The sequence below is a fragment of the Doryrhamphus excisus genome, chromosome 20 (assembly GCF_030265055.1).
Source record: "Doryrhamphus excisus isolate RoL2022-K1 chromosome 20, RoL_Dexc_1.0, whole genome shotgun sequence".
NCBI classification, from domain to species: Eukaryota; Metazoa; Chordata; class Actinopteri; order Syngnathiformes; family Syngnathidae; genus Doryrhamphus; species Doryrhamphus excisus.
The window spans coordinates 985198-1273555 of NC_080485.1; the positions used below are offsets into that span (position 1 = coordinate 985198).

A 288358-nucleotide genomic window follows, 5' to 3' on the forward strand; every position below is an offset into this window, starting at 1 on the left:
AGTACCAGTCGTCATAGAGATGTGTTTCCGGCAACACTAGCTGGGACCGGAAGTTAGCATTTTCAAAAAACGAGCCGGATAACCATCACGAAATTGAAGGCCAACTGACCTTCAGATATGGTCCACCAAAACCTGAATATGATTTATTGGATAAAGCGGTACCCTACTGGGGCCGTCCCTCCTTTAATCAAACAGGCCGCTAGCTAATTCATGGGAAGAAGTCATTTATTTATTATTGCTTAGCTTTAGTATAATTAAAATCATAGACTTACTATATTCTACAATAGGCGGTCTTGCTTAAAAATACACACATTTGGTTGTATAAAAATTGACATGGCTCCCTCGGAAATACATTTCAAATAGTATTCCATATAGCTGTCGGGTCTGGAAGCGATACTGCAATAAATTAGGGATTTGTGTCTATATGTAAATGTGATCCATATGTTGCCTATGTGTTGAAATCCTGTGAGCGTATCTTTAATGTGAACCACAAAGCAGGAAGTGTTCAGGTCTCAGAGATTTATTTTCCAAGACTGGCGAAGTTATCCAATTCCCAAACAGAACATTGGAATATGACGAGATAAGGATTTTTGCTAAATTGAATACATTTCAGTGGACCTGGCACGACGATGCTAACATGGACATTTAAAGTAGATCACATGGCGTGGTGTGTAGTGGCACTAGACATTTGAACATTATTATTATCATCATGAAACTATTTCTAGATGCGGCAGATATGCAATATCTGATCATACAGGTACAGCTGCTGTCATATTTTAAAAAATATAAAGCTTTTTCTCAAATGTAATTGAACTCTCTTTATATATGTATATATATATGTATTTAAAGTGTACTCAGTAATATTCATGTAAGGCTTGTAAAAAATAGAAAAGCTTGGTGTGCATTGCAGCAAACAGCATGTGGCGCTATGAAGTTACAAGGTGGTAAACTCTGCATGGCTGGCATGCAGCTGGTGCATATACATATATGTGTATATATATAAATGTATATATATATATATATATATATAGTGCATATGCAATGTAAAGCCAATTGCTATGGAAGCCACGTGTCATGTGATTGTTTCAGTCACTCCCACCGCACAGCTTCAGTAGGAGCTTCTTGTAGTCTCCTGAGGTGTCGCCCTGTGCGGAGATGGAAATAAACAATACGCATACGCAATGCCGGTTTCTTCGTGTGCAGTAATAAGATTGGTACTTACAGAGATGTGCGTGTACAGCGACTTGCCGTAGTTTCTCACATACTCCTGGCGGATGTCCAGCATGTCCACCTCCGAGCGGGACACCATGATTCGGATGAGAGTGGTGTCTTTGGTACCAGCTCCCTAAACACACACGCACACACATTATGAAGTATTCCACACACACGTCCATGCTAGCGTCTCACCTTCATGGCTTTGTAAAGTCTCTCAGCAAAATAGGCAGGCGTGTTCTTGATACACTTCACTGCAACACAGAACACATGTCACGTCCAAGTAGTCATAGTTTTAGTTATCTACATGGGAATAATGGAAGTCCCTTTTAAATCATATTGGGACAAGGGAAAGCTGGGAAAAAAAACTACACACATGCAACACGCACACAAGCAAATATATAGTTGATGATAGATGTGCAGTGGTGTGTAAGGTGTGGCCCGGGGGCCATTTGTGTCGCACTCTAAAAATACAACTCATGAAGAAAACTAAAATAAATAACCCACACAATAGCTGCTGCAAAAGGGAAAAATCTAAATTCATTTCCTTCAAGCCAAAAACTCTGCTTATGTATACATGGAGATTTTTATACCTCATGCATACATTAAAAACAGGAAAGAGGCACGCTAAACACGGCAGTAGACACATCATCACAATGACAACTCAATGGAATGAAATCAAACATCTAAAAGGAAGTTACGGTACCAGAACTCTGATGGTGGCAAAAAAGACAAAACACCAGAACGTTAATCATTGTGACAATATTTCCCAGGTGAATGTTGCGTCCAAACATGGATGTTAGGCGATCGTGGTGCTCTGGGTGCGGTGCCTTGCTCGTGTGTTTTTGAACTTACCCACGGCCAACATGCCGTTCTCCAGGTCTCCTGACATCTCCCTGCCGATGCTCTTCTCAATATCCCTGCCACACATCTTCTGGTACTCAAGAAAAACTGCAAACATGCACACATTCCACAAATCACTCACCCTGCACCGCAACACATCGAGTACAAAGATGAAACATTCATAAAAAATATATTTTTGTCTTCTCTGAGCATTCTCCAACGTTTAACTTCTGTCTGTCAAATGAACATTTTTAATCAGACACACCGCTTGGCAGACATAACGAGCGACTACGTATTCTTCCTAGTAACCACCAAACACTGCAACATGAGGAACATCTACCCGTCCTGAGATGAGGTTTGCTCCTGGCGCATAAGATGGCATTAAATTTGGACTCGTCCGTTCCCAGCTTGTTCTCCCCAGCAGCGTAGAGAGCCTGCGTGGAGAAAGGTAATTGATGATGAAGAACCACGTGGATTAGGAGTCAGGGTGAAGTCGATGTTACCTGAGCATCTTGTTTAGCCAGCGAAAGGTCGACATTTTGTCTTTCGTCACGGTTGCCCTACCGGGAGGAAGAAGGTGGCATGCCTCATGGTAAATCCAAAGAAACATGAGGACAGTACAGTCGGTAGTTATTAGAACCTGAGCTAGAGAGATGAGGAGTCTACGGAAGTGTCCTGACGTGTCGCTGCTGATGGCATCTTCCATAGACTTCTTGTATTCTGGAACGGGAGGATGGGTAAAAACATCCAAACACTCACACTGTGGGCTCTTGTTATCAAACGACAATCCCTTACAATTAGGCAGCCATGGCATGCTAGCATCTTACCTGTTTTGTAAATACGGCTTATTTCCTTGATTTCGGCGTTGGAGCGAGACGACAGGATCTCTATCAGACATGCTTCATCGGTTCCAGCACCCTGCAAGGAAAGGGGGACAATGATGAATGAATGATTCCAGTCTGTGGAGTGGAATTAGTTGGAGGATAATCCTGTCTTGATGCTACTGAAGCTAAATGGAGTGCACTACTGGCTGCAACCAGCAGAGGCGCCATTGCTTCATTGGTGTTGATGGCTTCAGATATTCCATTTATAAAGAAGAAACCCTACTTTGTGGAAATTCACCTATCCCAGTCGATTCTGGAAGCAATGAGCTGCCATAAACAAGGGATGACAGTAGGCGGGTTTACCTTGATGGCACAATGGATCTCAGAGGCGTCAAACTCAGCGGGGCTCTTCAACGTGGCCATGACCAGCTTCCTGAAGTCGCCAGACAGCTCTGAATGTAGATCCTTAATCAGATCCTGAAAATGGAAAGATGCTTGGAGTAAATGAAATCCGCCACAAATTAGTCCAGCTAAGAAAACCAGGCTATAACAAGCACTGGAGGCATTCTGCACCCCTCTTTCCATTTAGCCGGCACCACCTGTTGCGTGCCCGTCAATGCACACCAAGCTAGGAATGAATCTATATTGGACAACGCGGTCTCAAACAGCAAGACTATTTAAGAAGCGTAGATTCTCCCGTAATAGAAACAGGCATTGGCTGCCACACAAGCGACAGAAAGTTAAGAATAAGCACAGACGGAATGCTTACCTTCCCGTAGGAGGTTTTGTAGGCACGGAGCAAAGGTACGCGCTGCTTGTTGGAGCGACTCCCCAGCAGATCGATGATGGCCTGCTCATCAGTACCTTCACACAGGAGGAAACCGTCCATAATACTCCCCAAACCTCACCATTCACAACTATTAACACGTTTAGCCAAAGCAGCGTGAAAGACTGATTAGGCGTAGCTCACCAAAGCCCTTCATGGCCTTCCTCAGGACCTCCACATCTTTCAGAGGATCCGCTCCAGGAAAGTCCTTGATTGTCCCCCTGAATCCTTTCTGAGGTAACAAGTCCATCAAAGAGTTCTGCTTCAATTCTAAGGTTCAAATGCACATTCAAAAAATCCCAAGAGTTGTTCGTGTGGAGGTCCTTACACTGATGGGCGCGGCAATCGGCATGGATCCGCCTCCATAGGCTGGCATGGACGGATTTGGCGAGGGAACCTTGGGGTACCCTGGCATAGGTGCTGGTGCTCCCCCGTAGCCGGGCATTGTGGGGTTGGGAGATGGTGCACGGGGGTAACCGGGCATAGGCTGGCCTGGGTAGCCCATCCCTGGACCTTGGGGCGGGGGCATGGTTCCTCCTGGCTGTGGGTACAGGCCATATGACTGTTGGTTAGGGTATGGGGCACCGTACCCGCCTGGATGGTAGGCAGGTGGGTACCCCCCTGGGATGTAGGGGTACACGGACGGGTTTGGAGAAAAACACCCTAAGCCGTGGCACATCTGGTTGGCCTGTAATTTGGAAAGATTGGCATGCCATGATACAGGAAATGTTACCTCAATGCAAGCCACACCTACTGGGTCCTGTTCTTACGATGCCCAAGCATATTTGCTACAAAGTTCATTCACGGGAGCATCCAAACAAAGTGTGGCCGTGCTGCGCGGTGAAATGGGAATTGCGACGTCACACGACAACACGACAAAGAAGAAAAAAGGATCAGCAAAGAGAGCGCACTAAGACAGGGGTGTCCAAACGTTTTCTAGCGAGGGTCATGACGTGAAAAATGAAAGGATGTAACTTTGCCATTTTGGTATGGGTGGAAAAAAGACTATTATTAGTATCAACTTTTTTCCTACTTTGTCAACTTGTACATTTTCTTCTCGTAATTATGACTTCATTGCCAGAATAATTTGACTTTATTCTTGTAAAATGGAAAATTTTACTTTATTCATTGTTTTCTTTGTTTCAGTGCATTTTTCTTTAAAATGTCAACTTCATGCTACTATAATGACATTTTTCTTGGTAATACTACATTATTCTTGTGAAGTTACAATTATTTTTCTGATTACAACATTTTCCCCATAATATTTTGACTTGATTCATGTATAATGACTGTTGATTTTTCCATTTTTTTATTGATTATTTTTTGTATTTATTTCTAGAATGGGCTGCAGGTCTTTAGACTTTGGACACCCCTGCACTAAGAGTTGCACAGGAGGGCCAAGCTGTAGAGGCTTGGATGATAATGGCTTGTATGATGTTCTTAAACCATGCAAGAAGGCTGGAAGGGTAAGCTGACGACAACAGGAACACATTTAGGATGCAGACTTACCATGGAGAGCAAGGGCCAACTATTCCAGTAACGGCTGCAACAATCTCATCATACACAATTGCAGGTACCAGTGAAGCTTTTCTTTTTTTTTTATTAATAGATTCAACCTACCATGCCAGCGTTGTATCCCGGGTTGGTGAGGTTGTCCATACCTATGGAGGGATATCCGCCAGTAGGCCCACCTCCCCAGCCGCCTGCGACACAAAAGTACTCATTTGTTGCTCCCAATAATGCTGAGGATTGTACTTGCTGGGAAATGGAATTAGAGCGTATGAGTCAAGCTATGAATGGAGGAATGACTGGAACATTCCAACTGGTTAACAGTTGGAGAAGAGAGGTGAAAGAGGGATGAACCCAGAATGGGAGCACTGTGGAAGTTAAAGAGTGAAGGACTCCTGTAGGACGTGTCTCTCCTAGCAACGACACTGGAGGATTGTTTGTTTAGGGAGGGGTGGAGGGGATGCTCTCCAAGCTACATTTAGAGGAGCCACGTTTTCCTACAAAATGGCGTCACTAGTTAATAATGTGCCTTACCTGTTGGCGGTGCCGGTGGGTAGCCTCCAGCCTGGGGTGGGTAGCCTCCAGCCTGAGGTGGGTAGCCTCCAGCCTGAGGTGGGTAGCCCCCAGCCTGGGGTGGGTAGCCCCCTGCCTGGGGTGGGTAGCCCCCTGCCTGGGGTGGGTAGCCCCCTGCCTGGGGTGGATAACCCCCTGCCTGAGGGGGGTATCCTGCTCCTGCCTGAGGGGGGTAGGCACCAGGTTGAGGTGGGTAGCCCCCTGCTTGGGGTGGGTAAGAACCAGGTTGCGGGGGGTAACCGCCGGCCTGAGGAGGGTACCCGGGGTAGCTCATGTCTATGAAAAGAAAACAAAAGAGAAGGGTAGTCAAGAGGTGCCTGAAGGTCGCGTCCACTCCAGCTGAGCGGCTATTTCCAAGCCAGTTATTATCCTTTTTCATGCGTCCTCGCCATTTCAGTTTCACCATTTCAGCATAAAATGTTGGTACTAACGTGTGTTGCCAGCTATTTAGACAACATGTTTGTATGTAGTCGTTTTCAGTGGATAGTAAATCTATACTGCAATACAAGATAATAATAATACACTACTAAGTATATTCAAGTTTTACTTCTGTAGTATTGTTCCTTGAGACAATATGCTTTTATGACAAGGTCCAGGTCAACGCTTGTATATAAACTGTTACTACCTAAGGTGGTGTCACGAGACACAATATTACTTCCTGTAGCAAGCCTTGTTTGAGCAGCCATGACTACTGAGTCAACAAAAGGACAGACGTTATTTCAACACCACATCATAGCATCATAGCTATTCAAATGGCGGCCTTTATTGTGTTCGTTTCACTCAGTTGTCTTTAAAAATAGCACAGTCCTCTGTCATATGAAGGATCTTTGACTAGATTATTCGCCGTGCATCCTTAAAAACAGCGACGTATTGCATCAATAGATTTAAGTATTTTGCATTTAATTAGTGGATATTTCATTCACTAACACAAAAAGCACACACTCTATGCTGGTAAAATTACCGTAAAATGTAAAAAAAAAAATCAAAATGGAAAAAACTGAATAAATTATTATTATTGCAGTAAGTCAGGGTGCTCCTGCTTAATAGATGATCTTTGACTAGTATTTTGTAGTAAGTCAGGGTGCTCCTGCTTAATAGATGATCTTTGACTAGTATTTTGTAGTAAGTCAGGGTGCTCCTGCTTAATAGATGATCTTTGACTAGTATTTTGTAGTAAGTCAGGGTGCTCCTGCTTAACCCTTGATGTTATAAAACATGGTTAGAAAACCTTGATACTGATAAAGGCTCTTTGATTAATATTTTTGCTGTAGGTCTTTGAGGCTTTCATTTTTCTAATTATATTATTATTCTATATTAATATTACTGTTGTAGTAATATTACCATTTGAAGGTATGGCAAAGTCTTGCATTGGTATTACGTGCATAGTAAGAATAGTTTTAAGTGTTTTTTGGTGCAGTACATAGTAACATAGTAGTGATTAGCTAATAAGGCTAGGTATGTTAGCTAACTTAACGGCACGCCTCGGCACGCCTGCGCCGCGGACTAATACAAATCACTTGTAATTTTCTTAATGACAACCTAAACACATTCAAATGATGACAATTTGGCAGGAAGAGGGCATGAAAAGTTCCGAGGGGAACAGAATTGTTATACGTGCATGTTTTAGGCCGAGCTAAAGATAAAACATGCAGTGACGCTGGCCGAGTCAGCGAGGGAAAAGTGTAACATTACACCGCCGAACGACTCACAAAAATAGTCCCTCCGAATCCAAACTTATCTGTGAATGTTAGTGAAGCCACTGTCCCAAAAAATATATCCTGGAATCGAGTACTTACTTTTGGCCTGTTCGCTCTCTCTTCCTGGTGCAGTTGCTGGTATTTGTGCTTGTCAACGTTTCAGCCTGCTGCGGCTGGAGTGGGTGGGGGCACTTGAGACAGTTTCCACCTTGAAGAGGCCCGCCCATCCACGGATGTGTCACTGTCACGCCGCCCTGTTACGTAACATGACAACGTCACAAAAGCGAACATATTTTCCACTCACGGCGCGGATACGCAAAGTATAGTGGACATATGTAAAACATGAACTCATGTTCCACCACGACATGTGACCACGTGAGGTGTGTTTCCTGTAAGTTAAGTAGCACCGCCCGGATAAGATAACCCTATTGTTTAAAACGAATCAACAAATTCAACCACACTAGTTTGTTTCTTACTAAAACATGTGTTTGTATGTTTTAAAATGTCAGAAATGTCACATTTCGCTTGGAAATAAATGGAGACCTGTTTTTTTGTGTGTAATATTACAGTTTTCTCATAATGTGATGCATCATTGTGTTACATGGAAATACGCCACCAGGGGGAGCCCTTTTGATGGCTTGTAGGCTGGTTTAGTAGGTGGTATACACAAAAGTATATACAATGGAATGATTTATTATTTAGTTCCTCAAACTGACTAATATATAATTCATCTTTATTTGAATATAAAAGTTTCTCCGGTGATACTATTAATACAATTCCTTGCACCCCCCCTTCTGCTTGAAAAAAGTACAATTGTGTTTTGCCTACAGTTTAGTATAGTGGCACGAGTGCTGCCAGCATCGGCAAACAAAACAAAACACAAATAAATAGGTTACCAGGTAATGTTGAATGTTATGCTAATACATATAACACACATAGTCCAGATAGGTTTATTTAATTGTGTCCAAGTATTAGAGGTGTTCTACATTAGTCCATGTTTTAGAGATATTTTGGTCATTTAGCCCTAGAGCCAAATTTGACATCAGTTAGTCAAAATATACAAGTTTTATGTCATTTAGTCCAAGTATTTTCTAAAATTTAGTACAAATGTTAGCCAAATTTTATGACCATTTTAGCCAAATCTGACATTTTGTAGTCCAAGTATTAGCCAGATTTGATCTAGTTTAGTCCAAGTATTAGCCAAATTTGGTCTTGTTTAGTCAAAGTATTTGCTAAATTTGGTCTAGTTAAGTCCAAGTATTCGCTACATTTGATCTTGTTTAGTCCAAATATTAGCCAAATTTGATCTAGTTTAGTCCAAGTATTAGCCAAATGTGACGTTCTTTAGTCCAACTATTAGCCACATTTGACATCTTTAGTCCAAGTATTAGCGAAGTATTAGCCACATTTGACATATTTAGTCCAAGTATTAGCCAAGTATTAGCCACATTTGACATCTTTAGTCCAAGTATTAGCCACATTTGACATCTTTAGTCCAAGTATTAGCCAAGTATTAGCCACATTTGACATATTTAGTCCAAGTATTAGCCACATTTGACATCTTTAGTCCAAGTATTAGCCAAGTATTAGCCACATTTGACATCTTTAGTCCAAGTATTAGCCAAGTATTAGCCACATTTGACAACTTTAGTCCAAGTATTAGCCACATTTGACATATTTAGTCCAAGTATTAGCCACATTTGACATCTTTAGTCCAAGTATTAGCCACATTTGACATCTTTAGTCCAAGTATTAGCCACATTTGACATCTTTAGTCCAAGTATTAGTAAAACGTGACGTTCTTTAGTCCAACTATTAGCCAAGTACTAGCCAAATAACAAAGATGCCATATCGCCCCTAAATGTATTTGTCTATTATCACGTCGCTTTGACAATACAAGGTGGCTACAGAGACAGAGTCCAGAATTAAACAACAACACAGCACTTACTGCGATGAAAAAACAAACCAACGTCTTAAACGTCTCAGGGGGTGCTGTGTTAATTTCCAGGTGAAGGCGAACCAACCATTTGCCGCAAAAGCACACGTGATGAATATTAATGAGCCGAGGCTGCTGATTGGTCGACGTCCTCGGCGACTCCCCGCCGTCCTCATCGAATATTCAAAGCATCTCCCCGAGTCCTGCCGCAATAAAGGCAGATAGCGGACCATGGGGAGCAAGGGGGGAACTTTTCGATGCTGACATGTTAGGCTATGACTTTTGACTAACACTTCACTGGGGCCAGGCTCCGGGTGTGAAGGGGGCTCTTTTTCGGGAACGCGCACACGACAAAAAGGGAGACGTCGACTTCTCGAACAAGACGAGACTGAAAGTATCAGCGGCGGAAAAGTGGACTTGAGCCTTTTTTACGTTGAAGATGAGCTTATTGTCTGCCATCGACGCTAGCGCCTCCGTGTACCAGCCCGCGCAGCTCCTCAACTGGGTCTACCTCTCCTTGCAAGACCCCCACCACCAGACCAGCGCCTTTGACGCCTTCAGACCCGAACCCAACTCTTCCCACCCGGATCTCAACTACAGCAAGAGTCCCGCCTCGGCCGACGTGAGCTCGTCCCTCAACTCCAACTATCTCAACTTCTTTCAGCTGCAACGGAACGAGGTGACACTTTGTGTGTAAACACCATCTTTCTGAGTCGGAGTTGGACTTGTGTTGCCGCATGCCTGGGGGGGGGGATATGGGGGGGGGCATGGGCTATTCTGGTTAGGATACACCCGCTGTGGTCTCTTCCGTGGAGCATGACTTCAGCCTCCCTTATGGGGGTCTTATGGGGGTGTGCGAGGAGGTTTTAGCAATTAGGATTCCTGTAATTATTCGGTCATTGTGAAGTGTACATGCAGGGGCGAATAACCGGATAAGTGAATCGAACATTCTGACTGCTTTTATAGCAAATGTTCATTGGGATGCATGTGCTTGGTTACTGTAGCGTGGAAGTGTGAGTGACAAGACATTAGAAACGCAGACCGCAAGTACACTATAGACTTTTAAAAGGGCACATTAGGGAACGCGGGCCAGGCATTGACCCTCTTGTGCAAACACAAAACCCCAGCCTTGTTTGCATATTTACTATTTTTGAACCTCTGTGTAATTTTAGGGGACAAACACGCTGGGGGCAAACCTGATACTACAAACCATGCACACTGCTAAAGGCATCGCTGCCTGCCACCTCAACCTCTGGCATTATGAGCCCAAATCTATCCTGTGTGTGTGCATCAGTGTTGTCCAAAGTCTGGCCCCGGGGCCCATTTGCGACCATCGTTTTATTGTTAAATTTTGGATCGCCCCACGGAATATTCATTATGACCAGCGTGGAAACATTAACAAGGAGGATGGGGGTCACACAAGAAGAAAAGAAATATAAGTTTATGAGATGACAATGAGAGAAAAGTTGGAATGTGGAATATTATACCAGTACAAATAAAATTATGATTTAACATCCATTTTCTACCACTTATCCTCACGAGGGTGGCGGGGGTGCTGGAGCCTAGCCCAGATGTCTTTAGGCGAGAGGCGGGGTACACCCTGGACTGGTGGCCAGCCAATCACAGGGCACATATAGACAAACAACCATTCACACTCACATTCATACCTATGGACAATTTGGAGTGGCCAATGAAGCTAACATGTTTTTGGAATGGGGGGGGCAGAGTACCCGATGCATGGGGAGAACATGTTTTTGTATTGATCTAATTTAACGGTTTAGCATTTGTTTAACTATTATTCAACTATTTTTGAACATCTGATAACAAAGGTTAATAATATCAAAGTATTAGATACGTTTTATGCCCTTTAGACCACATATTAGACCAGTTTTACATAATTTTTGTCCAAGTCTTACACTTGCCATTTGCCTTTTAATCCAAGTATTAGAGCAGTTTCATGACATTTAGACCAAATATTAGACCAGCTTGTCATTTACTTGAAGTATTAGACAAGTTTTCCATCATTCAAACCTAGCATTAGACCAGTTTTGTTATTTTTTTCACATTATTTTGTCCAGGTATTATATACGTTCCATGTCATTTCGAACAAGTATTAGACCAGCTTGTCATTTGGTCCAAGCATATAGACATGTTGTGTGTCCTTTAGACCAAGTATTAGACCAGCTTGTCATTTAGCCCAAGTATTAGCCAAGTTTTATGTTATTTAGACTAAAGATTAGACCAGCTTGTCATTTGGTCCAAGTATATAGACAAGTTATGTGTCCTTTAGACCAAGTATTAGACCAGCTTGTCATTTAGCCCAAGTATTAGCCAAGTTTTATGTTATTTAGACTAAAGATTAGACCAGCTTGTCATTTGATCCAAGTATTAGACACGTTTTATGTCATTTAGATCAAGTATTAGACCAGTTTCACTTAGTTTTGTCCAAGCATTATATACATTTGATGTCATTTCAAACAAGCATTAGACCATCTTAAGGTTTAGTCCAAGTATTAGGCAATTAGAGCAGGTATTAGACCAGTTTGTCATTTAGTCCAAATATCAGACAAGGTTTGTGATTTAGACCACATATTAGACCAGTTTCACTTTATTTTGTCCAAGTCTTACATAGCTTTGATGTAAATGGCAACATTTAGTCCAAGTCTTCGACAACTTTTGTCATTTCAAGAAGTTTGAGACCAGTTTGATGTTCTTTGGTCTGAACCAGGATGCATGCATTACACAAGTTTGACTCCATGTTGTCCAAACATGAGCCAGCAGACGTGCCAGCATTCCTTCTTGTGGCCATGACTATAGACGTCACTTAAACAGCAACAGTCCTCTGAAGCATGGGCGTGTGCACACGATACGTTACATGCAATTGTGTCATGCAATCCAATCCGCATGAGAGTTAACGTGTTTGAGAGCGAGCGAGCATGCGGGCTGGAAACAGTTTAGGGGCACCGGGGGGATTTTGCAACTTTCTAAACGCCAAGTCAAATAAACCACTGCTGAGAGATTTTGTGAAGAGATGAGTAATGCCGTTGTTGTTGCAAGGCCGGGATCACTCAGGACCCGAAAGCGCATAAGTCGGAACCTGTGTTGTCGTTAAGCTCCATCTCATCACCAATTAGAAAGGAATCAATCGTTCAACTCGCCCGTGTTTTTCTTTCCAGGCTACATTAACCCTAACCTATGGCGGTTTCCTTTGTAACTTCCTGGAGTTTTATGCTAACTCAGGTCGCCCTGGAGGCTTAAAAACAACACCGTGATTGCCCCCCCGGTGTGTGACCCCCACCATCCTAAATTTGGGCCAAACAAATGCTCACTTCACGTTTGTTGCCGCTATTGGCTGACATACGCATGAATACTGACTCATGTAATAAAGAGATGAACAATATCACCCCACCTTTAGCAGATGTGAGTGAAGTCACAAAGAATCAAGCCCCTTGTTTATAAAAGTAGCTCTACAACAACCACACTAAGTCAGTACACAAACAAGTGTGTGTGTGTGTGTGTGTGTGTGTGTGTGTGTGTGGTAAGGCCTAACAGAGTACTACCCAAGGCCCAAAGGCACGGCAGATGGAAAACCTGAGAACGGACAGCAGCGCGATGCTTGATTTACGATGACAACATGTAATAAATGAACATGGTCTCAAAGCTGGAGCTGGTTAGAGAGTCCGCGGCAAACAGCCTGCAGGTATAAAGATTTGGCGCAGGGACGCCGCCGGGTTGCCAAGTTTTAGGTTTCTGTGCAATGCAACATTAAATACAAGATTATTTCCCAGACGCCGGGGATGGATCCCACCAAAAAATGCTTGAGCCTCCGTGATGAGGATGGATTTCTTATCTGTGGATCCCATCAACCTCACTCACTGGGGCTTTGGCTTTAAAGTACTCTTGCAAGTATTTGTCATTACTGCAGTTAAAGGATTAACTCATGTAACGACAGGTGGTTCGCCTTTTCTGAGAAATAGGATTCCGTAAGACCAAGTCCGACTGCAGTATCAGTTTTATGTCATTTTGTCAAGTGTCATTGAGTCTACAAGTCATAGGTCAGTTAGTCCAGGTCTTGCCATTGAGTCTAAGTATTGGACAGTTTTAGGTTATTTAGTGCAGGTGTACCAGGTTTAGATTCCATTGTACATCATTTTGTCCACATCTCAGTCCGAAGCACTTTGGGTCAATTTTCAAGGGAGACATATGGTCCAAGTCTCAAACAGTAGCCTTGCCATTTTGTCCAAGTATTGGACGAGTTTTACGTCATTTTGTCTCAACAAGGACGCTTTGCATTTAGTACATCATTCAGTCCAAGTCTCAAACAGGATGCTTGTCATTTAGTCCAAGTACGAGATGAGTTTTGTCATTTCATTCAAATATTAGATACGTTTAATGTCATTTTGTTCACATCACATTTAGTCCTAAGTCTTAAACTTGTCTCGCTATAATTCGGCTAAATGAACAACCGCCTGAAACCAAGACAACTCAATGGGGGCGAAGACTTCCTGATTCTTTTCTTCCTTTCTTAAATGACTTACGACTTACTGGATCCAAAGTACGTGAATCTTGACATAAGACGTGCTTGGGACTTGGACCAAATGGCTCAAGACTTGCTTCAGACTTGGACTTCGCCATTGAATTGACCGTAACTGGACTGTTTGGGATGTCTCAGAAGAAAGAAGAAAACAGGTGAAACAAATTCCGAGAATGAAGATTTGGATGAAACCATTCGGGACCTTACCTCACCTTACATTGGAATCGCCCGTCTTGAGTCTCGAACCTAATAGGACAATGAAAAGTAAGGCCAATGATTAGTCAGGTGTGTGACCTTAGTAAAGTATCAAGGTCGGGAACAAAGCACCTGCAGCATTCGGCAGTCATACGAGGTAAGAGGACACATTAGTGAAGTCTGGATCAAATTCTTTGTTCTTTGTGGGTCAGAAGTTAAGAAGCAACAAGAGGCAACCGGAGGACAAACGACAAAGAGTGAGGCTCACATGATCCAAAAGTCTTTGAGACGAGAGGAAGCGAAGGGAAGTGGAGCTCCGCGGGCGTCATATTAACATTCACATCGCATTTCCAGCGTTGCAGCTGGGTTTGCCGCTTTGCTGCATTGTGGCGACGCGACGCTCACCAGCGCTTGTTTACCGGCTGGCAGCGCACGGTGACGTTGCTGATGTTCCGCAGGCTGGCCAAAGGGAACATGCGTTCCATCTTGTTTACAATGAGTCATCCTCTGTAAAGTCCGTGTCCTTTCTTCGCAGACCAGCTTAGTACTTTTCCAGCTCATGAGCACAGCTGGGCCTCTCGCCAGATGTTCTGAATTTAATGAGAAGAAAAGATCTGGAGGCTTTGTGTGTTTTTTTTGCTTTTGTCCAGCTGAAATTGGAGAGAAGACATACAAAGGAAATTGCTGATTAAAGGCAGAATCTTAAAACGTGCAAAGGAGAAATGCATTTTTGTATGTGATGTGGTACGTACTGCAATCACGTATGCATCGACGAGGCACCGCGGATGTTAAGGCTTGTGTAACATCTCATGACGTCAGGCTTTTCTTTGGGGCGTTTCACACTCGGCTGTCCCAAACAACTTAGGGTGCTTTCAGGCTAGAACCCTCCAATCTGTTTTCACTGAAACTGTAGATCACTTTAACCCTGGCTAAGTCGGACCTACTCAATTGGTGTCTAGTGATCTAAACTGGAGGCAGTGACGAGCCTCAACTCGCTTCAGAAATGGCGAACCCTCACAAACTGGGATTTACGATATAAGTGACTTCACGTGACGTTCTACAGCCCATGTCATGTCTTTAAGGGACATCGTTATTCTGGCTGATCGGACAACAAACTGCAGATAAAATAAGAAGGTGAGCCGGACAATATTCTGCACACTCGATGGAACATTTTCAGGTCAAAACGGTGAAATATCGTTTCAACCGTTTATTCACACGGGGTGCCCTGAAATGGTATTTTTTGGAAAATGGCTTCCAGAGTCGTAGTAGTAGTAGTAGCCGTGTAGACAAGCTAACTACTACTGTCCAAAAATGATGACATCATGTGACCAGAAGTGACATGCAGACAAGTCAACGTATGGGAATACTTGGGAATCACCCAGTCCACATTCTCCAGATAAATTGTTGACTCCCAGAAGTAATTCCACTTTGTGGTCAGTCTAAATAAAGTTGATCCTCGTTTACAGCAGTGAATTGGTTCCACACCCAACTGTGCTAAATTAATTTCTTAATCCATGTAGGATTCCATGTAAATAAATGGGATCTTTTTGTTGATAAAGCGTAGAAAATGTGTTTACGACTTTCCAGATACGGTTTTTAACGCTATCTATAAGATCTATAAGATGCTAACCTCATCCATCTGTCTGGTTCCGCAGGCCTTAAACAACAACCTCTATAAGAATGTATCGCCCTATGGCTCCCTCAATAACATCGTGGACGGACTCAACTCCCTGACGGACCACTTCTCAGACCTTTCCCTGTCATCGGAACCAAGAAAGCCCAACAAGAGACCGCCGCCCAATTACCTGTGCCACCTGTGCTTCAACAAGGGTCATTACATCAAAGACTGCCCTCAGGTAGGACGCCCTGCGGTCACGTGACCAGCAGACAGACGACGTGTCTTCTTCCTGTTGTTTGCTTGAATTATCTTTTGAATTGGCTTCATATGAATGTTGATCTCTGGCTCGCTCTCTCCATCCCCGTCTCTGCTGTGACCTACTTGTAAAACAGGCCGGCCTCTGTCTCGGCAAGTCATGTGCGCAAAGCATTGGTGTAAGCATTGGTGGACTTGTGCGCTCGCCTGCCTCTTAACTGCCGTGGCGTTCATCTCGCCTCTCGGGATGAACCGCCGTTAGCATCGCAATAAACAAGTCAGGCTAGTTCAAGGGTCAAGTTGTGTATCCTTGTGTTGACTCATCATTTAACGCTTATGAAACTGAAACAGCTGGCGATTCTGCGTCAGACAAATTGACTTTTTTTAGCGCGTTTGACATTTCCTTCGTGATTCACTCGGTTTTTGTGCGGGCTGTTGGCCCGAGCTGTTGGCATGACGCCAAACAGGACTTAGGATCAACATTCATCTATGAAATATTGTAATATGATCGTTAATTATCCAAACATTTATCTAAATAATAAGAAGATCTCTGTGTGGAGTTTGCATGATGGTAACGGTAATGGTAATGGTAATGGTAATGGTTTAATTTCATTTGAACATGCATCAGATTCCAATTGAGTTCATCCCATAATCAGTTCCCAGTTCCACATGTCCAAAAGGAGTAGGAAGAAGCAAAGCTTATTAAATCCTACCCCTCCATCTGGTACTTTTACAATCACTAACTGTTACATTTGTTCACTTCCTGCTTTCCATAATACAGTTTAAGTTTTTTTTTTTTTTTTTTAAATAATGTACCTCGTACCCATGTTCTCCCCGTGCACGCGTGGGTTTTCTCCGGGTACTTCGGTTTCCTCCCACATCCCAAAAACATTTTTCCAAATTGTCCATAGGTATGAATGTGGGTGGGAATGCTTGTTTGTCTATATGTGCCCTGTGATTGGCGGGCAACCAGTCCAGGGTGGACGCTGCCTCTAGCTCCAAGACAGCTGGGATAGGCTCCAGCACCCCCATGACCCTGGTGAGGATAAGCGGTACAGAAAATGAATGAATGAAGAATAAGAAATCAAGAAAATTCAATTAGTCGTCCCTTTAAGTAACAAGCATAAGCATAGAAACCTGCAATGATACAACTAGAACTATACCGGAACTTCAACTAGAACTATACTGCTACTATTAGCAACTGTCATGACACAGTTTGCGTCGAGTGAGTGCAGCATTTCTGCTTTATTGGTTGCACAACAAATCAATTTAACTTTAATTTAATTTAAATTTAACCTTACCACCTTCTAAGTATGTTTTTTAACATTATTGGAGCCCTCTAGACATGAACTAACACCCCTACAGTCACCTTTACACTCCTATTATAATAAGAGAAAATATGTCAGACATAATATAGACATGTTAGCGTTGTTGTTCTTTTATTACTTCCTGTTCTATGCAGTGTGACTGTTTTCCTGTAAATTTACGACTTTATTCTGATAATTTTATGACTTTATTCTTGAGCTCTCAGATGATTTCATTTTTTTCAATGTGGCTATGTCGTACGATTCCCTGGACTAATAAGCAGAAAATGTATTTTTCGGTCGCACACCTGCTTGCATCATTATCTCCCTTTTGCTTCCTCATTCCCCCGCCTGGGTGAGGTGAAGGAAGGCGCTGTATTTCTTTTGCATGGAACAATAACGAGGAGCAGATGTGAGATTAAAATGCTTTGACTGGCTTTATGACATATGATGGCTGGTCTCAGGAGGTCCCTAAAAGACCTGTGCGCTGATGAAATATCTTGCTGGACCGAGCCAACCGGTCCGATGTTTGGGAATTAGATCATTTGTCGACCATTCTTAACGGCGGTCTGAGCGGGACAATGTCGTGCAACATTCACCTGTGTTTTGCTTACGGGCCTTGCTTAATCAAAAGACCGGGATAGCATTTATTGGGTTATTGGAGCAAGTGCTCACACTGTGATAAACATGTGTTGTCGTTTCCATGGCTCTATCGAGCCAGATGCCAAACCGCATTGACTCCTCTTCAAACCAGGCATTAAAATGATGCTCCAAGTAAGCCCCGAACAGAATCCTTGGACTCGATCTTGCAAAAGATGTCAACATTCCGGGGTCAAACAAAAAAAAAAAATCAAGACTCCTTCTGGTTTTTGTTTCAGCCCTTGTAAAACTGCCAGCAGTAATTCAAAATGCTGCAAAAGCCTCCAAAAGCCCTCGGCACCTCCACACTTCATCAGCGTAGCGCTTATTTAACGCTCTCTCTGGCCCCTTCCGTACTTTCCAAGGGTGCTATATCACTTATGCTATTACCCCATCACCTGGTGAAGGAGAGTTCACCTCGGTTCCCCCGATAACACACACGATGATGGCAGATCCCTCACGAAACGCTTGGACTTGGATTTGACCCATATGGAATGGGACCCCAACTTGTTGTCATTAGGATGTCATTCCGTACAAGTGCCTGACCCAGGAAGGAAATCTTCTGACTAAACACTTTAGTTATGAGTCTGTTCCAAAGACTGTATTGAGAACCGAATTGTCCGAAAAACCGAATCACTTCTATGGCCCTGTGATTTCCAATCTTGGAATTAGCCAATAAAGACGGAATCTAATCTGTTCAAATGGAATCTGGTGGAAGTGTTTTCCCAGCGGACCACTCAATTGTGGCGGAATCTCATCACAAGCAGTCCCCGAATTTAAGCTAGCATGGCTAGCTTAGTTTAGCAAAGTATGCTAGTGTGGCTGTGATGAGTATATTTTCACCGTGTTGTGTGGGATTCTCCATTCCCCGGAATGATATGCGGGCAAAGGGACTAGCTTGTTAGGCACAATGTTTGGCCGGGTGATTTCCCAAACGTGGAGAAAAACAAACACACATTTTGGGGCATCATTTTCTGTGAAAACCAAATCCTACAAAAACCGAGGTACCAATGTACCTTTGTTGTATTGTTTTATCCAGATAGGCCGCCGCCATGTTGGTTTTACTTCATTTACATCCATCCATCCATCCATCTAGCCATCTTCTTTGGCTTATCCGTGTTGGATAAGCCAAAGCCTAAGCATGGAAGCTCATACTTCCCTCTCTCCGGGTACTTCATAAAGCTCGGAAGGATCCCGAGGGAAGGATCCCAAGGTCTTCTTGTCCTGGGTCTTCCCTGAGACCTCTACTAACGCAAGCTTCTGTACCTCCTTTGAAGTTGCCTGGCAATATAGGGGAAGTTTTGAGCTAGTTTAGTGTATTCTTGGCCAATATTGCATCATAAGTACTGCATTGGGGGTTCCATATTTCCATTAAAGAGTTCAGACCTCTAACCTATTTCTGCATGAGTTGAATTCCCGGGCTATGCTAATGGCCGAGCCTTGAGGAGGAGTGGAGACAATCAGTTGAGTGAAAGCCCACCAGGCTGGCAGCCCGGCGCTCCCTCGCCGTGGCGACAGAGGTGTTATGTAAACCCTCTTTTATTCGGAAAATGAGGTCGCTCCCCCAGTTATGAGCAGAATGCCCCCCTCGCTGCCGCTGCCACGCCTTGGCTTGCGTCCAAGATGTCTTCCATTTGCGCTCATGATTTGCTTCAAGTGGCTGCGCTAAGCCCTGCTGACAGCCCCCGCGCTGATTTGGAAAATGAATAGATGCTTATATGTCATACGTGGGGGGGGGGGGGGGGGGGGGGGGGGGGGGGGGGGTATTTACCACCTTATTCAATGCTTTGCAATGACGCAAATTCAGATAAATGTTGTTGTGGGGGGGCTGCAGTTCATCTCCAGAGATGATGCTAACTCTTTTAGTCGCTAAATGTTAGCATGTTTTTTCCCAACACTCACCTACGGTCCAAAGTGTTCGCTTGTTGAATGAGGATTTTTCATCTTTTGGCTGCTTGTGTCTGGCTAGAAAGGCAAGAGTATTTCATCAAAAGGGGTATCAAACCAGCGCTAGCTTCTACGGGGCTACGATACTTTAGCAGAAAGCTAAAACAGCTCAAATACTTTATTAAAGAACTTCTTAAGGCTAAAATGCTAATATACTAAAGATAGCTTGTTCATGGCTAAACCATAGCTAACCTAGATTGGCTAAAATACGTCAATAGATATTTTCTTCAGGCTAAAATACTTCTAAAAGACTTCAATAAATAGCTATTTTAGACTAAACTATTTTGATAGATAATTTCTCCAGGCTAAAATACTTAGAAAGATTCTTCATGGCTAAAATAATTTAGCTTCTTTGGGTTAAAATACTACATAGCTTCTTCATGGCTAAATGACTTGATAGAAAGCTAAAATACGTTGTACCAAAATACTTTGACAGCATCCAGATATTATCTTCAGGCTAAATGACTTGGCTGGACAGATTGAAATACTAGCTAGCATCCAGATAGCATCTTCAGGCTAAGCTAGGTAGAGCTTGGCTTAAAAAGACGACTACAATGTAATCATGCTGCTGCAAGCTCCTTAAGGCATTTTTATTCCAAATGTGTCTTGGACGTCATGTACGTATCCTAGAATAAAACAAAACCAAAATGGTTCTATTAATTACAGCTTAATGTTGAATAGTCTCGTACGAAGTGGAGCTAGCAGCCAAGCTAGCAGTCTGAATGTCTCGTTTGGTGTCGCTAAGGAGTTCCACTTTTGTGCTTCAGATGTCATTAAGTTTTCTCTTCTGAATGAGATCAAATTAAAATACATTAACGATGAACGATTAAAGCATAAACGATGGGGGGCATGAAAAATAAAAAAAGACTAAAAAGCATCACAGTGAAAGTGTATTGATCCAAAAACAGCATTGGGGGATCAAACTCCTTCATCTGCGATGAGGTCAGGCTTGGGTGGAATGTGAGTATTTCTGAAGGAAGTTATTGACGACACTTCCTTCAGTCTGGATGTTGTGATTGAGTCCATGCGCCAAGGACCGGGACACCTCAAGTGGTGATAAAGTCCGCAGTCTTGTGGCAAATGGGGGCCATTATCTCCCTCCCTGGGGCCAGATGTCAAGTGATGCCCTTCACACCAGAGGAACATCACACTTCAGTCATTTGTTGCCCAAATGTGTGTTTTTTCCTTCAATGGTGGCAATCAGCATAATGGCATCCCATCATGGCAGACGTTTAAATCTTCCAGTGTTTGCATTTGATAGTCTCCTTTAACTAGCGTGTTGGTCCTGCTGGGATAATAGCGCAATACTGTTTTATTGTCTGTTGTTTGTTCCGACTAAGGCTGTAGGTGGTAAAAGGGTAAAATGGGGTCGTTTGTTAAATACATATTGCCAGTTTCTTATTTGTCTCTGATTGTGTCTTCTGGGTTGAAAACAAGCAGCCTTTTAGTGGAAACAGCCATTTTTTACTTGGACTTTGATCAGAATTATCCTGTGCGTCTTTGACTGCATGCTATTTATCCCCAGCAAGGCTGGCAGGGACAAGTTGACCTACTTTTGGGGCGAATCATCCTTAAATGTACTCGTTTGTAAGTGAAGATGTCAGGATTTCTGCTTGCAAAGACCACAAAAGTATAAGGATATCAAAAGAAGCCTATATTTATACGGCATTGTGTTCGATTTCCCTAGTTGCTATGGTGAAAACGACATTATGATCGGGAATGCTAGGTTTAATTTGGTCGGAATGCTCAATCAGTGTCCATCTCATGAGTAACTGACTTGGTTTGACAGGAATTCTTGTAAGATGTAAGCTAGCACGCACTTGGAAGTCCATTGTTGCAGGATCCATAGCATAATTTCATAGTCAACAATAGCAACATCAAACTACAGTAAACCTCGGATATATCGGATTCAATTGTTCCCACTGGTTTTGTCCGATATAAGCGAAATCCGTTATATGCGTATACCGGAAAATGTCCGTTTTACGCATATCTCGGATTTATATCCGGTATATGCGTAAATGGGATTTTATCCGTTATAAAAAGGCACTTCCTTGACTATGTTTCCAATGTACCTGGACGCGCAGGCAACACTGCAAACGCTGCAAATGACGTCGTATAGCGGCCTGTCACGATTCGGTGAATCGGAGCGCCACGATGCGGCCATCCGATATATGCCAGGGAAATTTCATGGAAATGCATTGGAACGGGACTGGAGATTTTGTCCGAAATAGGCGAAATCCGTTATAAAAAATCTGATATATGCAATGAATTTTTATTGGAAATGCATTACAGAAAAATTGGTTCTTTTTTATCTGTCCGTTGTGAGCGAATTTCCGATATATCCGAGTCCGATATATCCCAGGTTTACTGTAGCATCAAATCTAGTGGAATGCTGCCGCATGCTACTTTCTGCGTGTATTTTGATATGATCATGATAACTGATTTCCAATCTTATGGCCAACTGCAGATCAGCCATTTCTAATCAATCAACTACCATTGCTGTGTGATATTCAAGTAATGGATACGTGTCATCAACAAACAAAACTACTCATCTCCCATTATCGAAATAATATTTACATTATGCCTTCTGCTCTAGTTTTTATTAGTGTTGCATGTATTTTAACAATGTGCTGCAAATGACCCTTGGGCCGCACTTTGGACACCCAGGGTGTCAACTGTTATCCACCCCAATGTCTCTGATCGGCTGTTTAGCGCTGCGAGCGAATGATGCTAACCAATGAGCGAAGAGGAGTGTTTTTGTAGCTGGAACTAATGGTCCGCCAGTCGATGGAAGGTGTTGGTGATGGTGGGCTGAACAAGTCATACACTACAGGTCGACCAATCACAGCTTTCGCGTTAGCGGTTTGCGTTGCGGCAGCTGGAGGATGTTTTTGTTGGGGTACCTCACGCTTGAAGAGACACTGAAGTCAAAACTAAAAGCTGTTAAGTGCAACAAAACACAAATCCGCCATATTCAAGGGTCAGAATATTGGCATTGGATCCAACGACACGGCCCAGATCAGTAACTTTTGAAAAACATCGAAACTATCGCAGGAAAATACTTTGTTGACATACGAGTGTTGCAGTAATCATACTGTCTTACCAGTAAATATGGAGTACATAGCATGTACGCTATCAATTCTTCTGCTGTTCCGAGTCCTGTTTTAGTTGTTTCAACAGAAATGTGCACATCCATGTATATTCTGAAGACCGAGGTGTTTTGAGGGTCCCAAACGCCATTGTCACGTAAAGAAAACGTAGCAAAAAGGTCCCATGTGTCTTCACAGCACAACAAACCCAAGCCGTCGCCTGCTGTTGTTTTGGAAAGGTGATGGAAATAGCTTTCCAAAGTTATGCCAGCACCGCTCTGTCAAAAGTTGAGCAGATTATGTGGTGTTAACGCCCCAGACAATAGCTGCCCCCCCCGCCCCCCCGTGGAGGAACCTCCATCAGTTGATTGGCTTGTGTAATCGTTATTTCATCAACTTCTGCGACACCCTCCCGGAGTGGAATTATTTACATTGTAGTTCAGCAGCTGTTTTCTCTCGCCTTGTCTCGTACGGCCCCGCCCTCCTTGGCTTTGCCAGCGCGGTCGATAAACACTCTTTCAACACGCCTGTCATGAGCGAGAGCTTCGCATTTTACAGCCGTGATCTCTCCCGGCCTCTCGGACACTTCTGCATGGCTGCAGTTATTTGATTTGCCGTGGCGGGCAGCTGGGATGTTTCGCCCTGCCGTCACGGCACGGCGTACGATTGATTCGCACACAAACAGGGAGGGAACGCTCTGAAGGCCCGAGACCAGTCAGGAGACAAGGAGCCAAGGAAAGCAGTGTGAGGACGCTTCCCATGAAAGGAAATCAAAGCCTAAGAATGATAAGGAGGGAAAAAGTGTGGTTTCCTGCCAGCTGGTTTGTGTTCTGGACAGAAATCCCATTCTTCCGCACGGTTTTTGCTGAGACAACAATCGCACCACTTCCTGTTTTGATAACCGTGACACTCAACCCCACCTCTGTGAGACGTCCCCTCCCCGGGCTGGCAACCATAGGTATGCACACTAAGGCCCCGTCCACACGGGAATGGTCCTGGGATTTATTTATTTTTTTTTTTAGGTGGGTTCATTCATTCATTTTCTACCGCTTTTTCCTCACAAGGATCGCAGGGGTGCTGGAGCCTATCCCAGCTGTCTTCGGGCGAGAGGCGGGGTCCACCCTGGACTGGTGGCCAGCCAATCACAGGGCACATATAGACAAACAACCATTCACACTCACATTCATACCTATGGACAATTTGGAGTCACAAAGGTGATTAATCATGATTAGTTAATTTAAAAACTGTGATTAATCAGATGAAATTTTACATCTTTTGACAGCCCAATTAACCTAGCATGTTTTTGGAATGTGGGAGGAAACCGGAGTACCCGGAGAAAACCCACGCATGCACGGGGAGAACGTGCAAACTCCACACAGAGATGGCAGAGGGTGGAATTGAACCCTGGTCTCCTAGCTGTGTGGTCTGCGTGCTAACCACTCATCCACCGTGCCGCCTTTTTGGGTGGGTGAAAAAGAAAATTGCGTCCACACTGTACTGGATGACGCCGCCCCCCCGCTACGTGTGGCGGCGTGCGTCCTCCGCCTTCCACGGTTCCTCCTGACTTACGATGAAGTGAATTAGTCATTAAGAAAAATGTCGGCCTGTGGATCTCATCGGTGTCCGTGTTGCTCACGTGCGAAGCCCAGAGATTCTGTCCTGGCGTGATGCGAATCCCAATGACGGACATAGGGAGACACTGTGAAGCCGCCGTCGCTGGCACCCGATTCTGGATGTTGGTGTCAAGGAACGAGGGAGTGACACTGCGGGCTTTGTGCTGCGCCTGAATGGGCACCTTAGGGAGAGGCCGCGCTTCTCAATGGCCGCCATTGGGCTAAGCCGTAGCGCCGGGAATGGAGGCTGGTAATTAAGGCGAGGCATTGTGCGTCTGCAGGATCTGCTAGACGGGGGAGAGGTCAGGAAGGCAGGCCTCGCATTGTTGCCCCAGCGGGGGCCTCGCTGAAACTCGGGGGTGCGTACATGTTTCCTCTATGGGGGAAAAATAACGACCACAACAAAGCGCTAAGGCTGTCCTTAGAGAGTGTGTTCATCCGTACGGTATGCCAACATACAAACTGTACAACCTCTTGTGCGGTAACCTTGTTTTTCCTGGTCTTGAAGTGTCTTGAAGTACTTCTCTGGCAGCCTACCCGGGAACGCCAGCCTCCACGAGGAATCGGGGCTGTGCTAACCATAGCTTAGAGAACTGTTGTGGTCAGAATGTGAAGCCGCGAGGGTGTGAGCGCTCACCAGAGGTAAGCCCGAATCAGCCTTTACAACGTGCCTCCAGGACGTGACGTGCTCGGCTGTGTTTATTTGCACCGCCTCGCTTCACGGAGATTACAATAACAGCGGGAAGAAATGTGCTGAGAGGAGAAACGCGCCATTAATCAGATATGCACTTTAGATGATGTTATATGAAGATGCAGATCAGATTAGGGTTCGGGTGAGGAACGCTGAAAGCCAACAAGACAAGTTGATAGACTTCATGTTCTCTTTGCTGATGGCTCGGGATAATCCTTATCGCTCCACATTGTGTCAACATGGGATATGCTTTACATCGGCTGCACGAAGAATAAGGATGTGGAGATTAAGTGTTCCTCCCTTACATCAGAGTTTGTGGCCCGAGGTTGTTTTTTTTATTGGCTCACAGCACATTCTAAAAATATAACAACTAAAACGAAAAGCCCCATTTTGTGAGTATAAAGTCAAAATATTACAAGAAAAAAGTCACAATTTTCCACTTTTCTGGCCAATAAATGTAGTTAAAATGTTCTACTCTGGTGTTAAACCATGCCAAAGTTTCAGATCATGAAGTTTACGCATTTGGAAGTCAGCCCTGAAAGAAGTTTGGGATGGCTCAAAACGCTCGGTTTCAAAAGGTGTGGTAAAACCGTTCCTTTGTGACATCACAGAGGGGCATACTTCCTTATATGGGCGTGGCTGTAGGTAGATAAGTTCTCTGCCCTCCCCAAACTCTGCTCCTGTGTTTACTTGCTAGCAATGGCTTGTACGGGAGTTCCTGATTCCCTACCAGCGAAAGACATGCATCCAGTCTCTACTACCGGATCGGATTCAGGATCCAACACATACGGCTGGATGTTGAAAGCCCGCATCAGCATTTATTATCAACTCCTATAGCGGCATAAAGCAGAAGTGTTTCTATTTGACTAACCACAGTGTAGTGGGCGTGCCTGGGGGGGGGGGGTTGGGGGTGTGGGTGCAATACATTAAAACAGACCGTTTTTGCGGGCACCACGAAATCCATATAAATACAGCTGAATAGGTGCAGATTCTGGAAGAACTATAAAGCTTTTTGTGCTGCTCCATAGGAGTCCACCAGTCAAGACAAAGGGCCCAAAAATGAGCATAATATTATGAAAATAATAAATGTCATTTTACTTGAAATAGTAAAGACAAAATGTTATTTTTAAAAGTTGCAATGTTATGAGAAATAAAGCTAAATAAAATCCGTCTGCCATCATAACAGAGAGCTGTGGTTGACGTGATGGGCTTGCTAACCATGCTAAAGATGCTAAAGATAACACGTTTACAAAGATTATTTACAATGAAAGAAATGTATAAAATAAAAAAAAAACAATTACCGGAATAAATGAGTAAAAATGTGAAATAAGACAATGAGTGAAGTTTTTTCTTCAAATATGTATCACTTCCTGACATGGAAAATATCCGAGTGGCAAAGTTGCAATCTTGCGTTTTTCACGATGTGCTCCTCGCTGGAAACATTTCGGACATATCTGTCTTGCACGTGTTGTCATGCTGTGTGTTTTGGTCCCGATGGAAGCCCTCGTGCTAACGCTTCCATGTCAGCTTTCGAGCGCTCCGCTGAGGCCGAGTGCCGGGAAGTGTCTGGCAGTGTTTGAGGGCTTCGGGGGTGGTGGTGGGTGGTAGGCGGAGCTTGCAGCATGGGAATGTTTTTACAGGGCGACCCCTTGATCTTCCTTCCAGTCGCAGTCAGGGGCTTTGAATGCCCCCCTGTGAGTCTATCTCTGCCCTCACACTCGCTCTGACAGGTTAGTAAGTGAAGGAGACATGTCTCCTGGATGGGGGGATGGGGGGGGGGGGGTATTATCAGGAAGTGGCGTACTGCAGGGACATCAAACTGTCACGGATACTTTGCGTACGCACACAACAAAAACAAAATCAGTTGTTTTTGCTTCCATTTTAAAGAAGCTGAAGATGCTGATTGGACAGCATGATTGTTGCACTGGTGTCCTTAGGGTGGCTACAATAAAAGGCAGTTCGGAGACGTCACATGACTGCAAGTGAGCAGCCGAAGCAGTCGGGTATGAAAAACTGGTCATTGAAGGATAACCTTAGATGTATGAGTGACAGGCCAGATGAACCACAAGTACGCGGTGTACTTAAACGCCTCATCAGTGGACAGGAAGGTAGGCGACGCATACATTAGTATTAGTATTTTGTGGTTCTGTGAATAAATACAGCGCAAACAAATAATAAAGATGATAAAAGGAGTCTGTGGATGGAATCTGTCTGTAGTGTCCCAACTGGAAGTGAACCTCACTGAGACCGGGTCACCAGTGCGTGGATGCTTTGTTTGGCCTCTGGAATGGTTTATTATGCCGTAGGACAGTGGTCCCCAAACTAAGGCCCGGGGGCCGGACACGGCCCACTTCCACATTTGACCCGGCCCCTTGAACAATACAGCATGTACGTTTTTCTGTCATAGAACTGGAATGTAACCTATTGTGAGCAACGTTACTACAAACACACTTTGCCCCAGTCATAGAACATAAACAAACAAACGACCCTGACCCTGGCCCCCCTTCAGAGGAGGGAAAAGTCATGTGGCCCTCGCTGGAAAAAGTTTGGGGACCCCTGCCGTAGGATATCTGAGACAGTGTACATAAACAGAAAGCTATTATTTGCAATACTTTTTGTCGAAAACCGGGATTAGACGTTACGGTACGGACAAGGTGTGGACTCCATTTGAATTGGAGACAGACTCTCAGGCTCTGAAGTCACAATTTTGATGACTTTTGACTTGCCTTGACAATGTCACCAAAGACTTGGGCATCAATGACTCGGGACTTGACTTGAAATGACTTGAAAACACTTGAGATTTCCGGTGAGTGTGTGAGTCTCCCCATCCAAAGTATTGAAATAATGTGACAGTTCTGTCATTTCCCACAGAATCTGCCTCATTGAATGCATCTAGAAACGTCCAATCCGGTTGACAAACAACAAAAGTCTAGTCACACTGGTCTTATATATTTCCTAAATAATACTTCTAATATATTTCCAAAATAATACTTGTAAATGCATCCATGGCGTCAAACGTAGTAGATTGTTACAATGTTATTAAAATGCTTCGGACCTGGAAATTTCAAGCCGATGACTTCAGACTTAAGTCGACCTGTCTAGTCTTGACTTGAAACTTAACTCGGACTCGCATGTTGCTCACTTGCTCCCCCCTCTGCTATTTACACGATCAAAGATGTCAAATCCATGCGGCGTGACGTGACATAATGCAGAGTTCTGTGTCTGATATGACGTCACTACTGAGTGACAGGGAAGCTGCGTCATGCAGGAGGGACATTATCCTGCACTACGAGTGTGGGGGGGGGGGGGGGGGGGGTATGGGTGATGTGCACCGCTGTAAACCTGCGCTTGTCATTCACGGCGCTGGTAACCCAACGCCGGTGTGCAGCTGCATACAGCTCGTTGGACTTAGTGGGACCGTTGTTAGGTCCAAGGCCGGTGCAGGGCAGGGCAGGGGGTGGGGGGTAGAGAATTCACACCCACAACTCCACTTAGCCCACACTAGTCCCTAACGGCTGGAAAGCACACGGTATAAAAGTGACTTATGTGCGGAGGAAGAGGAAGAGGAAGGCGGTGAGGCAGGTGTGATGGTGGAACCATTGGCCTCCTCTTGATGTTTTCTCTAAATGAAGCATGAAGAGAAAGGAAGGATTCTGTCAAAAACATCAACTTAAAAAAGTGTTTTTGGCTGGAGGCAAAACACCCACATGTTGGATCCCCAGGGTGGCGGGGAGGGGGGATTCCATCAGAAATCCGAGAACATGAGAGCGAGAGCTGTGGCCAATTAGGGAAGCGGGCTTGTGGAAATCTAGGAATCTGGGAATAAGATGTTTGATATTTTTGCAAAGGGGAAGCTTGGCACGGTGTCATGCATCTGCAGCTGTCGTGGATGTGAGTGATGTTCTCTGTGGTCCATCTCCATTGGGCTGAAATATGACATGCATGGCCGTAAACACCACCCTGCGGCTAGCATGCGTATTTTGCTAACCTGCTCAACAGAATGCGGCCGCTTTCATCGGGAGACCCCCACCTCCGGTTTATCAAAACAACTCCAAATTGCACACAAGTCAGTTCAATTTGGGACAATTAAAAATGACTTAAACGAGATTTCAGCCAATCCAAGTCAACATTGAGGAATATTGTGTCATAAACTGGGTCGGGGCGCCTGCCAGGGCTACAGGAAGTGTTCAAATGTTCACAATTTGTGGCATGCACAATTGGAGGGATGCATGGATGGATGGATGCATGGATGATGGATGAATGGATGATGGATGGATGCATGGATGCATGGATGATGGATGAATGGATGATGGATGGATTGATGGATGCGTGGATGGATGGATGCATGGATGATGGATGGAAGCGTAGATGCATGGATGGATGGATGATGGATGGAAGCGTAGATGCATGGATGGATGGATGGATGCGTGGATGGAGGAATGCATGGATGATGGATGCATGGATGGATGATGGATGGATGCGTGTATGGATGGATGTGTGTATGGATGGATGCATGGATGATGGATGGATGCATGGATGATGCATGGATGCATGGATGATGGATGGATGGAAGCATAGATGCATGGATGCATGGATGATGGATGGATGGAAGCGTAGATGCATGGATGGATGGATGGATGGATGCGTGGATGGAGGAATGCATGGATGATGGATGCATGGATGGATGCATGGATGATGGATGGATGGATGATGGATGGATGGATGCGTGTATGGATGGATGTGTGTATGGATGGATGCATGGATGATGGATGGATGGATGCGTAGATGGATGGATGCATGGATGATGGAATGATGGATGCATGGATGATGGATGGATGGATGGATGCATGGATGATGGATGGATGGATGGATGCATGGATAATGGATGGATGGATGTGTGAATGATGGATGGATGGATGCGTGGATGATGGATGCATGGATGGATGGATGCGTGGATGATGGATGGATGCGTGGATGTGTGGATGGATGGATGGAGGAATCTTTTTTGTAGCCAAAACCCCCAAAACCAAGCACATCAAAGTAATAAAAAATGCATGTATACATGCTACAAATGACGAGCTAAATAAAAATAAAAATAAAAATAGAGCTTCTCGACGCTTGTTTCTTTGAATCGTGAGGGACGTACGAGTGGTTAATAGAGCTATTTTCAAAGATGGCTGACCTCAGTGAGACTGCTAATGTAAGCGACAAGTGTGGCTGCCATCACGATGTTAAATAAAACGACGCGTGTTCGTAATCCTCTGTCACTGCGTCCATATAAGCGTGGATGTGAACATGGTGCTGGCGTCTTCTGCCACATATAGAAGAGGATAAAAGCAGCTAAACACGGGCACATTTAGACCTGAACAACAACTGGTGAGGACTATTGCCAGGCAGCACGTCTTTAAAGTGTGAATAAAAGCAGGAATTTGTTAAGAATATAAGAGCTGTTTTAAGAATAGCAGGCTGACCATGCTGCCATGCGGCCTAGTGCAGGTTTAGACGGGTCCGGCTGTACATAGACTGCTCGCATACCACGCTCTTACTCATGTTACCCAAAATAAACTATATTCCTCACCACTATTTATTCATGTACTTCATATTAGACTGATATTTTACCGCTTTGTATGTTTAGAATGGGGCTGTGGAGGAGCTAACCAGCGGGAGCGCTAGCTAGCTCACCTAGCTTTTGGCTAAAACTGACATTTTCACTACTTTTATTAATGCTAACACTACTTCTGGTACTCCGGAGGCGAAAGGCTACGCTAATTAATTAACGGAAGTTCCCATTTGACTCATTTTTACAACAAATATAGCTTACTAGCTGGGTTGTTGTCACGTATCAAATAGAATCAAATAACCATTGAAATAAAATAATCATGAAAATATATAAACAGGACAGTATAAATTCAATGTCTAGGTTGATGATAGTGAAAAAAATACTAAGACTAAGGAAATATTCTTGAGCTAATCCACTGGCTACAAGCTAGCTGTTGGAGATCCCCCACTACGTGTTTATGTGAAACAACTTTGTGTTTTGAAGACGATATATCATTATTATAATGATAACAAGAGCAACCACATCCAGGGTCGTGTAGCACTGCAGCGGCTAGCACGCTAACTGAAAGCCACCTAGCGCAATTATTAGAGGCCTTATCGGTTCAAGCTAGCATTGCGGACTTGAACCCAGTGCTCTGTATCTGACAGTCTATCTCTCCACGAACAAAAGTCAAGAGAAACAGTGGTCAGTACACAGTACATAGTACACAGTACACAGTACACACGGTTGGGGAGGGTGCGGGGGCTCCTTTGTTTACACTGATTGTTTCCAGATGGCGGCTAGCGAGGACGAGGATTTAAAGCAGCTTTATTTGAGACAATAACTGTTGTTTTGTTCTTATAATTGTTTCCAAAGGACGTACAGTATGTCGGTTTGCATGCGGTTGCGAGTATGTCATCTCTGGACGTGGACTGTGACGTCTCGAGTCCTGATGCACACTCGGCTAACTGGATGCGTTGTTCAAGTTGCTTTTATTCACAGTTTGGACGAAAGATGATGATTGCGTGCTATAATTCAAGACATTTGTCTGCTTCCTTGGCCCCCCCCGGTCGAGCGGAGGGGATTGTTGGCAGAAACAAGGAGCCATTGTGCTGCGGCGATGGCGGACTGATGACTTTTCCCAACACCTGTTCCTGTCCTGTCACTTTCAGACACTTTTCTCGGCGGGCATTAGAAAGAGACAGCTGCACCGGCACAGGAGGAGTCCACTGAGAGCTTGGAAAAAGATGCACAGTGGTTGTATTTAGAGCTCGTAGTACATGACGGGAGTGATAAACAGTCCCCCCATAATGCACCTGGCTGAGGTTCTGGCCCAGGGCGAAGGGATGTTAGGTCCAGCAGCGGAAACAGCAAACTTAAAAAAAAAGCCTGTTCTGTGTGATGTGGGACGCAGCTGAGGTGGTCACAGGGTCATTTTTATGTGAGCGCCGACCATCTGCGTGGCCTCACTTAGCCCTCAGCCCTGACTGACAGGTTGATGGTCGAACGTATGGACAGAAACTGTTACATAGTTGTGAGTGAGTGAGTTGTGAGTCATGCCGCATTTCAAAATACTGGAAGGTCGGACAGTAAAAAATGCGAAATGAACAGTTTGTACCGCCCATACTGAATAACTCCTTCTGCACATCGGTCATGACTAAGATTGTGGCCAAACTGACTGCGTGCGACTTAGTCCTTTTACTTAGTCCTTAGTCCTTAGTCCTCAGGCGTCGATTCTTAACGCCGTCTTTTCTCTCTCTGTTCATGCTGAATGGGATGTTTTTGTTGTGACGCACCGACCTGTCTGGGTCGCCGCGATGATAGTATAACTCTTCTTTGCTGTGACGGGAACGCTGCCAAAGAATGTCATAAAGAGTCTTGAGTTTGTGTACTTTTGGGAAGAGGAGATCCAGCTAAGACCGGGCTTGACTCTGTTGACATTTCTAAAGGTTTACATTAGGAAATCCATTGAAATGTACGAGAATGTCAAATTTGTTTTCCCCTTTGAAGGGCTTTCAAGATGAAGAGTATTGGCACGTCTGACGTTGTGTCGAGGCAGCACATCGGTCTCCCAGCGCTATTCAAACAGGGTGAAAGGGAGCTCATTATGAAGACTGAATTAAATGTTCCAAAGACCACCAGGGGCCAGGAGCGAGTCTGAAGGGACAGGAGACCAGACTTGAGGCTGGGAGACAACTACTCTACCGCCTGAGCCATGCCGCCCCAATGAGCATGGAATTGTCCAGAACATCTTACACAGATGAAGAACTGGGACCCAGGGAGGTCTAGGCCAAACACCCGGGTGATGATATGATACTCCTATCTCCTAATCTCCTATCCAAAACCATAGTCCAGCTATGTGAGCATAGATGACCTGTCACCCAGGTCAAGGGGACTGGACTCTTGTCTGTTGAAGGCATTTCGTTGGATCTTCGGTTCTGTACTGGAGAATCTTTTGGACCAAGGATGAAACGTCTTCAACAAAAAGTGTCCAGCTGCCTCCAATCAGCTCATCACTCCAAAAATCCAAAGTCTCGTACTATTTCCATCACGTGTTCGCTCCACTCTCAGCCTCTTTTTCTCACTCTGAGCTGATCTGACATTTTCTTAAGAACGCAGTCAGCAGTTTCTTCCTGGATTTATTCTCCATGCACTTGCCAATTCCCCGAGCCTAAGTCAACTGTAGGTAAGATGTCGTCTTTAATATACCGAGAAAGTAAGACATTCCTTATTGGCGTTGACCTTAGCGAGAGTGGCTGTGTAGATCCGGGCTATGGGAATGTTTGCTTTTGGGTAAGACTTGGACGGGACATCTAATTTCAAATGGAGACAAACGCTGATCCTGTTGCTGGAGACAAAAGGATTAAGGGTTCAGGTTTGAAGGTAAGTGTGAGGGCGTGTCAAGTCTGGTGTCCATCCACTGGTCATTACTCTTGTCCTGGAATGTGGGATCAGCCATCCGAACCTTAAAATCCCTGAATGCCAGGTCCCGGGGTTGATTCTTCTTGGAGCGCTGATGTCTTGAGGAAAAGGACATGAGAAGCCCAGACTGGGCCAAGTGGGATACCTGTCATTTTAAACGCTCAGCAATCGCTTTACCTGCATCATCGCAAATGCTTCAGATTCCTAACGCCACTGTTTTTTTAACGAGGGGATCACTCATGGCATTCCTGCGCTTGATAATGAGGCTAATGCACTGGAGTTGCGGTCGCAGCTAGCGGTTAGCCCCTGCCCCTTGCTGAAATATAGGACTTAATTGAAAGCAGAGCACACTTTTTTTAACGACCATTTCTCCTGTTCTACCCCCACGGAGGCCATCTGCTTTGGATTTACATTTCCTCCTCCATCTCCTGGCTCCGATGACCGTGGGGTCCTGAATTTGGTATGTGCTATTTCAATTTGCATGTCCAATTCCAAGACCGGGACGCAAATGGGACATATTTACGTACGTGAGCTGTCTCTGTACTATTGAATGCAGTAAGAACCGTGGGCGTGGCTGAAGAGAACATGTGTGGATGGACTATGTGTGTGTGTGTGTGTGTGTTTTAAAGGGTAACAGGAGGAGACCCTGTGGCAGTATGTTTGCGTGTGCTTGTGTGTGGCCATGTTTTGCGTGGAGATTGCATCAGTGAATGTGTGTTTGTGGACCGTGCCTCATTTAACGGTCAACTAAACCTTGGTGTGGGATGCGGTTGACTTGTGGTCTCTCTTTGGACACCGTCCTCAAAACACACACACACAGAGCGACACTGACCAAACATTGATACGACAGCATCTCCACCAACTGATGCAGTTTTCAAGCTAAAACGCTCTGATGGTCCCACTTAGCTCTCAGATCGTCCTGACGGGCTTTAGTTGCACAGTGAGAGCAAACACAGCCTTCAGTGCAGGCTCATGTCCAGAGTTTCACACAGCGCCATGACGCAATTCCATTAAATTCACCATTGTGTGTGTGTGTGGTGACTGTTTTGTAAATGTTACTTCAGAGCCAGCTTATTTTCCTGGAAATAAAGCCTAACTAAAACATTTGGCCGTATTAGCATCTTGAAGGGGAGTGTGATTTGTCACCCAATGCTCCAAAGTACAATGTGTGTGAGAAAAGAAAGTTTCCTTTGAGGCAAGTTGGGACGTAAGAGTCCAGATGTTTTAAGGACATCATGGTTGGGCGGTCGGTGAAATCTGGAAGAGTGACCAAGCCTGGTAAAAACATCAGACCTCCACAAGGGGAGCATGCTGCAGTGATACCACAACGACACAGTACACGGGGAGAACATGCAAACTCCATACAGAGATGCCCAAGCGGAGATTCCAACCCATCTCCTGGCTATTTGTATCCATTTCCCAAACAATTAAAATGAATGACATGATTTTCAAAGAAGGATGTACATTTTTGCATAGAGGCCTACTATCAACAACTGTCAGTCCTCTGCATCAATCTCCTGGTATGGCTGCTAATCCAAGTTCATCATTTTATAAGGCTAATAGATTACTAGAAAAGCCATCTAAAAATCTAAGAAAACTTAACTACTTCTTTCGCAGAGCAGCACAAACTCGGTCTAACAAGGACAGAAAAACGCTGCACAACTGTGCAAGAAGACAAATATGTGAGAGTGTGTAGTTTAAGACAAAGACGCCTCACAGGTCGTCACCTGGCAGCTGAACTAAATAGTAGCCGTCAAACACCAGTGTCAGTATCAATAGTGAAGCGGCCACTTCAGGATGCTGGAAAAGCCATATCTCAGACTGGCCCAAAAACATCTCCAAGTGATCCCAAAGTTTTGAGCGGTAGTATATTTATTTGGATTTTTACTTCATTCAGCCATTTGTATGTGTGAAAGCGCTTAATTTAGGCCAAAAATCTGTAAAATGTACTTAAATATGCATTCTTTGAAAAACATAGGCTGCATCCAACCATAAAACCGCATGATGTATTCACTGTATGTCTTTTTGATGGAGATGATGAGTCCCTTTGAGTGATGACCTAACGTCAGCAAGAGCGCCAGAATATTAGAATATTTGAGGAACGATGGGCTGCAAAGGCCTGGCCCACGTTTCATGCTCGGTCACATTTTCCAGACTGTCAATGTTAAGATGCCAGGGTTTGACAGCGAGATGGCGGTGGCGGTGGGGGCGGGGGTGATGGGTGGCTGAGGTCATCCAGTTTGGGGGCCGGGGTGAAGCGCAGACGCTGGTACTTCAAGGGCCGCCTCGCCGGTGCTGATGCAGAGCGTTGACGTCTGTTAAGACAGCGCCAGATGCTGCTGATTACGGTTGCCATTACTCACGCACGTGAAGGAAGGCCCCCAACTGCCCCCAGTACCTCCTATTGCTGTCTGCAATATGTGCTCAATGTCAGGGACCCTGGAAGCCAACTGCACTGGTTTTGATGTCGTTATTGTTTACTGATGTGGCGAGGTCGCACATTTAAGCGCGTTTTGGTGTGAGTCCAGATTCAAATGTGGCTTTCATGAACTTAAGTAAGTCAGTAACCAAGCGGGCGTGCTCCTCCCAGCTAGATTCCCTTCTTCTCCCCTCTCCCCAATCACCTCCCTCCTAACAATCTTAGCAATGATTTCATCTCGCAGCTGCGACTTAAGGCTCTTCTGTGTCATCTCTGCACAAGCGTGTGTCGTCGATGGATACGATTTTTTAATCTCGGCACTGAGAGCATACAGTAGATGCGGCCGTCATCTGCAGCTGAATAAACCGGAATGGCATTAATCCGTCTTTGCTTCTCTGCAGGCACGTCCCAAGGGGGAAGGCCTGACCCCCTACCAGGGCAAGAAGCGATGCTTTGGCGAGTACAAGTGCCCCAAGTGTAAGAGGAAGTGGATGAGCGGCAACTCCTGGGCCAACATGGGACAAGAATGTATCAAGTGCCACATCAACGTCTACCCACACAAGCAGGTACAATCATTAGAAATGACAAATGCGTCATCTGCACCTCCCAACCTCCCAACATCTTGAGTTCAAGTTTGGCCCCATGGCGAGTTATTTAGCGGCGTTTTGGATGCTTTGTTTGGGCACGCCGTGTCAAACTAGAAATATTGTCCATAAATAAGAAACCCGGGGCTGTAATATCACAAAGGACGTCCACAACTGTGATAATTTTGATATGTGAGCCAAGATGGCGGCGGTCAGATGGGTAGGTGAACGTTATCGATGGGAAAAGTTCACGGGTTAAAAGTTTCTCTGCGTGGTCTTAGTGGGCGTGCCCTCCCCATCGCCATATGGTCGCATTTAAAATGTGATTAAGAAAAGTAATTCATTTTTTGGCATGAACTAATTGCATTTCCTGGATTCCATCAAATCCTCCAGTGAATACGCGGTTACGTAAGGCGCTGTTGTGTAATTGTGCTTTGGAGCTGCTGGACTCCCCCCACCCCCGTCTGAACGATGAAAGGGTGACATTTTATCCAAGAAGATATTGCCCCCCCCCCCAAAAAAAAAAACAACAAACAATTCCTTCTCGCCAGGCTCGGAGCGCAGACTTGCTCCTCCAGAGGAAGGTGTATTTATTCCCCCATCTTGGAATATTTAGTCTTTTCCACATTCCTCCAATTCCGTAAAATGAATTCAATGTGGATTACTGCTGGAGGCCGCGCTCGTCCTTGACTGTAAACACCACGCTCGGCCTCGCTTGGTTGGCGACCTCACTGGCGAGGCGATATTAGACGCTAAGACTGGAAAGACCGCGAGCAAAGACCGGACGGTAATAATTATGAGTCCACCATTTCAATGTTGCTGTTCAAATGAATGAATGATGGTGTTGGGTGGTAGACTATACTATGGTCTATCATTCATCAAAACAGTAGGACTGATATGATATATTGAAATAGGACTGATATGATATATTGAAATAGGACTGATATGATACTGACATGTAGTACTGTGCTCACGAGGTGGCGGTAATGTCACAAACATTGATGCTTACTGACATGACCTTAACACTGCGATGACGTCAGCCACAGCATGTCTCACATCAAAGTGGAAAAAGGTTCTCCTCCCATTCCGTGTGGAAGTGGTATGCTTTTGGTTTAGAAGGTATAAATTCAAGGTGAACTGGTTAGCTCGCAAGCTAGCAGCCGTCTCTAGACCCGTAGCGTCATGATCATCAGCTCTATTTGAGACACTTATACTATGTGGTCCATAGAACATTAAAAAACAAACACATCAGCAAGACACAGTAAAAAGATGGCTACTCAAAGGAGTTGTGCACTGTGATGTAAATGATGAATAACAAGAGTGTTAAGGTGATGCTAGAAAAAGGCAGCCAAATGCTAGCGGCGTGTCAACAAAGCAAAGCACAGCTCTGACCAGACAGCATTTGCATTTGAAAATAACGAAGGTTTCCAGAAGATGAGGGAAAAGTAGGGAAGTAATTACATTTCAGTAATTGAGTAATGCTGGTAATGGATGAATGCTGGAGCACACTGAGGACCGTGGATTTAGAGCAGCTTTAGGCAGCAGTCCAAACTACCTTCCTAAGGTTCATGACGCGTGAGTGTGGTGGACATGACTCACTTGTGCTCTTGTGTGGTTTTGCATCCTCAGCGCCCGTTGGAGAAACCGGACGGCTTGGACGTATCGGACCAGAGTAAAGAGCACCCCCAGCACCTGTGTGAGAAATGTAAAGTCCTGGGTTACTACTGCCGCCGTGTGCAATAGAGCCATCCGAGCCGCGTCACAGGGGAACCATCACAGAACCAAGCGGAGGAGGACGTTTGGGCAGGAGAGCCCGCACATGCATCTTCTCATTGGGCTCACGTTCCGGTCATACGTTACCTCACTTTGGGGTTTGTCACCTTCAGTGTTTACAAAGTTCCGCCTTCCTTTTCCCTGCCAAGTGAAGCGCGTGGTCACCGCGCGCGCCATCGCCGCATTTAGGGTCATCAGCACATCTTTATCCTTATTAACTGTGAATGAAGCGGGGAGATTGTGGATATTGTGCCGTACGTCCCCAAGCTTACCTTTGGCCTATTTATTATTCTTGTCTCGTGTGCAATGTGAGTATGACATAAAGTAATAGATATGTATATTTTTTGTATGCCGCCGTGTTGCTTTAGAAACTACTGTAGGTTCAGTGGCTAGTTCCCTCGTCAAGTATTTTCTAACAAATGTATCTCTGGTGCAAAGATGGCCATACTGTACGTGACGTGCGTGAGAGGTTCAGGAAGTCGTGTTTTGGTGTGCGATCATGCTCTAACGGTGAAAGATTATAATGAACGTTTTAGTTGCGGGTGCAGCGGCAGCGTGTTGGAACGTGCAGAAGGCAAAGAAAGTGCAGCAATTTGAAGATGGGTGACGTTAAAATATTAGGGGCATACTGTACTTCATAGGGAAAAAGGAGCCAAATGATGAGGGAACATTTGGGAAATATAAAAACCAAATGGTAGAAATTGGACAATAAAGTCATCATGACGCGGGAATAAAGTCAGAATATTTGGACAATTTTATCGTTCTTTACAAGATAAATCTTATCTTGGAAGAGGGAGGGTGTTGCAAGACAAGTTTAAAGTTATCTTTTGACAAAAATAGCAAAATTGGAGCATCAAGTCACATTTTTTTAAATAAAAAAAAACACAAGAACAAAGAACCTAAACAAAAGTCAGGAGAGTTAAACGCTAAAATATTTTTTCTCTTGCATAAATAGACTTTATTTTGGTGAACTTCTGCTTTTTGGTGACGTTTTTCCTGATGTTATTCCAGCTTGACTCTGCTAATATGTCAACGTTTTTGACCTTTATTTTCCTTTTAGTGTAATGTTTATCCGAATAATACAATGGATCCCGCATCGACCCCGATCGGCATTTAGGGCAGAATTTAGGTCCAAAAATTGTTTGAATTAATTATAACTATTATATAACTAACTATACATTTTCTACTTGATGTCGGGCTTAAACCTGGACTGTGGCACGAAGGAAAAACGGCAATTGAAAAGAGAAGGGTTGGGTTCTGGAGTAGAATCCAATGTAATAAATACTACAGCCACTTTTATTGCAAATGTTGACCAGAAACCAGAGCGGAACATCAACATCAATGTAAAATGTAAAATGAGAACTTTATTCTTGTCCATTTTTGCCTTTTTCCTTGTAATTGTATGACTTCAGTCACAAAGTAGTATCATTTTCTTTGAGGTGTGGCCTTAATACCGGGAGGACTTATGGAACATGATGTTGTTGTTTTGTTTCATATTGTCAACCTCATGTGCATCACGGTGTCAAGCAAATAGACTATATATATAGACACACATTATATATGCAATGTTTGCCTGCCTTGGGATTGTTGTCATAGCAACTATTTTCACACGCCAGTCAACTATTTTTCTATTGTGATCGATTCTACGTGCCTTTGGATGAGCTCACAGACGAAGGAAAAAATGTTCCAAAATGGTTGAGTTTGTGTGTGAGTCACTAGTAACATCATTTATCGCCTGACGTTAAGGTCCATCCTTAAAGTAGCAGTTTTTCGTGCTCCAGGGCTCCCCCTACAGCTACCAAGTGCAATTGAAGGACTGATCGTGATTGGGAACAACCCACATTGTTTCTTCTTCTGTTCATGTTGTGTGCCAGCGATGCCTTGCTGTTGTCCACCTAGCGTGTTTTGTCCTTTAACATCCTTTCAAAACACACAAAGCCGCCCGGCGACAGTGTCTGTGGCACGTTTGCAGCAAATGGGGGCCGTTCACATACTTTTTTTTGGGGGGGGGGGGTCTTGAATTACATATACTTGACTTTTGTATTAGCTGTGTATTTTGCAAAAAAGACAAAAAAGGTAGAAAGTTTTATAGCAAACTGCAAACTCTGCAAAAGTATATTTACAAATGAATGACTGTTTATGTATATATTTGATAGCCATCATTAAAAAAAATATATTAGCTGAGTTATGCAATATTATACAGCTTGTGTGTGAAGAAGGGCTTATTCCTGAGAAATAAACCTAGCTGGGAGTTTCTTATAACTTTGTTTTACAATAATCTGGAGGATTATCCTTGCAGGAGTATTTATAGATTTGTTTTTTTACAATTATTATTTTGTATAGAATATGCAAACACTACAAGGAAATACTGATGTAGAATATTATGAAGGAAAAAAGCTGGTACATAATTAATCTTTTGTCAGTTGTAAGCCATTGTATTGATTGTACTTTGTGATATATAACCTGCAGTGTTACTAACTCCGAGGCATGTAATCATGTTGAACTATGAAGATGATGTTGTGTAAACATGCAGAATGTCTCCTCGCCACTGTATGAGCAGTTCAAACTGTGACATGATGTATTATGGGATGTTATCTTTTAGCTATGACTGACAAAGAACTAGCTGACAGTTTGCATGAGCTTGGTTTCCGATGAAGTATTATTTTGTGCAATGTTACACAGTAGTATTATTTAAATACTGCCCCGTCCACACGGAAACAGCGTTCCAGAGGTAACCCTAGACCTGCATTTTTAAAAATCTACCAGCGGTGCTTTGTCATCGCCAACGTCGCCGCCATATTGGATGTGTCAATCACAATCACATTGTACATAAACAATTTCATTGTTTTTGGTGCCTACCTGTTTCCAAAGTATACTAGTTCGCGTGTGGACGTATAAACGAGAAGAATTCAGTCAAGTTTCTTTGTAGAAAGGCGCTTTACGAAAGAAAGTTTACTTGTATTCATTGCCTGCGAGGACTAGCTAAACACTTATTTTGTTAGCTCCATGACGTGCCGCGCCTTCGCCGTCACGTGACCAGAAATGACCGGTCTGTACCACTAAAGAGGTTTAATATTAATATTTCGACATTATTCTGATACACTTTGTCTTATACTACTTTGCTGAAGTAATTCTACTTCGTCGTCAATTCGGCACCAATGGACATGGATTTAATATCGCAAAAAAACAAACAAAAAAAAACACTCACAACCCGGAAGCGTTCCCGTGTGGACCAGGCCATTTTGTGATCATGAACATTTACAGCCAAGCCTCGTTGAATAATTACTGAATGTATGTGGTGTGTTAACAAATCAAATGTGTTACGCAACATTGTAAGACATTTTTATATGTACAGGAAAAAAAAACACATGGGGGAGAAGTGGGGGTTCTGCAAAAAGGAGGACACTAGTGGGTGTGTGCGTCTGTTTTCATGTCCATGAAATGGCATTCCAAAATGTGCCTTATTTTGTTAGTTAGGAAAACATGTTAGTGCCGTCGAGTTTGAATAAAAGTCGTACTGAAAGTTGCTTTATTTCCTTTCTTGGTGTTTCTTTTCCTGGTCGGTCTCGTCAAAAGCAACACATGGCGCTGCACAAGCTCGCCAGCAGGGGGCGCCGTTCTACTTTATCGCGCTCTACCTGTTAGCTTGGAGTTCCACAGGGGAGATGTTATCATCCCAAGTGTTCGGACGCGCCCTGATGTCAGCACGAGCTGCCTTGTGTGATTAAAGCAGACATTTATGGCCTACAAATCCCCCCCCCCCCCCCCCCCAAAGGTTGTAAAGATGTCATAGTACTGCATGCGGCCGCAGACGCGAGGCCAGTTTCCATGCATTCCACCCATCTTAAACCTCCAAGGGCGGGGGGGGGGGGGGCTCAAACTCTATCAAGTTTGTTACAACATCTCAAGTTGGAACAACGTCTAAAAGGGGGGGGTGGGGGGGTGGTGAGAATTCAAACAAACTCTGCTGGAAGGTCAGCACATGTTTCCTATTTGCTCTTGTTTACTTTCATGAAGTATCAGCTCGTCTCTGAGGCGGCACTCGTGCGCACTGGAAGACGTTTTCTGCATTCCTTGAAGCCAAGCCGTGGCTGTGTACGTCTGTTTGAGAGCCCTAAGTCACCTGATGTCACTTCCTGTACGGACAGACAGGAAGTGGTGGCGTCTAAAAAAAGCCTGCACCGGACCGTTTCCAGGAAGCGTTCCGAAGCAGCGGGGGTACACACAAGCCAATGTCCTCGCAGCCGGAGCGGGAACATGGGGAGTTTATTTGGCAGGAAGCGGCCAGGCATTGCACAAGATGTACACTTGAAAATAAAAGCGGGGCCTCGTCAACACACAAGACCGATGATGATGATGATACAAACAATTCAGAGAAGTTCCAGCATAACAATAAAGTACGTTTATTGGGATTAATATCTTCCAGACCTGATCCATGATCAGTGAATTTCTGCAAAATAGGATTCCCTAATTATGGATGGAATGTTTTCATCGTTTACCGGCTTATAAATACAACTTTTCACAGTATTAGAGCTCTCTACATGTGAAATAACACCCCTACTAAGAGAAAATAAGACATAATATAAGCTAACACGTTAGCGCTGGAAGCCCTGCTTGTTTGTTTCCACTTCCTGTTCTGCACGTACTTCCTGAAGTGGCTATTGTCTCATCAATGTAACATTACTGACACCTAGTGACCAGTTTGGTGCTAGACTATGGTCTTTATTACTGGGGAAAACATGTTGGAATACAAGTGATATGTAGTATTGGGGGCCAACCAATCACAGGGCACATATAGACACATATAGACACAAAAAAAATTCTTGATATTAGCTTGCTAGCTCACTAGCTAGCAGTCTCAAATATCTGCAGCATAAGAGTTGTGCAATGTGGTGTAAAGAAAGAATAACAGGAGTGTAAAGTTAACTATAGGGGTGTTATTTCATGCCTACAGGGCTCTAATCATATTAAAACCATGCTATGCTCTATGCTCCAACTATGAAAATATTCCTTTTATTAACATGGAATCTTATATCGCAGAAATATCGTGGTCTGGAACCAATCCGCTAGAATCGAGAGGTTACCGTACAAACTATTTCATTTGCCCGCAATCCGACACCACTATCCTCTTGATCACGCCGCCGTCATGCAAACCAAAGGACTCCATTCTGGTGACCACGTCCATGCCGGACGTCACCTGACCAAACGCCACATGCTTTCCATCCAGCCTGCCGAGGAGACGAGAAAAAAACTAAAGCAAAACGGCAGCAAAAACATTGGAAAAAACGTACGCTAACCGGACACTTCATTAGGTACAACGGTCAAATTTTGCCCTTCAAACGACCTCAACGATGAACCTTGTCATGTTAGTGTCATACTGCCAGGTTATCCTCAAATAACACCTCCTTTTGTTACCCACAGGGGGCAGCAATTCCCTTTATCAGGACTGAAAGCACCATGTGTGACTGTGGTTATCTTTAGCACCACCTGCAAAGCTAACATGGCATCTGTAAAGCTGCACTTCACAGCATTCTGGAGGTGATCAGACAAATCATTAAACCTGATCTAAAGTGGAAAGATAGCGTAATGCTTTGTTGACAAATTCAAGCAAATATTACTTTACTACACATTTGCTGAATGAACACGTACATAATGAAGTACCCACTGACTAAAACATGCTGGAAAAGTTAGTTACCATTCCGTCTTGGTGGTGCAGATAAAGAACTGAGAACCGTTGGTGTTGGGTCCCGAGTTGGCCATGGAGAGAATCCCTGCACGGCGGAAGTCAAATGAAAGAATCGTTTAGTAAGATGTAAACAACTTGGGTTATTGTGATGGTCTGAAATACAATGTTTGTAAAACCTGAGTTATTATATCGCATTATTTGTCAACTCACTATCATTTGAAACTTGCAAGCAAACACAGTGAAGAAGGTACTGCCATCTAGCGGACAAGCATATGTATACAAATGAAATATACTGTAGATTTCTTTACTCTAAAAGAAAATACTAATTTAAAAATTAGAAAAAAAATTAAAAAAAAAACAAAATGTACTTGTTTCATAAATTAAAAAACAAAACAAACAATATGAACAATCAAAAATTAATTTAAAAAATATTTTCTATATATTATGTGGGATAATTTATAATTTATCTCCAGCTTTCTGGATGTCATTTCGGCTTGTCAGGTCATCAAGAACGATATAAAATTATACAATATAATACTAGTAATACTAGAAATAGAAGGTTGAAGAGCTGCACCTGCCCCAGTGTGTTTTAACCGGAAGTTTTCATCTTTGAAGGTTTTCCCATAAATAGATTTCCCACCAGTGCCGTTATGGTTGGTGAAATCTCCTCCCTGTGACAAGACAAGGAGCATCCATATGTAATAATATTAATATCATCATCATCATCATCATCGTCGTCATGACAACAGAATGTGGTTGACCTGACACATGAACTCTGGTATGACCCTGTGGAACACCGAGTTCTTGTACCCGAAGCCGTGTTCTCCTGTGCACAATGCCCTGAAGTTCTCTATGGAAGCAAACATTCTGTTTATTATTTTTAACACAAAACGGCTCAAATGTTCTTTGTATGTTTTTTTTTTTTTACTTACCTGCAGTCTTTGGCACGACATCTGCATTCAGCTGCAAGATATAAGCAGTAATAGAATCAGTGTCCAACAGGCGCCCTGCAGGGGCTGCTAAAGGTCCTCGGGAGAGGCTAATGCTAATTAGCCAGCTAGCTAAGAACGAGCTACCTGGATGATTATTCTTCCCAGTGGCTCACCGTCCGCTTGAATGTCCAGAAACACGACGGGGTTCTCGGTGGGGGAAGAGGAAAACAGCCTGGCGGCAGCGATGCCGACTGCGCTGAATCTTACTTGCTTTTTGAAGGAAAGCATCGTACTTTCACCTGCTAGCCGTAGCACATTTTAGGGCCACAGACGCTAGCCTGCTAATGCTGACCGATGACGTCACACGGCGTGACAAAACTGTAGCTGTGCCACAGCGACACTGTGTGGCGAAATGTGGAAGTGCAAGCATGCTTGTATGAGTTATATGGGAAAGTGAAATCTTATTTTCTTTTATAAGACATTTATGTACTATATGTATATACTCATATGATAGATTTTAGATGGATTTTTGCTTTGAGATTGTTGTATACATTTCATTTTAAAATGGCGATTTAAATGTAATAAAAATATGAATTATAAATGTACTACTATATTTAATTATATACATACATAAAATAAAATTAAATAATTTTCTACTATTCACAAAATAAACATTTTATATGACAGTGATAAAAATATTTTAATAATTGTTATTGATCAGTCCTGATAAAACATATAGAGCCAATACATATTACTGTATATTTATCTACTTTTTAAAATGATGCATATTTGTAAGTTAGGCAGCAAAGTTTCCTAAATGTCCAATTTTAAAATACATCCACGTGCAACAGAAGATTGCAGGATGAATTATTCCTAATCTGAGACCAGCCAGCATCCCGGGCCGCGACATGAAATGACGAGTAAAGCCTCAGCATCTTGGCGTTACGATTATTTAGTCTTAAATTGGCGTATCAAGAGGCACGTCAAACATGGCGTTTCTCGGGGTACATATTTATTCCATAAATATTAGGATGTCACGTCATCCTACGACATACAGGTTTGTCAGACTAAAAAAAAAAAAAAAAAAAAAATCACAATATCGGTCTGAGCACTTCAGATTGGACTTTATACCGAATTGCATAAAAACGAGAAATTGTTTGACATCTTATGACTTCTTAGTCTTTTTGTTTTGATACAAACTCGGAATCTCCAAATTGGATTTTCACTGAATCATTTTGTAGCACCTTTTTTATATACTGTATATATATATATACTGTATATATATAGTACACAGGTACACAGGTGACAAGAGAAATACACGGCATATTACACAAAGGAGAAAATGTATTTTGCGTGTGGGGAACATAAAGTATATTTGCCAAGAACGGACAGGTGAGGTCAGCAAGGTCATCCAAGGTGAGGCCGGCGGAGACGTCTGACGGACAGGAGGACGCTGCAAGCTTTACAAATTCTAAATACACTATGCACACTCCCTGTGGAGAAAATGAATACATTTCTTGCTTTTCTTCTTATCGTGTCTCTATTTGTCATTTACATTATGTACACACACGCACACGCACACGCACACGCACACGCGTACATGTTTCTTTTCAACATGAATAGCTTTCAAAATGGTCAGACATTTTTCACGTGGGCTGCGAGAGGAGAGGAGAATTTGGAGAGACCCAAAGCGGCAGTGCGTCGTCTTTCGACAAAACAAACAAAAAACAGTATTTGGTTGAGTGTAAAGGGATAACAAGTCTTAAAAAAAAAAAGGGGGGGGGGGGGGTTAAACAAACATCACTTTTCGTGTACTGCATTAGACCTGTCACAAAAACAAAATAACTTCAAGTCATATCAAATGGGGTGAAAATACACAAGATGCAATTTAAAAAGTATCCAATTGGGGGGACGGGGGGGGGGGGGGGGGACGGGAGGGGGATTGGACCTCTAAGCTGCTTTTACACATTTTGGACACCACACCGGCTAACGAACGTTAAAATAAGAATAAACGGGGACACACACGATACGACGATACGAGGCCAGGGTGCATTTGGATGAACTGGGATGAGAGTACCGTGTCCAGCACTGCAGTGTAGGACCATGCAGGTGGCCCCCCCACCCTTAAGAAAAAGGATAAAAACAGGGGGGGTCCATGCTGCTATTAAATACTACAAAAAAATGTAGGAAATATCTGCTTTGGTGATGTTTACGTCCAAGTGTGTGTTGTTGGGGGGGGGGGGGGGTACAATAACGCACATAAAATGTACAAAAAAAGTATAATAAAATAATAAATATGAATGGGATAAAAGAGGCAAGACGACGGGACGCACAAATTGGCACTTTGAATAAAAGAACGGCGCTAAATCTGACAGAGTGAGACGTCACAATAAATAGAGCATCTGCGGAGTGCCGGTGTTGCAAAGGTTTCCTTCTCGCTTCCTGTTCCACGCACACATGCACTCGCCTCGTGCACCGCTGGAAGAACACATGAGACAAAAACACACATATAAAAGGACCCCCCCTCCCCCCTCCGCCCCCACAAGCATTTTTTTGCCCCCCCCCCCAAAAGCCAAATCATGCTCGTATAGAATATATATAAAAAGCTTTCCTCTGTTGATGATAATAGCTGCACTTGATAAGTCACACGGGGTATCATATACACGGATATCTACTCTATGTACACGTCTGCTTGTGCCCGCCAACATGGCCGCCGATGCTGTTGGTGGAATCTTGACACACGGAAAAAAAACAAAAAAAAAAACATGTGCAGGGATGCTCTCCCTGGAAGTCCCACCCCCTTGCGGCGCACCCTAATAAAGAGAGCCTGTGCACGTGCGGCGTGGGGGGTGGCGGGTCACTGAGGTGGCGTCTGCGGACGGGACGGGACGGGACGGCCCGACGCGTCGCTCAGTTGTTCTCAAAGAGGGACAGAAGGTCGTCGTTGCTGTTGGCCGGAAGATCGGGAGGATCCAAGTAGGAGAGGAGCTCGTCCGGGTTGGCGAGCTCTGGAAGAAGCTGCGGGGGAGGGGGAGGGGGGGGTTATTGTTATAGGATATCGTTTATGGCAGGTCATTAATAAATGGAACATTTTGGTAGTTTACTGTTTACCTATATGTGCTTTTAACACTTTTAGAGCCCTACAGACATGAACTAGCACCCCTATAATCACCTTTACACGTCTATGTGGCAAGAAAACTGTAGCTTACATAGTCAGAGGCTGCACGAGTGCTACCACGGCTGTGTGTCGATTCATTTTCAGGGTATAGAAATGTATACAAGATGTACACGGACTACTCTAAAGTACATGTGACTGGGAGTGCCGTACGCGTTGCCATGACGCTGCAACACAAACGAAGCCAAACAAGAGACACACAAGCGCAGCCGCATGGCGCCGAAAGCACGCAGACTTACATCCAGCGAAGGTTCGGGCATGTCCTGGCCATCTGACGAGGGGTTAAAGGTCAGATCGGCGTGCGGGTGAGCGTTCTGCCCGGGGGGCTGAGGGGGCTGGGGCTGCGAGGGGCGAGGTGGCTGCGATGGCTGGCTTCCGCCGGCGCCGCCACCGCCACCACCACCACCACCGCCGTGGTGCAAAGGCGGCCCCGTTGGGCCACCGCCGCCGCCGCCGCCGTGATGCAAGGAGGGCCCCGATTGGCCGCCGGGATGAGGAGAAGCATGCAAGCTGGGCTGCATGGAGTTATGATCAGGATGGGACATCTGCAGGTTGCAACAGATGGAGGGAGGAGAGGAGGAGGAGGAGAGGAGGAGAGGAGGAGACAGGTTTGAGAAAGGAGGAACGTGAAATGAGTCCCAGCGCGAATGGAAGCTGTGACGTAACATCATGCTGGCTATTGGCCCACAAACCAAACTCCGCCCACCAGTCGGCGAAGGTGCAAAGAGACTTACCGCCTCGCTCATGCCGTGACTGAGGGGCTTGTCCTGCGACAGGAGACCACCGGGGCCGGCGTCTGGCGGGTGCGAAAGCTGAGGCCCGTGCATGAACTCGCTCATGGGTGGACCCGCCCCTCCTCCAGCTCCGCCCCCAGAGGCGTTCCCGTGAGGGAAGTCAAAGTTCCCCTGGCTGTGGTACGTGTTGCCTGTCAGGACCAAAACAAATTCCCAGTGAAAAACCAGATTACGGTTTTTGGTTTTGTACATTTTCTTGTTAAATGATATGCTTAGAATGTGCTCATGGACGCAATAGCCCCCGGGCCGCACTTTGGACACCCTGGTCTATTTATGGAAGGATGCAAGGACGCAAGGATGGATGGAAGAATACATGGAAGGATGGATGGACGGATGCAAGGATGCATGGAAGAATGCAAGGATGGATGGAAGGATACAGTTGGAAGGATGCTAGAATAGATGCAAGGATGGATGGAAGGATGGACAGATGGATGGACAGATGCAAGGACGGATGCAAGGATGGATGGACAAATGCAAGGATGGATGGAAGGATGCAAGGATGGATGGAAGGATGCAAGGATGGATGGAAGGATGCAAGGACGGATGGACGGATGCAAGAATGGATGGACGGATGGATGGACAGATGCAAGGACAGATGCAAGGATGGATGGACAGATGCAAGGATGGATGGACAGATGCAAGGATGGATGGACAGATGCAAGGATGGATGGACAGATGCAAGGATGCAGGACGGATGCAAGGATGGATAGACAGATGCAAGGATGGATGGACGGATGCGAGGATGGATGGACAGATGCGAGGATGGATGGACAGATGCAAGGATGGATGGACGGATGCAAGGATGGATGGACGGATGCAAGGATGGATGGACAGATGCGAGGATGGATGGACAGATGCAAGGATGGATGGACGGATGCAAGGATGGATGGACAGATGCAAGGATGGATGGACGGATGCAAGGATGGATGGACGGATGCAAGGATGGATGGACAGATGCAAGGATGGATGGAAGGATGCAAGGAGAGATGCAAGGATGGATGCAAGGATGCAAGGAGAGATACAAGGATGGATGGAAGGATGCAAGGATGGATGGAAGGATGCAAGGATGGATGGACGGATGCAAGGACGGATGGAAGGATGCAAGGACAGATGCAAGGATGCAAGGAAGGATGTAAGGATGCATAGTGTTTTATTACCGCCAGTGCAAGGCGGACCAAGCGGTGTCGCTGTATTTCGTGTCCTTGAACGCACCATGAGCATCACCAACCTAGCTGGTCTTGCTTACCTGTTACTGGGTAATCGCCCCCGTTTCCGCTGCCGTGTTGGCCGGGGTGTGGGGGGTAAGGGCTGGGACCGGGTCCAGGTCCGTGGCCGGGTCCCGGCCCGGGTCCGGGCCCCAGCTGGGCGATCATCTCCATGACGTTGGGCATGGTCATCTGACTGGGGCTCATGGTCTTAAAGCGCTTGGCGAGCGGCCCGTCCGGGTCTTCTTTGATGTGCAGCTCGGACTTGACGGGCACGGGGCGCCAGCTGCACGTGGGGTCGATGGTGACCTCCTCAAACTCCGAGCTGTTGGAGATCCAGTCAGTTCGAGCCCGACCCTCAAGCCACAAGCCTCAATGCGCACGTGAACTTACTTTTGGATGGCGTTGAGGATCCCCCACATGTACTGGTCCACTTCCAGACCTTCTAATAATGCGGTTTTGCTGTGAAAGGAGGCGAGGACGCCGTCAGAGAGGCGCTTTTTATCGTGACTACAGCTGCGGAGGCAAAAGGCGTGAACCTACTTGCACACAGGACATCTCCAGGTGCCTCTCTCGCAGTTGAGCTGCAGGTAGGACTCCAGGTCGAAGCACTGCGGGGGACGACAACCAATCAGACGAGTTCCTTAAACATAACTTTCTCGGGCACAAACCTGCACGTGTTTGCAGTCGTGCCCCCGCGCCGGCAGCTGGATGCGTCTGAAGGTGATGGGACACTTGAGCGACACTTTGATGGCCGTCTGCTCCACGCCGTCCTCCCCGTTGAGCGTGGTGCTGCCCGCCGAGGCCGCCACGCTGCTGAAGTTCCTCTTAACTGCCGAGAGACGCCACAGTGATTGGCCGCACGGCTCCAAACGCAAGGAGAAGAGCAGCAGGTGGCTAGCTAATTGAGATATTAACAAACGGCGACGCACTTTTGGTGATGCAGTGTTCCGCGGGAAGGAGCCTCTTCTTTAGGAGCCCCTGGAGGACGGAGCGCACAGACGGCCTGTGGACCAGCTGCAGCACGAACAGATGCGACTGCGGAGCAAAAAACACAACAAGGAACATGCGGCCCCGTCCCGAAACGTGCGTCCATCTTGAACACGGCGCCGGCCCGAGGCGGTTCTACTCACGCAGCAGCAGGCGGTGACGGTGATCTGGATGGTGTTCCTGCCCGGCTGGCACACGTGCTTCAGGTGCAGGGGCTTGTGGGAGGTTTTGTTGTCCCCCCTCTCGATGGTGAGGGGCGTGGCGTTGACGCTGACCTGGACGGAGGCCGGCCAGTTGGTGTTCATCTGCCTGTCCTCGTGGTGGTAGCACTTGAACTGCAGCTCCAGGTCCGACCTGTGGGGGCGACGGAGGGCCACATGTGGTCTGATGCCCCCCTTTTTCCAAATGTTTTGCTCCAGGGAGCCGGCGGGGTGTCGTTACCTCCACATGAGGGTCTGGTGGACGGAGGGTCGGAGGTGGAAGACGTGGTTGCTGACGGCCAGGTTGTGCTCCAAGCGGAACGGCTCCAGCACCACGCCGTCCCTGACTGGGAACGTCAGCCTCAGCTCCTCGTTGGAGTTCGCTGGAGGAGGGGAGCAAAAAACGAGCGTGTCTTTTGTGTCTTTTGCCAGAAATATACATTAATAATAATAATGATAATAATTTCAGCATTTGCAGAGTTCATACATTTGATGATTTATCCTATTTTATTCTATTTTGCTATGCAGCAAAATCTTATTAGTTTGTTACCGCCTAAAGAAGATAAAAAAATATAAATAATATTATCTATATTATTATATAGAAAATGAATGAATATTAATAATAATAATATTATAATTATATTATAATATTAATATTATTTAAAAAAAATAAATATTAATATTATAATTTAATAATATTAAAAATATGATATAAATTATAAATATAACAAAATAAGGTGCTACATGTTGTAGCACCTAATTTTGTATTTTCTTAATCATCACATTATATTAAATTGATGTCGTAACATTTGGAAAAAAATCACATTTTGTGACATTATTCATGTAAAAAAATATATTATATTGCGTATTATTATAATATTGCGTATGCGTCCAATGAAAACGGGTGCGTTTCATACGGAGGACTGCGGAATGGGAATCGTACTTACACGGAGGGGGGGGAAGTGCTGTCATATTTGGTTTCATGTCCGGTGGGAACGGGGGCTTCACATCCTGGCTTGGCGACAGGTACGGAGGGATATTACTTCCGGGCGTCATTGGGGGCGTGGGGTTCCCAGGCACTGGGGAGTGGGGGTAGTTACCCGGCCTGGGGGGCTATGAAAGGCAGGCAATTAAAAAAATAAAAAACTGCTGTAATACCATTCATAAACACTAGGGGTGTCACAAGATATTGTGGGATTAAAACGTGAGAAGCTTTGTTGTGGAAACAAGGCCTGGACAGATAATTAATTCATGAATTAATTAATCACACAATCAATGAAACAATGTCTGTTTTCCTTAGGCAAGAAGAGGGTTTGTTCCATAGAACAACGGCATGAGCGGAGAGAGCTTTTGTCAGTCATACAGTATAAACAGCCCTAACAACACAAACAGGAAGTGAGCTCATACCCCATTCCCTTGGCCGTAGGAGTATCCTCCTCCAGAGAAGTTGGTGCTCTGCCCGTTGAAAGGCTCCTGCTGCAAAACAAATATTGACTTTGGCATCATCTGCTGGTCATCTGCTGGCGCTCGGCATGGAGGAAGTGGGAGCAGACCTTGTAGTACTGGCCCATGGGCATGCCAGGCGGGTACTGCCCTTGCCCCTGCTGCCCTGGCATCCTCTGTCCCGGGTAGCTGGGTGAAGCGAGCGGCCTGGAGGCGTTGGGGTTGGGGTACTGTCCCTGCTGGGGCGGGAACTGACTGTTGGGCCCGTACTGACCTCCATAGCCAGCCTACAGGGGGGACATCAAGTTGGGTTAAATGAGGCGACAAGAGGACCGGGGTCGACGTTCGCGCGTGAAAGGCTCCACCCACCTCCCCAGGATACGCCCTCTTCATGCCCTGCATGGGCATGCCTTGCCGGGGTCCTCCGGGATACCCCTGCTGGGGCATCCGCTGGCCGTGACCCCCGAATGGACCCATGCCGGGAGTTCGGGCCTGGTTCATGCCCATGGGGGGGCCACTCAAGTTGGGGTTGTTCATACCTGAACCCATGCTGGCTGGATTCATGCCGCCAGGCGGCCCTCGCGGCCCCGGCTGGTTCAGGAACTGACTGTTGTAGCCCTGAGCCGGGCCCATCTGGAAGGAGGAACACATCTGGGGGAGAGAAGACGCAGGAGGATGCTCAGGTCTCCAGCAGCTGGATGGAGGTACGGCGTCTTACTAATGTGAGTAGTCAGTGAACAGCTGGTACGATGGCACATGTGATGCAGACCATCCCGAGGCAACAACGAAATATGGCCTGGGAGATGCACGAGTGCTGCCGGCAGTGAGGAGCTGTGGTTTATTGACACTATTATTATGGTACGGGCCATTCTGGTTTGGATTGTTTTCCCAATGTAACCCCCCCCCAGCTGCATACTGGACGGTACCTGTCCATACTGGTTCATGTCCTTATTCTGCGTCTCCTGCAGCGCCGCCACCGTGGCCGTCGCCGTGGCGGTGGCCGTAGCGGCGGCGGCGGCAACGGCGGCTGCCGCGGCCGCAGCGGCGGGCTGCGTGAAGTCACCCGTCGGACGCGAATGGGCGGTCATGCCCATGCCCCCAGGCGGCGGGTTGGGTCCTCCGGAGTAACTGCGGACAATAGAAAGTGGCGTGAGTGGGGTCTGTGGACGTGGGTTAGAGCCCAGGCAGGAGTGTGCGTGTCACATGTACAGATATCCCCCAAGTTTAATGAGGGCCGCCCTGGGCCAAAGAGAGGGCCCCCACATGTTTAAGATATATTAACAGAATTAAAAAAACGCCCCCTGCATTTAGAGGCAGCAGCTGTACCATGACACCACCAGGGACTGACACGTTAGCAACATTTCCACGATTTTTCATCACGATTTCTCCCTCTCCTGCATTGGTATGCGGACCCTTTGCACACTTGTTGAGAATGCGCCCCCTGGGGCAAAACGCGCCCCCCCCATGCACAGCACATATTCCGCCTTTGGAACCGTTTCCAGTGCGCGGCAGCTGAGAAGCGCCGTCCTTTCCTTACCTGCCGCTGTACCCTCCGGGACCCCCAGGGTACCCGGGGCGGCTGTACATCCCCTGCTGAATGTACGGCTGGTTGGAGCCGCCTTTGCTGGGGAACTGCTGCTGCTGGGAGCTGAACTGCGGAGAGTTGAGGCCCGCCGCGCTGGCCGACATCCCCGACGCCATGGGGTTCCCCCCGGGGTTCATGGGGTTGTTGCTGTTGGCCATGGGGTTCCCCAGAACCTGCAGGAACCGTGCTCTTATTAGGTCTGAACAAGAGCACATGAAGGAGGAAGCGTGTGCTGGGACCTACCTGGCTCTGTGACGTGTTGGTGACGCCCCACACTGTTGTAACCACAGACAGGGACCCGGGGGGCTGGTTAGTGTTTTGTTGCCAGGGGACGGAGTCGTAGGGAAAGGAGCCATCGCTGGAGAATAGATGATGAACATCAGCCTCATGGTGCTTTGCAATTTCAACACACACTATAAGTGTCCGTTCAATCCCTCTGAAAAGACCTCAGTGCCAAGAATATGTGACAATTAAACCCCCCCAAAAACATCTCGGGAATGAAGGTGAAACGTTCCCATCCCAAAGCAGGGCAGCACTGGCTTCCCCCAACACATCCTGATGGAACTTGGAGGGCAGCAGGAAGCTGCTATTTCTGGACGGGAGCTTGTTTTCTCCCCGTGGAACCAACGACATGTTCAATATTTCCTCACAGATCCTCAAAGACGACTCTGGACTAACTCCAGGCCGTGGATGCTCTTTGATGGAGAGTGTCATGAGAACACCACCTTCTCCAAAAACATGACTTAACAGCGAGTTATTTGAGTTATTTCTTCAAATGAATCCTGTTCCTCGCCTTCTTTAGCAAATTGCTGGGCCCCATGGCGGGTTATTTGGCAGTTCTAGAAAATGCAGAGTGACTTTTCCACAAGAATGGCCCCATGCTGAACGGACCCTACTGACCTGTGCGTGAGGCCGGCCTTCATGCTGTTCATGCCGGGCTGCATGGCCACTTTGCCCTGCGATTCGTTCTGCCGGTTCTTCTGGTGACGCAGCAGGAGCAGCCGACCCAGCTCCTCGCACCACGACGACAGCAGGGCTGCGAGGACGACACACAGAACCCAACCGTGGATATCTTTTTGGATTTTTGTGCTGGTTTGATTCTTTTAGGAGGTCAAAAGCCATAAAAATATCACAAAACACTTTTAGCATGTATGCTAGCATCCCGAGGACAAATGTGAAAAACAGAACTTTAAAAAAGACATAAAAGCATAATATGAAAATTATTACAATACAACAAATGAAATTAAGTCATTACAAAAATAAATTATATGGAATTCTATTGTGATATAATATATTGAATTTAGATATCATCTGTACCATACTCATTATTTTTTAAATGTCACAAATAAAAACACTATTATAATAATAATAAACATAAATACAGCAACAACTAAATAATTACATCAAATATTTGCTAAAAAAGATCACAACTAATTCAAAAATAATGAAAATATGTAATTCATTTGTAATTGAATAATACATAGCATTTTAATATCTTATAATATATAAATCATTACATAAATAATAATAAATATATACAGATTATTAGATTATTATTATAATAATATATAATAAATAAATAGATATATATAATAATACATAAATAATACAAAATAAATAATACTGTATAAGGCAAAAACTACATTCAATAAAATATTTCACAAATTAAAAAATACTTAATATAATACAAAAACCCAAATAAAATATACAAAATACAATTACAAAAATGAATAATAGATACATCTTTTTTAAAATAATATGAGGGTATATGAATAATTTTGGAAATAAATGTGAGAAGCAATAAAACCCTGTAGTAGTCAAATAGAGAAATATTAGCTATCGCCTTCCTACTACTCAGGTGTCCTTGTGTGTCAATCATCCTGCCATTCAACTTCAGCGTCTACGACCCACGACCCGCCAAAAGAAGCTAATGCAACCCAAGCCAGTACCGCCGTAGCAGAGAAGGAAAAAGACGGAACGCAAGCGAAGGAGCGGGCGGAGAGCGCCAAGCCTCCTCGTTTAGGAGGAATTATTCCCACCCTGCCATTACTGGGGGCTTATCTCCCCACTAAATCACCACCTCCGCACTCGGGCGCTGACTCTTCAAGCTGCTAACCCGCCATTTCCAGCCAAAACGTCCGCTGATGGAGTCGAGGATGAGGAATAAAGGACTAAAGGACTAAAGGACTCATCGCATGAGCCCGGGGCCGGGCGCCACTCACAGTGGAGCGAGAGGGGGCCACCAGAGGGCCACATGAATATTTATGGCGGCCAACACGGTGCACGGCCTTGTCTTCACCTCCGTGTCCTTGCTGTTCAAGCTCCTTGCAGCTACTGCCATGGCTGCCATGTACACCCACTTCCTACGACACGGACACTCCGGCACGGAAAAGCACGCCAAAGAGGGCGCTAGGAGACCGCAGGGAGGCGGGACTTCCACTGAAACACGAGTAGAAGAAGCGGAAACGCCGACTGAGGTCATGAAGACAATAAATTATCTAAAAAGTTGTGTCCGCTGACCGATGAATGCAAGAAAAGGACTTCAACAGCAGAGACCATGCCAGCCTTCCTTGGGTAGGTTCCAGCTTTACTTAGCCACGGAGTACAATATTCTGTCTGCCTCCAGAGATGAGTCAGACCCGTGTAAAACGGCCGCTACCGTCTTCTGACAAATGTCTGGCACTGAACGAGTTGATGAATGTGGCGTTCCTGGAAGGCTCCAACCCACGATGTCATTGACGCCACGCAGGAAATGCCTTTGAGCAAACAAAACAGGAAGCACTTAGCGCTAAGTTAGCAAAGTGCAGCCCTGCATTGGGAGGCCTTAAGGCCCATCCTCTCCTCCGCACTGAAAGGCTGCAAACGACACGTTAGTACCCATGACGGCCTTGTCTCAAGGAGCTTTGCTAATGTTCTTTTATTTTAGTTTTACTTGACTTTGAAGGGAGGTTCTTTATCTTGTTCATATCTTGTTCATATTGAATTATTGTCATTTATATCAGTGATATCTATCTATATGAGGGAATATCATTTTTTAAATATTTCATTTCATGTTCTTTAATACCAAATTTCAACAACAGAATTTTCAGGAATATCTCAACATTTTTATGTTTAATTTTAAAATATTTATTTCAAGGAAAATTGTGCTTTATTGTAATTTTCAGTTTTGTTGACTCAATATTAAATTATATTATTTTGTGTAATTATGATCCATAACTAGAAGTGCTTTTTGGGGAAGTTTTTCTATTTCTTTATTCTTTTCTTGCTAGTTTTAAAGTTGAGGTAATTGGGGTAATTGGGGTAATTGGGGTACATTGGGGTACATTGGGGTACATTGGGGTACATTGTCCCAAGTATATTCATTTTTCTTTTTTGATGTTTCATGGATTGTATTTTTGTTTTGTCAACATAAAATGCAAGCTGATTTTTCAGGAATATTTTCAAAAATGTATTCTGATGTCATACTCAGCTGGGGTAGGCTCCAGCACGCCCCCAACGATGGGCGATTAGGATTTCGTTCTTTCATTATTTTGCTTTTTTCTAATTTGGGCGTTTGCTAACTCCATATTTACTTTCATTTTCTTGTATTTTTCCACTTTGGAGAAGTATTTGTCATTTTTGTTATTTATTGTGTTTCGTGCCATCCGCTGACGGAATGCACGAATGGCGGCGCTCTCATCGGCGGCGGTGCAGCGCCCGCACCTCGCCTCCATTGGTAGCAAACACGTCCAAGTGCATGCGGCCCTGCGGTGCTGGAGCTGATCAGACAGACAAAAGAGGCGGAGACTACACCACAACTTGCAGCCACAGACACAGCAGCCCTGGGAGACGATGTGTGGGATGATCAAAGGAAACATCTGCGGCGCACGGGCAGGTACGGCGACGCCGTGGGGGCGCCCGATATTACACTAACCAGAAGAATGGAGGGATAATAACAAATCTTGGGGATGGGGGGGTTGGGAAGTCATGCTTATTGCGGGAATGGAATGAAAGCCATTTAAGCAGTGATAACCCCCTCTCATCCTGCCCCCCCCCCTTGCAGAAGAGCACATCAAGTGTGCTTTAGTCTCAAGCGCTTGAAGGCGGAACAACTTGAACCGGCCTGGAATCAAACTAACACCTTTTCCTGAGCCGGTGCCTCATCCGTGACCTTTGGCGGGACACCAGACACAGAGAGGAGGCGGGGGGCGGCGGGGGGGGGGGATGGATGGATGCTAGACAGAGAACAGGTGGCGATGGAAGGGAGCGGGCGCACCCCCGCCCCCCCCCAGGGGGTGTTCATGTATGTGCATGTCACAAGCCAAGAGATGCTGCAGCCAGGAAGAGAGGGGGGGCTCTACCTGAGTCAGTCTGACATCTCCTGCAGGTGCTGGTTTCTGTGGGGTTCAAATTGCACATTTTTAAAAGGGGGGTTGGGGGGGGGCAGAGTCAGAAGAAATCAGCATGAACACCAAAACAGCAAAGCAGAACGATAAACGGAGGCGCCCGGGTGGATAAATGTTGGATCTCCGTGGTTGTCACACGTCCAACCAGCGACGACGGGAGAAAAGCGACACCCGACGTTCCCGATCTTACTGGGAATAATCCCCAGGTCACGCACAGCACGCCAATTATTAAGTCTGTCCGGCGGAAGGCTCCTCCCACATTTGGGGGCCAGCCTATCGCCCGCCTGCTCTGCATCTGAGATTCTGATTTGGGCTCATTTGGTCAAATTGTCCTGGAGGAGTTCCCCAAAGTATCAGCCAAAAATGGAAGGTCCAAACCGAGATGATCAACTACCTGAAGCTGCTGAAGTCCAGACAGGAAGCTCTTGGAAACAAACAGGAAGTAGCTCAATATTTTCTAGCGGCAGAACGAGCAGGAAGGAGGCATAAACTCTAAAAAAAGGAGGCACTGATGATTAGTTCCTTCCATCTATGTCACTTATCCTCACTAGGGTGGGGGTATGCTGGAGCCTATCCCAGCTGTCTTCCAGGGGGGTGGGGGGTGGGGGGGCGGAGTACCCGGAGAAAAGCCACGCATGCACGGGGAGAACTTGCAAACTCCACACACAGAGATACCCAAGCGGAGATTCCAACCCCGGTCTTCCCATCTCCAGACTGTGTGGCCTACATGCTAACCACTCGTCCACCGTGCGGCCCTAGTATGATGTAGGACACTTTGTAGGACGTTTGAAACATCTTTAGTTGGTCATTCATTCACCTCTGACTTAGACAGACCAACGTTTCCCTTGAATGTCATCCCGCTGAGTAACTGGTACCAGGTCAAGTGTGTGGGATACTTCAGTGAGTCAGACTTAAACCAGCAACCATGTGACCTTTGAAGGCCGGCATACGATCACACAATTATTCATTCACATATGAGTGCCCAATGCGTAATATACAGTATATATATATATACATATATATACATTACATGGGCTGCATACATGTCAGTGCAAAGAGGAACACGGAGACCAAAATAGAAAGCAGAAGGTGAGTACAGGAAGAGGAGTCCAGCGGAGTAAAGCAGTGAATGAAAAGCTCTTATCGGCCATGAGCAGCCCCCCAGCACCCCAAACATCACATGGCTAATTATCACCCGACATGCTGCTTATCCTCGTCGCTTCCTTCAAACACCAAACAACCAAATCCTTCACATTACGTAGCAACAGAGGGGCTGTCCTAGGAATAAACATGGGAGTGATACCTCACTGTACTATGAGTAAGCCCCGTCTCCATCATCACCTTTGAGGGAAAAAACTAACAAAACCAAGGCCACGCACTTCACCGACAAAATGCCACAAGTGAGTCAGCGAGCGGCTCGGGAGGTCGGCAAAGTTGAACAGGAAGCGTCCGAGCTCCGCCTCCAGTCTGCTGCGCGGGAGTTTTAGTGTTCCCGCCACGGGTCAGCAGACGATTGTGTTGTTTGCTAATGAAGGCGTCGGCTTTAAGGTTAAATGTTGATGGAGAGGCAATGCAGCGGCTTTTATGGCCGGCTCCGCCCCTTAAGGCCTTATTCTATTTCTTATTATTGTGTAACTACGACACGCCCCCCACCCCCCTCCATGGGGGCCACAGTACCTCCACAACACATGGCTACTTGGCAAAACAACATCCATCCATCTTCCATACTGCTTACCCTCAATCAGGGTGGTGGGGGTATGCTGGAGCCTACCCCAGCTGACTTCAGGGGAGAGGCGGGGTCCACCCTGGACTGGGGGCCAGCCAATCACAGGGCAGATTTAGACCACCAAGCATTCCCACCCCCATTCCTACCCATGGACTAACCCGCTTTTATTGGCCCACTTAGACAAGACAGCAGCAAAAATGGAAAACAGCAGTAATAAAGTGAAAATATGACAGGAAAATTTGATGGAAAAATGACAAGAATAACATCATAATATTAGGAGGAAAAAAACACGAGAAGCATAAAGTTGGAACGCGTTAGCATCGAGTCTCCATGTGTATTCCTTTCCAAAATATCAACTATAACGGCCAGCCTTTCCAGTTTTTCGACCCATGAAGTTTGGACCCCCCAATCCCCCACCCCCTGCGTAGGCAACATGTGACGTGGGCGGAGATCGGCTATGTAACATTTAGGGCCGGCGTATTGTTAGCAGCACAATGTTGCCAGAATAAGCATGCTAACAGAGAGCAGTGCAGGTAGGTTGGGGAGCGCTGCGTTGACCTCGGCCCCCCACGCCACGCCACACAAACACACTTACCCCGATCTGAGCGCAACCCTCGCACACGTCATCCCATTCACGTCACGCCGCAAACGCTGCTGGAGGAAAGTCTGCAAGCTTTGGCAGCTTCCTGCGCCTTATCTCCCTCCCTCCGTCCCTCCCTCCGCTGGCTTTTATGACTTCCTCTTGCACCCCCTCTACTTCTTCTCCATGCTCACTCCTCCTCTCCTGCTCTCTGATGGGTCTGCTCCCCTTGTCCGGCGTCTGCACAATGCACATCAATTATTCAGAGGCGGCCCTCATGCTTCCTTATCCAATCAGAGTCGGGAGGATGAGAGGAGGAAGGATGAGAAGCGACGATAAAGGAGGAAAAGCAGGGAGACAAAGTGGAGAGGACATAGCGAGGAGGAGAGACTGAGACTGCGGCGCTTCTCACCCTGGCGTCTTGACGTGCAGCCGCCTGAGAGGAAACCACCTGCATAAATACGTCAGCTGACGACTGCGTGGGCGGAGCTTCATGTGACACCTCCGACTGAGGAAGTTGACGCTTGTTTGCGTAACCTAACTCTTCTACTCCTGACCCACAACAGGGGGAACATTTGGCAACACATGCACCCCTGATCAACCCCCATATTTCTCCAATCGTAGCCAAACTTGGTACGGACCGGCGGGGGGTGGACGAGCGTGTGCATGTCACATTTGAGCCGGATTGGTTGAAAAACATGGCCGCCATCAAGCAAAACATCTTTTGGGACTAGTGGCCTTGAAGTCATAAAGTATTTGTCTCATGAATATTTCACTTGATAATATTTATGCTAGCACAATCCCCCAATGCAATTTGACCACCAGCCACAGGGGGCGCCATTTACTGGCATGTGAAAAACTTAGGACACCCATTTATTTAGTCTCATGATTGGAAATTTCAATTTAAAAAATACTTTAAAAAATGACCTAAAAGGGCCTAAATTATACTAAACAAATACTACAAAAATGTGTATTGTAATTAAAAAGTACACCATTTAGTCTAATGATAGGAAATTATTATTCTTTTCAGTCTTTAGGATCTAATAATAACAACAACAATGTCAATAATAAGTAAATAAAAATTATATTTGATGAGAATTCTATATTTTTTTTAAATAAAAAACTTGCTAAAATATTTTAAAATAAATAATTAAATACAACTATTATATATATTATTATTTTGAATTTTCAAAAATGACTAAAGGCCCTGATAATAACAATAATAATAAAAATAATCAAATACTGCTGAAAATAGATTTTATGGAAACTATTAATTTCTTTTAGCAATAAAAACTTGCTAGAAAGGTCTAATACTGTATGGGAATGATATTTTTTTTCCAAGTCATAAAATAGTAAATCATCATGTTGTTTTTATTATTTTTTGATTACGTTCCCTTTTTAAAAAGGCTTGTTGAACAAGTGATATTTTGTATTTTTTGGGAAGCCGCCACGCTTGCTGTCGGGGCCAAATGGAGAAGAAGTGAAGATCCATCCATCAATCACCCAAAGCCGGCGAGGGTGGATCGGATCTGATCTGGGTCACGACCCCGCCTGCTGACGAACGGAGGGAGGAGGGGAAGAAGACGAGGTGAAAAGGTGAATCCCGCTTGCCTCCAACGTCAACCCCACGCTAAAGTCAACCCCACGCAGCCATGGCTCCGCCAGATGAAAGACGAGCAAAGCCGAAGCTGTCACGCCGCTCACGCCTTGACCCCCCGACGCGGGGAGGCAGCGCCGCTTGTGACAGCAGATCGTGTGACAGGAAGTATCCCACGCACTTTAAAACAAGGAGTCATTGTTACACGCCGCCATCTAACTTGACGAGGGTGCGCCCAGGGCCCCCGAGGGGGTGACGGGCGTGGGGGGGGCAATGGCGGCTTAGTAGTGAGGTGTGGGTGCCAGATCAGTCAGGCGTCGAACAAAAGAGGGATTTGAATCATTTGCCGGTCCGGTTTGGACAGGACGTTGTCTGCGTGTGAGCGAGGAGTGGCGCCTCTTTGCTCCTTCAACATCTTTGGGCCCGTCGAGCGGACCCGAGGAGCCAGAAAGGTCTGGAAGCGCACACCATGAGTATTTATTTAGGCGTCTTGGCTGCTGTCTGAGTTGCAGAAGGATTTCATCATGGAAGGGAAATCAAGCAAGAGTCGCAGGAAGAGGCCAGTGTTGCTAAAAATAAATCCGTTAATAATTCATCACACTGCTCTTACTACTTGCTCGTTATGAAATATAAAAAGGCCGTCAGCGTGATCGGATGAAAGAACGGAGACTTTTTCTTCCACTTGGTCTTTGTGGCAAAATAAAGCGCACTACCTGGCTGCATCCAGCAGAGGCGCTGTTGAGTCGTCTCAGCTGGTTTACATCTCGACAAGGACAACTTTTCATTGCGCCTGTTCCACTTTTGCGCCACACAACACCAGCCTTCAAACAGGAGTTCAGAACATTCAAAGAGATATTCTGATGGAGATATTGTCCCATAGCTTACTCCAAATGTACTCCAAACTTGCTAAAACATCTAAAAACAACACCAAGATGCAAATACCTCCATCGCAGAGCTTAATAATAACAATAAGTAAATGCTACCAAAATATTACAGAATGTATTATTTCATTTAAAAATGGAGTTATGCATAAATACTAGTCTGTAATGGATATTCAAAAGCACAAACATAATGATGTAATATAATAGAGAATCCTATTTTCTATGAAGAGTTCTGGGGAAAGACTTAATGGTGGTTTTATTTGCTGGACTGCACCGGGGCTCTGGGCCGCATTTTGGGCAGCCCCTGGTAGGGAAGCCAACGCTGTGGCGGCCATTGTTGTTGTTCAACATTCACCAAACTAGAAACTAGGACTTCTTCTCCAACGTCCAAGCTGCCTGCCCATCCATCTCATCGCCGCCGAGAAAGACCAGCATGTGTTGATCATCATCATCATCATCATCATCATCAAGCACTTTGTTTGTTGCGTGCGTCTCCTCCGCAGCCCCGCCCTGGAAGTTTTCAGTCTGTTGACACAGCTGAGCGGGTGTTTACCTCCACGGCCCCCGCTCAGAGCACGCCGTGCACGCCACGCAGCATCTTGTTAGCTTCTTCTGGAGGGACGGCTGGGTCGATACCGACTGCCGATATCAGGGTTCCAGTATTGGTATGGATTTTTATATTACCGTATCAATATTTGCACACATTTGTGGCAATGAGAAGCGGTTAATCAATCCTAATTTCAGCGACTTAACGTTGGTAAGACGTATTTTTCAAATGGTTTGATGATATTGTGTCCATCCGTCCGAGTGCTAGCATTAGCGTAACCCATGAATTCCAAAGCCTTGTTTTGTATCGATACCAGAGGATACCAGCGCTGATACCAAGGCAAAGTGTGGCACCGCCCATCGCTAGCACCACCCAGCAGCAGCCCGTATCAGAGTCAAACATTCTAGTGCTGATATCACTCCACAAAGTCGACCCCAGTCACGTCTCAAATACAAATCAACCAGATTGCTTGATATCAACAATGATATTGGAGTCGATACGCCCAAACTTGCTGCTTTGTGGTCAAAAATGAGTTTTTCTTCAAAATTTGGCATTTTGTTCTGCAAAAAACACAGTCAGTAATAATTGTTGATGTGCACCGATATCAATATTGGCATATCAGTATCAATCATTCTGCCCAAAATGATATCAAGAATAACTTGTATTGCATGCGGCAGTAAATGATATCAGAAAACCAACATGGAGCACATGTCATGATCTTTTGTAAATAAGCGATGATACGCTAAAAAGTATCTCTCAGGGCGACGACGAGCTAGCAGGAGGGTTTGTGTTGTAAATAAATACATAAATAGACATGTCTGCGGCCGTACAGATTAATCGCACATTAATTAATCTGGTGAACGTAGGGCTGGTAATATTTGGATGCACTTAGCCAAGCTGGCCTGGGGTGTCATCGATGCCCTTTTAGCGTGAGACTCGGACAGGAAGTCACGGTGAGATTGATCTGAAACTTTTAAGAGTCTGGCTGCCCTTCCTCTCGGGTGTCACATTTGCACATCTTCAGTCGCCAGGCAGGCGGCGTGGACCAGCGCCGGGCGTGTGCACGCGTGGCAACAAAACGTCACGGTAAAGAGCGGTAAAAGTCTGTTCCTTCGTGATTTGGCATCCGTGTCGCCCGGCAGTCTGCACCCTGGGACGTCCTGGTCTTGGAGGGCCGTGCATTATAAAACACGCCGCTGTCTTCTATTAGATAGCAGAGCCATCATCCTGAGACCCGGGGATGATTCTCTGGCGGGACGCAGACAGACGACCGAGCCGGCGTGCGCAACAATCACATTATCCCAGCAGCGCAGGAACACAGACGAGGAAACAAGACGATCGATACGTGCGCTGATGTCTGCCTGCCCACTTTAGCTCCTCCTGCCCACCACAGCCGAGATGGGACTGGCTGGCAACATAGTCCAAAGTCCCAAAGTGGACGCTTCGTGCTTTACAGGGAAGCTAAAATGCTAATACTAATTGACAATGCTAGCGACCAAACATAAACATCCTATTTGTAATAAATGAATGGCACCCATAATCAATAAATGATCAATAAATTGTCATGAGCATGCGTGCACCATGGCACATTTGTTCCATAGAACAACGGCATGAACAGAGTGAAGCTCGCTGGAGGGCGAGCCATGTGCTAACCTTTATTATATCTATCAATTACTCTATGCTGGTCTAGGCTGGTTTTGTCCAACAGGACGTTTTAGTAGTGGAGAACTACTTTCCTGTGGAGAACATTATCTCTGCGGGGACGGACGGGGGGGGGTGGGGGACTTACCGGCAGATTTGGGGGTGAATTTGTCCCTGTTGGCGGCACACACGGCCAGCAACCGGTAGCCCAGGTCCAGGTCAAAACCCTGCTGGGCCGCCACGCGACTGACCACCTGGAACAACCAAGATGATATTCTTTGTTAGCTCGTTCAATCGGACAAGCCCTTCAGTGGCGGCCATGTTTGACCATTCTGATCATGGCTGTGTTGGAAACCGCATACTTACTACTACATACTATCCACACTGCATACCCAATCCATCAGACAGTATGCAAAGCGTTTACACTACAGCGTACTACATGATAACCCACAATGCATTGCGCTCCTACCCAAGCCCAAATTTCACTTTAGCTTTAAACTCTTTAAATATCACACAGATTTTTTTAAAAATCAGGCGAGAAAGTGGCCGTTTAGATCCCGAGTGTGCCATTTATTTGTCCAAATACTGATCGTTTGCATCCTGGGTAATTTGAGTCACTAACTTGAGTCATTTGAGACACTGCATATTCAAAGAGTTAGTATGAGTTAGCATGAGTAGTAGGTAAGTATGCGGTATCAAACTTGCGTCTTTCATCAAAGAAATGTTTGTTTCTAGCGTTCTTTAGCAATTAGCAGTAGAACATACAGTAGGTGCTGCACGTTTCAGGAAAATAGAAAGAAAGGGATAAAAGCAGCTTTTAGGGAAAAGATACATTTCATAAATAACTTGTTGCTTTGTGGAAGAGACAAACGGAATCATCAGTAAAGGCTCCGTCACGTCATCCTTCCCTGGTTCCGGATGGGAAGCTCCAGCAGGAAAACGCGGGATGACCTCGGCGTGCCGGAAGCGGCGAGCGCCTTCACGCATACGTTCCATTTAGCTCGAGCTAATCTCATTGGCTAAAGATCGCACGGCGGTATTAATCTTCCCGGCTCGGACGCTGGCGGTGACGTCACGAGGAAGAGCAAATCCTCGGGAGGACGCGAGCACGGCCGGCTGTAATTCTCCCGATAAGGAGCTGTTTGCGGTGGGAGTCTAATGAAGCAATTTAGCAGAGAGACGATGCGCCACGCTGAGTGGGATCCCGGTGCTCGGCGGCGCCGTACGCCTCTTTATCAGCCTGTAAGAGGCTTTTATTGTCATTTACACATTAATGAGCCTTTATCTGTTTGCTCACGCTACCGCCTGTGATAGGAACAATGCTCCTCCAGTCTGATCTCACAGATTCATGTGTGAAACGCTCAATTCGCTGCGAAGGAAGCTTTTTTTTTTTTTTTTTTTTATTGTTTTTACACACCTCAGGACCTCCGCCCACATTGATGAGTGATAGCAGGCGATTGGTACGCGCCGTTCCCCGGCCCCCTTCCAGCACACGTATGCATGCTATTAGTGTATTCATACTGCTGTACTGCAAATGTACTTCATCATTCTGTTTATTTCGATGGTGAAAGGTGGCAGCCGTCACTAATAACTGGCAGGAGGAGCTAGCACATTACATATACAGGAATACAATGTCACGTCTTCACCGTTTCGTGGTGGACTACTGATTATTATTACTTTAAAAAATACACATTTAAACCATTGGTGTGTATTTCGTGCCTAAATGAAGCATTTCCTAGCGTAACAATTGGTAAATAGTACATTACAAATAAAGACGTTTTGAGGATGTAGTGTTGTACACTGGCCACTAGGTGTCAGCAATGGTACGTTGATGAGACAATAGCCGCTGCAGGAAGTACTGTACACGACAGGAAAGTGTGTACTTGAAAGTAGTCATAGTTATTATTTCATCGCATGATAGAGATAGAACTCGTGTCATGAGATCTCGAGAGATTGAAACGTGACGAGATTTGTCATTAACGAGGGTTGTGCATTCCTTCCAGCACCTTGGCGCGTTCCTTCCAAAGAACAACGGCATGGACGGAGTGTCTCTTTGTTTTGGTGGGTGGAGGCGGGGTGGCTCGCATACACACAGTGTGCAGACGAGCGTAACATAGTAGAAATTATATTTGTAGATTTAAGCTATTGTCATATATTTGAAAATTTCTTAATTCTACTTATATTTCTATTGTACCTTTTATTGTAGTATTATTATTATTATTATTATTATTATATTACTAAATTATTAAAGGTAATGTTCAAAGCATCCCAAGTATTCATCTAAAGTTAAAAGGCCAGAGAGAGAAAGCATCGTTGGTGTTTGCGTACCGTCAGGCATCCCATGAGGCTTTGCTCAAAGGGTCTCTGGAAGGCTCGGGGATCCCCACACCAGTCCAGCAGCTCCGTGGCCGCCGAGTGGAAGTTGGCCGGGTTCTGTAAGTGCTGTAGAAACACACGCGAGCGTTAGGAACAACAGGAAATAACCACCTCTTTTTTCCTTTTCCTTCACACGAATGGGAAGTAGTCGTGTTTGAGGTCTCGTGTGCTTGGAGGACCTCGACGCCGTCCAAAGTCCGCCCACTCGGTGCTCATTGTGGGGAGAAGATCACACCCCCTCCACAATGACGCCGGCGTTTCTGGCTAATCTCGCTTGGCAACGGCCGCCCCTCATCCTCATGACCCGTACCGAATCTTTCCCTGCCCCCTCGCCTCCGCCGCCCCCAGGTCCCCTGCTTGGACTTGGCCACCAGCCTGGCAGACTCCGTCGCCGTTGGTGTGTCTAATCTCTTTCAGGCTCTCTTGCTTGTTCACCGAGGCTTTTCTTCTCGGGTGTCTGAAGGCTACTCTCGCTGGCGGGTTTCGGGCTCCCTTTCTTCACGGCTCAGGAGGTTAATAGCTGTGGAACAGACGGCGAGATTGAGCCTACTTGAAAGTGTTTTTTATTCTTCTCACGCCAGGAGCCCAACGAGCGCCTTGGTCTGCGAGTCCCTGCAGAGAAGCTCGGACTATTGTCTTGCAGGGGCGGCGAGAGGTGAGCCTGTTTCTAGAAAAGGATGGGTGGGCGGGACACGTCCAGCATGGAAAACCTCTGAGCCTCAAGGAGGAAGACCTCCTTTGACACAGACGGCCTGCTGACACTTGACCCGCCATGTATCCACTGGTGCCTTTCACACAGAAGCACAGACACACATGAACCAAAATCTCAGCGAGAGGGCGTAGGCGTGGATTGGCAGCCATGTTTCCATCAGACTACGCCAGGGCAGCTGTGGCTACAGACGTACCCTTCCACCATGAATATCATGAAATGTCATCCATGGCTGGTGTCGGTGGAAATGATGGGTCAGTGTGACCCACACCAGTTGGCCGACACCGACGAGCGGAAGCAGCAGAGCCGCCCGACGAGCATGAGCGATACAAGCTGGCACTGCTGCTGCTTGACGGGAGGCATGATGAGCCTGCGGCGGCTCGAGAGGGATCAGAGCCAGCTCGGCGGGGGCCGTCGGTCTGGATGCGAACTCGCAGCTCCTCTCGGCATCGTCACTCTGCCTGACAACATCCAGGCGGTGGGTGAGGGGGAGGACAGCGGAGGGAAAGCTGTGTTTTTCCAAAAAGAGGATTGGGGGAGGGAAGGGGCCGGTCTTGTTGCTGTTACAGGGGTTGGGTGAGGACAAGGACGGGGAGGGCGGGGACAGGATGGAGGAGGGGGGGGGGGGGGGGGTACAAATTCAGCACACAAAGCAATGATGGACGGATTCCTTCTGAAGCCTGCCGAGGATCAGACGGCTCACTGCCTACTTGACTGCTTCCACAAAGCACTCCACTCCGCCTCGCTCCGCTCCACTCCGCCACCGTCTGCCCCTCCGCTGTCTCATGTCAGCGTGAACGTACTGGCAATGGCCACCATGCGCCCCCCGGGCCAGCCCCACATCATGGCTGCCGTTCCAATGTGGACACAAGGTTGCTTTCATCAAACTAGATGAAGCCATCTCCCTACAACATTGAGTATGAATTCTGAAGCTGAACTGAAATGTCGAATCGAGAAACGGGCCGAAATCTATTCAGCCATTGGCGATGGAACCAGCAACCATCGGGTTGGGAGACGAATGTTCCATGTCATGTTCAGGCAGCAGGAAGAAGCAGTTTGTTGGGGGTTTTACGAGTACGGCTTCATGTGAAACAAGAAAATAAGGTTTCATAATTAGGTGAATTTGCACAAAATATCGGCTGGCGGATTGGAAACAAAATCGGCGGTACTACACATCACTTTCAGAAAAATGTCCAAATTTGAATTGTTGGGGTGTAAAAATGGAGAATGTTTGTTGAAACATCCAAATTTGAATCGAACCATCACGTGAGGACTGACGATGGAACCAGCAACCAGCACCAAATGCTTCCGCCACACCACCTCGTTAGTAGAATAAATGGAACGTAAACAGTGATGGAAAATGGAAAGCCTTTTCCGACCACTAGGGGCACCATTTTATTCATCCATTTCTTTTAGCGGACTAAAATCAGCATGATTTGAAATGTAGAAATCGTGGAACGGAAGCGGGAACCAGCAACCATCAGCCCCCCTTGAGAAGATGCCGCCCTGAGGAATAAGCACCACTAGGGGGCGCCAAATAAATTGCCCATTTATTTACAAAGCGTACCCAATATCCCTTCCATAAATGGCGGAAATCTGGCATTTATTTATTAGCGGGTTATTAGCTCGATTAGCTCGACCACTCGCTGGCTGGTGACAAAGCGGCAAACAGGCTGTCACATGACACATCAAGCCAGTCAGTGTGGAATGACTCCCACGCTGGAGTCGAGGTTTATGTGATAGAGGGCGCTCAGAGGGCAGTGGGAGAGGGCGGGGGGGTCGGGCTAAAGCTCAAAGCCTTATCATTCAGCGATTGGAGGAGTGTCACATGCGTGTCGGGGGATGAGAAAGGATCACGCCCACAGAGCGTAAACAAATAAGCCTACAACCTGTCAGCTAGTCAGCTCTAGTCGACTATTAATCACACGCAGAGGCGGTAGCCCTGGGTTATGTCTGTGTGTGTGTGTGTGTGTGTGTGTGTGTGTGTGTGTGTGCGGAGAGGGTGAACAAAACCACATGAACCACGTGTCAAGCCGAGGATATGAAGAAGACGGGGGCCCTTTAAAGTCTTTACTGATAGAGTGGAGTTTGTAGTGCAGAGACGAGGTTACCTGTTTGATGCACTGCAGCCTGTCATTGGTCTGCTGGATGTGCCGGTCCATGGATGGTAGCGTGTTCATGTTGGCGGCTCTACCGGGACGCCATGAAAGTTAGTCGATCTGCAAAAAAAAAAAAATCCACACACATATTAGTGTCGAGCTGTCGAGTCGACCACGACGTATCCCACAGGGCATTGCACGATTATGACTGTGATGAACATAAAGATGACACGGTCACCCAAATAAAAGCCAGAAATTATATGGAAGCAAGTCCCACGGGGGGGTACAAAACAAGGAAAAACACCCATCACACCAAAAGGTAAAGCACCACAAAGGGAGAATTACCAGGAAAACAAGCGGTGTGCTGTCAACCATGCACACTTTCCCGCCTATGCAATAGCAATCCAACAGAGTTGCATGACTTTACCGTGTCGACATCGGCCTGTACCAACTTGGGGGCAGAAAACATGACCGCAAAAATCAATACTTTGTAGCGAGAATTTAATTTGCAGGAAAGTTAAGTTGACATTGTGTGCTGGTGAAGTCATTTGCATTTCGCTTTGTGGGGGTAGACTGTTCCACAACTTATTCTATGCGCACTTTTATTCCTATGCGCACTAACATCCTCGTGTTTTGTGTACGTCTTGTAATCACCAGGGTCAGCGGGGCATGCTGGAGCCTATACACTATGTTTTCAGGCCAATCGCATATGGAGAAATAACCATCCCATTCACGGCTACGGACAAGTTAGTCTCCTATTAAGCTAGTTCGTCAACAAATATTATTGGGATGTGGGAGGAAACCAAAGTACCCAGAGAGAAACCACGCACGGGGAGAACATGCAAACTCCGCAGAGTGATGTTCCAACTGACCGTGAAGCCAAAATGCTAACCACCAGACCACCGTGCGGCGTGCACTAACCGTTGTGGAATGAGTGGTGTAGTTATTAGGCTAACTAACCCCACCTTAGGGAAGACAGCAGCATCTCTATTGTGTTATTAGTGGGGGTTGGGGGGGGGGGGGGTCATGGCCAAAAGAGTAAGATCATGAAATGCTTTGACGAGCGTTAAAAAACGTGCTAAAAATGGCCGAACATGGCGTTCAAATATGTTTATCTCTTTGTAGATTCCTCCGCATAAAAGAGGAACCGAGGCTGTTTGCTACTGATAAACGCTCCCCCTCAAGACCCCCTGTTGTGGGTCCAGGAAATATTGATGCATGCACTCCAAGCAGCGTTATTTCTGATGCGATTGTTAATTACTATTTCAAACATCCTGCTAGCGACATGATGCGGCACCTTACGACGCCCTGATATCGATATTAACCATCTGGATGTCGCTTCAGTAGCCACCGTTCGCCGCTAGAAATGCGACTACACAGGAAGCTACACAGCTAGTTGGGGAGAACAACATCGCCCCCTCGTGTTTTGGTAGATAACTGCAGGTCATGGGCTCAGAGCCAACCCCCACCCCTTTGGAAAACACTTCCAACCACACATCCGTGACACTTTTAAGACTCACTTAAAAATACACTTGTACTGCACCAATATTTAAAACGTACATATTTAGTAATACAGCACAACCTTGGTTAACATACGCCCCGGTTACCAAGCTTTTCGGTTAACATCCAAAATTCTTGATAAAGTTTTGCCTTGGCTGGCGTTCGCCCGCTTGCTTAGCGTCCAAAATTTGGGTTTGTGCTGCCATCTTGGAACCATGGACCAAAACAAAACCTCATAACACCTTCGTGCAATGCATTGTGGGCCATGGGCGCCAGTTTAGGACAACAACTTTTGTTTGCATCAGAGTTGTAGTGTGATTACCCGTGTACCAAACGTATGGCAAGATAAAGGCCATGGACCATACCGAGACAGGGGCGCAAGACCTCCAAAAAGCTTCAGGCCCCCCAAAAAGGTTCCTAAGCCCTCCTAAATAATTTGATATTTTTATAGATTTTTTTTATTATTTTATTTATTATCTAGTAGTAATAATCAGAAGAAGAATAATGATGATAATAATAATATTGGGCTAAAAAATCCAAAAGTGTCCACTAAGCCCCCCCCCAAAGAACCTAGTGACGCCCCTGGTCAACACAGAAGCTCAAGCAGAAGAGCAGAATGAGCCAGGCTGCGTTCAGCATTGTGCTGCCTTCACTGACCATCTGTAGAAAAAGCTTGTGGCCTAATTCCGTCTCTACTTGCAGTACCACCTCAAGACCAGCAGGTGTCTCCATCCTCTGCTGCCTCGGCTGCTCGGGCCTCATTCATCATTCATTCACGTAGAATAGTCAGAGTGAGAGCTCTTTCACTGCCAGCTCGCAGGGCACGCTCCGGGGCCACCACTGCCCCCCCAATCCGACCTTGCTGGTATTGATTAACTGCTGCTCCGCTGTCCCAGCACACGGAGACCAAAGAAGAGAAAGAGGAGGAGGTGCGGGGGGAGCAAGAAAGCAACTTTTTCACTGAAAGTAAATACAATCACTTGGAAGTCATTTGCCAGGAGGAAATGTAGCAACCCGCCGCCACAAGCCACACGCCTTCACATCCTTAAAGGTACAGGACGCTCGTCTCGCAGGGGAAAATGTCACAAATCAATAAAGACGAGTGACCGGGTGGCCTCGGCACCACACCCCATCATTCAGGGGGGGTTGCATAATGTTAGCGCAGCCCCTCCCCTACCCTACCCTCGTCTCCTCCGCACACCGTCGCCTCCTCCCGGCGTGTTTACCTTCCCGATAGCCAAGCACAATAAAGTGGCTAATCTGTCATGTCATCACGGCCAGGGACGGCCGCTGTTAACAGCAAAGCCGACACGCGTCTCGCCCTCATTTCTACACTTTTCCGCTGTTCTTGTCTCCCCCGACATCTTAATCAGCTGCACCGCAAAACAAAGGATTACACATCCAATTATGCAGCACCCAACTCTGCTGCCAACCTTTCAGCGGCAACAGGAGTGACAAATAATACGAGTGACATTTTGGGGAATGTTCCCGAGGAGAGCACACGGACGCAAAAAGGACCAGACGATGGCAAGAACAGCAAAAAGAAAGACTTGAAATAATCTGCGGTGGAAAAACATACTCAACGTGACCTCTACTCACACTTGAACGCAACCTGGAAGCTTTATGGTGGCAGGTAGTCCATCAGCTAGCACGTTGGACGTTCAACGTTCAACCGCCATCTTGGCTTCCACAGAATCAAACATCAGTAACTTTATTGCTTTGCTTAACAATACATTGAACATACAATTTACATAAAGTTGGAAATATTTAGTTCTTAGCAAGGGTTATACACTTACTTACTTAATACTGAACGTGAAGAGCTACTTTATTTTACTTCATTTTTTATTAGTCATATTTATATTAATATTTATATCATGTTATATTTTATAATCATAATATTGTTACATTTTAAAATAAATACAATTAATATATTTTACTTAATTTATTTTAACTAAACTAAATATATTATATTATGTATATTATATAAATAATATAGATATTATTTATATTGTCATATTTTATTCATATTATTAATTTGTTTATTTAATGTTTGTTATTTATTTTACTCAAATAAAAAATTCAACACATATTATTCTTAATAATAATTATTATTTTCCTGACATTATTATTATTATTACTATATTAGAATAACAACATTATTTTACTTATTTTATTTGACATATTTTCCCCAAAAATTGGCAGATTTTTGATCAAAAAAAATTTGATAAAAAAAATGCATTCACGAGAAGGGGGTCATAATTCCTACATAAATAGGTGATAATAAAGGTAATAATAATAATAAAGGTAAAACATATGTCCCAAAAAGGCCACAATGTTTACATGTTGACATCTTTATGGTTCACTGATTTTCAGTTTCTTGACAAGGATTGAGATTTTGCACTAATCTATTAATCTAATCTATTTGAATCATGACAACAGTTGACATTTTATGCGCATATCGATTAATAAACAAAAATGAGCGTCCGCTTTACTTGCAATTAAAATTGCTTTGGTTTTTGTACGTCTGGGCTTTTATTTGAGCGTTTAGAGCAAACGAATAAGGAGATGTGAAGATGAAGCTGTGCGGACACAGCGGGACACGGTATCTCTCCATCGTCCACTATGTCTTCACTAACATGGCCGCCCTCCCACGGACGCTTTGTGCTTTTCTCCCCACATTCTGTCGCCCTCAGACATCATTAGAGGCGCCCAGCATGGCCACTCTCTCCTCCACCAGCTTCCATTTCCTTGTCTATCATCTTCTTTTTCTTCTTCGCCCGGCCCCCATGACACTCCACAACCCCCCCCCCCCCACCCCCCCTTTCCTGGAGGCTCTTCTGCCGTAACAGGAGGTGGAATGGATTCATTTGCTCTAATGTGGTTTGGGCTGCAGCGCGACACTTTCCTCCCAGGCTGCCTGTGTGTGTGTGTGTGTGTGTGTGTGTATGTGTGTGTGTGTGTGTGTGTGTGTGTGTGCACTTCACTTCATGTGTTTTCAAACAGGCCAATCAACACCACTCAGCTGTGCCGGCCCGCGCTCGCCCCTCCCCACCGTCTCTGCACAGTGGCCATTATCTCCAGTGGAAAACTCCCATCCCAGGCACTTGTTGCTCTTATTGTCTCCAAAAATTCAAAAAGGAGGTCTCCAGCTTTGTCTCCGTGACCTCCGCCGAGTGCAAAACCGCTACACAAAAACGATGTGGCAAATCACAGGAAACCAGGAAGTAAGCTATCTATTCTATTCTCGTCTATCTATTCCAAACATCTTCTGTTGTTTTCTGTACACCATCATTGTTTTCACCAGTTTTGGGGACCTTTTTTGTTGATCAAGTCCCAATAAAAGGGCTAACTCCACCCTAAAAGGCAAACGGGAAAGTCCCGTTAATAAATTCCAATGTTGTTTTCTAGCAACCGGAAAAATTAGCATGCTAACATATGACACAATACAAACAACAGAAAGAACCTGCTGCCTCAAAATGCTAAAAACTAAAAAAGTGAAGACGTTTTCCTATTTTTGCTGTTTAGGGTACAACAAAACTTGAGCCCCTATTGTGTAAAAAAAAATTAGCATACCAACAAAAAAAAAATATCCCCCTAGAGTCGTGTATGATTTTTTTAAAAATCCGTTAGAGGAATTTATTTCCTCCAAAAGTCACAACAAAAAAGTTAGCTATCCCAGAAGGCAAATGGTAGAGAACCAGAAATTAGCATGCTAACTAAAACAAACATGGCACTCTAGGAATTGATTGTGTGGTTTTGCTAACTGAGTCACCCCCACTAGTGTACATGGAAAAAGTAGCATGCTAACTAAAACAAACATGGCATTCGAGGAATTGATTCTGTAGTTTTGCTAACCGAGTCACCCCAACTCCAACATGAAAAAGTAGCATGCTAACACATTTTTCCACTTTTGCTCGTGTGTCTAGTTTCTTGATTCTAGTCTTGCATCATTCTCTATGAACTAGAAAATAGCCTGGTAGCTAAAAAGAGTCACCCCCACTAGTGTACATGGAAAAAGTAGCATGCTAACTAAAACAAACATGGCATTCAAGGAATTGATTCTGTAGTTTTGCTAACAGAGTCACCCCAACTCCAACATGAAAAAGTAGCATGCTAACACATTTTTCCACCTTTGCTCGTGTGTCTAGTTTCCTGGTTCTAGTCTTGCATCATTCTCTATGAACTAGAAAATAGCCTGGTAGCTAAAAAAGAGTCACCCCCACTAGTGTACATGGAAAAATTAGCATGCTAACTAAAACAAATATGGCATTCAAGGAATTGATTCTGTAGTTTTGCTAACCGAGTCACCCCAACTCCAACATGAAAAAGTAGCATGCTAACACATTTTTCCACTTTTGCTCGTGTGTCTAGTTTCCTGGTTCTAGTCTTGCATCATTCTCTATGAACTAGAAAATAGCCTGGTAGCTAAAAAGAGTCACCCCCACTAGTGTACATGGAAAAAGTAGCATGCTAACTAAAACAAACATGGCATTCAAGGAATTGATTCTGTAGTTTTGCTAACCGAGTCACCCCAACTCCAACATGAAAAAGTAGCATGCTAACACATTTTTCCACTTTTGCTCGTGTGTCTAGTTTCCTGGTTCTAGTCTTGCATCATTCTCTATGAACTAGAAAATAGCCTGGTAGCTAAAAAGAGTCACCCCCACTAGTGTACATGGAAAAAGTAGCATGCTAACTAAAACAAACATGGCACTCAAGGAATTGATTCTGTAGTTTTGCTAACCGAGTCACCCCAACTCCAACATGAAAAAGTAGCATGCTAACACATTTTTCCACTTTTGCTCGTGTGTCTAGTTTCCTGGTTCTAGGCTTGCATCATTCTCTATGAACTAGAAAATAGCCTGGTAGCTAAAAAGAGTCACCCCCACTAGTGTACATGGAAAAAGTAGCATGCTAACTAAAACAAACATGGCATTCGAGGAATTGATTCTGTAGTTTTGCTAACCGAGTCACCCCAACTCCAACATGAAAAAGTAGCATGCTAACACATTTTTCCACCTTTGCTTGTGTGTCTAGTTTCCTGGTTCTAGTCTTGCATCATTCTCTATGAACTAGAAAATAGCCTGGTAGCTAAAAAGAGTCACCCCCACTAGTGTACATGGAAAAAGTAGCATGCTAACTAAAACAAATATGGCATTCGAGGAATTGATTCTGTAGTTTTGCTAACCGAGTCACCCCAACTCCAACATGAAAAAGTAGCATGCTAACACATTTTTCCACTTTTGCTCGTGTGTCTAGTTTCCTGGTTCTAGTCTTGCATCATTCTCTATGAACTAGAAAATAGCCTGGTAGCTAAAAAGAGTCACCCCCACTAGTGTACATGGAAAAAGTAGCATGCTAACTAAAACAAACATGGCATTCAAGGAATTGATTCTGTAGTTTTGCTAACCGAGTCACCCCAACTCCAACATGAAAAAGTAGCATGCTAACACATTTTTCCACCTTTGCTCGTGTGTCTAGTTTCCTGGTTCTAGTCTTGCATCATTCTCTATGAACTAGAAAATAGCCTGGTAGCTAAAAAGAGTCACCCACACTAGTGTACATGGAAAAAGTAGCATGCTAACTAAAACAAACATGGCATTCGAGGAATTGATTCTGTAGTTTTGCTAACCGAGTCACCCCAACTCCAACATGAAAAAGTAGCATGCTAACACATTTTTTCCACCTTTGCTCGTGTGTCTAGTTTCCTGGTTCTAGGCTTGCATCATTCTCTATGAACTAGAAAATAGCCTGGTAAATAAAAAGAGTCACCCCCACTAGTGTACATGGAAAAAGTAGCATGCTAACACATTTTTCCACCTTTGCTCGTGTGTCTAGTTTCCTGGTTCTAGTCTTGCATCATTCTCTATGAACTAGAAAGTAGCCTGGTAGCTAAAAAGAGACAAACCCAAAACCCCCAAATGCAAAAACAGTTCATGTCAGCCATGTTGTGTTCCTATGCGTACCAGGAAAACCAGGAAGTGTCCCGGCATCATCCAAACAAGCACAGATCCTTCCCGAGTGCTATTCTAATGGACTTTATTATTCTCTTAGCACCCCTGCTAATCCTCCCGCTCGCCAAAGCAGACATTAGTCACATGACTCGCTCCCTGCGGCCTTTGTAAAACACAAGCGTCACAGCCACCAGCCGAGACAGAAATGTGGAATGATGCTGTTTGTTTATGTAACGTTTTAATGTGACAAGCGGCGGAGCAGCGGGTGGCCGACACGCCGCACAAACAGCTGCCATGTGGGCGACATGCGAGATGCTTCGCTGGGGTCTAAAAATACCCAGCTTCCACGGCCGAACGTCACAGGTATGCACCGACACATACCCGTACCTGACCCGTGGCAGTCCACTGGCGGGGGCGCCCCCTGTTGGCCGATGATGTGCATGTGGCCTTGTTCTAATAATAAACCATAAATAAATATTAGAACTTTGGAGGGGAAACATAATGTTTGTCAAACATGAATTTGATTCAACTTTAAAATAAAACTTCACAAAAATTGTGGCTATTTGCATTTTGGAAAAATTTGCAGTCTGGATTTTTCAGTGAATTTTTTTTTAAAAAGCATCAAATAAAATAAATATAAAACAACATAAAAATATTTAATTTTTTTTAAAGGTTTCATAAGTTTCATAGGTTTATTATGAATTAACTATGGTAAAACAATGTAACAATACAATTAAAAAATACTACAATTTTTGTAGTACAATTTTTATACAATTTGATAAAATAAAAGTCGAATTATTTTAGTTCATTATCATCTAATTAATATCAATCAATACGGTAAGACCATTTCAAAATACCAGTAAAAAAATGCCAAATAAAAGTGTAAAAATTATTTAAATGTAATGCTTTTTTTAAAAAAATGTCTAATTGATATGAATACAATAAAAAATAAAATAGAAAATAAAATAGAAAATGATGACAAATAAATACAATTAGTTAAATAAAAAAACTTCTGTGATTGAACACAATTAAATGAATTAATTAAAACTGTGGCTATATTCCAAATCCCGATGGCACATTAACATCCAACATCCAACAACAGTGAAATTCCTGGCTCTGCACCTTTTTCCTGATCCTCACCAAATCGGAAGTTTTGTGTCAAATTAAACAAATATTTGTGACATATGGACCCCCAAGTATGCCATAAGTCAGCATATTGTTTGAATGTCCATCGTGGTAAACAGCATAGTCGTATGAAAAGAACCAAATAGCATGATGGCTGTTAGCGCATTAGCATGGAGAGCTCTGGGGGGGGGTCATCGCTGGGCAAAAAAACACATCACATGACAAATGAATGGACTCCTTATCCAGTTGCTGAGCTCTATAAATATACCAAGGTGGGGGCTGGGTGGGGGGGGGGGGTGTATGTCCTGTCTGACACATATGATTTTCCACGGGTTGCAACAGAGCCAGGACTTGGAACACTTGTGTGTGTGTGTGTGTGTAAGGTCAGTGTGCGTATCTGTTGTTACCGCACCGGGTCATCACGGAGAAGATGATTGACAGTGCAGTCTGACATGTTTGTGTAAAACCAACACAGCCCTCCCTCCCTCCCCCTCCCTCCCCCTCCCTCCCCCGCGTGACTGCCAAACGGGTAAACTGACAAATTCCATGTCCTTCGGTTGCAGCAGCAGCAGCAGCAAAGCGCTGACCCAAATGCAATTAAACAACATCCAGCGGGGTGGAGTGTGACGGGACGAGAGGTGGGGTGTGTGTGTGTGTGTGTGTGTGTGTGTGTGTGTGTGTGTGTGTGTGTGTGTGTGTGTGTGTGTGTGTGTGAAAGCAAACTGACACGGAGACTTTACAAATAGGGAGTGTGTTTAAGTCTGCTCAGTAAGCCATGAAATAGTATTGGTGCCATTTGGGGGGCAGATGAAGGGAGGGAGGGTGTGGGGGGGGGGCATAAATATATCTGTGACATGTATCCCCTCCTCCTGCCCCCCCCCTCCCCCCACCCTTCTTACCTTCTTACCTTTAGGAGGTGACTTTAACGAGGATTTAAAACCTTCTGTGATATCTCAAGCATGAAACAATGGATGGTCGATATGAGCGGAAAAATGTGATATCGGTTCATCATATCGGTATCGACTTTTTTCTGCTGAAGGAGTAATCCCTCGCCTCGCTCAAAAATATATTTATTAATAGATCAAGCTGTTTGTAGTTGAATATGAGCTCTATTTACATATTTAAGAACATTTGATATATTTTGCGGGCTGCACGGCGGTCGAGTGGTTAGCGCGCAGACCTCGCAGCTAGGAGACCCATGTTCAATTCCACAAACAACTATTATATCTAAGTCGTCTGTTATTTTGTTGCAGTTATCCAAAAAAAAGATAAATATGGCCATTTTGGGCCTGCACGGTGGTCAAGTGGTTAGCACTGATAATAAACGATTCAACTTTAAAATAAAACTTCACAAAAATTGTGACTATTTGCATTTTGGACAAATTTGTAGTCTGGATTTTTCAGTGAAAAAAATCTAAATAAAAAAAGCATAAAATAAAATAAATATAAAACATTATAAAAATATTAAAAACATTTTTTTTTAAAGATTTCAGTCCGGGAATCCCTACATTTTATTATTATAAATGAACTATGGTAAAACAATGTAACAATACAATTAAAAAAATAATTTTACTATTATCAATTTGATAAAAATACAATTTTAAAACATTTTCTTGAGTGTCTAATTATTTTAGTTCATTATTATCAAATTAATATCAATCAATACGGTAAGACCATTTCAAAATACTAGTAAAAAAATCAAATAAAAGTGTAAATTTTTTTTAAATGTAATGCTTTTAAAAAAAAAATGTCTAATTGATGTGAAAACAGCACGGCGGTCTAGTGGTTAGCGCGCAGACCTCACAGCTAGGAGACCCGTGTTTAATTCCACCCTCGGCCATCTCTGTGTGGAGTTTGCATGTTCTCCCCGTGCATGCGTGGGTTTTCTCCGGGTACTCCGGTTTCCTCCCACATTCCAAAAACATGCTAGGTTAATTAGCCACTCCAAATTGTCCATAGGTATGAATGTGAGTGTGAATGGTTGTTTGTCTATATGTGCCCTGTGATTGGCTGGCCACCAGTCCAGGTCTCGCCCGAATACAGCTGGGGTAGGCTCCAGCTCCAGCGGTAGAAAATGAATGAATGAAACTTTTTTCCGATTCCACCGCCAGTGGTTAGTTTAGTTCCAGTAGTTATTCAATGAAAAACTTTATTGACCTGTCACCATGTCCTCCACCCAAGCCGCTCTGACCTTCCATTTCACGGTTTCGCTTTAAAAGCTCAGCGTATCTTCAAAAAGTACACACCATATAGCGCAGCCTCCTCCAGGGCGCCCCCTAGAGGAGGCGCATATAAGGACACCAGGACAAAAGAGACGCCCGTGCCGCCAGCGGAGGCGGACAAATCCCAAACAAATATTTCCAATCCTCCGACACAGCGTGTTGAATAACCTTGCAGCTCGGGTACAAGGGAGCACGATGCTCTCATTCATCTTCTCCTCTCTTCCTCCCCGTGTGTTTGTTCTTAGCGCCGTGTCAGCGCCAGGCCACGCGGGTAACAAAGAATACAAAAACTGGCTGTGAAAATGAAAGAGTCTAATGGCGTACACACACACACACACACACACACACACACACACAAACACACCACACTCGCTTTCAACACAACAGCTACGCCCGATCCTAAACTCGCTTCACGGCGGCTTTTACTGCCGCAAAAGCACTCAGCGAGGGAGCGTGTTTGCTTGTGATCTCACTTTGTTGGAAAAATACAAACAACTCCTGGCCTGTGTTGATTTTTAACTTGTCAGAGATGATGGTTGGCAACGCGTGCAGGAACAGGAACAGGAACAGGAACAGGAACAGGAACACAACCCGCAACCTGAAGAGGCTTTATTTGTGTATGAAAAACATACACAGAGTTTATACCCCAATAAAAATGCTGCAGTTTTTAACTTTTTAAATAGCTAAAAGTGGCGGCACGGTGGTCTAGGGGTTAGCACGCAGACCTCACAGCTAGGAGACCAGGGTTCAATCCCACCCTCGGGCATCTCTGTGTGGAGTTTGCATGTTCTCAGTGGCCATTTCATTGTTAGCATGTTAGCATGATGATGTAAACATTCCCCAAATTCAGTCGTGGCCATGTGGTTAGCATGCAGACCTCACAGCTAGGAGACCCGGGTTCAATTCCACCCTCAGTGTGGAGTTTGCATGTTCTCCCCGTGCATGCGTGGGTTTTCTCCGGGTACTCCGGTTTCCTCCCACATTCCAAAAACATGCTAGGTTAATTAGCCACTCCAAATTGTCCATAGGTATGAATGTGAGTGTGAATGGTTGTTTGTCTATATGTGCCCTGTGATTGGCTGGCGACCAGTCCAGGGTATACCCCGCCTTACGCCCGAAGACAGCTGGGATAGGCTCCAGCACCCCCGCGACCCTCGTGAGGAAAAGTGGTAGAGAATGAATGAATGATTATTAGTACTACTACTAGTAGTAGTAGGCTAGTATTACCCTGCTTTTGCCCTATTATGTACAATTTGTCAGACATTTTTTTTGTAAAAAAAATATAAAATAAAAAAAATCTATGGAAAAAAAAATCTATAAAAAATATCAAATTATTTAGGGGGGGCTTAAGAATATTTTAAAATAGGCCTAATGACGCCACTGGCACTTAAAAGTAAAAAAAAACAAAACACATGCTAGGTTAATTAGCGACTCCAAATTGTCCATAGGTATGAATGTGAGTGTGAATGGTTGTTTGTCTATATGTGCCCTGTGATTGGCTGGCCACCAGTCCAGGGTGTACCCCGCCTTACGCCCGAAGACAGCTGGGATAGGCTCCAGCACCCCCGCGACCCTCGTGAGGAAAAGCGGTAGAAAATGAATGAATGAATGAATAGCTAAAAGTGGAACTAAACTACATATTTTATGCAGCTTATTGCAATAAGTGTCAGATTTTGTAAAAGAAATAAAAGAGCGAGCACATATTCCAGGGACATAATAGTGGGTGGCGAGCCAGCCAGGAGCCATGAGGGACATGCAGGGGGAGATAGGAGAGGGAATGGTTGCAGAGCAGGAGAAAAGGAGAAAGGGGGTGGCAGGAGGTCATCCCTGGGTAATTTGTTCTGGTCCTTTCCCAGAGCAGACACACAGAGAGCAGGTAAACCAATTACACTGTGACATGAATCACTGAGACACGCCGTGCGGCCGAGCATGAAGCTGGACCTGCCGAGCGACTGGCCGGGTTGATGGTGCAACGCTAAAGACTCTCCTTGGCTGTTGCTCATTGCTTTTTGGTTATTTTATGTATTTATTAGCCAAGAAGACCATATTTGCTAAATGAAACGTCACCCGTATATCTCACTAGGCAGCACCACTACGATCAGAGAGTAAAATACTACTACTACTACTATTACTACTACTCATAACAAATGATTAAATAGTCAATTTAATGTTGTGTTGTCAATTTTAGTCAATTTTAAGTAAATGAATAATAAATTCAGACATATCAAAATCAAAATGTCAATATCAAAATCCCAAAATGTAACAAAAACAAAAACATAATAAATAAATAACAAAATTAATGAAATAAAAAAAAGAAAATGAATGGTTGAAAATAATGGGATAAACATTCTTACAAATATTAAGTAAATATGAAATATGTTGTCAATGTTATAAAAAATAAATACTAAAAATTGTAAAAAAAAAAAAAAAATATTAAAATTATTATTATTTATTTATTATATATTATCTATCTATTAATCTATTTTACACAATTTTAACAGTTAAACTTTTGGCACAGTTTTCAAATAAATAAAAAGGTAAATAATCAAAAGAAGTGAAACGCGGAAAAGGACATTTGGGTTATGAAATGAATACCCATAAAAAAATTTAAAAAAACAATACAAAATATTAAAAAATATCACAAAATAAATATTGTGATATTAGTCATACCTACAGTTATAAAATATATAGACACACACACACTCTATAATATAATACTATACTAGTTCTAATTATTATATTCACAATAAAATATCTAAATATATTCATGAAATGGTCATATCAAAATAAATAAACAAACACAAAGCAGCACTTCAATACTTCACAATTTGATGTTATAGTTATGATAATATTATGTGTTGGATGCCAAACATAAACATATGACATTTACATGACACGTAGCTAATATCCTTAGCGCATTCAGGAATTCATTCCAACATAACGTCATTCTTGACGTCACCTTGAAATGAAAATGATTGACATCTAAAATGTGCTACCAATTCGTGTACGTATTTGTCTGCTTGGACGTGCTAATGAGCGCTAACTGCTAACTGCGCTGCCAATCCAAGACTTCTTCCTCCAGGGATATCCTGGGTGGGGTGTGGAAGGGGACAAAACGTGCAGGCTGGAATGAGCAGTGCTCCGCCTGGGATGGCTTCAGGCAGGTTCAATTCCGTCTTTGCAGAGCCACGACAATAAACGGGTGTTAAGTCTGAATGCCACATCCCGACGGGTGTCAGAGCTGGAAAAGGAGGAGGTTCCAGTGTTTACCCAAGCAAACCTCACCAATTACTTTCATTTCCCTTAATCGCCCCATGGCTGCCACGAAGACGTCATGTCGGGGGGGGGGGGGGGGCTCTGCCGAGCAAACACCACCGGCTACGTGTCAGACGAGCAGGAAACAATTTGTAAATAAACAATGGTCTACGATGGGGGGGGCTTTAATCCTCCAGTTGATGCTAAACTGACAGCAGCGTCGGTAAAACCGCACCAGTAAGGCAAAGGGAAGCCAAGGACCGGATGAGGGATCTGATTGGCCGTCTTACTGAGGCGCTGACTGCTCCAGGATTCAGGAGCTCGGGGTAAATATTTGATGAAGGGCGTCGCCAACGAATAAACGCAGGCGGGGTTTGTTGGTTGGTGATCACCAGGTGAAGTGGCGCCCGCTATGGCGCGTAACGCCACATCGGCGAAGGTAAAGAGGAAGACGCAGTTGGAAGACATTGGCCAAGATGTTTAAGGCGACATCTTGTTGACCCTTGACATTCGTCAGCTGCTCTCCAAAACCTCCCGTCTCACTCCATAGCCTCTCCAAACATGTTCTTGCCTATGCTTTCATAGCCGCATGTTTACAATACGCGAACGATGGGCAAGGGAAGTCCAACAAATTTTGGTAGGTTTTTTTTTGTTGACTTGTTTTAAATGTGTTCATCATTTTGTCAAATTCATCAGCAAATAATAAAAACATAACAACAGTTGGTGGGATTTCCCAAAAACTACCCTTCTGGAAGAGTGGCGGACGGTCCATAGGAAAATGTACAGGATTTTCTTCCCGCTTGTTTTCCTTAATTTCTCAATGAATAATGACGCGATGCAGCGGCCATTTCATTGTTAGCATGTTAGCATGATGATGTAAACATTCCCCAAATTCAGTCGTGGCCATGTGGTTAGCATGCAGACTTCACAGCTAGGAGACCCAGGTTCAATTCCACCCTCAGTGTGGAGTTTGCATGTTCTCCCCGTGCATGTGTGGGTTTTCTCCGGGTACTCCGGTTTCCTCCCACATTCCAAAAACATGCTAGGTTAATTAGCCACTCCAAATTGTCCATAGGTATGAATGTGAGTGTGAATGGTTGTTTGTCTATATGTGCCCTGTGATTGGCTGGCCACCAGTCCAGGGTGGACCCCGCCTCTTGCCCAAAGACAGCTGGGATAGGCTCCAGCACCCCCGCGACCCTCGTGAGGAAAAAGCGGTAGAAAATGAATGAATGAATGAATGAAAACCAAAACAATGAATGACAAAATTCAGAATAAGAGCTACTAAAGACAATTCCCGGGAATCATGGACTCGTAGAGCAAGGGTTAAAAAAAAAAAAAAAAAACAGAAATGCAAATGTTTTAACATGTTTTAACACTTTAACGTGTCAGTAAACACAACATTCATCTTCATCCCGAGAAGCTTTGCGGAAGGGTGGGGTCAATACAAGGAATATTTTGGTACAGATGAAGGAATTCCTTTTGAACATTTTTCCCACCAATGTGAGATAGGACAACATTTTCCTTCCGACAACCAAATTTTATGCAAAATCGATTAGGGGCAATTTCCACGGATTATTATGGAAGGGCAGGGCAAGTGCCGAGGAAAAATCCATAAAATCTCCGGGCAGATGCAGGAATTATTTTCACCCCTGCAACACTGACTTTTTTTTCCCCGGTGACTGAGCCATGAATCTGAAGGACGAGCTAGTTTGATCGCAGCAGAACCAAAACCGGAGACAAATTCCATCAATTGGGACAGAAGCAGGAATCTTAAATCACATGCCAGTTTTTTTTCCTTTCTGTGTTTTCAAGGTTTTCCAACCTTTTCCCAAGTGACTACGCATTCATCCCATTGAGCGCCTTTCAGTGCGTTAGCTAGCAAAGCTACGCTGGTCTCCGGGCTGCGGAAGGGCGGGGTGCAGGTTTGGGAAAGAATGGGTCAAACGGGATTCCCAATAATTGCTTTCATTCGTCAGTGAGTCACGCACGCGTCCCAACGAGGGCGATCCAAACGGACCGCTCGGCCTTGGCGGAGGTCCGCGCTCCTTCACACCCATTGCTCTCTTTTTCCACCCATTTCCTATTTTCCATCCATTGTCTTCCTCCTTCCATCTTCCCTTCATCCTCATTCGCCTCGCCGCTCTTTCCAGCCCCCCCCACCACTCCTTGTTCCCTCCCTCCTCTGGCCCTAAAAGCAGCCCCTCGGCCGCCCGCTTGTGCTCAGATGGCTGTTACCATGACAACGCCCGTTCTTTCAGCTCCGGCAAAAAAAATCTAATGAAGACAATGTGTTTTCCATTTAGATGAGTTTTGTGGCGCGGCGGGGAGATATGGAGTGTCCATCTTGCCTCCTCTTTCAGCGCAGAGGAAATGTAATTAAAAAGAAAAGGAGCTTTCTAACTCTCCTTCCTCGTTTCCTTCCCTCCGTCTGTCCTTCTGTCTCTTCTGGCCTCTCTGCACGCCAGCAGGTTGCTAACGTGAGCTCGCCGTTTTGACCGCGGCCAGGAAAAAGGAGCAGGAAACGCGTGGCTGCAAAAAAAACACAAACAAACACGGAGGAATGGCGGCCGTCGGCGTGCAAACGGCGGCAGGTAGAAAATGAGAAAACTTCTCTCCGCTGATCGATTACACGGTGAAGGCGAGAGAGCTCGGAAAATAATGAACAAGTTTTCTCCGGGAGGGGGTGAACGGAAAGGTGATTATTTGGCAGCGTCACGCTCCGGGTCGGGAGCAAACGCCACGGCTGGTTAACGTGCACAACGCCACGCCAGCGAGCGCCGATTTGTTACGCCGTTTAAACAGGGCGGCCATTCCGACGCGGGAAGTGTGACGTTTTCATGCTGTAAACAACATTTCTACTGACGGCAGAATTCCTCAAGTATTGGGCTGCTATTTTAGCTTTGGGGGGGGGTTCTAAACTTTATGAACTGATTTTCTGGAGACAACTACGCGGCGAGGAAAAAATCCACTTTACTGCAAAGTCAATGAAGCGCAGTAATAAGTGAATGAGGGGGGGGGGGCAGGGGGGCGCTATATTAAATGTACGTCTGCGTGTTTACAGTGGAAATAGTGAGTCACAGGACATTTTTCTTTGGGTCTCTTTTCCAGTGTTTATGGAGAGCGGTGAGGAACAACACTTCCTGAGAGGAAAGCCAGTTTTCCGAGAGCAGACCCTCGGTCTTCCAGGCTCTCGTAGACAAGAGGGAGGAGGGGGGATGTGGGGGGGTCTGTCTCCAATTTGGGGTTTCCACCCGGTGCCGCCCAAACGCCAGACTGCTAAGAGTGTGATGTGTGCAGCCACAAAACAAACGCGACATCCAGCATGTACACAAACAGGAAGGATGCATGCTGGGAACATTTAAAGGTACAGTCACACATTCTAGATGTTATAGGATATTTATTCATTTTTTACCGCTTTTTCCTACCGCACGAGGGTCGCGGGGGATGCTGGAGTCTATCCCAGCTGTCTTTGGGCAAGAGGCGGGGTCCACTCTGGACTGGTGGCCAGCCAATCACAGGGCACATATAGACAAACAACCATTCACACTCACATTCATACCTATGGACAATTTGGAGTGGCTAATTAACCTAGCATGTTTTTGGAATGTGGGAAGTTTGTTCGGAAATCATTTTTACATTTTCTTTTCGTAATCTTGTGACATTATTCTCGTGAAATTATTACAATTATTGTTAACATTTTCCAGGAATTCCAACTTTATTTTGTTTCCTTATTCCTAATTATCAGTCCCGGGTGTACCCCGCCCCTGAAGTTCTGGGATAGGCTCCAGCATACCCCCCAAAACCCCTATGAGGATACACAGCAGTGGTTTTCAAACCGACGTCAGCAGGCTAGGAAATGGTCAGATCCCCGTCTCCACCACGCCCAACATGTTTTCCTCGTTGGGCATCATCATCATCATCATCATCATCATCACCCAACCGAAATAATGAAATTACGAAATTACGAAATGAATTAAGTGTTATTCCTCTTCCGTGGCTGTGGCTCCCACCGCATTTTTCCCGACAACCGCCTGAATTGTGCACATGCACGCGTTTGAGCGTGTGCACGTGCAGTAGAAATCGCCTTCATGTGCAGCCTCGTGCACGCCACGTGGTTTTTTTTTTTTGCCTTCCTGTTTCCTGTGTAGCGTTCTACTACATGGGAACCACGGCTGCCGAGTTCTTATAAAAATGCACTTCTGCCACCTTGTGGCCATTTTAAAACTGCACCCAACATGACCTCTTCTATTGAGCAGTTGCGTCATCGCCTCTTTTTGCTTCTCGTGCAAAAAAAAAAAAACATCAATAAGACGCAAGAAATACGCCGTTGGTCGCCAAGGAGTTAAAGCCTTCCCATGTGTTTGACGTTCAAGACACGGCGCAGCGTTTTTCCTGAGCGCCATCTTTCTCTCTTCCGTGTTGACTTCCTGTCTGTAATAACCTCGTCCGCCGTCGCTTCCCCTGCACTCAAATCCCAGCAGATCAAAACGTCGCAGTCCATCAAATCCAGAGAAAAGCCTGTTTACTGGTGATCCGCTGCAAAGACAACAGGGAGGGGTGAGCGTGTCGGTGGGTGGCGGTCAGGGAGGGGCAACACTGCAGGAAGCGTTCATTATCCGCCATTGTAAAAAAAAAAAAAAAAGGAGCAACGTGGGATAATTGGTCTCCCAAGCTCGGCGCAGCGTATGCATTTTAAATGAGGACGGCACTGTTGCTCATTTCATATACGGACTACGATACGGACAGCTGCTTGCTCCTATCTGCTGGGGGGGGGGGGGGGGGGGGCTGTGGGACAAATAGACATGTTTAATTATTCCTGGCTTTTAACTACTGTTGTTTATATTATCAGTAGTGAGCCGCGTAATTACACTTTAAGTATCTTAACGCGCTAACTGCACCGTGCTAGCAGGTGAAGCCCGATGATTTCACTTTATTGTCGCCGCTGCTGCCGTTCCTCCGCTGATTAGACGCAAAACAGACATTTTATATGCTCAACGTTGGCATTACGATGTACCCGCTCAATAGGACGGAGGCGGACATCATACCATTCATTATAGCTAGCTCGCGTACCGTTGCATCAATTCATAGCTAGCTCAATTCATACCTAGCTCAATTAATGGCTAGCTCAATTCACGGCTAGCTCAATTCACGGCTAGCTCAATTCATTGCGAGCTGAATTCATAGCTAGCTCAATTCATGGTGAGCTCAATTCATGGCTAGCTAAATTCATGGCGAGCTCAATTCATGGCGAGCTCAATTCATGGCTAGCTCAATTCATGGCTAGCTCAATTCATGGCTAGCTCAATTCATGGCTAGCTCAAGTCATGGCTAACTCAATTAATGGCTAACTAAATTCATAGCGAGCTAAATTCATGGCTAGCTAAATTCATGGCGAGCTCAATTCATGGCGAGCTCAATTCATGGCTAGCTCAATTAATGGCTAGCTCAATTCATGGCTAGCTCAATTCATGGCTAGCTCAATTCATAGCGAGCTAAATTCATAGCTAGCTAAATTCATAGCTAGCTCAATTCATGGCTAGCTCAATTCATGGCTAGCTCAATTCATGGCTAGCTCAATTCATAGCGAGCTAAATTCATAGCTAGCTAAATTCATAGCTAGCTCAATTCATGGCTCGCTCAATTCATGGCGAGCTCAATTCATGGCTCGCTCAAGTCATGGCTAGCTCAATTCATAGCGAGCTAAATTCATGGCTAGCTCAATTCATAGCGAGCTCAATTCATGGCTAGCTCAATTCATGGCTAGCTCAATTCATGGCTAGCTCAAGTCATGGCTAGCTCAAATCATGGCTAGCTCAAATCATGGCTAGCTCAATTCATGGCTAGCTCAATTAATGGCTAACTCAATTCATAGCTAGCTCAATTCATGGCTAGCTCAATTCATGGCTAGCTCAAGTCATGGCTTGCTCAATTAATGGCTAGCTCAATTCATGGCTAGCTCAATTCGTAGCGAGCTAAATTTATAGCTAGCTGGATTCATTGCGAGCTAAATTCATGGCTAGCTCAATTCATGGCTAGCTCAATTCATGGCTAGCTCAATTCATGGCTAGCTCAATTCATGGCTAGCTCAAGTCATGGCTAGCTCAATTCATGGCTAGCTCAATTCATAGCTAGCTCAAGTCTCGCTAGCTAATTTGACAGATCATTAGCTAATAGCTCGATAGCCACACTCCTGGCTTGTTAGCTGGCTAAGTAAAAGGCTGAAGGTACATAATAGAGTTGGTCTTTACACTAAAAACTGCAGATTATGTCCTTAAAAAACGTTTTTCCAAGCCGTAATTCCGCCTCTCCAAGCAGACTTTCCCAGTTAGTGGTAGTTCTTGTGTAAGCCTGCCCCCCCCCCACCCCCCACGCACGCCCACCATCTCCAGCCAAGACTTGTGACCTCTTAAAGGGCCGCTAATGTTCTTAGTGGCCTCAAAAAGAGCAAGCCCGTGGTATTAGCGCCGCCCCGGCCCAGCATTAGAGCCCGGCGCTGACCAGGGAAGCTAAGAGGGCGGCGGCGGGCGGCAGAAGCGCCAGAGTTTAAGTGAATTAAGCCGAACTAATTTGCATTCAGCCCCGGCACGAGTTGGCCCCACCGCATGCTGGAGGGGCGCCGCGCCTGGGCTGCCACCTCGTAATAGCGTTAAACACCTTGGGAGGGGGCGGGGCTGCGAGTGGCGCCGCGGGTGGAAGGAGGAACGGGAGCGGATGGGCAGGTGAGGAAGCGTGTCTGATTAATGGCTAGCCTTCTTCCTTTCAGCATCACCTCCTTCTGGCACCTCCCTCCTCCGGCCTCCTGCTCCCCTTCCTTGAGGTCTCCAATCCGGGACCATCCATCACCCCCCCCCCCCCCCCCCCCAAACACAAGGCTACCAGAGGACCTCGCTAGCCCGACGTAGCCCCCCGTCTGCGGCTGTTGTTAGCATTGCCCGCTAATCCTTCAGCCTGTGGAACGTCCGATACTCAGCAGGTACTTCATGCATCATTTAGCGCTGGAATGCACATCATAGTACTCGTATTACAGTGGTGCTGATGCTGCCACAGGAATACTACTGTATACTGCATAGCTTACTTAACCGCAACACCAGCCCGGACTACTACTACTACTAGTAATAATACAAATACTAGCTAGTTTTTCCAGTAGTTAGTCAGTAGTTAATGGGAACTAATCATGTTTCAACTGCTATTTAGTCATTTTTCTATGCTCTAACTACAAATATAATACTATATATTACTACTGAATCCTACTTGGGCGGCACGGTGGTCTAGGGGTTAGCGCACAGACCTCACAGCTAGGAGACCAGGGTTCAATCCCACCCTCGGGCATCTCTGTGTGGAGTTTGCATGTTCTCCCCGTGCATGCGTGGGTTTTCTCCGGGTACTCCGGTTTCCTCCCACATTCCAAAAACATGCTAGGTTAATTGGCCACTCCAAATTGTCCATAGGTATGAATGTGAGTGTGAATGGTTGTTTGTCTATATGTGCCCTGTGATTGGCTGGCGACCAGTCCAGGGTGTACCCCGCCTCTCGCCCGAAGACAGCTGGGATAGGCTCCAGCACCCCCCGCGACCCTCGTGAGGAAAAGCGGTAGAAAATGAATGAATGAATCCTACTTGAAAGGATTCCGCTTACCGTGGTTCGAGTCTGGAACCAATGAGCAATAAACGAGGGATCACTAAAACAGCCAAATAACGACGGAACATAGCAACAAGAGTCCAAGCTGTCGTGACAATGTGGTCAAAAACAAGGTAATATACATACAAGCTAATATACAATAATTAGTAATATCTAACTAATATCTTAGGTGATCAAACCACAAAGACCACCGACTTTATATGGAATAGTTAGCTATATGAATATATTAGTATTCATGGCATAAAGCATGACACTGAGCGGCCATATTGGCTGTGGAGGAAGTGCATCATTCAGGACAAGAGCGAGCGAGAGGCTTGAATGAGGACAAAACAGGCTCCATCCTCCTGGGTTGGGGGGGGGGGGGGGGGGGGGGGGGTTGAAAATGGACTAACTGGACTTGCTGCTCACTTTGCCAACGCTACTCAACCCGACCCGTTTCTATTAGAACAAAGTTCCCAGACGCCGCGGTCTTACGGGTGCAACCCAAACGCGGCGCCTTCGTCTTTCTCGTTACGTGCAACCAAGCGGCAGAGCCAAGGACTGCAATACGTGTGCTTTGTATTCTTTGTATTCTTTAGCGTGCTGCCGGAGGACACAAAACAGCGCTCATTGATTTGGGGGCGAAAGTCTGGTCGATACACACACACACACACACACACACACACAACATGGAGGAAGGGGGCGGGGAATCACACACACACACACACACACACACACACACACACGCAGTCAGCTGCCACTGGAGACGAAGCAGGTGATCATAGCTGCATCATTTGTTCCCACACAAGCATGCACACGTATATGATGGGATGCGAGCTGAATTCCGTAAGGCAGCTCCTTGACTGGAGGGGAGGCGTGTCTTAGCGTTAAATCCTTTATCAAGTAGCCGGCAAATCAAACATTGATTTTCATGAGCTGTTGTGCCCGAGGGCAATGAGGATCATGTACCCCCCTCCCCCACCCACCCGCACCCCCACCCCCACCACCCACCCACACTGTGAGCAAACATGAAGTGGAGATGTTGTGCGTGATGGCAACTGGTGCAAACCAAACAGACCCAACAACTGTGCTAACCATCTTTGGCAGAGGTAGGGAACCTACGGCTCGGGAGCCAGGTAGGGCTCTTTTGATGACTGTATCTGGCTCTCAAGCGTTTCTTACCACAATAAAAATGTATGTTTGCTAACATTTTAAAGTAAACATCACAGAAATCACTGTTAAAAATATTAAAAATCAACAACTTTCTTATGCGGGGCGGCACGGCGGTCTGGTGGTTAGTGCGCAGACCTCACAGCTAGGAGACCAGGGTTCGGTCCCCGCCCTCGGCCATCTCTGTGTGGAGTTTGCATGTTCTCCCCGTGCATGCGTGGGTTTTCTCCGGGTACTCCGGTTTCCTCCCACATTCCAAAAACATGCTAGGTTAATTAGCCATTCCAAATTGTCCATAGGTATGAATGCGAGTGTGAATGGTTGTTTGTCTATATGTGCCTTGTGATTGGCTGGCGACCAGTCCAGGGTGTACCCCGCCTCTCGCCCGAAGACAGCTGGGATAGGCTCCAGCACCCCCCGCGACCCTCGTGAGGAAAAAGCGGTAGAAAATGAATGAATGAATGAATGAACTTTCTTATGCATTTTAATCCGTCCATTTATTTTCTACTGCAATACGGCCGACCATATCCATCTTTCCTGATGATATTTTCCAGGTCAAACACCAAAACTCGATTATTACTGGGTAATGTGGTAGTGTACCTCGGTCATTAAGATGTAAATGTAAACTTTCCTCCTTTAGTCAAATAGCTAAAGCTGCAGAACCAAGCCTTCTGGCAAAGATGGCCAAAAGAATGAAATATACTGAGTACGGTGCAAAACCATGCAGCAGCAGAAGTTGCATTAATGGCAGAAAGTATTTGATTTATTATTAGACACTGCGCTGCTCACGAAAGTGTGCTGGCCACACCCCCTTGGCGTGGGGTAGTGTGCCTGGTCTACGTAATTAGAGCCCATTATATCTAAAACTGTTGGTCTTACATAAAAATGCACACATTTTATTGCATTCAATGTTTAAAAAAATGTATATGGCTCTCACAGATACACATTTTAAAATATCTGGCCTTCATGGCTCTCGTAGCCAAAAAGGTTCCCGACCCCTGATCTTTGGTATCGAACACGGTTGCATCGTCGTTGCCGATTAATTCATGGCGACACCGCCAACTTTCTGCTGTAATCGAGTCGGGAAACAATCCGATGGCGAGCACGTGAGCGGCCCCCTGAAAATATCGCCACAGCTGTTAACGTCACCGCCTCAGTCGAACGGCAGCATCTGACACCAGATTAGGCACCCTTAAAAATAACCCAAAGGAAATTGGTCCATGACACAACTGGTCAAAGTGGTCTTAGGGGTTATTTGTACATCTCGTATGTCATAGATGAGCAATGGAAGGATCCACTTCATCAGCTATCCATTATTCACCCAAAAAGACCCCAAAAATAGGACATGTTTGTTTTGGTTTTGGGCTGCGTAGTGTGAAGGAAAGTCGGAGGAGGACGCTACCAAGACGCTGCATGCAGGGGGGTGGCCACAGACTACAGGCTGCGGTGGCATGAGCAATAGGTGTCGGCATATGACGCGTCTTTTCTTTATTTTTTTTTTTTATTGCAAACATTCTAATGGTTTTATTTCATTTGAATTATTTCATGCATCGGATTCAAATTGAGTGCATCCCATAATCAGTTCCCAGTTCCACAAGCAAGAACAATCTTGCATCCAACACATCCACTAAAATAATCGCATTAAAAAAAAATGCTCTTTAATACAGTTGAAAAGCAGGATTTCCAGAAATGCTGCAAATGTTAGACAGCATGAATTGAACAATTCCACAACTTTACAACAATGAGCGGTAATCCACTGCTAATATGGATGGTTTGAAGACCAGATTATTTCTATTTTCATCTATTCTAGTGGAATTCTTACAACTCATTGTAATGGTAATGGTAATGGTAATGGTAATGGTTTTATTTTATTTGAACATGCATCAGATTCCAATTGAATGCATCACATAATCAGTTCCCAGTTCCACATGTCCAAAAGGAGTAGGAAGAAGCAAAGCTTATTAAATCCTACCCCTCCATCTGGTACTTTTACAATCAGTAACTGTTATATTTGTTCACTTCCTGCTTTCCTAATATCATTTTAATTTTTTTTACATTTATTTTATTAATTTTATGATTTTTTTTGCGTGTATTGGAGGTGGAATGTCTACCAACAGGAGATAAAAAAGATTTAAAAAAAAGAAGACAGGAAAAAAATAATAAAAACAAAAATTGGTAATACAATAATAGTACAGTAACATAATTGTGCTATATTGGTGAGAAAAAAACATGTATAGATATAATAATAAAGGTAAATTAAGTTAAACAAAAAATACTAAATAAAGAATGCTAATTAACAAATGGATCATAAAATAAATACAAAAAACAATTGTGTCTGTTTGCTGATCGCTTAACTGAAAGGCAGAAATTGGCCGCAATTTGAGCACCCCCGCCACGCACCCCCTCACCCCACAGCCGAAACCCAGACAAGGCGCCGTACTTCGCCCCTCCACCCCAATCCTAGTTCTCGTTTTGTCCCATTTCCCATTTTTCTTCCTGCATTTGCGTCGTGTATTAAAATAAGCATAGCGCTTACCCTATGCTTTCATGGGTGTTTTATTTATTTTATTTTATTTATTATTATATATATATATGACATGTCTTTTCACCAAAATCGATCAATTTATTGACACATTCCTAAGTTTTTGTTCATATTTTTGGGTGTCTGGAACAGTCATGGCTCCCTACGGTAAAAATAGCCTCAGCTTGCGTACGTTTTGATCGATTAGTTCCATTAGTTCCAAAAGGTTTGAGATACCACCGTAAACTACCGACTACCAAAAAGGCAAAGCAGGACCTTCAAACTCCTTCTCTCATCAACTCCTGACAAAAGCCAGCAAGTCCTCATGTTGAACTGGAAGATGGAAAACACCAAACCCCGATGACATGGAAGCATTGTGACATTTCCAGGCGGGACTCACAGGAAATCATGTAAGAGATACATGAGCACATAATGGAAAGCACCGCTGGTGGGGGCGGGAGGGGGCGGGGACGGGGGTGTAAGGAAAAGGTTCCTGTGTAGGAATTCCAAACAAAACGGAAAAGACGTGCCTTATGTAACTGTCAGTGCTGGACTACGTCTAAGATTGTCACGGTGTTTCCGTGGAGTTCTTCCACATGACATCCCTCCCAGTGACCGCGGGTCGATTCCACTGGATGGTTGGCGTCATAAACATAAGATAAGATAAGATAAGATTTTTTAACGTTTTTCCCGCTGATTGAGGTGAGGGAATGTTGCATTGTTTTTCCTGTGCAGGTTAGTTAGTGCAGGAGCCCCCCCTCACCAGACAAGACCCTCACCCCACCCGCTTCGCCCTCCCTTTCCCTCCCCATGAATCAACAGTGCAAGACTTTGACCCCCGGAGGCCCCCGGAGCAGCCGGGTGACCCCGGCTGAAATGTGAGCCGTTAGCTTTCCACTCTGAGGGTGAAAGCGGACAACCTGACCCGACTGTGTGGTTTCTGCAGGGGGGGGGGGGGGGGGGGGGTATGCAGACGTAAACACACAAAACAAAACACAGACGCACCAAAACATAGACACCTGCATCCATCATGTGTCTCCGTGATGATGAGGCCGCCACCCCTTTCCACCAAAACAGGAAGCCCACCTAAAAAAGGGCTTGGCTGTTTAAAAAGGGGCGGCGGCCTTGCTGGGAATCTTCTTATTCACGTTCAGGTCCTCGCAGGAAGGAGCGCAACGCATCGAAAGCTAACCAGGCAATGCTCGGGACATTAAATAACAATGCGTTACGGGAAGTTTGGGGTCGAGTCCGACCTTCCGGAAGGAATAAATGAGGCTCACCGAGGCTCCACTGTACTTCCGTGAGCAGCCATGTCACATCCGATGTCACAATAAGGCCCCATTTCCTCTTCTATTGTTATCACACATTTCCTGTCTTTCATTCATTTCATTTCCTGATGGTTTCCGTGTTCACAGAATCATGGAATCATGGAATTAGCCGATAAAAACTAAACCTACTAAGTGGAATCTCATGGACCTAATGTGAATGAAATGAATATTTGTGTGGGGAAGTATTTCCCTGGCGGACTGCCCAAGCATGGCCCAAGAATGTCATCACAAACAATAACACCATGGAGGGCGCATGGAAGCTAGCTGGGTTAGCTTAGTTTAGCAGAGCATACTGGCGTGGTTGTGTGTGTGTGTGTGTGTGTGTGTCTCTACGCGTGTGTTGACACTGTGTCGTGTTTCACTACTTGTTCATGTAAACCAGCGTTTTACGATGCTAGCGTAGTTAAAGTTCGGGAAGCTTGTTTATTCTCCCCTCCCAGCTCAACAAACATTCCCCGCCTACAAAAAAAAAAAAGTTGAATTATGTAAACAACATAAGTGTCATGAAAAATATCAACTGGAATTGCATGAGTGACTACATCTTCCTTAACCGCATTACAGTTAGCAGTGGCTGACATTAGCAATGTTAGCCAAGCTACGTTTGCTTCCGAATTACTGGACTATTAATCGTCTATGCCAGGGGTGGACAAACTTTTTGATCACATTGATATAACAAAATTTGGGGGGGGGCAGACTATATATTTTACACGTAACAGTCCACCTGGTATTATTGTATCTGTAAAATTGTCATGCTATCTGCTATTATTATTTATTATTTTATATTTAAATACATTTTATTTTAATTATTATAGTATTTTATTATTTTTAAAATATTTAAATATAATATAATATTTAAATATATATTTTATAATATATTATATTAAATATAATATTTTTAAAATATTTAAATATAATATTTTTAAAATAATAAAATACTATAATAATTAAAATAAAATTAAAATAATAATTATTATATTATTATTATGTAAAATATGCAAATATAACAATATTATTATATATAATTAATATAATAATTAGCATGAATATAATAAATATAATAATCATAATAGTTATAATAATAATATAATAATTATTATTTTAATTTTTATGATTATTATGTGCTTGTGTCTCTTTTTTCAGGAGCATTTTGTAAACAACAGACCATGTCAAACAACAAAATTGATACAACCATCAAAAGGTTGGCTCAGGCCATGATGCCAGGTTGTATGTTGACTTTAAATTAAATAGTTTGGAAAGATTGGGCGGGCCGTATTCAAACACTTGGCGGGCCGGATGTGGCCCCCGGGCCGTAGTTTGCCCACCCTCTGGTCTATGCGGTTAAAATTAGTGTCCAAAATAAATTTGTAAAAAATCATAATCATATTTTATAGGGCCGTACTTCCTGCCATCACACAAAAACTGCATTTTCCGTCCAAAGGTCCCAACTTCTTCTGTAAATTGCACCACTTTGGGGACCCTGGGGGGGGGGGGGGGGGGGGGGGGGTTACACAACCAGTCCCTAAGCAAAGGGAAGATCAGGTTCCGATAAGACGTCTTATTGATGGGGTTGCTCCAATAAAGTGATCTGTGGTAGAATGTGAAAAGGTTGGGTGGGGTGGGGGGTGGGGGGGTCCAAACAAGCGTTATCTTTGCAGCAATAAGGATAAAGATTCTTTTAACAGGATTTGGCCTGACCCACCACATTATAGCTGGGAGCTGATGCAGCAGTCTGCAGCCAGAACTGGATCATTTTTCATCTCCAAATCTGCTTTGGCATGGTCAGGAGTGCCAGTGTGTGTGTGTGTGTGTGTGTGTGGGGTGTGTGTGTGTGTGTGTCTTTGTGGGGAGGGGTTGGGCCCGCCAGCCAGGGTAGCATTGTGGTCCAATCTCGGGTGTTTTTTTTAATGGTGCGACTCTGACAACACAAGGCTGGGTCTTCCCTCACTGCTCAGCTGAGCAATCAGGTCACCTCGTCTTGACAGACACACACACACACACACACACACACACACACACACACACACACAAAGCCGTAAACATGCACAGTACATGCAGCCCGCAGCTGTTGCCAGTGATGTCAGTCCAGATTTGGCCAAAGTGGCCTTTTGTTTCTGAGGAAGGAACCCAGAAGAGAGTCAACGCTCCATTTGGCAAGGAACAATCCCAGCATTTCATAATAGTAATAACTACAAAAGCTACACCAAGCGCCATATTTCCCCCCGTATTGTCATTTATATCATTAGTCCGACATTTATTTCATACACACGTGTAAATTAATTGACCGTAAAAACTATTGGATTCTTGATGATATCGATATTAGTTCACCGGCTCTTCACAAAACGTCAAAAGGTCCTCAGGTCCCAACTCCAAAGGTCCCCTCTTGATTCATATCCTGGGATCATACCATCCAGAATTATCCCATGACCCGGATCATTCATTCATTCATTTTCTACCGCTTTTCGCGGGGGTGCTGGAGCCTATCCCAGCTGTCTTCGGGCGTAAGGCGGGGTACACCCTAGACTGGTCGCCAGCCAATCACAGGGCACATATAGACAAACAACCATTCACACTCACATTCATACCTATGGACAATTTGGAGTGGCTAATTAACCTAGCATGTTTTTGGAATGTGGGAGGAAACCGGAGTACCCGGAGAAAACCCACGCATGCACGGGGAGAACATGCAAACTCCACACAGAGATGCCCGAGGGTGGGATTGAACCCTGGTCTCCTAGCTGTGAGGTCTGCGCGCTAACCACTAGACCACCGTGCCGCCCCTGACCCGGATCAGTCTTTGATATTTTATTTTTATTTATAAAAATTTTTATTTTATTTATTTTTATTTATTTTTATTTTTTGGAAACTTCTCCTGTATTTTTTTTTCTAAGTCTTCTGACCATTTTTGTGGAGTTATATACACAAATGCCAAAAATGGTCCTATCTCGTAATATTAAAGAATTATTAAAAAAAAAACTCCTGGATCCAGACGGTGATTTGGAGCATCCTCAAAATCGAATTACTTCTTTCTTATCCTATTTATGATCATTCCTGAAAATTTCATCCAAATCCATTCTGGACTTTTCAGGTTATTTTGAAGACAAACAAAATAAAATAATAAACATGGGCAAAAACATAACCTCCTTAGCGGTGTGAGGACGTTTGGGTTGCATACGTTGGAGATGATTTTTAATCGGCCATGACGACCTTGCAAATATGAATGATGAATTTATTGATAAACGTTACAGCTGCCACATAACAATAAACATAACATAACATAAATGACTGGAAATCACAATAAACCAAAGAAGAGTAAATAATCACATTCCTATTGTTGACCAAAAAAGAAAAAATATGGACTTGCATGAGGAATTATGACAATAATTTCCTAAAAAAGGGAACGTCTTGAACATCCTGGTACTTTCAAGTCAAAATGCAAACAATAAAAATCTACTTTCTGCAGCAATTAGCTCTCTAGCGCCTCTTAATGATCCGCCTTTTCTACAGTTGTAAAGTCTGTGGTGTCATGTTCCGTGCAGCCAAATCACGGAGGTGGGGGGTGGGGGGGGGGGCTTTTACGGAATGAGCTGCACCCCCTCGTTGATCGAGGAAAAAGCTCGGCCCACGTTCCCATACGCACGGGTGTGCGTGCACGCGTGTGTGCACTCAGAGATACACGCGTCACCTGCTGACATGCGATACAAAGCCGACACGACACACCGTGGGGGTGGGGGGTGGGGGTGGGGGGGGGCTTGGTGTACTACGCTGCTGGTAAATAATTCTCCACTCCCCTGACACGTCACGCTGCGACTGGCAACCCGAGGAAGGAAGGCTTTGCTCTGACAGGCGTCAGACTTCAGCAGGGGCGTGCTAACTTTTTCACTGAGGGCCGCACGCTGAAAAATGAAAGGATTCATGTCGTTATGCTAACACGTATTTTCACATATTTCAAGATAAAAACTATATCTCAGCTTTGGGATGTACGCGAGATGAAAAAGTCGACTGTTAATATCCATGCCACTCTGCCGTCTTTTTTAGTTTATGGATTATGGAAGTATTTCAACTTTTTCTTTAAAAAAAAATCTTTTTTTTTCTCAAAATATGACTTAAAGAAAACTTTTTTTTGATAATATTTGAACTTTCCTGCTACTAAAATTATATTATTTAATTAAATAATATAATTTAATTATATTTATATTTATATTATATTTAAAATATAATATTTATAATATAATATTTAATTAAATAATAATAAATAATAATAATAATTTTATGATGTTCTCAGGAAATGACAACTTTTTTTCTCTTCATATTTTGATTTTATTCTTACCGATTTTTTCTATTCTTATTGAATAAAATTTAAATACAAAAAATATATAAAATAAAAATAAAAATATAATAAAATATAATAAATATACCACATTTATTCTCAAATACAATACAGGTGATGATTTGAGGTATTTTTTAAAAATTCTAATAAGTAAATCATGATTTTCATTTTCATGACAATTTTCAAACCTATTTTAAATTTTTTATGTCAGAATTTCTTTCAATTCTTGTTTCTACGGTTATCGTAACACTCAAATTAAGTCACAGCCAAAATTTGAAAAAATCTAAAACCTAAAAATGAAAGCAGAACTCCCTAATTGAGCACCAGATCTGGAAAGGGGAGGTCCCTTTCGATGCCATTTCCTGTTCTATGGTTATCATTACACTTTCCTCTTTGCCACACTTACTACAATCAAGCGCATCAAAGATCATCTATTTGTTAGCATTGTAACTCTCCTAATGCGACGGCCGCTGCTAACTCGGTAATAAAATGACGGCGGCGAGCTTACGGGCCAGCGGAGCAAACATCTGATGTTGGAGGTCAGATTGTTGCTCCCCGCTACGATATTTTTAAAGAGCGACGCCATAGCCGTGTTTAGAGAAGCAATTTCTGGAGGCGGAACAAAAGGGCAGAGGTCACACAGAACACAAAAGCTCCGTCCAAAATATGAGAGCAGAAAGGGGGGGGGGGTGGGGGGGGGCTGCGAAGTCAAATAGAAAATCATTTGTAGGGATTTTATAGACGGCAGATTTAACGTCCATCTGATGGCAAAAAAAGAGAGATCAGAATTAATCCTCTTAGTCGTTTGTTTGCTAATCTGATTTGGTCTGATTTTTTGAGGCTGCTATGTGAGGTTGTGGTTGGTTACTGATGCTGCCTCTGGACCTCACCTCCAGCATCACAACATCATAGAACCCCCCCCCACCCCCCCACACATCGGCGCAGTCAATCCCAAATCATGTCTGCGAAATGATCCCCCCCGCCCCCACCGTGTCGGAGCGCCACGCTACAGCACGCTCCACATAAATGACCTACTTTGCACATTAACACACATTCACGTGCGGGCCCCGCGTCGGGGGCGGCTTCCTCGTCGGTGAACCCCGGCGTGTCACCGCTTAGAAACGTCTGCCTTCTTTGAACACCGCGGGCCAAAAAAACGCCGTGGGGGAAGCGACCCGATGCTAAAATGACAACACTTCTTGGCAAGGGAGACGATGTTTATCCAAGAGGAGACTGAGGGCAGCAAGAAGACAGCAGTAGAGTCAACAATATACTCATTAACACATTATAATGGGACCTTCTGTACACATCTGGACACCATGGCTCGGATATTTTGGGAGGTTCTAGAACGGAAACACGGGAAAATACTAATAATAAAATGATTGTCTACTGGGCGGCACGGCGGTCTGGTGGTTAGTGCGCAGACCTCACAGCTAGGAGACCAGGGTTCAATTCCCACCCTCGGCCATTTCTGTGTGGAGTTTGCATGTTCTCCCCGTGCATGCGTGGCTTTTCTCCGGGTACTCCGGTTTCCTCCCACATTCCAAAAACATGCTAGGTTAATTAGCCACTCCAAATTGTCCATAGGTATGAATGTGAGTGTGAATGGTTGTTTGTCTATATGTGCCCTGGGATTGGCTGGCGACCAGTCCTGGGTGTACCCCGCCTCTCGCCTGAAGACAGCTGCGACCCTCGTGAGGAAAAGCGGTAGAAAATGAATGAATGAATGATTGTCTACTGCAAATTTTCTTAGCTTTCATGTTTTTGAAACGCACAAGCAGGCAAAAAACGAGCCTTCTAATTAGCGGACGCCAGCACCGGCAGCATCCGGGGCGTCCTTCGGTGTCGTTTGTGCCACACAAGCGAAGACAGAACATCCCGGGAGTGGGATGTCGTGTGCAACAAGGAATAACGTGATGTGTGGCGTCATGCCACTTGCAGACACAAACACACGCACGGCATCAAACACAATGCAACACAACGGCGCAGCAGAAAGTCAACAAGGCTTTGGACACGCGTCATGTTGGCGAGGGAGGACGCTTGAGTGCACGGAAGCACGCGGCCTGACATGGATAAATGTGTACGTTCTTCCTCTCTCTCTCTCTTTCTCACACGCACACACACCAACACACGCACACTGCAACCAAACTTGCTCATGGCGCACGCTAAGGAAATGTAGTAAATGCATCATCTGATATGCATGACTTGAGGTTTCAGCACGGCGGTCTTTTCTCCTCTTGGAAATCGCAGGTTGCATCCATAATTTACGTCGGGCCTCCGTCTGTTCCTCCCCTTCTTTTACCCCCCCCCACCCCCCTCTTCGCACTCCTGGCAATCTGGCTTTTTGCAGCTTAGCTCATTAGCATATTGCACAATGTGCAGATGCCACCAAAAATGATTCACCTTGCAGCGTTTTTGATGCTGTTGTGCACAAACACAAACGACTCTGTCAACATTTTTCTGCGCAGCGGCCCGAACCAAAGCGCGGGGACAAAAAGTCTCAATTCGGGTCGGGTGGTGGTGGGGGGGTGTTGGTGTTCCGCTTCAAAACAGTCCGTCAGCAAACGTCGCGGCTCATGCTAACCAAGAACAATAACAAAAGGAGATGAAGGATCTCCTGTGTTCACCTCCATGCAATCCTACCAATGTTATCCCACAGGAGACTGAGGGCAGCCGAGCAGAGACTGTGGAGTACAACTACAGTGTCGTCCAGCTCTATGGCTGGGTCGCTCTTTGCGACATCGAGTTCGTTTTTAATACCGTTGACCCAAATATAGGACAGCCCTGAAAATAAAGCAATGCCTTACACTTTAACATTATTAGAGACCTCTAGACATGAAGTAACACCCCTATAATCACCTTTACACTCCTATTATCCAATATGGTAGCCAAAAAGACAAAATAAGAAATAGAAACCCTATTTACCACCTTCTAAATACGCTTTGAAACATTATTATTGACATCTAGATATTAAATAACACCCCTATAATCACCTTTATAATCACCTTTATAATCCTATTACCCAATATGGTAGACATAATAAGACAAATTAAGACATAGAACCTCTGTTTGCCACCTTCCAAATACACTTTTAACCATTATTAGAGACCTCTAGACATGGAATAACACCCCTATAGTCACCTTTACACTCCTATTACCCAGTACGGTAGACAAAAAGACAAAATAAGAAAAAGAAAGCCTGTTTACCACCTTCTAAATACACTTTAAAACATTATTATTGACATCTAGATATTAAATAACACCCATATAATCACCTTTATAATCCTATTACCCAATATGGTTGACATAAAAAGACAAATTAAGACATAGAAACTCTGTTTGCCACCTTCCAAATACGCTTATAAACATTATTAGAGACCTCTAGACATGGAATAACACCCCTATAGTCACCGTTACACTCCTATTACGCAATATGGTAGAGAAAAAGACAAAATAAGAAATAGAAACCCTGTTTACCAACTTCCATATACACTTTTAAACATTATTAGAGACCTCTAGACATAGAATAACACCCCTATAGTCACCTTCACACTCCAATTACCCAATATGGTAGACATGATAAGACAATATAAGACATAAATAAGACTTGTGTGTTGTAGTAAATGCGTTGCAGTGCCAGGGGACGGAAAGTAGCATCGGGGTTCAGGGGTCGAGTTTTAGCATGCTGACTGTTTTGGCCACAACAGTGTTTGGGATCATTGTGGCTAATGGGATGTGGTTCAAACCTGCAAAAAAGGCCTGTTGTTGCGGCAATCAGGTCTGGTGCTTGTGTGTCTCACTCAATATTCCAGTAACATTGCTGACAGCCAGCGTGGAATAAAAGCCGGATCCTTACCGTGGAGGAGGGCGTTCCTGTGTTTGGCTTTGACAAATTCAGTTCCTTAATCCTCATCGATCACGCCCCCCCCCCCCGCCACGTCTGAAATGAAACAAAAAGCGAGAAGAAACGTGAAGAAAGTGTGAGGAACAAACAACAACAAGAAAAGCGACACATGAAATCTGCTTTCCAGCGATAGCGGAACAAGCGTCTGGGTGGCGTGCTTTATCGAGATGTAATAAAGCACCCCTGTCGCGCGTCTGACAGATTGGAGGCGTCTAACAAGGACTGACAGCGCTGGAGACGACGTGCCCCCCCCCCACCGCCGCCCCCCCCTCTCTAATCCCTGACAAATATCACACATAAAACACTTGAAATGACAAAACGCACGTTGATTTCCTGGCGTTGCGGCGTTGCCAAAGCAGCTGTCGGTTGAGTCTGTTCCGGCTTTGCTGGGTTCCACTCCAGCCTCGCCGCGTCCGCACCGATGTCTGGCGGTTCAAATGGCGGCGGCACATTTGGGGGCCTTAAATATCTTTACAGGCGACATTTAATTACTGTTAACGCCAGCCGGCTAAATACGCCTCTATGAGGCCAATTAAATTAGTCATATGGCTTTTAATTAACCAAATACAATCTGATATTGGAATTTCACACTCGGATGTGGGAAACGGAGAGAGGGGGCGCTTGAGCGCAGAGAAAAGCTCGGGGCTCGTTAGGAAGTCTTTTGGAGGGCTTCTCGTGGAGGTTTGCACTTTGGACCCAAGCAGGTATGGCCGCCATGTTTACTGTTTACGTTACTGCAGTGGAGGAAACGTTTAAGCGGCGTACAACATGGCATTCTTCACTCATCGCCTGCTGACGCAAAGAAACAGGAAATGGAAATGCGCTACATGGCCGCAACCAGCAGAGGCGCTGTCAATCATTCATTTCATTCCTTTGTTGTCATTAGCTTAGCTTGGAGGCCTTTTTTTTAGCATAGAAAACCAGCTTACTACCTTCTAAATTCACATTTTAATATTATTAGAGACCTGTAGACATCCAATAGCACCCCTATAGTTATCTTTATACAAATATTAGCAAATATAGTCAAAATAATGAGAAAATAAGACATACCTGTATAACGGCACAAATCGGACTCCCACATGTTAGCATTGGGAGAGTTTTTTTTGTTTTTTTAGCATAGAAAACCAGCTTACTACCTTCTAAATTCTGCTTTTAATATTATTAGAGCCCTGTACACATGAGATAACACCCCTATAGTCATCCTTACACAATAGAAACATACCTGTATAACAGCATAAATAGGACTCCCACATGTTAGCATTGGGAGAGTTTTTTTTGTTGTTTTTTTTAGCATAGAAAACCAGCTTACTACGTGCTAAATTCAGCTTTTAATATTATTAGAGCCCTGTAGACATGAAATAACACCCCTATAGTCATCTTTACACAAATACTAGCCAATATAGTCAAAATAAGACATACCTGTATAACGGCATAAATAGGACACCCACATGTTAGCATTGGGAGAGTTTTTTTGAGCATAAAAAAACCTGCTTACTACCTTCTAAATTCAGCTTTTAACATTATTAGAGCCCTATACACATGAGATAACACCCCTATAGTCATCTTTACGCAAATATTAGCCAATATAGTCAAAATAAGACATACCTGTATAACAACATAAATAGGACTCCCACATGTTAGCATTGGTAGAGTTCTTTTTGTTTGTTTTTTTAGCATAGAAAACCAGCTTACTACCTTCTAAATTCAGCTTTTAACATTATTACAGCCGTATAGACATGAAATAACACCATAATAATCACATCGACACTACTATTACCCAATATTACCCAATATACAATATTACATATACAAAGTACAATATACTACACATAGTACACATAGAAACCAGCCTTCTAAATATGTTTTTTAACATTATTAGAGAGCTCTCTAATAATCTTCCCTGCTCATCTTGACGCTCCGTGAGTCTCTGTGAGCATCGGAGGCGGAAGCGCTAGTTACCCGATGACCGTGTTTGGCGAGTCTGACGGCGAGGAAACATGGCTGCCGAGCGCTTTGGCGCCCTAGCGGAGGAACATCAAACGTAAGGATTGATTATCTCCTGGTTTATTTACTGGCCATGCAGGAAAGACCAAACACGGAACTAATTTCCCTGTCGCGCTTTTGTCGACCTCCTCCCACCCCATCACGCGACACCACGGGATGCACGGGAAGCGAGGTGAGGCGGCCACACACACACGTATACACACACGTATACACACACGTATACACACATATACACACACGTATACACACTTTACATCTGGATTAATCTCCACTGGGCGTCATCACAGATGCTATTAAATGTAGCAGAAGGCGAGAATCGTGCAGGATAAAAAAAAAAAAAAAAAAAAGAGGTTGGCGTTTAAATAATTTATTCCGAGGCTCATCTTGCCGCTCACCACGGGGGGATTTCTGCTTTCAATTTGCACTGCTTCCCCCCCCCCCCACCCTCCCCTCGCCGTATTCAAATGGCGGGAGCAGATTTGTTGTGATTGGCACGCGGAAGGTCAACGTTAGCGAGCTAGCGTCAACGGCGTCCTCAGCGGGCTGGTATGCCGCTCTATTAGCACGCAAGGATGGCGTTGCCGTGCGTGTGCGGCAGGCTTTGTTTACTCGAGTGTGCGCCGGCTGACGCTGGAGAATAGGCCCACGCCGAGCGCCGAGACAGCGGCGTGTGTCGGAGCTTATTAGGCTTCCTTCCAAGGACGCGGCGGGCTGCAGACGCTACACCGGCTGGTGAAAGGACACGCAAGAAGAAGAAATAAGACGAGTCGGAAGAGCTGAGGAGGAATACAAAAAAGAAGAAGGGGGGGGGGGGGCGTTGTGGCGAGGAAGGACAAAGTCGGTGTGTGTCACCGTGGGACCGAGGAGATGGTGGTGATGGCCAAGTGTCGTATGTGATGGTGTGGGCCCCCACTCGTGGAAAACGACTGGCAGGTTCCATTCTGACGACATTCCCTGATCCCTTGTGTGGGAACGTTCTGAACTCCTGTTTCCTTGCTGTGCCACAACTGTGCCCTGCCAATCTGAGCCCTGCCGTCTTGAGACTGGTGGCCAATCTCCAGATTAGCTGGCCACCAGTCCAGGGTGGACCTCACCCCCAAAGTCTGCTGGGATAGGCTCCAGCATACCATCTCCCTAGTGAGGTAGCATCACAGACAATGCATGAATATAATATACATATCATACATAATATATTATATGTCTTATGCAACTGTAAAGGTGACTGTAGGGGTGTTATTTCATGTCTAGAGAGCTCTAATCATCCATTCATTCATTTATTCATTTTCTACCGCTTATCCTCATGATGGTAGCAGGGGGTGCTGGAGCCTATCCCAGCTGTCTTCGGGTGAGAGGCGGGACTAGTGGCCAGCCAATCACAGGGCAAACAACCATTCACACTCACATTCATACCTATGGACAATTTGGAGTCAAAGCTAATTAACCTAGCATGTTTTTGGAATGTGGGAGGAAACCGGAGTACCCGGAGAAAACCCACGCATGCACGGGGAGAACATGCAAACTCCACACAGAGATGGCCGAGGGTGGAATTGAACTCGGGTCTCCTAGCCTGCGCGCTAACCCTGTGTTTACTATTTATTTTTACAGTTTTTATTGAATATTATTGGATTTACTTTTGGTAAAAATATCCTACAAATAGAATAAGAAGATCGTATTCCATGTATCCCAATGAGTCGCCTGGCCACCAATCCCTGCCCGTATTGCTTTTCCAGGTGACAAAAGCCTTGGCGGAGGTTGCGGCCACTTTCCCAGCACTCGTAAATGTCCTCTGCCACGAGCGCGGCGCCGGCAGCCCTTCGCACCCCCGTGCACCGAAGGGAAACTCTGCACCAGCGTGACTCAGCATCCAAGAATGCACGACTGGTTACGCCCCCCCCCCCCCCCCTCCTGCAGTGGGCTGGTCTATATGCACTCCGTAATTATCAAGGTTATTTTCTCCAGTCGGCCAAAACCCCGTTTATGGGCACCAGCGTGTGTCACTGGGCCGCAGCTTTGGACCAACCTGGCCAAAAAGTGGGCCTTGGTGGCCGTGCGGTTGCCAGATTTTGCTCATGGAGCTGTGCTACCCGGGACCAGGAAACCTGCTTGGAAGACCGACACTTCCAATTGCGTATCCCAATCTCGTTTCTTATTTTGGTTTTTAGGGGTGTCAAGGCGCCGTTACGAACGATATTATATTAAAAAGCGAAGATGACGAAGCTACAGGGTGGGGGCTAACGTTTACACCCACACGGACACTAATTTAACAGCATAAATAGGACTTCCACATGTTAGCATAGGGAGAGTTCTTTTTGTTGTTTTTTTAGCAAAGAAAACCAGCTTACTACCTTCTAAATTCAGCTTAACATTATTAGAGTCCCGTACACATGAGATAACACCCCTATAGTCATCCTTCCACAAATATCAGCCAATATAGTCAAAATAAGACGTACCTGTATAACAGCATAAATAGGACGACCACATGTTAGCATAGGGAGAGTTCTTTTTGTTGTTTTTTTTAGCAAAGAAAAACAGCTTACTACCTTCTAAATTCAGCTTTTAACATTATTAGAGCCCTATAGAAATGAAATAACACCCCTATAGTCATCCTTACACAATAGAAACATACCTGTATAACAGCATAAATAGGACTCCCACATGTTAGCATAGGGAGAGTTCTTTTTGTTGTTTTTTTAGCAAAGAAAACCAGCTTACTGCCTTCTAAATTCAGCTTTTAACATTATTAGCCCTGTACACATGAGATAACACCCCTATAGTCATCCTTAAACAAATATCAGCCAATATAGTCAAAATAATAAGAATAAATACGACCTAATTGTATAACAGCATAAATAGGACTCCCACATGTTAGCATTGGGAGAGTTCTTTTTGTTGTTTTTTTTAGCATAGAAAACCAGCTTACTACCTTCTAAATTCAGCTTTTAATATCATTAGAGCCCTGTAGACATGAAATAACACCCCTATAGTCATCTTTACACAAATATTAGCCAATATAGTCAAAATAAGACATGTTTGTATAACAGCATAAATAGGACTACCACATGTTAGCATTGGGAGAGTTCTTTTTGTTGTTTTTTTTAGCATAGAAAACCAGCTTACTACCTTCTAACTTCAGCTTTTAATATCATTAGAGCCCTGTAGACATGAAATAACACCCCTATAGTCATCTTTACACAAATATTAGCCAATATAGTGAAAATAAGACATAACTGTATAACGGCATAAATAGGACTCCTACACGTTTGGGATACGCAGTTGGACATGTGACGTGCTTTAACTCCAATATCTCATTTTTGTATTAAAAAAATGAGATGAATGAAAATAGACTATGTGTGTATTTCCAAATGAGGGTGACTCATGTATTATGTAGTACAGCTTATGTTTTGATACACAAGTGGCAGGCAATGCCAAAGTATCAAAAGAATAGAGCACATGTTCCACTCCAACCTATGAAAACATTCCATTTATGATCCATAAGGGAATCATATTCATGCCAAGATGCGCTACCTTGTAGCAAGGCCACATGAAAATCCTTTGTACTTCACTACAAACGCACAAATCGATGGGGCGGCAAACGCTACCCCAAGACGAGCAGCACACGACGGGTAGAAGAGTTAATATTCAGGCAGTGAAAATGTGCCCTTAAGCAAACACGAACATGGCGGTGACGCCGTATTTATTCATCTCTGATGCGAGGATAAGGAGTTGAACTTTTACGGCTGTAGTTCAACAGCGCTGTAAAGCGTTTTAATCGTTTTCTACTGCTGTTGGTTCAGTCCTGTTCCTTTACTTTGCAGAGCACATTTCCTTGTGGCGGGGGCCACACAAGGAAAGGCCAGCGGTTAACAAGGCCTGTAAAAAAAAAAAGCGTCAGCGAGAGCTTGATAAACGTAGCGCTAGCGTAACAAGCTAGGTATTATAGCCGTTAATTAGAGGCAATGAATGGGATGCTTGTCTTGCCGCTGCAGTTGACTGGCGTGCAAACAAGAGCCTGCAGCGAACTCCACTTGCCAGCTCTTAAGTCAATTTGCATGTAACAAACTGTTAGTTGGCCGGGGTCAGCGGTGCGAGCGCACACCCCCGCCAAAAAAAAAAAAAAAAAAAATCATTCCCCGCTTCCTTCACAAAAGGCGGCTTCCTCTGGGTTTGGTGGCGCGGGCCGGGCTTTGTTAAGTGTGCAGGAAATGCCTCCAGAGGGAATGAAAATACCGGCAAGTCCCTGCAGCTCCTTCTGGAAGAAGAGAAGGGCTGCGGACCCTGCAGCTGCACCGTCAAAAACACGCAAATATACACACATACACACACACACACCGCACAAGCGGCCGTGTCGGTGCGGCGCTCGGGTTACGTACGGAGATAACCGTGTTAACCCAAAGAACATAAACACGGGGGTGCGGTTACAAGCCCGTCAGGGGAAACCGACACTGGCCCGTTTGCAATCTAAACTTGGACCAATGTTGCCATGGCTGCCACTAGATGATAGCAAAAATGACCTGGATGGGGGGGGGGGGGGGGGGGGGGTTACACGCTACAGGTCGCAGGAAGTGGATTGTGGATCAATTTCACCCATCAGGTGGCGGTTAAACGCCAAGTAAACATAAAGACTCAAAACCAAATGTTGACTGTTGTATTTATTGATTCATTCATCGTTAGAAGGTTGGCAATCATGAGTTTGATCACCCCCCCCCCCCCCACACACACACACACATTTTTTTTTACCATTCCTTCATTGAGAAGATAAGGTGCCGCCCAATTTACCTGACTGATGTTATCTTTGGAAAGGACTCATCCGTGACTTGCTATCCTTCGCCAAAACAACTCTTGTTGACTATATAAAGCTAATACGCATGAAAAACATCTTATTTTCAAGGCACACGTGTACAAACAGGGCCTTTACCCAGCATGCCTTGCGGGTGTAGCTATGTATTTTGTGTGTGATTGTAAATGAGGTTGCTTTGGTTGGAAGAACTGCCACGCTAATGCATCCTAAAAAAAAATATCCTTATGAGCAAGAAGTTTACCCAGCATGCCTTGCGGGTGTAGCTATGTATTTTGTGTGTGATTGTAAATGAGGTTGCTTTGGTTGGAAGAACTGCCACGCTAATGCATCCTAAAAAAAAATGTCCTTATGAGCAAGAAGTTTACCCAGCATGCCTTGCGGGTGTAGCTATGTATTTTGTGTGTGATTGTAAATGAGGTTGCTTTGGTTGGAAGAACTGCCACGCTAATGCATCCTTAAAAAAAATATCCTCATGAGCAAGAAGTTTACCCAGCATGCCTTGCGGGTGTAGCTATGTATTTTGTATTTTGTGATTGTAAATGAGGTTGCTTTGGTTGGAAGAACTGCCACGCTAATGCATCCTAAAAAAAAAATATCCTTATGAGCAAGAAGTTTACCCAGCATGCCTTGCGGGTGTAGCTATGTATTTTCTGTGTGATTGTAAATGAGGTTGCTTTGGTTGGAAGAACTGCCACGCTAATGCGTCCTAAAAAAATATATCCTTATGAGCAAGAAGTTTACCCAGCATGCCTTGCGGGTGTAGCTATGTATTTTGTGTGTGATTGTAAATGAGGTTGCTTTGGTTGGAAGAACTGCCACGCTAATGCATCCTAAAAAAAATATCCTTATGAGCAAGAAGTTTACCCAGCATGCCTTGCGGGTGTAGCTATGTATTTTGTGTGTGATTGTAAATGAGGTTGCTTTGGTTGGAAGAACTGCCACGCTAATGCATCCTAAAAAAAATATCCTTATGAGCAAGAAGTTTACCCAGCATGCCTTGCGGGTGTAGCTATGTATTTTGTGTGTGATTGTAAATGAGGTTGCTTTGGTTGGAAGAACCGCCACGCTAATGCATCCTAAAAAAAAATATCCTCATGAGCAAGAAGTTTACCCAGCATGCCTTGCGGGTGTAGCTATGTATTTTGTATTTTGTGATTGTAAATGAGGTTGCTTTGGTTGGAAGAACTGCCACGCTAATGCATCCTAAAAAAAAATATCCTTATGAGCAAGAAGTTTACCCAGCATGCCTTGCGGGTGTAGCTATGTATTTTGTGTGTGATTGTAAATGAGGTTGCTTTGGTTGGAAGAACTGCCACGCTAATGCATCCTAAAAAAAATATCCTTATGAGCAAGAAGCAAGAAGTTTACCCAGCATGCCTTGCGGGTTATGTGTGTGTCATGCTATGTTTGGATGCAGGGTAGGTGTTAAGCTAATTCATTGCAAATAAAGATTTCCTGAGGCAAATGAGTGCTAGTGAGTGAGTGCTATTACTGCTAGTTTTTGGGTGTGTTTTTTTTTTTTGGGGGGGGGGGGGGGGGTACACATTATTGGTCTATTTTCACCATTTCCTGCCAGTCCCGGGATGCGATACTGTGGGTAAAGTCTGGCAACCCTGGCAGAAACTAGAACTAGCACCTGCTAGTACATGCTAGTACATGCTAGTACCCGCTAGCGTCAGCAGTATGGAGGCAGCCGAAAAAAGCAGCGACATAGCGAATCGTATCGTGTTGACTAGCTGTGTAGCAGCAGCCATGGACAATAGCGACTGAGGAACATCGGCCATTTTTGTTGTATATGTTGCTCCCAAGCAGCTCATGATGACATCATAACGACTGACATGTTCCTCGGTTGTGTGCCGTTTTTTGGTTTTGGTAAATTTTTGGAAATTTTGCTGCAAAAAAAACAAAAATGCTAACCAATCACAGCACTGCGGTTCGCGTCGGCGTTGATGGAAATCTACATTTTTCTCGAGGTGCTCCACCGGCGTGACGCTGAAGCATAAGTCAGGCTTGATTTGCCCTCCCGGGGGTCCGAACCACCCCCCAAAACGATCAATCGCTGATTCTCAATGACAGGAAATGACTTCCAACGTCCTTAGCTGGTGGGATCGAACAAAGCGCTCTCCTCAGGCACGCTGCAACACTTCCTAAACATTCCATTACCTCACGCTGCGACCATCCCGACTCGGTCACGAGCACATGTTTGCGATCAGGAGACGGCGCTCCAGAAACAGATGACTGCAATCAAACAGTCGATGGGAGACACTACGGGCTAAAGGCTCTCCATCGGGGATCGCCGTGTTGTTCCGAGCGCCGCCGCCGATGACGAATCTGTGAAAACGCAGTCATAATAGCGCCCGGCTAATTCCAACTATGTCAGATTGATACTTCACAATCCGTGAAGTATCAAAGGGAAGCTAGCACACAGACGCCCACGCTGCCTTTGACTTGACCCAGGAAATGCAACGCGTTCTTTTTTTTGCCTCATATTTCCTGTAATTTGTCCCGCCCACACACAACTGACACTCATCCAACCTTTTCTTAGTCTTTTTTTTTTTTTTAGCACAGCTATTTCCTTCATTCCGACCGCCTCATACGCCGTTTAAGACAACGCATCGTGGAGACTTGAACATCGCGAGCGGTGACCAAGCAGCGTCGTGATGCAAACCAACAGCGGCGGAGAAGCTCGCAAGACAGCTGCTCGACTTTCTCTGGCTGTCACATTGGTGCACACATACATACACACACACACATGTGCACACACACACACACACACACACGCACACACACACACACACTTGGCCAGCCCATCTTTTTAGGCCGTGACAGCAGGCACCCAGCGATGACATGAGGAGCGTCTCTGGCAGGCGGCACTAAACAGAAATATCTGCTCTGACAGTCCAGCGCCAGCCGTCCACTTCAACCCGCGCGAACGCAGCTGTCACCGAACTTGCCGCTCCCCCCCCCTTGCCAACCTTCCCGGGGTGCTTCGCTCTTCCACCAGACACACCTTGCGGACGCGGACTGCTGGGAAAAAAAAAACTCCTTTGGAGAGCTGGCAGATGACAAGACCTTATTTTAAGATGTGTAGAGAAGCCTGCTATTTCACAGGGAAAACTATCCGACATACAGTACTTCCCGATTATCCTTCCTTAAAAATCTTGGAATGTACTACTCCTCGGATCCTCACAAATCCTCTTCCGAATGAACATAGAAACTATTAAGGCAGCATACGTTCTTCACGTCACTTCCTGTTTGTCTCAGGCTACGTTAGCATCGCGGGTCAATTACAATTTGCTGAACTGTGACCTGCAACTGATCTTTTCATGATCTGCATCGGAATGGGCAGCACAAAACCCAGGAATCAATGCTTATGTCAAGCTAATACGCAACAACAATAACAAACAATATCATCTTATATCCCACACACCCAGCATGCCTTGCGGGTGTTGCTGTGTATTTTGCGTGTGATTGTGAATGAGGTTGCTTTGGTTGGAAGAACTGCCACACTAATGTATGCTAAAAAAATAAAATAAATAAATAAAAAAATATCCCGATAAGCAAGAAGTTTACCCAGCATGCCTTGCGGGTTATGTGTGTGTCATGCTATGTTTGGATGCAGGGTAGGTGTTTCATGCATTCATTGCAAATAATGAGTGCTAGTGAGTGAGTGCTATTACTGCTAGTTTTTGGGGGTTTTTTTGGGGGGGGGGGCGGGGCACTCAGGGCTGTAGAGCCTTGATTTATCATAGTGTTAAAAATGGCAATTATTGGTCTATTTTCACCATTTCCTGCCAGTCCCGGGATGTAATACTGTGGGTAAAGTCTGGCAACCCTGGCAGAACCTAGAACTAGCGCCTGCTAGTACATGCTAGTACATGCTAGCACCCGCTAGCTTCAGCAGTATGGAGGCAGCCGGAAAAAAAGCAGCATCATAGCGTATCGTATACGATGGCGCCATTGTGCTGCCCGTGTTTTGGCTCCTGTCCACGGCGAGTCGTCGCGTGGACGTTGAAGTATGAATCAGGACGCTTTGGGACGGGGGCCAACTGTTGCAGCCGCGCAGCCGTCCGCCCGCCCGCCCCCACTTGACCAGCCTTACGCAGGCTTAGCTCCTTGCTGCTTTCATTTGTTGCCACTTTCTTTCTTCTCACGCGACTTCTACCGACGTTCTCCTTCGCTCTCTCTCTCTCTCTCTTTCTCTTGCTCTCTCTCTTTCGCTCTCTGTGTGTTTAGCGCTCGGCCGTCTGAAAGCCGCAGCCGTTCTCAATTAGGGGGGTCAAGGAGGATAACTGGGGTACTGGTATCTAAAGCTGGGAAGATCACAAACCGCTGGGCTGCAGAGGACTGCGTGTGTGTGTGTGTGTGTGTGTGTGTGTGTGTGTGTGTGTGTGTCGCACGGGTGGCAGCGCTGCATAAATCTGCTGTGCGTCAACAGGTTGTCAGTGAACTCTGACCTCCGTATTTAAAGAGACGGGGAGATTATGACCAAACTGCTCATGTTGTGACTGCTGCAATACGCCGCTGGAATGGAAAGGCTCATTGCTGCTCCAATTAAAAGCAAAAAGTGGAATATATATAGATACACACACACACACACACACACACACACACACACACGCATGCACACGCACACTCAGCCCCCATGAGGAGAGCTGCTCTAATTGCTTTGTTTCACTGGTCCCCTCTGAGTGGGAGAGGAACAGCAGGCAGCACTTTTACAAGACACTTTTTGCAGGTGTCACCTTTGAAAGTGAGAAGCTGGAGTGGAGACACACACACACACACACACACACGCATGCACACACATGCACACACACATGCACACACACACGTAGCAGGTTCACACACAGCGTCCTCTATGGCGTGTGAAGCGTGTGAGGAAAGGAACATGTTCCCATCTAATAGCAACAACAACATGAAACAATGGTTGATGAACTTTGGTTAGCTTGGCGAGACATTGATGTCGCTTCTTTTTAGAGGGTTTTTTTCTTGAGATTTATTTATTTTTGTTTATTTTTTGTTGTATTTGAGTTTATTTAATTTTATTTAAATGTATTATTTTTTTCATTCTCAATTGTATTTATTTTATCTCATTTATTTTATTTATTTATTTTATTTGAGTTTATTTATTAATTTTATTTAAATGTATTAATATTTTCTTTCTCAATTCTATTCATTTATTTTATCTAATTTATTTTATTTATTTATTTTATTGTATTTATTTGAGTTTATTTATTACATTTTATTTAAATTTATAAATTTTTCATTTTCAATTGTATTTATTTATTTTATCTCATTTATTTTATTTATTTATTTCATTTTATTTATTTCATTTTATTTAAATTTATTTATTTTATCTCATTTATTTCATTTTATTTTATTTTATTTTATTTTATTTTATTTATTTATTATTTTTGTAGTTTTTAATTTGTATATATTTTATTACATTTGTTTAATAATTACTAGATTTTCTTTCCAATATTGTTTCTCCATTTAAGAGTTTTTCCTGACCTCTGACACCAAAGTACTTGAATGGCTTCTTTGAAGTATGAGCGTGTTTCCACGTATATAAGTATATAAGTATATAACCTTTACCGTGACTTACACATAATTTTGATGATTACAAATATTTAGCATAAAAATTCAAATTTTTGCCAAAATTGCATGTGATGATGATGATGGAAATGACATCACTGATAGCCGATGGAGCGGCGTTAGCGGTCTCATTAGCACTTAGCCGCAGCAGTACGTCTTGCTGTGGTGGAGGGAACCCAAATATGACCATTTGATTTCTATGCTCCACTCTTGTACACTCTGTGTGTACGCTAGCATCCCCGCCTTCACCCACCGACACAAAGCGACTGTAAGACTGACAGAAGGGCGAAACAAACGCACCTCTTCCTGTTCTTCATTTATGATGAATTTATTTATGGTCCCATGAGATATTTGTATTTCTAATTGTGTCACGTTTTAAGCTGGTTAGATCTTCTGACACCCCCCCCCCCCACCCCCCCCCATTAGCAATTCATTCTCTTCTGAAAGTGCCAATCACAGCGGATCATTCTTCGCCCTCAAAAGGTACGTTTTTTTTGGTGCGATTGCGCTAAATGACGCTGAAGAGAAAGCTGGTGAAATCCAATAAAGGCTTCCACTCCTTCAGAAGAAACGGGCGCTGCTCGCCGCCGCCGCCGCCACTTGCCGCTCTCGTCGTTGAAAACAATTTGCAGCCCTCTAAAAGCTCTCTGAGCGCCGTCTCGGCGAGGAGCGCATCTGTTTGTTAAGAGCCCGACGTGGAGGAGTTTGGAGGGTCCTGAATAGCCGGGGGTCCCGATTCAGCCGGCAAGAAAGAGCAATCAAGCTCGGCTTCCGACGGGTACCCGTCTGACGGCGCGGCCTATTGTGATGCTGGCGCGGGCTGGCTTCGCCGCCACGTGCTCGGTAATCTATGCAAATAGGCCACAGATGGACAAGGAGGCCTCTAATAGGAGAACATATGGGATGCGCTTTCCGAAACAATAATTCCTACGTTTCTGTGCACGCTCGTGTCTGTCGGAGTTACGTGCGACCGTCTTCTGGAAAGGATTCAAACCACGGCGCCGTGTTCCTGCTGCTTCCCGCCTTGAATGGCACAACGGAAACGCAGCATTCATGACCGCCATTTCTCACCCTGACGCTTCGACTCTCTCTCCCTCTCTCTCTCTCCCTCGGCAGCTTGGTGTTTCCCGCACGGCATTGGAGGAACGTCCCGGGCATTATGAGAAGCCATTAATGAGCGAGCGGCGTGGCGTGTTGCGATGCACGGCTGCGTATTACCGCCATTCATCAGCGCCGCCAGACACTTGACAGGCGGACGGCCAACAGGTTGTGTAATCGTATAACACGAGCACGTCAGGCCTGCCGCCACTCGGCACCCCATTCAGGCCTCTAATGTTGTTTTCCTGCCGCTAATTGACGACGCCCGGCGGAGCGGCGCTGATGGATAACACAAAGATGGCGGCGTTGGAGCGGATTATGCTCGTGTCTGTGGAAACACAGTACAATCCTGCTTTTTTTGGGGGGGGGGATTAGGCGTGCATGTCTGTTTTCCTCATGTCTTGGGGGGGGTGGGGGGGTCAGCAAGGGAGCTACGTGAGGAGCAATGCAAGGTAACGTCGTAGAAATTAGGAGGGAAAAAGGCGATTGCAAAGACAATCGTTAAATAAAGTTTGATGATTTTAAAATCTAGTCTCATTCTCATGGACACGATCTCACGCGTCGTCTCATCCCGTGCCCCCCCCACCAGACACAATACACAGCACCCAGCTGAAACATGACATATGCTAACCAAAGCTCTGCTGCATTTAAGTTTCACTTTTGCTTGTTTGGAAATATGAATATAATAAGAATATAAATTATAATATATATAATATCTAAAAAATGATATAATAAAATAAATATTTAAAATAAATAACATAAAATATTTTATACAATAAAATATTTTATAAAATAATATATTTTATAAATATAATATAAATAATATTATAATTAAAATATTTTATAAATATATATAAATAATATAAAATATCAGGGTTTTTTTAGCCCCCCCCCCCACACACACCCATACATGGAAAAAGTGGGGGCTAGTATTATAAATAAATTTATAAATAATAAAATAAATAAAATAATTTTAAAATAAAAATAAAGAAAATAAAATATTTTATACAAATAAATAAATATATATATAAATAATAATATAAATAAAATAATATTTTATATATAAATAATATAAAATATCAGGGTTTTTTACCTCCCCCCCACACACACACATCCCCATACATGGAAAAAGTGGGGGCTAGTATTATAAATAAATTTATAAATAATAAAAGAAATAATAAAATAATTTTAAAATAAAAATAAATAAAATAAAATAATTTTAAAATAAAAATAAATAAAATAAAATATTTAATAAAAATAAATATATATATATATAAATAAATAATAATATTAATAAAATAATATTTTATATATAAATAATATAAAATATCAGGGGTTTTTAGCCCCCCCCCCACACACACACACATCCCCATACATGGAAAAAGTGGGGGCAGGTATTATATAGCATTACAAACCAAACTACTGCAATTTAACTGTTCCTGTTCCTTCCCGCTTTCCCATGCACTCCACATCATTACCCCGAAAGGTAAACAAATCCCTGCCGACGAGAACATGACGCAGGAGCAAAGCGCTAACATGCTGCAGCGGCCCGGTCCCGGTCGGCGGGGGTAAAAGGTGGCCCCCAGGCAGAGTGGGACATCGTTCCCCGTTGCAGATATCCTCACACAACCTGTTCCGCTGGCGTTCCTAAGCTGGGAGAGAGAAGAGAGAATACAATGTTCTCTCTCATCCTCCCACTCTCTCCATTTTCTAAAGCTCTGTGAGGCGGCCAGCGAGAAACGCTCCTTGCGAGAAACGCTCTGCCAGACGACGATAACCACAATGAATATCAGCCAGGATAAAAATATCGTCTTCGCCAGCGCAAAGTCGTCTAAGCTGCGGAGCCCCGGGGTGGAATTCCTTGAAGAATGATGCTTGTTTTTTGGCCTAATTCTATCATTGAGACCGCCGAGATCCAACCCCGCCGTTTAGATAAGTCCACAGACATCCATTTACCTGAGGAAAATCACACACGGGAGAAAAGAAGCCGCTGATGCAAGGGCTGATTCTCATTTCCAAAGACTGTTTACCTTTTCTTCCGAGGTAAACAAAGAAAATGGCAGCAAGAAAAGCCCGGGCCAAGAGGAACGGTCACAAATGGAGACTGGAAGAACGATGGATGAGGTTGAAATGGTCACAAACGATGGCTCAATCTCCTCGTCCGGAGCGGGAATAGAAGCTAGCAGGGGTTAGCTAGTGTGCGACTCGGTCTGGATTAATATATTTTCATCATGTTGTGTTTTAATACGAAAAAAATACGAGATATTATTTCTTTTTCATCTTAGATGTAAATAGACGTTCTCCACACACGGAACCAACTTCACATAAAAAAGATACATCGCTGTTTATCATCAACGTTAATACCGTTCGCAGCTAGCGGCGAGTGTGCCCAACCACGGCGGAGTGGGCGTGCTTGGGCGGAACACATTAAAACAGACCGTTTTTGCGGGAACCACACCATCCAAAGAAATACAACTGAATAGGTGCAGATTCTGAAAGAACTAGAAAGCTTTGTGCCAGTTATTGTGTGTAGCTGCTCTACAGGAGTCCAATACAAAACTCAATACAAAGGGCCCAAAAATTAGCATCATTAGCCACGTATACATGGACCTAAATCAGGGGTGGGCAAACTACGGCCCGGGGGCCACATCCGGCCCGCCAAGTGTTTCAATATGGCCCGCCTGTTTTTTCCAAATATTTCATTTGAACTCAACATACAACCTGGCATCGTGGCTTGGGCCAATTTTTTGATGGTTGAGGTAGCTGCTTTATCAATTTCGTTATTTGATGTGGTCTGTTACAAAATGCTCCTGTAAAAAGGGACACAAGCACATAATAATAATAATAATAATAATAATTATAATAATAATAATGTTGTCAATAATGATAATAATACTACTATTATATTAATATTGTTGTTAATAATATTAATATAATAATGGTAGTAATATTACAAAATACTCCTGGAAAAAGGAGCACAAGCACAATAATAGTAATACAAATAATGATAATAATACTACTATTATATTAATATTGTTGTTAATAATATTAATATAATAATGGTAGTAATATTACAAAATACTCCTGGAAAAAGGAGCACAAGCACAATAATAGTAATACAAATAATGATAGTAATACTACTATTATATTAATATTGTTGTTAATAATATTAATATAATAATGCTAGTAATATTATTAATATAACAAAATAATAATAATAATATAATAACATTAATATAACTAATAATAATAATAATTCTAATAAAAATAATAATAATAATAATACATTGAGAAACACACTTTACATCAAATAAATGATTTCAAAGTGCACATATAGCAGATTGCATGACACTTTTACATGTAAAATATGTGTAAAAATATAGGTGTAAAAATGGACTGTTACGTGTAAAATACTACATAATCCCCCCCCCCGTCAATTTTGTTAAATTAATGCGGCCCGCGAGTCAAAAAGTTTGCCCACCCCTGACCTAAATATTCCAATTCCATTCGGGTTATTTGCTAAAACGGAAAGAACTCGAAGAAGTCTGTATCACGTGATGTTGGCGTTTACGTTTTACTGGGCATGCCCCATTGACTTTTCTGGTTGATTATAGCGATTGGAATATTCCTTTCCATGTATACTATTGCTTTTCGGAAAACGTGGCTATAGGTCCCCTTAACGGGATAGGAGAGTTACTTTCTGCTTAAAAAGTACAAAATGGAGTTCCACGTCCCATTCTTCTTCTTCTTCAGACAGCAGCTGAATTAGCGATCAACAGCGCCTCTGCTGGCTGCACCAGGAAGTGTGGTGCCCGCAGGAAGCCACGCATCAACAAACGGCCTCACGTGTCCGTCTATGGATTATATAACGTAATGATACTTGCCACGGGGCCGTGATGACATTATCCTACGGGCAAAGTGATGGATCAATGCGGCAGAGAAGTCACCCCGATGACCTCCCCGCAGCCTCCCGGCCCGCCACTTTCCTTCCGAGGATGTTTAAACGTCTAAAAAAGGGGCAACCGTGGCATTTTCTGCCGGATTTTCTCCAGTGTCGTGGGGTCAAGGCGCAAACAAACACACAAGAGCTCCACAAGCGGCGCAATGTTCTCGCACCGACAGTCGACACGCTATGCCGATGCCGCTCAGGCGCGTTTGCAGCCGTGACGGGACGTCGCCAACAACTAATCCCGCCCATCCACATGACTCAGCCCGGGATGTTGTGGATGCTGCACTCTTGTCTTGGAGCTAAGATCTTCATGTGATGGTATGATAGTCCATACGCCGCAAAAGGAAAACTTCCTGGACTTTCAGCATCTCTCTCTCTCTTTCTCTCTCTCTCTCTCTCTCTCTCTCTCTCTCTCTCTCTCTGCAGTGTGTGTTAAACCGCTCGCTTTCTATGCTCTGACGTCCGTGTGCTAATCGCTTTGGCTGATCCCTGCTCCTCGTGTGTGTGTGTGTGTGTGTGTGTGTGAGGCAGATGTTTCCCGTGTGGTAGTGGTGATGGCCCTGCTCAGTACACACACACACACACACACACACACACACACACACACACCTAGGAAGATTAACCAGCTCTTTTATTTATTTATTTGTAGCCTGGATGGCACCCGCCCATCCAGCACCGGCGCCTCAATCCTCACCCTTAATCCCTGCTAGCCAAGCCGACTGCAGGTGAGGCAAAAGCAACATGGCAGCAAGCACCACGGATAGCGTCATGGAGGATGGCGTCGTGAAGCAGAAGATAAACTCATGTGGCCGCTTTTGGTAGGAATGGTAGGAATGAAAGATGCGTTCACACCTTTTCATCCTAGGGTTTTTTTTGGGATTTTGGGAAATTTATTTTTGGAAAAATTAGGAAAATTATATTTTTATATATATATTTTTAATATTTTTAAATATTTTATTTTTTAATATTTAAAATATTTTATTTTTTAATATTTTTAAATATTTTATTTTTTAATATTTAAAATATTTTATTTTTTAATATTTTTTTATATTTTATTTTTTATTTAAAATATTTTAATTATTTTTAATACATTAAATTGGAGCGTCTTTGGGCGTCTACTATTTATGTCCAAAATATAACTTATCACTGTCTATTATCACACAAGGCTCCGTGTTCGACGATAGGAAACCATCAGTTGAAAACGATATTGTCAAGGTGGTGGGAGAATCCCTGTGAATGTTGTGAACTCCTGTTTCCACGCCGCTGTGGCATTGAGAAGAATACTGCTAGAGAATAAGGATGCAGGTATGGGAATGTACCATGAGGAGGAAACATCAATAAAAAGTACAAAAATATTTCTAACTTATTTTAAAAAGTAACAATTAGGCAATTTTGGCTTTTTAAAAAACGGTTTGCATCTAAAAAAAAAAAAAAACAACTTTTGATGTCTTGTTATTGTTGTTTATGGTGGGATATACTGGATAGTATATAGTACGTAATATACATAAATATGTTTGATATTTTTCTAGAAATCTTGTCTCAAATGCAAGGTGGGTGTTGAGTGATGGCTATAAATTATCCCGTGACTGCCCCGCCCCCCCTGCAGGTACTGATTGGCACCTCCTTCTCCTTCCTATGAGAGTTAATCGTCCACACGGACCCAACAGCACCTCTACTGGTGGCAGTGAGTACTGCACTCATTACGGTTACACATCCGTTTTTTCCACCAATAGGAGACAAGCACCACCCCCATTTTGGGACCAGAAGACGTGAACGACAGGAAAGTATAACGTTGATATGAAGGGGGCGTGGTCTCCTCATGAAGGATGTTATGAATTCATGCTTTTCCCTCCTTCACCCAAATATGAATCCCCAAAGCGACTCTTGAGTCGGAGCAAGCAGTTCAACGCATGAACGTGTGTGTGGGGGCCGGTCGGCGGGGACTGGCCGGGTTTTTCTTTTCCTTTCCCCCCCCCCCCCCCAACAGGATCCTGCACTGCTCCTCATAAACAGCAGCTGCTCAGTCCCTCCCCGGCTGGCAGCCCAGGAGGGTCCAATCAAAAGCAGCCACATTGCTCCCTCACTTTGCCTTTGCGTGCCAATTCTGCTCAAAGAGTTACACGGAGGGGGGGGGGGGGGCAGCCAAGGCGAAAAAGGAAGAAAAGGAGGGAAGAAGAGAGTGTGCACAAACCCCCGCTGTATAAGAAGCTTGCGTGAACTCTGACCTTGGGAGCGGTGGCGGCGGCGGTGGTGGTGGTGGTGGTGGTGCTTGGCGGTGTGGTCGCTGCACCCCCCTAGCCCGCCCCCCTCATGTGTTCCTCACGCGTGGTCCCTCGCTGACCCCCTTCCTTCCTCAAGTGGCGTCCTGGAGGAGAAGATGGAAAAAAGGCTGTTAAAGGTCTTTTACGGAATGAAAAGGACGACACAAACGGCCTGAAAAATGGATGTCAGGACGCCACCGGGGACTTGCACACCGTCACGGTCCCTCTCTCCGATGCGCCCGCCGTCACACTGACATAAATATGTACTCTATGTATGCGTGCTGCTGCCTGTGTACAGTATACAGTATATACAGTATATACAGTACATACAGTATACTGTTCCTCCCTCCCTGCTCACGTGCAGGCACTACGCCCTTCCTAAAGGTTACCAACAGCCCGACGCTCAGTCAGCCTCATCCTGCGTCCATGACGCCACCGCCATCGTACGGGTCTCGTCCAACTCCAGTACTACGATATTTGCTCTACTGTACGTACGTATAACGTCATTCATGGATGAGCACGCTGGCCTGGATAGATTGGCCAATGCTGAAACGTCATCCGATACGTCAGCATCAACGCCATGCACATAAAAAAAATATTACATTATATATCATGAGAATTATATCAATATATATATAGTATATAATTAAAACAGAATAAAATACATAAAATAATAGCAATAATATTGATATAATTATATATTTGTACAAATTTTACCTATAAATATTTTTTCACTCTTATTTTTATTTTTGCAGATTTTTCTGCTCATACAAATATTTATGATAATTTTAATAAAAATAATAATTATTAATTATAATATTTATATTGCTAAGTTTAGAAGAGAATAAAAAGGAATTGGATATGATGGTGAACTACGGCATCTCATTCTTCATTTGTGCTCTTGTTTCTGCCATGTTTTATGGCTCTCGCTGTGTGTAGCTGGAGTCCCAAAGCTTAAGTTCCCACGCAAGGCCGTACAGGTTTTGTATTTCTTTGGCAGCTGTATCAGGGAATAATTGAGTAGGGCATGGTACAAAAAGATATATACATTTCTTCATTAATTATAATATTTTTCCCCACTCAGCTGCTTTTAAAAAATGGTACAGTATTGTATACTTAGAGTATGTACAGTGTACTATAGTCTACTTTATTGGCTGTAACCCATGTGTATATTAGTGGTAAGATCATGTCCTGTTCTGTTTTTGACTTACTATAGAACTATCAGTACCAAGCAGTATATTCCATAACGTACTACTACTACTGACAGTACTGCTATGGAGTGAGTTGCTAGAAAGTAAGTAGTACAATGACACAGTATCTCGTTTCCCCTCACCCATTTCCAGGGGGGGAAGGGGCCGCGTTGAGGGAAGGAAGGTTTGGTTTTGGAGCGCTTCCAAAAGGACGAGGGCGTAAGGGGGGTCGGGGGGTGGGGGGGGGGCATAAATAGGAGGAGGCGAGCAGGTGTGGCAGACAAATGTGATTTACGGGCGTCTATGCTGCATACAGCGCTGACACATAAGCCTATTAAGGCTGATATTACCCGCCTATAACATGCACCGCTGGACCCTCTTCAGAATGAGAGCGCTGAAGGAGAACTTGGAATATACGCTAACGCTATTCTCTTCTCAAATACACTCATTATATTGATATTTACTGGGGATCGTTCACTTCAGGGTACTAGATATTCAGATGCAGTAAAGGAGGACAATGTACACGTTGAATAGCGAGATGATGCACTGTATGCACTGTTCTGCCATGAGGTACCGTATTGCTTATAGTAGGGGTGCACCATAATTATGAGGGAAGGCTGACCAGGTTCTGCCATGAGGTGCCATACTGCTTCTAGTAGGAGTGCACCTTAATTATGAAGGAAGGCTGACCAGCTTCTGCCATGAGGTACCGTATTGCTTCTAGTAGGAGTGCACCATAATTATAAGGGAAGGCTGACCAGCTTCTGCCATGAGGTACCGTAATGCTTATAATAGGGGCGCACCATAGTTATGAGGGAAGGCTGACCAGCTTCTGCCATGAGGTACCGTACTGCTTATAGTAGAGGTGCACCATAATTATGAGGGAAGGCTGACCAGCTTCTGCCATGAGGTACCGTACTGCTTATAGTAGAGGTGCACCATAATTATGAGGGAAGGCTGACCAGGTTCTGCCATGAGGTACCATACTGCTTCCAGTAGGGGTGCACCATAATTATCAGACTGATATGAGAGATGGCTGACCAGCTTCTGCCATGAGGTACCGTACTGCTTCTAGTAGGGGTGCACCATAATTATAAGGGAAGGCTGACCAGTTTCTGCCATGGAGTACCGTACTGCTTATAGTAGTGGTGCACCATAATTATAAAGGGAAGGCTAACCAGCTTCTGCCATGAGGTACCATACTGCTTATAGTAGGGGTGCAGCATAATTATGAGGGAAGGCTGACCAGCTTCTGCTATGAGGTACCATACTGCTTCTAGTATGGGTGCACCATAATTATAAGAGAAGGCTGACCAGCTTCTGCCATGAGGTACCGTACTGCTTATAGTAGAGGTGCACCATAATTATGAGGGAAGGCTGACCAGCTTCTGCCATGAGGTACCTTACTGCTTCTAGTAGGGGTGCACCATAATTATAAGAGAAGGCTGACCAGCTTCTGCCATGGGGTACCATACTGCTTATAGTAGGGGTGCACCATAATTATAAGGGAAGGCTGACCAGCTTCTGCCATGAGGTACCGTACTGCTTCTAGTAGGGGTGCACCATAATTATAAGAGAAGGCTGACCAGCTTCTGCCATGGGGTACCATACTGCTTATAGTAGGGGTGCACCATAATTATGAGGGAAGGCTGACCAGCTTCTGCCATGAGGTACCTTACTGCTTCTAGTAGGGGTGCACCATAATTATAAGGGAAGGCTGACCAGCTTCTGCCATGAGGTACCGTACTGCTTCTAGTAAAGGTGCACCATAATTATCAGACTGATTTGAGGGAAGGCTGACCAACTTCTGCCATGGGGTACCGTATTACTTCTAGTAGGGGTGCACCATAATTATGAGGGAAGGCTGACCAGCTTCTGCCATGAGGTACCGTACTGCTTCTAGTAAAGGTGCACCATAATTATCAGACTGATATGAGGGAAGGCTGACCAGCTTCTGCCATGGGGTACCGTACTGCTTCTAGTAGAGGTGCACCATAATTATCAGACTGATTTGAGGGAAGGCTGACCAGCTTCTGCCATGGGGTACCGTATTACTTCTAGTAGGGGTGCACCATAATTATGAGGGAAGGCTGACCAGCTTCTGAAAGAAGTCTGATTTCCAGTCGAAATACCATAATTCCTCTAATAGTGGTCCTCTGGTATTGCCCTGTTTTCTCTCCTTATCAGCAAACCTAAAGCCACGGTAACTGGAATGACATTCAAGAAGGTCCATTGCTACCCAAAACAGCAGCGACCAAAGAAAATGTTGTTTTTGAGTCGTTGGCTCCACTTTTCCATCCATCGCGTGATGTCATATCCATAACGCTATCCATACTACCGAGTAGTACCGTACGAGTACAAGAGGGCGGCGTGAGGAAATACGGGACAGAAGATGTCAAAACGCAAGCTTGCCGGCTGTAAAAACACATTTACCGCCGCTCGCTGGTGTGAATCCCGGTTCCCGCGCACATAACGTACACGCCTCATCGTTCTCGGAGGAGAAAGGGCTATAAAAGCCGACCTCATCTCCTTAAAGCGGGCGGGGCTGTCCCTTGGCGTCTTAACACAACTACTCATCAACTGTTAAACCAGAGAAAGGGAGCGAAGGGGCAGGGGGGGGCAGAGCAGTAAAAATCAATGCCCCCCGACACGGCCAACACCAGTTGATGATGTTAGGCGGGAGAGCAAAGCGTCTGGAGAGGAAAAGCAAAAAAAAAAAAAGGCAAAAGTCCAGCCAGGCTGGAGGGAGCCTGGTTAATACGTGTCATTGATTAGCTCCATGCAAATAGAAAACTTCTACAAAGCAGAAAGTGTGATTTACAGCAACCCCCCCCGTGTCTGAAATCGATTGTCTCTGCAAGCCACAGGAGCCATTTCCCTCTTGCGCAGATAAAACACTTCACCAGGAGCTGGAAGATTCTTATCAGGAGGAAATTAGTCCAGGAATACCAAACAAACACGTCCCACCTCCTTGACTGCTCCGTGATACCATCTCATCTCGATGTTTCCTCGCTGCTCATTTGGATTTGTGTTAAAAAAAAAAAACAAAGATTTGTTTGAAAGGAGAAAAGGGGAGGCGTCACTCGCCTGCACGTACACACTGACGCAAGTCCGACATGGATCTCAAAGCCGGATCGCACCAAAAACAATATTTGGCCTTTTGGCCTGCAGCCTGGCTTGAAAGCAGGAAGAAACCAGAAAGGGGGGGGGGGTCACACAAGGAAAGGAGAGGAATCAACGCCGTCACTCGGCAGATAATTCCGATAACGGTGTGTTGCACCGACGTGATGACAAAGCCCGCTTGTTTCCCTTCTTATCGCAGCGTGTGTGGGAACGCCGGGACAGGTCCCAGTCTGTTTGCAGGAAGTCGGATCTTAGACCCGAATGATACCTGGAATGACGAGGCCTGTCACGATAACACATTTAGCCGGATGATGATTGGCTGATGAATTATCCTGCATAAACAATAATAGTCGGATTTCTTTGACTCATACTTAGGAATACCAAAATTCCGAGTAGACGTTAGAATAGCATATTCATCCGGATGATAGTCGCCACAGTCGCGGCCAATGTCCAGCATGTAGCGGATTCTCCCACGACGCGGCACGCGCTAGCTACTTCTCAGACCAAAATGATATTTCTAATTGATTTATGAAGCCATAAAACAACGTAGCACGGGACAAGGACCGGGAAAGTACAGCATTCCCACTCTTTTTATTATTCTTTTGTCTAAAAAAAAAAGCTCCAAAATACAAAAACTGAAGCCGTTCCCTTTGGGAATAATGTACATTTCTAATGTAAATAATGTCACACATTCCAAAAAGTGCCTCGGATGGAGAAGTATTATGTTTACATACAAGAAACAATGTAACACAATATAACACAATGTAACACAATGTAACACAATGTAACACAGTGAAAACTTCCATGGCTCAACAATGGCAGGAAAACAAGTCCACGGTGCAAAGAGTTCGGACTCGAGGTGAAACTCATCATCTCAGCGACCGCGACTCCACTTCCCTGGGCCAAGCGGCTGACTAACAGGGATCGGCTCTTGTTGACATACTGAAGACATTTAAGATAATCCCGGAGATGTGTCAGTGTTTTCCCAGATTACATCTTCAAAGGCCACTTGAAAGGGAGCGAGATGGCAAGCGTCCTTGTTTTGAAGGAGGGGCTGGAATAGTACAAGAATGTAATCATGCTTTTGGGGGATGGGGGCGGGGGACGGGGGGCATAACACCTGAGAACAGATGAAGCTGACCTGACATCACAAAAGCTCTAACTATGAAAATATTTGTCTTATAAGTAAGAAATCCTATTTTGTGGAAATTCAACGATCACGGTCGTGACCATAGGGGTGTTATTTTGTGTCTAGAAAGCTCTAATAATGTCAAAACCTGTATTCAGAGAGTTGTAAACAAGTTTTTCGAAGCTCTAACTATAAAAATATTTGTCTTATAAGTAAGAAATCCTATTTTGTGGAAATTCACTTATCACGGTTGTGACCATAGGGGTGCTATTTTGTGTCTAGAGAGCTCTAATAATGTCAAAACCTGTATTCAGAGAGTTGTAAAAAAGTTTTTCAAAGCTCTAACTATAAAAATATTTGTCTTATAATCAAGAAATCCTATTTTGTGGAAATTCAACGATCATGGTCGTGACCATAGGGGTGTTACTTCGTGTCTAGAGAGCTCTAATAATGTCAAAACCCGTATTCAGAGAGTTGTAAACAAGATATTCGAAGCTCTAACTATAAAAATATTTGTCTTATAAAGTAAGAAATCCTATTTTGTGGAAATTCACTTATCACGGTCGTGACCATAGGGGTGTTATTTTGTGTCTAGAGAGCTCTAATAATATCAAAACCTGTATTCAGAGAGTTGTAAACAAGTTTTTCAAAGCTCTAACTATGAAAATATTTGTCTTACAATTAAGAAATCCTATTTTGTGGAAATTCAACTATCACGGTCGTGACCATAGGGGTGTTATTTTGTGTCTAGAGAGCTCTAATAATATCAAAACCTGTATTCAGAGAGTTGTAAACAAGTTTCTCGAAGCTCTAACTATAAAAATATTTGTCTTATAAGTAAGAAATCCTATTTTGTGGAAATTCACTTATCACAGTCGTGACCATAGGGGTGTTATTTTGTGTCTAGAGAGCTCTAATAATGTCAAAACCTGTATTCAGAGAGTTGTAAACAAGTTTTTCGAAGCTCTAACTATAAAAATATTTGTCTTATAAGTAAGAAATCCTATTTTGTGGGAATTTACTTATCACGGTTGTGACCATAGGGGTGTTATTTCGTGTCTAGAGAGCTCTAATAATGTCAAAACCTGTATTCAGAGAGTTGTAAACAAGTTTTTCGAAGCTCTAACTATAAAAATATTTGTCTTATAATCAAGAAATCCTATTTCGTGGAAATTCAACGATCATGGTCGTGACCATAGGGGTGTTATTTCGTGTCTAGAGAGCTCTACTAATGTCAAAACCTGTATTCAGAGAGTTGTAAACAAGTTTTTCAAAGCTCTAACTATGAAAATATTTGTCTTATAAGTAAAAAATCCTATTTTGTGGAAATTCACTTATCACGGTCATGACCATAGGGGTGTTATTTTGTGTCTAGAAAGCTCTAATAATATCAAAACCTGTATTCAGAGAGTTGTAAACAAGTTTTTCGAAGCTCTAACTATAAAAATATTTGTCTTATAAAGTAAGAAATCCTATTTTGTGGAAATTCACTTATCACAGTCGTGACCATAGGGGTGTTATTTTGTGTCTAGAGAGCTCTACTAATGTCAAAACCTGTAATCAGAGAGTTGTAAATAAGTTTTTCGAAGCTCTAACTATGAAAATATTTGTCTTATAAGTAAAAAATCCTATTTTGTGGAAATTCACTTATCACGGTCATGAACATAGGGGTGTTATTTTGTGTCTAGAAAGCTCTAATAATATCAAAACCTGTATTCAGAGAGTTGTAAATAAGTTTTTCGAAGCTGTAACTATGAAAATATTTGTCTTATAAGTAAGAAATCCTATTTTGTGGAAATTCAACTATCACGGTCGTGACCATAGGGGTGTTATTTTGTGTCTAGAGAGCTCTGCTAATGTCAAAACCTGTATTCAGAGAGTTGTAAATGAGTTTTTCGAAGCTGTAACTATGAAAATATTAGTCTTATAAGTAAGAAATCCTATTTTGTGGAAATTTACTTATCACGGTTGTGACCATAGGGGTGTTATTTTGTGTCTAGAAAGCTCTAATGTCAAAACCTGCATTGAGAGAGTTGTAAACAAGTTTTGCAAAGCTATAACTATGAAAATATTTGTCTTATAAGTAAGAAATCCTATTTTGTGGAAATTCACTTATCACGGTCGTGACCATAGGGGTGTTATTTTGTGTCTAGAGAGCTCTAATAATGCCAAAACCTGTATTCAGAGAGTTGACAAGTTTTTGTCAAATCAGGCGAGAAAGTGACCGTTTAGACCGGGTGTGCCATTTATTTGTCCAAATACGACCATTTACAATTTCGTTGTAAAGAATTCTGCAAAATTTAGCCAAAGTGAGCGACACACTTCCGGTTATTTTCACAAAATAAAACACCCCTTAATTTTCTCATGCAAAAAACCATAGTGATAAATCAGTGCTTTTACTTTGAAAATGGAAAAAAAAAGCAAACAAAGTGGCAATACGTAGTATATCCTGTTTGACACCACCGTTTGGTCCATCCTGCTGCTCAATGTTTAGCCAACGTTTTTTTTTGTTTTTATCGCGGTGACGTCATGTCGCATTGCATCCTGGGTAATTTGAGTGCGAGTAGTAAGCTGATGACACATCCTCAACATTTCCGGCCAATGCAGTATACATCCGGGAACTTCAGTGTGTACACACTGCATACTCAAAGAGTTAGCTTGAGTAGTAGGTAAGTATGCGGCATCGAACACAGCCCAAAGCCAAAAACCTCACTTCTCCTGAATCAGAGATTTAACAATTTGGTAGATCCTCCGGTCCGGAAGCCTTGAATAGTCCATAACAGGAAGGCTGAGGGTGACCGTGAACGCATCTCCGCACTTATAGACTGAGATGCTTTTTTCAAACATCAGAAGGTGGGGGGCGGGGGGGGGGGGGGGGGGGGGGGGGGTTGAAAATATCCGTGTCAGATTTAGAGCAAACACCGAAGTGTCCCCAAAATCCTCCCTGGAAAAGATGGCCCTGACAGTAAAAGTTCCATGTAAGCAAAACTGGGAATGAGCTTAGCGACGGCGGCCATGTATGAGCTCCTTCATTGGTATGCAGGTAGACACGCGAAGCAGTTCCGTTTCTCCAACATCAGCCAAGTTATTCAAATGCAGCACAAGCGACTGACTGGAGAGGATAACATAAAGCAAGGCATCAGCACAAACGGCAGCAGGCGGTAATCCCCCGGCCGGGGCCCGCCACGCAGACGCGCGGCGCTGTCAGCGGCGGCGGCCACACGGAGGCCTTATCAGCGGCGGCCATGGTGCTCCTCTAATAACCCCGCTGATGCTCTGCAGCGCCGGGACGGACAGGGAGACGGCGGCAAAGACAAGACCAGTCAGTCATCGCCGTGTGTGTGCGCTTTTCCTCGCTTAGCAACGTGTTGTCGCTCGTCTGCCTTAACAGACTCCGCCTGTCAACTTTAGCGTTTAGGTTAGCGCCCCCGGTATCGTCGTCGCCGTTGAAGAAGGTTCAAAAGCCGCTCCATGACTGGTGCCAATCTCCAACAGGAAGTGGAATCACGGCGAGGTACGAGCGCGGCGCCCTGCCGCTGACAGGAAGCGTCTCGTGTAAACACGGCGATGTTGACACAAGATGGTCAGCACAGACGAGGACGAGGACACTTCCCCTTTCCTGCTTAGCTCGTAGCGGGAGTGGGTGCTAATGCTAGCTCGTGTCCGCGTCAACATGGGCAACCTTTTGAATACGGAATTTAACACTTCAAAATAGCCGTGGAACCGGAAATCTAGCCTTGATGCTGGAATTTAGACAGTTTAAAAGTATGTAGCAACATGGCGCATTGCGTCTGTAGCTTTAATGCTAATGAGCTGCGTGCGCCCCCAACAGGAAGTACTGTTCAACGTAATAGATTAGATTAGATTAAATGCTATACGACAACATCACAATAAAAAGAGCGGGACAGCGTTATTATTAATATTAAATAATATTAATATTATTATTAATATTAATAATATTATTACTTTTTCCTTCCACTTTTGCTAGTTTTTTATTTTCTGATTATTGCAACTTTGTTCTTAACCTAATTTCACAATTTAGTTTGTTTGTTTTATCTCATGTTAATAAAATAACTAAAATAAAATAATTTTGTCTTTAGGTCTCTTTAAGTCTATGCTGCTAAAATTATTATTATTATTATTATTATTATTATTATTATTATTATTATTATTATTATTATTATTATTATTATTATTATTATTATTATTATTATTATTATTATTATTATTATTATTATTATTATTATTATTCCTCATAAGCTTCTAATTTTATTCCCCAAACATTGCAGCTTTTTTTCCCTCTCAGTATTTTTACTTTATTCTCAAACATTTTCTCAATTTCTGCTGGATTTTTTTTCCAGTAAATTTAATTATCATAATATTAATAATAATAATATTATTATATTTTACTCCCGTAATATTTTGACTTTATTCTCGTAACATAACTTTTTCCCCTTTACAAAATTGACAACTTTATTTTGTTTGTTTCTTAAAAAGTATTTTTTCTGCAATATTTCAACTTTATGCTACAAAAATGACACTATTTCTACCTCATAATATTACATCATTATTCTCATAAAATTGCCATCTTTGTTCTGTTAATATTTGGACTTTATTATTGTAAAATTATTATTTTTGATTTTTTTTTTTTTATTTCAAATTTTCAAGGTTTGCTGTGTTTTTTTAATATAATTTTTTAGAACGTGCCAATGAAAAAAAACAGCCACAGGCCAAAAATGGCCCCCAAGCCGCACTTTGGACAGCCCGTGTTGATACTCTTACAAACACTAAATTTGAATGCAATGCAAAAAAAACAATGCCATTGGCATAACAGTGAATGCACGGCGCCATCCAACGTCGTACTTATCCGGCTCGCCGCGGCGACCTTGGGTGAAGGCGAGCATCCAACACCCGCCCCCTGACCCCCCCCCCCCCCCGGTGTTTTGAGCAGAGGGCCGCCGTCCCGCCGCCGCCAGGCACGGCATCCACGACTTCATGGAGGACGGCGAGAGAGAGTTCCCTCCGCACGGACTGACGGGAACCTTGGCGATGACACAAACCCCTGCAGGCCTGTCAGTTCGTCTCCACGCAGCTCAAATCAGCACTCGTGCTCCGGAGGACTCGACACGCACTCGAACGCGCCGTGACGCGTGCCGTGTGAGGGTGAACCGCTGCGGCCATTCAACGATACACAACATGGCGCACCGCACGCACCCGAGGGAGGACGGTCACGGTAAACAACCGATGCTAATCTCCCGCTTTTATGACAGATATCAATCCAGCGCCATATTTCACGTGTCACCTGAACACCAAGACGGCGCTTTAATAATGGATGCCGCCGCAGCTTGGAGATCTTAAACCACTCTCCTCCTCGTCCTGCTTTCAATCTTTAATGGCGTTTCCATCAACAACAAAAAAAAAAAACGCACTCCAGGCCCTCAAGTATCACATCGCTCTCCAAGATGGAGGATCCACGCATGCAAACACGCCACTCGATTGTCATCGCCCTCCTTCGCCAATTAGGATAATAACGCCACTAAATGGCTAAAGTGGTCCACGAGCTATTTTAGCCCCGGCAATGCCGGTTAATGGGAACGTTTCAAGGAGGATGGATGGATGGACGGGGGTGACCCTCACTTCCTTCCTCATCAGTCCGTAAGCATTCCCTCCGCTTTGTAAAAGAAAAGAGGGCTGTCAAAAACAGCATGCTAACATTAGCAATTTATTTTAATAATTTAATATACGCGTTATGGCAAGCGACGCATGTCATATTTCCTCACATTATATCTACTATATTGGGTAATAGGAGTGTAAAGGTGAACATAGGGGTGTTATTTCGTGTCTAGAGGGCTCTAATAATGTCAAAACCTGTATTCAGAGAGTTGTAAACTAGTTTTTCGAAGCTCTAACTATGAAAATATTTGGTGCTAACATTAGCAATTTACTTTAATATACTTGGTTTTTATTAGTAATTTATTTTAATAATTTAATATACGCATTATGGCAAGCGACGCATGTCATATTTCCTCATATTATATCTACTATATTGGGTAATAGGAGTGTAAAGGTGACCATAGGGGTGTTATTTCATGTCTAGAGGGCTCTAATAATGTCAAAACCTGTATTCAGAGAGTTGTAAACAAGTTTTTCGAAGCTCTAACTATGAAAATATTTGTCTTATAAGTAAGAAATCATATTTTGTGGAAAATCAACTATCACGGTTGTGACCATAGGGGTGTTATTTTGTGTCTAGAAAGCTCTAATAATGTCACAACCTGTATTTAGAGAGTTGTAAACAAGTTTTTCGAAGCTCTAACTATGAAAATATTTGTCTTATAAAGTAAGAAATCCTATTTTGTGGAAATTCACTTATCACAGTCGTGACCATAGAGGTGTTATTTCGTGTCTAGAGGGCTCTAATATGTCAAAACCTGTATTCAGATAGTTGTAAACAAGTTTTTCGAAGCTCTAACTATGACAATATTTGTCTTATAAGTAAGAAATCCTATTTTGTGGAAATTCAACTATCACAGTCGTGACCATAGGGGTGTTATTTTGTGTCTAGAGAGCTCTAATAATGTCAACACCTGTAGTCAGAGTTTTAAACAAGTTTTTCGAAGCTCTAACTATGAAAATATTTGTCTTATATTTGCAGGAAATCCTATATTTTTTATATTTGTTTATAAATTCACTTATCACGGTCAGATCTGGAAGCCATTAAAGTGGTAAAGGAGGGATTACCGTATAAGTAGGAAGTCGCTAAAGCACTTCTTGGAGCCAACCAGATGATTCGCATTCAAGCTATGGACACAAAATGTTCAATTCCACTTCAAACACAAGCAAAGTAAGGAAGGCTGCACGAGTGCCGCCTTGTATCGTCACGTGATGGCAGCACACTTGCCGAGTGGCGCAACGTAAAGCCGAAGGAGCCACGTCTGCTCCGTCACGGGCTCGGCGGGAGACGTTAGAGCCGCTATACATCTCCGGTTCAGGACGTCCATATGTAAATGTTGCTTTTCCCAGCATTATCCACGCTGGGAGGGAGGGGGATGAAAAAGCGTTTTGATTGAGAACAAGCGATGGTCTGAAGCTCCTGCCAACTGACACAGGTCACTTATCCTTCAAATAATAATAACGGCTGTCCGTTATCTAATCTCGGCCTGATTTCCATTCCGGGGGATTTAAAAGCGAGTGATTGAGATGTTAAGACAGGCATTTTTTTTTTTTTTTTTTTTTTGAGAGGGTGCAGCAGCAGGCGTCATGAAGGGGACTAATCTGCACACAGGCACACATGCTAGCCTTTTACTCAGCGTCGCCTCACACGAGATGAGCGGAATCAAAAGCAACTCCGGGCGCTCGCTGTACCGCCCGACGACTCCCCGGGCCCCGACTTTGCCAGATGGGTCCACGACTTTATCTCCAAAGGACCGCTGCCGTGGTGGCGCCGTGGACTGGTTTCACACGACGGCTGATTGGCTTTGGACGCTTTTTGATTTATTTCAATACTCTGCTATTTATTCATTTTATTGGATTTTCATCCAAATGGGTTTATTTTTGGAGTACTGTGATAGTACTTATAACCCACCATATCATACTGCATAATAGCACAACCTAGTCGCCTCATGTTTACATAGCCTGGTTTGGTTGTTAGCATTGCAAAAGTTGGCGGGAAAAACTCCTGTTACATAACATCAATGGACGCTAGCTTAGTTTAGCAGAGCATGCTAGCACGTGTGTGTGTATTTTCACCATCTTGTGCATAGCGGCTAGAACAGGGGTGGGCAAACTTTTTGACTCGCGGGCCGCATTGATTTAACAAAATTGCCGGGGGGTGGGGGGGGTTGGTGGTATATAGTATTTTATATATATATATATATAGTATATTTTATATACTATTTTACTACTATTTTATTATCATTATACTATATAATATAATATATTATAATTATTATGTATATTATTATATAATATATTATTATTATATATTAATAATAATAATAACAATAATATTGTTTATTATTATTATTATTAATAATAATAATAATAATAATAATATTACTATTATTATATTAATATTATTAACAGCAATATTAATATAATAATAGTAATATTATTATTAACAACAACATGTATTATTAAATAAATATTAAATGTATTATTATTATTGTTATTATTATTTTATTAGAATTACTATTGTTATTATTATTAGTTATAGTAATGTTATTATCATTAAACTATATAATATAATATATTATAATTATTTATATTATTATATAATATATTATTATTATATATTAATAATAACAATAATATTGTTTATTATTATTTTTAATAATAATAATATTATTACTATTATTATATTAATATTATTAACAACAATATTAATATAATAATAGTAATATTATTATTAACAACAACATTATTATTGTTATTATTATTATTATTTTTACTATTGTGCGTGTGTTCCTTTTTCCAGGAGCATTTTGTACACAACAGACCACATCAAATAACCAAATTGATAAAGCAGCTACCTCAACCATCAAAACGTTGGCCCAAGCCACAATGTCAGGTTGTATGTTGAGTTTAAATAAAATACTTTGGAAAGAACAGGCGGGCCATATTGAAACACTTGGCGGGCCGGATGTGGCCCCCGGGCCGTAGTTTGCCCACCCCTGGGCTAGCATGTAAGCAAGCGTTTTACAATGTCAGACATTCCCAACATACACAACATACACACGGCCTTCAAAATAAGAGCCATTTCTGCCCCATCTTGTGTGCAGAGTCATGTAATGTGTGCAGAGAATTACAAAAGTAGCATCACAACATCATAGGCAGGGTAAAATAAGGTGGTGGTAGTGTGACGGTCTGCTGTTTCAGGACCTGGAAGACATGCTGGGATATAACTGGAAGCATGAATTCCGCAGTCTGGCAAAAAAAAAAAAAACCCTGAAGGAGAACATCCAGCCATCCTTTCCTGACCTTCAGCTGAAGCAACTCGGGCAGCGCAGCAGGACCATGATCCAAAACCCAAAACACACCAGCAAGTCCACCTCTGAAGGGCTGAAGAAAAACCAAATGAAGACCTGGAGTGACCTAGTCCAAGTCCTGACCTGAATCCTAATGAGATGCTGTGGCATGACCTTAAAAGGACTCATTGCAAGTTAGCACAAACGCTTGATTGCAGTTGTTGCTGCTAAGAGGGGGGGGGGGGGACCACTTATTAGCTTTGGGGGGCTTTTTCACACAAGGACATGGAGCTTTGGGTTGTTTTCCTATTCTTCAGATATGTTGTTTGGGGGGGGGGGGGCAGTCCTCACATTAAATCATCATGATAATCAATTCTTAGTTAACCTTCCAAAAATAGGATTGTTATTTTTACACGGGTAACAAATTCTGGTGGAAAAAAAAATTAAAAAAAAGGTCAACCAAAAGAATTTGTGGGGAGGGGGGGGGGGGGCTGCATAGGATCAATATCCCGCCATGAATCTCTCAAGGAGCGTACGGTAGGTGTCAAAGCCGGCAGGGGCCGGAGCGTGCCAAACCGCACTTCCACTACTTCCCACAACTGACACCCTCCCTCCTTCACTCCGTGTGTCACCAGCGGCGCCCCCCCCACCCCCCTCCCCCGGGCGCAGCAGAAATCCGGTTTAACTGTCAAAGTCGCCACTTCCAAGATGGAGTGCGCGTCGCTGACAAACAGCCCCAACTAAACTGACGCTCTGCACCACCTGGGAGCCCAACAAGAAAAAAGTAGGTGAGGTTTGTTGGGGGGGGGGGGGTGGATAGAGAGGGGGGGGGGGGGGGGCATGGACGTCAGCCAGCTTTGCTTTGATGCAACACGGCGTGCTGCTCAATGACAGATGCGGCACGGCCAGGCCAAGGAAAAGTTAAGAAGACCAAAACAAAGAGGTGGACCTCGCCAAGCCGAGCTACAGGAAAAGGGGGGGGTGCCTCTTTGGGGTGCCCCATTCCTCCCACCCCCCCCCCCCCCCCTGTTTGGAGGTTGTGATCAAAACCTGGGGGGCGCTGTGAGACAGATGTCTGCCCTGGCGCTCGGTTGCAGACGTGCTGCTGGCACACACACCAAAGACTCCGGAAAAAAGGAAGAAGAAGAAAAAAGGGGGAGGGCGGAGACGAGGATGAGGACGAGGACGAGGATGAGGATGAGGATGAGGAGAGGAAGCAGATCGCACAAGTGGGACGAGATTCAATCTCGTTTCTGTCACACGGCGACCGGTTGCTATGAATGTGAGTGTGAATGGTTGTTTGTCTATACGTGCCCTGTGATTGGCTGGCCACCCGTCCAGGGTGGACCCCGCCTCTCTCGCCCCAATCACACAGATTCCTGGTCGGATACCATTTCCGTTATTCATCATTTTTGTTTGTCATCATATTGACTTTATCAAAAATAACCTCTCTTGAATATGTTTTTAATAAATGTTTTGAGGCTGCACGGTGGACGAGTGGTTAGCGCACAGGTCTCACAGCTAGGAGACCCAAGTTCAATTCCACCCTGGGGCATCTCTGTGTGGATTTCTCCGGGTACTCCGGTTTCCTCCCACATTCCAAAAACATGCTAGGTTAATTAGCGACTCCAAATTGTCCATAGGTATGAATGTGAGTGTGAATGGTTGTTTGTCTATATGTGCCCTGTGATTGGCTGGCCACCAGTCCAGGGTGGACCCCGCCTCTCTCGCTCGAAGACAGCTGGGATAGGCTCCAGCACCCCCCAGCGGTAGAAAATGAATGAACGAATGACAAAAATGTTTGGTAAAAAAAAAAGGTAACTACAGTAAACCTGGGATATATCGGACTCGGATATATCGGAAATTCGTTCACAACGGACAGATAAAAAAGAACCGATTTTTCTGTAATGCATTTCCAATAAAAATTCATTGCATATATCGGATTTTTTTAAAACGGATTTCGCCTATTTCGGACAAAATCTCCAGTCCCGTTCCAATGCATTTCCATGAAATTTCCCTCGCATATATCGGATGGCGGCGGCACGGCGGTCTAGTGGTTAGCGCACAGACCTCACAGCTAGGAGACCAGGGTTCAATTCCACCCTCGGCCATCTCTGTGTGGAGTTTGCATGTTCTCCCCGTGCATGCGTGGGTTTTCTCCGGGTACTCCGGTTTCCTCCCACATTCCAAAAACATGCTAGGTTAATTAGCCACTCCAAATTGTCCATAGGTATGAATGTGAGTGTGAATGGTTGTTTGTCTATATGTGCCCTGGGATTGGTTGGCCACCAGTCCAGGGTGTACCCCGCCTCTCGCCCAAAGACAGCTGGGATAGGCTCCAGCACCCCCCGCGACCCTCGTGAGGAAAAAGCGGTAGAAAATGAATGAATGAATGAATGAATATCGGATGGCCGCATCGTGGCGCTCCGATTCGCCGAATCGTGACAAGACGCGTTCAGGTACATTGGAAACATAGTCAAGGAAGTGCCTTTTTATAACGGATAAAATCCCATTTACGCATATACCGGATATAAATCCGATATATGCGTAAAACGGACATTTTCCGGTATACGCATATAACGGATTTGGCTTATATCGGACAAAACCAGTGGGAACAATTGAATCCGATATATCCGAGGTTTACTGTACATATTTAAATGTGACGACTGTGACCCACCTCTGCTTTAGAGAAGTCAGTGTGCAGCTTGAGTGCTTGCGGTTCAACGAGAGAAACGTTGAATCCCACATTCAGAAGCGGGAAGAGTCATGAACTCCCGCTTCCATGAGCGACGGGAATAAGAGCGGCCTAAAAGAGTCAATAAAGCGAATATCTCCCACAAGAATATCAACAACGACAAGCGGAGCGCTGAACATTTGCACGACACACACTCATCCTGTGTGAAGAAGAAGAAAGAGCGACTGGAGCCTCAGAAGCCATTTGTACGTCTCCCGATCACGTGACCCCCGCCGCAAAAACAACGCGCCCGCATCCCACTTCCTCTTTCTTTGAGGAGCCGACAAAGAAGCGACAGAAACGGAGCTAATTATAGCCTCTCAGCAGGATGGCCAGAAACAAACTTGATTATCGTCATCGTCGTCAAGTCGGCACAAAGGAAACCTGCCGCCCGCGCCCCCCGTCCCCAAACCCCCCCGTCACAATCCAATAGAGGGGCTTTTAGCCCTTCCTAATGATTTACAAAGTGACACGGCAGATTTACTGTGACAGCCTGAAAGGGACCAGCGCCGCCGCCATTACCGCTCACGTGACCGGACCTATCCCCCCCCCGAGTGGACACCACCCCCATTCCAAAAGCCCTCCTCCTTCCTGGCTGAGTGGAAGTGGAAGTTAGCTAAAGCGACAGCCACCCCCAGATAAGCATCTGGTCACGGAGGGCTCGTGGCCCACAGTAAATGGAGATACGTTTGTAGGATTCTAACAGCGTTACCGAGGCTTTATCTCACTTAATGAGGCATGAGGGTGCGTGGACGTGGGGGGGGGGGGGGGAATTTGTTGGGGCGGGCGGCTGCAGCGGCCCAGCTAGCAGCCATCAGACACTGACGTCTGACTTTCTTAACCTTCTTAGATGCACGAGTGACTGGACCCTACAATCTTTCATAAGTGGGTCAAAAATCACCCATACTAGAATCAATGCCTTTTTATGACAATTTTGACATTTTGGTTAAAAATAATCACTCATGTGATATTTAGTATTATATTTAGGAGTTAATAAGTTGCTAAGAATCAAAGGTTCCTATTGGATTCCATAGAAAATGCATGCAGGTCATTTTTGACCCACTTATGGAAGGTTGGGGTAGTAACAAAAATTTCTTAAAATGTTAAAAATGTGAATGGCATGATGTCAAAAACGCGTTTTTTGATTAATACCTGGAATATGAAATGATAAGAAAAATTTTATTACGAAGATATTTCAAGAAAACAACCTGACCGGGTCATTTTTGACCCACTTATGGAAGGTTGGGGTAGTAACACAATAGCCAAAAATTCTTAAAATGTATAAAAGGTAAGTTAAAAATGTGAATGGCATGATATCAAAAATGTGTTTTTTGAGGAATACCTGGAATATGAAATAATAAAAAAAAATTTATTACAAAGATATTTCACGAAAACAACCTCATTTGTGACCCACTTATGCATCTAAGGGTTAATATGTGTTTTAACATAATTAGAGCCCTCTAGGCATTAAATAACACCCCTATATTCACCTTTATACTATTGTTCTTTGTTTACGTCACATTGCCCAGGCTGTGGCATCACTGCAGGTACGTGACAGACGCTTGCTGTTAGCATAGCAAGCTAGCCAAAGTGTTTCAAACACAGACCAGGACAAAAAAACCTGACAGGTACTACTTCTACAAGGAGTGAGAGGCGAGTAACATTACTGATGCAGAGTGACCACAATCCAATATAACTTTTTGGACTAATAAGAGACAGTTAGTCAGCCATCTTTACCATCCAGGGGCGACTGTACTCACTTTCTTTGGCCCCATGGTGGGTTATTTAGTAGTAATGTGTAATACTGTACAAAAACTGCGATAGCGCAACATTTTTGAGGCAGGTGTTGGCTAGCCGGGTTTGCGCACCATGTTGGATGGTGCCGTGCATTCACTGTTATGCCCTTGTCATTGTTTTCTTTGCATTGCATTCAAATGAGTATGTCGGATCTCAACAAAAAGTGACTTTACCGAGTTGTGTATGGCATTTTTTGGGTGGTTTCGGGACCCGGTTTATACGTCTGGAAAAGAAAGTGTCAGCATGCGTCTTGCCCTGAATGCAAGGATCCACATTTGACTTTCATTTCCCGTCAAAAAGGAGCACATTTATGTTTTGGGAGCATCCGTTTGCCTGCTTCTCTCATCTTTATCCCCTCAGAAAGGTGTTTTGGCTGTTCTTACTGATTTTTTTTTTTAAACCGAGCCCCCCACATCCCCGAACCATCAGAGCTGGCAGCCGCAGAGATGTGAGCGGAGAATACTCAAGGAGCCCCGGGGGCGAGCCAGATTCCCCCCACCACCGTTATGGCTTCCAAAAACAAAGGAATTCCAGAGAAAATCAGGGCAGGACCTCACCCCGAGCCACCAATGCTGCTTATGCTGCTGCTGGCCCCCCCCGCCCCCGCCCCCACTCTCACCCCCACCAACAAAGGTGCTTTCATGCATCAGTCAGTGAGACGCACCTCTTTTTCTTTTTTTTTTTTCCACAACAATCCCGCTGATTTGTTACCCAAGGAGACAAGCCGACATGACAAGGAGACGATGACGCGGGGGCACGCCGTCTGCAGCCCCCCGACGCATATTTCACATCCATCCACACCCAGCGCGCTTCACTCACACACACACACACAACACACAACACCGCCGCGAGATGTTGGAGGTCAAGCGGTGGGGAGGTAAACTGCCCCCCCCCCATCATGCCCACCCCCCCGCCTCCCTGGCGTTTCCTCCTCAAAACACACACGAGTCAAGACGGGAAACGTGCGACGTCCTCACGTGTGTCTTTTAGCAGAGTCAACACACGCTTACGCTGCCCCCCCCCCAACCCCCCACCCCCGACCAAGAAGGAAAGGTTAGGCGATGGAAGGCGGTGCGTTACGGGGACAAGACGTGTAATAAGTCTATTACATGCGGCTAATGTGTGTCATCTGGAGTCATGGGAACGCTGCTGGGGGGGGGGGGGAGGACAGACACGGAAGAGCCGGGAACAGGACGTTTGGAAGCTGACTAATAATATCTGAAGATACTGCAGGAGGCCTTACTGCCATATCGCAGTACATTCTACGTCAGCGAGGGTCACGGTGAAAAATCAAAGGATGCAACGCTGCCGCTAACATAAGTCATGTGTTCTATATCTATCATATACATATATATTATATATTATATATGTATACAATATTTTTAAACTGCATCTCAGCTTTATCATCATGGATGGCAAATCCTATTTATTGGTATCAATGTCACTCATTTTTTCCAGTTTTTCTTTTAATTTTCTAAAAAAAAAATATTGTAAATTTTGTTATTGTAATATTAGTATTTAACTCCCATAATATTATAACCTTGTCCCCAACCTGATTTTCCAAAAATTACATCTCTGTTTTGTTTGGTTTCTTTTTTTTTTAAAGATGTATTTTTTTCTTGAATAATTCAACTCTATGCAACTAAAAATGACATAATTTTTCCTCATTATATTACAAGTTTATTCTCATAAAATGTCTACTTTCTCCTTGGACATTTTCCTCTCAAAATGATGACTTCATTCCTATAATATTTTGGCTTCATTTGTGTAAAATTATAACTTTTTCCAAATACTTTATACTATATTTGTTGTTTTGTTTTTCATAATATTACAACTTTAAAAGAGAATCACGTTTTTAATATTTAAATAAATGTTTTTTTATTTCTCATAAAATTTCTTAAAAGTTTTGTTGGTATAATATGAATTTTTCTTTTAATATTTTACTTGATTGTTGCAATATTATGGGTGTTTTTATTGTTTTTTTTTTATAAACTTTTCCACATATTTCAACATTGTTTTTGTTCATTTCCTCTCGTAATTATGATATTATGGCCATATTATTCTGAGTTTATTTTCCTAAAATGAGATCTTTTTTGGCGACCTAATTTTCCAAAGATCATAACTTTATTCATTGTTTTCTATGTTTCTCAAAAAATGTAAACTTTAAAAAAATATTTTTTCTTGCATATTTCATCTTCACGTTACTAAAATGAGGTTATTTTTCCCCTCATAATATCACTCTTGTAAAATTATAACATTTTCAAGTGTTACCTTGAAATGTGAGTAAAAAAACAATAGCTTGAATGTGAGAAAAAAAAACAGTCCCTCACCTTAGCCAGTAAAGTCAACTTGTAAAAGTTAGTTGACGTTACTTATAAAAATGAATGTTGTGCAAACAAAGACGACATGTTTGATGTACGACATTAAATATTAAAACAAAAAGTTGCTTCCCTTTTACGACGTACTTGATATTTTCAGCTAAGTTAATAAATCCTGTATCCTTCACGAGCAAAATGAGCTAAATGTAGCTAACTTTAGTAACAGTTTAGTAAATGTTAGCTTTAGTGAGTCAATATTTGCGTTCCGTTTCTTGATGATAAAGTTTCCCACATAAAGTTTATGTTGTGCTTTCAGCAGTTTGGATCGTCCACTAAATGCAGCTTGTAAACCCAACCTGTTTGATCAAATTAACACAATACAAAATAACATTTGAAAAAATTACAAACCTCCATCAAAATCAACGAGAGCCTTGGATAAGAGTCCGCATGTGTCAGCGAACGCACCACGGCGTCTTGATACGTCGAGTCAAGCAAACAAGACGCTGGTACAGGTTTGTTGACTGCGCAACTTTACTGAGTTGTTTGTTTTTTGTAAATGATATTGAGATGTTAAGATATTAAACATCAATAATGCATATTAGCACCCAACCCGGCAGTAAACAATCTTTGGCTTTCAGGAAATGAGGACTTTAACTTTGGGTTGTAATTACATTTCCCAATTGTTGTACAATAGGTCAAGTTATTGAAGTTCTATGTAGTATTGTGGTCGCTAGGTAACGGGATTGTTAGGAGACATTATCTTTCACGGCATGGAGACCAGCAGAGCCAACGGCCAACGTGCCACGGCCAAGACCAACGTGCCACGGCCAAGACCAACGTGCCACGGCCAAGACCAACGTGCCACGGCCAAGGCCAAGGCCAAGACCAAAACCAAAACCAACGTGCCACGGCCAAGACCAACGTGCCACGGCCAAGACCAAAACCAACGTGCCAAGACCAAGACCAAAACCAACGTGCCAAGACCAAGACCAAAACCAACGTGCCACGGCAAAGACCAAAACCAACGTGCCACGGCCAAGACCAACGTGCCACGGCCAAGACCAACGTGCCACGGCCAAGACCAACGTGCCACGGCCAAGACCAACGTGCCACGGCCAAGACCAAAACCAACGTGCCAAGACCAAAACCAACGTGCCAAGACCAAAACCAACGTGACACGGCCAAGACCAAGACCAAGACCAATGTGCCACGGCCAAGACCAATGTGCCACGGCCAAGACCAAAACCAATGTGCCACGGCCAAGACCAAAACCAACGTGCCAAGACCAAAACCAACGTGACACGACCAAGACCAAGACCAATGTGCCACGGCCAAGACCAAAACCAACGTGCCAAGACCAAAACCAACGTGCCAAGACCAAAACCAACGTGCCACGGCCAAGACCAAAACCAACGTGCCACGGCCAAGACCAAAACCAACGTGCCACGGCCAAGACCAAAACCAACGTGCCAAGACCAAAACCAACGTGCCACGGCCAAGACCAAAACCAACGTGCCACGGCCAAGACCAACGTGCCATGGCTGAGATGAAGTGGGAAAAGGTTATCCTCTCATTCCGTGTGGAAGTGGTAAGTTTCTGGCTTCTTTGACCCCACTGCGCTTCAAAATCTTCCTTAAGATTAGAATTGGCAAACTGGAGAGACTAACTAGTTAGCTCACTAGCTTGCTATGCTAGCAACAGCCGTCTGTTATGACGGTAGCCCGTGCAAAGTAAAAATGCAGCTCATCCTTTGTATTTGTACCAACCTTTCCCCGAGAAGTCCTAATAATGAACACACCAGCAATCAGCAGCGTGCATACCAGGAGGTTTTTAGGGTGATAAATGACACCCGGCAGACCAACCACCCCTAAATCCATTCCTCGCCGTTCCTCACCGTGGTCATCCAGTATCCGCCGCCTTTGCCAATAATGTTTTGCCGGATAATTAGCGAGCCAACGCAAACAATAATGAACATTGTTTAGAGGCTGATCTCTGGCAGGCGCCCTCGCCAGCGTCCACGCGATTAGCCTCTTCTCATTAGCGGCGTGATAAACGAGCACGTCCGCCCTTGGCTTTGGTTCCCCGCCGCCCGGGTTGATGCGCACAGCAAAAGGCCATCTCTGGAGAAGTAAGAACGTAAGACGTGAGAGTTTTGAACTAAAGAATATGTTTACTATGTTTACTGTCTTGAGGGGAACATGTTCCATTCCTAGATGAGGCAAGTTGAGTTGTAGTGGAAGTGGGAACTTCGACCTAAAGCCTCGGTCACAGCCGCTCATACGGGGAAAGACCACAAGACACCCATGGAGGGCGCCCGTGGTTCGTCGTCCTGACAAAATAGTCTCGGTGCGTCGTCCCTACACGAGACGGCGTACGTTTTTCTGGTGTCAGCGTTGGGAAAATATGTCCATGTATTCAAACCTGCAACCCGCATACTGTAAGGCGGGGTGGCCAACACGCGGTCAGATATTTGGTACGTCCTCCACGCGTTTGGAGATCTTACTCCATCGTGGTTACCACAGATACGAGTTGAGGAACGCCGAAACTGGCACGGCCGACCAATTGGTACGTTTGGGTGCGACTTCGGATTAAATGACCTCGTAAGTCGAGTCGCACGCCGTAGAAAGATGAAATCGAATAATAAATCCACCCCCCCAGCATTCAATGGGTTCTCCCCTTAATGGTGGCCATGACAGTGGAGCTGTTCGGACCGCTACCGATGGGCGTGTCTCCTCGGGTTCTGCCCATTTCACTTCCACGACCATGGCTTTCCTTTTCTTTGGCGCGCTGCCACCTGAGAGACATAACGAGGCGTAAAAAGTCAAGTAGCAAGCCATCTTGTTTGTCATCAGTGGTACCTTCTTAGGCGCCACAAAACACGCACGGCGGGTGCTGGGACCCGCCCCCCTCGGCGTTTTGAATTCATTGATGGAAATGTCCTAACGCACGAGGAGGACCACCTGTATTGGAAATAAATCCAAATGTCTTTTCTTCTTTCGCCGTCTCTCTCTCTCTCTTTCTTCGCCAGCTCCACGCTGCGGTCGCTTTAAAATATGGCCGCTTTATCTGAGGCGCCCAGGCGGGGGAATGAAAGGGATGTCGGTCCTTAGAACCCTGGGAAAGCGCTTTGGCTCCTGCGCCAGTGTCAAAAACGGAGGGGAAGGCACGGAGTGGGCAAACAGACACAGTCACTGTGGGAGGGGGGGGGCGGGGGGGAATTGGGGGGGGGGGGCATGAAAAGATGGCAGCACAGCAGCAACTGCTTAGTCGGGCTGCAACTAACAATCACGTCTTCGTCCAGGAAGTCTGAAAGAACAAGGCTTGTTCTCGCCATGAATGGAGTTATGGTTCGGTCCGAGATGGGGGTGTCCAAACCTTTTCCAGGCAGGACCACATTATGAAAAATGAAAGGATGAATGTTTGATATTTTCTAAAGCAATTCATGTAGAGTTATATTTTCTTTTCTTAATTATTATTAGAATTATGACTTGATTCGCAGAATATTTGGACGTCTAATCCCAACCTAATGTTCAAAAAATGACAACTTTATTTACTCTCACGGTGATATTTTGTAAAAATAAATTGAATATTTCATTAGTATGCTACTAATTGAAATTATTATTCAATACTCAAATTGTTATTCTAATAATAAATGTTTTCGCAACCTTTTTCCATAAATTACAACTTTATTCTTCGTTTTAGGTTTGTCAGAATATTAGGACTTTTTCTTTAATATTTCAACTTTATGCCACTAAATTTATTATTTTTCTTCATAATAGCATGGTGTTAATTTGATTAAATTGGGCCTTTTTTATTCTCCTAATATTTTGACTTTATCTAATAAAATAAACAATTTTTTTCCCCGTTTGTACAGTTTTTGGTTTAAATTTCAGAATTATTTGAACTTTTTACTAGTAAATTCTCCTTTTGTAATTATGATTTTATCACCATAATATTCAGAATTTATTCTGAAAACATTTAAGCTCTTTTTGCAATATATTTACAACTTTGTTTTATTTGTTTCTCATCGTAAAAAGTCTTTTGTTTTTAATATTTCAACTTTATGTGCATGTTATTTGTCGATATCGATTTGACGATATTATTCTCCTAAAATTATTTTTTTTCCCTCTTCATATTTTGACTTATTCTTGTCCAATTACTGCCAATTGTTGCTGTTATTTGTCCTTTTCTTGATGAATAAAATAGTTGTGGATTCAGCTGAACCGATGAATGATGGATTAGTTGCCACAGTCGACCCCAAAACCAGGACCCTGCCATCGGTGCCCTGCTCTTCACTTGTGGTCAAACTGCATCTTTTGCATCAGCAACACGCGTCAGCATCAGCGTGACGCCAGCGCGGATATTGCATGACTCCCCGTCGGCAAAGAATAAACGCCGTCCTCCTGCATTAGTAATCCTGCGCCTAATTTGCCTTGTCGTCAAACAAGTAAGTATGTATCCCTGGAGGCCATGTTGGACACGCCTTCAGAGCAACTTCCCCATCACTCCGCTTCTCCCACGCCAACCTCAGCCACGGAAAGCCGACGCTGGCAGACAGATACGTCCGATGCTCGCCGTCATCGTGCTGCGAGTACGCGGTAAAGGAAGGGAGGCGTGTCGGCAAACGGAAGCCGGGCGTGAGGACCTCCCCCAGGCCAGCTCGGGGGTCGGGAGAGACGCGGCAAACGCAGCCAACCCGGCGCTGAAACCCGCTGACCCGGCATGAAGAGGCGACTAATTGGCGACGGAGGTTGGGAGTGGAAAGCGAGCAGCGAGACGGCAGTTGGAGGATGAGGACAATGAGTTTGTTTAGCTTAAGCAGGATTTAGGATCCCCAACAGCAAGTCGCTCAGACACTTGCTATCTCTTCGCTTGGCGTTCCCACGCAGGCTGAGGATGTTGTCAGTCGTAGCGTCGGGAAGGACGTGTCGGGAAGAGTGTAATTGCTCGGTGATGGTGACGGCGGGACGGGTGGATGGATAAAAGGAACATTTTGTTCGACTCTGGTATTGTTCCCAGCGAGGGTTTTCATTTATGGGAACAGGAAGTGGTCATTGTGTTGTTGCCCTGCACTCCTTTCTCAAAGAACATCAAATCAAAGATGCATGAGATGGTGACAGTGTCTCCCTCGCCAGACTCTAAAAAGCACTTAGAAGACCGCCTCCCACGCCGCCGCCCCCTAACCGTGTCCAGAAGGGAACGAGGTGGATACGCCTGAAGACACGTCAGGAAACACGAATGACAGTCTGTTGACACAACGGCAGTCAGACTGGTGGGGTCTCAAACTGGCGAACTATGCCTTGTGCCCCCCCCCCCCACTTGGTAATGGTAATGGTTTAATTTCATTTGAACATGCATCAGATTCCAATTGAATGCATCCCATAATCAGTTCCCAGTTCCACATGTCCAAAAGGAGTAGGAAGAAGCAAAGCTTATTAAATCCTACCCCGCCATCTGGTCCTTTTACAATCACTAACTGTTACATTTGTTCACTTCCTGCTTTCCTAGTATAATTTAGTTTGTTTTTCTAATGTATTTTATTAATTTATTTGTATTAATATAAATTTGTTTATTTTTATTAATATAAATTTATTTTTATTAATCTTAATTTATTTGTATTAATATACAATTATTTTTATTTGTATTAATATTAATTTATTTTTATATTTATTAATTTATTTATATTACTTTATTTTTATTAATGTATTTTTTTATCAATTTATTTTTAGCAATTTATTAAATTATTTTTTTAATGTATTAAATATGTTTTTAAATCTATTAAATATTTTTTAAAATATATTAAATATTTTTTTATTCATTCAATTATTTTTTTACTTTTATTTTCATTTATTTATTATTTTTTATTTTTATGACATCAAAGTTTCGTACAGTCAAACAGTCCTCATCACAAACTTCTGCGTTGACTCTAAACAGGCAACTTTGTGACAAAACAGGTCCTCCTGTGAAGCTGGCGACCATATTTATTTATGTTTCATCATTGTGGAGAATACTTGGTACGGTCCAACCATCCCATGGCCGCCATGAAAGTCTAACGCTAGGAAAACCAAAGATCTTCATTGAAGAGAACAAAGGGGGGAACAATATCATAGACCAGGATGATGGCGCTAGCAGCGGTTCTCCAGCCAGTCTGATATGTGAAGTTTTGATGTAATTCACGGGAGGAGCAGCTGTACTCGACACTCCAACACCGTTCCTTCTGCTAAACACCAAGAGCTTACTTTAGCCAGCTTCTCAAACAAAACAATTCTTTTCCCATTATTAGACAGTACAAACTAAAAAATCCCCCCTAAAAGCCTAACACAAATATCCCCTAAGCCATGTTTACTTTTCGAGGTTGCTTCGACGACTGATGGACAAACGCCGGCTACCACCGTCTACTATATGAGGAAGGTTGCTACCTTGCTAGGAATTTTACTCCGATATTTAAGGGAGTCACTCGGCGCCAGGAAGCTGACAAGTGGAATATTTAGGCAAGTATTTGAGATGAAAATCACATTCCATACGGCGGACGCCGGTGTTATAACCTGTGAGACATGACAAGGTGATGTCGCCGATGTCGCCGCCGTTGCCACGGCAGCCACACTGGCAAGGCAGCTTCGATTCGATGCCGCCAGCCGAGTTACCGACCGTCTCTGCAGGACCAGGAGCCAACTTTTCAACTTGGAAAAACGGCCCCTTGAGCCCTGATTCTGCAAACGAGTCCCTCCAAGGCGACGAGTTATTACAGAAGACCAAAATAGGGCGAGGCTGCACGGCACACGAGTGGGCGGGGCCCGAAAGTAGTAAAACGAGAATCTGTGTCAAGTGAAGACAAGTATTTCCCTGGCGCGAGCTCTTCGCTGAAATGTCAGCCTGTCACAACATTGATTAGCTTTTTGCCAGGTCTTAAACAATTAGCAGCTGTGGATGCGAGCGCACGCACGCACACACACACACACACACACACACACACACACAACAAGCAGCTCGCTAAATTGCAGCACAACACAAAGCTAATTACTCAAAATGACACAAAAGTTGTTCTCTAATTGTTCTTGGCCGACAAAGACGCTCCATTCGATCAAGCCGCGTCATAACCGGTAGAATGCACGTGGAAGCGGAAAAGCACACACGGCATTGAACGCACCGGGCTGGCATGTCATGGCAACATTTGCTGGACCAATGAGCAAGCAGCAGAGCTTTACGTTCGCCATAGGACAAAAATGTATTCATGATTCCTGATCATTTTTGTTTTTCATCATATTGACTTTATCAAAAATAACCTTTCTTGAATATGGTTTTTAATAAATATTTTGAGGCTGCACGGTGGTCGAGTGGTTAGCGCACAGGTCTCACAGCTAGGAGACCCGAGTTCAATTCCACCCTCGGCCATCTCTGTGTGGAGTTTGCATGTTCTCCCCGTGCATGTGTGGGTTTTCTCCGGGTACTCCGGTTTCCTCCCACATTCCAAAAACATGCTAGGTTAATTAGCCACTCCTAATTGTCCATAGGTATGAATGCGAGTGTGAATGGTTGTTTGTCTATTTGTGCCCTGTGATTGGCTGGCCACCAGTCCAGGGTGAACGCCGCCTCTCACCCAAAGACAGCTGGGATAGGCTCCAGCACCCCCGCGACCCTCGTGAATGAATTATTGTTATTGTTCTAAATCGGAGACGAGGAGAACAGACCCGCATGCACGTGCCAATATATTTTATAAATAATGTTTTTTAATTTAAAAAATAAATAAAAAAAATTAAAAATTAAAAATTAAAAATTAAAAATTAAAAATTAAAAATTAAAAATTAAAAATTAAAAATTAAAAATTAAAAATTAAAAATTAAAAATTAAAAATTAAAAATTAAAAATTAAAAATTAAAAAACTATATTAGGAAAGCAGGAAGTGAACAAATGTAACAGTTACTGATTGTAAAAGTACCAGATGGAGGGGTAGGATTTAACAGAGAGGAATAATAAATATTTTGACTTATTCTTGTAAAATGACTGCTAATTTTTGTTCATTCGCTCATTAAACTCTATTTTTAGTGCTGTGGGCCAATAAAAAAAAAAACAGCCACAAGCTGCAAATGGGTCGCGGGCTGCACTTTGGACACCCGTGGTCTAAGGTTTCAATGTTTCCCGGGACCACAAACTGTGACACGTTACTCAAATGATCAGTCTTCAGTGTGTTTAACCCTGCAAAATGTGGATTCAGTACAAGTGTTGGGAAGACTGTTCAGCCATTCCGATGCTCTTCTGTCTGACTGACTGGCTGGCAGAGAGAGAGAGAGAGAGAGAGAAAGAGAGAGAGAGAGAGAGAGAGAGGCCCCAGGAGGGACAACAGAAGGAAAGCAAACGCACACATAAACACACGCACTTCCAAGTTTCAAACAGTTGCAGATGGCCTCTTTCCTCCATGATTTATCAGGTCACCTGCTCGCAGCAAGCGTGCCTTCCCGTCATGACTTCATGCCGCTTCAGTCGGCGGAAAGGACCACAACAAAAACAAAGCTCATTAATGCGCTGCAGCTGACAAGTGTTGCTGCTGAAACCAAATCATTACATCATCAATTACCCAGTGCACTGGAGGGGCGCTTTTCTCCCGCCCCCTCCCACTTCCACGCCGCTTCCAAAAAGCTGTTTACACGCTCTCCAAGATGCAAGCCTTGGACACCTGCAATGCAATGCAACACTGCTGCAATACAAAGACGGGGAAAAAAGGACGAGCGCAGACACTTTGCAATGTTGGGAGACAGGAATGGATGGATGGATGATGGATGAATGACTGGATGGGTGCCCCCCCCAATGCACTCTGTAGCCCCGGCTGGCCTCACATCCAGACAGGAGGAATTTAATGGGGAGGATCCTGCAGACTTAAAGCAGAGGGAATCTACCCATTCGGACAAACGTGCCTCCCGCCGCCGCCGCCGCGGCGGTGATTCAGTGTCAAGGCATCCAGGTGTTTCTCCACATGTGCACTGACATGTCGTGCAGCACTCACACCTGTGCATTGTCTCATTTAACATTAGCGGCGCTGCCAAGGAGATGATGTTTTCATCGCCGTTTGTTTATTAGTTGCCACGATGCAGCTCAAAGGAACTTCAGCAATTGCTAGAAAAGTTTGCAGCGAGCTGCGCCCAGGAAGAATACGTTCAAACGCAGGTGGAGTTTTGCATCAACGGCAAATTTGGACACGTATTCCTCCATGTTGGGTCACCTTTGACAGTTTCTTGTATTTCCTGTGACTTGGACTTGGTGACTTTTAAAATCACGTCCCTTGTGGAGTCGTACGTCTTTCAACGTTTGAGTCACAGGACCATTTCGCTCAAGTAACTTCCACGCAAAATTAGCCTCCTCCATCCTCCAGTCATCATCACAAAGCCTACACTTCCCATTGCAGCATGCAATGAGTTATGAACATGACAAAAATATAACCATATAACCGCCTAATATTTGGAACATGGATCAAACACCGCTCTGAAGTTCACTGGTATGTTTATGGATCATGGAATAGTTGTAGTTCCATTTCATCTTTGCAGCATTCGGCTTAGCATATGAAGTAGGTTCCGCTTCAGCCTTGGCGGAGGTCTCCCTGATTGTGTTCTAGTGTATTTCTACGAAGCCCCAAGCCTGCAGGAGTCCCATTAAAGGTCTCCGGCTGAATGGATGCAATCATGTTCGAGCACCTCAAGGTGACAAATGACACCGATGCTGCATTACTGTTATTGTTGTGCAGCAGGGCTACAACGGAGCAACAACCTTTTGTTAATTGCATTACAACAGGTAGGCGACATCGCCGGCCGACATAGCCGGCCGACACACATCCTCCACCGGCGGCCGACGTGACGTGCGAGCCAGCCGCCGGCCACGCTCTCCGCCCGGCTGCGCGTGCTAAGCTCCGACCGCGGCGCGCTGCGCTTCACAAAGCCGCTCGGCGGCTCCCCTTCCCCGGATACAGGCGCCGGCCCGAGCGGCACGCCGCCTCCGACTCCGGTTCCCCCGCCGAAAGGTTCCGAGGAGGTCAGCCTATTGTTAGCAGGTACTACCCGGCCAGCGAGCGTGCGAAGCCCCGCTCGAGCGACACAACAAGGCGGCAAACTTACTTCCAGCTCCGGGATCCGAAGAAGCGTTCCACCGCGAGGGTTCTTGTCTTTTCTCCCCGCGCTGAAATAAACAAAAAGCCTCCTCGTGTTTGGGCTTCGCTCCTCGGAGAGCCCACGGTGCTGGTGACTGACTGATTGACTGAATCAACTACCGTGGAGCACGGCAAGTTGAAGTGTCAGATTACACGGGCTATTCAGTTACCACCACCGAGGAGAGACGACCGTGCTCGGCGGTGAGAGGGAAAATGTGAGCCGGACTTCCGCGCGATCCCTCCGGGTGGAGCCTATCCGTGGCCGCCTTGGCAGTCATCGTCTTAGTGGGTCTGGGTTTGGCGATCATTCGACTGTTTTAAATGATATCATCGAAATCAGTGTATTTGGATAATAAACGGTAGGGATGGCTCGTTGTGACGTCATTCAACAAAACAGTTGAGGCTGCTGTCTTTGGGCCAATCAAGGTTTCCAACTAAAACACCAGCAGCTAGCATGTGTTGCTAATAACTGCTTCCATAAATAGATTTAACCCTAAAGATGGCTACATTTGTACCTGTTATTATTATTTTTTATTATTATTATGTAGTCTGGTATTAGTGTAGAATAATATAAATAATAGAAAGATGCCATCAGCAATTCACATTAATGATGTTACGTTAATCTGGAACAGTGGTGAGAATAATGATGTCATATAATAGGAACAATAATGTCATTTTAGTAGCATAACATTTCAATATCAAAGAAAAAAAATTAAAGAATTTTTTTTAGATTCACAATTCTACAAGGAGCAAAAAAAATAAAGAAATAAAAAATAATGAGCTGTAATTTCTTGAAAAGCTGGTTACAAAAGTTACAATATTATAGAAATAAAGTCAAAATAAGTAGAAAAGTAAGTAAAAAAAACAAGTGAAAAAGAAAAATGTACAAGAAAGTACAAAAACACACATATTGTATTGTACACATACAATTAGGAGTATTGTGTTATTATTATTGAGTTGGAGCCAATTAGTTTACATAAAGAGTTTGAAGTACTTCCGTTCTCTTCACCCTTTGACACTTCCATGCCCCTCCCATGATCCATGAGCAGCGACCCTGCAGAGCTCTTGAAGCCGAATCCGGCAGCCTGGAGGCGGGTTCCGTGTTTTCCGGGTGGCCGGTCTCGCCGTGGAAGCCTCCGAATAACAAAGACGTGTTTGAGAGCAAGCAGCAGGCTGGGCCGAGCGGTGACGTCAAGGAACAATGTTCTCTCCGAGCGATGTGCGCGGCACACGCACGGCACACGCACGCACCCACGCACACCAGCTCTGTCTCTCTCTCTCCCTCTCTGTTGATCTTCCCTCGTCTGGCGAGGCTGGAAGTGGCCAGAGGGAGGGCCTCTGTGCATCAGATATTGAGAGAAATGTCTCACTCTGCATGCTGGGCCTGCCCACAGCATTGCTTCATGCTGTTTTGCAGACAGGAATACAGTGCTTGCTCCGGTTTTGTTATTCCTCCCTTCCGAAAGGTCCATCAAAAAACTCATTGTACAACAAACCGCATCAATCTTCCCATAAATCATAATGCCAATGCAACGAATGCATTGCAGCCAACCAAAAATATGAACACAAACACATTTTATAGCAAATAATTCCATTGGTAAATGCAGGAAACAATGAGCGTTTAACATCAGCATTGCCTTTATTATGGGCCTGCAAGCACTACCATTCCATATGTAGTCTTTATTATCACCGTCAATGCTAGCTGAACCGTGCGCAACATCTTGATCATGGAAAGTGTGCTATTTATTGTGTGCAACATTTTGTGCAATTGACGAATTTTCAGAGGTAGACATGCTAATGTTAGCGTGTTAGCATTGCTGGCATGCTATTTTAGCTAGCTAGTTTCTATTTCGCCAAATGCAGTGCCGAGACTGTCTGTGTAGTGAAGGGCTTAATAATAGTCGCTGGATTTGCTAGCATGCTAAAATAGCATGCTAGCATTTTTAGCCATTTTCACACTATTATGTTAACACGCTAATGTTATCATTGTTAACATGCTAACATTAGTATGCTAGAACTTTTTGCAATTTTCATGAATATGAACTTAAGTACACACATAAAGCTATCATGCTAAGATGCTAATGTTAGCATGTTAGCATTGCTAATAGGTAGGTGCAAGTTATTCTCCACAACTCGTGGGCCCGGCGACTGTCATCTGTGAGGGGAAGGAAGTGGCTGCCATCCTTGTTGTTTCCTGCCTGACACTGATGCAGTGGGGGCATGTGCGGGGTATTCCCAGCAAGGGGAGGTGGGCTACTTGGTTGTTGGGTGTCTCAAGGACGCCGCCCACCCCCCACCACCCCCGGTGGGAGTAGCTCTCGCCACTGATGGGGACAAATATGACGGGTGACATCAGTGCATCCAGCAGTCACTCATTTTTATTTCCGAGGATGCCGGTGGGGGGGGGGGGGGGGGGGGGGGCTGCATGGAGATTGGGCAAGCGGTCAATGTCACAATGCTCCGACTGTGAACTCGTGATAGTTTTTTCTCCCTGAAAATGGCCTGTCAAGATGACCAATGTCTTTGATTGGGCATTGTCATCTTGCACCAGGAATGTCCACCAATACGTTAGCATCTCCAATCAGGGGTAACTAGCAGGCAAACACCAGGAATGTCCACCAATACGTTAGCATCGCAATCAGAGATAACTAGCAGGCAAACACCAGGAATGTCCACCAATATGTTAGCATCTCCAATCAGAGACAACTAGCAGGTGAAACACCAGGAATGTCCACCAATACGTTAGCATCGCAATCAGAGACAACTAGCAGGTAAAACACCAGGAATGTCCACCAATACGTTAGCATCACAATCAGAGATAACTCGCAGGCAAACACCAGGAATGTCTACTACTATGTTAGCATCTCCAATTAGAGACTACTAGCAGGCAAACACCAGGAATGTCCACCAATACATTAGCGTCGTAATCAGAGACAACTAGTAGGTAAAACACCAGGAATGTCCACCAATACGTTAGCATCTCCAATCAGAGACGACTAGCAGGCAAACACCAGGAACGTCCACCAATACATTAGCATCTCCAATCAGAGATAACTAGCAGGTAAACACCAGGAATGTCCACCAATACATTAGCATCTCCAATCCAGCAGGTAAACACCAGGAATGTCCACCAATACGTTAGCATCACAATCAGTGACAACTAGCAGGCAAACACCAGGAATGTCCACCAATACATTAGCATCTCCAATCAGACACAACTAGCAGGCAAACATTCGATGACTAGCAGGCAAACACCAGGAATGTCCACCAATACGCTAGCATCTCCAATCTAGCAGGCAAACACCAGGAATGTCCACCAATACGTTAGCATCTCCAATCTAGCAGGTAAACACCAGGAATATCCACCAATACGTTAGCATCTCCAGTCTAGCAGGCAAACACCAGGAACGTCCACCAGTACGTTAGCATCTCCAATCAGAGACAACTAGCAGGTAAAACAGCCCCATCAACTGTTAGCTTGAGTCATTTAGCGTCGATCCCGATCATAATATCATCTGCTCTCGCTCATCCATCAAGGTTTGGTCCGACACCATCTCCAGTTGTCAAGGCCTGTTAGGGGTGTCAAGCGTTCGACTCCTTCCTCTCGGCTGACATTTTGCGGTTCAAAGAATGTCTTGTTGTCATCACGGCAAAGTGTGCTCCCCCCGGCCTCTCCAAAATAATGCGCCCAGATGGCTGCCAACAAGATGGATGGATTATAGGTGGGGTGACTCCGACTTGACTTGGCGCTGTGTATAATTTGGTGTGTTTGAGAAAGGGCAGAGTGAATGAATCCACGGGGGAAACAAAAGAGGCTCTCAGCGTGGCATGTGCCATGACAAGGTTAATTCATATTGCTTTGTGTTGGGCTGGATCAAATTAACATATGAAAACAGTTTGAAGTTTGGAACACCGGAGCAGGACTTGGCTTACAACTATTTATTATCCCTTAGCCACCTAAGTCGTGTTTTCAACAAACAGTACAGGTTCAGTTCATTTTGTGTTGGGTCACCAGCCACACTCTACATTACAGTCCATTCATGGGGTGTCTGAAGGGACACATAGAACCCCACGCTGGTGCATGTGATGGGCGGACCCCAAACTTAGGCCCTTCATAGTACGTCTCTGTGCGTCGTAATGGTAATGGTTTTATTTCATTTGAACATGCATCAGATTAAAATTGAATGCATCCCATAATCAGTTCCCAGTTCCACATGTCCAAAAGGAGTAGGAAGAAGCAAAGCTTATTAAATCCTACCCCTCCATCTTGTACTTTTACAATTAGTAACTTACATTTGTTCACTTCCTGCTTTCCTAATATAGTTTAAGTATTTAAAAAAAAAAATTTTTTTAAATTTATTTTTTGTTATTATTCATCTATTTTTTTATTTATTTTTAATTTTTTTTATTAAATATATTGGCACATGCATGCGGGTCTGTTCTCCTTGTCTCCGATTTAGAACATTTAGGAGGTTTTTTTCATATTTAAAATTTAAAAATTTAAAAATTTAAAAATTTAAAAATTTAAAAATTTAAAAATTTAAAAATTTAAAAATTTAAAAATTTAAAAATTTAAAAATTTAAAAATTTAAAAATTTAAAAATTTAAAAAAAATGATTTTGTAACATTTATTTCTTTTTTAATTTTTTAGTCACATATCGAAGTATGAGGGGATATGCCTATACAATGCCATAATGGGTACCATAGTAAGTGTCAATATAGTGATATATATAGCACATCATGACTGGTTCAAGACTCTTCATCCTTGTATTTAGCAAACATCAACTGTCAGCGAGTGAAGATAACTTTTATAGTTATTATCCTATATTTCCACACAATAAGTAAGATGGAGTGATTTCTTATTGAGAACAAATTTAGCTTTGTTCAATATTGAAATATTTCTGGCCACCTTATGTTGTATATTTGTAATATGAGGTTTCCAGCTATTATTTTGATCCCCAAAATAACTTTCCTTCATGTTAGCGTCCGTACGGCGTATGTTGTAAACTGCCCCATATTACTGGCTGAGGTAGAGGGGGGCGTGGTGGTGGGGGGTGCTTGGCAAGTGCTGACATCAGCTCCAGTGTTCACACAGATGTGTGATGCTTGTTCGGGGTGCCACCCTGCTGTCGCTAGCAAGCTGCTGAAAACGCTCCAGCGGAGTGGCAGTAAACACGTTAGACTGACTGACTGCTGACTGACAAGTCTTTCACACCGGAGTGAGGATGGAAACATTTTCACTGGTGTGCTTTAGACGGGCGCCGTGACACAGGCGCCATTCTCAGGGTTTTACAGCTGTAGCCACTCAGGATCCGATGCAGTACACCCAGCTGAACAACACCGGTCCCGGTGGCCCCCGTTCCCATACAACCGCCAATGTTTCCTGTATCTGGAAGCTAACACGTATCATGTGATTATTGACAAAGTCCCAACATGAGGTGCGGATAGATGCCTTGATCACTTCTCGATTATTCCTGTTTTTTATTGAGCATTCCAGCCCTCGCCGGCCCAGTACGATGGCGTGATCAATAGTCTGTACGGAAGGGCTAAAAGCGTGCTGCATTCAATGTCATAGCAACTTTTATGAGCGAGAAAGGTGATGCGAGGTGCTGAATGAGCGCGAGGAGGACAAGTAGAAACGCAGGGCAATAAATGGATCAACCCCTGCAGGGGCAAAGCAACCGAGCACTATTTTAAAACTAGTCTGCTCGAGTACGCCATCGATCGTCTCGGGCGGCGGCGAGAAGCACAAAGAAGCGGCGATGGGAGAGAAGAAGGCAGGACGCAGCGTGATGCGAGCGCTTACAGGAAGCTCGGACGGCCTTCCTGTTTGTTTGGCCGTGCTCGAATGCGGACTGTGAAGGCCAGACTGGGGGGGGGGGGGTCCCATGCCGACCGGCCCGCCCGGCTGTGAGGGAGCGCAGAGGTAATCAATGGGTGCTCACAATGGAGAGCTAACAGCTCCCTCAGGCCATGCGAGCGAGGTGGAGGAGATAGCGGGGGAGAGTCGAGGCAAGGGGGTTGGAGGTGGTTGAGAGGATTGAAAGGAGCGAGTGGGGGGGGGTTGGTGAAGAGATTTGGCGCCCTCACACATGGGTGTTGTTTCTGATAGACGTAATGTTTGGTCTACACAAAGGCGTTGTGTTAAAGATGAAGCAATATGAGGTCAGCAGTTCTCCTGGTGTGAAGTGGACTCGTCATTTAATGGAAATGAAGAACGGCGCTCCGAAGCTTTAAGCATTTGTGGGCGATGACGGCTGTGATGGGGCTATTTTTGGTCCCCCCCCCCCACCCCCACCCCATTGTTGCCATGTTTGCATGTGTGTGTGGGGTTGTTTTTTTTTTGCATTATTATGCAACGCAGTGTGTGACCTTGAGAAGAACATGTGCCGGGGGGGGGGGCAACAGAGAGAGAGCTGAGTAAATGTGTGACCACTTCAACCTCTGTGTCATCCTTGAGTGCACGACTCGCCGGCTCGCTTGTCACAGAGCAGCGCTCATGAGAAGGCCCGGCGTTGTTTGCATGCTTGTGTGGGCTACCTGATTGGTGTCGGGCCAGGCTGGGTGGCTGAACAGTGGGCGGGGGGTGAGTGTCCCCTGTCCACACTCAAGCATGGCGAGGGTCCCTGGCATGATTCATCAACTTTGCATAAATATGCCATATATTGTTATGTTTTTTTTTTTCAAAGCGAACGGTAAAAATGGCGTTTTTAGGTCTTGCAGCTCAGCCTCATTTGCAGAAGTGATGTCACTCAGGGATGTGAGACAGAGGATGTTTACACTGATTATAGCGTACATTTAAGCGATGTGTCAATACCTTTCAAAGAGGAAGAAACATTTGGAATGAAATAGAGAACTTCAAGAACATGGACTTGAGCTTTAAGACTTGGAGATGGAGATGAGTGGCCTTCAAATGGCAGAATGCTAAGCGTAAATTACTCTTATTATTATTGTTATTGGTTGCACGGGGGTCGAGTGGTTAGCGTGCAGACCTCACAGCTTGGAGACCGGAGTTCAAAGCATGATCATCCCATGTTCTCATGTTCTCCAGGTACTCCGGTTTTCCCACATTCCAAAAACATGCTAGGTTAATTAGCGACTCCAAATTGTCCATAGGTATGAATGTGAGTGTGAATGGTTGTTTGTCTATGCTGGGATAGGCTCCAGCACCCCCGGCGACCCTCGTGAATGAATTATTGTTATTGTTATTGTTCTAAATCGGAGACGAGGAGAATAGACCCGCATGCACGTGCCAATATATTTTATAAAAATGTAAAAATTAAAAATAAATTAAAAATATAAATAATAATAAAAAATAAATTAATTAAATAAAAAATTAAATAATAAAAATTTAAAAAAATACTTAAACTATATTAGGAAAGCAGGAAGTGAACAAATGTAACAGTTACTGATTGTAAAAGTACCAGATGGAGGGGTAGGATTTAATAAGCTTTGCTTCTTCCTACTCCTTTTGGACATGTGGAACTGGGAACTGATTATGGGATGCATTCAATTGTAATCTGATGCATGTTCAAATGAAATAAAACCATTACCATTACCATAATCGTCCCAGGCCTCGTCCCCAACAGACGATCGTGTGACACCCCTATCATTCACCCCCGCTGATGTAAACTACCTGCTGCAACAGCAAGGAAAGTTTACGATGGACAGCAACTTGCGGATGACGGACCAAACGCCATTTGCAAATACTCATAAGATCCTCATCTTGATCATTTGAAGAAGCCTTGACTGGCAGCCATCTGCTAGCGGTCCTTAGGACATTAGGACAGCTGTAATGGGAAAGAACCGGCTTGCAGACAATCCACCTGAGCCAGTGCATATTTCTCCCAATGACATTAATATAATAGCGCCGGTGCCCAAAACAACTTTGTATTGATTGGCATAGCCTTTTAACCAGTCGATGGCTGCACTCTGACTTCAAATGCTTTGGCACGGCCCAACGCTGGCCTGGCTGTTCTGCTGATGCACGGACCAGTCATTTGTCTCCATTGTGTTTTTCTCAGATGACAACAGAGTAAATACTACCAGAAATGGCTTCCATTGTTTCAGATGACGAGTCCTGATCTCACAACCACGTCCAAAGGTTTTCCAAACCATGTCAATGATCTCGGTTGCGACGTCGAGCTTCTATCCTTGCCTGACTGACTCACGCGTATTGCTTCCCAACACACCGGATACTCTGACTCAGACTTCAACCATTTGCTGATCCTGGCGTGGGTTCGAGGAGTGAGAGGCTGGACTTGCGGGTTTGCAGCAACGAGTGCTGGACTGTGGCTGCAGGTGCCAAGAATCGCATTGTTTTCATTGTTGGAGTTTAATGCAAGCTTTTCCACAAATGTTTTTGTTTTTGTTCAGAAAAACTGTGCTGAAATCCAAACATCTTGGAGTTCTGGAATGGACTATGGAGGTTCCACCGCACTTTAAACACCAATCTCCAAAAACAGTTTGTGTAGCTTTACATACGTACAGATATAGATATGGATATACTGTATATATTAAGTCCTTTTTAGTCCTTCAAACAGCTTCAGTAGTGGTGTGATTTAGCTAGCAGATGTTGGCTGAGAGCCATTGCTCTGGCTTTCACATTAAAACCTGGCACACAAATGCACACACGCCCACACATATATATTTATATATGTTTATATATATATATAATGTGTTAGAGTCACACACACACAACATAGACGTTTATTGCTTGTGTAGTTTAGGTTAGATTAGTCCCTTTCCTAAATGTCATACTCAGTAAATGTACAATTTAGGGGATGTAAACTGGTACAGAAAGCAGACAGTTGCCTGTGTAGCACGGGCAAAACTAAATACTAATACTGTATAGTATTAAGTATTATACAGTATAATACTAATACTGTACAGACCCAATGTCCGTGAATGCATCTCTCGTTCGTTCTGTGGAACAGTGGAACTTTAATCCGTTGCAAAAGGTCCGACTCTAACCAATACAAACTCTAACCAAATCCATTTGGAACGCCTCGGGATCCGCCGGGAGGAACTGGACGAAGTGGTGGGGAAGAGCGAAGGGGTTCCCTGCTTAGGCTGCTGAACTCGGATAAGTGGACGGATGGATGGATGGATGCACACGATGGGATCAGACGGACGCCACCTTCCTGTTTTGCCATGAGTTATTTCTTGAATTGCATGGTGATTTTCACCTCAACCTCCTGCTTGTCTTTTGATCACGGCTGCAAACGAAGCCAAAACGGAGTGGCAGCATTGACTGCATCCGAGAAATAACTCATGGCAAAACCGGAAGGAGGTGTCCGTGTTGATCTCGCTGCCACATTGTGTCTTTGGCAATAATCACATCATCGGTGCCTGGTTGGTTAGCAAATAACTATGGAGTCGACCACTGATGATGTCATAGACGGGCGACAGAGCCGAGTTCTACTTCCTGTTTTCACATATTAGAAAATAGGATGCTAGCAAGGGTGTTTTTGATGAAAGTACATTAAGAACCTAGCTGGACTCATGCAGTATGACTTTAGAGGGTTCCTGGGTCCTGCAGCCAGACCAGTTAGGACCACCAAAAACAGAACCTGTGGCCTCCTTCCCCAAATCCGTGCCATTGTGTACATTAACACCGGCTAATCGTGCAAGCAGCCGCCCCCCTCGCGCTCCCAAGAGCTCCTCAACAAGCTCTCCAAATGTCTCCAGAGGCCTTTGTGCCTCCCGCTCCGACTCCTTGGGAGGAGGTATCGAATCTCCTCCAGAATAAATAAATAACGCCCTTGTCTGCAAGTGACCGCGGCTTCGCTTCGCGAGACTTTGAAGGCGGCTCGAGTTTCCGAGGCCTCTGACAGGAGCAGACAGGTCGTGTCTGAGAGGAAAACCTTCCCTCAGAAGATGACATCACGGCCCGTTTGTTATGCTGGCCCGTGTTACCCGCCAGAACATTCTCTTATCTACCCTGGCGTGGTCCTCCGTTTAACATGGAGGCGCTCCTCCCTCACCACACTTGATGAGGTAATAGTGTGATGTGATGAGGCGGCCCTAAATGCGACTCTATCATGGGGTGGGGGGTGAGCTCCCAGCCAGGGTGGTCTCCCCTGGGCGCTCTGGGGCTGACATTAAAGGGATTTATTTGTCTGTGAAGATCTGACTCGATGCTTGCAGATAGACACTTGGAATGGTGTGCATCCAAATGATCTAAAAGAGCATCAGCAAGGAGTGGGAAAGAAAGATGCGTTAGCAGGAAAGTGGGCACAGCACCACCTGCTGGATGCCAGATCAGGATCAGGAGCCCCCCCTGTGGAAATCCCACTGCTTCCACTCCCAGTGACCCTGAGTGAATTGCTGGTTGCCACACACACACACACACACACACACACACACACACACTAAGCCTTTCCACTCCCATGGAGTAGGAGCAAATACGGGGATGGCCCAGGGCAACATCTATTAGGAGTGGTGTGCCCATTGGACGATTAGCATTTTTATACACCCCTACTCTACTAAATTCAACAATTATGTGCAAAAAATAAACATGCTGTATTTACAGTGTACATAATAGACGACGAGCCATTTGTCTAATTACACTTGCAGTTGCAGGACAGTAATCCCTCCTTTTTCACGGTAAAACCACCAAGTGGGATTAAGAAATCTAATATTTTTATATTCACGGCATAGAAAACCTGTTTATGACCTTCTAAATACAGTTTTCAACGTTAGAGCCCTCCAGACATAAAATAGCACCCCTATAGTCACCTCTACAATCCTATTACCTTACATAGTAGACATAATAAGAGGAATAAGACACAATATGGACTTAATTTTAGTTCCTGTTCTGTACAGCACTTCCTATTGTAATGGTAATGGTTTTATTTCATTTGAACATGCATCAGATTACAATTGTGTGCATGACAATCAGTTCACAGTTCCACATGTCCAAAAGGAGTAGGAAGAAGCAAAGCTTATTAATAATAATAATAATAATAATACATTTTATTTGTATAGCGCTTTTCAGAGTACTCAAAGATGGTAGAGACAGTAGAGAAAAATTAAATCCTACCCTTCCATCTGGTACTTTTACAATCAGTAACTGTTACATTTGTTCACTTCCTGCTTTCCTAATATAGTTTTTTTTTAACTTTATTTTTAATTTTATTTTATTTTATTATTTTTGCCACGTACCGAAGTACGAGGTGATTGTCTCATCAATGTAACATTCCGGACCCCCAGTGACCGGTGTAGAATACTACATGTCATCACAACGTCTTCCGATTCATAGAAGAGGCGTTCAGGTTCACAGTGGAAGTTTTACCGCTGGGTCATCGGTGGCCTTTCAGCTGAGAAAACACCTCCGTCAAAATGGACTCTGGACTTTGGCAGTCACTGAGCCATAACATCCCCCCCTTACCTCGCCCCCTAGACAACCTGAGGCGCGAACCAGGATTTTACCTGAAGCCCCCCCCCCCATGACACCACACTGGGGGCGGACTACGTGACCCATTAAAAGCCATTTTTATACCAATTTATTTTGGGCTAACACTGATTATTGTAACGGCCTTTTATTTTCAGAAGCAGCAGCTGTACCATTACACCACCAGACTCTGGCAGGTGGGCGGGTGAATGCTGTCATGTTGTTCCGCTTCGTGCAGGGAGCTGCTGCCATGTCGGCATAACCTCCGACTGTTTGGAATGCGTCGCCGGGCAACGCCGTCCGTAAACACAACACCTGGCAACGCGGAGAGGAAAAAGAGATGCCGGATAAGTAGTCCTTCCCTTTTGTTGACATTGTCAAAGTGCTCTTTAGCACAGTGATCTTCCAAACAATCAAGGGCTTAATCTGCACGTGTCGGTTCATGAACTCCCAAACACGGGCGCCCTCATTGGGACGACAAGCAGCCTTTCACCAATTAGCGGCCTTATTTGCATTAGCGGGATGAAAGAGAGTGCCGTGACGAGACCTCCAAACGGCGCTCACCGGGTCCTATCAATTTCCTGTTATTGTTGGCAGTTGAGCCGAAGCCCCGGTATCGATCCGTCACCACAGGAGAAGATAGGTGGGGGAATCCAGATGGATTCCATATCTATTATCTAATGGAATTCCTCCTCCCAGAAAAGGCTCATGGATTTTCTGCCATTGAGGCTGTGAAAATGTGTGTCCACTAACCCTGTGTGTGTGTCGCCCTCTCACAGCACGCTTTTTTTTTTTTTTTTTTTGTGAGGATGGATTAATGCGCAAAGCAGAATATGGCTGAAAGTGGCACTGAGGCTTTGCGAAGTGGTGAAGCATGGAGGGGAAACGCTCTCTCTATGAATGCGTATTGACCTGCAGTGCTTCAAATGATGGCCCACTCAGAGGACACGCACACACACATCGACCGGCGTCGCATTAAATCCCGACATCCAAAGCGGCGCCGCGACGAGGTCGTCTGTTGGCCTGCAGACTGAAGAACAGAGTATTATTTGAAAAGCGCTTTTGTAAGGTTGATACAGCTTCAAAGGATCGCGCGCTTGCATGAAAGCCGCTGGAAATGTGGGCAAATAACCGATGTCAAAATGGAGGGGGCTCCTTGGTGTGTCGCCAGCAGCACCGAGTTGATGGAACGTCAGGTTAAACGGGGGTCCCTGAGGTCTCCCCTGGGACACCCACCCATCCACCTATCCGCTAAGCTGGCGGTGGAGGTATGCTGGAGCCTATCCCAACTGACTTCGGGCGGGGTCCACCCAGGACTGGTCACAGTCCTTTAGAAGACAGGGCACATATAGACAAACAACCATTCACACTCACATTCATACCTAAGGACAATTTGGCCAATTAAGCTAACATGTTTCTGGAATGTCGGAGGAAACCGGAGTACCCGGAGAAAAGCCACGCATGCACGGGGAGAACATGCAAACTCCACACAGAGATGGCCGAGGGTGGAATTGAACTCGGGTCTCCTAGCTGTGAGGCCTACACGCTAACCACTTGTACACCGTGCAGCCCATACTTCCAACAAGACAACGGAGAGAGACCCAAGTGGAAGAGTGAGGTTACAGGGAGAAGAGATACAGAAGGTGGAGAATTTTAATATTGGGGTCAACAGTCCAGAACAGAAGTCCAGAAGTTCTCATTGGGAGTGACCAGGATGGATAGGATCAGAGATGGCCGAGGGTGGAATTGAACTCAGGTCTCAGGGCTCTCGCTAACCACTTGCCCACCGTGCAGCCCATATTCAGGTCAATCATTTCTTATTATTTTATATACTATATGCATACATATACAGTATATATACACACATACATATTAGGAATGTCCAAAAATTTGCTGAAAACCGATATGCTAATATTGTCCAATTATCAATTTCCGATATCAGCCAATACCGATATGTATGACATATTTTCTGTTGTGGAATGAACACGTATTGTATACAATATATCTATATATTTTTATATCGGTTTTCATAATAAGGACAAACTCTGATAATTATCAGACATCCCTAATACATATATACATATATACTATACTGTATTTTCTGGACTATAAGTCACACTTTTGTTTCATAATTAGGCATTTTTGGCCTTGTGCGACTTATACTCCGGAGTTATAGTCCAGACTTATAGTCCAGAAAATACAGTATATATCTTTTAACTCTGAGTTGTATATGAATGTAAATGAATATTACAAACACTACGAGGAAAGTGTCATTTTCCACCTATACCTGTATCCGGTATTTACTTCAAGAAACAGAAACATCACCTCCACAGGTTGCATCCAAGTAGTGGTGATCACTGCACCCATGCTTCCCACGACGTACTGATAACATTTGGGTGAGAAACGCAGCATTCCAGCAGCGAGGTAAAGGAGCTGGAGTGCATGCAATGACACGATTCGATGACGTAAACGTGTACGACGTGTAAACGCTGCACAGGAGTTACACAATTCTTGGAACGAATGAAATGAAAGACACTGAGAGTCCCTTAGTTGTTAGATAATCCAATACACGGCGCTTCCTTTTGCCATTTTTTACAGGACTAAAGAAGGCCTACCTGATGGATCAATAGCCCCCACCCCCGAAAAAGCAAATATAAATGTGAAATGAGGTGCAGCCATGATACGATTGTTGTTTGCCAGCTTTCCTTCTCTTCCTGTGCTCCTCCTTTCATCCGAGCATCAGATAAATTGCAGATCATCCGCCTCCTTAATTACAAACAGGCACAGGCTGACCTGCTGCTGATAGCGACCGTGATTCTCATTTTCTGACATCCTAAGGACATTAGAGAGGGTGTAATCACCGCCAACAGACGCCACGTATTGCTTAACGAGGGAGGCATATACCCTGGTATGTACCGACACGCCATTGTTGGGGGACTAGGACTAGGACTCCAGTCTTTAAATGGCCGAATCTGACATCTTTGTGCGTATTGCTGATGGCAGCACAACAAAAACTGATATGACAAAACAGAGATGCAGTCGTTTGTCTTGGATTATACTGATACTGATTATCCTGAGCATGTGTTGCTTTACAAAATATCATCCATTTTACAAAATATCATCCATTTTCGATACCGTATCCTCACTAGTGTAGCGGTCTAGCTGTGCTGTCCTCACTGCCGCTAGACAGCCATGGAACCGATGAAGAAAACTCCGCACACAAGGCTTGCTTTTCTTGCTTCATGAAGCTTTCTTGTAAAAATAAGTGGTAACTGAAACATACGGAAAAAATAAAATAAAATTCCAATACTGCTCATGTTCGAGGCTGAACACACATCAGCTAACAGTTAGCTAACACACGTACACCTGTACACAAATGCAAACTAGCATTAGCATGAAGTTAGCGAATTTGACAAAACAAGTACAACTTTTGAAATAGAAAATGCTATGCTCTATGTAAGTGTTTTATACACTAATATACTTACAAAGACGATACTTTCCCAAGAAACAAGCGTTTAGAGCAACTTTCAGCGTGTTTATGAGGTTTCCCGTTTCGTTTCTGCCGTGAGCCCAGCCTGCTTTTCACCGAGAGGAAACGACAAAGCTTGTCTATACACCAGAGCACTCACTCTCTAGTGGCCCAAAACGATACTTTCTAGAGATGATGTCTCACTCTGTAAACTTTTTAACCTTAGCGTTTTAACAATATTTATTAGAACTTTTTAGCTATTTATTACTTTCATTTTAACTAACTTATGAAACATATGAATTATTAATGTCTTTGACCAAAAAACATGACAATAGCAGTAATTTGGTGGAGCCTAGCTAGCTACCTGGAAGAAAGAGTTTGGACACCCCCGGTCTAGTTTGTGACGGAGACAATGTACAAAGGCCGAGAAACATTTATGGCAATAATTTTCCAATCCTACAAAAACCGAGATCCCGTGTATAATGTACAACACACCAGCAACAGAACCAATGTTGTATTCACGCTAGGTAGGAAACTGCTCCACCAGGAAGCATATGCAGAGATAGATGAAGCTTCTCAAATACTTCAATGCAGCTAATAAAAACTTCATCATGAGGTTGCCTACAGCCACGGCTGTGACTGCCCATGTGGTTGTTTTACATGTGTGCTATTAACAGCAGGTTTACTGTGACGCAGGACGCCACAAAGCAAAGGACAGAAGTTGTCCCCGTAACGAGGAAGGTGATATCGTCATCAGCAATTAGAGAGGGGCCACAGCACAGACAGGTCAGGAGCTGAGCATGTATCACCGGGATTACATGCGCACAGTGTGGAGGTAGACAAGACACTCCCGACCAAGGACGTCTCAAGGGCAGGGGACGGGGGGAGGACGAGACGCTTGGTAAAAAGAGCAGGTGATTAATGTGCATATGGTCGGGACTAACAATGCGATACCACAGCAACACGGGCTTGGATCATTCCCGGGAGGCAAAGCGCGGTCCCTTGTTGTCCTTTAGGAGTGGTTGGACTGCAATCATTGGGATGTTTGCTGTGACGTCTGCAGGCCTTTCATTTGCAGCTTGGGATGGAACAAATATGAGATATGAAGTTATGGAGATAGAGTCAAAGGGATACAATTCATACACTTCATAATTTTATATCAAATGGAAATGGAATGTTTGGAATGATAAAGTCAGAGATGCCAGACTGTTAGTGCCGTTGAATAAGTTTATACCTCCGAAAATGGCAAACGCATGCTAGCAAGGGTAGCACGCCAACTGTTAGCATGGTCACATCTAGCATGATAGCGCTGAGCATCTATTTCATTTTATACCCATGAAAATGGCTAACATGCTAACTGGCAACATGCTCGCAATGCTAGCGCACTAATTGTTAGCATGGTCACACCTAGCATGATAGCGCTGAGCGTCTATTTTATTTTATACCCGTGAAAATGGCTAACACGCTAACTGTCAACATGCTAGCAATGCTAGCACACTAACTGTTAGCACGGTCACACCTAGCATGATAGCGCTGAGCATCTATTTCATTTTATACCCATGAAAATGGCTAACATGCCAACTGTCAACATGTTAGCAATGCTAGCACACTAACTGTTAGCATGGTCACACCAAGCATGATAGCGCTGAGCGTCTATTTTATTTTATAACCATGACAATGGCTAACATGCTAACTGTCAACATGCTCGCAATGCTAGCACATTAACTGTTAGCACGGTTACACCTAGCATGATAGCGCTGAGCGTCTATTTCATTTTATACCCATGAAAATGGCAAACATGCTAACTATCAACATGCTCGCAATGCTAGTGCACTAATTGTTAGCATGGTCACACCTAGCATGATAGCGCTGAGGGTCTATTTTATTTTATAACCATGAAAATGGCTAGCATGCTAACTGTCAACATGCTAGCAATGCTAGCACACAAACTGTTAGCATGGTCACACCTAGCATGATAGCGCTGAGCGTCTATTTTATTTTATATCCGTGAAAATGGCTAACATGCCAACTGTCAACATGCTCGCAATGCTAGCACATTAACTGTTAGCACGGTTACACCTAGCATGATAGCGCTGAGCATCTATTTCATTTTATACCCATGAAAATGGCAAACATGCTAACTGTCAACATGCTAGCAATGCTAGCACACAAACTGTTAGCATGGTCACACCTAGCATGATAGCGCTGAGCGTCTATTTTATTTTATAACCATGACAATGGCTAACATGCTAACTGTCAACATGCTAGCAATGCTAGCACACTGTTAGCATGGTCACACCAAGCATGACAGCGCTGTCTATTTTAGTTTATAAAGATGAAAATGGCCAAACTGCTAACATGCTAACTGTTAGCATTGTAAGACATGATAGCGCTAAGCGTCTATTTTTTGTTTATACCTATAAAAAGGCTAACAATCGAACTGAACATGCCGGCAATGCTAAAACCTAGCATGATATTGCTAATACAAGGTATTCATGAAGTGTATACAGTAGCTCCAAATATGGCTAACTTTATTGAAAGCTATTCCCAAGAGCCAGCCACGCTGAGCTCCTGTCATCCCACACGCACGTCCAGCCAATCAGGAGGCAGCGGGTCCAAAGGTGGAAAAACGGCGGCGAGAATGAGGAAGAAGGGAGGTTATTTCCTCCTCAGCTCGACACCCTGTGAGCGTCTCTGATGTGTGGGAGGCATCGGTTGAAGATGACTAATTCCATATAAACACCCCCCCCCCCCCCCTTTTAGACGTATGGAAAGCCGAGAGGTTCCACTGTTGACACCATGAATCTTTGCGGCGCCAGACGGTCGAGTGTGTCAGTGAACGTTGCACGGCCAGTCGGCTACACGGAGGAGGCTTGGGTCGGCTTTTCCAGGATATCCGATGCCAACCAATGTGGCGGAATGGTGTCAATACGCCAGGCTACAAATCTCCCCTTCGTCACGCCGCAACCTCAAGCGCACTTTCACGCTCCGCTCTGCAACGACGAAACTCCGGATGATAAATGGCGCTCATGTGACCCGGCTTGAACGCAAACACTCGGACATTATGACCACTTGGAGAAAAAACTGCAGGACCGGGAGATTGATACTGTTTCAGCTAAAAGGTTCCGTGTGCTAATGAATACAGAGCGGTACCATTACCATGCTCCTCCTGTCATTGTTTGCCGATACGACCTTGCCTGTCCAAGACTCCTAAGTGGCATAATTGCTGGTACAACCTTCAGCAGGCCCCGCCCCTTGGAGGCACCCCGGACGCTTCCATTTTTAGGGGACGTGTCTCGTTTGTTGGTAGAACATCGAAAAGCTGGTTACCATCTTCTAACGTTATTAGAGCCGAAATATAGACGTGATAGACTCGCACGTGTTAGTGGCATTGAGAGACTTCCTTAGTGTTCTTTCACTTCCTGTTTTGTACAGTACTTCCTGTGGGGGCTATTGTCTCATCAGTATTACTCAGTGACCAGCGTAGAATACTAATAATCGGCCATATTTGACCTCAAAACGCATGATTCATTACTTCAGATATTTTTGAAAAAGGATGCTAGATTGAAAAGCAGAATTTGAAGCAATAAGTGGTGGTGGATGTTATTATTCTTATCCTTAAAGGATGGGTGGCCATCAAAGAAAGAAAAAGCTGAAATATTGATACTAATAACCAGAGTGTATTATAATAAACGTCATATGATGCAATATGGTGCAATAACCACGCAAGGCACCTGTGACCTGATCAACATATAGATAACTGTATATGATTTGTATTGTCTCCCTTATACTAAACCTGAAATTGCCCCTTGTGGGACTAATAAAGGCATATCTTATCTTCTTAAACCTTCTTAAATATCATTTTGTAATACATATTTAATATCAGTAATATTGGATTCAATGTACAAAATATGAATAGTAAGAGTTTGATCTAAAAAGCAGCTAAGTTTAACGATGAGGAAAATACTGTAACTCATTTGTTTACATGGCATATCCTTTCATGACCAAAGATTTTCATCTTTTTGTGTTCATTCCTTTTGATTTGACAAATCCCCCTCCTGCGCTTGCCCCGCACACGCCGCTCCTCCTCCTCCTCCTCCTCCTCCTCCTCCTCGGATGTCCTGTCGACTCGCCCGCGTCTTGCCCACATTATCGCGACTGACCCACAAGCTCTTCCCTGCCAATTTGCATAAATCACAGCCTCCATCTGACAGTTACTAGGCAGCGCTTTGCAGGAGGTGTCCAGAGACCCCATCAGAAACAAGGCCACCAGCCCCGAAAAAGGGACGCTTGCACGCCAGAGTGACAAATGCGAGCGGCTCTCTACTCTGTCTCCTCTTGTCATAACAATGTCGCCCAGTCTTAGTGTGTCTTTGGTTTGGGACACAAAGGCGTTGGGTAAAACCGGACAAATGTGGAGAATAAAAAAAAAATGCCATCATAGGCAACAAGCTAAAAGCCGGAGCTGGGAACTCATTGTCCAGTGCAGCTCTTAAGGTGCAGGAGAGTCACCTATGGACAATTTGGAGTCGCCAATTAACCTAGCATGTTTTTGGAATGTGGGAGGAAACCGGAGTACCCGGAGAAAACCCACGCATGCACGGGGAGAACATGCAAACTCCACACAGAGATGGCCGAGGGTGGGATTGAACTCGAGTCTCCAAACTGTGAGGTCTGCACGCTAACCACTCGACCCCCGTGCAACCAATAAGAATAATACTAAGTAATTTACATTTAGCATTCTGCCATTTGAAGGCCACCAATCTCCATCTCCACATCTCACGACTCTCCATCCTTGTATTTAGCAAACATCAAGTGCTTATATTGTTTCTGGAATTTTATCCCCAAAAGCGTGCAGTTCATGCGAACACGCATGCTCGCCATTTTCCCAGCCTGGCTTCCTCTTGCGCTGTTTTTGTCACAGAAGGTGCCCGAGGTCTTGTGTCACGCTGTGATAATAAAACGTGGCCATCACCGACACTGCAGCTGTTTGCACATCCCCTGTGGACCAGCACTGTGCTGCAACACCCAGCCCCGAGGTGCCATCACGTGCATGGGGGTAGCATGTGGAGGAAAGGGGGCTAAACCAAGGCACTATGCCGGGATGGCGAAGATGCTATTTTCATTCTATTGTTTTGATTGTGGAATAAAGGAATAAAGCTGCTGATGAAGGAGGAGCTTTCAGGTGTAAAGTCACTTTTGATGTCCGCCCTGGTGTTTTTTTCATGCGTCAGTGGTTTTGTGATAAACACGTCTCTGGGACAATATTAGAAAGGATGCCTGCGGGCGCATCTTTGAAGCTGAACGCCAGGGCCAGGCAGCCCCCGTTGGTAGCATGCTACTCTGGCAAACGATGATGATGATGATGATGATGATGGCGCTGGTCTTCAGCCAGGCTGGAGGGAAAGCAAAACAGCTCTTTTGCCCGCCTCCGTCTCAAGTCAGAAGCCGTGCTCAATCTTAATCTGGTGGCGGTCGGCTTCCACGGCGGCGGCGGCGGCGGAGCGTGGAGCGTTTGGCGTGCGGCAAGTCAAGTAGCTCATAACGCACTCAGATCAACGAGTCCAAGCCGAGTCAGAGGCTGGATGCACTTCGGGGGAACATCCACGATTCCTCGCATGTCTAACATTTCCCTTTTCCGTATATTGTAGCTAACGATGCAGCTAACGGGACACACCTATTTCAACGATAAAGCCGTTAAAAAAACACTAAGAACGTTCCTGTGGTGATTGTACCTGTTGTGAGAACGTTCAAACCTGCAGTCAAGTCTGGTGCTTGTGTGTCTCATGGAACATTACAGGAACATCCCAGATGTCTAGTAACCAGTGGTGAATGCTACATCACAACATTTTGGAATGCATCTTCTGAAAGCAAATTTGCATAAATATGAATATATATTTTTTTAACCAGTCATGATATGCTATACGTATATATCACTATAATGATGATTACTATGGTACACATTATGTCATTGGATGCTCATATCACCTTGTACTTCGGTATGTGACAAAAAATAAAAAAACAAAACAAAATAATTAAAAGAAATATATATTAAATTAAATTATATTGGGAAAGCAGGAAGTGAACAAATGTCTATATGTGCCCTGTGATTGGCTGGCCACCAGTCCAGGGTGACCCCGCCTCTCACCCGAAGACAGTTGGGATAGGCTCCAGCACCCCCCCCCCCGACCCTTGTGAATGAATTATTGTTATTGTTCTAAATCGGAGACGATGAGAACAGACATGCACGCATGCACATGCCAATATATTTTATAAATAAATGTAAAAGTAAAAATTGGAGTTGTGTATTAGAGATGTGATTTTAATATTATTTGGGGCATGTTGTCTATTCGAGTGGAGGCCACCATTTAAGGATATACAATTGTTATTTTTTATCCCGAGGGGGATAAAGGAGGCATGTATTGGAGATGTGATTTTAATATTATTTGGGGCACGGTGTCTAAAAAAATTGTAATTAAAAATTTTTAAAAATTTTGATTAAAAAAAAAGTTTAAAAAACTAATTAATTATTTAATTAACAATAAAAAAACATTTTATTTAAAAAAATAAAAAAAAAACCTATTAGGCTATATTAAGAAAGCAGAAAGTGAACAAATGTAACAGTTACTCCTTTTCAAACATGTGTACGTTTATATATACATAGGTATTTTTATTTGTAAAAATACAATTTATTTTAAAATAAATTTAATTTATTTATAAATATTATTTACTCATAAATTTTATTTTAAAATGTTATTTTATTTGTTTTTTGGTTGGTTTGTTGTGCTTTGGATGATTTTCATGTTTGAAATAAAGAAAAAAAATTGTTAATAATAGGCCGTACTCGAGTAAAACCACAAACTTGTGTCTACTGTAGATCTACTGTAGATCATGGATCTCCAACCAGTTGATGTTTGTGGTGAGAATATTAAAATAAATAAATGTACATAATATAAATAACATAAATCCCATCAGTGCCCCCCTCCAGAAGAATGACCAGCGGCACTCATTGTGATCATCGAACACGCCCGTACGCCTTGCCGCCCGGAGCCCGGTGCCCAGATCCTACATGGGGATCTAGCAGGCATCTTTGGCTCCAAAGACTTTAGATCTGCTGGACGCCGGGTCCCCTCACTGCAAACGCTCCCCAAAGTAGAAGCTGCTCCAGAAGCAAGTGATGTTGTACATCCAGCTTCTCCTTTGTCGTCGCCGTAATCCCAAGGCAGCGACTCCTGTCAAAGCTTGAAATCCAAACGACACCCCGGATAAAACCGCTAAGAACACAATCATACTTCACTTCCTGCGCTTAGGTATGTTAGGGAATCTTTTCATGTCGTCGTCGAATCTGAAAAAACATCACCGCTGGGATGTTTATTGTTGCGTTTGCGCTTAGAATAGCGTCGCCCGCAGGCATGAAATCACAAGTATGCTCCGTGTGTGCCATTAGGGATTACCTCGGCGTTCCCTTTTATGACACGGAGGGAAGTTCTTCAGCGAATTGTTCCTCATGTAATGCATCGTAATGAGAGGCGCACAGTTCCCTTATTTCTAAAACGGCGACGGTGATTGCTGTTGAGTATTTGCAGCTATCACTCAGCTAATTAAAGGATGTTTCCCTGCCAACTTCCCTGGACCGCTTTCTTCCTGACATCCATATTTCATAAGCTCTTCTCACCATTACCGCCCGTCTCCTATCCCGGCTCTTTCTCGTGCCGGTGCAGTTGACTGCACAACAGGGAGCAGCTTATATTCCAGGCTCCTCTTAATTATTAAAGCCATCCTCAGCACGCACTCAGCTTAATCCCGTCCACACAAGTGGAGACGGTGGTGACGCAGGAAAAAAGACGTTTCTTCTTCTGGGGTGTCGGGCGCTTTCATGAGGAGGCTGACCCACTTTCACCAGGTTTCATATCAGATAAGCTGCTCATAGCCCACAGCAACAACTCTTAGTTTTTTATCCTGGGGAGACACAATAAAGGCAGCGGGGATTGAGATGTGGCTTTTATATTATTTGGGGCGTGGTGTTTATTCCAATGGAGGCCACCATCTAAGGATATTTTGTTGGCCTCGTGGCAACGGCTGTTATTTTTTTTCATCCTGAGGGGAATAAAGGAGGTGTGTATTGGAGATGTGATTTTAATATTATTTGGGGCACGGTGTCTATTTGAGTGGAGGCAACCATTTAAGGATATATAACTGTTATTTTTTCATCATGCGGAGAATAAAGGAGGCGTGTATTGGAGATGTGATTTTAATATTATTTGGGGCATGGTGTTTATTCCAATGGAGGCCACAATTTAAGGATATACAGATATTTATCTTGAGGGGAATAAAGGCAGCATGTATTGGAGATGTGATTTTAATATTACTTGGGGCACGGTGTCTATTTGAGTGGAGGCCACCATTTAAGGATATATAGTAACTGTTATTTTTTTGTCATGAGGAGAATAAAGGCAGCGTGTATTGGAGATGTGATTTTAATATTATTTGGGGCATGGTGTTTATTCCAATGGAGGCCACAATTTAAGGATATACAGCTGTCATTTTTTATCTTGAGGGGAATAAAGGCAGCGTGTATTGGAGATGTGATTTTAATATTATTTGGGGCATGGTGTTTATTCCAATGGAGGCCACAATTTAAGGATATACAGCTGTTATTTTTTATCTTGAGGGGAATAAAGGCAGCGTGTATTGGAGATGTGATTTTAATATTATTTGGAGCATGGTGTCTATTTGCGTGGAGGCCACCATTTAAGGATATACAATTGTTATTTTTTATCCCGAGGGGAATAAAGGCAGCGTTTATTGGAGATGTGATTGAAATATTATTTGGGGCACGGTGTCTATTTGAGTGGAGGCCACCATTTAAGGCTATACAACTGTTATTTTTATCCTGAGGGGAATAAAGGCAGCGTTTATTGGAGATGTGATTTTAATATTATTTGGGGCAGGGTGCCTATTTGAGTGGAGGCCACCATTTAAGGATATACAATTGTTATTTTTTATCCCGAGGGGAATAAAGGAGTTATGTATTGGAGATGTGATTTTAATATTATTTGGGGCACGGCGTCTATTCGAGTGGAGGCCACCATTCAATTATATTCAACTGTTATTTTTTTTATCCAGAGAATGAAGGAGACGTGTATTGGAGATGTGATTTTAATATTATTCGGGTCATGGTGTTTATTCCAATGGAGGCCATCATTTAAGAATATACCTGAGGGGAATAAAGGAGGCGTGTTTTGGAGATGTGATTTTAATATTACTTGGGGCACGGCGTCTATTCAAGTGGAGGCCACCATTTAAGGATATATTGTTGGCCTAGAGGGGCCTATTGGGGACAGCAGCTCCTGTATGTACTGCATGTCGTAAACAGCGGCAGTAGAGTAGCATTCCACTGGTCTCTAGGCTAACATATGCTCAATGCTAACGTGTTATTTATGTCTAAGGCAGCGTATTTGCTCTTATGATGTTGACTATATTGGGGAATAGCAGCGTAAAGGCGACTATAGGGGTGTTATATCATGTCTACAAGGCTTTTGCTATATTGACATGCAACTTTTTTGGTCATGCAGAATTTAATGATATCAAAAAGATGACTAAAGTAGCCAACAATTGCTTATTTTTTGTGAAAAGGAGGATGTCAGCTGACATACACTGTGCTTATTAAATAGAATACATAAAAATATACATAGCATTGAATGAAAATGATTCATAATACAAAACCTTCAACCCTTCCAAGAAAGCCAAAATCTGTCTGAATTCTCGCTTGGTGTCGTTGCTTAACATTTTACAGCATGAAGAAGCGGCGCGAATACATGGCAGTACATCCAAAGAGTACTTGAATATTATTAGAATATTGCTTGATTTCATACGTCTGCACAGAGATTGCCAAAACACGAGCCAGCGATTATATCATCAGTCAGACATTTATATTTAAGGAATGAGATTAGCCAAGCACATTAGCCGTCGCCGACTAAAACAGGAAGCATCACTTACTCCGACTCATTTGGCCTCTAAACGACTCCACTTGCCGTACACGAGAGACACTAACAACGCCATAAATGAAACATATCAGCAGCGACGGGGCCATATTTTTCTAAATGTGAAGGGAAATATGAGCAAATCCTCCTTCACGTTCACAGCGGTCCCGTTTAATGAATGGCTGGGAGATTGGCGCCATTAATCACGGCGTCTGTGCTGCTGATTGAAGAGGCTAATACGAGCAGGAATACCAATGAGCACGCTCACTCAAAGACGAACCCGAGTGTGCGGCGACGCCCAAACGTGTTCGCCATCCGAAAGCCAATCTCCGCTTTGACAAGGAGCAAAGTTCATCACAATTAGGCGGGTGGCATGCAGGGGCTCCGCTGCACCCCCGCGCCGCCACCAGGAGTATGCAAATGAAAGGAGTCGTCGCCAGAGTCGCTCCCAAAATAAAACATTTGCTCAACGCGGACAGGCCTCTTGGCTCAAGGGGGGTTCATTTAGTCCGCAAATGGAAGATTTGAAACGGTAGATTTTTCCCACTTATGGCCGCCATGCCTGGCAGTCGAGCGGAAGATGAAATTGAAATTATTTTCTGTCCAATTTATTTGGAAGCCCACGACAAGTCCGATACTAAGCCGACAAAGGAAAAGCCACGAGATGAATTATGCTGTTAATTGGGATGAAGTAGGAAACTGCTGTCAAGCTGGGAGTGTGTATGGTGTGCTGAGTAAAGACATGATAGTGGCAAACGATCCTTGTGTGATTGGCATGTCATGTTGTTTCCTGAATGAACATGTTTTCTGAAATGTTCATTTTTTACACTTTTGTGGATTTGGTTCCTGAAAGGCTAAAATGTTGTTTTTGAATTGTGAACTTTTCTGAAATGGTCGAGTGGTTAGCGCGCAGACCAGGGTTCAATCCCACCCTCGGCTATCTCTGTGTGGAGTTTGCATGTTCTCCCCGTGCATGCGTGGGTTTTCTCCGGGTACTCCGATTTCCTCCCACATTCCAAAAACATGCTAGGTTAATTAGCCACTCCAAATTGTCCATAGGTATGAATGTGAGTGTGAATGGTTGTTTGTCTATATGTGCCCTGTGATTGGCTGGCCACCAGTCCAGGGTGTACCCCGCCTCTCGCCCCGAAGACAGCTGGGATAGGCTCCAGCACCCCCGCCACCCTCGTGAGGATAAGGATAATGGATGGATGGATGGATGGATGGATGGATGGATGGATGGATGGATGGATGGATGGATGGATGGATGGATGGGTGGATGGATTGGGTAGATGGATAGAAGGGTGGATGGATGGATGGATGGATGGATGGATGGATGGATGGATGGATGGATGGATGGATGGATGGATGGATGGATAGATGGGTGGATGGATGGGTGGATGGATGGGTGGATGGATGGGTGGATGGATGGATGGATGGATTGGGTAGATGGATAGAAGGGTGGATGGATGGATGGATGGATGGATGGATGGATGGATGGATGGATGGATGGATGGATGGATGGATGGATGGATGGATGGATGGATGGGTAGATGGATGGACAGAAGGGTGGCTGGATGGATGGATGGATGGGTGGGTGGATGGATAGATGGGTGGATGGATGGATAGAAGGGTGGATGGATGGATGGATGGATGGATGGATTGGGTGGGTGGATAGAAGGGTGGATGGATGGATGGATGGATGGATGGATGGATGGATGGATGGATGGATGGATGGATGGATGGATGGGTGGGTGGGTGGGTGGATGGGTGGATGGATGGATGGATGGATGGATGGATAGATGGGTGGATGGATGGATAGAAGGGTGGATGGATGGATAGAAGGGTGGATGGATGGATGGGTGGATGGATGGATTGGGTGGATGGATAGAAGGGTGGATGGATGGATGGGTGGGTAGATGGATGGACAGAAGGGTGGCTGGATGGATGGGTGGGTGGATGGGTGGATGGATGGATGGATGGGGTGGGTGGGTGGATAGAAGGGTGGATGGATGGATGGATGGATGGATGGGTGGGTGGGTGGATAGAAGGGTGGATGGATGGATGGGTGGATGGGGTTGGATGGATGGATGGATGGATGGGTGTATGGGGTTGGATGGATGGGTGCATAATAATTTCTATTATGGTTTGTCTATATGTACCCTGTGATTGGCTGGCCACCAGTCCAGGGTGACCCCGCCTCTCGCCCGAAGACAGCTGGGATAGGCTCCAGCACCCCCTGCGACCCTCGTAGAAAATGAATGAACTGAAATTGTAACGTGTTGACCAGTTAGTTGGTGTTTAGGACGTGCAGGTGATGACTTGGTGTAAACGCCCCAAGAAAGCAAGCTATCCATGTGGGGGGGGGGGGGGGGGGGGGGGGGTATTGTAAGCGGTTAGTAGTAAAAGCCAAGGACACAGCACACGTCCCCATTTCCCAGTGGCTCCACACATTCCATCACACTGTCACTCACATCTGCTGCCCTTTCTCATTACGGCTCTCCTTTGCTTCCCCTTCACCGTGCCCCCCCCCCCCGCCCCCCCCCCCCTCTGCAGACATTCATGGCGTCCATAGCTGCTCTTCCTTGCTAACACATTTGCAGGGGAAAGGCTGTCGCTTAAAGACACCCAGGATTAGACCGTGGGCATCAAACTGCAGCATCTAAGCGTGCGTATCCACAGGAGCTTTGCTGGTAGAAGCAAACGTCGTCTGCCTGCATGTTCTTGCTTTCCCAGAGAGCTAAAACAAAACCACGTCAGGCCGCTGATGCAAAAAGGATAATTAGGATTCATGAAACACAGTTTGCCCTGCAAAAGCAAATCACATCCACCCCCCCCCCCCCCCACCCCCTTCCAGCCGCCCACCCACCGCTACCCCCACCCCGGCGGTGCAGCCAAGGCTCAGATCATTTGATGCTGTATATATCAGCACCTAGCAACCGGCAGATGGGAGCGAGTGAGCGAGTGAGTGAGTGAACTTGGTGCGGGTTGCCAAACGCTGATGGGACACTGCAGGACTGCAAAAGAGAGCAGGCATGGCGAGGCCGACAGGGGAGACGCCATCTCATTAGGATGCATTGGATCTCAGGAAGAAAAAGATGTTTGTGTGCCGCCCAAAACGGGCGGCCAGGAACGTAGACGTCTCACCAATTGTTCTTTTATTCTAAGGAGTCTGTTCCAGGGTCAAACCGTCACCAGCTGTACCTCTCCAATGAAGACGTGTTTGCTAATTGTGATACAAGCGGAAAAATAATGGACGCCGGTTTGATATATATCACTATATTGACACTTACTATGGTACACATTATGGCACTGGATGCTCATATCACCTCCTACTTCGGTATGTGACAAAAAAAAGAAATTAAAAATTAATAAAATAAATAAAATATATATAATAAAAAATAATAAAATAAATTTTGAAAAACGTTTAAAAAAAATATGTATTTTTTTTAACCAGTCATGATGTGCTATACATATCACAATATTGACACTTACTATGGTACCCATTATGGCATTGGATGCTCATATCACCGAGTACTTTTACTAAAAATTAAAAAATCAAATTAAAAATTAATAAAATAATAAAATAAATAAATAAATAAATAAATAATATATAACATTAAATAAAATATATATAATAATAAATAAATAATAAAATAAATGTAAAAAACGTTTTTAAAAAATGTATTTTTTTAACCAGTCATGAAGTGCTATATATATATATATATATAGTATATATCACTATATTGACGGTTACATTATGTCATTCTATGGTCATATTACCTCGTACTTTGGTATGTCACAAAAAATAAATAAAAATACAAAATAATTTAAAAAATTTAATTAAATTATATTAGGAAAGCAGGAAGTGAACAAATGTAACAGTTACTGATTGTAAAAGTACCAGATGGAGGGGTAGGATTTAATAAGCTTTGCTTCTTCCTACTCCTTTTGGACATGTGGAACTGGGAACTGATTATGGGATGCACTCAATTGTAATCTGATGCATGTTCAAATGAAATTAAACCATTACCATTACCATTACCGTTACCATTACCATTACCATTACCAAATAAGCCAAACAAATCACGCCTTGAGGACTCCGCAACACACAAAGAAGCTTCCAAGACATCACGCATGACCTCCGAAGACTGTTTTCCGACAACATGTTGGTCTAGTTTCTTCTCGGCAGCCGATTGGCCCAAAATCCATGATGTGTTGCCGTAACCTTGGCACACGCTGTACAGGAACTAATGACACATGTAAACACCATAAAAGGCACAGTCAGGCTTTTTAAACGCAGTATCTGGCGGACCTGCTGGCGAAAGCAATGAGTCATCAGTTGCTAGGTCACTTCTCCACAATAAGTCGATTCACGGTGCGGCGGCCATCGTGCTGCACCTGTTGCGAGGGTGTAAACACCTCGTAATAAACCTGAGCAAAGAGCAGCTTTGTTGGAGAGTCGAAGCAGGAAGGAGAGCGTTCTCCGTGTGAGAGCCCATAATGGCCTGAAGGAAAAGCATGCAGCTTGATCAGGCTTTATTTGGCACATATAGGGGGCTCCCCAGGGAGGGGCCTGATGCTGACACTGCAGCTTCCGCAAGGCGTAAAAAAAAAGTGGCTGTAAACACAGCAGCACGCACTTCAGTCCTTTTTCTGTGGCCTTTCCTTTTAAAACGACACTAAAACGCCGACTAATCGCTTTCATCCTCCGCGTCCCCTTGCACGTATTTATTACATTAGTGTGCTAAACATCCCACTCCTTCTCTTATTAGAGCTCTTTTAATGAAAACACAAGAGAGCAGAGGAGACTAATAATTCCAGTCGCCCCCAACAAAAGGAGGAAGAGGCCATAGGAGATAAGAAGGAATGAGAAAAGGCAAGGAGACACCTCCTGGGACGTGCTGCAAAGGCTGCGGAGAGAGGAGCTTAATTTCCCAGCACCATCTGTTACCAGCGCCTGGGCTTGAAAGCTCCACTTATGTCAAACCTCCCACAACCGCACACCGGGTCCGGCCAGACGAGCGCATCCACGCGCACCCCCGCTTCGGCGCCGAGAAATGAATCCGCCTGCCTCTTTTCTGGGTCGTAATAAATTCTATTTAGGCACAAATAAGAGTAGGCTCAGGCGCAAATAAATGCTGTTTTTTTTTGCCGATATATTCGCTCGGCTTAATCGATGGCTGAGGCCTCTTATGTGGGGCTGCCTTGCTAAATGATCTTGATCAACAGTCTGTGTTGAATCTCAGTCGTCTGGCATCGATTGGAGACGAGCCAATAGGGAATGGTGCATCTGTAGATATGTACAAAGTACACACGGGGTACTTTGCAGAGGCAAAACTGGACCTGCGACATCGCTATGTCGACGCAAACGCAACATTTGCATTGACTGGTTGGAACCGGACTGTTCAGGGCAGAGCCGGCTGGGCTATCAGTCAATATGGGCAACATGCTAAGGATGCCGTGGCCACCAGGGGGCGCCAACAGCAACACAGTATTATAACAAGTAAGCCTTCGCACACTTTGTTTGTAAACATACATCAGCTTTTGTTTTCAATTATTGCATTATGAAAATGCAGCTTACTTGTAGTGCTGTTTTTTTTATAAACTACATATATATATATATATATATATATACACACATAATTGATGTTACCTTTGGCTACGTTTACATGCAGTCAAATAAGCAGAATAGTAGCAAAAGGTTTGCCAGAAAACTCCATAAGGTGCACCGGCTACTCGACACATGTGCCCGAATACAGCGCACCTTGCTTGGCCACTGCAGGTGACCCCCCCCCCGATCTCCTGGTCGCAGTGACGTGCTACTTGTAATGTCATGATTGTGACTGTGATTAGGACAATTGACTATGTATACTTTTCCAAATCCTAATTATTTTATATTCCAAACCCCCACGACTTTGAAGTCGTTTTGAAGACCAGAGCTGTCCTATCTAGTCTTTGAGCAACTGAGGTCTGTTCAGGTTGGAGACTAAACATCTTCACAATCTGAACAGTCCATGACATAATATTATAGTTGGGGGGTAAGCAGGTAGACGGTGGAGCGTTTACTGTCATTTTCATTGCTTCATTCAAGCGGTCTTCTAGGAAGTCTAAATGCTATTTAGGTGGAAGTGAGATGTACGGCATTCAGCTCCAAATGGTGCTGATAAAGGAACAAAAGGTTGAGTATTATTTGTATAACAAAGTATTCATGTGGGTCTTTGGAGCATGAAATGATAAATGAGTAAATCAGTAAATTACGGGCAGGGGCGCCCCGGTGTGGTCAACCGAGGTACTACAGCATAAACTCGTGTTGCTATTTAAGTAGTAAAAAAAAAAAAATAACGCAAATGAAACTGTCTTTTTCTCCAAACTTTTATTTGAGGACAATATACAAGAACATCTTGAGCATGAAGACCATCCCGGGCTGGCTGGGCTCACTGGGAGGGGAGACAAAACAAGCCAAAATTACTCCAAGCTTTATTTGTAATATTTATTCCTGGTATTGGGACGAAGACTTGAGTGAACCTCCGAGGAGCACATGAATAATGACTAACATGGTACGATGCCTGGAAACATGAAACATTGCGTTTCATCGTGGTGAGGTAAGGACACGCTGGCAAGGCTGCTCCACACAGAAAAACCAGACACTTGTGTTCCGCTTGACAGCAAGTGTCGGTTAAAACATAAGCTATCGTAGCTACTACGGTCCAATGGTAGGAAGGCCTGAGGCAAAGGAAGAACCTACCACGGGGGGGTTGGAAACACTAAAGGGGAGGGTAAACTGGGTGGGACATGCATGGTACAACTCCAACCTCCAGTATCTGCTGTGGATGTGCAGCACAAGGGCACTCCATGCTCCTACTCTATATATTTATACCTGACACTTCATTTCTGCCAAAGTATTCCGTGGGATGCAAAGTCGGGAAGAAAAAGACGGAATAGAACGTTACCACAACGGCAATTTCAGGTAGACAGTGTGTGAGGGTTTGTGGGTAAAAACTAAGCTACAACTCTGTTCTTCAAGCACCTGAGTTGCATTTGTAGATGCAACTGGGATGAGTGTGTCCAACTGGGTTGTTATTCAAACATTATTTCTGTTATTCATCCAGTATGTGCCACAGATGAGTTTGTAAACAAACAACAAATATTTTACAGTGTCTTCTAAAGCTGTCAACGATTAAGGTAACGTCACTAGTACATGGGTACTTCTAAACACACGTTTCTGGTCTATTATACACACACACACACTTCATAGCAGTCAAGATTGACGACGCTAAACACCAAACCTTTAGTACTGTACTTCTGAAGCCATGCATACAAATACCAGGTACATGTGGACTTAGCATGACGTCTGTTTTACCAGGTCAGGGAAGGTTAGCTATTATTCCAAACTGGACACAGGAATTATTAGCCTGCTGGTGAGCATTTACCTTCTATGGTATCCGAAGAACATTTGGTAAAATAGGAAGAACGACAAGATGCCGTCAACAGGACAGGACTTGCAAGTGCAGTAGTACTGCATTGGAAATATAAATCGACTCAAGTAATGCTACATACCTTTTTGCTGGCAGCGCCCACAGAGGATTTCTTGGTGCCTCGTACTTTCTTCATTCTGTTCTTGCGTTCCTTGCGCTGTTTCCTTGAGGTCTTCTTTTTCTCATAGAGACCGTGCTAAGGGATAGAGGTTCAATAAATTCACAACTAAGCTATAAAGAAGGATTCATTATTCCTAGTGCTGCACATATGAAACATTACCTGAATGGTAAAATCAGTATGAAAGCATTAAAAAATGAACCAGTTCTACCAGTACCACTAAAGGGGGACTGTGCAGCACCAGGAGTACTTATGCTACATTGCGACTCACCCTGGCCAGTCTGTGTTTTGGCTCATTCTTCTTAGCGTAATCTAGGGAGTCGTAGACCATGGCGAAACCTGTTGTCTTGCCGCCACCAAACTGAGTCCTGAACCCAAAGACGAACACCACGTCGGGGGTGGTCTTGTACATCTTGGCAAGTTTCTCCCTGATTTCAGTCTTTGGGACTGTGGCCTTGCCCGGATGCAGAACATCGACAACCTGGAAGACAAGGACAGGCGATGAACACAAGCCCGAAAGGGAAGCCCCTTGGTGGGATCAGTTAACAAGTAAAACTCACCATTTGCTTCCTTTGAAGCAGTCTGTTTGTCATGAACTTGCGTGTCCTTACTGTAACCGTGTCGTTCTAAAAGACAATGTGAAAACAGACATGAAATACGCCAGGTTATTAACATACTAGCTAACATGTTAGCATCACAAGTGGCTTAAATGCCACAAAAGAAAGCTGCATTTTAAAGGACATTATGATTATCGTCAACAAAATATCTTAAACTGCTGGAACTACTGCAACCAAAACACTATCTTACACTAATATTGGAACTGATGCTAGGGGCCTCGATACAGATTGCAGTATCGGGAGGAGGCTAACGTTAGCCACCTGTACACTTTTAAAATACCAATGTGTATCGGTACATGTATAATTAGGTCTCTAATGACTATTGTATTGTGTGGAATACACACAAAGTGAAATTATCCATTGCAACCGTAATAGTCAGAGCCCATGTCGCTCGCGGACGATGACATGTAGCTTAGCATTTGAAAGATGCCGATCATTTCCATTTAGACATCACGGACATTGTCAATATCTGTAACACATTACAGACTAGGACGTAAACTTCCACTCGGTGTGGGTAAAATGTGTGATTGTAAACGGATTGACTCGATGATTAGTGGATTTTAGTTGTGCTTTAGCCCTCGGGACTCACCATCTTGACGGCGGCCTCGCTCAGCGACGTAGAAAAGGAAGAAGGACCAGCAGGCGACCGTAGTAATGCCTGTCAGAAAAGAAGGTGAGCGCCTCGTGGATTCGCCTGACAGAAAAGCGAAAAATGCTAAAAATATATATATATAGTTTGCAATTAGGAAAATATTCGTATCTGAGACTTGTATTAGAAATTTAATTTAAAACAAGGTGGAAGAATTTATTGCTTCAAAGAAATTTACGGCAATGCTTGTGTCAGTAATGCAAGCTTGATGCGGTGCATTGTAGTAACAGTATTAGCAGGCTTTGTGGTTCGAAAATATCAATGACAATATGAAGTATCTAGAACAGGGGTCGGCAACCTTTACTATGAAAAGAGCCATTTCACCCACTTGCCCACTAAAGAAAAATAGCCTGGAGCCGCAAAACGTTGTATGTTTAAAACAACATTGGAGGGAATTTGGGGGTGTCAAAGTAGTTCAGATAAAAAAAAAGTCGAGTTGGACTACTCTTGCTAGTACTGGAGATAAACTTTTGTTTTTAAATGATCTCTAATTTATTTTTTAGAATCGTCAAAGAACTCATTAATAATAATTAATAACTCAAATAACTCAAAGTATTACTCATTTCCCTTCATGTTAACCTGTCAGAGAGAACTGGATAGCATCCTGTCTGCTCATTCAGTCACCAGTCAGAACTCAGTCAGGATGCATTCATGGTCTCACACAAAGTTGGATTTTTGTAAACTCATAACAAAGACGTGCATTTTCACCACACGGGTGCTAAAAAATATTCAAGCATTGCAAAGGGAGCCGCAACAAAGAGGCTGGAGAGCCACATGCGGCTCTGGAGCCGCGGGTTGCTGACCCCTGATCTAGAATATATATTTACATAAATAATACCCAATCCAGAAGTTACAAACAACTAAACTGAAGAACACAGTCATGCTTTCCTTGTTACAGAACTTTATTGATCTTGTAGCAACAGCGTCCACTGGCATTTTTGGAGTTTCATGAAAACATGAAAAATAAAGTTATCTTAAATCAGAACAGAAAGTTACAATAAGCTTCTTCCAAACCGTTTTAAAATATATATTTTTATGTCACATAATGATAAGCCCTCACTGTCCCACCGAACTGATTTGAAATAAATGTTGTCACAGATGGAAACGCATAACTTTCAAATGGGGTGAATTATTCTCATGGAACAAAACAATCACTAAATTAGCATGTGAGGGCGCTCATCCTTGGTGTCATTCATCGTCCATAACCACTTGAGGAAAAGAAACAAAAACAAAGTAAAAATAATATGTTTTGTGTGTTTTTTTGCTCAGTTGCTGAATACAATGTCCAACATTTACAGTGAAAAAATAAACATCTGTTTGCAGTAGTACAAATTGATGAGCTGTAGTTTTTATGCACTGCATTGCATTTAAGTAAGGCGTGGGCACATGAAAAAAAAAAATAAAATACGGCCATTACGAGTAGAATGGATTAAGGACATGGGGGACAGACTTGCAGATGGCACCGTTCAAGCTCTACAAAACCCTTCCAGCCAAACAAGACCCTCGTTACAATAACCTGCATGTTTTTTAATAAAGAAAATAAAATCCATACAACATATCTGGATCACTTCAAGTCTTCCAAAAACAAACCTTTATGCAAAAAATTAACACCGGGCTGTTTTTCCACATAAAAGGTCTAAATATTCAAGTAAAGTATCACCTTCCTGTTTGAAGCTGAAAAAAAAAAACACTTTCTGTGGGAATTAATGGGAATAGGCGCAACATTGCATGTCAGGCTGGTATTATTGTAGTTTGCATGTCTTTCTTGTGTAATACTTTGTATACAATATTGTGAAAAAATGACCACAAAATCCTAGTTAATTCTCCAAATGTGTCCACTTTTCAACATTTTCACAATTTCTCAGTTAAACCTTCCAGCTCCTTTCGCAATTATAGTTTAGATGCACCCAGGATGTCAAAATAAAGCTCTTTAACTCCAACTGGAGGGGAAAAAAAAGATATGAATTTGTACTTGCAGAGGATTAATGATACCATGTCCGTCAAGATTATCTAACGTTTAGGGCAGGGGTGTCCAAACTATTTTTTTCCAATCAGCGACGTTCATCTAAAAATGAATTAATTACATGCTTAAATCCATCCAGTAATTTAGTATCAGAAAAATAACCTACATCTCAGCTTTTTGTACTTTTTACTTCAGCAACTAAATCACCTTTTTGAGAGTTGTCATATAAAAAGGTATCAGATTTTTGGATCTTAGCTGCCTAGAAGAGAAATACAAGCCGCCAGTGTCAGATCCGCTACACGTTCATCATGACAGAAAGCAGCAAAATCCTCAATGAGTCGAAACCGTAAGACACACAGGAAGTTGGCCGGTGTGGTTTGCAGGTGTCAAATCGTGCTTCATCTCATGGCTGCAGGCCCAGAAAATACGAGCAGCCAAGCCACAAATGCACTTTGCTCAACTCAGATGTCGGGACAATTTAGCTTTGTGACTTCAATTCTAATGTTGTTTCTTTTGGCTTTTTCCTTGGAAATGAAGCTGTGACAATACATGCCACAGGTTAGCGTTACTGAGCCGTGGAGTGGCGTGAAAGCGGTCCCCAGGCAGGGTCACATCGTGACCATGCAAAGGATGCAAGGACCACTTTGATATTTTGTCAATCTGTGATTATATTGGCTATATTTAAAAAAAAAACCTGCATCTCAGCTTTGTGATAGATGTGGAAAAGCCGTTTAGTAGCACTTTTAGTTCTTTTTTTCCATCTTCTTAAATAAGCTTTGTGAATTTTCTATTCAATACGGTATAGTAAGTTTATTCCAATTTAATACTGTAACTTCCCCCAACCTAATTATCCAAAAATGTATTTACTTTTGTAATGTGCAACTTTTTTCTCTGCATATTTTGATCGTAGTCTCCTTTTCTGTGCTTTATTTTATTTTGTTTTCAAACTATTTTAAGTTTCATTCTTCTCATAATGATGACTTTATTCCCATTTTTTTTTACTTCATTGTGGTAACACTCTAACACTTTCCAAATGTGACTGTATTCATTGTATAATTACTTTGTAAAATAACATTTTATATATATACCTGTATATATATTACAATGTAAATGATGTTATTTTTCCCTCATAATATTATGACGTTATTCTGATATTCTTTTCTTGTTAGATTTCACCCTTTCCCTCAATATTTTGACGTCATTCTTGTAAAATGATGCTGATTTTTCTGATTTTGCTGTTTTTTTTGTTTTGTTTTCCTGTTAAATTCTATTTTTACAACAAATAAAGCAGCCACGGAGTGCAAATGGACCCCGAGCCACGCTTTGGACACCCCTGGTGTTCATTAATTTAAAAATAACCAGACACACACCGTGGAGCCTTTCGGGTAGGTCTAATATCCAAAATAAGGGGATGCAAATAAACGATTTGCTTTCCAACGATGAAATGTAAACTTTAAGGCCAAAGTAAAATAAAAGAAGCCCCTCCCTCCCTGGAGTAGGTGGGATGACCGTTTAGAAAGTGTGCTCTGTTAAGGATCCTTTAAAGTGTGCATGGTGGAACAGTACAGTAGCTATGGATATCTGCCCAAATAAACCCAGTTCCCAGTACCGGCACGCACTAAAGCCCCATGCCTTGAAACACACGTTACATCCAGCAGCGAGGAGGCGGAGAGCGAAAGAAGATGGCTGCCATGAGGGCGCAACAACATTGGTTTCTAATAAGCCAAGCCACTGGCACGGCGGAGCATGCCAGGTCAATTACTTTTGGGTTTCTGTTGACTTTTTTTTTTGTGTTACTGGTGCTGATGCGGTCTGTTAGATGTCCATTTCAAACTGAGCGTCGTCACCTTCAAGACAAAGACGAGAGTGAAAGATATTATTGAGATGCAAACATTGTTGAGGATGGTTTCAACGGCGGACGTGGCGTTACTTACCGGTGGCTGGCTTCCCGTCATGGTTGTTGATGTGGTTGTTGGCTTCGTTCTTGCGGTTCTCGTTGAGCGTGTTTTGGCTGGTCACTCCGGGGATGACAGGCAGGTGGGCCGGCGGGGTTTGGGCGATGGGCGAGTTCCGCATGTCCAGCAAGAACTTGCGGTCGTAGATGATCCGCGTCCCTGGAAACAACATGACAGAGCCGCTATTCATTCCTTTAAGGTCACGGGGGAACTATAACTCGGCATATATATCAAAAGAAATGTTAAAAATCCATTCAATAAGTCAAGAAATTTCTCACTTTCGGGGTTTGATGCTCTCCAAAAGTGAAATTTGCTGACCTTTGTGCTTGATCCAGCACGTTATCATTGGCAAACCAATCAGATTCAGACATGTCTCTGACAAGCTGATACTTTGACCTGTCACAGCAGTCACAATAACTTTATTATTACTTTATTACAGCTGCACTCGACTCTCCTGATTCACCTTTCAGCTTGGCCGTGCTACAGTACAATCATAACACAGATAAAGATTGCATTATCGTTAATGGCAGCATATAAGAAACGCATGTTCAACCATATCAACCATCGATACCAAGGCTAGTATCAACTTCAGTTCTCTTTTGTTGTTCAAAAATCACTTTTTTGATTCTGATTTTTGACTGAATTTGTAGAGGGCCAATGAAAAACAGGCCGAAATTGCCCCCAGACTGCCCTTTGGGCACCCCTGTGTTAACTCAATACTGTACTCGTCTGACATGATATAGTGTAGGTGATCCTTGCTAATGAATAAAAAGGTGATTTCATAGCAGACGTCAGAATTTCTGCGTTGTAAACGAGCCAATCACAGAGCAGGTTGCGAATAGGGGGCGTGGCTTACATTTGTTTTTGTTTTGAACAGTATGACAAGGCAACTCGGGGCCACCATAATGACAGCAGCAGCGATGCTAAGCTAGCAGGGCTAACAGTCCCGGCTCGTTCCCCGAAACATGACGACTTACCGCCAGGAGTGGTGGAGAATAAAGTGCCTCCAGGGGTGGTACAATAGTCATGAGGTAGCTGCGTTGTGTCGTTGATCAACACCGTCCTGGTCGGGATGGCCCTGCTCTCGCTCAGCTGACGACTAGTCGACATGTTTTTTTTCGGTGCCTCTTCGGTGACAATTTCGGCCGCTGCGGAAACTTGGCTTTATTTTTATCTCCCGACGGACGGTGGAAATCCGGGCCGTTTCCCCCGCTCTCTTGTGTCTTTCCGAAGGCTTTCTTGTCGCTCCTCGCGTCCTCCCAGCCGTCAGCACCGTCCCCTCCCTCGGCAGAGCAGGAAGCACGACAAGCGGTGATCGGATATGACGTCATGAGGCGGAGCCACTACCTCAATGTTCACTTCCTCGGAAATACAAAACATAACAATTCCATCAATCGGTTATTATTATACATTGTAACATATAATGGCATATAAAAGGATTATGTATTGTGTGACTGCATTAATACTCATTTTTAAAAGATACACATTATAGGAACCATTTAAAAACGCTCTTTTTTTAAGGTCAAGCCTTTATATTGTAATTGTAGGCTTATACGCCAACACAATGATTTTCAAACTGGGAGTACTACTTAACTGCGAGGTTGTTGGTCGAGGTCATACTGTACCGTTCAGTGTGTTGTGTACTGTCTGTACCCAACTAAAGAACACCCTGAAAACATTCTGCAGCACCAGGCACAGACACACACACATTCTTTCTACAATGGAAATATAATATTCATCCCAACTGTTGATAAGATTTAAGTCTTACGAATTTTATTGGACACTAAGTTTTAAAGAGCTGACCATCTTTATTTTTCCCTGCTGTAGTTCTACTATAACTTTTACATATAAGGTTTTACTTATAACGTGAATAACTACTTAAGTTAAGACGAATGTGTGTTATTTTTAAGTATACTGGACCGTATGAAATATCTTCGGCAGCTTTTTCTCGATAAAGTGCTAGTCTCCAACACTCCCTGAATGTCTCATCGGCGAAATGCGCATGCGCGATGCTCTTCCGCCCTGCTTTCGGTCTCCCCGGACTCCCCTTTCCGCCGCCATCCCTCATCGGAACCCGCATTTCATCATGAGCTTCACTGTGGAAGAGAGGGGGATCCCGAACTCCCTGAGCTATCGGCTGTTCTTCAGTAAGTACATTTATAAGTCAGTTTTTCAAAATAATGTTTATTTTCCCGTGAGGACGAGAGGGCACACAAATGCTAGCCGGAACCTCCCACGTGTCACTTATTCATTGAATGTTGCCATAAAATGTCATTACGTTGGATTCAGTTTTCAGTTTTAAATTATTCACTTTATCGCCTTGAGCAGGGCTTATTTTTGTTAAATTTCCTTTTCAATTATTAAGAGAATTATCTGTCGTATTGAACCGGTTTGTCAGGTTATCGAACTGAAAGTCTGGAGGCTGTCTCATATAGAAACTTATTTTGGGATGGGAAGTGGTTCAGGTCGGTCCCACACGGATCTGCTGGGACAACGCCCTCTCATTTCCCACAAGTTGTGTATTAGCTTCGTATCTGCATCCCCACTCCGTCTAATCGAACACGATCAGAACAAGAACATGCGCAAGTGAAGTGGATAATCTCGGTTTGTGGAACATGTACACAATAGACGATCTTTGAACCCTTCGCGAGTGTGCTGTAATAGGATGGCTGTTATGGCGGTTTCATTTTTTAAATACACGAGTCTACATCAAGATTATTTCAATATAGAAGTGCTAAAAACAGAAGTTGCAAGGAATCATAAAGACATATTGAATGACACGAGTGGCTGTAGGCAACCTCCTGACGTACTGCAGCTTTCGCTAACTCCTCATTGTCTTCCAGAAAATTCCGAGGGGAAGTACATCTCACCGTTCCACGACATACCAATAAAAGCCGATGGCGGACAGGTACAGTCACACCTAACATACTTTTGTAAATATCATTTTTCTTATAGTAAATTGAGCAGCTGTGGCAATATTACAGTCACATTAGGTAATGTTTACCAGAAATGTGAGGTCATAGTCTCTCGGGCCATGACTTGGTCTCTTGTGACTTTAATAGTCATCCGTCCCGCCCTTTCCTGAGCCGATCATAATAATAAACGTATCGTTACCTCTGTGTCAATCAGTCAGTATTGTGTCATGTTGTTTAGCGTACAGGGCATCTTGGATGGTAAAATCATGTTTTTCTCTCCTGACAGAACCTCTTCCACATGGTTGTCGAAGTACCAAGATGGACAAACGCAAAGATGGAGGTAGTTAATGCTCTCCTAAAGTAATTAGGGTTGCATCATACAACGGTTGTTATAGTCAATAAATAACTTGATATAAAGCGATATCGCCATTGAAATCAAAGTGTGTATTTCCATTCAATAGTTTCTGTAAAATATATGTTACTTAATGGTATACATATTTAGAAATTTCATATTAATAATTACAAATTTGTAATAATGTGCAAATATCAACACAACAGGCAACTGTTGCTGAGGAGGAATAATGCAACATAGCTGCACATAAATGGCAAGAATATAATTCTATCAAACTATGACTGCCAACGGTAATTCTTTGTCTATTGCGGTGAATTGGTTCCAGACCCGACTGTAATAAGGGAATTTAATAGGATTCTTAACTTGGAATTTCAATATTTTCCTACTTAGGAGTACAGAAAACCTGCCTATGACATTATAAATACAGCTTCAAACAATATTAGAGCCTTCTAGACATGAAATAACACCCCTATAGTCACCTTTACACTCCTTTACACTAGACATAATAAGATAAAGTAAAATATCATCTATATATTTTCTTTTACTGTTTTCCTGTTCTGTGCAGTACTTCCTGTGGTGGCTATTGCCTCATTAATGCAACATTACTGACACCTAGTGACCAGCATAGAGTACTACATATCACAACCTCTTGGAATGAGTCTTTTGAATGCCTTGTATTTGTATTTTACTTCATTTGGCCATTTTATGCTGAAACATGCATTGATTTCTAAATAAAAGCACCAACGGCTTTGCTGTTGTTCTTCTTCCAGATCGCCACCAAAGACCTTCTGAACCCGATAAAACAAGACGTGAAGAAGGGCAAGCTGCGTTACGTGGCCAACGTTTTCCCCCATAAAGGCTACATCTGGAACTACGGAGCCATTCCTCAGGTTAGCTAGCAACTTTTTCACTCCAATTCTGCACTTTGAAAGCATTGTTGGGGGTGCTTACTTGTTGGCGTGTTTTATGTTGTTCAAGACGTGGGAAGATCCAGGGCACAAAGATAAAGACACCGGCTGCTGCGGGGACAACGACCCCATTGACGTGTGTGAAATTGGCTCAAAGGTACCACCAAGCCCCCCCCCCCTTCCACTTTCTCATGCACTCCAAGTTATTATTAAATGTTAAAGGGAAGTTTGGGATGGCTCTGGCCGCTCTGGACACGGTGAGCTGGGCTTCTCATATGGGCACGCCCGGGTACAAGCTGAGTTGGACCAATCACAGCAGAGTGGGCCTGCCCAGAGAGAGAGTAAATGAAAACAGAGCTGGAATAGGTGCAGATCCTGGAAGATCTAGAAAGCAGTCTGAGCCAAAGTCTGAGCCCCCAAATCAGCACAATAGGGCCCCCTTTAAGTTACTACTGTATATACAGGAAATGGGCTTGCATTGAGAGTATTTGTGCACATGTCCCGGTCAGGTGTGTTCCCGTGGAGACGTGATCAAAGTGAAGGTGCTCGGCGTCCTGGCTATGATTGACGAGGGCGAGACCGACTGGAAAGTGATTGCAATCAACGCTGATGACCCCGAAGCCGATGAGCTCAACAGTAAGGACCGGGAAATATCCGCTTTTCCCCATTTCCATCAGTCCGTCTGATGCCGTTGCCCCTCCATCTGCAGACATCAACGACGTGCAGCGACTGAAGCCTGGCTATCTGGAGGCCACGGTCGACTGGTTCAAGAGGTACAAAGTGCCAGACGGGAAACCAGAGAACCAATTTGCTTTCAATGAGGAGTTCAAGGACAAGGTGTCTTCTTAACAACTTCTCATTTTGTCAAATTGCATCGTGAGATAGAAAAAGTATGACTCCGTGCTAACAAGGAAGCTAACGCCTGTGGTTTTAACACATCCAAGCCCGGTTCCGACTGTGAGAAATAACGCATCACTTAGCCGCCGCGCTGGAACACCGCTTTCTCTCATATTCTAGAAACACTATGATGCACATTTTCTGGTTTTGAAACCGTGACTGTTCGATACCGTGGCGTACCTTGAAAGCGGCATTTGGCCCTTGCCTAAAGTCCTACGCTTATTCGTCATTTATACTGTATATATAGAAGAATACAATATACGTTTTAAATACATATACATTATTAATATGAGCATTTATTTATGTTATTTAATACATATTATTAAATGTATATATTTTTAACTAAAATAGAATATAGGTTTTGACACTTGGAAACTAATGTAATTTACATAAACTATTGATTTAAAAAGTGTTAATTTTAACAATGCTGCCTTTTTAACTTTATGAAAATGTCACCTCCAGTCAATGGATTTTATTACAGTACTTTTTGATATTACACAGTTTGTTTTCAAAGTCAAAATTTAATAATAAAAAACAAACTTACACTATGAATTTACTGATTTATTTTATAGAAGAGATAGAATTTAAATGTTTGTTGAACAAGTCATTTTTAATGAGACTAATTTTCTTCAGATTTCAATGTGCTGTACAAAGGTTGAACCTTCCACGTATTCGTCTGTTGGCATGACGTCATTGCGTCTCCACCGTTTCTTTGCAGGACTTTGCCATCGAGGTGATCAAGAGCACTCACAACTTCTGGAAAGCTCTGATTTGCCAGCAGACGGACGGTGGCGAGCTCAACTGGTAAGCAGTCCCACTCGGTTTCGGTAGTGATATTGTGATATTGCCGGAACGTTCCACACGCTAATGAGACCTTTTCTCGACAATGCAGCAAAAACACCAGCGTCTCGGCAGGCGACAGCCCCTTCTGCTGCACGGTGGAAGAGGCCGCGGGCGCTGTTGGTGCTGTGAGTAAAATCCTTGTGGTGTTTTTTTTGTTTTTCCCGAATTGTTCACGTCATCGGATGTGTTTTTCTTTTCTGCGTATTTAGACATGCCCGTGTGGAAAAGAGGAGCCTATTTCATCATCAGGTAACACACCATAATCATGGAGTTTGTGTTGTCGAAACAACTCACCGCTATGTTTCTTTTACTTTCAGTAGATAAATGGTTCTACTATGAGAAGAAGTAACCCGCTGGCTGCTTGGATGGACGCAGAGTGGATGCTTCATCCGTTGTAGGCACACTTGAAGATGACAATGGCAAATAGCGCAGGAACAGTGGGACGGGTGGGACATGGTAGGTTTGCTGTCATGAGGAATATAGTGGGTAGATGTGACGCAGAAAAGGAAAATAAGAATACTGACATCTTGAGCGATTTAATTGTTTTCCGTTATTTATCAAAGCTGACACAGGTACGACGCCTATTACAGTATGTGTGCCGTGTAAGATACACTGAACTGCTTTAATAAAGCTTCTCTGGCTAAATTATCATCAGGGTGGTGGTTTCTGTCATTTGAATGTGGTGCCACCTAGTGTACACCGCTGTAATTACATCAGCTGAACTAATACTGTACTGTAATAGTACTGTAATATAACTTATCTTTTCACTGATTATATCAGGGCTGTACAAACCTTTTCCAGCAAAGATGCAAGGATGCAACTTTGCCACATTGATATTTTGTAAAGCAACACATGTAGTTATGCTATGTCAATATACTGCAAGTACTTATCATACTGTATTTGTTTGATATAGGTGAAAAGGCACAGTATTGGTTTCAACGTTTTTTTTAAACATTTTTCATACTTAAATAATGTCCTCTTCATATTTATGACATTATTTCCATATTTTCACATTTCCATAGTTTTTTTTATCCTAGTTAGAATATAACTTTTTATCTCTTAATATTTTGACTTTATTCTCTTATTACAGCTGTTTTTCCCAACGTTTGCTGTAGTTTTCCAACTATTTCTCCTTTCTTCTTGTAATTCTCAGAATATTTTGACTTTACATTTGTCATATAACTTTTTCTGCAACCTAATTTTCAAAAAATGACAACTTTCTGTTTTGTTTGTTTCTCATAACAATACGACTTCAAAATATGTTTAAAACGATGCTACTTTTCCTCATAATATAACATTATTCTTGTAAAATTATCACCTTTTCTCAGTTTACTGCAACTTTTTCTTTTTTCTCTGAATATTTTGACTTTACTTTGTGAAATGGATTATATTTTAACCTTTCTATTTTGGGAAATAATATTAAAAATATATATATATATTAGAATTGGTCCAGTGTTTTTGCAGTGTAGTTCCTAAAGACGTAATTAAAACACATATTCTCCAATTAATAACTTATGGGTGTATTACAATGATTTGATGACGTTTTTAAACACACTCCAATCAAGGTTGTGATCGTCGTGTCAAAAAATTCAAGTAAAAATTACTAAATAAAAATGTTGCTCATCCCCCGGCTAGCATATGTGTTAGCCGATGACGTCGGAGCGTGATGACGTACTTCCGGTTAAATATCAAACCTGCCGACTGCGTTGACAGGTGACAGCTAACCGGACGCTGGGTTCATAAAGTCGTCAGAACAAGGTAGTCACTTATTAACTTTCGCTTCTTGTCTGTACTTATGACATGTATTTGTTTTGTGCGTGGGTTAAACGACACGAACTTTAGCGCTTTAGCGAACTTTCAGGACCTCGTCTGTTAATGATTATTGTTGTTTACTTTCGGGTGACGACATGCTGTTATGGCTCCTGTACCGTAATGACGAGTTAACAACAACAGAAAGTGTGTCGGCATGCTTTTAAAGTTCTACCGAGTAGTTATGAGCGTATAATACAAGAATATGCAAGATAAAAGCCATTTAACGTGTTGGTCTTTTATAATTTGGTGACATTTGTAACATGACCGAGACTAATCAACAAGGGAGTGATTTTTTTCTAGAACTTTTCCCTCATAGCGGCCTCACAGGCACTGCAAAACTCACTTGTAGTTGCACACAGAGTGACAGCTGTGTGTGTATGTGTGCAGATCAAGTGTCCTTGCAGCAACTTGTCATAATAAAAATAGTCAAGGGGAAGACCGGGGCCCAGGGTGCAAAGGCAACACATAAGAAATGGATGGTTGTCGCCGCCTTAGCCCTGCTTTTTCCATTTGTGCTTTTCAAGCTGCTGCTATTATGAGAGCTTACACATACCAGCAGAATTATCCAGGCGATCAAGAACACGGCGATCCACATCTAGATTGCATATACTCATTTTGAAAAAACGCTTTTGTCTACATTACAGGCCAGCGATGTCGTTCATATTTGACTGGATCTACAGGGGCTTCAGCAGCGTCTTGTCGCTTTTAGGTAATGTACAACCATGGCTTAGTGTTCATTTTTCACACAATGAAGGGTCCATTTTTGTCACGTGTCTACAAGTAATCCCTCCATTACTGCAGTTCATTTGCTCCACACCACCACCATGATGAGCGAACTTCCGCAAAGTACAATTCTTGTTTTATAAACGGACTCTTTTCATAGTTGGAGCATACAGGGCGTACCCCGCCTCTCGCCCAAAGACAGCTGGGATAGGCTGGAATGAAACTACTCACCGTCTGATGACATTTGGGATGCATAGGACATGCAAGTGTAAAAAGAAGTTAACCATTCATTAATTCATTCACTACCGCTTATCCTCACCAGGGTCGTGGGGGTGCTGGAGCCTATCCCAGCTGTCTTCGGGCGAGAGGCGGGGTACACCCTGGACTGGTGGCCAGCCAATCCCAGGGCACATATAGACAAACAACCATTCACACTCACATTCATACCTATGGACAATTTGGAGTGGCCAATTAACCTAGCATGTTTTTGGAATGTGGGAGGAAACCGGAGTACCCGGAGAAAAGCCACGCATGCACGGGGAGAACATGCAAACTCCACACAGAGATGGCCGAGGGTGGAGAAGTTAACCACAAGGTGTTAAAATATTTAAAAATGTCAAACTGTGTACTCACCAGCAGCTTGTATGACGTGCAGAGAGGGAGGGAGGAGTCTGTGTGGGCGGGTCGAGGGGTCAGGGGTCTGGAACCATTGTCGCTTGAGCCATCTGGTACTCAGCAGCCAGGACAGAGACCGATGCTACTATGATGATACGGTCTCAATCAGTTCCATTTCCTGTTCTATGGTCGTCATCACATTTATTTGGGGTAAAAAGGATGGTGGCTTCCATTGTTTAGTTTTTTAATTCCAACTACTGTTGATATTTTGATAAAAGCTTATTTTTATGTCTGCAGGATTGTACAAGAAGAGCGGCAAGCTGGTGTTCCTCGGACTAGACAATGCCGGGAAAACGACGCTACTGCACATGCTCAGAGATGACAGGCTGGGACAGCACGTACCCACGCTACATCCGAGTACGCACTTTGAGCACTACAGTAGTACGGTAGTAGTACTCAGTCATTCTTATTTATCTCCTGTGTGTCTGTAGCGTCTGAGGAGCTCACCATCGCTGGAATGACCTTTACCACATTCGACCTTGGAGGACACACGCAAGGTGGAGATGAGATTGATGCTCTTTGGTGCACTTGAAGTTTTGGAATGACAGTTTTTCATCCTCATCCTCATCTCATCCCCCTTCCAGCACGGAGGATCTGGAAAAACTACCTGCCAGCCATAAACGGCATCGTCTATCTGGTGGATTGCGCCGATCACGAGCGGCTCGCCGAGGCCAAAGTAGAGCTGGATGTGAGTTGTTGAATTCATCCTACCACGCTTACTCCCCCTCACGACATGTCAGCAGCCATTTTAGCCACCATCAGCCATCTTCTCCAGGGACAATACAGGCGGTCCTCCTTTTTGCAAAGTTCCACGTTACTTCGTTGTGGTCCGCAAATACGAGAATCGTTTGAGAATGAGCAGTTAGCTACTCTAACATCCCGGATGACTTGACTTTTTGTCCAGCCCGCGTCAGGAAGGCTCTACTTATGGCAGTGCGCAAAAGAAAAGGAAAGCCATCAACCACAGAAGTGAAAATGGTATCTACCATCATTAACGATAACGATCGTATCCTAATAGCATGTTATTTAACGAGAACATTAAAAAAAACGCCAACAGCAGCAAACATGTACAGTAATTCCACAAGAATAAAGTCAAAATATTAAGAGAAAAAAGTTGTCCTCAAACAAGAAAAATCCTAATTTTACAAGAAAAACATAATTTTAGTGGCATAAAGTTTCTGGAATTTCTGGATTTCTGGAAAAATTATGTTATAATGTTACGAGAGCAACGTCAATACGAGTAATAAATTGTTGGAAAATAAAACTGTATATACATTAGCGGAAATGGAAAAAAAGTTGTAATTTTATGAGAATAAAGTCAAAATATTAAGAGGAAAAATAAAGTCATTTTGTCACCTTGAGAAAATCCACGGTAATAAAAGTGAGGGGTGCGCTCTCTTTAAAGATGCTCGCTGTGTTTTTAGGCTCTTTTAACCGATGACACCATCTCCAACGTCCCGGTTCTCATCCTGGGGAATAAAATTGATCGTCCGGAGGCCATCAGTGAGGACGCGCTGCGAGGGATGTTTGGTCTGCACGGACACACCACAGGAAAGGTGATGAGCATGTGACAATATTACTCAATTTCCTTCATGAATGGACAGTTTAGTTCCTATTTGAATTGCATTTGTTTGATTTTGACACAAACCGAACTACATATAAAGTAAATGGTTAAATAAAGAATGATTCAGTCACATCATGGTGCTAATAGGAGGTGCATTTATGTTTGTTTGTTGTCGTTTTTAGGGCAACGTGTCACTGAAGGAGCTCAACTTGAGGCCAATGGAGGTTTTCATGTGCAGCGTTCTGAAGAGACAAGGATACGGAGAAGGCTTCCGTTGGCTGTCTCAGTACATCGACTAAATCAAGGCTTCCTCTGACTTACAGAACCAAAACACACAGATATTCTTTCACTATGCGCACGTGAAGTGGTTTAACATTCAGGTGACGCGTAAGTCAATTCTACCTTTAGGTGCCATGTAGAAGGTGTCATCGCCGCAAGTCATTTTCTAAACCCGGGCTTATTTTTAGCCGCTGGTGTTGACTTACACCAAAGGCATGCTTTAGTGCAGTTGACTTAATAATATTTGCTGTATGCAATGTTGTGGTGGGTTATTTACAATCTGAAACCGTGACTTTTTGCTGTGAGAGCAGTGTTATGCTACGTAATGGCATGGACAGGCTTGGGATGTTTTCATTGACAAGACTGGAGTACTTTGTGATTAGCAGCTGCACACAACATGCACTGACATTATGAGAGTACTCCCTCAGCTTGAAATACTGCAGCCGATGAAAAGTAATACATGCAACAGTTTTATTTTTCTACGTAAGATATTTTGTACAAATGCTATTATTTATGAGGTCTTCATGGAGCAATCAAGCTGTTACAAAAGTTGGTATCAAGTTTGATGGGAATAAACACTACAGTCGTTTATCTTTTGTCTCTGATATTTTGGTATTACTATTACAAAATCACACCAAAATCTAATAATCATTCATTAATTTTCTAGAAAACAAACAGAAGTCCCGCCTTCTTAGTTCCTATTGGCGTTTTCTAACCAATCACAAGAGCGGGGAAGTGTCTTGTAAGCCAATGAGGCGACACCAGGAAGTTGTCTTAATGGGGAAAATCTTCTTGTTTTTCTTCAAACATTCGTGTTAAAAATGTTCACATCCAGTCGACTTTACAATGAAAGTGATTATATCTCTACTGGTGTCTGCCTCTAAAGGTTATATTTAAACTTGCAGTAGTTAAACATTGATATCGACTTGGGCAAAGTTCACCTGCTCCGCTGCTCGTCTTGCATCGTGGATGTAAAGGAGGTCGCCTTGACGGAAACGTTTCTGTAATGTACCAGTAAGCTTTTTAAAACCAATATATAGTATATATTTTTTCTTACATCGTCCAGTGTATTACAACCAAGGTAATGGTCAAGCCAAGGTAGATGCAACGCAACGGAAGTCCCGCCTTTGTGAAGCCCATTGGCTCTTCTATCCAATCGTAAAGCCGGTAAGTGTCCCTCGAGCCAATGGGATGAAACCAGGAAGTAATCGCACAACAGGGAGAGAAAACATTCCTTTATTATTTCTAACAGCCGTGGCAACATGTTATTAACGAGTTTGCTTTAAAACATCAGTGCTTGTATAATTACAAAAATATAGACGTTACTTACATCTGGACGTTTAGAAGTTAAACATCGCCGTCAACACGGGCAAAGTTCAGGCGCTATGCTGCTAGCATGATGGAGGTAAAAGACGCGGAGAGGTGTTGCTGTGTTGTGACTTTAACGGAAGCTTTTTCCACCAAAGTACACGTAAGCTTTAGTGGTATTCTCATTCAACCCGGAGCGGTAATATGCACCGGCCTCCCGTTTTTTCGGTTCATTGCCGACGAAAAGCCCTCACATGTAAAACACCGGTGTCTGTTTCGTCACGACTTCCGGGAAACACTTCAAATCAGCCTTACGTTTCCGGGGAGGCGTCGCCTGGAGGCTAATCCATGCAGACTGAACCAAGCGTGTCCACCTACCAGAGGCACAACACAGCAATATGAAGCTGAGTTGCAAATGCTGGTCAACTGCTTGGAGTTCAAACAGGCTTTCCAGGCGGTTTTCCAGGAGGCTGACAGGTGGCGTTTCCATAGCGACGAGGACAATGAGCTGATCCAAGACGCCGACTACCTCAGCTGGTTCGCCGTACTCAAGACTGGCAAGCACCTAAATCCGAGTGCCGCCTCCTGGGAGAAGAGCTCATGCCTTCAGAAAGGCTCACCAGTCCTGGCATGCGGGTCGCCGTTCGGTTCTCTGTGCGTGGACCTCTTCATCAGCACCATCAGCAGAGGCATCATCAGCAACCTCGCAGGAGAGGACAACGCCGTCATCCTCACAGACGCCCGCTGCGTACCAGGCACAGAAGGCGGCGGCCTGTTTGCGCTGAAAGACTCGGGCCGCCTGCGCCTCATCGGGATGATCGTGTCGCCGTTTGGCTGGAAGGCCAACGAGTGGATCAGCCTCACGCTCGTCTGCTCAGTCCAGCTGATCTTCAGGAACATGATCCGATGCGCTGACGCTCAAGATCCGCTCCGAGATGCATGCCTTCATCCCGCCGAGGTCCTCCCGACTCCGGAGTCCACCACTGGTCCGTACACGCTCGTGTGCTTGGTGGACAGCGGGCAGCAGTGGGGCTCGGGGGTGCTTGTGACCTCTGACCTGGTTCTGACCTGCCGACACGTAGTCAACGGGAAGTCCGCCGTCGCAATGAAGTTCCACCACAGGGACAGGTAACCATACATATCTTCGATATACTTATAACCTCTAAGACCGGCCTCCAGTTATTCCCTGACTGAGTAGTCTGTTCCAGGGTCAAACTGTCACCATCATAAAACCTTTATTAAGTGTACAGACAGTCTTCAAAGTAATATTCTAACATTTTAGTATAAGAAAAGTGAGCCACATTTTTTTGTTACTGTTTTATGATTGAATAATTTTTGTTTGTTTCTTTCGGCTTTTTCTTGATTACGAAATCGCCACAGCGACTAGGTGAAATAAAGTACAAATAAATGGCATTCAGAAGACGCATTCAAATATGTTATGATGGCATGTAGTATTCCACACATGTCACTAGGTGTACTGTACTAGTACTGTACAAAACAGGAAGTTAAAGTAACAAGAAACTCTACCAATGCTAATATTTGTGAGCTTATATTATGTCTTATTTAATGTCTTATTTCCTCATATTATGTGTACAATATTGGCTAGGAGTATAAAGGTGACTGTAGGGGTGTATTTCATGTCTAGAGGGATGTAATCATTAAAAAATGAATTTAGAAGGTGGTTTCTATGCTCTAACTATGAATAATAGTACATAATAGTAATCATTATGATTATAAATATTCCATTTACGAAAAGCACTCATCACAGTTTGATCAGCGGTAAATGAGGGATGTTTTGTGTTGTTGCTACAGAGTCCTCCATAGTGTAGGTGATGTCATCTTTTCCACAAAAGCATCGTCTTCCTACGACGTCGCCGTGGTCCAGTTGAGAGAACCCATCCCGGACGCCAAAGTCCCTCGAATGGCTCAGAAGTTCCACCCAGGTTCAAGTTCACGTCCGTTTCAAGACCCGCTGGACCGCTCATTGACGTTCAGGTGTTCCCTCACAGGTGAAAGTCTGCTGGTGGTGGGTTACGGCGGCTTGGGTCGCAGGTGCGGCCCGTCCTGGACATGCGGCATCCTCTCCAAGGTCATCAGCCTCCACCATCAGCCCGTCATGCTTCAGACCACGTGTGCAGTGCAAGCCGGGGCCAGCGGGGGCGCTGTGGTGCGGGCATCCTCCGGCGAGTTGCTCGGTGAGAAACGGAGTCGCCGCGTCGGGTTTTTTTTTTTTCCGAAACGAAGGTTAACACGACGGCTTGTTTTTGAAGGCATCGTATCCAGCAACACGAGAGACACGGCCGCCGACGTCACCTACCCGCACCTCAACTTCTGCATCCCGGTCACCGTCCTGCAGGGAATGTTACGCCGGTTTCATCAGCAGGGCGACGTGGCGGCGTTTAAAGCGCTGGACACCACAGAGGAAGAAGTCAGAAGGGTGTGGAGGCTGCAACACGCGCAGAGTAAACTGTAGGCGGCGCTGCGTCGGACCGACGAAGGTAGGATGCTCAAAAGGAAGAAGTTTGGACTTCTGGCTTATAAAGTTGCCACAAGTTTGGGTTTTTTTTCGCTGAGCTGTAAAAGCGTCAGCGAGTAATTGGCTGACAGGTTGCCGCTAGTGATTGGTCCCGTTGGGCGGCGGCGTTGAGATCCGCCAGACATCTGTTAGGTTGCGTCATCCACAGCCAACGCGCTCGATGTTTCATCCATCGTCGCACCTTCGGGGTTAACACTTTTAAAATAACAACTGTGACCACCTGAGCATGCATACTGTACAGTACGCCTGAACATACTGTACAGTACACCTGAACATACTGTACAGTACACCTGAACATACTGTACAGTACACCTGAACATACTGTACAGTACACCTGAACATACTGTACAGCCCCGCTTTTTTAACTGTGTACTAACCAATGAATGTTGTATTTCGGTGTGTCTTTTATTCGGTTTACTTGCTCTATTCAACTTCATTCTTTTGTAAAGTGTCTTTGAGTATCTTGAAAAGCGCTATACAAATAAAATGTATTATTATTATTATTATTATTACAGTACCCTGCAGGTCGACACCCTTGATGCTAGCTGTAGCGTTCCTTATAATAATAATAATAATAATACATTTTTATTTGTATAGTGCTTTTCAGAGTACTCAAAGACGCTTTACAGTAGATAAAATGAAATAAAAAATAGAGTTGAGTAAAAAACTGAGTAAAAGATGCATTAAAATACAATATCCAAACAATATTGCTACATGCACCCAAGAAGGAAGTTATGCTAATACTTCAAATGTTACCATGGATGTGCCTGCACGTTACTACACGCTCACGGCACGGATGGACAAGTTTTTTTCCCAGCATTCATTCATTTTCTACTGCTTTTTCCTCACGAGGGTCGCGGGGGGTGCTGGAGCCTATCCCAGCTGTCTTCGGGCGAGAGGCGGGGTCCACCCTGGACTGGTGGCCAGCCAATCACAGGGCACATATACGTAGACAAACAACCATTCACACTCATATTCATACCTATGGACAATTTGGAGTGGCTAATTAACCTAGCATGTTTTTGGAATGTGGGAGGAAACCGGAGTACCCGGAGAAAACCCACGCATGCACGGGGAGAACATGCAAACTCCACACAGAGATGGCCGAGGGTGGAATCGAACTCGGGTCTCCTAGCTGTGAAGCCTGTGTGCTAACCACCCGGCTGCTGTGCAGCCCTGGCTCGGTATATTTTTCATCAAAATAGTAGTCATGCCAAAATGTTGTGTTGCTGCTGGATGTTCACAGTATCCGAGTGATACTGTCGTGTGGGTGATGGAGCCTATCCCAGCTGTCTTCGGGCAAAAGGCGGGGTCCACCCTGGACTGGTGGCCAGCCAATCACGGGGCACATATAGACAAACAACCATTCACACTCATATTCATACCTATGGACAATTTGGAGTGGCTAATTAACCTAGCATGTTTTTGGAATGTAAATCGGAGTACCCGGAGAAAACCCACGCATGCACGGGGAGAACATGCAAACTCCACACAGAGATAGCCGAGGGTGGAATTGAACCCTGGTCTCCTAGCTGTGAGGTCTGCGCGCTAACCACTCGCCCGCCGTGGAGCCCGAAGGTGTGAAAACGGCACACAGAGAGCCTGGAAGGTACCATGTTTATCACTTTTTATTAAACACAACAACCCATCCACATGATGACACGATGCACACTTGCCACCTAAGAACAGGGTCTGGCTCGCCCACGGAGGCCTCGGTGGAGGGGCGTGTCCCGGTACACACGGTCGAGTAATTAGTATTTACAGGCTAGCGTGACGCGTGAGGAACTTTTCCAAGTCAAGAATGAGACGGGCACGACTGCCACACATGAGCTGAAGCGCACGAGGCGAGGACGGCGGAGTCCAAAAGGGTGCGTTCCCGGGTCCTCTGCATCCTAAAACCTAATCTAAGTCGGGAAAGGAGAGATGGTTTGGAACTACTTGCTGCCGAAAGTCTCCATGAAGCCAGCGAGAGAACAGCTCAAAGAGGTCAAAGGACGTACGAGAGAATAGAAGAAAGATCCACAAATGAACGACATGGGTGATATGTTCCCTTCCACTACATCCCTGCTACCTTGGTCTCCTCTCCTCCTTGGACACGTCGCCTCCTTGAGACCTTCCTGGCAGGATCTTCTTTGTTTGCGTGTTTGGAAGATGGGGATGCGGTCGGAGAGAGGCGTGGCTCCTCTTACCAGATGTAACCCTCGTCATCCACCTCGCCCTCCTCCTCCTCCGCCTCCTCCGCCGTCTCCTCGCCTCCTTTCTCCTCCTCGTCTTCCCATCCCACCGCGCTGCCGGAGTCGCCGGAATAGGCCGCTTCGTCGTCTGCCAACGGAGGGACGCGACATTAGGTACGCCTGCTGATCGGATACGATCCACGAACACGTGGTACAGTATACTGTATATCCTTATGGATGCAGTACATACTGATAGTACAGTATACTGTATATCCTTATGGATGCAGTACATACTGATAGTACAGTATACTGTATATCCTTATGGATGCAGTACATACAGATAGTACAGTATACTGTATATCCTTATGGATGCAGTACACACTGATAGTACAGTATACTGTATATCCTTATGGATGCAGTACACACTGATAGTACAGTATACTGTATATCCTTATGGATGCAGTACATACTGATAGTACAGTATATTGTATATCCTTATGGATGCAGTACACACTGATAGTACAGTATACTGTATATCCTTATGGATGCAGTACACACTGATAGTACAGTATACTGTATATCCTTATGGATGCAGTACACACTGATAGTACAGTATACTGTATATCCTTATGGATGCAGTACACACTGATAGTACAGTATATTGTATATCCTTATGGATGCAGTACACACTGATAGTACAGTATACTGTATATCCTTATGGATGCAGTACACACTGATAGTACAGTATAGTGTATATCCTTATGGATGCAGTACACACTGATAGTACAGTATACTGTATATCCTTATGGATGCAGTACACACTGATAGTACAGTATACTGTATATCCTTATGGATGCAGTACTACTGTATGATACAGTACTGTTTGACTACATTAGTACATACTTATGATACAGTATACTGTATATCCTTATGGATGCAGTACACACTGATAGTATAGTATACTGTATATCCTTATGGATGCAGTACACACTGATAGTACAGTATACTGTATGTTTTTATGGATGCAGTACACACTGATAGTACAGTATATTGTATATCTTTATGGATGCAGTACACACTGATAGTACAGTATACTGTATATCCTTATGGATGCAGTACACACAGATAGTACAGTATACTGTATATCCTTATGGATGCAGTACACACTGATAGTACAGTATACTGTATATCCTTATGGATGCAGTACATACAGATAGTACAGTATACTGTATATCTTTATGGATGCAGTACATACAGATAGTACAGTATACTGTATATCTTTATGGATGCAGTACATACAGATAGTACAGTATACTGTATATCTTTATGGATGCAGTACATACAGATAGTACAGTATACTGTATGTTTTTATGGATACATTACTACTGTATGATACAATACTGTTTGACTACATTAGTACATACTTATGATACAGTATACTGTATATCCTTATGGATGCATTACTACATACAGTACATACTGATGATACAGTATACTGTATATCTTTATGACTGCATTACTACAGTACATACTGATGATACAGTATACTGTATATCCTTATGGACGCATTACTACATACAGAACCTACCGATAATACAGTATACTGTATATCCTTATGGATGCATTACTACTGTATGATACAGTACTGTTTGACTACATTAGTGCATACTTATGATACAGTATACTGTATATCTTTATGAATGCAGTACATACTGATAGTACAGTATACTGTATATCCTTATGGATGCAGTACACACTGATAGTACAGTATACTGTATATCCTTATGGATGCAGTACACACTGATAGTACAGTATACTGTATGTTTTTATGGATGCATTACTACTGTATGATACAGTACTGTTTGACTACATTAGTACATACTTATGATACAGTATACTGTATATCCTTATGACTGCATTACTACAGTACATACTGATATTACAGTATACGGTATATCTTTATGGATGCATGTTTTTGTTTATTGTTGGCCATTTTTATATTAGAAAACAACGCCATGCCGTGGAATACCTTCTACAGTACATCATATACTGTATGTACATAATGTATGATCATGTTGTTGAATAGGAAATGGGAATATACAGTATATGATATTGTAATTATGATTTTAATACTATATTATTGCTTCATGAATTGTTAAACGCCACAAGGGAAGAAATATATCATGTAATATAAAACTATTTTTGTGGAGGTACGTGTTTTTTCATCATATTTTAGGAAACCAATCTTGCAGTAGTGGAATAGTAATATCATGTTTGTGAATATGAATTATGGGATGTATGATGTATGGAAATATTAGGGCTGCATCAAGATTACATGACAAGATTTGTCATTCAGAAAAAAAATGTCTGGTGGGCCTGGGATGATGATGATGATGATGATGATGATGAGCGAGTGAGGGTGTTCACTCTGCGTTGCTTTCAGCACCTTGGTACGTTTGCTCCATAGAACAAGGGCATGAACAGAGTGAGCCTTTATTGAGTGCAGCATTGTGTAACCTAGCGGAGATTCAATGATTTTTTTCATTGTATTTTTTGTCAAAGTCTTGTAATAACTTGGCCTGGTCGTTTCCGGTAGACCGGTCTGGCGTATGGTCGCCGCCGGTGGCGTTTTAGCGGATGTCATGAGACGGCGTCCGCAGTCGCGTCCGTTATTGCATTCCATTCTCTCCAGCCTCGTCCTCCGGTCAACTTTGAAGAAGTTTGGCTAATGAGAAACGTCGCTATCGCAGGCAGAAGGACGGCGGAACGAGGGAGCAAAGTTTGACTTTGTCCCGACTTCAATTTGTTCCCGTGGCGGGAACAGTTCTTATCAGGGGCCGATTCCGTCTAAGCAGGGAAGTCATTTATCCCGGGAGGACTTTCCTCTCGCTGACAAGCTTTACCATGCAAATGAGCCCACGATTGAGCACGAGTCAGATTGGGGGGGGCGTGTGGATGGGGGGGTTGATTGACGAAACTCACCGCAATCCGGTTTGCCACGAATCCTGGAGCCGGCCACTTCTCCACCGTATTGGTCCACGCACCAACACTCTCCCCTGTCACACTGCAGCTTCCTGTAGAAGCCGTCCTCGTCGCAGTTGGGGATGAAGCGACCTGACGCACACACACACACACACACACACACACACACACACACGTACATATTGAGATACATATTTACATATTCATGACAATCATGTTCCATATGTACATATTTCTATTCATGGGTTATTGCAACATATGCTGCATATGCATCACACTGGGAGGTGTGTGTGTGTGTGTTGTTCTGTGTGTAGAAACAAATGCTGGTTGACGACCACAACGTATCCCGCCAGACATCCTCCAGTTGATGTAATTTTCGTCCAAATATTAACACAATTTTCCAGTAAAATGACACTATTTCTACTAGTACTACTACTACTCATCCCTCTAAATACTCTGTTTCAACACCAAAGGCGGAGTTCTATGTTTTTATCATCCCAAACGCCCGATCCCAACAATGTATCCATACGTTTATTAGTTTTTTTGGGAGGGGGTGAGAGGCAAAAAAAAGCGATGTGTCAACTCTCCACTCATGCGTTTCACTACAGAGCAATATGGAGGTTTGAAAACGGCCACCAGGGGGCAGAAGGAGCTTCAGCCTGGTCAGATTACTACACCACTATTTGCACATTAAGTACTGACTTGAAGTACTATGTCGCCTGTTGGTCATATATGCTTTAGCTTTAGCTTTAGCTTAGCTTTAGCTAGCACTGTGTTTGTCCACTTGAAGCAACACGTAAACATCCAATACCTTTCAGTGGAAGTCCTCCTAATTTGGTGCTTATTCTTTATTATATTCATGCAAGCCAATAAGACAAATATGAATGAAAAAATTGGCTGCTACGTTTCAAAACTGAAAGCGGGTCTGGCAGTCTGCCCCCCCACGCCCCCATCCCTGTGTCCTTGCAGAATCCTGACTCAGAGCCCAGTCAGCCAGCTAAAAACTGCAGCGTGTACAAATACATCCTAAATACGTCCAAATACACACATACTCACGTGGCCACTTACACACACATTTACACACACTCTGGGCGGCTGGTACCGCCACCGTGTCCAATCCTAATCCATAAACCCGATCCAGACCTAATCCTGGTCTCTGTCGGGGATCTGCTCCATTAGAACCCTCAGCCAATAAAGAGGGATTCGATCCTTTTAGGTATTAATATTTTTCCAACGTAAAACGTACTCACCAAACTTTCTCTTCCCGCCGTCCAACACTTGGATCCTCTCCAGCTCCGTCAGGCAGGGGGGCTCTGGGGGCAAACACAGGACGCATGGACTCACCCAGCAGACCATCTACCAAGTATCTACCTATCTCTACTTCTTTATTTACTGTACTTTTTAGAGTACTGACGATGTTTTCCTGTAATTTTATCCCTTTTTATGAAATATTGTCTTGGAATATTACCATATTATGCTTGGAAATGTACTACATTGGTTTGTTATTATTTCTGCTGCTTGCTTTTCTCCGAAAATGACAATTGTAATTTTACAATTCGTTAATACTAGTTCTTCATTTTAGTTGTACTTGTTTTGTTTTCTATTACCATTTTATTTCTGAATCTTAATAATGAAGCATTTTATTCTCTCATCATTGTCATTTTCATATATTAGTATTTTATATTAGTAATATGATAGTATTTTTCTTTTTTTTTTTTTGATTATTTAGTTTTTCTAGGTAAACTTTATTTTCTAGTACTCTAGTATTCTAGTGGAAACTTAATGTCAGGATTTTTCCTTCTAATTATATTTATATATATTATATCTATATCTATATATTCTATATTATACATATTTATATTCATACACACTGTATATAATAAATATGGTGAATATCATTTTATATCAAACTATTTTAATTATCTTAATAAAAATCAAATAATTCAGAAAAATGCTGACTTATTTTCTTGCCATATTTGCCATATTAATACTTGCCATATTTATTCACCAAAACGTTTTTTCTCCCTCCTAAAATTCAGATGTTTTTTTCCTATTCCAACTTTATCCTCCTAACATAGTAAATGTACTTCATATTTTTAATTGATGACAAATATTGTTCCTATTATTCTAAGCCTATGATCTATGGTGGTATATTTCTTAGCGACCGAAATCAAACATGAGCTCCAGCAATTCTGCCTAGCAACAAGTGAGCAGCGTCTTGTGTTGCCGGGCGAAGGCGAGGAAGCAGAATATTCTATCGAAGTGACAGGAGCTTAGAAGCGAGTCCCAGCAGCTGCTGATGGATCTCTGAGAGCTTTGGGAGAACAAGGCTGCCAGCAAGCCGAGATGATGCTCCTCATTTCCACCCCAGGGGAAGCGCAGGATGATATATGGTATGGAGACCAGGAGGAGGAGGAGATGATAAATGGAGACAAGGAGGAGGAAACCACCACGCCGTCCAGATGCCACCATCCTCCATCCTTGACGTGTGAAGGCGGCCACTCACTCTCTCTCCAGAAGCACAGGCACCACTCGGCCGTGGACACCTTGCCGTCCTTGTAGGAGTCGCAGGAGTTGAAGAAGGGGCGGATGCAGATCTCGTACTTGTCCAGGTTGATGGCGGCCAGCTCGGCCTGGTCCAGGTACAGGTCTCCGTTGGTGTCCAGCTTGGAGAACATCCAGCCGATGGAGTCCTTGCAGCTGGCCACCAGGCTCCTGTCCAGCACTGAACATGCACACGTGCACGTGCACGCGCACGCACACACACACACACACACACGCTCGTATCAGCCGGCTGGACCATCAAGACCTTCTTTTGCTTTGGAGGACAAAGATAAAGATGCTAACGCTGGAAATCAGCCATAACATCTATGGCATTTATGGCATATTCTATGATAATTATTGTCATATTCCGACTTCATTCTCATAAAAGTTATTACAACGATTTATGTCATCATTACGACTTATGTTAGAAATGTGACTTTTTCTCGTCATTTTAGGTTTTTATCTTTAATAATTATGGCAATAATTATGGAATTATGGCAACATTTCAACATTTTTAGTCATAATTCTGTCTCAATTTCAGCTTTTTCCTTATAATTATGTTGTCATTTTTGACTTTTTGTTTAATAATTTTAACTTTTTATGTCATGAATTTGACTTTGTATCTCAATGACTTATCTCATAATTGACTTTTTCCTCTTGTCATAACTTCAACTTTGTATCTTACAATTATGACTTTTATGTCATAATTGACTTTTTCTCTTGTCATAACTTCAACTTTGTATCTTACAATTATGACTTTTATGTCATAATTCAGCTCATAAACCTGACTTTTATCACATGAATTAGATTTTTTGTCTCAATTTTGACTTTTTATCTCATAATTATGACTTTTTATCTCATAATTGACTTTTTCTCTTGTCATAACTTCAACTTTGTATCTTACAATTATGACTTTTATGTCATAATTCAGCTCATAAACTTGACTTTTTATCACGTAAATTTGACTTTTTGTCTCAATTTTGACTTTTTATCTCATAATTATGACTTTTTATCTCATAATTGATTTTTTCTATTGTCAACTTCAACTTTGTATCTTACAATTATGACTTTTATGTCTTAATTCAGCTCATAAACTTGACTTTTTATCTCATGAATTTGACTTTTTGTCTCAATTTTGACTTTATGTTTCATAATTATGATTTTTATCTCATAATTATGACCTTTTATCTCATAATTGACTTTCTTTTGTCATAACTTCAACTTTGTATCTTACAATTATGTCTTTTATGTCATAATTCATCTCATAAACTTGACTTTTTATCTCATGAATTTGACTTTTTGTCTCAATTTTGACTTTATGTTTCATAATTATGATTTTTATCTCATAATTATGACCTTTTATCTCATAATGTGGACTCTTTATGTCAGTGGTGGAAACAGGCTTCCATACTTTACTCTTAAAACTACTAGTTTTGCATTTTACGCCTATGAAAAAGTAAATGACAGTTATGAATTTGAGCCATTAATTCTGCCTAGCAACAAGCGACGAGACATGCAGACAGTAGTAGCAGTAGTAGCAGTAGCAGTAATAATAGTAGCAGTAGTAGTAGTAGTACTAGTAGTAGTAGTATCAGCAGCAGCCACCTGACGGGGCGTTTTTGGCTCCATGCTTGCCGCCGCTGTTGTTCTGCTTGGCGTTGCTCTGCAGGAGCTGGAACCAGTCCCGGAGACGCTCGCCCAGGTCAGCCAGGTCCTGTCCAGTGCAGGTCTCTGGGGGCGGGCGTCACAGTGAGACCGGGAAGGCGGCGTGCGCAACATCGTGTTCATCGTCTTCAATCCAGACGCTCCTTACCGCGTTTGCCGTCCTTGGCGGCGGGCGCCGAGGTGGAACACGGACAGAGACCCGAACACTTGAGGGTCAGCTCCTTGCCCGTCAGACACGCCTGCTGCTCCAGCTTGCACTGCACCACACACAACACACACAACACACACACACACACACACACACACACACACACAACGTGGGCAAGGGCGCGGGAAGGTGAAGCGGGATGACTTATTGTAGCGACGCCATTGAAATATTCATGAGGGGGCGACTGAACGACTGATTGGGCCGACGTCCAATCCAGCCTTCACCTGCACAAGGTCAGCGAGTAGAAATCAATAACGTACGCACCCCCCCCCCCCCACATTCTACATGTTTGTTGCCCCGTGAGAAAGTTCCCACGGTGTTCCTCATCCACTTGGGGCATATTTTCTTCGAATATTAATCATATTAAAAATGGATTTCAGAATAATATTTTTTTTCCTGCAACAGGACAAATTTAGTCCCGTTTTTGTTTTTGTTTTATTTAAATGAAAATTTGGGGCTTGGGAAATGACTTTTTTTTAACCTAACATTAAACCTCAATGCTTGGAAAATTCTACTTTTTTTCTAATTTTAATCGAGGAAAAATGGTTTATTCTTATTTTATTCTGGTAAAATGATGACTTTATCCTGTAAAATTACAAAAGAGAAAATACTAATTTTAGGATATTTCCTCTTGCAATATTAAATTCATGCCATAAAAGTATTTTTTTCTTGTAGTTTGATGTTTACTATTATTATTAACGTTTTGGTCTTGTAAAATTATTTTTTTTCTACCTAACATTAAAACTTAACTGTGGAAAAATTCCATTTTTTTTTTCTTGTGGAATTTACATTTTAAATCTGGGAAAATTTTTATTATTTTTATTTAATTTTGGTAAAATGATGACTTTTACAATTACAAAAGAGAAAATACTAATTTTAAGATATTTTCTCTTGCAATATTAAATTGCAATAAAAGTATTTTTTTCTTATAGTTTGATGTTTATTATTATTATTAAACATTTTGAGCTTGTAAAATGACATTTTTCCACCTAACATAAAATTTTAACTGTGGTAAAATTCCACTTTTCCTCATTAAATCATAATTTTACTCTAACTTTTTGTTGTAAAATGACAGGAGAAAATAAAATTCCAAAAATACAATTATGGAATTGTGACTTATAATTGACTTTCTTTTTCTTGTGAATGATTTATTTTTTCTTGTAACATTCCAGCTTTGCTGTTTGTTGAACGACTTGTATTCCATCCAAGATGGCCTCACTGTGGACCACCATGACGAGTCCACCACTGAAACCAGTACTGATCTTGTCTTATTGAGTTAAGGTAAATACATACGAGGAAGGTAATACAAAGTCAGCGTATTCGTGTACGGGCGTACCTTGGAGGCGTAGTTGTGTCCATCGGATCCGCACACGGGCCCCGTAGAGGAGATGGGACACGGCTGGCAGTCGCCGTTGGACGACCTGAGGGCAGGTTGCTTGAGTCTGCCAGACCACACACACACATGAACACGCACACAAACACACAAACACACACACACACACGTCAGCCACCAAACTGACAGGAAATGACTCTCCGGGTGTCTCGTGTTGGCTCACCTGTGCTCCAGCTTCTTCCGGTTGATGCACACGGCCCTCTGGTAGCCCTGGGCGATGCACACCTTATGGGCGCTGCACTTCACCTTCTGGCAGGGATCCTTGGTGGTGTCCACGTCTAGGAATCACACCCAACAACACCAGCGTGACTTTGGTGCCAAGCCAAGCCATGCCATGCCACGCCACGCCACGCCAGGAATGAGAGCACCAGTAAACATCCATCACGCCGCATCCCACCACAGACATCCGCTCCCCGCCACGGGCTCGTGTTAACTTAACAGGCTTCCACGGATTAAAGCGGCGCCTGCAACCGTGACGTTTCTATAGCAACAGGCTCTCGGCGGTCCAGCAGTCGTTTCTGGGCTGGGCTGTGATTTGCAGCTCAATCTGGCGTTCGCCTCGAGACCGTCAGCGTTGCTGCCTTCACGACTTTTGTCTTTGGTTCGTTGCTGCTGACGTGCGTCTTCCGTCCTACATACGTCCTACATACGTCCTACATACGTCCTACATACGTCCTACATCCGCCCTACATACGTCCTACATCCATCCTACATACGTCCTACATACGTCCTACCTCTGTCTTACCTCGTCTTACATCTGCCCTACCTCTGTCTTACATCCGCCCTACATACGTCCTACATCCGTCCTACATCCGTCCTACATCCGTCCTACATCCGCCCTACATCCATCCTACATCTGTCTTACCTCGTCTTACCTCCGTCTTACATCCACCCTACCTCTGTCCTACATCCATCCTACCTCCGTCTTATATCTGTCCTACATCTGTCTTACATCTGTCCTACCTCCACCCTACATCCGTCCTACATCCATCCTACCTCCGTCTTACATCCGTCCTACATCCATCCTACCTCCGTCTTACCTCCGCCCTACCTCCGTCTTACATCCGCCCTACCTCTGTCCTACATCCGTCCTACCTCCGTCTTACATCCGCCCAACCTCCGTCTTATATCTGTCCTACATCCTTCTTACATCTGTCCTACCTCCGTCCTACATCCGTCCTACATCCATCCTACATCTGTCTTACCTCGTCTTACCTCCGTCTTACATCCACCCTACCTCTGTCCTACATCCATCCTACCTCCGTCTTATATCTGTCCTACATCTGTCTTACATCTGTCCTACCTCCACCCTACATCCGTCCTACATCCATCCTACCTCCGTCTTACCTCCACCCTACCTCCGTCTTACATCCGCCCTACCTCTGTCCTACATCCGTCCTACAGCCGTCCTACCTTCGTCTTACATCTGTCTTACATCCACCCTACCTGTCTTACATCCGCCCTACCTCCGTCTTATATCTGTCCTACATCCTTCTTACATCTGTCCTACCTCCACCCTACATCCGTCCTACCTCCGTCTTATATCTGTCCTACATCCTTCTTACATCTGTCCTACCTCCACCCTACATCCGTCCTACCTCCGTCTTATATCTGTCCTACATCCTTCTTACATCTGTCCTACCTCCACCCTACCTCCACCCTACATCCGTCCTACCTCCGTCTTATATCTGTCCTGCATCCTTCTTACATCTGTCCTACCTCCACCCTACATCCGTCCTACATCCACCCTACCACCATCTTACATCCGTTCAGATCCTAATGATCTGAAATGTTTAAGCTTGACAAACATGCCAAAAACTATGAAATTAGGAAGGGGGCCAACAAGGTGCCAATTAGAGGCCAACAAGGGGCCAACAAGGTGCCAATTAGAGGCCAACGAGGGGCCAACAAGGTGCCAATTAGAGGCCAACGAGGGGCCAAAAAGGTGCCAACAAGGGGCCAACGAGTGACCAATAGGGGGCTGACAGGGGCCAACAAGGGACCAACAAGGGGCCAAGACTTTATATGTGCCATCCATTTCCAATGGTAATGGTAACTTCCCCCAATGCTAACATACCCCCCCCCCTCCCCCAGTGGTTCTTAAACGAGAAACTTGGGTACCTTGTTGGACTTTGGGGGGTAAAACACTCCACTGATGTGGAGTTTGTGGAGGTTAAGTGGACATTCCACCGAAGCAGCTGATATTTAGATATAATATATAACTATAAATATAAATATAAATAATAGTCAGGACTGCCCCATCCAACATCTTCGTAGGGGGGGTGGACGGCTAACCAATGTTGGACTTCCTGTAAGATGCTGATAAATGAAGAGCTCCGTGGAGGCGGGGGCCGTGCATCCTTCTTATCTTTGGCCGTCTTGCGGCAACGTGAGCCCGATTGATTGATTGCAACGTTCCAGCTGACCCCCCCGACCCCCCGCTTCAGATAAGCTGTGGTTTCCAAAAAAGAGAGAGAAAGCTACCTGACAACGTTGTGTACGTGCTTGCATGCAAACATGTGTGTGTGTGCATGTATGTGTGTGTGTGTGTTTGTTCTTCCAAGCCCCAATGATTGCCCCCCCCCCCCCCCCCCCCCATGCCCCCCCAGCACGGACCAAGTGCTTCAATCAGAGCCGAGCCGGCGACGAGATTGATAAATGGACTCGACCGGAGCAAGAAGCTGGTGCAAATGAGCCTGACCTCTTGACCCCTCCCTCCCTCGGCCTCAGCCAATGGGGCGCCTGAATGCTAGCTTACACTAAAGCCTGCAGGGGGGGGGGGCTTCTTACGTCATGGAGGTTAGCTTCTCCTCTTGGTGTTTGGTCCTTGGCTCGATTAGAAGAACTTCTAGGGTGCAGACCACCATAGGCCAGCCCACCAGGCATCCTCGTCTACACGCACCAAAACGATGCTTTCATATCCGCTCAGCCAATCACGTTGGAGCTGACATGAAGGAAGTGGCCTTCACCATATCGAAAGAACGGAAAAATTATGAGTTTGTGGCCACGCCCCCTGAGGCTGACTAGGTTGGTTTTCATTGGTTGAAGACTACTTTGTCCACTTCGGACTTCCTGTTTGGTTTGGAACCCGGGTTCTTGCAGCTTTCCCGTGCTTCCTGTCATGATAAACGTCTCCACCAAATTCCTTGATGATCCGTGAAGCTGGTGGCCGGGGCAAAGACCAAGTTAAACGTTTTTAGCAGCCTGAACGCCCCGTTTATGGAGGTGATGATGCAACGCTCCACTAATGCATCAACCATAAGAACGGCCACAAGGTGGCAGAAGCGACCTTGATTAGAGCTCGGCAGAGATCACATAAACATATCAGATATCGATATCGGCTGATATCGGAAATTGAGACAATTGGACAATATGGACCAATACGGGACATCCTAATATTTTGTAAACATTGCGGCTGAAGGTTTTGTGCTGGTTGGGCACCCCCGTCTTCAACTAATTGGTTTTGCCGTCGCCAGCACGTCCAACTTATAAAGACCCTTCATGCTACATCTTCTTTTCCTGGGAATTCTACTACTAGAAGTTATAGTACGTATTTATTTACAACGGGAATCCCGCCCCTAGCAACTAAAGACGAGTAACTGAGGCGTCCATAGATGTGGCTATTTGTGATGATGATGATGAAGATGATGATGATGATGTCCATGGCCGCCAGCCACTTCTCCATGCTTTGACTTGCCTCTCTGGTCTTTTTCCATTCATAATTCCTAATTATCCCTTGATGAAGCTCTCAGACATCATGCTAACACCGTGCTAATGGCTAATAGTTCACAGTGTTCATTTCAGCGGCAAAGCGAACCCACCGCCGCCGCCGCCTTCCATGTCATACGGAACTCGACTCAATTAAGGCTGGGATGAAGACAAAGAAATGAACAAACGTTCGTGGATTTGTGTGCTGGCATTCCTTGATTGGGAATGACGGGATGGAGTGGAGGGAAAAGACTTACTGTCACTGGAGCCTTGGTTCTCATCCCAACTGCGGACGTAATCGTCCTGCAGAGAGAAGAAAGAAAAGCATGAGAACCAGAAAAGGAAGCGGCATTGTTGCACATCATCATCATCATCATCATCATCATCATCATCATCCCGGCACCCTGATTATGATGTTCGCATCCAGCCCGGCCGGCGTGATGATGTTTGTGCAAGGAGTGTGCATCAGTATGGAAATGAGGCTGACAAACGTCTTTAAAGAGCAGACATATGCTAATGAGGACACGGAGTCGGTTTAGGTGGGGGTGGGGGGGGGGCTGGGGGGGGCATTAGGAGTACATGCGGTGATAAAGACGTACAACACCACACACGGTATGGCGGCTATGCACACAAACACGTATAAGAACTGACCTCCACTTCCTGATGGAATGACAGCCAGAAGAGAGAGAGAGAGAGAGAGTCAACATTAGTGGAAGGTGGACATTGAACGCCACACACACACGCATATATTGCAACAATGCAACACATGAAATATCATTTTATGCTCTGGTGCACCCAAATACTTCCTGCTGGTGGCGCCACATTCCCGGGAAAGGAAAGGCGGGTGAGGTATCTCCATCCTTCCATCCATTTTCTATACCGCTTATCCTCACTAAGGCCATGAGGGTAGGCTGGAGCCTATCCCAGCTGACTGGGTACACCCTGGACCGGTGGCCAGCCAATCACAGGGCTGGATTACGTACATGAAGCATGAAACCTACATTGAGCTTGTTTGATTCCCGCCCACAACAGCTGAAAAAAATGTTTTTATTGCAAAGGTTGATCCAAAGTCATCTTTTATCACACATGATTCTATAACTTGTATATAATATTTAAAAATATCATTTAAATAGTTTACAGTAAAGGGTATTTATATTGATTTCATGATCCACTAATCCCTCATTTATCACAGGTATTGATTCCAGACCCAACAGTGATAAGTAAAGTTCCACCAATCAATACTATTCCTTTGTAATGAAATATTTCTGTAATTAGAGCACAGAAAACTTGTCCATAACCTTCTAAATATACTTCATAACATTATTAGTCCCTATGACTCAATATTATCAACATAATACATGAAAATAAGATTTTTTTTACTTCCTGTTTCTGTACAGTACTTCCTGCGGTGGCTATAGGTTCATCAATGTAACATGCCTGACACCTAGTGGCCAGTGTACAATACTATATATCAACAAAGTGTTCAAATCAGCTTAAATATGCTGATTTTATTGGCTAGCATTAGCATTAGGCCGTATTCAACCACCAAAAATGGATCCATCTTTGAAAAACCTGAGTGAAGCGCCAAATGGCGAGGGATTCCTCGACTGTACAAGCAAACCTGATGAATATAAAAGTGGCCACAAGGTGGCAGAAGTCCATTTTATAAGAGCTCAGCATGGATTTTTTTTCGTGTAAAAACACTCCACAGCAAGGAGGAAGTGGAAGAACGTGGTGGAGTGCAGCGTGAAGAAGTTTTACGTAATTTAGGGAAATTTTAAACCCAAATTCTATCTAGTTGATGGTGTTCTATTTGTCAATAAATTGATATTTTTGTGTTTATGTTGTGATTTTTTATACTTGACTGCTGCGCCCGGCCCCGCTTTTAGCCTCGTTTTTAGCTCTGAATGAATGTATGGATATTGTATTTTAATGCATCTTTTACTCTGATTTTACTCTACTCTATTTTTATTTCTTTTTCTCTACTGTAAATCGTCTTTGAGTATTCTGAAAAGCGCTATACAAATAAAAAGTATTAAAATAAATAAAATGTATTATTGGTATACTGTCGTCGTCACAAAGCCAAACAGTTTGTGTAAAGTGAAAGTTAAAGTATCTTTTCACAAAAAGCTGTTTTTTTCTGTTTTTTTTTTTTTTAGTCAGGAACTGAAATTTTCCTGAAACTTAGCTATGTTCTACTGCTGATTACTAAAGAACAATAAAAAGGTAGAAACAAACTTTTTTTTCCCTGATGAAAGACGAGCGTCTACTCTTTCCTTTGCTATTCTTACCAAATAAATGCTAATAAAGCTAAAACGGCTAACGGCTAATGCCAAACCAACAATCATCAACATTCCCTGACATTTCCAAAGAAATGGATCACGCTCGAAGACGATTAGCGGTTCTTTTGGTGAGCCAATCTGCCCGTTGAGTCACACCGGTGGGATGAGTGACTTCATCATCGCTGTAAACATTCCGCCGCAAACATCTCAGAGACCGTCTCGTCTCGCCTGACCCTCGCAGTTTGATGCTGTAAATATTTTCATCAAAACATCCCCCGCCTGCACGCTTTTTTCTACGCCGTCCTTATCTCCGACACAATCCCCGAGTGTACTCGCGGAATCCCTCCGTACTCTGCTCAGGCTGGGGACCGATTGTCAGCGTTTGTTGTCTAAGGGAGGGGAAAAAAAAGGAAAAAAAGGAGTTTACAACCTGGCCGTTAATCCCACGTCTCCCGTGTCTCCTCCATTGATGACTCACCCGCCTGAATTATTTACTAATCCTGATTTGTGCTCCTGCCAGGACCGGTGAGGAAAATGTCCCGTCGGAGGGAGTGACATGACTGGAAATCAATTGCCTTCAGAGTGTGTGTGCGTATTGGGGGGGGGGGGGGGACTCTCTGGGGGTTAGGATGGAAGTGACACACTGCATCTAAGAGTCCAATTGTCATGTGGTGCCAGTGGACTGGTTTTCCATCCAAGTGGGCCATGATGCCCACACTCAACATGACACACCGTTTAGTTGGCCTGCACTGACTCCGCCCCCTTATTTTTCTTTATTTAATGGACCTCCAAGGTAGGACCCCCATTTTGAAATACTAGAGAAATCTGGACTGACTCTACTTGAAATGCAAGATGGAGGACATATATGGAGACAATGGAGTACTATATTTTTGTACACGTTGGCAGGTCTGCATTGAAATGAAGGCCTTGGTTCCCTGACGCCTGGAGAATGAGTTGACAGAACGGGGCTTTTGGCTGGGTGGCTAGCACTGCTTGACTGACTCTCCTTCGGTCGCCCGAGGTTTGACGGTGACCACCATGACCACCATGACCCATCCATCAGGAGATGGTGTCCGTCCGATTGCGAGAGGAGGAGGTCCAGCACCTTCCTCCTGTTCAACAAAGCATGGAGGTTCTCCCCTCGCATCCCAACAAGGCTGCCTGATTGACAGCCCCCAGTCCTCCGTATGTCTGCATGAAGCCTGCGTGCCCCCCCCCCCCCCAAGTAAAGACTGCTGCCGGAGTCAGGAGTAAGACTCTGTCACAGTGATGGTTTTTTCCAGGCTTGCAGGAATGAAAGAAAGCAGGTTTAAAAGAAAGCCCCGCTACGCTCGTCTGTCGTGACTGACAGGTGCTTCTTCGCCAAATGTCAGCTGTCGGACGCGCTCAGCGTCGACGCTCCTCAGGGGCGTCGCTCGCCGTGACAGCAGCCTCGCAGCCTCGCAGCTCAGCAGCCTCGTCGGCGTAATAACACTCATAAAGGTTCGACGCTCTGACCTTTTCTCATAATCGCGTTCATATCGACATTCATCGCACACGGACGCCATTTGCAGCCACCAATAAAAGCTCTGCGGCCATTTACAGGGAATCGAGCGTTAACAATGCCGGCCGGGACAGGAAACAAACCAACTGGTTGATATTTGCTACAGAGCAAGGGTTGAATTTCTTCCAGTTGGAATAGGTGCAGATTCTGGAAGATCTAGAAAGCTTTCTGTGCGTGTTATTGTGTGTAGCTGCTCTATAGGAGCCAACAACTCAATACAAAAGGGCCAGAAATGAGCATAATAGGTCTTTAAAAAAACATTTTGTCTTTAATATTTCAACTCTGCTACTAAAATGATTAAATTATTTTTCCTCACAATATTAGTCTATTGTGAAAAATGCAATTTTTTGTCTTGTTAGGCCACATTTTCTCTTATTTTGACTTCATTGTCATAAAATTAAAGCAGTTTGTTCCATTTCTGCTGTTTTAATTTATTTTTCTTTAGTAATTTTTTTATTTACTTTGGTCATATTTTAACCTTAATCTCTATTTTTTTCTAAAATTTTCTTAATATTACAACAAAAAATATTTCTTTACTTTATGCTACTCAAAATATGTTCATTTTCCTCACAATATTACAATATTATTCTCGTAAAATTCTCTTTTTTCTCTATATTATTTAGGTTTTGGTTTTGTAAAATTTTGAAAAATTTTGAAAAATTTTGAAAAATTTTGTAAAATTTTGAAAAATTTTGAAAAATTTTGAAAAATTTTGAAAAATTTTGAAAAATTTTGAAAAATTTTGAATTTTTTTTTCTGTTTTCTTTTTTTTAGTTTTGTGGTTAAGTTATGTTTTTAGAAAGTGCTGCAAGCCAATAAAAAAAAAACAGCTGCGGGCCGCTAATGGCCTTGAGGCTGCCCTTTGGACACCCCTGCTGCAAACACAGCACGTACGAAAAAAACGTCAAATTTTGGAAAGAATGTGGGTTTTTTTTGTTTTTTTTTACACATCTGACCAAAAATCAGGGGCGATGAAAGATGGCGGCATCTGCCGTACGCGCTCACTTCCACTTAAAAGAAGAGTCTGATGCGTCTTCTAGAATGGAAGCACGGAGGTTTTCAGAGTGGGGGTGTAATCTGTCACCTGCACTGCAGAATGAATCCCGACACAGAGAGGGCTCTGTACCCCCCCAGCCTTGAGCTGTAATCTCCCGGAGGACTGGGGGGGGGTGCTCATCAAGGATGTACCACACGCCGTCCACCCGGGCTGCTCACATCCACATCTCATCCACGACCAAATCGCCACGGAAAGAAAAAAACACCGCAAGCGAGAGAGGCCATATTTTCTTTGGGTGACATCTACATTTTATTTTTAACCGCACGCATGGAAATGTTTTTGACATTTTTATCGGAATACACCGGATCCCCGCACGTCAGTATTCACCACCACAAAAGTGTGTGGATTTTTGAATAATTTATAAATACATAATAATTACATAAAAATGTATGTCAGCATAAATACACACGCCACATTCTTTTAAAGAAGACATTTTTTATGTTAAATAATAAACAGTTACTTTTATTGAAAATGTTGATCTGAAACCATAAGGTGCTGGGGGCGCTAGTTTGTGTCAATTAGTGTGGCTGGTGGTCCCAGAGCATCCCCCAAGCCAAAAGAGCCCCTCCGCTGTGTTGGTTAGGCCAACATCTTAAACGGCGTGGAATTTATTTGGATCCCTGGAAGGAAGCAGCGCTCCAAGTGAAACCAGGCCAGATAGCGCCGCGCTACAGAATCTAATCTGATGAAACGCGGCGAAACGGCAAACGTGGCCTTCATGCGTTCAGCCACTTATCACTTCCACCCTGCTTGAGAAACGCACCCTCGCCGTCAGCATCAATTCACACATCACAGGAGACACCTGAGATGAAACAAAAGCCTGCAACATTTTTTTTGGGTCGTCCGATTGCTATTATCCTCGCAGGGCCGCCGGCGTGTTTAGTGGGAGGATCAGCGTGGATTTGGAGAGACTGACGAGCTGGGATTTGCTTCTATTAGTGAAGCTTCGGTCAGAGAGACGACAGGAATGGATGGAAGAGCTAATACTTTTGCTGGAAACCAGAACCAGCTTGACGGCTAAGCTGTGATTGAATTGCAGGTCAGAAATACTGTAGTAGTACCCCCGTCTTAGTGTTGTTCCCAGAAAGGACTGAAAAGTGGTATACACACGATCGTTTTACCTCCTCAGGCGGTCGGGAAAGTTTGACTCTTTAAAAGCCTTCTGGGTTTTGTATTGATTTCCTTTTGTTTGTCTTGATACGCTATATCTGCGAGAGCCTATTTCATCTCTGGGAGCAACAATTTTCAAACGCGGCTTTGTTTCATTTGAACTGACGACAACACTTGATGTATCCTGTAGAGTCTCGTCTTTAGAGTGCTTCACTTCAAGCCTGGTGGAATGAAACACCCAAATAAAGCTATATTGCAGATTTAGAGACATGTTTTTTTACTACCGAGTATAGTTTTCAGCAATGGACAACGCTGCAAAAAGAGTACTTATCGTTGACGTATTGATTCCGGGTTTTTGGCTCCAGCTCGGTATCGAAAAGGATGAATGGTACTGGTACACGACACAAAACCAAATAACTGTTGGACCAAAAAGAGACCACCTTACAGAATGACTAAGCCCCTCCCAAACCTGATCCAATAATCACCCCATCAACAACTAACCAATCGACCGACTGAGCAAAAAAACCCGATAAGTGATCAATAACTACCCAGCTGACCAAGCAAGAGGCCACCAGAGCGAAGGACCTATTGACCGACCAACCGACATACAAAACAAATGACTGAGACGCCAACGGATCGTCCAACTCGATGACAACCAAAGAACTGCCAAAGCACCTGAAAGAATAAGCGACCAACCAACGGATGAACTGAAAGACGGACGAGCCCGCTAGGAACAAAAAAAACAAACAACTGACTGACTGAGGAACCAACGGCCTTACCTCCAAATGTTAACACGGACTAAGCGACTGTCAAACAAACCATGGCACCAATGGGCCAGTAGGAGATCACGACAAAATGACAGAGCAACTGACTGAAGGCTAACCAGCCGGACCAACTAACCAGCCTGACAAAATGACCGAGCAACTGACTGAAGCCTAACCAACCGGACCAACTAACCAGCCGGACCAACGAACCAACTGGACCAACTGACCAACCTGACAAAATGACCGAGCAACTGACTGAAGCCTAACCAACTGACCAACCGGACCAACTAACTAACCTGACCAAATGACCGAGCAACTGGCTGAAGCCTAACCAATGAACCAACTGGACCAACCTAACCAACCGGACCAACTAATCAACCTTACCAACCTGACAAAATGACCGAGCAACTGACTGAAGCCTAACCAACTTACCAACCGGACCAACTAACCAGCCGGACAAAATGACCAAGCAACTGACTGAAGCCTAACCAACTGACCAACCTGACCAACTGATCAACCTGACAAAATGACAGAGCAACTGACTGAAGCCTAACCAACTTACCAACCGGACCAACTAACCAGCCGGACAAAAAGACCGAGCAACTGACTGAAGGCTAACCAACCGGACCAACTAACCAGCCGGACCAACGAACCAGCCGGACCAACTAACCAACCTGACAAAATGACAGAGCAACTGACTGAAGCCTAACCAATTAACCAACCGGACCAACTAACCAAGTGCTATTTTTAAGGGTGAGTTTTTAGCAGTTGATGACAGCCGTCGACCGTAAAGAGCCCATTTGCGGCAGACTGCGGTGGGATCACAAGCAGGTCATTGGTAGATGTCATGCCTGAGTGGTGGAAGTGCTCGCAGTTCTGGCACCCAGAGAGGGGTCCCCAATTCCAGATCAAAACGTATACTCCAAAATGCATCCTTTGCTCTGCAGCTATTAGTCTCTTGTGTTTAGAAGGTGTAGCAGCTAGATGAATTTGATCTGTATTACCGTTCTTTATTGATTGGCAAAGTCCTTCCATCCGCCCCCCGTTTCTCTGCAGCAGCTGCGTCCTTCAGATGTGGACCAACACACTGCAGCAGGCAAGAGGCGCATGAAAGGAAGCATTTATTCCCCACCTTCTACTCAATTACAGCACACGTAGGCCTTTGGTGAGCGGCCAAAAGCGCCTCACAAAGCACCAGCAGTCCCCTTCAAAAAACCCCGAAAAAATAACTATTTCTCCCGAGACGGCGCGTCTGCTTCATGGACGCACCGCTGGACTGTCTGCAGTCTCACGGCTGATCTGGGCTGCGATTAGGAACGAGTGGCATGATGACGAGATAGACTAATGGCTTTTTCATGAGCTCTTATCTTCGTTCGTATACGCATCAAGTGCCAGGACGCTTGAACGCATCGCAGGTAAGCTACTTCTGAAATGACTTTGGACTTCGATGGAGGACAACCAAGTCAAAGTCGGACGATTTGGAGTTTCAAATAAAATAGTTTGTCGGTCCCGGGAAAACACTCAATTATTATGAATTAGCGGTTAGCTTATTTTTACACTTGTATGATATTAGAAAGTGCAAAGCATGCATGCAATCTCCCCTCCTCCCTTCAATTTAAAAGTGTTTTTCGTCCGTACGTTTAACCTTGGTTAGCATATGCCCCGCTTAGCGTGTTTTTTGGTTAACATTCAAATTGTGCCTTGTTTTGTGTACATTCTCGGGTTAGCATGCAAACTGCCACGCGTCTTGTCTCGTTATTAATACACTGAATTAGTCTGTGATATTTTAAATGATGTTAGCATCATGTTAGCGTGCTAAGCGTGAACGTTATCGTTGTGCGTCTCACTTTCCCGACTTTGCGGTGAGTTCACGGCTTCATGTGTTTCTAATCAGGTTCCCGGAAGCTGTTGTGGTCGTGACATCACAGCCAAGATGGCGTCGGCTCCGAAAGCAAACTCCGGGGAATGTCGACATCACCACTTCATTTCAAAAACTTGTTTTGCGTTAACATTTTTGACTTTCTGGAACAGATTGATTGGATTTACATTATTTCTTTCAGTTAGAGTACGTTTTGGTTAGAGTCTGACCTTGTGGAATGGATTAATGACACTAAGCAAGGTTCCATTGTTTTTAGTTTTAGACTTGTTTTGCGGGAACATTTTTGGCTTTCTGGGACAGGTTGATTGGATTTACATTATTTCTTTCAGTTAGAGTACGTTTTGGTTAGAGTCTGACCTTGTGGAATGGATTAATGACACAAAGCAAAGTTCCACTGTTTTTAGTTTTAGACTTGTTTTGTGTTAACATTTTTGCCTTTCTTGAACAGATTGATTGAATTTACATTATTTCTTTCAGTTAGAGTACGTTTTGGTTAGAGTCTGACCTTGTGGCAGAGATTAATGACACTAAGCAAGGTTCCACTGTTTTTAGTTTTCGACTTGTTTTGCGTTAACATTTTTGGCTTTCTGGAACAGATTGATTGGATTTACATTATTTCTTTCAGTTAGAGTACGCTTTGGTTAGAGTCTGACCTTGTGGAATGGATTAATGACACTAAGCAAGGTTCCACTGTTTTTAGTTTTAGACTTGTTTTGCGTTAACATGTTTGGCTTTCTGGGACAGATTGATTGGATTTACATTATTTTTCAGTTAGAGTACGCTTTGGTTTGAGTCTGACCTTGTGGCAGAGATTAATGACACTAAGCAAGGTTCCACTGTTTTTAGTTTTCGACTTGTTTTGCGTTAACATTTTTGGCTTTCTGGAACAGATTGATTGGATTTACATTATTTTTCAGTTAGAGTACGCTTTGGTTAGAGTCTGACCTTGTGGAATGGATTAATGACACTAAGCAAGGTTCCACCGTTTTTAGTTTTAGACTTGTTTTGCGTTAACATGTTTGGCTTTCTGAAACAGATTGATTGGATTTACATTATTTTTCAGTTAGAGTACGCTTTGGTTAGAGTCTGACCTTGTGGAATGGATTAATGACACTAAGCAAGGTTCCACCGTTTTTAGTTTTAGACTTGTTTTGCGTTAACATTTTTGGCTTTCTGGAACAGATTGATTGAATTTACATTATTTCTTTCAGTTAGAGTACGTTTTGGTTAGAGTCTGACCTTGTGGCAGAGATTAATGACACTAAGCAAGGTTCCACTGTTTTTAGTTTTCGACTTGTTTTGCGTTAACATTTTTGGCTTTCTGGGACAGATTGATTGGATTTACATTATTTATTTCAGTTAGAGTATGTTTTGGTTAGAGTCTGACACTGTGGAATGGATTAATGACACTAAGCAAGGTCCCACCGTTTTTAATCACTATTTTCAGCGGTTTACGTGATTTTGCGTAACTAAAACTGTCAACATTGTCCTAAAAACATGAGCGTGGATCCACAGGATGGCGGCTGGTGTGCGGAAGACACATCCTGCAAGAGTAAAGCCTGCTGGAAGCTTCCCCGAGTGCCTTGCTGCATATTTAATATCTCCATGTGGACGAGGCGTCTGATGTTCCGGGGAGCCGGAATGGTGAAAAATGAAGTTATTAAGTAGCAGGTACAGACCGGACCGGACAGGAATGGGAGAGGTGTGCTCATTTCAGATAAGGTTTTTTTCCCTGCTCTGTGAGGCCAAGGGAGGAGAATTGAAGTGAATTGGGGGGAGAAAAACAGCAAAAACGTCATCATCATCATCATCATCATCATCATCAACACAGCGCCCTTTATGCCAAGCTCACCCTGACGTGCATGATGGATGCCACCAATAAAACAGCTTCATACTGAGAAACTGGCATTGCTGAGCCGCTATTCATCATCCACTTTGTATCACATTTGAGTTCCAAATCAGCAAACGCAGAAACTTTGCTCCCATTTCATGGATCCGTGATGTCACATGGAGAGTATCATTTTCCCAAGGGAAACGGATCAAAATGTATGCATTCAATGTTCTCTCCATACAGTAAGAGATAGTCGCCGTTGGTATGACCTAGTTTTAGTAGGATTTGCTTCTCTTTAGAAGGGCAATGAATCATACCAGGTAGGATTTTGCTAGCCTAAATTGGCTATGTAATAGAAATACATTTAAATGGCGTATTTTAACACAGGTTTTCGTACACAATGTTGGCTTTCCTGCAACATGGCATCAACAAACTAGTCCACCCTCCCTGTGCTATATCCATAATCGCTCCCCACTTGATGCCGAGCATTTTTATCAAGTGCCATTGCTAAATAATAATAATAAATGAAATAAATATATTTAAATTAAGAAATATATATATTTAAATAAACATATATATATTTAAAAATATATATTTGAATTAAAAAAATATTTAAATGAAAAATATATATATTTAAATTTAAAAAATGTAAAATATAAAATATAAAATTGACGAAGAAGGTAAACAATTGAATTCAATCTCGCCAGGATGTACGGGATATGATTATTCTCCATTAAATGTATCCGATCATACGTATTTGCGGGTGTCTGGGACAGATTCATTGGTTTTGCTTAACATAGGAGTGAAAAACAAGTTATTTTCATTACAAGTATTTTTCTTTACTTTTCCGTTTGTGTCTCCGTTACGCCGATGTTGGTGTTGCCACGTCGGAGTGCATTTTTTTTCCCCCTGAATCTGTGATAAAGGAAAATCAACAAGCGGTACGATTGAATGAAATCAACAACCTGAGCAGACGGCTTCTACAGAAAATGCTAGAATGTTCATTGGGGGAGGTGTGATCTTCTCTTCCTGTGAGCAACAGAGACGATGAAGGCCAGACTCACATGCCTAGACACACAATGCTATTTGAATCAGGTGGTAAGCATTTGGAGGATTTGTTTCTGTGTATCCTAGTAGAAATACACATGTAAATAAACACCATAATTTCTGGACTATAAGTCGCTCCGGAGTATAAGTCGCACCAGGCCAAAAATGCATCATTAGGTATAAAAAAAAAAAACATACATAAGTCACACTGGAGTATAAGTGGCATTTTTTGCGGGTAATTTATTTTCCAAACTTGACCAAAACAGACATTACGTACTCTTGGAAGGCAAGTTCTAACAATAAAAGAATAGAGAACAGGCTGAATAGGTGTAAGATATGCTAACACAATGGTTAGCTGGTTAACAGTGTTTATGTGACATAAACAGTTTTTTCATTTATAAGATGCTCTGGAGTATAAGTCGCAGGAACAGCCAACCTATGAAAAAAATAGCAAAATATAGTCTGGAAAATACGGTATGTATATGTTAGTGGATACAGATATGAATGTACATATTTCTTGAAGCGCTTGGCCACGTATTGCCGGCCTCATAACCAGAAGAGTTTTTCGTTGTTTCGCCAGTTTGTTGTTCCTGTTTGACATCACTCTAATTGTAGTTGATTTGACATCATTCTGTTAGAGTGTGTTTGGTTTGTTAAAATAAATAAATACATAAATAAATGAACACTTCCTTCTTGGTTCTCCTGAATTTCCTTTCCCCCGTGTGGATTGGGTGCATTAGTGGAATGAAATGTTGAGTGCACCTGTCAGATTAAGGGATTGGATTCTATTATTTGTTGACTGTAACTGTTAAATCTAATCCTCTTGTCTTCTTGGGAATAGATTGAATTGGAGCAGGGATGTATTGGAAGTGACAGAGACCTCTTATCCCCATTCTGCTCTTCTAGGGTTAGTACGGGAATCCATATTAAATATTTACAGTACTGCTGCTTGTGTGTTGTGAGGGAGAGACGGTGCGCATCTCGTGTTTATGGAAGGAGCACGAGAGCTCCTCTTTCATGCGGCGCAGCTTTGATTATTGCTTTCCAGTGTTGGATTAATATTCAGCATGCGGCTCTCCGAGGGCCGTGCGAGTCAACATCAATTTGTGTAATCGGAATACCTATGACGATGCCGCTGAGTGCATGTAATTCCCAGAGACTCAAGCGCTCGTTTTCCAGTTCAGACTGTGCGGCAAAGGCTGATTGCATATTATATTTGATTACATAAAGCCGGCCGCACCTCTCCTCTCCTCGCCGGAGAGGAGAATTCCCACTAAAGGATGCGCCGCATCTGCTCGGAGAGGAGGATAGAGTCGTCAAACTCCCGGAGATGCTCGCTCCATTTCAACACCGTAGTGCACACAGATTGCCGTTGCTACGGCAGCAAGTGCTTGCTATTGGTGAGCCACCCCCCCCCCATCCTTCACCCCCCTGGGAGGCTTCTCCCGTCATCACGAGAGACACCATCACCTTCACCGCTACCGGTCTCAAACACGCTCGGATCGTTGGCTGCGCATGCAAATGTGGCGAGGCCACACGCACAAAGACGATGGCGAGAGACGGCCAAGGAGGAAGCGTGTTTGACGATGAATTACAATCATGACATCTTTACACACGAGGGGATGATCTTTGATCGTGCTGCATTTCTATGACCAGCCAAAATAAAAAATGTCTATGCAGCCATAACTGCTAATGCGTAGCCACAGGCAATGTATTCCACCGGGCATCGGCCAATTGCTGTGATTATTAACAGCTCAGCTTTACCTCTGTTTTCGCTACCAATTCATAAAAAAAAAATCTAAAACCAAAAGTAAAACCTTGTTTATCACAATTCATTGGTTCCAAACCCGACAGTGATGAGTGAATTTCCAAAAAAAAAAAAACATGGCGCCCTAACAACTATCTCAGTCAGCAGTTTTAGCTGCTGATGATATGTAGTATTCTGAACTGGACACTAGGTGTCAGTAATGTTACATTGATGAGACGGTAGCCACTGCAGGAAGTACAGTACAGTAGGTACATACAAGTATAGGATGTCCTATTTTGTCTACTATATTAGGTAATATCAGTGTAAAGGTAACTATAGGGCTGTTAGTTCATGTCTGGTGGGCTCTAATATTTAAAAATATATATTTAGAGGGTTGTAAACAAAAACAACAACTTACAAAATATACAATTTATAAATGAGGAATCCCACTTTGCAGAAATTCACGTAACCACGGTCAGGTCGGGAACCAATTAAGCAGTATTTGGACTAGCAAAAACAAGCTACAACCAACACAGTTCCGAGGGCATCCATGTTGTTTCTAACGTAAACACAGGTCGTGTGTGATGTCACAGCATACTTTGTTGCAGGCAGTGATGTTTACAAACATAAAACTCAGGGTATTTGCATCCATACATAACCAGATTTGTCCTCAAATCTTCATTTTTTTAGTGCCAGATAGCTGCGATATCTGATAGGTCAATGAGATTTATGAGATACTCGCCTACGTATGGACAGGGCCCGATTTAAAATTGTGGAACTATACAATATGGGACCTTTTGTGTACTCCGAGTAGTTTGGAGAGCTGTGGTTGGACGGTCAATTACGGTCAAAACTCCATTTTTGTACACTCCTGTTTCTGATTTGGTTTTTGCCTCGGTTTTCAAAACAGTATTTGTACATAAACTACTTTTTTACTATATTAGTGTAACTGCTAAATAACCCGCCATGGGGCCAAAGAAATTTGCGAGTGCATTTTGATGAAAGAAGGTGAGAAACTACCGAATTCGACTTAGCCAGACCGCATCAACAATCAGCTATTCTGCAGTTCTGCATCGTTTTCAGCATGTAAATCGAGAATTATTGCCCATAAAATGTATTTGTTCATATTTTGTAACAGATTCATTGGATTTACAAGATTCCCTATCGGAAAGGTTTGAGTTCCAACCCAACCAGAAATACCGAGATGCTACTTCATTATGTGCAGAAAACTAAAATAATTCTGCAATCTGTAATGTCGTCCTGCAACTTATCTTGGTTGGGGGGGGGGGTGGAGGGGGTATGTATGATGATATGGGATCACCAGCGTCAGCCCCCGTTTCTCTCTGCAGCCTGACGAGTGTTGGCTTGTATCGAGAAGACCGACGCTCACATTTCCCGTCCTAGAATGATAGCGCTCATTTGCTGCAGGACCCGCCCCAGATCAATTAAAACACAATTAACTGGACTCATGTGGAACCTAATCCAACTCACGCTTGTTCAAATCCTATTGTGGGGTTGGGGAGGGGGCGGGGGGGTCATTTGTAATCATGTTTCCAGAGCTGGAGGCAACATCCATACATATCGGTCGCCGATGCATCGAGAGAACCCCTGCAGGCGTTGGTTGGGGGGGGGGGGGTGGGAGGGGGGATGGGGGGTGTAATATACACATCAATCCATCTCCACCCCTCTGCTCCACTTGCTTAATTCTCTTGTTTAGGAAATCTCCCGGGACGGGTGGCGGGAAGCCGAGGTATCCAGCCCCCATGAGATGAGGGAAGGCACCAACAGGCTGCCTTAATTCCTTAATTGGTCCAATGAAGATTTAGGAGGATGAGAGGCAGCAGATATTGCAGCCTCTGGTGGGACAAAAACATCAGACGGAACCCCAGCATCCGCATCTTGAACACCCATGACCGCCAACAACCAAATGAAGCACATTGAATGGAACAGAGAACCAACAGCTTCGATATTGACACGGCAAAGACGCATAGTTGTTTTTATCCGGTAAACAAGTTGCCAAATTGCGCATTGGTGTGTTTTACTGGCGCACTTACGTCTCTGAAGCGGTTCCAGTGCTTGATCTTGCGGCTGTATTGGGAAATGGTGGACAGCCACTGCTCGTCCTCCATGAAATTGCCCGTCTTCTCCGCCTCCTTGACGCTCCTCGCGTCGGCCTGGAGGCTGAGGCTGAGGCCGGAGCCGAGCTGCAGCAGCAGCAGCAGCAGCAGCAGCGGCACGGAGAGGCGCACCATGTCCGCCATGTGGAGCAGCTGGGGCGGCCGAAGATGGAAGAACACGTCGTCGCGCTCACACGCACACACACACGCACGTACGCACGCGCCGGCTCTCTGTTGTCCGCTTCGGGGAGGAAGATGAGGAAGATGAGGAAGAGGAGGAGGAGGGTGCCGTGGATGCTGAGGCTGGAATGAGAAAGTGATTAGCTTCGAGGATGCTCTTCTTCTGCGGGGAGGGGGGAGAGGGAGGGGTGTAGCCTATGTAAATCTTCTATGGGGGGGGGTGGGGGGGGGGGGCTGCTGCACGTGGATGGTCACCAAATATGTTTGCATGTGGGTCTGTTTACAAAGGAAAACTACTCATGAATGCATGTGGACTTTAACCCTTGTATTATGTTGAAAAAAAATTACATTGATTATGTTGCGGGTCATTTTGACCCATACTGTGTAAATCCACTCAAAACAGTCAAAAAATCAGGTGAACCAATAACAACGTTATTTTAGATCATATAAGCATTTAGAAAAGAGACATACAATACATTTTTAATACCAACACTATGTTTAAGAACTATTTAGTTGAAGTTTTTAGTAGAAGTTTTTCCCTCTTCACAAACACTTTTTTCCATTTAACTTGCCCCATTTTCTCAGATTTTCAATGTTCAACAGATTCAGTGTTCTCCACATGATGGACAGAATGTAACTATACTGCAGATGTAATTCTTGCATTTCACACAAAAGGTACTGTTTTACTGTCCTCTCGGAAGGGACAGACCTGGCATCTTTTCCGTTTCTTTACACCTGTATCCACTTGATCCTGACCTTTTCAACGACAGCTACAGCTGCTGGGGATTGAGGTGGCCTGGCTCACCTCTGGATCTTGGGAGTGACGAGTGCTTTGCCGAGTTCTTCCAGCAAAAGTCGACGTGGGTACAATTTGCCGGCATTCCACTGCTGGTTGATTTCAGTCCACAGGACATAGGCATTGTAAGCAGACACGTCCACAATGTTGTAGAAAATCACCAAGGGCCAACAAGCAGTCTTGCACTGGCAACTGTATGTTGCTGTGACTTTGTCCAGATTGTCAACTCCTCCTTTGGTGGAGTTGTAGTCCAGGATCATTTGTGGCTTCATGTCTTCTCTTGTGCTCAGAGATGCATCTGTGTGCATCGTGCTCATGACAAGAACATTCTTGTTTCTCTTTGGGCAGTATGAAACAACTGTTGCTTTCTCAGGGAAAGCAAATATTGAGGAATGCAGAGGTCTGCCCTGCATCTTCAGAATTTCACTGGGAAGTTCTGGCTTATTTCTTCCGACTGTTCCCAACATAGTCAGCTTTCTCTTTAGAAGTTCATCTTCGAGGTGGTAGGATGTAAAGAAGTTGTCACATGTGATGTTATGACCTTGCAGCCCTTCACTCATCTCCAGCACCACATGCATCTTCTGATTCTTCTCAGATGCTCTTCCAGGTAGCTTTCCTGCGTATACTTGCATATTCCATGCATAGCTAGATTTTGTACAATCTGGATCATCAATAACATTGTCCTCAGTCTCTGGAAGATCCTCTGTCTCTGAAATTTCTTCCTCTGCATCACTATCACAGTTCAATATCTGTGATAAAGTTTCTTCAGCTGTAAACCTTCTGGAGCTCATTTTTGGTGTGCATCTCAAAGAGATGACATGAGAACAGTGACAAGGACAAGGGAGAGAAAGTTCCTCCTCTACACACACCTGGGTCTGAATGGCTCTTCAAAGGCAATCAAAATACAAATAATTGGGCAGTCAAAATAAACTACATCAAAGAGACATGTTTTTTTCTGGATCTGAACAGCTATATACCCACATAAAAGTGTCCGGGTCAAAATGACCCGCAACATCATCTTTGTATACAAACTCAGCACAGACATACCACGACACCTCAGAGTGTCCAAATTTTACACACCAGTTCATGACCCTAGATGAGGAAAAGTCACAAAATTTCATGAAGAAAAAGAAAGGATAACCAGTACTTTGGTCAACTCAAAAACTGAAACGGGTCAAATTGACCCGTAACATAATACAAGGGTTAACTAGAATGTTTACAACTGAAAAAGTCACCATCGTCATGCTAGCAATGAGAGGTCAGTGAGTGTGATGATAACCATAGAACAGGAGCAGGACCAGTGGCGTCATTAGGCCTATTTTATTTTCTTAAGCCCCCCTAAATAATTTGATATTTATTAATATAATTAATTATATTATTATTAATTATAAATTATAAATATTAAATAAAATGTATATAAATAAATTTGATATTTATTAATATAATTATTTATATTATTATTAATTATAAATTATACATATTAAAGTATTATTAATAATAACAATTTAATATTAATGATTATATTTTTAATTGATTTTTTACAAGAATATTTTATAATTATACATTTTAAATATTCAATTATTATTAATAATAATTTAATATTAATTATTAATTTGATATTTTTAATTGATTTGTTAATTGATTTTTTTTTGAAAAAAATATGACAAATTTTATATAATAGGGCAAAAGCAGGCTAATAAGCAAGCCAATAAGCAGGCCAATACTAGCCTATTAGTACTACTACTAGTAGTAGTAGTAATCATAAGAAGAATAATGATGATAGTAATAATAATAATTGATCATTGATCACTGTCCACTGGACAGAATGGTTGCAGAGCTTGAGCAGCAGTTTTGCAGTATAGATTGTGTGTACTTGTGTACATTTAATGGTGGCCTAAAACTATTGAGTATCTCTACTAAATCTGTCCAAAAGTGGGAAAGTTATATCCCGGTTCTTCTTCCTTATTTGTTTTTTGGATTTTTTCTTAATGTCTACTACATTCATTCATGTCCTGCCCCCTGTCCTCAGAACATAGTGAGCAGGACTGTAGTACAACATCGGCTCAGCACATGATACAGTCAAACCTCGGTCATCATTTCCAACATACGACTTGCCCAAATTTAGCTTGGATATTGTGCAGCGGGGGTTCTATAGCTATGGGGCCGTATGGGCAATTGCCAGGGCGGCATCCTCTTGGGGGTTGCCGGGTAAGAAAAAAGAAAATCCCACCGACTCCTTTCCTGAAGTCTGGATATGCCTGGCAGATCGACACCCTGTACCCACCCACCCCCGTCCCCCCCAAAGTTCAGTGCTGGGCCTCAGCCTCCAGTTAAACAGAAGGTTTAAAACCTACTTTGTTAGGATTGGCGTACAGCCAGTAGAGAAGGCACAAAGCAAGATGGAGAACAAAGGCCTAGGAAAGAAGAAACAACACCAAACCAAAGTAGAAACCAAACACGGCAGACAAAGCAACACAAAAGGAGCTGCTGGGAAAAAGCCAGGAAGGTGAGATTTACCAGTAAAAAAACATGGAAGAAAGGCAGCTAAAGGTGCTAATAGAGAAACAATAACTTACCAGGATGCTAGGAGAGAGCGACCGGCGAGAAGCAACACACACACAAAGTCCTGGTTGAACGAGGAGCATCCATGAAACATCTGACAACGATGAAGCACCCAGCATGGCTTCAGGAGACCTGATTGGGATCGCTCTCAGGTGTGTGGAGGTGGCTCCACCCTGGCGGGACCGGTTTTGATGAAATAACCGGTTAGCTTATCAGCTTGTTAGCTAACTAGCTTAGTCTGGAAGCAATGAACTCAACCACTGTAGCTCCCTAAAGCTAGCTTGAAAGATAGCTACATGTTGAAAGCTAGCTAAAGCTAAGTACATGGTTAGGTATCATCATTAGGTGTCATTGACAAATTAACAAAGCTAAAGGAACCAAATTAGTAACCAACGAGTACCAACACTAGCATAAGAGTAGCGTGATTAGCGGCTAACACAAGTTTAGCCAAGTCCAACTGATCTCCGGTTGGGACGGCTAATCACGCCTCAGAGATACAAATATCTAGAAACAACAGTAAAGGGTATAAAAGCATTTAAAATAATAATAATAATAAAATATTTAACGGTTAATCTAACAAATTTCTTTTACAGTCTAATCTAACTAATTACTTTTACTTGAAAATACATCACCGACTTCATAGCTAATCTGCAGCGTAGCGAGTTACTTTTACTGGTAACTAGTTACTTTTGTAGTGGAGTAACTCATTTAGTAACTCAGTTGCTATAGTTACTGAGTAACTATAACTAATTACTTTTTTAAAGTAATGTTTCTTTGGTAAATAAGTATGATGGCGTACTTTGTCTAAAACAAAATGGCAAATATTCCATTCCTAACGCTACACAAAGTCATAGGATGCTAATTTATTTCATATAGATGCTTAAAGCTAATGCTAAAAAACATCGCCTGTGCTTGTCCATATTTTAATACATAAAATGCCAATAATCTGCGATAAAGAAACGATCCAAACAGCCTTTTGTCCTGCATGTTCTTGTTTCCATGGCGCCAAATGCTTGAATCCGCGCACCAAAAGCAATAATCCTGACAGAGGAGGTAAATAATTCATAGTACGGCACTAAAATGAGCAATGGCTTCACTCCAGGACAAGTCCCGGAGAGACGACTTATAAATAATGACGATCCGGATCCCGTTTTTCTGTTGGGAGTCTTGCGGTTTCACTTCATGGAGTCGCTATCGACTGCTCGGGTGCCATCGTTCACCAATGAGCGATGACAAGCGATCAATACCCACAATAATTGTCATTCCTGGACACGACCGAGTGGAATGTACAGGACTCATCGGGAATGGGAATGAGAATGAGCGCAAATAATAAAGAAATTGGTCAATTAGGTCACATGACAGACTTCACAGCCTGATAAAAATAAAAAGTGCACATGTCAGCAGAAAGCAGGGTGAGAGAAAGCCAGCAGGTCCGTTTCTGCTTCCTCCAGCAATAAATCACGAGTGTCGCAGTTGCGGCTCGGCGGCGGTGACACAAAGCCGCACGGACACGCATGTGAACACGATGCCGCTGACACGCGGCGGGAGTGGTGACTGATGAATGATTGGACGCTGAGGAGGTGACACAACACTTTGTGTCCTCTCTTTGATGGAATCAAACACTGTAGTGGGGGGGGCGGCATCCAGAACCTAAGGATCTGTGCAGGCAATGCAGATTTTTTCATGCTTGCCCCCTTGCCCCCTTGCCCCCTTGCCCCCTTACCCCCTTGCCCCCTTGCCCCCTTGCCCCCGACCACTTACATGTCTAAGCACAAAGGTGACACAAGTGCTCCAGTTAGCCGTCTTTTAGCTCGCAATTCAAAGAGCACAGAGGGGATCTGGTGGTGACTGGGTCCCTGATTTTTTTATGTTAAGCTCCTGCTGGCTGAATCGAGACATGATCTTCAGGTTTTGGTTGCAGGCAATGCAGATTTTCTTAACGTGGTCTTGCAACATGCACACTTTATTGGGTTTGTATGGAGCACCCATGCTTGCCCCCTTGTCCCCTTGCCCCCTTGCCCCCGACCACTTACATGTCTAAGCACAAAGGTGACACAAGTGCTCCAGTTAGCCGTCTTTTAGCTCGCAATTCAAAGAGCACAGAGGGGATCTGGTGGTGACTGGGTCCCTGATTTTTTTATGTTAAGCTCCTGCTGGCTGAATCGAGACATGATCTTCAGGTTTTGGTTGCAGGCAATGCAGATTTTCTTAACGTGGTCTTGCAACATGCACACTTTATTGGGTTTGTATGGAGCACCCATGCTTGCCCCCTTGTCCCCTTGCCCCCTTGCCCCCGACCACTTACATGTCTAAGCACAATGGTGACACAAGTGCTCCAGTTAGCCGTCTTTTAGCTCGCAATTCAAAGAGCACAGAGGGGATCTGGTGGTGACTGGGTCCCTGATTTTTTTATGTTAAGCTCCTGCTGGCTGAATCGAGACATGATCTTCAGGTTTTGGTTGCAGGTTGCATCAGAGTGTGAAGCAGCCAGGATGAGAATCACCACCTCCAAATCAGAGTCCATGATCCTCTCCTGGGTGGAGTGGCCTTTCCAAGCGGAGGTGTTCGAGTGCCTCAGGGTCCACGAGTGACTGAGAGGTGGATTGGTGCGGTGATGTTGGTACCAGGCATATCGAGATATTGATTATACGGCATAATTATTGCACAAATATGCTGGCCACAATAACAAAAACAGTATCAGTATCTGGTCTGACCACCACTTGCCTCAAGTACCACAGCCATGATGTAGAGTAGTAGTACTCGACCTTAGTTTTATGGTATTACACAGTGTTTATTAGAATATTTATGTATGAATGCATCGGTTTGATTTATGTTCATTCATTTGAACATCCAGCAGGGAGCAAACAAAGACATCCAGCGATGCCGCTTCCAACAGCATGCGGTTGCTATGGCGACGGCACAGCAACCTCAAACTGGGACTCTCGTAACCCTGACTTTATTCTGACGTTATTGCTGCAATGTTGCTGTTGAAAGTGGAATGGAAACCAGGAAGTAGAGCATGACAAAATGTGTGTTTTACATTCAAACTGACTAAGTTGCTCCGCTTCAGGCCAGCCGCTTCATATATAATACATTTACTACCAAATGGGAGGTGGGGGGATGGGGGGGGGGTGCTTTCAGACACCATGTTTTGCATATAAGATGCTGCAGCAGTGAAACAAAGAAGACGGTACAAACATTTAGAGATGGTTTTATTTGAATAGGTGTTTCCAAGCTGGCATATTAAAGCAGGATTACTTACAGAAACTGTTCGAACAAAGGCAGCCTTGGGAATACTTCAAATATTCTCCATGACTTAGAATTCAGGTCAATGATGGTGGTTCTATTGTTTTGTTCCTGCAGGTGACGCAACAAAGAAGAGCTCAGGGACAAAAGGTAGCAGGTGCTTCTTTGCGGTGCTTTGTCGCCACCTAATGGAAGTTGACTAAACTAAACTAAACTCAACTAAAACAAAATAAACTAAACTAAACTAAACTAAACTAAACTAAACTAAACTAAACTAAACTAAACTAAACTAAACTAAACTAAACTAAACTAAACTAAAATAAAATAAAATAAAATAAAATAAAATAAAATAAAATAAAATAAAACCATTCATTCAACAAAAATAAACTGAAATAAACTAAAATAAACAAAAATAAACTAAACTAAACTAAACTAAACTAAACTAAAATAAAATAAAATAAAATAAAATAAAATAAAATAAAATAAAATAAAATAAAATAAAATAAAATAAAATAAAATAAAATAAACTGCAAGTTTATTGCTTTTAAAAATTAAGTTGCTAAAATATACTTAATTGGTATGACTAATGAACATTTACTTATAAATGTGGAAAATTGACAAGACAAAACCGTTGTACATGAGGAAAAAAAAGTTGTAAATGTACGAGACAAAAAGCTGGACATTTATTTGACAAAAAGTCGTACATTTACATATACAAAATGTACAATAAAGTTGTAAATAAAAAAGTTGTAAATTCACAAGGAAAAAGCGTGTACATTTATAAGATAAAAAGTCATAAATATACAAGAATAAAGTCGCAAATAGACCAGAAGAAAAATAATACATTTACGAGACAGAAAATGGTATTTTGGTACCCCCTTAAAATATATTTCTCAATAAAAAGATACCCACTTGAAAATATGGGCTGGCTTTTTGAGCTGAACTTGTCCTAACATGTTCGCTGGGATGTTTTCCAATGTGGCCCTAATACTCTGTAGTACAATTGAATACTTTCAACTTCAGTATAACTTCAGTATAAATTAGTCAGGATGTATTTAATGAAGTTACTATATAAAGTTTTTACTGGATGTCTCACATATGAAAATACACATGAAGAAACGTGTATAACACAATTGCAGGGTATGTGTTCTTATATCTCGATACAAAGTAATACTTTGTATCGAGATACTTTGTATCTAGTAATACTATTCCGGCTGTCAACACTCATCATTCATCATTCCTTCTTCCATTCGGTTGCAAAATGCGAATACGCAGGCTACGTGCAAAACGTGAGGGTGCGTTTGATTTTGATGCCATTCCTCCACAGTCTCACCACTTTTCTTCTTTTCGTCTTCATAACTTTTTCAGAACGCAACTTTCTCCGTAAAATGTCCTCTTTGTGGGCATTATATGCTGCTTTCTTCTTATTAAGTGTTTTATGGTGTTGTTAAAAAGTCCCGTTCCGAGAATGTCAACTTTTGTTGTCGGGGGTCTTTGCCCCCTCCGGACAGTTGAAACGTTACCAGGCAGATCGGACGCTGAGGACGTGAGGTGTTTGCTGATTGGCGGAGAAATCCAATGGGCGGAGCTTTGTGGCTTGCCTATTTAACGCTTTGTTCCATTGTTGCTGCTTGTGTTTTCCAGCTGGGTCCTGCTCAGGGGGGGTCGATAGTTGCAGAGAGGACCTAACAGTTTGAGGGTACCACTTTTTTTTTTTTGCACTTTATTACTCGACACGCAAAAATGTCGTTCTCTTGCGATCACTCTTTGGATGGGAGCTTCCCTCCTTCCCCGGCGGAGGACGAGGGCTCCAAGCGGCTGTCCTGGGGCAGGCTGCTGCACAGGCTGGCCGAGGTGAAGGGTTCCAACCAGAAGCTTTCCACACAGCAGTGCAACAGTGAAACTGGTGAGTAGTAGATGCATTGTTATTGTTTTGTTTGTGCATCTTTGTGATTGTTGCCTTTTTGTAACACTTTTTTGTTTGTTTTTTAAATAAAGGTTCTGTAGCAGACATGTCCCTGTCAGAGTCTGAGAGCAGCTTCCTCTGTTACCCCCTGGAGGAGACCCTGGCTGCAGACGTCGTAGCCACCATTGCACAATCCCTCCACCAGGCGTCCCACGTCCTGGGCTGCGGCACAATCATCATCCCAGACTCTTTGCTGCACCACATGGGTCAAGAACTGGTCCACCTGGCGGGCAGCGAGCCCTGCGGCCTGAGGGGAGCGCTCATAGACCTCTGCGTGGACAAGGGAGTCCCGGGTGAGCCGTGTCCCGTGGATCAAATCGCAGTGGACGCGAGTTTGGTGCCCACTTTCCACGTCACGCTGGTGCTGAGGGTGGAGTCTGGGGGATTGTGGCCGAAGGTGCAGAGGCTCTTTAAATCGGAGAAGACGTGCCAGTTGCCTGCCAGGCGGTCTGTGAGACTGAGCTCCGGTTTCAGGGCCATGAAGAGGAAGTTGTATTGTTCAGGGGAGCTGCTGGTTGAAGAATGCTGCTGATCACCGCTGAGGACTTTCAAAATGGCACTAAGCGCACCATCCTTAGCTGGTACGCAAGGCAGCTCATCACCTGTGGGGGACTTTTTTTTTTTTTTTTAAACAAAAGATGTAAAGTTATGTTTTTTTTTTTACCAGAAATAAATTATATTTTCTATACATAACATGTGTGGTCTCCGGCATGAAATACATTCCCCATCATTTTGACCAAATTTATTGGAAAAGAAAAGCATTCTACAACTTCTTTGAGCTTGTTAATTTAATAAATAAGGTTTACTTGTGCAATCACTTTCATTGATCTTGATCCGACGGGCTGCTCAGCAAATTCACTTCATAACATCATTTTCAGAATAAATGATATTCTGCACTGTTAAAAAGTCTAATCGATATTTACACTAGAGAGAACTATAAAAAAAAAACAACATACTTTCTTCGTGAGTGGCTCAAGACATACGAGAAGGCCGAGAGGTTTCTCAAAACAAACCAAAGAAAGGGAGAGAGAAAAGCTAAATCTTAGCAGCTTCATTCACCAGACCACCAAACGGACCACGTGGCCGTCCTGAAGAGAGGGAAGAAAAACGTTTTTGTGGTCTGCGTGTACGGGAGGTCAATCGACGGGACGACGGGGAAGCTGAGAGTGGCTTCCCTGATGAGGTGTGCCGCCCACGGCGGTGCGGAAGGCGTCTTTTTCTTCTCTTGGTTTGCGGCACAAATACACTCCGAGTGGTGGCTGGGCTCCAGACCGAGTCCTCCAAAAATGATTCAAGTACCAAAGAACCTGGAAGAGAAGGAAGGAAGATGAGCTACAGGCTTTTTTTTTTTTTTGCATTAAGTGGGAGGCTAACAAACATGCTCAGAAATACAAACAAACTTATTTTCGTGTGTTTGTTTGAAGTCACACGCAAGATCTTGATACTCTTTTTCCCGTACAAGTGGAACCTCTACAGTTGAACACCCCTGAAGTCATACAATTGCAAATTCAAAGCACAATGTCAAGAACGCTACACCTAGCAAAAAGACAGCAGCGGCGGTGCAGCTCCACTACGTAGCTTTACCCCTTCGCTAGCGGCGTGACGCACTGTGAGCGAGTGTGTGGTAAAGTAGTTCTTGAGCGTAAGAATGTTAATAACTTGGTTAGTATGGAGGTTTCTTCAGAAGGTGCATCCCATTACGTGCATTCTTAGGTGTCTCTTTTTAGCTGTTCTTATAACTTTAGAACGCATAGAAAAGAGAAAGACGCATGTTCACGTCTCATGTAAGGACTGTGGATTGCCTTGACAAAAGGCTGACGAGGGAAAAATATGCACGAGTGTGTCCCGTCACTTGTACGAAAAGTCTGGATATTCAAATGAGGCGTGAAGAATGTTTTTATTGTCATGCTATCAAAAGAGAAGCTAGATTTTTACACTTGTAGGACAGTTTAGAATGTACAAATTCTACTACTTTACAGGAAATAAAAGGGTTTTTATGATATCTATAGTTTAAAACTGGAACAGATTGTTTGGATTCCCATTATTTCCTATGGGAAAAATGTTTGGAAATCCCAAAATGCACGCTGGAAGTGTTTGTGATGCATCTCAAAGGCAGGCAGAAGTGTTGTTGCGCAATGCGCAGACTAACATTAGCGTCAAGGAAGTTGCTTTTATTTCACTGGTCAAAGTTCTACTAGTCACATGATGCTAGTGAGCAATAGAAGCTGTAGTCCAACTCCTCCTGTTGGCTATTAACCAGTAACACGCAAATACAACGTGCTAAATGCTATCGGGGACTTAAAAAAAACCTTACCCATCTACGTCTGTCTGTCCTCTATCCATCCAGTATGACCTGAATCTCAGATAGCCGGTTGCAACTGGGAGTTCCCATCTTCTGCGCCCTTTGGTACAGCTCGGAGTCGCCGAAATAGCGAGCGCGGTACATGAGGCCTTCCTCTGAAATGAAAGAAAAGCGTAAGGTGCAAAGCCGCCTTTCAGACGCATCAACACGACACTCACTCTGCTGCTTCTCCTTCCAACAGTTGTTCCTGAGGTTGGAGATGTAGTCCTCCTCTACCGTCCTCTCCAGGTTCTTCAGGTTCGTTCCGGTGAATTCTTCACTGAAGCGCTCGCTCACATAGAAAGGCACCTTCAGGTGGGACGTATGCCTTTTGTGAATGTACCCAGCCGACCTGGCGGAGAAGACGACACGTGAGAACGGCGACCTGGTGGATTTAAAAAAAAAAAAAAGGCAAAAGGCCTCGCACTCACGGGCGGTAGCTAAGGCTGTAGGGAGGCTGCGTGACCATCAGCTGGCTGAGAGCAGACACCAGGATGAGAATAAGGATGGGCATCAGCTGGACAAACAGAGCGAGACCTCCCTGTTCACAGAAGGAAAACAGCATTAAACCATTACATTAATGTTCAACTACAGGAAATACTGCAATATATACTGCAATATATACTGCAATATATGCAGCTCGCTCCAAAGATACATCAATTATGACTTACGTCTCTCTGCTGCTCTCGTCTTTCTTGCCTATTATGGTGTGCGAAGTGCATTCTTCCATTTCTGTAAACATGTACGTTACCTGGAAAAGAAATAGTGAATTAAATGCAAGCGCTTTACACGAATCCCAACATCCCAACAGTCCTCGCTCGCTACATCGCAGTTGGAATATTGCTTCCTCATTATGTATCGTTATACATATTTCATGCAGTACCGTGGTCACTAGGCATCAGTAATGTTATGACATGTCGTTAGATTACATTACCTTTCACAATGACTGAGATCGGGTGAAAAAGAGGTTCTCATTTCATGTGGAAGTGGTACATTTTTTTGCTCCTTTTTCTTCACTCTGTATGAAACGTTTCCTTAAGTAAAATTGGAGAGGCTAAATAGTTAGCTCGCTAGCTTGCCATGCTAGCGGCGACCGTCTCTTATGTCCCTGCAGCGATCTCGTAGCCCGCATAATGTGATGTAACCAATATTAGGAGTGTATTTCACGTCCACAGGGCTCTAATAATGTTAAAAGCCACATTTAGAAAGTCATAAACAGTTTTTTTTTTAATGCGCTAACTTTCTTATAGTAATTTCTGACTTTATTCTCAGAATATTTTGACTTTATTCTTGTAAAATTATAACTTTTTTCCACAATAAAAAATGTCCTAAATTTACAACTTAAAAAAACAACAACTTTTTCTTTAATATTTCAACTTTATGCTACTAAAATAATACTAAGATATTATTCTGGTAAAATTTGTTTTTCTCATTAATGTACAACTTTACACTTTATTTTTGTAAAATTACTGCTGATTTTTTCATTCATGCTAGTGATGTTTTTTCATATTAATTTATATGCTATTAAATAATAAATAAATAATAATAATAATAATAATCAAATAACAGCCACTGGCCACACATTGACCACACCTGCTGTGTAATATCGTCCCTTGAGAAAATGATGAGTGTGTGCTTATTGATCAAGACGGGATTGTGTACTGACTTGATGGGAATCCTCCACCAAAGAACATGTTGAAAAGGTCCTCTGGTGAAATATCCGCTTCAAAGTCGCGGTGCTGCCTGTGTCTGCTCGGGTGCGACCTCTCCTCCCCATATTGGTCGTACTGCCGCCGCTTGTCAGCATTGCTCAGCACGGCGTACGCGTTTCCGATGGCTGAAACGAATCAACATCACATGTGAAGCGAACTCTACGTGCTTTCATGTCACGGAGCTGGATCGTTTCTTCTTTTTACCTTTAAATGCCTCCGTGGCGCCAGGCGCATGGTTTTTATCAGGGTGGAACTTCAGCGCCAACTTCCTGTAGGCTTTTTTGAGATCATCGTCAGATGCTGTCTTTTCTACGCCGAGGATTTGGTAGTAATCTTTGCAGCCTTTAATCCTGCAGGGAAGACCGAACATGGACTCTTAAGAAACCGTTCTCTCTGTTCTTGTTGCCTGGTCTATTGAGTACATTCTCAGGACATGCGTTGTAAAAAAAATGCTAATTATAGTGGGTAATAAGAGTGTACAGGTAACTATAAGGGTGTTGCTTCATGTATGGAGGGCTGTAATAGTGTTAAAAACTGTATTTAGATCGTAAACAGGTTTTCTATTATATAAATATTCCATTTATAAATAAGAAATCCAAAACTTGTCAGTCGGGTCTAAAAATTATTGTGATAAACGGGGGATTACTGTACTACTAAGTGCTGTTTTATTATTTTACTATGCAGTCTTTGGTCCCATGACAAACATACCAGATAACCTCATTAAAGTATATTTTTCTAATTTGTGCAAACAGGTGTAATACTCAATAAAAGTCAGGATTAATATCTGTGGATTTGCACAAGATCTCATGAGATTGTGCACATCCAAACAAACGCCGTGATCATGCAAACGTTGTTTAACTGGCAGCATAATGAAATGCAGAGAGCAAAACAAACACACTGACTTCCTGACCGCCTCCAGCTGTTCTGCGGTGTAAGGTTTTGCTGATTCTGCGTGGCCCTGTGCGGACGTTTCTGCCTCTTCTCTGTGGTGTCGGTGTCTCATGGTGGGTCCTTCTCCGTTAACAGTTCCGCCATGCTCGTCCGGAGGCTTTCCATTTTGCGACAACCTCTCCAGCAAGGCTGTAAAACAGAATGAGACGGATGTCAACCCCTATCTCTCTATGCTAATTAGCGCCAATCAAATTATGCTAACGGCTACTAGCGCTGCAACTGGTAGCTTTCGTCCACCGTTTTGGCGTGAAAATAAAAATACGCCGACTTACTTTTGGCCTGCTCCGTCGGAAACAAACGCTCGGCTTTCTCTAGAAACTTCCTGGCCTTGTCTAGTTGGTTGTTGCTGACTGCGTTTAGAGCTATTTTAATGCAACGCTCTGCTTCGTCCTTGTTTGAGTCCATTGCTACACGGCGGAAGTATTTACTTGCGCGTACTCTGGACGCTTGGTGATGACGTCACACAAAGCTCAATTTAAAACTATGAAGTCAAAATAGCGCGACCCAATGCCGGCATCCGCTTGTCACCTTAGCTGACATTTTGAACACGTTTTATGTATATTTGTGTGGCGGAAATCCATATATATGATAGTTTACCAATAACATAATCAATATTAGTTTTAACTTCGCTGGTATGTTCCAATTTTTGTGACCAAGCTAGCTTTTTGAGCTAAAATGGCTTACCTTAGGTCATATGTGTTTGTTAGGCGGATTTTTGTGTGGCCTAAGCTGTCTTTTTCATCTCATTTTTCATCTTTTTCATCTCAAGGCACTACCCCTACTGTTCAGGTAACACCACCAGTGAAAAACCGTAAAAAGAAAAGGCACAAGAAGCCCCTCTTGGTTGATAATGTTTCCTGGGAGGAAAGGCTGTCCTCTGTGGTCACCCCTCTTTGGAAGCTAAGTTATGACGAGCAGTTGGAACTCAAGCAAAAACACCAGGAGAAGATCCTGGCAGAGCTATCTGGATATCTTCATTCCCAATGTCCTCCCGGAGAGATCAGCTTCCCAGTCTTGCCTATCCTGCCGTCCCCAGTTAGGGATGCCTACCGCAACAAGTCCACCTTCTCCGTCAACAAGGGCGTGGATGGAAATCCAAAGACGGTTGGTTTTTACGCGGGAAGAGGCAGGGATGGGAATATCGTCTGCGTCAACGGAGACCATCTACTCAACATGCCAGAAAAGCACAAGCAAGTGGCGAGATGCTACCAGGAGTTCATCCGACGCTCTCCCTTGGAGCCCTGCCTCCTCTTCCACGCTGGGGGTCACTGGAGGGAGGTCACGGTGAGGACCAACGCGGCGGGCCACACCATGGCTGTTGTGTATTTCCACCCGCAGGAGCTCACAGAAGACGAGGTTGCGGTCCACAAAGCAGAGTTGGTGGAGTTCTTCACGAGAGGTGAGGGATCGGTTTGTCAGCTGGACTCGCTTTTCTTCCAAGAGAGTGCCATGACCCGCTGCACGCATGAGGACTCGCCTTACCAGCTCCTGTATGGTTGGACGCACATTCATGAGGAGGTAACATTTTAGGGGATGGGGGGTTGTCATGCATGGATGTGATCATCTGGTACTTTCTATCATGCTTTCATGCACTGCTGTTGTTTGACTGACAGGTGCTGGGCTTCCGCTTCCGCATCTCCCCCGACGCCTTCTTCCAGGTGAACCAGGCCGCCGCTCACGTGTTGTACAGCACCGTAAGAGACCTATGTGTCCCCATTTCGGAGGACAAAGGAGGAACTCTCCTCGACGTGTGCTGTGGGACAGGTGCCATGGGCATCACCGCGTTCCCCAAAGTGGAGCGACTGATCGGCGTGGAGCTCATCGAGCAGGCCGTGGAAGACGCCAGACACAACGCCGCCCTCAATAACCTCCGCAACTGTGAACTGGGAAAGCAGAGCTCGTCCTCCCCGGCCTCGTGTCCCAGTTGAGCTGTAAAGAAGGGGGGCGTCTCACGGTGGTGGTGAACCCTGCCCGCGCCGGCCTCCATCACCGCGTGATCAGGGCCTTGCGAAACCAAGCCGCCGTCCGCCGTCTGGTCTACGTGTCCTGTAAACCAACTGATGACCTGCACCTGCTGGCCCTTTACTGCTTCCTTGCAGCACAGACAGCCAATCAGGAGGGGACCTACCGTCAGCTGACCAAGTCATATGGCTGCTCATGATTAGGCTGGTGGGAAGACATGGGTTACACTGGCCCTCTAAAGCTGGCCCTCTAAGGCTGGCCCTCGAAGGCTGGCCCTTTAAGGCTGGCCCTTTAAGGCTGGCCCTCTAAAGTCGTCCCTTTAAGGCTGGCCCTGTAAGGCTGGCCCTCTAAGGCTGGCCATCTAAGACTGGCCCTTTAAGGCTGGCCCTTTAAGGCTGGCCCTTTAAGGCTGGCCCTCTAAATTCGTCCCTTTAAGGCTGGCCCTGTAAGGCTGGCCCTCTAAGGCTGGCAATCTAAGACTGGCCCTTTAAGGCTGGCCCTTTAAGGCTGGCCCTTTAAGCTGGCCCTTTAAGCTGGCCCTGTAAGGCTGGCCCTCTAAGGCTGGCCCTTTAAGGCTACAGCTTTAAGGCTGGCCCTGTAAGGCTGGCCCTCTAAGGCTGGCCCTTTAAGGCTACAGCTTTAAGGCTGGCCCTGTAAGGCTGGCCCTTTAAGCTGGCCCTCTAAGGATGGCCGTTTAAGGCTGGCCCTCTAAGGTCGGCCCTGTAATGCTGGCCCTCTAAGGCTGGCCGTCTAAGGCTGGCCCTTTCAGGATGGCCCTTTAAGGCTGGCCCTCTAAAGCTGGTCCTCTAATGCTGGCCCTCTAAGGCTGGCCCTCGAAGGCTGGCCCTTTAATGCTGGCCCTTTAAGGCTGGCCCTCTAAAGTCGTCCCTTTAAGGCTGGCCCTGTAAGGCTGGCCCTCTAAGGCTGGCCATCTAAGACTGGCCCTTTAAGGCTGGCCCTTTAAGGCTGGCCCTTTAAGGCTGGCCCTTTAAGGCTGGCCCTTTAAGGCTGGCCCTCTAAATTCGTCCCTTTAAGGCTGGCCCTGTAAGGCTGGCCCTCTAAGGCTGGGAATCTAAGACTGGCCCTTTAAGGCTGGCCCTTTAAGGCTGGCCCTTTAAGCTGGCCCTTTAAGCTGGCCCTTTAAGCTGGCTCTGTAAGGCTGGCCCTCTAAGGCTGGCCCTTTAAGGCTACAGCTTTAAGGCTGGCCCTGTAAGGCTGGCCCTTTAAGCTGGCCCTCTAAGGATGGCCCTTTAAGGCTGGCCCTCTAAGGCTGGCCCTCTAAGGCTGGCCCTCTAAGGCTGGCCCTTTAAGCTGGCCCTCTAAGGCTGGCCCGCTAAGGCTGGCCCTTCAAGCTGGCCCTTTAAGGCTGGCCCTCTAAGGCTGGCCCTTTAAGCTGGCCCTTTAAGATGGCCCTGTAAGGCTGGCCCTCTAAGGCTGGCCCTCTAAGGCTGGCCCTTGAAGGCTGGCCCTTGAAGGCTGGCCCTTTAAGGCTGGCACTTTAAGGATGGCCCTTTAAGGATGGGCCTTTAAGGCTGGCCTTTTAAGGCTGGCCCTCTAAGGCAGGCCCTTTAAGCTGGCCCTTTAAGGCTAGAGCTTTAAGGCTGGCCCTTTAAGGCTAGAGCTTTAAGGCTGGCCCTTCAAGGCTGGCCCTTTAAGGCCAGAAACAGGTATTAACATGTCAGTCCACTTAACAAAATGTACCGGTAAATAATCCAACACTTATACATCCAATTCAAGATGGCCATCCTTCATAATGACAGTAAAAGTTCACTTGTGGCATTCATCCCACTTTACGGTCGAGCAATGAGTTTAGCAGTTGAAATATATATATACATACAGATAATAATATATATTATATATACATAATATATCCATTCAGATGTAGCGGCCACAGACATGGCCGGTGAAATGGAAAGGCTTACCGCAAAGTTGTTTTCTGTAGGTATGGATATCAAAGAGGGTTGTGAGCATGCAGCTTGTTGACCAACCACAGCAGGAGCCACTGATGACCTGCACCTGCTGGCCCTTTACTGCTTCCTTGCAGCACAGACAGCCAATCAGGAGGGGACCTACCGTCAGCTGACCAAGTCATATGGCTGCTCATGATTAGGCTGGTGGGAAGACATGGGTTACACTGGCCCTCTAAAGCTGGCCCATTAAGGCTGGCCCTTTAAGCCGGCCCTCTAAAGCTGGCCCTCCAAGCCTGGCCCTCTAAGCTGACCCTTTAAGGCTGCCCTCTAAAGCTGGCCCTCTAAGACTGGCCCTTTAAGGCTGGCACTGTAAGCTAACCCTTTAAGGCTGGCCCTCGCTGGCCTTCTAAGGCTAGCCCTCTAAGGCTGGCCCTTTAAGGCTGGCCCTTTAAGATGGCCCTGTAAGGCTGGCCCTCTAAGGCTGGCCCTTTAAGGCTGGCCCTCTAAAGCTGGCCCTTTAAGGCTACAGCTTTAAGGCTGGACCTGTAAGGCTGGCCCTTTAAGCTGGCCCTCTAAGGCTGGCCCTCTAAGGCTGGCCCTCTAAGGCTGGCCCTTTAAGGCTGGCCCTTTAAGGCTGGCCCTTTAAGGCTGGCCCTCTAAGGCTGGCCCTCTAAGGCTGGCCCTTTAAGCTGGCCCTCTTAGGCTGGCCCTTTAAGGCTGGCCCTCTAAAGCTGGCCCTCTAAGACTGGCCCTTTAAGGCTGGCACTGTAAGCTAACCCTTTAAGGCTGGCCCTCGCTGGCCTTCTAAGGCTAGCCCTCTAAGGCTGGCCCTTTAAGGCTGGCCCTTTAAGATGGCCCTGTAAGGCTGGCCCTCTAAGGCTGGCCCTTTAAGGCTGGCCCTCTAAAGCTGGCCCTTTAAGGCTACAGCTTTAAGGCTGGACCTGTAAGGCTGGCCCTTTAAGCTGGCCCTCTAAGGCTGGCCCTCTAAGGCTGGCCCTTTAAGGCTGGCCCTTTAAGGCTGGCCCTTTAAGGCTGGCCCTTTAAGGCTGGCCCTGTAAGGCTGGCCCTCTAAGGCTGGCCCTTTAAGGCTGGCCCTCTAAAGCTGGCCCTCTAAGGCTGGCCCTCTAAGGCTGGCCCTCTAAGGCTGGCCCTCTAAGGCAGGCCCTTTAAGCTGGCCCTTTAAGGCTGGCCCTCTAAGGCTGGCCCTTTAAGCTGGCCCTTTAAGCTGGCCCTCTAAGGCTGGCCCTCTAAGGCTGGCCCTTTAAGGCTGGCCCTTTAAGGCTGGCCCTGTAAGGCTGGCCCTTTAAGCTGGCCCTCTAAGGCTGGCCCTCTAAGGCTGGCCCTTTAAGGCTGGCCCTTTAAGGCTGGCCCTCTAAGGCTGGCCCTCTAAGGCTGGCCCTCTAAGGCTGGCCCTTTAAGCTGGCCCTCTAAGGCTGGCCCGCTAATGCTGGCCCTCTAAGGCTGGCCCTTTAAGCTGGCCCTCTAAGGCTGGCCCTCTAAGGCTGGCCCTTTAAGCTGGCCCTTTAAGGCTGGCCCTCTAAGGCTGGCCCTTTAAGCTGGCCCTCTAAGGCTGGCCCTCTAAGGCTGGCCCTTTAAGCTGGCCCTCTAAGGCTGGCCCGCTAAGGCTGGCCCTTTAAGCTGGCCCTTTAAGCTGGCCCTTTAAGGCTGGCCCTCTAAGGTCGGCCCTGTAAGGCTGGCCCTCTAAGGCTGGCTGTCTAAGGCTGGCCGTTTCAGGATGGCCCTTTAAGGCTGGCCCTTTAAGGCTGGCCCTCTAAAGCTGGCCCTGTAAGGCTGGCCCTCTAAGGCTGGCCCTTTAAGGCTGGCCCTTTAAGCTGGCCCTTTAAGCTGGCCCTTTAAGGCTGGCCCTTTAAGGCTGGCCCTTTAAGGCTGGCCCTCTAAGGCTGGCCCTCTAAGGCTGGCCCTCTAAGGCTGGCCCTTCAAGCTGGCCCTTTAAGCTGGCCCTGTAAGGCTGGCCCTCTAAGGCTGGCCCTCTAAGGCTGGCCCTTTAAGCTGGCCCTGTAAGGCTGGCCCTGTAAGGCTGGCCCTCTAAGGCTGGCCCTCTAAGGCTGGCCCTTTAAGGCTGGCCCTTTAAGGCTGGCCCTTTAAGGCTGGCCCTTTAAGGATGGCCCTTTAAGGCTGGCCCTCTAAGGCTGTCCCTCTAAGGCTGGCCCTTTAAGCTGGCCCTCTAAGGCTGGCCCGCTAAGGCTGGCCCTCTAAGGCTTGCCCTCTAAGGATGGCCCTTTAAGGCTGGCCCTCTAAAGTCGGCCCTTTAAGCTGGCCCTCTAAGGCTGGCCCTTTAAGGCTGGCCCTGTAAGGCTGGCCCTGTAAGGCTGGCCCTCTAAAGCTGGCCCTCTAAGGCTGGCCCTCTAAGGCTGGCCCTCGAAGGCTGGCCTTTTAAGGCTAGAGCTTTAAGGCTGGCCCTGTAAGGCTGGCCCTTTAAGCTGGCCCTCTAAGGCTGGCCCTCTAAGGATGGCCCTTTAAGGATGGCCCTTTAAGGATGGCCCTTTAATGATGGGCCTTTAAGGCTGGCCCTTTAAGGCTGGCCCTTTAAGGCTGGCCCTCTAAGGCTGGCCCTTTAAGCTGGCCCTTCAAGGCTGGCCCTTCAAGGCTGGCCCTTCAAGGCTGGCCCTTCAAGGCTGGCCCTTTAAGGATGGCCCTGTAAGGCTGGCCCTGTAAGGCTGGCCCTGTAAGGCTGGCCCTCTAAGGCTGGCCCTTTAAGCTGGCCTTTAAGGCTGGCCCTTTAAGGATGGCCCTTTAAGGCCGGCCCTCTAAGGCTTGCCCTCTAAGGATGGCCCTTTAAGGCTGGCCCTCTAAAGTCGGCCCTTTAAGCTGGCCCTCTAAGGCTGGCCCTTAAGGCTGGCCCTGTAAGGCTGGCCCTGTAAGGCTCGCCCTCTAAGGCTGGCCCTCTAAGGCTGGCCCTCTAAGGCTGGCCCTCGAAGGCTGGCCTTCTAAGGCTGGCCCTCGAAGGCTGGCCCTCTAAGGCTGGCCCTTCAAGCCTGTCCCTCTAAGGCTGGCCTTTTAAGACTGGCCCTTTCAGGATGGCCCTTTCAGGATGGCCCTTTAAGGCTGGCCCTTTAAGGCTGGCCCTTTAAGCTGGCCCTTTAAGGCTGGCCCTTTAAGCTGGCCCTCTAAGGCTGGCCCTCTAAGGCTGGCCCTCTAAGGCTGGCCATTTCAGGATGGCCCTTTAAGGCTGGCCCTTTAAGGCTGGCCCTTTAAGCTGGCCCTCTAAGGCTGGCCCTCTAAGGCTGGCCCTCTAAGGCTGGCCATTTCAGGATGGCCCTTTAAGGCTGGCCCTTTAAGGCTGGCCCTCTAAAGCTGGCAACGATGGGCAACGATGGGCAACGATGGAGAAGGCTCTGTCTCCCCAGGTTCGGAGCTTGGTTATTGTAATGATGCGGTGTACTGAAGTAAGTTTTTTAGTCGCCATTAAAATAGACCGAATAAGGGAGAAGGGTTATGAGTGTGCTTTCTCTTCCGTTGTCACAATGATGCTCAAAGATAAAATCAGCGGCTTACACTCACCTAACAGATGCCTCGCCTCTGACGGCAACAAGTTCCGACACAAACTTAACACGCCATGCACGCAACACGCCATGCACGCGACATAACCACGACATCAAGGGATTTTCACGTCAAACGAAATATTTCCACATAAACCACTTTTAGCTTCGGTTGTCATTGACTATGACGAGGGTAGCGAAACATACTTTTAAAAAATCCTTGTCAATTTGGGCCAAAGTCGTTCACATTATGTTATGGATTGCAAATGAACCGGTTGAAACAATTGCTTCCGTCATTTCGAGCAATCTGCGCGCCAATTATGTCCACAAAATGGCGACCTCGGCTCCAGCTCGTCAACTTCGACATCGTTTATATACTGTATATTGTCCTATTGTCGGAGCGAAACGCCACTATTCGTGCTCCAACGTGACTTAAAACTTTGATACTGACCTTGTAGCATTGCTTGTGCGGCGTCTGAGTTACATGGCAACTCCAGTGTTTTCCGTCAGGGTGTTGGAACGCCAACTCCATACCGAATTAAATTGGCGCCAATGAAAACGATGCTGATGCAAGACAAACCGTTTACTTCGGCACTTCTCCACGGTCGTGGCGGTGTTAACTGTCACTATTTTCAGCCCCAAACCGTGGTAAGGGGCGGCCTGACTTCGTCAGAGAAAGACAGATGGTTGCCTGCTGCTTCCGGTCAACTTTCTTTTTCGACGAGCCAGCAACGACAGAACAGCGCGCGCACGCGCGCGCGCACACACGAGATCCCCGCACTTCCTGGTTCACGCTCAACCCGCCCCACATAGCTGGCCAAACACATGCCTGCAACAGCGTTGAAAACTTCAAAAAAAATAAGCAATATACATGTAATATATTCTCAAGCATTTTCAATAAAGAGTTTCAACAATCACGCCTCTTAGTTTTACAAACAGTAGACGGCATTCCCTCTAGAATACTTCAGCTTGGCTGCCAACAGATTGACACAGCGTAATTGGAGCGTCGGCGCCATGTTCCGGACGAAACCAGGAAGTGAAAACAGGAAGTTACAGCGCGGATGTGACGTCATGTTTCACAATGATTTTACACACTATAACAAGAGAAATAATACTTTATACTCCTGAAGCACCCTGGGCACCGTTCGTAGGGTGCTGTAAAAAGGAGGTATTATTTGATTTGTTGGATTTCACGTAACGTCACCGCTTACTGGCGGATCAGTATGGTGGCCTGTGACGGACATACATAGATGATATCAGCCTCTATTGCCCTCTTGTGGCCACTTTGAAAACACACAAACGTCTTTTTGAAGTGTACTGTATTTTGGACTAACAAGTATATGTTGAAAGCACAAAAATGACACATGATACAGATAACATAGCCAAGAGTTGCATAAAAGTATTTTTTAAGAAGAAATTCAAGAATTGAGGCCCTTAATTAACATCCTCCCTCGCCCGCATCATAATCAGCAGTTCCTTGTCCTCTTCATAATGTAACGTTGATAGGCGCACATCCCAGCGTGCTTTGCGGTACTGTCTATGAAAGAAATAGCTGTTAAATTACTTGTTTTAAGCCACATAAATAGGTTATTCTTGCACACGACTAGCCAAGTCTGTTCTAAATCTGTCTATTGTGTTGATGTTTGATGGGATTTTTTCATGACACCGTGACTGTAATCGTTATGCTGGGCAATCATATACTGTGTTTCTCAACGGTAGAGTTGTGGCTAATATAAGCTTTGTCTTACTGGAAACGGTGGCCGGCCGGTGGGCAAACTGGAGGCTTGGGTCGGAACCTGAGGCCAAGCGTATTTTTCATGAACAGTACAAAACTCTTAAATTTCAGTGACAGTAAAAAGATGTTAATTTGACAGTAACATAATGGCAACCCTGCTGCCAGTTCTATGCCGTTTTTTTACAGGAAAATTTCTAACAGTGTGGCGATTCTAGCAGCCAGTAGTTACTGTAATTTAACAGCAACATTTTTTAGAGTGCACCACTACAACACTTTGGCACGTCTTCATTTATCCAACTCCCATAGTACACAACATTCCAGCTTCCAACCATCCACATTCCACACTGTAAAAAAAATGCAGTAGTTTTTACGAAAAAAAAATGGCAGCTGTGGTTGCCAGAATAATCCTGTGAAAATTACAGTCGAAATGTAAACAGTCTTACAGGCTAAACTGTAAATTTTACAGTTTAAAACTGTTACAATTTACAAAAATAATACACTTGAATCTTGTCAAACTTGCTAATTTTTTTTGTTAAATCAATATTTTGTTATTTCACGTTTTATTCATGTAATATTTGCAGAAAATTGTTAATTTTACATCAAACACTATTAAACACTATGGAAAAACACTGAGCAAACAACATTGTTTCCTGTAATAAAAACTAAAAATACTGATATGATATGAATATATATTACTGATATATTTTGCAAATTAAAAACTCAAATATTTATTAAAATTTACTAATTTATGCAGTATTTACAAACTTTCTCGTTGTTATGATTTGTGTCAGATTTCAACCCTGACTACTGCATTTAAGAAGCTGATACATTCTGTAAAAAATTCCAAGTTGACTCAACTTACAAAAAAATTTGTAACCTCGCTGCCTTAAAATCTCGATTAAGTCTAGCAAATTATTTCAGGTAATTTCAACACACAACTAAGTTTCTCCAACTTAAAAGACCAAGTTCACGTGACTTATTAATTTGTTGTGGGAACTTCATTTTTTAGGTCAAATAACCAAATATTTTGGATGTATCGACAATGTAAATCAAGTAATCTCAACACATTTTCAAATCAGGTTAACAAATTATTTCAATTAATTTCAATTTAATTGTGAGTTGAATTTACTTGAGCTAATTAGTTAGACTAAATTAAAAGTGAGTTGAGATTACTCGAGTTCTATTGTTGATACAACAAAAATATTTGTTTATTTGACCTAATAAAGAAATTTCCCGAAACAAAGCAATAAGTACTTGCATTTGATCTTTTAAGTTGGAGAAACTTTGTTGTGAGTTGAAATTGCCTAAAATCATTTGCTAGATTTAATCAAAATTTTAAGGCAGCAAGGTTACAAATTATTTTGAGTTGAGTCAACTTGGATTTTCTTACAGTGTGCTATCAAGGCGACAACTGTAAATTTTCCCATTAATGCTCTGACTGATGTGACCAAAGAGGTGCTTGATAATGTGAGACATAGTCAAAACGTACTCTACTAAAGCTAACAAAACCACATCTAATATACCGGATATATATTCCGGTATAGATAATCAGATCATTAATACTGAAGACGAAAATGCCCGTGAGGATGAGTTGGAGCTGGAGGACCTGAGGAAACAAGGCATTTCCCCACTTCCCAAGCCTCCCCCAAGTGTGGGCTTGCTCCCCACGCCTGGTCAAAATAGTCCAGATGGATCCTGTCTGAGAGGCTGCCACCATATGCGCCTCGACCGGCTTCTTCTGGAGGCATCCTGGAAAGCCCCACAACAATCCTGGGTGGCATTAGTCTGTACGACTTCCGTAGTCAAACTGAGCCTGTCCAGAAGGATCAGGTAGATCCTCCCAAGAAAGTGGGTATTTGGAAAAATCCAGTTAAGAATGAGACTCCTCCACTGCAACCTACCTCCTCAAGTCAATGCCGTGGCTCTTTGGAAGGGACAAAAAACACAGACTCAGCATCTGATCAGTCCCCACATGTCAGTCCACCCACAGTTTCATTGGACTCGGCTGTTACACCCCCTGCAGTGCATAACTTGCCCGTCCAGGCCCTGGCGGAGCTGATCCAATCCCAGTACAGTGACCCTAGGCAAGCCAAATTAGCAGGACTGGGCTCTGCGGGGGCACAAGAGGAGGTGTCAGAGAAGGCAGAGAAAGAAGTACTTACAGAGGAACACAAGGATGAGGAGGTTGAAGACAGGAGTCTCAAAGACGTCTTCAAGACCTTTGACCCCACAGCTTCTCCATTCTGTCAGTAAACTCAGCTGATTTTTTAAATCGACGAGAGGTCAGTCATCATTAATAAATAATGAATCATAAATAAATCTATTTGTGTACATTCACGTGGATTGAGAAGCAATTTCAAAGTGGTCATGTTAAACGGATGGTTTGTGAGTGAGCATGTTTATTTTAAACATGAAAACTACTTGGAATTAGCCACATTTTAAATAGGGTTCACTCAGCCTTTATCAGGTAGAGTAAATTTAACATTTTTTACTTTCACGCTTTATCAACTTCTTTACTACAAAGTGCTAAGACTTCTGTTCACTTGGATGGATTTCTTCTATTTGTGTGATTTTAATGTCCTGTTCTGCCACACGACAGAGAAACATGATTTCATCTGATTGTGCAAAATAGTTGTTTTTTTTAAACTTGTGCTTACAATGTGGGAACAACCTTTTACTTGTAGTGTCTCATTTTAAAATGCGTATAGTATTGATTCTTCAGTTGAATGGGGGATATTTTATAGCTTGTAAGTAGCACTATAAATATAAATAACGCGTGCATCCAATTTTGGTAATGGTAATGGTTTTATTTCATTTGAACATGCATCAGATTCCAATTGAGTGCATCCCATAATCAGTTCCCAGTTCCACATGTCCAAAAGGAGTAGGAAGAAGCAAAGCTTATTAAATCCTACCCCTCCATCTGGTACTTTTACAATCACTAACTGTTACATTTGTTCACTTCCTGCTTTCTATAATACAGTTTAAAGTTGTTGTTGTTTTTTTTTTTTTAATAATGCACCTCGTACCAAAGTACGAGGTGATATGACCATACAATTAAAAAAAATTGTTTTACATGTTTTCACTTTCATATTTTAGGCCTGGAAATAATTCTGAGAAATTGCAAGAGTGATAAGTGAGTAATTGATATTTAAGCCGTTCGTGCTTTTTGGTGGATGTTTTGTTTTCATGACTTATAAATCGAAATGCATTTTTTAAAAGTACATCCAGTACATTGTTTTTAAGTGTGTTCATTGATAATCATGATATTTCTCTGCATTTCAACATTTTTTAAAACAATATACTTATCACAACAGTTAATAAATGTTATACCACAATCCTACCGAAGTAAGCAATGTGTTGGTATTGATATCACACCAGCTGCATTACAGTTAGCTATGAACCACTACACTATTGAAAACTATAACCACAATAATAGCCACAATAATAGCAGTAGTATTCTTATCTCTTATATTGTCAATAAAAGTTGCTGCAACTACACTAGCTGTGAGCACATTGTGTAAATTGTGTACTTATCAGTAGTTTTTGGAGACAAAAAGAACACCTTCCCCTTGAAGCGATAACTTGAAGCCATCTTGCACCGGAGACACCAGACTCGGTGCGAGAGAGTGCGATGAGATCTTCCTCAAACCCAGCTCGTCAGTTTGTGGGTTGGACGTCTCCTGGGCTCGATGGATCTCCAGGTTTCTCTTCCATTGGAAACACAAGGCCATGGCCTCGGCTTCAGCTGAGTTTGGGTCAGGCTGCTTTAAACCCTAACACAGAAACATTACCTCAACCTTTAAAGTAGCGTCATACTAAAAAGAGCCGAGTACGTTGGTATATTTACTGTGATGCAGGCTGTTTCTGCAGCGTGAACCCCTCGCAGGACTGTATGGAGAAGGTTCTGCGTGTTCTTCACCAGGATCTCATCAGATGATTTGCAGCCAGGTGTTACAGCATTGACACTACAATACATGAAGTTACCTTTTGTGTTGTTCCGGCTTGTGTTTTGCTTCTAACCTGGAGAGGATGCTGAGCTGGTTTGTGATGGTGAGAATCTGCTCCACTATGAGGGATAGTTCCTGTGCACACTGTTCATCCAGGCAGTGATTGGCTATGACTTGAATGAAGTCAGTCACTGATTGGCAGTTTGACATCACATCTTTGGCTGCACAGACAAACGCCTCTTTGTTCTGAAGAAAAAATAAACTCTAAAGCACAAAGACGAGGTACAAAGCAGAAAAACTGAAGGCGCTCTCTACTGGTCATTACCAGTAATGGACCTCTGTTCCTCAGAAACTGAGTCATGTGGTACAACGTTTCCGCCATCTTTCTGGTCTGCTGGACTATTCTGTTATCTTTGGGATCCCAGCTGTCACTTTCTTGCTTCAGAAAAAAGGAGGTGGAGGTCAGTGAAAAAGCGTCTTTGGAATGAGAAGCAACCTACAAAGAAATATGGACAAATATTGTGTGAGAACACAAAAATATTTACAACATAAAGAGCATCAATGTTAACTTCTTATATGAGTGACAGGAAGGAAAACTGACTCACTTGAGGACGAATTTTCGTGTGTGTAAAAAACATATTTTTTCCCCATTGCTTTCAGGGGAGTGTGGGTTGTGGGAGTGGTAAATTTCCGTCACATTTTGAAACATCCACTAAAACATGATAAACCAACTAAATACTTACATTTCTTATTGTGTTTGGGGTTCTGTGTTTGATAATAGCTATCGTCTTTGATTCTGCAGCATCTTTATTCCTTCTTGGGAGAATCTCAGGCCTTTTGACGTTAGATGCAATGGGAACAGCCTGGACATGTCCATCTGGCAACATGCCTTGTAGACCTGCTCTGATCTTCTCCTTTGCCTCTTGGTGAATCCCATCCTGCTTACTGATCTCCTCCACCACATAGTGAGCTTTGGCTGACCAGCACTGAATCTTAACCTCCAGGTTAAATGTGTCGCAGAAAGAGCCAGTCTGGACAACGAGGCACATCTCACTGATGATATCAGACATCAGAAAACAGAGATGGTTATTGATGGACCGCAGGTTGGAACGTGTACGGATGTCCCGCATGTAGCTGAAGCTCTCTTCCACTTTTTTGGTGGCGGCTTTTACGTTTTCAAAAAGCAAACTAGCTGATTGTTCAAATCTTTGCTGTGCTTCTTCTGCCACATAAGCCATTTTGAGCAGGTTGTGGAGCACGGTGTCATAACTGTTATTTTCTTTGCTCAGAAGCCCAGAGAGCTCTTTCATCTTAATGATAACATTTCTCTGAAGGAGCTCTGGCTGAGCGAGTTGCAAGACACTTGGGGTCACACAGAGGTCCTCCGCAGCTTGAAGGTACCGCTCAGTCAGAGTTTTCAACTCATCCTGGAGTACTGTTAACTCTTTGGACTTAAAAACACTTTTACAGGTTAGACTGGTGAGGTTCAAAGCCTCCTGGATTCTCAGTGAGCTCTCTGATAAGACTGAGAGCAGCTTTTGAGGGCCGTGTTGGTTGATGTTTCTTGACGTTCCCAAAATCCTGTCCAGAGAACTGAAGAAAATGCGAACAGACAGACCCCAAAGGATGCAGAGCCCCTCCAGTTGATCAACCTGCCCTTCGGGTGAGCCCCTAAACTCCATTAGATTCCTCGTATTGTTCTGGGCTTTGTTGAGTTTGTTGTGCAGAAGAGTCAAAGTCTCATCCGTTTGAGGAGTTACATGTGACAACGTCAGCAGCTGCACGGTGTCAGCACATGAGGTCATCACTTCATTTAGCTGCTTTTTCACATCTGCCGTCGTCAGTCGAGCGAGACGCATCTCAGCATAAATAACGTGAAACCAGGGTCCGGTTCCCGGCATTAGAGTCTTCCGGATGTTGTTGATGAGGTCGGAAAACTGTGTGCTGAGTCGAAAGACACTCTCAGTACTCAGTGAGGAGCTCATGGCCGACTCTTGAGCAGTCTGGACCAGCAGAGGTGTCAGGGACACCAGTTCAGCCCGGAAGCTTTCCAGAGTCTTACAGTCGATGTCATCCATGATGGCTAAAGCTTCCCTTGTAGCTTGGGAGTAGCAGTTGGACAGCTCAAGAACGCCGGTACACACCTGGTTGAGGGCTGCAATATCTTTGCCTTTAGTCACGCTCACGACTTCTTGTAGGAGGGGTAAAAGGTCAAATTCAAAAGGCATCTGGATCAGTTTAGGCTCCTCTGAGTTATCGTCTATCCTTAAATCATCGTCAAATTTATGAGACAACTCCACTTCCACGATTTCTCTATCTGACACCTCCTCCTCATGTTCCGTGTCAATCATCTTCAGGAGCGACGAATCCAAACTCGTCAGCCCATGATCCTCATTTAAGTCACAGGAGTTGTGTTCGGAGACGTGGGGCTGACGGGCACTCTCCCGTAGGGGACTAAGGAGATGTGGATGCTGGTGGCCATCCAGTCCCTCCCTGAGGACTTTAAAATGGTGAATAGCAGCAGAGACATTGTCAGAAAAGGGTGAAGACGCCTCCACGTTGATGCTGTGTCCTGCAAGCATGTCACTGACCGACTGGCTCACTTTGCTTTGACAAATGTGCGCCTGTTTGAGCAGGACCAGGAGGCCATTCCTGTAGATGGGGTCTTCACTCTGGTCTAAATGCCTCCTGACAGACCGCATCACCAGCTTCATATGACACATTAGCTTGGTCGCATGCACACGAAACAGCTCATGGCTTTGTTGCCTGTATGCATCATCACAACGACTGCTCTCATTTGCCATCTCTGTCAGAGCCAAATTTGTAAACACTCTGATGTCCATCACGTCGCTGACAGCATCGTGGAGCTGTCTCCATCCTTCTTGCCAGTTCTGACAACATTCATTAAGCTTTTCAAGAGTTTGTACCGAGTTATCAGTCAATTCCAGAGACAGAGGAGAAATCTGGGCTCTCAGTCTCATCAGACACACTCTGGAGTTCTCAACGTTCTCTAGGCTCTTTGCATCCTTGGTTACTGCGGAGAAAAAGCATGCAACTTCTATCATTCTATCCGAGTACGATATGAACTCTTCAACTGGTGGTTGAAGAAAGCTTAGATCAGACTCTGTGGAGGAACCCACAACCAGAGCTTCCCTCACCACATTGGAAAGTTCCTCAAAGACAGAAGACGCTACCGGAAACGTGTCCAAGAGTTGATGAAGAACGGCAGCCATCATTGCTTTGTCGAGACCTTCAAGGAGTTCCTCTAATGAAGCAAAGATGTTCCGAAAATGCTGCTGATGATCCTCAGAGGACCTCAAAAGGTATTTCATATCGGACCACAAGTGAAGAACATGTCGACAGTGCAGCACCAGTTTTTGCTGAAGCTCTCTTGGAGAAGAGTTGGCCACAGCCATGCAGTGAAAGACAAGATCTCGAACCAGGCTGTCCAAGTCATGACCTGACATGTTGGACCAACCCTCAAGCAGCTGCAACAAACTGATTCTCCTCTCAGTGTAAAAACCACACGTTCCCAGAGATCCTCTTTGACATTCACTTTTCAAAGTGCTGACAATGTTGTCCACAGTGCTCTGCACCTTGTCCAGTATGAACTTCTTAGCTGCTTGAGCCTCCTTGCTTGTCGGGTGCTTGATGGTGGTGCAGGTAGCGGTGTGAAGCATAGGGATACATCTTCTTAGGATCTCCAAGGAGTTTCTAAGCTCTTTGGCCTGTCGGGGATCCTTTAAGGAGTCAGCTCTGTCAGCGGTTAGACTGCTGAGATGAAGCAAGGAGTCAGAAAACACTTGAAAGGCTTTGAGCAGGGAATGGATGTCCGAGCTGGAGCCGAGGTCAGAGAGATGCTCTGACACTTGATCTGCAGCTGCTAGGACTTCTCTTACTGTGGAGTTGTCATCCACTAAGAGAACCTGGAGGAGGAAAAACAGACATGGTCACTTCACCGTGTAGAACCATTTTCTATCCTATTCATGAACCAACATGTTGTACTCCCACATCCCAAAACATGTATATTAGGTTAGATAGAGACTGTCCAAGAGATTGTCCACTGTGATATGTACTAGTCCAGGGTGTACTCTTATAGTCTTACTTTGACCACTCCCAGGAAAACCGTTTGTGCAGCAGTGATGAGTTCCTCTTTGTGCTCAGTCAAGTCGGGTTGGATGCTGAGCTTCTGGGCCGCCAGCAGCACATGTTGGCCTGACACTGTGACGGGTTCCAGCAGAGAGGACATTTCCTTACGTAGCACATCGTCATCAGTCTCTGCAACTTGTCTGGAGATAAGACAGAATGGGGAACATTTAGTGGTACACAAATGTAATAAGGATTCATTTTGATTGACATTGTTAGCGATGGGGGCGGCACGGCGGTCTAGTGGTTAGCGCGCAGACCTCACAGCTAGGAGACCAGGGTTCAATTCCACCCTCGGGCATCTCTGTGTGGAGTTTGCATGTTCTCCCCGTGCATGCGTGGCTTTTCTCCGGGTACTCCGGTTTCCTCCCACATTCCAAAAACATGCTAGGTTAATTAGCCACTCCAAATTGTCCATAGGTATGAATGTGAGTGTGAATGGTTGTTTGTCTACGTGTGCCCTGTGATTGGCTGGCGACCAGTCCAGGGTGTACCCCGCCTCTCGCCCGAAGACAGCAAGACAGCTGGGATGGGCTCCAGCACCCCCGCGACCCTCGTGAGGAAAAGCGGTAGAGAATGAATGAATGAATGTTAGCGATGGTGCAAAACTGCACTGCATCATACTGAGGTGTTCATTATACCGTATTTTGGTTATTATACAGCCCTGATGAGCATGTTTTTAGTCAAACATTTCTGCCCAAATGTTGCCTCTGCATATGTTTTCCATGACACTGCGTGAGTCTGAGTATATATTTTTTAGACTCTAACAAAACAGCTCATCTTGCTGACATAATGGCAACCAGAACCGAAAGTCAGTTACGTCAAAAATATTAACATAAAACACGTTTTTTAAAATAGTTTTCAATGGATAAAACAATTCTCAATGCATATAAATAAGGAACGAATGGGTTAAGTGAACATATAAGGTTACTTTTATCTTCATTGAAGATGTTGACTGTTCCTAAAGATAGGATGTGACGCCACAGATGTCGTCTTCCTGTTTTGTCATGAGTTGTTTCATTCATCATTTATATGTATTTATATGCATTTCAAATTGTTTTCTGCGTGTAAAATTCTAAACAGATGTTTTTAGCACGGTACATGGTTTCTTATGGGAAACATAGGGCTAGCCCAGGGGTCGGCAACCTTTACTATGAAAAGAGCCATTTCACCCACTTGCCCACTAAAGAAAAATAGCCTGGAGCCGCAAAACGTTGTATGTTTAAAACAACATTGGAGGGAAAAAAAAAGACGAGTTGGAGTACTCTTGCTAGTACTGGAGATAAACTTTTGTTTTTAAATGAGCTCTAATTTATTTTTTAGAATCGTCAAATAACTCATTAATAATAATTAATAACTCAAATAACTCAAAGTATTACTCATTTCCCTTCATGTTAACCTGTCAGAGAGAACTGGATAGCATCCTGTCTGCTCATTCAGTCACCAGTCAGAACTCAGTCAGGATGCATTCATGGTCTCACACAAAGTTGGATTTTTGTAAACTCATAACAAAGACGTGCATTTTCACCACACGGGTGCTAAAAAATATTCAAGCATTGCAAAGGGAGCCGCAACAAAGAGGCTGGAGAGCCACATGCGGCTCTGGAGCCGCGGGTTGCTGACCCCTGGGCTAGCCTGAGACAGACCTTTTGTATTGAATTAATAACGCTAACCAAGGTTCCACTGCGGTGGGGTATGTTTAATGGTGCAAATATAGTCCACACATACCTGGAGGCCACTGCCGCCATATTGGCAGTAGTTTTAGCCACAGACCGAGCCGCCTCCTCCAGCTGGCTAAAGTGTTTAGGGTCCTCCAAGCTGTCACATAGCAGTACCAGGTGACACAGGTGACACGCGAACGGGGCGACCACCCGGTCCACTGCCACTGTCCTAATCAGGCCGTGGTCCAGTAATGAAGACATGTAGAATTCAGAGAGCTTCTATTGCTGCCCCAACAAAAGCTACAATGTACGGTATGTGGGCTCTGTTCTAGGCAGTGTGCATAGTGTGTTTAAAAATTCAAAGACAGCAAACAGAACGTGTTTGATGACAGTGTTTCTTAGCAACAGATCACATGACCACACAGCTGCAACATCAGTGGGCTTGCAGAGTGAGCAGGTTGAAATAAATTATTATCATTCTTATCAACACTTTCCTTTTGAATTTGTGATTGTGGCACTATTGTAGTTGGATTATTGTTGAATGTCCTTAGTGAGTAACTACAATATTTTAATAGTGTCGCCTTGCAGAAGAGAAACAATAAACTAATAAACCTTTGACTTAAAAAGAGATGGCTCTGGTGTATGTTCTGTGTAAGTGGTGGCTATACAGTAAGTACAAACATAGTAACCAGCAGAGGGCGCCAAACACCACCACAACAACATGCATCATCATGGGTTTCACTCTAAAAATTTATCATTAGATAAATACACAACTTTACCCCATTTCTTAAAAAAAAATCCACTCTATAATGTGTATGATATTCAGTGACAGTAGTATATTCAGAACAAAAAAAAACCCAAAGAGCGTGACTTAACGGTGACAGCAAACCACCAAAAATACATCCATCACAGTTCAAACTGACTCCACCATACAATATGAAGTGTCTCTTGTCTCTGCATTGCATGATGGACTGTGAAGGTATACAGTATATGCCGTCATGCCAGTGGAATCCATAGGCAACACAATAAAGTGGATGACAACAATAAAACACAACAGGAAGTTTGACAATCATCGTGAGCCCGGACACTGCAGTCTGCGAGAAATAGCTCTTTGGCATTGCACATTTCAGTTCCCTAAATCATTTGATGCAAACACGCTGTATATTTTTTAAGGGTGGGTGGGGCGGGATTAGATTAATATGGGATTACAACAAAAATGTCATTTTGCAGGGAATACTTTGAGTTACATTTTGAGGGGAGAGTTTATATACATTTATTTTCACTGTGATCAACATAAAGTCAATAGCCCACCAGTCACAACACGTTGGAAGGGGCATTTAACACTTTTAATGCAGGCGAATCATTTTCATCTTGGTAAAGTTTGCTCATGTTGCACTGAAAACGAGCCCCAAACAGCTCGTTAATGTGTACTGTATGCCTATTTTTAGGGTATTACTCACACTAAAGAACCCCCCGCTGTGACGGAATCCAGTCTCTCTCTAACACACACACACACACACACATACACACACACACACACACACACATCTGGCTGAGCTCAGGTTTCATACTGAACATCTAATAACATCATAGTAAAACTGAATATGCTCAGCTGTCCGCCATTCAGTCTCAGCTCACACGTAAATTAGAATCTCAGAGAAACATTTCATTGAGAATTTACATCCACCAAGACACAATACTAGGGAGACCTGCACAATCTAAGAAGACCCAGTTGTATCATGCTTGTGTCTTTCTAATATAGGTAAAATGTAAAGGGGAGAAAAAAATATGTCTGACAATCAAACAAAAGCGTTGTGACCAACTAAAAACTTGACTCCACAAATGTGTTGTGCTTTTTCTTTGGCATTTTGATGATAAATAACTGTGAATATAACTATAGAACCAGAAATTAAACCTGTTGCCATATAGGGCAGGGTCAAAAATGTATTTTCGCACGTATTATATTTACTTATTATATTTAGTTATATGCTACACAGCTCTCATTAGAATGTGCAGGTGTACCTAATGTTTGTGTCAGGTTATGTACTCATTTTGTGAGAACATTGTGATCCGTGTATGAGGCATTGAGGAGCATCAGACATCAGTGCTTTTAAGGAAAACCTACTGTGGACTTCAGCCTCCGTAGCCCGCTTTTGAACAATATGGCTTAAAGTGTATAAAAAAAAATAAACAGCCCTGAGGTTTTTGTCATCCACCGGTATCTACATTCTTCAGGCGAGAGCTCCATGCTGCCAGCTGGAGGGTAGCGGAGTTCTACGTCCTCTGGCAGGCCACCTCATAAGTTCCTGGACCCCCGCATCCCACAAAAACAACAAATCTCCAGAAAATATGGAGAATATTCTTCTTCTTCCACATATGGAAGGCTTGGCGGGCCTGGTGCCACCGAGGCTGCAAAGGAGCCCTGAGCTATTGGGTCCACCCCTGACCCAATCCCTAAATGTCACTGGCTCCACGGGGATCCCCACCATCACCACTACCAGCCTCAGTGGTTCTTTTCCATCCAGTCCCAGCTTTCATCACTGTCCTTCCTGTTCCGCTCAGCCTCGATGATCTCACGGTACCGCCGACGGAAGAAACCCATCTGCCAAAAATGACAAAAGTTAGAAGTCGTCCCTTATAAAGAACACAAGTATGATTTCTGATAAATGTCATTTCTATGTGAGGAGTAAACTCCTCCTAATCTGTTTTTTTCCTATCTCTTAAAGATCCCTGAGAGAACTCCTCCTCTTCCCCAGCAGCCAGCTATCTCTACGTTCCACTTCTACTGACAACATAGAAAAGGTCGTATTTGTACCTTCCATAGCAGCACAGCTAGGAGCAAAAAGATGAGGATCCCCACCAGCAGACTGATGGCGATGATCCAGCCCACCACGTAACCTCTGGGCTCCTGACTGTGGAGGGCCTCAAAGATCAGCTGGAATACAACACACACACACACACACACAAACACACACATTAGGTTCTGCTAACCATTTGTAGAGCCATGTAGATATGCTAAGAAGTGATACGCTGTACAATGCACTGTACAGTAAAGAAAGTGTAGTATTAGTATAAACCCCTTCCCTATACTTTTTTGGGCTTTTTTTCCATTTGTTTCCCAACCATGGGTATGCATACACCTAGTGGTACACAAGCAAACCGCAGGGGGTATGTGGAAACAGATGACCGTGATTGTGTGTACATTGTGATGGGGTCAAATGGCACCGTGTTGTGTAGTAATGAGGGTAATATGGTGCAGGTCAGCATAGAGTGAACAAACACTTATTTGATGTAGAGCGTCGACTTGGTTCACTACATTTCTCATCACAATAGTCGTCATGCCAAATTGTTGTGTTGCTGCCGGATGTTCCCATTATTAGAGTGATACTGTGTGTTTTCTTTGGACTAAGCAAGCACAGACAATGAGAGACAGCTGGATAGCCACCTCGAGGTCTGTCATTTGCAGTCATTTTTTCATTCATTTTGATGACATTATTTTGATCATTTTCATTTCTAAACTGCCCACGATTGTTTTATTTCAATCATGTGGTATAACGTTTTTCCTCTTTCTAATGATATATATTTCTTCAAACATGCCAAGGACCCGTCTTGTGTTGTCTATATTCTCAGCCAACCAAATGACATCATTCCAGCTCACCCTCATACAAACCCATGTAATAAAATATAAACAATAATGTGATAAAAATGCGGCAAAATGCACCAAGAAGATAATAGGATCTAAAGGAACCTGTGTTGCTCTGAATGTCACTTTTGCTGATAAATGAAGGTATAATTCTGGTAAGTTTCCTCAAAGTGACTTCATATTTTTATCATTGTTTTGCGTCACGTGCTTAGCAGCGAGCGTTTATCTTACGAGGTGCCTCTGAATCCTTCATCATCTACTCCCCTTTTAAATTTAGAGGCTACACATATGAAACCTCTCTCTCCTGCAGCTCACAGGTTTTGTCTGCTTCCCAGCACATTATTGACCTACTGGTTGTCCATCACTGTCAAGTCCAGTTGCACCACAAAGGCTCCCATTAGCATGTAATATACTATATGCTCTGATTTTCACTGGATAATCTAGCAATTACTTCTGAACTCTAGCCATTTGATACTTTTGTAACACTGATTGCTTTAACAGATTTACACGAAATTAGCCTCACTTGACCGAAAGGTGCAGTAATACTAGCCATGTGTTTATGTCAAAAAGCAGACCTCCAATATATAGTCAAGAACATTCATTAACTTTGGGAAAGGTACTTATGCAAAAAATGGTCTTGGACAAATGCAAATGTTCCACAATTAGTACGTGTAAATACGAGAGGAATGGCGTCATAGCACACGGCGTTGTCTGGGCTTTGATGACAAATGTGGCGTGAGACGGTGGGCAAACACAAAATAAAGATAATCGCTCTGCTGAACAGTTTCCCACATTAACACCTTCACCAGCTCGCAGCGCCGGAATTTAACAGCTGCTGAGTACGGCGAGATGAACGCTCCTCTGGTCATTCTTCCCTCTGAAAGCCCAGACGTAGTGGATTTGTGTTGGTGTGTTTACATGGGCGGAATGATGAGAAACACAGCTTGATACTCAAACTGGGACCACAACTCAGACTTTAGGAATGTGTGTGTCACACGCAGGGTCGGAAAGGCTACCTTTTTCGTCACTAAGTCAATCACATGAGAGACGCTACCTAGAGGATGCTCAATTTAATCATCACAACTGATCTGCTGAGCCATTCAATCAGTCAGCAACCAACAGTGTGAGGGGGGGGAGGGTCTGTCCTTGAACGCAGCAGAGGTACAGAGGAGTAGAGGCCCCGGCTGTTCCCTGCAGGACTCCCCATACTGTATATCTATCAGCAGACTTACATTTCAGTGACGTTTTGGCCAGCAGAAATCTAAACGTGCAGAAAAACTGAATTTGATCAGTTCACCCCACAGACTCACGCCACTTACCTCACTGTGAGCACATCTTATTGGAGTTGAAACAAACACATTGTCAAAAATTGAACATTAAACACATCGTTCAAATGTTCTGACATAGTACTGTGCAAAAGTTTTAGGACAGGATTAGATGATTTAGCAAAAGAGTAGAACCTCAGTTTTCTACAAAAATTGTTGCTAAATATATGTTGGTTATCGTACAGCCAAAAAAGTGCACCTAACTAACTAGTGGAGTGGTTATTTTAGAGTTGGGACACTACAAACAGATTCCTTTAATCATCTGGCTGGTTTATTTGTTCATGGACAACACAGTGAATGATGAACAACTTGTATTGGTATCTTTCCTTCCTCTAAAAAGCACCGTACACCCTGCACTGATGAGGCCTTCAACTGCACTTTGTAATTCTGAGTGCTAATGAATATATGGTGTGTTTAAAAAAAAAATGGCAACGCAAAGAACACAGGTTGCCGGGGGAATGGTTTAACGGAGACACACAACAGCCAGTGTGTATTGATGATTGTATGTTAATGATTGCTAGTTGCATGGTTACGACAGACGATGCACTCACAGAGATGTCTTCTGGCAGGCCTTTCGGCACCTCCACAGTCCTGTCGTTCACCTGTACGTGGCCTCGCGCCACAAACTGAATCACGGAGGAGGTGTCCTGCAGAATTGCGACTGGATTCAGTCAGGAGTTCAAAACAACATGTGTTGGGCAAACTCTTAATGCGGCCACTTACCCTTTTCAGAATTTCCGTATTGATGAGAAGTTTGGTGTCTATACTCAAAGCCTCTTCTTTGAGCTGCGGTCCCAAGCTGCAGGAGATGGTCATACACGCTCTCCCCGGCCTTTCACAGTCCTGTCGTAGAGAGAGAGTGTGTGAGGAGAAGCATTCACACAGAGACGACTGTCAGTGTGACCTTTGGGTTGTTGTGATGAGTGCAATGTGAGCTCTATGCATAATTACCAAGACTTTGCGGCCAGATTTGGTGAAGAAGGCAAATATAGAGTGGAAGATGCTCTCTCGGTCCTGGGGGACAGTGCACGGTGTTGGGTTCCTGTGTGAGGTGCAGTTTCCTCGGCCGTCTGCCACCTGAAACAAGACAGTCACAAAGAAAGTTAGGAGTGTTCAATGGACATCACGTGGAAGCGTTATGTGTATAATGTGCAGAAATCATTGCTTTAACGCATGGAATATGGAAACAATGGTTTGTGTGACCTTAAATGATCCAACCCAATTATTGTTCTGGGTGGTTCTGCACCCCCCTCCTCAACAGATTTCTCATATGGATTGATTTAGCGGTAGCCGGTTTACAGCTCAGCATGCTCAAGGGAATACTTTTCCTTTCCCCTCTTTTCTGTCTGACCCGAAACTCTGGAGGTGGAAGTCTGTCCCGGTCAGGGGGTCATAGGGTACATTTTAAATGAAAGCACTTTTAATAAATGTACCAGACTCCCAGTCGTGATGGGAGGTACGCTAAATTTTCAAAACAATGTTACACCAAACAAAGCAGAGGTTGGTACTGCCGATACCAATATCGCTATATCAATAAATAATGTCGGTTATTAGCTATATACAAAATCAAATTACACTTAACAATATTTAGCCAAGGCAGCACGGTGGCCTAGTGGTTAGCGCACAGGCCACACAGCTAGGAGAGATAGTTTGATTCCTCCCCTTGCTTGTGTGGGTTTCCTCCCACATTCCAAAAACATGCTAGGTTAATTTGCGACTCCAAATTGTCCATAGGTATGAATGTGAGTGTGAATGGTTGTTTGTCTATATGTGCCCTGGGATTGGCTGGCCACCAGTCCAGGGTGGACCCCGACAGCTGGGATAGAGTCCAGCATACCCCTGCGACCCTAATGAGGATAAGCAGCATAGAAAATGGATAAATCTGCCAACAGAACAAGAAAATTGCCTGCTTGTGTCAAAAGATATTTAACATAATGTAGATTTCCACTTTATGTAGAATGTGATGTGCAATATCATGCTAATAATGGCGCATCTATGAATTTTGGTCCATTTTCCAAACCTCCTGCTGCCACCCAGAAGGCCCGCCCACACACTTTTACTACATGGCTTTATCCTGCCATTGCTGCTCTGATGATTCATGGACCCTAAACCTGGTGTATTCCCCCCAGGAAAACAGTATTCACATGTCAAATAAGCAAGATTGAGGGATTTTTCTCGAGTCAACTAGGAACATATGGAGCAGGAGTTTGGAACATGTAAACAAATGAATGTATAGGAATGATATGACCATAAAATAATGTCTGGCGCACATCATGGCATTTAGATATGTGCTCCCAGGCTGGGGATGGTGTGGCGCAGTAGCCTGCTCCACAGGTGTCCCCTTCCCATTCCGTGCAAACTGTCTGATCCCTTAAAAGTGATTCCAGATGGCTCAAGGAGGGTGGGATATAGTCAACCCCGTCCGCCCATTCATAGTAAATACAATTAACAGCTTGAGCTCCCCCATGATCTTCCTCAATGAAAGGGCCAACTCAAGGGTTAAGAAAACACCCCAAACCCCCTGGGAATATTGTGTTTCTTTATTTATGTTTCTAAATGCAAAATGTTGTGAAATAAAATGGTTGGCTGGATTCAGAAGTAACATCAACACTTGGACGCTTTGCTTCATGCATCACGAGAAGCCTGATGCTAGACAACTAAAGATCCATCCATCCATTTTCCGCTTATATACCGCTTATCCTCGCTAGCGGGCATGTTGGAGCCTATCCCAGGTGTCTTCGGGCAGGGGCGGGGTACACCCTGGACTGGTGGCCAGCCAATCCCAGGGCACATATAGACAAACAACCATTCACACTCACATTCATACCTATGGACAATTTGGAGTGGCTAATTAACCTAGCATGTTTTTGGAAACCGGAGTACCCGGAAAAAACGTGCTCTCCACACACAAGCAGTGAATCGAACCTGGGTCTCCTAGCTGTGTGGCCTGTGTGCTAACCACTCACACACCATGCAGCCTACTAAAGATGTGACTTAATAAACAAATGCCTGCAAATGAAAAGCCCACAGTCGGCATCCACCTGTGTCTCCACAATGTGAAACATGTCGGCTCCATTGCCAGCCAGCTGGTTTGGAATCCTGATGTCCACAGTGGACCCTGGCAGGCGACTGGGCCCGTTGTTTATCACCTGGAACACGTATGCAGGAAGACGTATGAACGTACCTAAAAAGCGAAATTAACACTGACAACTGTGTGTGTGTTGACACTGATGATTTTACCTGGAAAGTGAGATTAAGCGGCTGAAAGTCGCACTCCATGTCTTCTATCTGGATGAAGCGTGAGGAGTCGATGGAGTTCCCATACACAAATGAACTAGGTGTCACCACACTGCAGAAAACACCACAAATGATGTTACTTATTTTATTTTATTTTTGTTAACAATTTAGTGATTTAAAGCGGTATTAACCCAAAGTGACAAAATGAGCATCCCTGCAGTAGTTGATATAAGCGCCAGATGTGCTGTGATGCCTCCCTTCCATTTACAGACAACAGACACAGCAGACTTATCAGATGTCAAGGTTCTGGCGGATTTGGACTGTTTTACATCTCTCTCCCTTTGGCTTTGCAATAAACCATTCCGAGATAAGGCCTTTCATGTTGACGCGCTCCTCCAGTGTGACTACTCTCCCGAGAGCCAGCAGACAGGCACTCAATGCGCACACATGCACATGGTCATTCTCGACTACTTCCGTATCTTGGAATGTGTGTGTGTGTTTTTAAAGTTCTTACCCAGTAATAGTTGTGTCTGTCTCATGAACAAGAGGGATGGAGACATCCAAAGTGTTGTCAGAGAGTTTGTGTTCAGGATTGGCGCTGCAACAAATAAAGAAGTTGTTCCATTAAATAACTTCAAGCTGATTTTTCCTTTCAACATACCAACAAGTCGACACATTGGGGGCACTCACATGTAATCTGTAGTTCAGAGTGGTAATGAAAGGGGTTTCTGATATTTACATCCAGCCATGTCAGCATACAGACACTTTAAAGGATACACTTGTATACGTTTTGTGCATTCGTTATTGTTAGTTTTGTTGTTCATGGGTGACAAAGCAAAAAAACAAAACAAAATATCTAATATCTAATATTCCGCCTCTTGCCAGAAGACTGCTGGGATAGGCTCCAGCACCCTTGTGAGGATAAGCGGTAGAAAATGAATGAATGAATATCTCATAAATATCGGCCAATAAAAAAAGTTCAGTCCCAAAAAGGCCCCTGAGCTGCATTTTGGACACCACTGACCTAAAACAATAAACATGAATCCAAACTTCACCTTATCGTCTTCGTAAAGGCAGCTCTTGTATTGGATTACATGGTGTAAACCAAGGGTATCCAACGTGTCGCCTGAGGTCATTTTGTGGTCTGTAGGTTTGTTATTATTGGCCAGTGGGATATTCTAAAACAAATATTTAAATATGGTCTGCATCTGAACACCTTCAAAATTAGGTGTAATAACCACATGAAATGTAACTTCATTTTAAAGGGCCAGGGGAAAAGAAAAACCCTGCACACTTCAATTATTCTGTACCCGACAACCTGGTCTCTCCGTACGTAAAGCTTATCCAGCAAGGCATTTTCCCCCACCCACAACATACCTCTTTGCTTGCACCAAGAACTGCAATGTGTCATTTTCCCCAGAAAGTTGACTGGTGTCAAACAGGACTGCAAAATGATACTAGAAAAGACACGATTACACTGCAAATTAGACTGTTGTTAAGGGACTCTTGTACTGCGGTAGTCAGCTTGCGTGTAGGTATACCTTAGTCTGTGCTCTCATGAAAGGAAATCCCACGCTGCACTTGAGGAAGTCCAAGTCGACAAGTTCACAGGAAATACCCTTCTCTTCCTGCAAAAAGAGAGATAGCTGATTAAGTAGGGTGGACAGACAGACGGACAGGAGCCGCGGTGAGGTGACATGGAAGTTGTGAAAGAAGCGAAGACGCTGCAGACCAAATGCTGACTATGACAACCCCTTATGGTAAGTGTACAGGTGAAATATGTTGGTGACACAATATACAGAACAAGTATTGGGACACACTCTGACATAGTTCATCCCAAGTGTTTGGGGTTTAGTTCAGGGCTCTTCAAACCTGCATTGTTCACTGGGGCAAAAAGGCACTTCCCACGACACATACAATTGTGTAGTGCTGTAATTGGATGATTGATTCAGAGATGAGTTCGATACCTGCCTATGCGTTGTACAAAGCAGAGATGGCGCACACACACACACATACACATACACACACACACATAGTTGGCCGAGCTCCAGGCTGTGTGTTTGGAAGCTTGTCTAAACAATATGGAGCTCCACCGGCTGCACTGTGTAAACATTCAAACCCGACCCTGCGAGCGGTAAAGATTCTTTTAGCAAAAGTTCACTGGGAGGCTGTGTTGTGGGAGCATGGACGAGGGCAAAAAGACACAAGTGAAAAAGACATTCTGCAGGGGGGTCAGCTATGGAGGATGTCTAAATGCATGGGTGGCTGCCAAGTTTTAACAAGCCTGCAGAAATACTACAAGAGAGAATTCTGGTGACATATTCAACAAGAAGACAACTATCTTTTCTATCAGTCCTTTCTTTGGTTCTGCCGATTCAGCAGGGTGTGGCTATGTGCCTCATTTTCATTAACTCCATTTAAACAAGTCCCGTTTCCCCTTTTTAATGCCCCAGAGTGGATGGTGGGGGTGAGAAGGCACCAAAGCACAACTGGCAATGATGGAATTTCCTCTATTTCCTGTATTCCTGTGAGCAGACACCGCCCATCCCGTGAGGCTGTGCAGAGTGCACAGTGGGGAAGGCGGCCTGTTCACCCATCATCCACCTGGCAGCGCTTGAGCGACAGCAGAGCGCGGCCACATGGCGTGGGGTGCCTCCACGGGGAGAACAACGGCGACAGTCTGTTTATTCAGCACTTCTTCACTTTGTGTCGCTTGCTTACTTTGGTCTGCCATGAAAACATGCACACACACACACATTAACACACACACACACACACATTAACACACACACACCAGGCCAGTTAAGCTTCACTGGAACTGTTTACTCCTGTTTAGTGTCATCCAAAACTTCTAATGATGGAAGGTTGGTTGTCTCACAGTATGTGTAAACACTATCCCCCAAAAGTAGTGCACCTCTCAATCTTCTCAAAGACCAATACTAAAGAAATGAAATGTATATATATATATATATATATATATATTTTTTTTTTTGTATATATATATATATATGAGTATAGTTGTTATTCCATTCAGACATGTTCACAATCAGGTGTACTCATTTGTGTTGTCATACTGCTAAACACTCACTGACTACATTGACTGCTCTAAAGTGTACACAAATGTGAAAGTATTGTCCCTTATACAACAAATAAAACTCACTTACTATACATTTGGCTTGATGTGGTTCATCTGATGTTCTTTATAAGGCATTTGGCAAGTTCTTTCATGAAGAGTTGTGAAACTACAGACCTGATTTGTAGGTGTAATCTTACATACTGTGCATTTAATGGCATGTTTGTTTTCAACTTTGTGTCATTTGTACAGACACAGAGCACAGATTATACAGCCTTTTGTAAAATAACGAATGCAGTCGACAGGCCACCTTGACAATCCGGTTCTTGAGGCCAAAGAGGTTCTGTGGATGCTGGCAACCTGATCAATGACGTCAACAAGGGATATTAAATTAACTGTGGCGCTCAAGATCTGCTTTTCTAATAGTAACCCATCGCTCAGGTTCTATTTGAATTAAATTTCACATTTATTGGAGGAAGTTATTTTATAGGCTGTTAGGTTTGTAGGGAAGGTCTCATCCATCAGTTGATGTGAGCTTTCCAACTGGACGTTGTCCTGTCTGGTATCTAAAAAGCAAAGTGATGGGCTGTCTCTCTCAGGCATGATGGCTTCCTCTTCAAACTGACGTGAGCGGAGGCAGAGATTGCTACTGTGAAAACCATTCCCAGTGGAGAAAATCTTTCCTCCAGCTTTCACAGGAGATGGCAGTGGGTTGTTTTATATTAGAAGAGACATCACAAGGACTTTCCACAATGAAGAATATAGCTGTAATCAGTATTTGATGGCAAACCTGCATATAGTCTCTCGCCCTATGAGTTTTAAAGATGTTTTCTTAGCTACTGCCGAGCCTGTCTTTTAACCTTTGAGTACAATGGAAGGGGGTCACAGAGGATATGACCGATATGGACAACTGCCAGGAATGGAACTGACCTTCTGCCAGAAGTTGATATAGAAAACCTCTCTGGAGAAGTTGAGATAGATGTTGGTGTCGTAGGCATCGTCTCCAGCGTTAGAGATGGTCAGGTTCAATGAGACGTTTCTTATCCCGCCCAGGGCCAAATGGGGCTTGCTATGCACCCTGATGGGAATAAAATGTCAACAATGTATCTCAGTGAATAAACAATTGTCTTAACACATCTGTGCAATGTCAGTGGGAAGAAGAATTCCTTTTTAAATAATGGGCTTCTACTGTATATCAGGATGACCTGCACATTCTCACGACATCCAATACAAGAGTCATGGACGAGATTACCCGTAAACGCCACTATTCAATGAACTGCCAATTCTCCTGTAGTTGCTGGGTAAGTGGCCTACAAAAATCTGTAATCCCCCTACAAGATGGCATTAGCTCCATTTGAATGATCATGAATAGCATCCAGCAGCTTTATCGATCTCTGGTTGTACTTTAAAATGGTGGTTGTGCTACGCAGTTGTTGGTGTGGAATTCAAGTCAAAGTGTTACACTTGCCTTACTACAGTGAACTCAACACCGGTGTTAATGCTGGCTCAGCAGTTTTACCGGTATTGCAACATTGGTCCTGTTGTTGCTGTGTTGTGCAATATAATTACAAATGACCATGCGGTTGTATGTTTTCTTTTGCACTTTCTCCTCACTCAGTCATTATGAAAGTTACATAACATGCTCTCGCCAATTATAACCTGCTTGTAATTAACGCCTCTTCCTCTGTGGTTTAGGTACATAAAGCCCCCCAGGCTATAATCAGAGCAGCTGCGACATTGTGTAACTAATCTTGAAACTAGTAAGCATCGAGCATATATTTCATACTCTAAAGTACACTTTGCATAAACTAAGACTAGCATCACTGAAGTCAGAGCAAGCAGGGTTTATTTTTAATGTATATTCAGGATGCTACAGGTTATGGAGGTGTTGAATTATTTTTCTTCCATTCCAACAGGTGGTTTCTACTCATTTTTATAGAAAAGGGTGGAGTAAAAGTGAAAAAAAAAAAAACATCTGTAATACAATTTAGCCATCTACAAAAATCAACTGATGCTCCTAGTGGTTTTAAAGAAAGAAAGAGTCAGCTTTATCAACAAAAAAGATGACTATTTTTTTCACCCAGAAGACCATCAGTGAGTGTTCTGAGTAATACGCCATGAAAAGAGCGGGAACTCCCACTGCATGGAAAAACATATGGATACCCTCCAAGCATGCGTCATGGCCCCACACCCACATGGCTGATGACTTCTTTTTGTAAAGGTCCAAATACAGAGAATGACCCAAACAATGAGGAAGGAACTTTTTTTCTTCTTTTTTTACCCGGAGAGTAACAGCTTCCCATGGAGCCTCAAGTCCGCAGCACAGTCGTCTGACAGGCAGTTCTTCTCAAACCAGGTCTGTGGAGGAAACACAAGGTTTATGTGATCTCATGCTGTCTGAGCCCCCCAACTCATTTCACAATGCCTTCTTACTCAACCTAGGGGGCAGTGTGGTGCTGATGTAGAACTGTCAACATTATTCTCTGTCTTCACAGTCTTTATTTGGTCAAGTACGTAGATCAAAGTTTGATGCCATTGATGGATTTCAGAATCTTAAAAGATGTAAATGCCTTCGTTTTCAAGAAGTGCAGCCTTCCTTTTAAACATGTGGGCAAGGTTAGAGATGGTTAAATGAAAATAAATGAATCCGTCTATTGGATTCCACTCAAGAAAAGCTAACACAGACAATAATAAGCTGGTAACCACCACATCATTTCAACCTCATTTTGTGCTCCTTCGTTTAATCCCGTCTGTGATTTATCAGCTGGTGGGTGGAATTCAATTTTATTGTGTCAGTTCAAAAGTGAAAGGAAATGTAATAATAACGTGCATCAGTGTGTCAACATTTGACACACTATATCATATACACATATCATATCATATCATATACACATACACATATATCATCTATAAATGCTTTTAACTGGAAATGTATTAACACATCCAAAGCTTGATGAAAGGCAGAAAAAAATATGTTTGACCACGGCAATCCATAGTACAGAATGGAGCAGTTAGTGTATGCATGCCTTACAGCAAGCACACTTCCTGTGCATTTTACCTCATTTCTCACTGCAATCTTCTGTCCTTTCCTCCATCGTAGCACCGGGGTGAGGGCGGGCAAGTCTCGCTCCTGGTGTCCGGTTAGTACATGCTTCCCTAAGCTGTATGCCACCTCGAACGTGATGGCTTTGAACACATCCTTTGCGTCTTTCTGTAGGGAGAATAAATGGCTGTTGCTGTAAATTCTGTCACCTTTGACCGATATGTATTTGTTTTGATTTGTTGCAGAGTAAGTGTAATTATAACCACTAATGTTAGTACTACTATTTCTACTACTACTAAAAATAATAATAATACACTCGGCACACAAGATGAGGCATACATGATATTGGGAGTAGTAAATTTCCAAAATAGACTCCACCAACACCTGTTTTGATAGAAGTCATATGTAGCTATTGTAGCTATGTAGTAGCTATTGATCCAATTTGATCTGACAAATCTCAAGTAACTTTGATTAAGTGTACAATTACCATTCATCCATCCTCATTAGGGTCGCGGGAACAAGCTGGAGCCTATCCCAGCTGACTTCAGGCGAGAGGCGGGTCCACCCTGGACTGGTGGCCAGCCAATCACAGGGCACATATAGACAAACAACCATTCACACTCACATTCATACCTATGGACAATTTGGAGTCGCCAATTAACCTAACATGCATGTTTTTGGAATGTGGGAGGAAACCGGAGCGTGTACAATTACTACAGCTTCTATTTGTCAACACAAGTGACACTGGGAATACCGAGTGCAGGGTTGATTGTGTGCGCAAAGCTCTTAATGTGCTGTTCCAATCCTGCCTGGAGCATTGCCACTTCCATATTACGTGTACAGTGTTATCATTCACAGCAGCGATGCTATAGTTGACAGTCTGATAGACTACTGGCTTCCCTCTTCCCGTGAGACAACTTTTCTCCAAACAAAAAACACCACCATGTTTTTGACACCCCTAATTAATAGTAATAGTAACATTTCAAGGTTTACACAAGCTCTGCACACAACTCCGCCGGACATAAGACAAGCACACACAATGCGATAATTGTAATCAAGCATACTTATCTGAAGCACATCACATCATGGAATCCAGTCTACTTCTTTGCATTCTAATCACAGAGCTCGATCCACATCAGTGATTGCAATAAATTCCCTCAAAACACGACCATCCCTACTGATTTTCTAGTATGATTTACACAACCATCAAGTCATTTAATTAGATAGTACCTGATCACACGCTGCATTTTTTTAACCTGATGGTTGAACCTCTGAGAAGTATCTGGCAGCTTAATCAGAGACCACAAAAAGAACAGTTTGATTTGGCATGGGCTTTGGAAACACGGAAGGAGAAGGAAAATAGAGCTAAATGAGATGAAATCCTCCTCATATCTTCATGAGACGACAGAATAATACAAAAAAAGGTCTTTCATCTCTTCCGCCCGTTACATATAAAGCACACTGTCTCAAAATCAACAGTATGAACACGCACAAGCTTCATCTGTAATCTAATGACATGGAAGCCAAAAACCACAATGAAAACACCCTTTGTTTCCGGGCATCACGTACGCTCACTTTTAACCATTTTCACAACATTTTCCATTGGCCACACACCACCCATCCTCTTGGCTCAGACAGGCACTCAGCCCGTCTGGCCCTTTTAATATATCACGAGTGGAGAAGCCACCCAGCTCATCACCAGGGAGAGAGTTATAACAGGAAGCAGCACTCATTAGTGCAGGACATGAAGTGAAAAAAAATGAAGATTTGAGTGTGGTTTGGGAAATCGAGGAACACGTAGATAGAAAAACTG

At 44.0% G+C, this 288358-nt stretch overlaps 14 protein-coding genes and 1 pseudogene across 27 annotated transcripts in view; 6 read left to right on the forward strand and 9 right to left on the reverse strand.

Moving 5' to 3' along the window:
* Positions 1-504: 504 nt before the first annotated feature.
* On the reverse strand, positions 505-9747 carry LOC131107789 (annexin A11-like). Of its 3 annotated transcripts, XM_058058097.1 has the most exons (16): positions 9433-9747; positions 7584-7738; positions 5749-6063; positions 5326-5408; positions 4034-4393; positions 3850-3937; positions 3649-3743; positions 3243-3356; positions 2883-2973; positions 2696-2775; positions 2559-2615; positions 2396-2489; positions 2068-2163; positions 1408-1466; positions 1223-1345; positions 505-1145 (listed from the first exon to the last, which is right to left on the reverse strand). In XM_058058097.1, the coding sequence occupies exons 3-16, from the start codon at positions 6059-6061 to the stop codon at positions 1086-1088; spliced, it is 1713 nt and encodes a 570-aa protein (XP_057914080.1). In that variant the 5' UTR covers positions 6062-6063; positions 7584-7738; positions 9433-9747; the 3' UTR covers positions 505-1085. The 3 variants fall into 3 exon arrangements, with proteins under 3 accessions (XP_057914080.1, XP_057914079.1, XP_057914081.1); XM_058058096.1 differs by lacking the exon at positions 9433-9747 and having other exon boundaries at positions 7584-7861; XM_058058098.1 differs by lacking the exon at positions 9433-9747 and having other exon boundaries at positions 4034-4246; positions 7584-7858.
* Positions 9606-42098, forward strand: LOC131107790 (zinc finger CCHC domain-containing protein 24-like). Its single transcript, XM_058058099.1, has 4 exons — positions 9606-10099; positions 15805-16005; positions 36587-36751; positions 38399-42098. The coding sequence occupies exons 1-4, from the start codon at positions 9860-9862 to the stop codon at positions 38510-38512; spliced, it is 720 nt and encodes a 239-aa protein (XP_057914082.1). The 5' UTR covers positions 9606-9859; the 3' UTR covers positions 38513-42098.
* Positions 42099-42797: 699 nt separating this feature from the next.
* LOC131108275 (peptidyl-prolyl cis-trans isomerase A-like) lies at positions 42798-45517 on the reverse strand. 2 transcript variants are annotated; one of them, XM_058059203.1, is made up of 6 exons: positions 45305-45517; positions 45161-45191; positions 44990-45078; positions 44803-44899; positions 44238-44313; positions 42798-43770 (listed from the first exon to the last, which is right to left on the reverse strand). In XM_058059203.1, exons 1-6 carry the CDS (start codon positions 45446-45448, stop codon positions 43635-43637), a joined length of 573 nt encoding a protein of 190 aa, XP_057915186.1. In that variant the 5' UTR covers positions 45449-45517; the 3' UTR covers positions 42798-43634. The 2 variants fall into 2 exon arrangements, with proteins under 2 accessions (XP_057915186.1, XP_057915187.1); XM_058059204.1 differs by having other exon boundaries at positions 45334-45482.
* Positions 45518-45974: 457 nt separating this feature from the next.
* On the reverse strand, positions 45975-157356 carry LOC131108274 (zinc finger MIZ domain-containing protein 1-like). Of its 7 annotated transcripts, none has more exons than XM_058059198.1 (25): positions 157085-157356; positions 125692-125831; positions 105972-106055; positions 71106-71213; positions 68238-68351; positions 66058-66163; positions 58893-58928; positions 55453-55588; positions 54796-54910; positions 54505-54725; positions 53894-54095; positions 53337-53618; positions 53078-53254; positions 52932-52997; positions 52472-52637; positions 51766-51907; positions 51468-51678; positions 51267-51372; positions 51006-51166; positions 50878-50945; positions 50728-50796; positions 50376-50659; positions 49070-49260; positions 48575-48880; positions 45975-48178 (listed from the first exon to the last, which is right to left on the reverse strand). In XM_058059198.1, the coding sequence occupies exons 4-25, from the start codon at positions 71172-71174 to the stop codon at positions 48071-48073; spliced, it is 3336 nt and encodes a 1111-aa protein (XP_057915181.1). In that variant the 5' UTR covers positions 71175-71213; positions 105972-106055; positions 125692-125831; positions 157085-157356; the 3' UTR covers positions 45975-48070. The 7 variants fall into 7 exon arrangements, with proteins under 7 accessions (XP_057915181.1, XP_057915179.1, XP_057915185.1 ...); XM_058059195.1 differs by having other exon boundaries at positions 45976-48178; positions 52932-53000; positions 157085-157354; XM_058059196.1 differs by lacking the exon at positions 105972-106055 and having other exon boundaries at positions 52932-53000; positions 157085-157354.
* A 30966-nt stretch (positions 157357-188322) lies between these two features.
* Positions 188323-190865, reverse strand: LOC131107938 (small ribosomal subunit protein eS24). Of its 2 annotated transcripts, none has more exons than XM_058058464.1 (5): positions 190766-190865; positions 190120-190185; positions 189831-190040; positions 189524-189637; positions 188323-188403 (listed from the first exon to the last, which is right to left on the reverse strand). In XM_058058464.1, exons 1-5 carry the CDS (start codon positions 190766-190768, stop codon positions 188401-188403), a joined length of 396 nt encoding a protein of 131 aa, XP_057914447.1. In that variant the 5' UTR covers positions 190769-190865; the 3' UTR covers positions 188323-188400. The 2 variants fall into 2 exon arrangements, with proteins under 2 accessions (XP_057914447.1, XP_057914446.1); XM_058058463.1 differs by having other exon boundaries at positions 188323-188857.
* An 844-nt stretch (positions 190866-191709) lies between these two features.
* Positions 191710-196057, reverse strand: LOC131107782 (eukaryotic translation initiation factor 4E-binding protein 2-like). Its single transcript, XM_058058081.1, has 3 exons — positions 195721-196057; positions 194723-194902; positions 191710-194635 (listed from the first exon to the last, which is right to left on the reverse strand). Exons 1-3 carry the CDS (start codon positions 195851-195853, stop codon positions 194604-194606), a joined length of 345 nt encoding a protein of 114 aa, XP_057914064.1. The 5' UTR covers positions 195854-196057; the 3' UTR covers positions 191710-194603.
* A 664-nt stretch (positions 196058-196721) lies between these two features.
* On the forward strand, positions 196722-201306 carry LOC131107780 (inorganic pyrophosphatase-like). Of its 2 annotated transcripts, none has more exons than XM_058058078.1 (11): positions 196722-196890; positions 197587-197651; positions 197945-197998; positions 198781-198900; positions 198989-199075; positions 199428-199554; positions 199628-199755; positions 200534-200619; positions 200708-200783; positions 200868-200907; positions 200976-201306. In XM_058058078.1, exons 1-11 carry the CDS (start codon positions 196740-196742, stop codon positions 201005-201007), a joined length of 966 nt encoding a protein of 321 aa, XP_057914061.1. In that variant the 5' UTR covers positions 196722-196739; the 3' UTR covers positions 201008-201306. The 2 variants fall into 2 exon arrangements, with proteins under 2 accessions (XP_057914061.1, XP_057914062.1); XM_058058079.1 differs by having other exon boundaries at positions 200979-201306.
* Positions 201307-202316: 1010 nt separating this feature from the next.
* Positions 202317-206287, forward strand: LOC131107781 (GTP-binding protein SAR1b-like). The gene is made up of 7 exons (XM_058058080.1): positions 202317-202416; positions 203115-203179; positions 204106-204225; positions 204300-204365; positions 204453-204556; positions 205293-205424; positions 205615-206287. Exons 2-7 carry the CDS (start codon positions 203122-203124, stop codon positions 205729-205731), a joined length of 597 nt encoding a protein of 198 aa, XP_057914063.1. The 5' UTR covers positions 202317-202416; positions 203115-203121; the 3' UTR covers positions 205732-206287.
* Positions 206288-206501: 214 nt separating this feature from the next.
* Positions 206502-221731, forward strand: LOC131107778 (peroxisomal leader peptide-processing protease-like). 2 transcript variants are annotated; one of them, XM_058058076.1, is made up of 5 exons: positions 206502-208147; positions 208832-208962; positions 209029-209214; positions 209290-209517; positions 220301-221731. In XM_058058076.1, exons 1-4 carry the CDS (start codon positions 207108-207110, stop codon positions 209490-209492), a joined length of 1560 nt encoding a protein of 519 aa, XP_057914059.1. In that variant the 5' UTR covers positions 206502-207107; the 3' UTR covers positions 209493-209517; positions 220301-221731. The 2 variants fall into 2 exon arrangements, with proteins under 2 accessions (XP_057914059.1, XP_057914058.1); XM_058058075.1 differs by lacking the exon at positions 220301-221731 and having other exon boundaries at positions 209290-212211.
* LOC131107779 (testican-2-like) lies at positions 211166-243306 on the reverse strand. The gene is made up of 11 exons (XM_058058077.1): positions 243159-243306; positions 239544-239909; positions 224487-224532; positions 220685-220799; positions 220465-220570; positions 219069-219177; positions 218861-218986; positions 217218-217436; positions 215962-216024; positions 214712-214843; positions 211166-211877 (listed from the first exon to the last, which is right to left on the reverse strand). The coding sequence occupies exons 1-11, from the start codon at positions 243261-243263 to the stop codon at positions 211741-211743; spliced, it is 1524 nt and encodes a 507-aa protein (XP_057914060.1). The 5' UTR covers positions 243264-243306; the 3' UTR covers positions 211166-211740.
* A 4420-nt stretch (positions 243307-247726) lies between these two features.
* Positions 247727-248987, forward strand: LOC131108064 (DNA damage-inducible transcript 4 protein-like). Its single transcript, XM_058058814.1, has 2 exons — positions 247727-248296; positions 248389-248987. The coding sequence occupies exons 1-2, from the start codon at positions 248134-248136 to the stop codon at positions 248886-248888; spliced, it is 663 nt and encodes a 220-aa protein (XP_057914797.1). The 5' UTR covers positions 247727-248133; the 3' UTR covers positions 248889-248987.
* A 122-nt stretch (positions 248988-249109) lies between these two features.
* LOC131107817 (dnaJ homolog subfamily B member 12-like) lies at positions 249110-253854 on the reverse strand. The gene is made up of 9 exons (XM_058058167.1): positions 253633-253854; positions 253312-253489; positions 252614-252759; positions 252364-252534; positions 251369-251448; positions 251129-251238; positions 250877-251049; positions 250671-250813; positions 249110-249663 (listed from the first exon to the last, which is right to left on the reverse strand). Exons 1-8 carry the CDS (start codon positions 253763-253765, stop codon positions 250692-250694), a joined length of 1113 nt encoding a protein of 370 aa, XP_057914150.1. The 5' UTR covers positions 253766-253854; the 3' UTR covers positions 249110-249663; positions 250671-250691.
* Positions 253855-253875: 21 nt separating this feature from the next.
* LOC131107816 (tRNA (uracil-5-)-methyltransferase homolog B-like) lies at positions 253876-255759 on the forward strand (annotated as a pseudogene).
* An 8025-nt stretch (positions 255760-263784) lies between these two features.
* On the reverse strand, positions 263785-272615 carry LOC131107814 (uncharacterized). 2 transcript variants are annotated; one of them, XM_058058163.1, is made up of 9 exons: positions 272292-272615; positions 270523-270706; positions 267161-270343; positions 266743-266913; positions 266491-266663; positions 266318-266435; positions 266033-266243; positions 264456-264577; positions 263785-264391 (listed from the first exon to the last, which is right to left on the reverse strand). In XM_058058163.1, exons 1-9 carry the CDS (start codon positions 272483-272485, stop codon positions 264365-264367), a joined length of 4383 nt encoding a protein of 1460 aa, XP_057914146.1. In that variant the 5' UTR covers positions 272486-272615; the 3' UTR covers positions 263785-264364. The 2 variants fall into 2 exon arrangements, with proteins under 2 accessions (XP_057914146.1, XP_057914147.1); XM_058058164.1 differs by having other exon boundaries at positions 263785-264577; positions 266743-266856.
* A 361-nt stretch (positions 272616-272976) lies between these two features.
* The window catches only part of itga9 (integrin, alpha 9), a 51837-nt gene continuing 36455 nt past the window's right edge, over positions 272977-288358 (reverse strand). The window contains exons 16-28 of the mRNA XM_058058166.1: positions 286561-286713; positions 285784-285860; positions 284433-284580; positions 281971-282057; positions 281807-281886; positions 280944-281027; positions 280433-280541; positions 280234-280341; positions 278144-278269; positions 277916-278035; positions 277744-277839; positions 275040-275159; positions 272977-274826 (exon numbers count right to left, since the gene is read on the reverse strand). Coding sequence (XP_057914149.1) covers positions 274728-274826; positions 275040-275159; positions 277744-277839; positions 277916-278035; positions 278144-278269; positions 280234-280341; positions 280433-280541; positions 280944-281027; positions 281807-281886; positions 281971-282057; positions 284433-284580; positions 285784-285860; positions 286561-286713 — 1407 coding nt within the window. The 3' untranslated portion in view covers positions 272977-274727. The remainder of the gene's footprint in view (positions 274827-275039; positions 275160-277743; positions 277840-277915; positions 278036-278143; positions 278270-280233; positions 280342-280432; positions 280542-280943; positions 281028-281806; positions 281887-281970; positions 282058-284432; positions 284581-285783; positions 285861-286560; positions 286714-288358) is intronic.

Excerpts from the sequence above, each read along its gene's own strand:
- LOC131107789 (XM_058058097.1), bottom strand. The coding sequence starts at position 6,061 with ATGAGCTACCCCGGGTACCCTCCTCAGGCCGGCGGTTACCCCCCGCAA. Across the intron at positions 3,744-3,849 it reads GAAGGCCATGAAGGGCTTTG|GTACTGATGAGCAGGCCATC; the intron begins GTGAGCTACGCC and ends TCCTGTGTGAAG. Across the intron at positions 2,776-2,882 it reads AAGCCGTATTTACAAAACAG|AATACAAGAAGTCTATGGAA; the intron begins GTAAGATGCTAG and ends CTCCCGTTCCAG.
- LOC131107814 (XM_058058163.1), bottom strand. The coding sequence starts at position 272,485 with ATGTCTTCATTACTGGACCACGGCCTGATTAGGACAGTGGCAGTGGAC. Across the intron at positions 270,344-270,522 it reads TTTTCCTGGGAGTGGTCAAA|GTTCTCTTAGTGGATGACAA; the intron begins GTAAGACTATAA and ends TTCCTCCTCCAG. Across the intron at positions 266,436-266,490 it reads CAGCTCAGCATCCTCTCCAG|TGTCAATGCTGTAACACCTG; the intron begins GTTAGAAGCAAA and ends CATGTATTGTAG.
- LOC131107790 (XM_058058099.1), top strand. The coding sequence starts at position 9,860 with ATGAGCTTATTGTCTGCCATCGACGCTAGCGCCTCCGTGTACCAGCCC. Across the intron at positions 16,006-36,586 it reads ACATCAAAGACTGCCCTCAG|GCACGTCCCAAGGGGGAAGG; the intron begins GTAGGACGCCCT and ends GCTTCTCTGCAG. Across the intron at positions 36,752-38,398 it reads ACGTCTACCCACACAAGCAG|CGCCCGTTGGAGAAACCGGA; the intron begins GTACAATCATTA and ends TTGCATCCTCAG.
- LOC131107817 (XM_058058167.1), bottom strand. The coding sequence starts at position 253,765 with ATGGACTCAAACAAGGACGAAGCAGAGCGTTGCATTAAAATAGCTCTA. Across the intron at positions 251,449-252,363 it reads TGGTGGAGGATTCCCATCAA|GTAACGTACATGTTTACAGA; the intron begins GTCAGTACACAA and ends TTTCTTTTCCAG. Across the intron at positions 251,239-251,368 it reads GACGAGAGCAGCAGAGAGAC|GGAGGTCTCGCTCTGTTTGT; the intron begins GTAAGTCATAAT and ends TTCTGTGAACAG.
- LOC131107778 (XM_058058076.1), top strand. The coding sequence starts at position 207,108 with ATGATGGAGGTAAAAGACGCGGAGAGGTGTTGCTGTGTTGTGACTTTA. Across the intron at positions 208,148-208,831 it reads AAGTTCCACCACAGGGACAG|AGTCCTCCATAGTGTAGGTG; the intron begins GTAACCATACAT and ends TTGTTGCTACAG. Across the intron at positions 208,963-209,028 it reads GGCTCAGAAGTTCCACCCAG|GTGAAAGTCTGCTGGTGGTG; the intron begins GTTCAAGTTCAC and ends GTTCCCTCACAG.
- LOC131107780 (XM_058058078.1), top strand. The coding sequence starts at position 196,740 with ATGCGCATGCGCGATGCTCTTCCGCCCTGCTTTCGGTCTCCCCGGACT. Across the intron at positions 196,891-197,586 it reads GAGCTATCGGCTGTTCTTCA|AAAATTCCGAGGGGAAGTAC; the intron begins GTAAGTACATTT and ends ATTGTCTTCCAG. Across the intron at positions 199,555-199,627 it reads CGAAGCCGATGAGCTCAACA|ACATCAACGACGTGCAGCGA; the intron begins GTAAGGACCGGG and ends CTCCATCTGCAG.
- LOC131108275 (XM_058059203.1), bottom strand. The coding sequence starts at position 45,448 with ATGCTTTCCTTCAAAAAGCAAGTAAGATTCAGCGCAGTCGGCATCGCT. Across the intron at positions 45,192-45,304 it reads TGGGAAGAATAATCATCCAG|CTGAATGCAGATGTCGTGCC; the intron begins GTAGCTCGTTCT and ends TATATCTTGCAG. Across the intron at positions 44,900-44,989 it reads TACCAGAGTTCATGTGTCAG|GGAGGAGATTTCACCAACCA; the intron begins GTCAACCACATT and ends GTCTTGTCACAG.
- LOC131107779 (XM_058058077.1), bottom strand. The coding sequence starts at position 243,263 with ATGCTGGGTGCTTCATCGTTGTCAGATGTTTCATGGATGCTCCTCGTT. Across the intron at positions 220,800-224,486 it reads GAACCAAGGCTCCAGTGACA|ACGTGGACACCACCAAGGAT; the intron begins GTAAGTCTTTTC and ends TGTGATTCCTAG. Across the intron at positions 220,571-220,684 it reads CGGAAGAAGCTGGAGCACAG|ACTCAAGCAACCTGCCCTCA; the intron begins GTGAGCCAACAC and ends GTGGTCTGGCAG.
- LOC131108064 (XM_058058814.1), top strand. The coding sequence starts at position 248,134 with ATGTCGTTCTCTTGCGATCACTCTTTGGATGGGAGCTTCCCTCCTTCC. Across the intron at positions 248,297-248,388 it reads GCAGTGCAACAGTGAAACTG|GTTCTGTAGCAGACATGTCC; the intron begins GTGAGTAGTAGA and ends TTTTAAATAAAG.
- LOC131107938 (XM_058058463.1), bottom strand. Across the intron at positions 190,041-190,119 it reads TGCTTCAAAGGAAGCAAATG|GTTGTCGATGTTCTGCATCC; the intron begins GTGAGTTTTACT and ends CTTGTCTTCCAG. Across the intron at positions 189,638-189,830 it reads CAAAACACAGACTGGCCAGG|CACGGTCTCTATGAGAAAAA; the intron begins GTGAGTCGCAAT and ends TCTATCCCTTAG.
- LOC131108274 (XM_058059196.1), bottom strand. The coding sequence starts at position 71,174 with ATGAACACGCTACCATCCATGGACCGGCACATCCAGCAGACCAATGAC. Across the intron at positions 68,352-71,105 it reads GGCTGCAGTGCATCAAACAG|CACTTACAGAACCCGGCCAA; the intron begins GTAACCTCGTCT and ends GTGTTTCTACAG. Across the intron at positions 66,164-68,237 it reads GCCTCATGGGATGCCTGACG|GTGGTCAGTCGCGTGGCGGC; the intron begins GTACGCAAACAC and ends TGGTTGTTCCAG.
- LOC131107782 (XM_058058081.1), bottom strand. The coding sequence starts at position 195,853 with ATGTCGACTAGTCGTCAGCTGAGCGAGAGCAGGGCCATCCCGACCAGG. Across the intron at positions 194,903-195,720 it reads ATTCTCCACCACTCCTGGCG|GGACGCGGATCATCTACGAC; the intron begins GTAAGTCGTCAT and ends TGTTGTTTCCAG. Across the intron at positions 194,636-194,722 it reads TGACGGGAAGCCAGCCACCG|GTGACGACGCTCAGTTTGAA; the intron begins GTAAGTAACGCC and ends TTTGTCTTGAAG.
- LOC131107781 (XM_058058080.1), top strand. The coding sequence starts at position 203,122 with ATGTCGTTCATATTTGACTGGATCTACAGGGGCTTCAGCAGCGTCTTG. Across the intron at positions 204,557-205,292 it reads AGGCCAAAGTAGAGCTGGAT|GCTCTTTTAACCGATGACAC; the intron begins GTGAGTTGTTGA and ends CTGTGTTTTTAG. Across the intron at positions 205,425-205,614 it reads ACGGACACACCACAGGAAAG|GGCAACGTGTCACTGAAGGA; the intron begins GTGATGAGCATG and ends TGTCGTTTTTAG.